The following is a 288,358-nucleotide window of genomic DNA, read 5'->3' as shown; positions in this document are numbered from 1 at the left end:
GAGCAGGTGCCACACTAAGCTATGATGTATCTGGACATGATATTTTCTATGGTACGTCAATAAAAATTGATAATGATGAAAGCAAACATGATAAATTTCTTTAGCCTTCGAAGGAAATTGAGGTATCGGCAGGCTTTCTTGGTTGTGGCGTCAATATAGTTGGACCAGGACACATTAAAGGTGATGTTCACTCTGAAGAACTTATAGCTCTCAACTCCCTTGACCTCAGCACTGTTGGTGTAAACAGGCGCATTTACACTCCCTCTCTTCCTGAAGTCCATGACCAGCTATTTTGTTTTGGTTTTTGGCATGGCATCATGTCACGAAGCTTTCTATTTCTCTCTGTACACCTACTTATTATTATCTGAAGTCCTAAAGTAGTGGTCACCAACCTTTTTAAACCCAAGATCCCTTACCTCAGACTTAGTGAAAGACGAGATCGATTAGTTACACGCATGCGCACTGAGGCAGAAAAGACCGTAAGTGAAACCCTACAAAGTAAGTAGAAATAATGTATAAACACCGGGGTACCCACCCCTTTTTGCACTGCGGACTGGACGACGGGAGGGGGGTGTCAAACACGATGGAAATACAGCGGGACCAGCCGACGGTGGGTGTGGGGGGGTGGTGTTAAACACGACCGGAATACAGCGGGACCGGCCAACAGGATGTGGGGGGGGGGTGTTAAACATGACTGGAATACAGCAATACTCAAAGCAGGTTCCTTATGTCCAGTCTATTCCGCAATTTAGTTTTCGCGGCTCTTGGCACCTACCTTCTGTCCTGCTTTCTCATGTTTTTCCACTCACAAAACTCAACGGATTTGTCTTAAGTTCAGGGTGCATGGACTCAAGGTACCGAAGCAGTTTTGAGGGCTTCATTGCCTCATTAGACAGCCTCTGGGCCCGACCTCCAGCCTCCCACCTGCCCACCAACAGGTGCCTTGGCCAGGTGCGGCTGGTCGTGGATGGGTGAGAGGACAAGGTAAGGGCTGGAGGTCCCTGTGCTGGGGCCACGGTGGTCACAGTCCGGAGAGAGCGACCGACAGAGCGAGGAGTGCATTAGGATGCGCGCCCACCTCACCCCCATGTAGGATCTATCGGCCGACTAAAGTTTGGTTCAGTAGATCACAGCAGCTCTGCTACTTACGAAGCCCTGAGCCTGAATTAGGTCATCTGCAAATATTTTAGCACTGGGTTCCCCACGAACATTCAGTGTGGTAAACAGGTTCAGAGGTGGCATCCATCTGTTGGTGCTCCAGGCCAATAGCAACAACACTTCCCGCTGGCCGCGCGAGGCCAACCAGTGATCCCTGGCGCAAGGGTATCACTGCGTTTAGGCGACTGATGACCTCGTGTGCATTCAACAGTGGGCGTGACAGGGAATGAGGAAAGGTGTGGCTGACCTGTTTCCTCGTGGCCCAGTGGTTGGGAACCATTGAATTACACTGTGTAGTGCGGGGGAGATACACGCATGCGCACTGGGCAGAAAGAATGGAACTAAATCCCCGCAATCCAGAAACAATCTCTCAACGGTATTTGTGTATATAATTTTCTTTTTTTTTTCGGGATCTACTGGGAAAGTCTCAAAGATTGACCAGTTGATAGTGATCGATGGGTTGGCGACCACTGTCTTAAAGCATTTGCTGCCTCATCGGCAGAGCAAGGCTACATTTTATGTTAGGGTATCTCTTGTTGCCTTTAAATACAGAAGTTGAAATCTAGAGGGCTGCATCATGGTGTTTGGACCTTCCCTGAAGACCTCTTCTACTTATGTTTGAGAAATCAGAAATAGATCCTTTAACTTGAGTATCACCACTAACCTGAGAGTTAGTTTCAGTAACCAGCAACTAGTCTAAATTATTACATGGCCACGTGAGTCACCAGGTTTTCAGTCCTAAAACTAAGTATCCTATTGTCATCCAGACCCTTCCTTCTTCTGACCCTTTGTAAGGAAGAGCTTTGGCCATTTAATTTTATCTGCTGATAACGTCCATTGGGTGTGAATCTCCAGATTTGGGATTTTCTCTCATTGGCTCAGCCATGTTCTGTGCAAATAACAGCCTCACAGAATCCCTGACATCATCACACAGAAATCTTCCACTATTGTTCTCCTTGGAATGTCCCAGACCAATTCCTGGTGTATGCTAATTAGCTGGACAGTAAACTAATAGATTAGAGTTGATTCATGGGAAAAATTGCCACTATGGGTATAATATGGTTGGAATTAGAGAATGGACCCAGCAAAAAGATTATTAACAAAACACCAAAATGCATATCTTTTCATTATGTAAACAGCATAGTGACCATAAGCCTGTGAACACCCTGACCTTTAGCAATTGAATTGAATGATCTTTATTGTCATTATACATAGGTACAATGAAACTCTGTTTAGCTTCCTCTCAGACGATTAAATAAAGCGGTAGATAAAAACAAGACAGCAATAAAAAAAACAGTATTAAATAGATAAGTAGCAAAAAATAAGTTGCAGCAGCACCAGAATATCACAGTAATGCACAAAGTACCGTTAGTGCAAGTATTTGAGTCCTTATGTGTGCAAGTGTGTGCTCAGAGTTTCAGTCATTGTTCTGTGGGAGTGCTGTGATGGAGGCCACAGCTCTGGGGTAGAAGCTGTTCCTCAGTCTATTTGTTCTGGCTTTTAGTGTCCTGAACCTTTTGCTGGATGAAAGTGGGTCAAACAGGGAGTGGCCGGGGTGTGTGGTGTCTCTGGTTATGCTGATTGCTCTCCTCCCGAGTCTGCTGGGATAGATGGTGTCCAGTCCTGGGAGCTCCATCCTGACAATTCGCTGGGCCGCCTTCACCAAGCGATGCAGGTGTTGTCGCTCAGTGGCTGTGCAGCTGGCATACCGCACGGTGGCGCTGTCGGTCAGGATGGATTCAATTGTGCTTCTGTAGAAGTTAAGCAACAGTTTTTGTGGGAGTTTGGTCTGTTTCAGCTTCCTGAGGAAGAAGAGACTTTGTTGTGTCTTTTTTACAAGCAGCGAGGTGTTGGTGGTCCATGGCAGTGAGGTGTTGGTGGTCCATGTCAGCGAGGTGTTGGTGATCCATGTCAGCGAGGTGTCTGTGGTCCACGTCAGCGAGGTGTCGGTGGTCCACGTCAGCGAGGTGTCTGTGGTCCACGTCAGCGAGGTGTCTGTGGTCCACGTCAGCGAGGTGTCTGTGGTCCACGTCAGCGAGGTGTCGGTGGTCCGTGTCAGCGAGGTGTCGGTGGTCCGTGTCAGCGAGGTGTCGGTGGTCCACGTCAGCGAGGTGTCTGTGGTCCACGTCAGCGAGGTGTCGGTGGTCCGTGTCAGCGAGGTGTTGGTGGTCCATGTCAGCGAGGTGTTGGTGATCCATGTCAGCGAGGTGTTGGTGGTCCATGTCAGCGAGGTGTTGGTGGTCCATGTCAGTGAGGTGTTGGTGGTCCATGTCAGCTGTTTGGACAACATAACTCCAAAGAACATTGTCTCCAATGGACAAGGAGCAGGTGGTATGGGAAAGGGGTAGGCTAATTGTGAGGGGAAAAGGCAGGAACTACAGAGCATAAATTGGGAGCCGCTGTTTTCAGGGAAATGCACAGTAAAATGTGTGGTTTGTTTGGGGAACACTTGCAAAGGGTTCTGGACAGATTTGTCCAATTGGGGGGACATCACGTGATGACGTAGGATCGAGATAGTTACTTATAAACTACTCCAGATTGTTTCAAGTTATGCCTCACAAACAGAAGATGATGAAAACTACTACCGTGAAGACAACGCAAGTTGGAACAGAATCAAGGCCCACTTCTGCCAAAGAACCGCGGGCTCAGGTACATTATACCACCAGCGATACAGAACAGGAAACTGCGGCAACATCGACCATTTCTAAAGAAAAAGACCAACGAGAACTGTGAAAACGTAAAGGAAGGAGCATGCGCAAACGAGAGCAACCAGAACTACAAATCCCAGTTACGATTGAAACCGAAAGTGAAAGTGAATCTGAGGTGGATTCAGATTCTTTGGAAAAATCAGACCAAGTTGGAGGTAAAAGTTTTTCTGGAAATATAGAAAAAACTTTGATGAAAATAATGCATAAATTAGAAAAATTAAATGCATTAAAAGCAATTAAAATTGATAAATATGGAGATTATGTTTGATAAAATGACAAAAAGGCAGGAAAAAATGGAAAAGAGAATTATAGATTTGGAAACTACAACGGAAGACATGGTTGAAAGAATGAATAAAATGGAAGATAACATCTCTGCCTGGACATCAGAAAGAAAACAATTTATGGAAAAAATTGATAAGCTTGAAAATTTTAGTAGACGAAACAATATTAAAATTGTTGGACTTAAAGAAGATATAGAAGGAGAAGATCCAATAATTTTTTTTTCAAAAATGGATCCCTGAAAAACTGGAAATGGAAGGAGAAACTCTAATTGAGATTGAAAGGGCTCTTACAGCCTGAAGGCCAAGATCTCAAGCTGATCAAAATCCACGATCAATTTTGATAAGATGCTTACGATACCAAGATAAAGAAAAGATCCTGAAGGCGGCTGCCCAATGTACCAAAAAGAGGAACAGGCCATTGATGGTAGCAGGGAAGGCAGTTCTTTTTTATCCTGATATAAGTTATAACCTTTTGAAGAGAAAGAAGGAATTTAACCCAGTGAAAAATGTTTTATGGGAAAAGAGTTATAAATTTATAATACGTCACCCAGCAACACTGATAATTTTTTTGGAGGAGGGAAAAAGAAGATTTTTTACCGATTATCGAGAAGCGGAGGAGTTTGCACAAAAACTTCTATCTACTCACTAATTACACATAGAGATTTCCAAGCGTAATGGATTAAAGATGAAGATAGAGACAGAGAATGGAAGTGATGGACATTTAAGGATGATACAGGGGAGAAAAGCAAAATTTCAGAAATACTAATTGAGAATAGTATTTTTTTCTATATAGTATGTGTGTATATATATATATATATATATATATACTTTTTATGTTGCGGGGGGCGGCTGGGGAGCTTTGGATCGATTACTACGGGATTCATGTATGTAATCATGGTGATCGCCATGACCCGTACAACAGAGGGGGGTAATGTTGTGTTCTTTTTTTTTTCACAACATTAGTAGGGGGGTATTTTGTTTTTTTCTTTATACTCTATTTTTCTTCTATCTTTCTGCCTGGATGATTGGTGGGGACACACACAACAACATGGAGAATTTAAAAAAGATTTCCCAGGATACCATGAAAGTTGAAAGATTAGGTATTATTATAGATTGGAATAACATAACTAAAAATTATGACTAATTTACTGAATTTTTTAAGTTTTAATGTTAATGGGCTTAATGGACCGGTGAAAAGAAAAATAATTTTAACATACATTAAAAAATGAGAACAGATATAGCTTTTTTACAAGAAACACATTTAACAGACATAGAACATCAGAAATTAAAAAGAGACTGGGTTGGAAATGTAATTGCAGCTTCATTTAATTCAAAGGCGAGAGGAGTTGCAATTTTGGTTAATAAAAATTTACCAATTAAAATACAAAACATATTAATTGATTCAGCGGGGAGATATGTAATTATACATTGTCAAATTTTTTCAGAACTATGGACTCTTATGAATATTTATGCACCAAATGAAAATGATATAAAATTTATACAAGAGGTCTTTTTGAATTTGGCTAACGCACATGACAAAATATTAATAGGCGGAGATTTTTACTTTTGTCTAGATCTAGTTTTAGATAGATCAACAAAGCTGATCACAAAATCAAAAGTAACAAAATTAACTCTATCATTGATGAAAGACTTAAATTTGATTGATATATGGAGAAGAATTAATCCAAAAGAAAGAGATTATTCATTTTATTCAAATAGATATAAAACATATTCAAGGATAGATTTTTTCCTATTATCAATGAATATTCAAGATAGAGTGAAAAATATGGAATATAAAGTGAGAATATTGTCAGATCATCCTCCTTTGATAATGACAATGATAATGATAGATAAAGAGGAATCAATTCATAGATGGAGATTTAATTCAATATTACTAAAATGTCAAGATTTTTGTGATTTTATGAAAAAGCAGATTCAGTTCTTTTTAGATACAAATTCACATTCAGTTGATGATAAATTTATATTGTGGGAAGCAATGAAGGCATATTTGAGAGGTCAGATAATAAGTTATACTTCTAAAATTAAGAAGGAATACATGATAGAAATAGATCAATTGGAAAAAGAGATTACAAAGTTAGAAAAAGAATCTCAAAGAAATATGACAGAAGAAAAATGAAGACAACTTATTAATAAGAAGTTACAATATAATACACTTCAGACATATCGAACAGAAAAAGGAATTATGAGAACTAAACAGAGATATTATGAACTAGGTGAAAGATCACATAAGGTCATTACATGGCAGTTAAAAACAGACCAGACTTCTAAAACAATAAATGCAATTTGAACAAGAGTAAATAAAATTACTTATAATCCTTTAGAAATTAATGAAATTTTTAAGAATTTTTATTCTGAGTTATACAAATCAGAATCACAAAATGATAATGTCAAGATAGAAAGGTTTTTATCATAAGTAACTCTTCCAGAATTAAATACGGAAGAACAGAAGGGATTAGATATGCCTTCTACATTGAAAAAGATCGAAGAAGCCCTAGGATCACTTCAAAGTAATAAATCTCCAGAAGATGGCTTTCCACCTGAATTTTATAAAAAGTTTAAAGATTTATTAATTCCTCCTTTTATGGAGTTAATACATCAAGCGGAAAGAACGCACAAACTTCCAGAATCTTTTTTGACAGCTATTTTAATTGTTACGTCCGTAGCCCCCTCCTTTGTGAGAATCGCAAGATCACTGGTGGGTTGGGTCAAGGGGCCCAGGAAATGAGAATGGGACGTGCAAAATGCCTCGTTTCCCCGGTGATGTAAAGCTACAGGACATGGCTATTGTCTCCAGAAGACCAAGTTGTGTTTTGAGTACTGTACTATTCATTGAAGCCCCTCAGGGGTTGACCAGAGTGGGCTGGTTGAGGGATTGCATCATCCCAACCTGTTTGACATCTGAGACCCATTGAGGAAGTATAAAAGAGGGTCTGGGGAACAACCCCTTCAGACGCACCAGAAGAAACGTTAAGCGACCACGTAACAGCAGGAGGTCATCTGAAGCAGGCCACGTGCGTTCGATTCCATGGCTAGAATTGGTGGCTGGAACCACAGGAAAACAGCTTTCAGCTAACAACGGGGAAGCCAGCTCCCCTGACTCAACTGATCGGCATCTTAAAAGACCTGGGGCAAGTTTAAACCACATCACTTTTAAACCCAACAACGCTGCAGCTTGAACGAACTGATAGTGACTGTTATCTTTCCATTGGACAATATATTAACCCCTAGACAATGATAGAGCTATTTCTTATTGGTCATTAATATACCCGCGCTTAGATTTAGTATTGACGACGTATATTATCTGTATGTTTGCATTAATCTTATTTTTGTGCCCTTTATCAATAAATACTTTTAAAAATAGTACCATCAGACTTCAACGGACCTCTCTATCTTTGTTGGTAAGTGATCCAGTTACGGGATACGTAACAAAGTTGGGGTTCTCGTCTCGAGATTTGACACCAAATTGGGAGGCCAGTGAATTGGGCTTGTAGGTCCAAAACTTGGATCTGCTTACGCGGGTAGTCAGACGGGAAACCAGCAAAGATGGACGTGGGTGAATTTATAGAAAACCCGACTCTGGAGGCGCTGGAGGTGGCCTCCAAATCGGACTTGATAAAATTGGCGAAGGAGTTAAATCTCGCAGGGGTGAGGTTGTCAATGAAAAAGCATGAGGTGCGAAGAGCAATAACTCAGTATTATATAGGGAAGAATATGTTTACAGATGAGGTATTGAAAAATATCCCTGAAGAGGCACCCGCTAGTGGGACGGCTCAGTTAGAGTTGCAGAAATTAAAGTTGGAACATGCAATTAAGTTAAAGCAGCTGGAGGCAGCCGAGAGAGAGAAAGAGAGAGAGCAAGAGAGGGAAAGGGCCAAGAGAGAGAGAGAACAAGAGAGGGAAAGGGCCGAGAGAGAGCAAGAGAGGTAGAGGGCCGAGAGAGAGTGAAAGAGAGGGAGAGAACCGAGAGAGAGAAAGAGAGGGAGAGGGCCGAGAGAGAGAAAGAGAGCGAAAGGGCCGAGAGAGAGTAAGAGAGGGAGAGGGCCGAGAGAGAGAAAGAGAGGGAGAGGGCTGAGAGAGAGAAAGAGAGGGAGAGGGCTGAGAGAGTTTGAAAGAAAGGGAGAGGGCTGAGAGAGAGAAAGAGAGGGAAAGGGCCGAGAGAGAGGAGGGTCGAGAGAGAGAAAGAGAGGGAGAGGAGGAGAGTTATGACAAAGTAAAGGCGGCCATTCTCCAGAGTTATGAGCTAGTACCTGAGGCCTACAGACAAAAGTTTAGAAAATTATGGAAAGGGTGGAATCAGATGTATTCCGAGTTTGCCTATGAGAAGGGTGCGCTCTTGGACCGGTGGTGCACCACAGAGAGAATGGGAGAGGATTATGGGCGTCTCAGGGACTTAATTGTGATTGAGGAATTTAAAGGTTGTGTTTCGGAGGATATCCGGACGTATTTGAATGAGAAGCCGCATAAGTCCATCTCGGAATTTGCTAGGTTCACAGATGAATATGCTCTAAGCCACAAGACCAAGTTTTCCTCGATTAAAAGCTCCCAGAGAGACCGTGGGAACGATCGAGAAAGTCCGCCGGCTGAGGCAGAGGTCCCGCCGGAAGCTAGTGGTAAGGTTGAGGAGGAAAGGCCAGATGGCCAGATATTTCCGGGCTTGACCTGTTTTAATTGTGGAAAGGGGGGACATATTGCATCTCGGTGCTTTGCTCCGAGGAAAGAGACAGGAAAAGGGACAGTGGCCGTCCCTATCAGATGTGCCCTGGTGATCAGTAAATCGACAAGAGAGCCTCGGGTAGACAGAGTATGAGAAAGGTCTGAGACTTGTCTGTCACACTGAACCGTGCCTGTGAGGGAGGGGGACACACCAGTTCCTGTACGGATCTGGAGAGACACGCGGCCTGAGCTGTCATTAATCAGCAGTAAGGTACTAGAGTTTGGTTGAAAGACGAGGATGGTAGCTGTGAAGGGAATAAGTAAAGGAACAGAAATGGTGCCCTTACATGTCATTATGGATTGTGAGCTGGTATCTGGACCAGTTGAAATAGGGGTGCGATCAGAATTCCCACGAACTGACGCGGACGTCCTTCTTGGTAACGATTTAGCAGGTGTAAGGTTTGGTCGGCAATGCTGCCGACCTGCCAGTGTGGTGGCCCCGCCCCTAGATTCCCAGACCTATCCCGCAGGCGCGGTCACTCGCCGAGAGAGGCAGCTGAGAATGAGAGCAGTTTAAATCCAGCCAGTTTTGATTTGGCCGAGATGTTTCTACCGACCCTGTACCACGAGGGTTTAGAGGGTGGTAAAACGAAGAGTAATAAAGTGGAAGAGGGTAAGGGAGCGGAGGTAGACCTGCCCTTAGCAAGGAGAAAGGCCCTAGAGGCAGGAAATAAAGATGAGGAACCGATAGAGCGGTTAAGAGGTCCAGAGTTGGACAGGGATGATCTGTCTGGTTTGGCAGAACTGTTTGAAGAAGTTGAAAATTCTAAAGGTGTTCCCGATAATGAAATGAGGGCAACCCTAGATGAAAGGGGTGCCCTTGCCTTGAAGAAGTCTGCTGGGTTGGCAGATGAGGTTGTTTCAGCCTGCGGGGTTGAGTTTACTCCGGAAGGGAGCTGCCCAGAGAGTAGCTGGGAGGATCGAGGAAATGTAGGATTTGAAAAGGGTACGGGTATTGAAAGCCTGGAAGAGGCCAATATCCCATTTGAGTGTGTCCAAGATGGGGATGTACGTGGTACTGAACCTAGTAATGGAGCTCAGAAAAAGTCTGAGGTATTTGATTCAGTGGAACAAGACGGCCGTCCTGGTGGGTCAGATATACTTGGTTCAGTGAAGAAAGGGTTAACCTTGGTAATAGTGGGAAGTGAGAGTTCCCAGGTGTGTGTGCTCGAAGGTGTGCTGAATGTTAATGCAGAGTTCACAAATGGGGAGATAAATATTATCATTGAAGGAAACGGGAAATCTGTAGTTCCCAAATCGAATGAAGAAATTTTAAACCCTGCCGATCGCTTCCCGATTCAGCTGGAAGGTGACGGGGCCCCCCACGCTATTATTATTCCAAAATGTGGTGTGAAGAGGCAGAATTTGAAATGCTGCTTGAGCAAAGTGGTCGAACTGAAAACACATAGCCTGAAGGGTCCTGACGAGAGGGTTAGCCACCTGTGTAAAATTAAAGAGTGGGGTGGAAATTCAGAAGGTGGTCTAACTTTGGGACAAGGTGTTGATAAAATAATTCCTATATCTCACCACATTACCCAAGCTCCCCACGTGGGAAGTACCCGGAAACGAGGCGAGGGTTAATGGGAACGCCATTTTTAAATAGCAAAGCCGGTTGTACGGGATTTCGACACAGCCTGTGAATAATAAAGACAACCCCCTTGAAGCCTGCCTGTTCAATTTGAAAATGACCGAAAGATTAGTAGTTCCATAAACTTTTGTAGATGCACGGAAGCTGAGATCACACCTCCTTAGAGTTGTTGCTGAAGGAAAGAAATAAAAAAAAAGGTGGTTATTAAATTGAAGTCTGATGCTACAAGACTTTAGTACGGTACATGATGTTAAGATATTGAAGAAAGTGACACTGTAATCGTTAACTGTTTAGATACTGAAGTGAAGGTATCACTGTATTACACTGTAGAGAAAAAAAAATTTGGTGTTGTGTTAGATTCTAACACCCTGTGAGACTCTGTATTCGTTTTTTTCTGATGGTAAAAAACGCCTTGAAGAAAGGGGGTGTTATGTCCGTAGCCCCCTCCTTTGTGAGAATCGCAAGATCACCGGTGGGTTGGGCCAAGGGGCCCAGGAAATGAGAATGGGACGTGCAAAATGCCTCGTTTCCCCGGCGATGTAAAGCTACGGGACATGGCTATTGTCTCCGGAAGACCAAGTTGTGTATTGAGTACTGTACTATTCATTGAAGCCCCTCAGGGGTTGACCAGAGTGGGCTGGTTGAGGGATTGCATCATCCCAACCTGATTGACATCTGAGACCCCGTGAGGAAGTATATAAAACAGTCTGGGGAACATCCCCTTCAGACGCACCAGATGAAACGTTAAGCGACCACGTAACAGCAGGAAGTCACCTGAAGGAAGCCACGTGCATTTGATTCCGTGGCTGGGATTGGTGGCTGGAACCACGGGAAAACAACTTTTAGCTAACAACGGGGAAGCCCGCTCCCCTGACTCAACGGATCAGCATCTTAAAAGACCTGGGGTAAGTTTAAACTGCATCACTTTTAAACCCAACAAAGCTGCAGCTTGAACGAACTGATAGTGACTGTTATCTTTCCATTGGACAATATATTAACCCCTAGACAATGATAGAGCTATTTCTTATTGGTCATTATTATACCCGCACTTAGATTTAGTATTGACGACGTATATTATCTGTATGTTTGCATTAATCTTATTTTTGTGCCCTTTATCAATAAATACTTTTAAAAATAGTACCATCAGACTTCAACGGACCTCTCTATCTTTGCTGGTAAGTGATCCAGTTACGGGAATTCGTAACATAATAGTATTGCCAAAAAAGATAGAGATCTTTTAAAGCCAGCATCATATAGACCTATTTCTTTATTAAACACTGATTATAAAATAATAGCAAAAATCTTATCTAACAGATTATCTAAATACTTACCAAAATTAATACATATGGATCAAACAGGATTTATTAAAAATAGACAATCGGCAGATAATGTAACTTGGTTATTTAGTATAATTCATTTGGCACAAAAGAGGGAGGAAATGAGTGTGGCAGTTGCTTTAGATGCAGAAAAAGCATTTGGTAGATTGGAATGGGATTTTTTTATTTAAGGTATTGGAAAAATATGGATTAGGAGTATCTTTTATAAAATGGATTAAAACCCTAAATACTAATCACAAAGATAAAGTAGTGACAAATGGTCAAATTTTAACACCATTTCAGTTAACAAGGTCAACTAGGCAAGGTTGTCCATTATCACCTGCTTTATTTGTGTTGGCGATAGAACCATGAGCTGAATTAATTAGAATGGACCCAGATATTAAGGGTTTCAGAGTTAATCAGGAAGAATACAAGATTAATTTATTTGCTGATGAAGTTCTGCTTTATTTAACAAACCTATTGCACTCGTTGCGTAAATTATCCTATAGATTAGAAGAATATGGGAAAATATCAGATTATAAAATAAAGTGGGATAAAAATGAAATTTTACCTCTTACTAAAGGAGATTATAGTCAATGTCGATTAATAACTCAATTTAGATGGTCGGCAAATGGTATAACATATTTAGGTATAAGAGTTGATAATGATATAAAGAACTTATATAAATTAAATTACTTACCATTATTGAAAAAATTTCAAGAAGATCTTGATAAATGGATGGTATTACCAATAACATTAGTAGGTAAATACCATAAAAATGAATATATTCCCTAGACTACAATACTTATTTCAATCACTACCAATACAACTACCCCAGAAGTTTTTACAAGAGTTAAATAAATATGTGAGGAAGTTTCTTTGGAAAGGTAAGATGTCAAGAATATCGTTAGAAAAATTGACATGGAAATTTGATCTAGGAGGGTTACAGCTTCCAAATTTTAAGAATTATTATAAAGCAAATCAACTTAGATTTATTGCAACTTTTTTTGAGAAAGGTAGACCGGCATGGATTAGAATAGAACTAGATAAAATAGGAGAAAATACACCAGAAGATTTTATATATAAATGGGAATCTAAATGGATACGGGAAAAGAAAGAATCTCCTATATTAAAATATTTGATTGACTTATGGAATAAGATAAATGTTGATGAGACAAAGAAATCTTTATTAGCAAAGAGATATTTAATTCAAAATAGACTTATTCCTTTTACAATGGATAATCAACTTTTATATAATTGGTTTCAAAAAGGGATTAGATATATAGGAGATTGTTTTGAAGGAGGTATATTAATGTCATTTGATCAATTAAAGAATAAATATAAAGTATCAAATAACACTTTTTTGTTACTTCCAATTAAGGGCTTATTTAAGATAAAAATTAGGTCAAACAATGCTATTGCCGAAATCTAATGAAATAGAAACTTTAATTCAAAAAGGAAAGACTAAAAAATTTATTTCTTGTATGTATAGCTTGATTCAAAAACAGGCAATTAAACAAGGAGTCCATAAGTCAAGACAAAAATGGGAAAGTGACTTGAATATTAAAATTGAATAAACAAATTGGTCAAGACTATGTCTTGATAGTATGACAAATACAATAAATGTCCAGTTAAGATTAGTGCAATATAATTTTTTTACATCAATTATATATTACACCACAAAAAATAAATAAATTAAACCGAAATTTATCCATTCAGTAACCAAGAAATCAGTACTTTTTTACATTCTACTTGTAACCAAGAAATCAGTACTTTTTTTACATTCTACTTGGTCTTGTGCTAAAATTCAACCTTTTTGGACAAATTTAAGTTTTATTGGAACACAACTTACACATAATCCAATATTATTTTTATTAGGTGATATTGAAGGGATAAAATCGAAACCCAAATTGAATAAATATCAGAAAGAATTTATAAAAATTGCACTGGCAGTAGCCAAAATGGCTATTGCAGTTACTTGGAAATCGGATACATACTTAAGTATAGATCGTTGGAAGAATGAAATTTACAGCTGTATTCCACTTGAAAAAATTACTTATAATTTAAGAGATAAATATGAAACATTTTTGAAAATTTGGCACCCTTATTTACAAAAGACAGGATTAAATATATAGGTGCTCCGAAGATAAAATAATCAGTTATTTGGGGAAAGAAAGAAATATATATACTAAAGCTATTATGAACTCCATGGAGCATGTGGGGATCTTCTGATATCCAGGCATTCTTTCTTTTTTCTTTCTTTCTTTCTTTTTTTTCTATAGGGATGTTAGGGGGGAGAGGGGAAGGGTATATATTTTTTTTACATATTTTCTTTCTCTTTCTGTAATTATTTGAAAACTCAATAAAAAAAGTTAAAAAAAAAAAGATTTGTCCAATTGATACTGGGAAATGATGGCAGGGTGAAGGAACTACAATTGACAAGAAAGGAGGAACTTTTAGTCAAGACCTTAATGATTATGAAGCAAAGAAAGAAACAGGGCTCTTGAGAGTTATGAGGTAGCCAGGCAGGACCTTAAGATGTGACTTAGGAGAGCTAGGAGGGGACATGAGAAGGTACTGGCGAGGAAGATTAAGAAAAACCTCATAGGGTTTTACAAGTACATGAAAAACAAAGCATGACTAGGGTGAGGGCAGGATCCACTGAGGGATAAAGTGGGAAATGTGTCTGTAGTTGTAAGTGGTAGGGGAGATCCTTAATGAATACTTTGTTTCAGTGTACACCAGTGAGAGGGATCTTGACAAATGTGAGGGCAGTGTAGAATAGATTGGAACATGGCAAGGTTAAGAAAGAGGCAATGTTGGAGCTTTTGAAGAATATTAAGGTAGAAAAGTCCCTGGGGCTGAATGCAATATAGCCCAGGTTACAACAAAAGCGAGTGAAGTGATTGCTGGAGCATTAAAGATAATCTTAGTGTCATCACTGGCCACAGGAGGATGGAAAATGTTGTCTCTTTCTTCAAGAAGGCAAACAGAGATCATTCTGGGAGTTAGAGAGTGGTGGGCAAACTAATGGAGAAGAATTTTAGGGGCATTTGGAGAACATTTTATAAACATTTAGAGAAGCATTGTCTGATATGGGATGGTCAGCATGGCTTTGTGAAAGGCAGGCCATGCCTTATCAACAACACACACAAAATGCTGGTAGAACACAGCAGGCTAGGCAGCATCTGTAGGGAGAAGCGCTGTCGACGTTTCGGGCCGAGACCCTTCGTCAGGACTAACCGAAAGGAAAGATAGTAAGAGATCTGAAAGTAGTGGGGGGAGGGGGAAATGTGAAATGATAGGAGAAGACCGGAGGGGGTGGGATGAAGCTAAGAGCTGGAAAGGTGATTGGCGAAAATGATACAGAGCTGGAGAAGGGAAAGAATCTTGGGACGGGAGGCCTCAGTAGAAAGAAAGGAGGTGGGGGGGAGCACCAGAGGGAGATGGAGAACAGGCAAACAACTACATATGTCAGGGATGGGGTAAGAAGGGGAGGAGGGGCATTAATGGAAGTTAGAGAAGTCAATGTTCATGCCATCAGGTTGGAGGCTACCCAGCCGGTATTTAAGGTGTTGTTCCTCCAACCTGAGTTTGGATTCATTTTGACAATAGAGGAGGCCATGGATAGACATATCAGAATGGGAATGGGACGTGGAATTAAAATGTGTGGCTACTGGGAGATCCTGCTTTTTCTGGCAGACCAAGCGTAGGTGTTCAGTGAAACGGTCTCCCAGTCTGCGTCGGGTCTCACCAATATATAAAAGGCCACACCGGGAGCACCAGACGCAGTAAACCACACCAGCCGACTCACAGGTGAAGTGTCGCCTCACCTGGAAGGACTGTCTGGGGCCCTGAATGGTGGTGAGGGAGGAAGTGTAAGGGCAGCACTTGTTCTGTTTACAAGGATAAGTGCCAGGAGGGTGATCGGTGGGAAGGGATGGGGGGGACGAGTGGACAAGGGAGTCGCGTAGGGAGCGATCCCTGTGAAAAGCAGAAGGGGGGGGGAGGGAAAAATGTGTTTGGTAGTGGTCAACTCCCTTGACCACCCTTAGCTTCATCCCACCCCCTCCAGTCTTCTCCTATCATTTCGCATTTCCCCCTCCCCCCACTACTTTCAAATCTCTTACTATCTTTCCTTTTGGTTAGTCCTGACGAAGGGTCTCGGCCCGAAACGTCGACAGTGCTTCTCCCTATAGATGCTGCCTGGCCTGCTGTGTTCCACCAGCATTTTGTGTGTGTTGTTTGAATTTCCAGCATCTGCAGATTTCCTCATGTTTGTCCGTGCCTTATCAGCCTGATTGAATTATTTGAAGTGACAAAAATAATGTGGGAAGAGCAGTGAATGTGGTGTAAATGGATTTTACTAAGGCAGTTGAAAAGGTTCCCCTTTGTAGGATCTTTCAGGAAATCAAGAGACATGGGATCCATGAAAACTTCGCAGTGTGGATTCAGAACTAGCTTGCCTATAGAAGGCAGAGGGTGATATTCAACCTGGAGATCAGTGACCAGTAGTGTTCCACTGGGATCTGTTTTGGAACCCCTGCTCTTTGTGATTTTTATAAATGATTTGGAAGAGGAACTGGAAGGATGTATTAGTATGTTTTCAAACGACACAAATGTCGGTGGCTTTGTGAATAGTGTAGAGGATTATCAAAGGTTACAACAGACCAGATGCAGAACTGGGCTGAGAAACGTCAGATGGAGTTCAATTTGAAGAAGTGCAAAATGAAGCACTTTGGAAGGTCGATCTTGAAGGCAGAATACATGGTTAAAGTTAGAATTCTTGGCAGTGTAGAAGAACAGAGGGATCTTGGAGTTCAAAGATTAGGTGGTTAAGAAGGGGTATGGTGTGTTGGCCTTCATTAGTTGGGAATTGAGTTGAAGAGTTTCTAGGTAATGTTGCAGTCAGACCACACATGGAGTATCAAGTTCAGTTCTGGTGGCCTCATAAGAGGAAGGGTGCAGAGGAAATTTACCAGGATGCTGCATGGATTAGAGAGCACGTCTTATAATGAACAGTTGAGTAAGGATGAAAATAAGGATGAAAAGTGACGTGATAAGATGCATAAAATTATAAAAGGCACAGATAGAGTAGACAGCTAGTGCCTTTTCCCCTGGGCAGCAATGGTTCATAGCAGACGATTTCCCTTTAAGGTGAGTGGAGGAAAGTGTACGGGAGATGTCAGGTGTAGGTTTTTTTTTATATACTCAGAGTTGAAAGTCCCTTGAATGCACTGCCAGGGCTGATGGTGGAGGCTGATTCATTAGGAACATTTAAAAGACTCTAAGATAGGCACATGGATAAAAGGAAAATAGAGGGTTATGAGCTGAGTCGGAGGAAAGGTTTAGATTGATTGAGGAGTAGGTTAAAAAGACGGTATAACATTGTGGGCCAAAGGTCCCATATTGTGTTATACTGTGTGTTCTACAAGTACAACAATGGAATGATAGATTTGCAGAACCAATGCATAAAATTCGTCACATGAACAACATTCCCTATTCATGCTTACCTCTTTAGTCGGATTCATTGGCTTTGTAAAGATGGTTTTCCAGTACGACCAAACAAACATGATGAAAAGTAAATGGTAAAATACCAAACAGACAACTAGAAGAAAAGAGATCACAAAAAAAGCTGTATTATCCATCTGATGTTAAACATTGCACTTTATTTCTGTATTATTATGACATGAGCTGGAGATGAAGTTTAAATCCATTGTGATGCACAAGTAATAGTTCTTTCCCATAATACCAGATAAAATAAAATCTTTTCAACTTTAGATTAAATAAATACATCTTTACATTCTAGGCAAACTTTAATTGTGCTATAAACCATTAAGTATTACCTGATGCTCACAAGCTTATGAATTAATGGTACTCGCCTCCAAATTTTCCTGATTAGTCAACATTACTAACAGTTATGGAAACCTGTTAAATCTTCCAATAATTAGGAGATTTCTTAGCAATATTAGGACTTATTTCATCCACACTTCTTCTATTTACATGCCCTCTCTCTAATCAATAAATAGATTCAGGCAGATAGGCATTTATAGCACAAGGAGACCAAAATAAATGGTGAAGGAGTGGTGCTCAGGGCAAGAGTGGATCAGCCATGACCTCACTGAACATTGAAGCAGGCTTGAGGGCTGACTGCCCCATCTTTCTAACCTGTTGTTCTGTTCTGTGTTATAGCAGGAACATTCTTCACTATATGTAATCCCCATAGTACTTACTCACACGTCAAGCACATTAAGCTAGATGGACCATAATTTTATTAGGAAACTTATGTTAAATCCATTAGAAGATTATTTTGAGAGCTACAGAATATCTACTGAAATCCTGTACAGTTGATTAAAGGTGTGAGCTGTTGGGCCTGCAACTGGTTCAACAGTTAAAGTAAAACCAAATATAAATGCCAAGAAACTGGAAATGTGCCTGTAGAATAATACGAGTAAGGCTTTCCTATTTTGTAGTGAGGTTTATCTATGCATGAAAATGCATTTATTAATTCATGGATATAATTACCTACATAAATCTTGAGGGAAAAAAGAAGAGGAGGGGGCAGGGGAGAGGGTGGTGGGGTGAAGGTGGGGGTTGTGACACAGGCGGAGAGGAGCAATTGAGTTGAACTTAAACACGGCCTTGTGGAACTGGAATGAGTTTGCATAGGATTTCAATGTACCTTCCATTTCCTTAAAAGAACTGTATAATCAATAAATGCTTAATAAGTTTGTGACTTGAACTTTTCCCATTCCATTGAGGGTTTTATGTAAATTCTGGAATTACTTTATGATAGTTATTGAATCCTTTTTGATGAACAATTGTGTATGAATTTCTTACCCTTTTCTCCAATATTTTTCATCGATACTAAAAAGAAAAATAAAAGAGATAAATTAGGAAAAGTCAAAACAGCATGAAATGTATGTACCATAACCTAGTTCTTGTACATTTGATCTTGAGTTTGCTGGAACAATGGATCTCCCATCATTTGAAGCTTTTCCTTTACCTCAAATATTATTTATGATGCAAGTTGTGGAAGGACAAACTGCTGACAACACACGGAGTGTCAAGGGACAAAATTCTAACAGAGGAGAATTTTGGATCCAGGAAGAATCAAAGAAAACGCAGAGAAGAAATGACAAGAACAGTCAAGTTAAACACAGAAAGTAATAATGGATTATGAAACTGTGAAGAAAGAATAATATTAAAATTTAAAACGAAAAATATAAAAACCATCTGAAGGCAAGGTAGGGCATACTAGGAACCTAACGAGAAAACAGTAAGTGTTAGGAATACACAACAATTCTGAAGAAAGGTCATTGAACTAAAATATTGACTTGTTCTCTTTTGATAGCTGCTGCCTGACTTTCAACTTCTATTCCACAGTTTGAATTGTTCTCTTTGTAAATATGACATCCTGCAGCCATTCATTGATGGTACGTCAGGTAGATAGAATTTCATTTGAAGATAATCACTTTCTAATACATTTGTGGCATGTATGGTATTTGCCACTTCCCAGCCCATGCCTGAATGTTTTTGAGGTCTTGCTGATGAGCATGGACTAATTTCATTTGCTGAGTTGCAAATGGAACCAAACTCAGCACCACCTAACCTTGTCCTTCTTATTGTCAGAGGTCATTTGTTTGGAAGTAGCCTAGGTGAGTAATTTCTGTAGACTACAGGCATATGACTGTACAGCTCTGCATGATCTCAATCAGGTGACAGGTCTTAATGATTCTACGGCTGTCTTTATCCTAATAACATAATAAACACAAATAACCCTGTATATTTTCGGAATGTTCTGCTTTATTTAAGACTTAGAGCAACTGCTGCTTTTTATTTCCCACTCATTTTATTTGGAGCACAACTGCTTTAACACACGTACAAGGTCCTTTGACCAGGGCCGTTCAACCATTCATGCTTGAAGCTTGAAGGACATGAAGATGCCAGATATTGCTGATAGCTTCCACTTATAGCTAAAAGCAACCTATGTTACAGACATCTTCTTTATCAGTTTTACTTTGTATAAGAACTAGCAGAGATCTGAAAATAATTATTTTAGTTTTGTTAAATGTCTATATTTTAATAATGAGAACTCTGCACCTCAAAATTCGGATAAAAGGCAGAGATTTTCCTGGCACTATTCAATTTCTAAGGCCTTATCCATTTTATTGATTTCAACATAACAAATATTCAGATTCATATTTTAAGGTTACTGTAATGTTTATGGGGTGTATGGGGTGTCTAGGGAGGGATAGCACCTCCGGTGGAGTGGCCTGCCGTGCCCTTTGGTCCCCAGCTGGCGCTCAGCTCTCACCTGTGGCTTACACATGCAGCGGCCACACCCCGGTAAACTGTATCGGAAGTCGGGCCAAACCAGGTGAGGGTAGCCGATGGGTCTTTGACCCTCAGTGAGGTAGGGGCTCTGCCTAATCCAGCGTGTGAAGGCTGGCCCTGGCAGATTGAATGGAAGAGACTGATTAATGGTCCAACGGTCAAGAAGGCAGGCCAGCAGATGTTGGTGGAGCACTAACAGCACGACAAGGCACTTAGACATCTTGGTCATCCACTGCAAGAGGTGGTGATCTCTTCAAACTCAGCTGGCAGAAGGCAAAGGCAAACCACTGCTGTAACCTGCCGAGTACATGATTTCCCAATAAGTCAGAGTGCTGTGGAGGAAACTGGAATTTCCAGATGCGACCTAAAGCTAGCAAGCTAGTAATGTTTAGGAGGATGTAAAAGAAAAGCAACATTGGATCAACTATCCATTACATCCTAACAGAATTTTCTTTCACTCAGTTACAACGTAAAAGAGTCGGTGCAAAGGAAACTGCCGTCTTCTGCTTTGCTATTCACTTTTAGTGTCTCCCTCTTCCAGGGTACTACTACTCTTCCATTTGAAAATGGGAGCAGTTTAACTATCTGACACATGAGAGAATTACATGGTTGAAAATGTACTTGTAGTTCATCATTAGGTTGAAACCAAGATGCCAAGCCAATTTGAAAGTCCTGCATAGCCTAGACCCAAATTTCCAATAAGCATTGCCAAATAACCTCTTGCAATGCAGCCTTTCTGTCACCGAACAACCAACTTCAAACAAATCTGAACAATACCGGTTTATGTTGTTGAATGTAATGTTAGATGACTCAACGATGTTTAATCAATTTCACACATCTTACACAGTGGATTCGGTTAATTGGGACTAGTTTTATGGAAATAGTTAAAAAAGTATCAAAAGACAAACTGAATAACAAATTACGTATTTAAATGAAAAGAACCAACAGTACTACGGTACCATAAAACTGTATACTAGCTCCTAACAGTTATCGACAGAAGAATTCATCCAGGATATGCAATGAAGAAAATCGGCATAGACACCTAGTGTATATAATGGGCAGATATAGTGATATAGTTTCATCTTCACCCCTGGTTGCATTACTTGAAACCGCAATGAGCAAAACAGTTCTGAATTGTCTTACTGCTTATTCCTTGCCAACTATCAGTGACAAATATCACTGCCTTTTGAACACAAGTACACGCAACTGACGCTATTTAAAAACTGTTGCTCTAAGCATGGAGTAGAGTTTAACAGCTACACAAGTTCCCACAAGTGATGCTAGTTCAGATTTGTTCAGCTTTATGGTTTCCCAATTAAGCAGCATAGTGTCCCAAATAAATAAAGCGAACCGGCAATATTCACAATTATTTTTTGTTCTTTAAGAGTTGTCCCAACTAATGGCTGCACTGATTAACCGATGGCCCAAATAACCGGAATTTGACTGACCAGTTGCTACTTGAACAATCACAATGTAACATGATAAGCCTCTTATTGATGTTTCAATGCATAGTAATGCAACCCTTTAAAGTGATCCATTTAACTAACCTACATTTAAAATTTACTGCATGCAGAAAAAGTCTAAAAACTTTCTAAATTTTCCTAGACAAACGAGAAAATCTTCAAGTGCTGGAAATCCAAGGAACACACACAAACTGCTGCAGGGTTTTGGCCTGAAATGTCGATTGTACTCTTTGCCTAGATGCTGTCCAGCATTTTGTATATGTTGCTCAAATTTCCTGAGATTATTTATCACAATGCATCATCATTTCAACACTCTGCAGCTTACTTTAAAGTCCATTAATCAATAAACATGAACATCCATTAACACTCCCAAAGTCAATCTAAGATCCAGTTAACAAGAAATACCAGCTACAGCACATACATACTTTTAACTTCTTGAATTAAATTAAAATGCAAGATCAGGCAATATTACATTTTGCTGTCCAACTTGAACATTGATCCAACAACTTGTATTCACGTTCATGTTCACGGAAGACCAACTTGTGACAGTCCTGCCAAAGGGTCTCGGCCCGAAATGTCGACTGTACTTTTTTCCGTAGATGCTGCCTGGTCTGCTGAGTTCCTCCAGCATTTTATGTGTGTTGTTTGGATTTCCAGCATCTGTAGATTTTCTCTTGTGAAACTATGTCAAAATATTTTCGTATGCACAAAAATGTTATTTCAGGAGTCATTATATCCAAATAGCCTTCCTGGAAGTCACACTACACCATGGACCCACAGAAGCAGGCCCTTCATACCATCTTCTGCACCAATTTAAACTGACCAATTACACTAATCTCACATTAATTCATATTTATCCTCCCCACAATCTTATCAATTTCCCTCAGATTCTATCACTCATTTACACCATAGGGCAATGTACAGAGGGTAATAACTAATCAAGCCATGGTTTAGGCGCATGAGGCTAGCACGGTTGGTGATCACATGGAGAATGTCAAAATCCTGGAGGCCATGGTTGCAGCTGGGTCACTAGCTGTGTCACAGCAAATCCACATCACCCAATATTTTATTTTTACACCTGGGGCAGATCTGAAATTTCCTCATTCTTGAGAAGAAGGGCTCCATCAAATCAAGAAAGAAAGCTGCAAACCATCTAAGATGCCATGCACAATAATTTGGAGGCCCTATTGAAGGGCACTGTGACCATCACATGCATAGTCATAGGAGCCTACCCACAGACTTGTAGCTGGTGTAATATAACTACAGTGATTTTTTTTTTAAATTTCCAAATTCCTAGCAGCTGGTTACGTTACACCTTCAACAGCTACAGAATCATTGCATCACATAAAGTCTTGGAGATGGGTCTTCCAAACCTGCACTGTACACCCTGCAGACAGAGGCTTTGCATTCAAATGCTCTACTCCAAGTTGTGCTAGAGGTTTAGTGGGGCCACTACACAGAACCAATATTTGGAAAAAGGAAACCTTTGTCACTGTCACCTTACAGGAGACCATGTGACTCCATTCCTGAGTCACACAAAATATAACCCACTCCTCTCTTCTTCACAAATATTTGTAGAGTCCATTATATAACATAGGGGGAGGCGGAGGGTGCAGGAAAGTGTTTGACCTACCGATCAAACTTGGGGATTTCCTGTGTGTGACTTGTACTGCGCATTGGGAGGTCTGGTGTTACATTAGCATTTCATTATACTCACTTGCTTATTGCATGCCATCTGTCTTTCTCTATACATTCAACCAAGTGATTCACTTTATCAAGTGCCACAGGGATCATAATAATGTACAATGAGGTGCGTGAATATTGTGTTCAAAATTAGATGTCATTAGATGTAACAATTACCGTAAATTCCGGACTATAAGCCGCTACTTTTTTCCCACGCTTTGAACACTGCGGCCTATACTACGGTGCGGCTAATGCATGTTTTTTTTTTCATGCCGCCAAAAACATTTTGCCTTGTAACAGTAGACCAATAAACTTGATGAGTAGTTTCACAGAGGTCCAATGAAATTGTACGATAAATCAAGCGCACTTTCACAATTAAATTATTGTAAATCAGTCATTTGTACTCACCCTCATCAACATGGAAAACACTCGAAGAAAAGCATATGATGCAGCTTTTAAGTTAAAGGTGATCAATCTGGCGGTTGAAGAAGGAAATCGAGCTGCTGCACATAATCTTGGCATAAATGAATCGATGGTGAGACGGTGGAGACGCCAGCGTGAAGAACTGAGTCAATGCAAAAAGACGACAAAAGCTTTCAGAGGTAATCATAGCAGATGGCCCGAACTTGAAAACTTTCTTGAAGACTGGGTTAACACACAGAGAGCAGGCGGCCGCAGTGTTTCCACCGTGCAGATCAGACTGAAGGCTAAAGCAATCGCCACCAAAATGAAAATCGAAGATTTTAGAGGTGGGCCATCGTGGTGTTTTAGATTTATGAGACGAAAAGGCCTGTCCATCAGGGTACGCATGACTCTGTGTCAGCAGCTCCCTCCCGACCACGAGGAAAAACTTGCTAACTTCCGCGCATTCACTCAAAGATAGCGGAGAATTCCATCGGGCCAGATGATATCATAAATATGGATGAAGTACCTTTGACTTTTGACCTGCCTCTCACTCGGACTGTTAATAAAAATGGTGACTCGTCCATCACACTGAAAACAAGTGGCCATGAGAGAACGCATTTTACTTGTGTTCTGAGCTGCACAGCATCTGGACTAAAGCTTCCACCGATGGTGATTTTTAAGCGGCTGACAATGCCAAAGGAAAAATTCCCAAAAGAAATCATGGTGAAAGTCAATAAGAAAGGTTAGATGATGGAGAGTCTAATGAAGGATTGGCTGAGAGAGTGCTACGCCAAGCGACCAGGGGGATTTTTTCACAGAAAAAAAGCATTGCTCGTTATGGACAGCATGAGGGCCCATATAACAGATTCAGTGAAAGCTGCCATCAAGAGTACAAACTCAATTCCAGCTGTGATTCCTGGGGGCACCTCGAAGTATTTGCAGCCACTGGACATCAGTGTGAACCGGGCATTTAAAGTGGTGCTGCACGTTGAGTGGGAGGCTTGGATGACGAGCGGCGAGAAATCCTTTACCAAAACAGGACGCATGCGAAGAGCATCTTTAACTCAAGTCTGCCAGTGGATCCTAAATGCGTGGAGCCGTGTCACAACATCCACCATCACCAACAGGTTTCGAAAGGCTGGACTGCTGCGTGATGAAGAGGACCGCATGCGCTCAAGTGAGAGCGACAACGAAGAGACTGAAGTGAGTGATGAGATCCTGAGGTTGTTCAATTCGGACACTGAAGAAGAGGACTTTGATGGTTTTAGTGCGCAGGAGGAAGATGAAGAAGGCGATCAATAACTTTTCCTGGTAGACTGCAGTATATATATTTTTTTTTACCAGTCGTTAGGAGATATTGGAATGTTGTTCGTGCACTGTTCAGTAAAAAAGTATACGCAACGTAATTTGTGTGTTACCAATACGTATGTATATTTAAAAGTAGCTGTGTTACAGCCACTGTTCGAAAAAAAGCATTTGCAATATGTATTTGTTTATGTTACCATACGGATTTAATTAAAAGTTAAAAAATCCTCACGTGCAATATCTTTCTGTGTAAATATCTCATATTACAACGTGGGACACCTGCGGCTTAAAATCCTGTGCGGCCTGTACAAGTACAAAATTGATTTTCTTTCTAAAATTAGAGCGTGCGGCTTTTAATCAGGTGCGCTCTGTAGTCCGGAATTTATGGTACATTTTATGGTAAGATTCTTTCAATCTAGCCTCACCTCCTGGTTCAGTACATACCACGGGATGGTATGAACACCAGAAAATAAGAGAAGTCAACCACTTGGTCACACTAGCCTACTCATTGCTTGAAATGATCAACGATGATCTGCCCCAGGGCTTAACTTCTCTTCTCTCCATGGTTCTCAATTCAGTATCTTACCTAACACCTCTTTAAGTCTCTTCTATGTTCAAAACCCTCTGGAGGGAGAAATGCAGAGATCCACGAAGATATGCAAGAGGAAATACCTATGCACCTCAGTATTAGGCAACTGCCCCCTCATCTTGTAACTAAGTCCACTTGTTCAAAACTCTCCCATTGCATCTACCTTGTCATGCCCCCTTAGGATCTTATGTGGTTCAGTAAGATCACTCCTCATCCTCCTGAATTCCAAAGAGTTGTGGAATCATAAGAGCACTGCAGCATAGAAACAGGCCCTTAATTTTCCCATCTAGTCTATGCCAAGTTGTTATTCTGCCTAGTCCCATCGACCTGCAGTCAGACCATAACCTTCACACCCTCACATCCATGTACTTATCCAAACTTCTCTTAAACCTTGCAATCGAACCCATATTCACAACTTCTGCTGGAAGCTCATTCCATACTTTCAGCACTCTGTGACTGAAGAATAAAGATTTTTTTTTAAAAAAAGCTTCTCATCCAAGCAATGAGCTTAGTGAATCTTTTCAAGACTGCCTCCAATGTTAGTATATCCTTTCCTAGATCAGGAGGTTAGTACCGTACAGAATACCCCAGGTGTGGCCTCAGAAACAGTATCATTGTGAAAATCCTTCCCTACTTCTAAACTCAGCTCCATGTGATAAAAGAGCAGTATATGTCATTTGTCACGCATGATGACACACACACACACACACACACACACAGAGTAATAGAGGCATTTACTGCAAGTTGTAAATACCTGAGAAAACTATGTTTCAAACTGCACATTTTAAGTAATTAGATACTGTTCCAAATTTCTTACAAAGCTTTACAGTTAATCACATGTATATTTACTTCAGTTTCAGACATTTCTTTTAAATACAAAGTTGACAATGATTTATAGACATGTGACTGAACCCTTCAGTTTCTATGCAACTCATCTCTTTACGCTCCCATTAGCTGGAATAACATGACCTGGATCTCCATGGCAACTGCCAATGTTAAGCACATACAACACTTAAAGAAAAACACTTTAGGATTTGCTTATTTGCCAGAAATTTTCCAAATCTGAATCAGACCAGGTTTATTATTATAGTCTTATATAATGTGAAATTAGTTGCTTTATGGCAGCAGTACAGTGCAGACACAATGTTACTATTAATTATAAAATAAATCTAAAAAACACAAGCAATGAGATGGAATTCATGGATCATTCAGAAATCTGAAGGTAGAGGGGAAGAAGCTGTTTCAGAATCATTGTGTGAGGGTCTTCAGGCTCCTGTGCCACCTCACTGATGGTAGTAATAAGAAGACAGCATGTCCCAGATGGTAAGGGTTCTTAACAATGGATGCCACTTTCTTGAACTTTCGCCTCTTGAAGATGTCCGCTATGGTGGGAAGGGTTGTACTCATGGAGTGGTTGAGTCTACAACCTATGTAGTCTCTTGCGATCCTGTACATTCAAGTGTCCATACCAGAATATGATGCAAAACATCAAAATACACCCTACTGTACATCTGTGTGGAATTTGGAAGTCTCTAGTAACATATCAAATCTCCTCAAATTTCTAACAAAGTGGAGCTGCTGGCAGCCTTCTTTAGGATTGCATCAATGTCCTGGGACCAGGTTAGATCCTTCAAGACGTTGGAACCCAGGAAATTAAAGCTGTTCACCTTTTCCAACTCTGAAGACTGGTGTGTTTTCCTGAAGTTCACAATCAATTCACTGGTCTTGCTGATGTTAAGTGCAATATCATTCAGCCACCTGGTCTATCTCTCTCCTCCATATCTCCTCATCACCCTCTGAGATTGCAACTTTGGTTTCATTTGCAAATTTATAGATGGCATTAAGCTGTGTTTATCCACTGTCATGATAGGGCAGTAGGTTAAGCATGTATCCTTCAGGTGTGCCTACATTGACAGGAGAAAATGTTATTATCAATCTGTACGGACTTTGGTCTTTCAATGAGGAAGTCAAGGATCCAGTTGCAGAGGGAAGTACAGATGCCCAGAAGCTTGGTGATTAACACTGAGGGAATGATCATATTAAAAACGGAACTGTAGTCAATAAACAGCTTGACTTAAGTTGTGCTTAAAATCCAGTCCAAGCAATTTAATATTATTGACTAAAGATTGTTGTTTTATATAATAATCAAAATTAGTCAAGCACAAAGTGGTGCTGGAAATGAAAATTTAGGCTACAGCTACTTTAAGACCATATCATTATTGAATCTCTACAACCAAACAAAAATAATAGCTTTTTACTTCAATTCTATTAATTTGCTGCTCTTTGGACTAGTTTAGTGTAACTAAATTGCTGTGTAAAGGAACAAACTGATTTACTTAAATCTAAACTGATAATCAGGTGGATTAAAAGTACTGATATACTTCAAACTATTCCACAGTAATCCAAAACAGCAAAACACTTTTTGCATAAATCATAAGTTTTATTTTTATGCAAATTGAATGTATTATTTTCCAAGACACCTCAAAGAAGCAGAATCAAACAGAAACTAAAAGGCATATACAGTAGTTAAGTAGCAGAAATTGATGTGTGCATATTACAGAGCTTTGCCAAAAAGGGATTGAGAAGAGCAGCTCAGGACAGATAGACATACAGAATCAAGGATGAGAGTCTAGATCCCAGTGAAAATGAAATGAAGAGTTCTTCACAAGTTGGTCTTCCATGAACATGAATTCAATTTGAAGCCTGATAATGGGGAAAGGCAAAACTCATTGCATTCTACAATGTTCACAGAATAGTAAACATTCTGACTCTTGTGAGCGCTAAATACGATTCAGCCATATCTAGAAATGAATGATTATATTTGTTGTAATATATACACTTCAAATTATAATTTAGAGGCTGAAGGTGAGGTCTATACTGGACTAAAATTAGCTCATTAGAAGTGTACATTTGCTTTCTGGTTTATTACTATTGTCTGCTACGCACGAGATACAGTGAAAAGCTTGCCGTGCATACTGTCCATAAAGATCAAATCATTACTCAGTGCATTGAGGCATTGTAAAACAGTAACAATGCAGAATAAATTGTTACAGCTGCTGAGAAAGTGCAGTGCAGTAAAAGATTATCACAAGGTAGACAGTGGGATAGAAGCTGTCCGTGACTCTAGTGGGGCAAGCTTTCAAGCTTTTGTATCTTCTGACCAACAGAAGAGGGGAAAAGAGAGACTGTCTGGTTTGGGTGGGGTCTCTGGTAATTTACTGAGGCAGCTAGCATAATCAACCTTCTCAATCTCCACACCACTGATGTAGGCAGGAACATGTGCATCATCACCCACTTCCTGAAGTCAATAACCAGCTCTTTTGTTTTTTTCTGACAACGAGAATGAGGATTTACCGAAACAAAGATGAGGGTAAGAATATGATATACAGTTTATTTCATGCAAAACTAATGAGCATTTCTTCTCCACTGATCAAGCTGGTTTAAAAAATCTCTGCAATACAGTTGAATTCAGAATTAGTTGTAACCATGGCAGCAAGTAAATGCTCTATTTCACAGCAGCGAATGATCGCAAGGTCCATGCCAGATCAAATCTCCTTTACTGTAAAGCAAGCTTAATTGAGAAAATAAAAAGAAACAAACATTGACAATGTCCAGCAAAACAACAGATTGTATTCTCTTATGCTAACAAATAAGTTCCCTGTGCATGATGATTCATCTTGAAATTAAAATAGAAATTCAGATACTAAGACTTAAATTATTAAATAACTTTTCAAATGATTTACAGCTGAGCACTCAGATGGAAAAAATACTGGTAGAGCCAGTCCAGATAAATTAGTTTCTTCCAAGATTAAGAAACCAGGATATTCCAAGAGCTATCATCAGAAAAGTTTACAGTAAAAGGCAAAGTCTTCACATAGGCCACTGAACAATGTATGGGGTGGACCTGCAAGTCCTGGACTGGGAGAAACTTGGAATAAAATTAATATGAGTGAAAGGAAATGTTTATTCACTTTTCTGTCAAGATGGTCAGAAAGCTGGTATTTTAAATCATTTACTGCTCTGCAGTTGATTAGCTATTCACCTTTGAGTTTCAACCCCACCCCCATAAAGCAGCTGAAATGAGGAACTGCACTGGTACACAGCATATTTATGGTACACCAAATCCAATGTTTACCATGCAAATCTCCTGCACGGCAAACATCATAGTTCGCTGCAGATAATGAAAAATCAATAAATACACGAGTTGAAAATCTTAAATGTAAACAGAAAATGTTGGCAACACTCAGCTGCTCAGGCAGTATCTGTGGAAAGAAAAGCAGTTAACATTCTTGATCCACAACCCTTCATCAGCGCTAAAACAGTAACTGTCTCTCTTCATGGAGATGCTGCCCAACCCACCGAATGTCTATAGCATTTTCAGTTTTTATTTGTCACACATTCATCTTGTTACAAAAAAGGTAAAACAATCACCAATCTAATAAATTTCTCTCCGATAGTTCTTTCGTAACTTGGAAGTGCATGCACTTGAAGACAACAGAGAGAGAGGGCAGATGCTGAAAACTGTAACAAACACAGAATGCTGAAAGAATTTGGCAGGTCAATCAGCAACTGTGGAGGCAAAAGAAGCAGATCAACTCTTTGGGCAGAGGCCCTGTATCAGAATTGAGAAGGAATAAAAGGTTGCCAGTATAATGCTGACACTGTAGAGAGGACAAACAAAAATAAGAACCACACTTCCTATTCAGTTTGGGTAGCTTACAATCTAATTGTATGAATATCGAATTTTCCCATTTCGGGTAACCAACACCCAGTGCTCTCCTCCCACACCCACTGCCAACCTACTTTTATTTTTCCTCTGTTCACTCCTCCCAGTTCTATAGTACAGCACAGTACAGGCCCTTCGGCCCACAATGTAGTGCCAACCCTTAAACCCTGCCTCCAGTATATTTTCCCCACCTTAAATTCCTCCATATACCTGTCTGTAGAACATAGAACAGTACAATCATTCCTACCTCATTGGTCTCCACCTTTCACCTACCAGGCCTTCTTCCCCTCCCCTCCCTTCATCACCATATTGTTATACTCTGCCAATCTTTCCTGTTTCCTTTCACTTGTGATGCAGGACCTCAAGAGGAAATGTCACTTTTACCATCTGCCACCACAAATGCTAATTGACCCAAACCCTTCCAGTTTTCTGTTTTTACACCATAAGGCAGAGGAGCAGAACTAAGCCATTTGGCCCATTGAGTCTGCTCTGCTATTCCATCATGGCTGATCCTTTTCTTCTAAAATATGTACAGTCTTTTGGACGTGTTTAAATAAAGCAGCATCTATGTATCACAACAGTTTATTTTAGTTTTTAAATAGTTATGCAAAAAAATAGAACAGGTCCAGAGGTTAAAGTCCTGAACTGGAGCAGGGCCAACATTTTGGCGTTACACAGGCTCTAGCTGGGGTTGACTGGATGACTATTTAAAAGCAAAGGAACAGTTGGCAAGTGGAAAGATTTTAAAAGGGTTATTATCAAGAGTCTAGAGGGGGCATATTCCTGTAAGAGTGAAGAGTCGACATACCACGTTCAGGATACCTTGGCAGACAAGAAATATTGAGGCTTTAGTAAGGAAAAGTAATGAAAAATATACTGTACTTAAGGAGCTAGATATAAATGAATCCCTCAATAAATATAAAAAGTGGTATGGACGGCATTATTTTATTCCCTCAGGGTTAGCGAGTCCAATATGAAAGGGCACAGATACAAGAGAGGAAGGGAGAAATATAAAAGAGACCTTAAAATCAGCTTCTTTAAAGAGAATAGCGAGTGCCTGAGATAAGCTGCCAGAGAAAGAGTTTGAGATGTGAAGAATTGCAACATTTAAGAGGCATTTACATAGGAACATGGAGGAGACATGGTTTTGGGCTGAATGCAGGCAAGCAGGACTAGCAGGGAGGATGCTGTGGTCTGTTGGGCCAAAGAGTTCCGGTTAAGATGGCATAGCCAAATGTGTGCAACAGCTTCCCGCTAGTCAAAAAGCTTAAGAAATCCAACTAAAAATACCTTTGCTAAGGTAAATTATGTTAAATGATCGCCGGAAACAGTGAAGGGGGCGGGGCGAGTTTGGGAGAGGAGCTGAGATGGTTTGTTGCAGAATCATTGCAAATGGAGTTCTAATGCCTGTACAGCTGGCCCGAGAGAGAGGTCGGATCACCATGGGCGCTGAGCTGGTTTGAAGAGCTTGAGAATGGCTTTGGACTGGGCGATGAAACCTTGGCCCGGAGTGAGTCACTGGGCAGCATGGTCTAGGCCCGGAGCCTTTCACTGCAGCAGAGCCTGGGTCGTAGCGTGAGGTACAATATGTTGTTTGGACAATTTAAATGCCGGCTCAGATAGACAGAAAGGATAGGTATCAGTCGGGACAAAAGCTGATTTCGCTCTTTCTCCATGATGGTCATCTCCATGAAACTGCCCCGGCTGCTGTGCTCTGTGCCTACTAATTCGATCAACTGATAAACAAGACTTTGGGCCTACTCTGGGGTTCAGATCTGAAATTTCAATTTTGGTTCGGAATGCTGCTGTTCACTCAATTATTTTCCTGATTTGTGTTTTTTTTTTCTCTTGCACATCAAGTGTTGGTCTTTCTTTTTCTTTAATTAGGTTCTTTTGGGTATCTGCTTTGTGGCAACCTGTGAGCAAGCAAATCTCAAGGTTGTATAATTTATACATTCTTTGATAATAAATGTACTTGAACTTCAGCTCATTTCTGTACTGTAATACTGACTCTAATACAAAATCTCAAAATTTTCCAAGCAGTGTCACTGATGATCTACTAGAGACAAAAGTATGAGTTAAAAGATTTGCTTGTAAACTACCAAGATGTAACACACACTTGTAAATTTGTAATGTTTTGATACCAGCTGGTACTAACTGCATCCTAATTATTCTCTAGGGTCTCCTGCTGTTAGTGGAGATTGCAATTTGTGAAGTTTTTTTTAATCATCTGATTTTGATGAAACTCTTGGCAAAAAATTCTACATGCCTGTGATCTGCAAGAAATCAATTGCAGGTTTGACCCAAAAGTAATGGACCTGATCTACTATAACTATTAGGAAAAGGCCAAGCATGCAATGTCCCAAATGGTTATTAATTTTCATCCAGGACTTTTAATACATGTAACAAACCATTTTCGGCTTTATAAAAGTTGTATTCATAATTCACTGATTCTTTTTCTGCTTTGAATACCAAAATTTTTCTCAGTGTTTATGACACTACAATAAATATATTCACCTTCAGTGCTCCTTGCACAAAACATCTCCTCAAAATCATAAATGACATTATTGTGCCTCAAGCAGAAGTTTAATGTATTGCTTGGTTATTGCCAAACCTAGGCTGACATTTCAGTACAGCACTCCTTAGAAAAGTGCCACTTTTTCCAGATGACGTATGCCCTCTCTGATAGATGTTTAATATCCTTTGGTAGTAATGAATGATGAGCTCAGGAGCCTGCCTGAGCTCCTGGACAACGTTTACCTGACAACCAACACTGCTGTGCAACACAGTGCTGAATATTAAACCTTGCCATATACAAACTGGTTGCAATGTTTACAACACAGTAGCAATGACTAGACTATTACCATGAAACATTGTGAGATGCCCTGAGGTCATAAAAATCACAGACTACATATGCTATTTGTAGCTTTTTGATGAAAAAACCCTGTGTTATAGAGGTATTTGTTAAATTTCAAGACTAATGTATTTTGGATTAAGCTCAAAGATTACCCGACTGCAGTGGCTAGCTGCATTTACTACTTTGCCTAGTACTGCATTTCTGCAGTGATGGATTCAGCCACAAGATGCTGCTACAACTGCACGTCAGGAACAATGTAATGCAACAGTGCATTTCTACCAACACCTCCTTGGGTGCCAGCCTTTATACAACACTAAATCATCCAGAACAAAAGTTTCTGGATCCTTATTCAAAACTCAATATACACACATAAATATCATTTTTTCTGATACATTATTTATTCATAAATTTAGTACTTGGCAGTTTCTGAACAATAGACTAGCTAGAGTAAATCTGAATCTGCAAACTGGCCTAGTTTTATTCACTAAAGTAAAACTGTGAAGCATGCCACTTCAGAAACAAAAAATTAAAATGTATATGCTGAAAATAAACAATAAAATCACCAGCTTCATGATATTGCACCGTTTTAAACTAATTTATCTCTTCCTTAAATGCTGTTGAGCCCCTTATGGATTGGCAACAGTTTGTTTAATTTCATTGAGAATTCCATCTTAGAGCAAAACACATACAACAGTACTCTTAGTTAATAAACATCTCATTTTATGGTACATTAAATGAACATTGTACCTCAGCCATTACTGTGAAACAACATTTACCACAAATAAAGTACCAAATTAACTATTTAATTTCAGAAGTTATTTTACAATGGGTATATATATTTTCTATAATAATATGAAGTGCGTATGTAACTTGCATGTCACAAAATAGGCATTTGCTACAAAGATGTGTTAGTATATAACTTGGCAGACACAGAATGCATGATTGTTGGTTTGGCATCTGGTTCTAACTCTAGATGAGCCACTTGGTATCTGAGACACTCTAAATGTAGTCTAATTGATCATGAGACAGGCACCGATTTTATTCACCATTCCAACCTGACCATTTTAAGATGCAGTTTTCCAAGTAAAAATCATGTTTATGCTTTGTCTTAGAAACATATGCGGCATTAGCAGACACTCAACTATCACCGAGTTTTCTTTCAAACGACCGTATTCTTTTCTTTAGATTGAAGCTCCACATAATTGCGTTGGTATCATCTCCAATTTAGTTTAATTCGAAACGAATGTCTATATGGAATTTTACATTATCCAGAATTGCATCGTTACCCCACCCAAACTGTCATGATAGCTATATTAAAACGGAATTAACGAAAATCAGAAAAAAACACCGATTTTGTTCGTTGATTTCTTTCATGTGTCAGTAACAGCGACACAGTTAGAATGTTCTTTGTGTCTCGCTCTTGCATCATTAATTGGGACTTAGTTTTACTCTGCACAGACACCGAATGCAAATTGCACACGTTTGTGATCGGTTATGGGATCTCTGGTCACAACCATTCAAAATGGCCATTGCCTGTTTACAAACAAAACATCGTGGAAAACGAGAGGCTGGGGAGACCACAGAGGGTGAGAGAGGCTCGGGGGAGTGGTAGGAACGCGAACAGAGCGGCGTCTGTGGCGCAGAGTAGGAGAGCCGGGGAAAGCAGGAGGTGAGGCTGGGAAACACGGGGAGAGTGGGCAAGAGAATCTCGAGCATTTGAGGAGAGCGCTTGATGAGGTGAGATAAGGGGAGAGCGGGTGCGAGTGCAAGGTGTGGGGACAGACTGGGATTAGGGGTGGGCGCAGCTGTCTGGCTGGAGTTCTGAGAGGGTGCTGGTCGAGGCTGCTCTCGGTATACCAGTGAGACAAGACGCGCTCTGCCTGGTACAGCTTACCTACACACAGCTGGATGACATAGGCGTAGTAGGACCAGCAGGCGATGAGCCCAATGAAGAGGACAGGCACCCAGTACAAGACTCGCTGGCACCTCCTCAGGGTGCGGGACCGCGACGGCGCCATCTTCTCGCAAGAGGGAGCGCAGTTTCTCTCCAATTTGGTGGTGGCGTCTGCTGTGCGCTCCGATTCCGTGAGACTGAGCGCCGGGCCCGGCACCGTGACGCGTGCTTCACACTGCAAAGCGCAAGCGGGGCTCGGCGCTGTCAGCTGGCACCGTAAGCTCCGGCACGCCGGACATCACATGGCCAGGGCAGACACGAAATACACTCATTTAGCAAGTCTCTCCCTGTTTCAAGTTGCGGAAGCTTCAGCAGTGAACACTGCAAATGAATGATTAAAGTAAGAGCATATTCTCTTAAAAATTGCAACAATACGGACACATTTCTGATTATTAGAAAGAAAATCATGGTTGATAAGTTAATTAGCCACTTTTTTTTCCTGCTGAAGTTTACTGGTAACAAATACAGAGTGCAGTTGATAAATAGAATCGATGGAATTGCATTGAGAGTTGGCTTGGGCTCGAATGCCCCGTTTTACTTTGTAAGAAATTGTGAGAAATAGTATGTCCATAATGGCTGTTTTTGCAAATAGATGAATATTTATAGCGCTTCACAAACAAGAGAAAATCCGCAGATGTTGGAATTTACAGCACTTTTTAATCAATCCCCAAGATTGAAAATAGTATCGTAATAATTCAATGTGGAGGCAATTTGTTCCTCCGTATACTCCACCATTCGGTAAGATCACTTTAATCTCAAAGTGCGTAGGGGTTGAGTTGTGAATTTCTGCTGAAAAACTATAATAGACCTTGGAGCTACCATGAAATGCTTCAAGTTATGTGTTGGCTCTGTGATTTTACTGATGGGCAAGAAGAACCCTAATGCATTTGGTATTTATATTCTTAAAATGTGTAACTTTGTGCAACTTGAGGAAGCATGTGCAATAATTATGTGAAGAAAGTCTACCGGGACGACCCTCTTCGATGGATCACAAATTAGTACTTAGCAATTCCAGGATGCAACAATGGATGGTTTTGCTGTCCCAGCGTGAATGCATAATTGAGTGTTGTTCATCAAGGCAAACTGTTCTTGCTGCCGTGCAGACTGCAATTTTTAGATGACTACCTTCTGGCAGCCAGTTTAGTAAGATTTATTATTAAAATGAGTATACAAACATATTGACAGGTATCTACATATCGACCTACTGCCATTCTGTAACAATTGAACTGTTACAGAGCACGATAGCTTTTTCAGTTCTCTCGGAAGCAACATTCAGGTATGCAAATCTCACATCAATGTGAAAGCCACCTGCAGGAGTTAGGTTTTGATCAAATAACGACCTCCTAGTGATACCAAAAATGACAAGTGGTGTACAGACAAACAAGTAATAGGAAATGTTTTCTTGTAATGGAGGTGTTTGGAAAATAACTAGAGAACATGGGTTTAAGGTAAGGGGAAAATTCTTCTGAATGATCTTTTAGGAAGATTTTTTTCCCACTCGGTAGTTGGAATCTGGAACATGCGGCCCGGGTGGCATGTACTCTATATTTGAAAAATATCCACCTGAAATGGCAAGACAAAAAGAAGACAGGACGAAGGCTGGCCGATGTGATGAGTGGTCAGCATTGAGAAGGTGGGCCAAATGGGCTTGTTTCCGTGCTGTACAATATTGACTAGGGGGAAAAAAGTGCTGTAAATTCTCAATATCTGTGCTTAGAGGCAGTTAACATTCCAAGCTGTTTGTGTTTTGTCAGAACTATGGAAAATACAACAATCATTTAAATTTCACAATCTAGAATAGTATTTTCATACAAAGCTTAAAGTGTTCTTGGTTTTCAAGATATTAAGAAAACTGATAAGAACAATGGTTCTCACTATTCAGTGAGAGATTATATGATAGTTCAAAAATTTGAACCAGAAATATTTTAATTTTTGGCTTGACCCTATATTAGATCGCTCTTCAAGTAAAACTCCTGTCACTAATAAATCGGTCCTACTTTTTAAATCTTTTCTATTTCAATGTGGTATTCTCGACGTGTGACGTTTTTTGCACCCCCAAGAAAAGGAATATTCATATTTCTCTCCGGTTCATCATATGTACTCTCTGATTGACTACTTTTTTATAGATAGAAACTTGCTTCCACTGGTATGATCCTGTGATTATAAGGAGATTGCTTTGTCTGATCATGCACCTGTGCTTCTGGCTTTAAGATTACCTGTTTATTCTGTATCAAATAGAAGTTGGCATTTTAACTTATCATTGTTATCTGATAAAAAATTTCTAAAGTTTTTGGAAAACCATATTTTTTCTTTAAAGAAAATTTGAAAGGAGATACTGCTGGTACTATAGTCTGGGATACTTTTAAAGCATATATTCGTGGAGAAATTATCTTACTCTACCTACATAAAGAAAAAAAGCTGACAAAGAAAGGTCTGACCTAGCAGCGATATTAAAAGATCTTGATCGAAAGTATGCCCTATCTCCAGATCCAAGTATTTATAATAAGCGGATTGAAATCCAATCCAAGTATACTCTTCTGCTGACTTACCCAATTGAACGACAGCTGTTGAGAGATAAAACTCAATTTTACATTGACGGCGATAGAACAGGTAGTTTATTAGCCAATTGCTTAAAATCTTTTACAGTTAATCATTAAATCACAGAAATTTTTAAAGATATTAATGGTTTTTAATGGTACTAAGATATCTGACCATTCTGAAGACTTTTACTTTAAGTTGTATCAGTCTGATTCTTCTTCAGATGATACCTATATGAATGCTTTTTTCAGTAATATCAACATTCCTACATTGTCTGCTGATATCCGAATACAGTTAGATCAGCCTATTTCCAAAGAAGAAGTGGCTGAGGCTATACGTGCTTTACATTCTGTTAAGATCCCAGGACCTGATGGCTTTCCTGGGGAGTTTTATAAAACTTACACTATGTAACTTACACCTTATTTATCCGCTGTTTTATCAGAGTCTTTTAAATCCGGTAAACTGCTTCAATCTTTTTATGAAGCTTTTATTTCTCTTATTCTTAAAAAAATAAAAATCCAGCTGAATGTTCTTCATACAGACCGATTTCTTTATTAAATGTTGATGCAAAAATTTTATCCAAAATTTTAGCTCGAAGACTTGAAAATATTTTACCATCTATTATATCACAGGACCAGACAGGATTTATTAAAAACCATTACTCACATTTTAATATATGTCAGTTATTGAATGTGATATATTCACCATCCAAAAAATATCAGAGTATATATTATCTTTAGATGTAGAAAAAGCCTTCGATAGGATTGAGTGGAATTATCTTTTTAAGACCTTAGAAAAGTTTAATTTTGGGCCTAATTTTATTCTTTGGGTTAAATTAATTTACTTGTCTCCTACTGCTCAGGTTATTACTAACTCTCAATTTTCTAAGCCCTTTAAATTACAGCGGGGAACTAGACAAGGTTGCTCTCTTAGTCCTTTACCTTTTGCTTTAGCTATAGAACCCTTAGCAATAGCATTTTGAGAATCTAAGGACATTTCTGGTATACGAAGGGAAGGTATGATTCATAAAATTTCGTTATACGCTGATGATACTTTACTTTTTATCTCTAACACTGTAACTTCTTTACCGACGGTCCTTTCTTTAATTTCCCAGTTTAGTTTCTTTTCAGGATATAAGCTGAACTTGCATAAAAGTGAGCTATTTTCTTTAAATGACCTAATGTCATCAAATGCCAAACTTCCATTCCAAGTAGGTGTAACAATTACTAAAAACTTCAAGAATTTATTTAAAGAAAACTTAAACCCCTTATTGAATTATGTGAAAAAGATGCTTTCTAAGTGGTCTCCTCTTTCTTTATCCTTAATTGGCTGAATTAATTTGATTAAAATGAAGATTCTTCCTAAATTTTTATATCTTTTTCAGGCTTTACCTATTTTTATTCCTAAGACCTACTTTGATTCTTTAGATTCAATTTGAACATCTTATATTTGGAATAATAAACAAGCTCATTTAAGTAAAGTTTACCTACAAAGAAATAAAGAGATGGGTGGATTAACCTTGCCCAATTTTAGGTTTTACTATTGGGCTGCCAATATAAGGAATATTACTTTTTGGTCCTATTATATTTATCGTAAAGATTGCCCATCATGGGTCTCCTTAGAAGTTAATTCTGTAAAAAAAATTCCTCTATTATCTCTTTTCTTGGATCATACCCTTCTTTTTCAGCAAATAAAACAACAGATAACATAATTGTTAAGCAAAGTTTAAGGATCTGGTCTCAATTTAGAAATTTTTTTGGTTTAGCAAATTTTTCGTTATCATCTCCCATTCTCCTTAATTATTTTGATTATTCCTTCCATGACTGACAAAAGTCTTTAAAGATTGGGATGAACTAGGTATTAAATGTTTTTGGGACCTGTTTATCTCAGGATCTCTTGCTTCATTTGACCAATTGTCAACTAAATTTGCACTGCCAAAAACACATTTTTACAGATACCTTCAAATTAGAGATTTCTTATGTTCCCAATTAACTACTTTTCCTACAGGTCCTGATAAAAATTTACTGGATGATCTTTTAAATTTAAAACCTTTTGTTAATGTTTCTATTACCAGTATGTATAACTTGTTGATTGATTCTAGACAAGACTTTTTAGATAAAATAAAAAAAGCTTGGGAGGATGACCTAAATTGTCAGATTTCTGATGAAAGATGGAATAAAATTCTTAAACGGGTTAATAAATCATCTTTCTGTGCCCGTCATTCTGTTCTACAATTTAAAGTGGTTCATAGAGCTTACATTTCTAAACAGAAGCTGTCCAGTTTTTATCCGAACATTTCTCCATTTTGTAATAAATGCAACTCTGCTGATGCCTCTTTAATTCATATGTTTTGGTTTTGCCCTAAAATTGAAAAGTTTTGACGGGAAGTATTCCATACCTTCTCACAACTTCTTAGGGTCCAATTTGACCCAAATCCCCTTACTGCCTTGTTTGGTATTATTGCAAATGAAGATATAACTTTAAATACTCCTAACCTATAGGTTTTAGTTTTTACCTCTCTTTTAGCAAGGAGAGCAATCTTGCTTAAATGGAAGGAGTCTACCCCTCCTACACACCTTCAATGGCTACGTGATATTACGTCTTATTTAAATTTAGAGAAGATTCGTTGCTCAGTCTTAAATTCAAAACAATCCTTTTATGATATCTGGGGACCTTTCCTAAATTACTTTTCCAATTTATAAAGTTTAAGAGTGCACAGACTTTTATGTATATTTCTATCTTCTTAAGCAAATGGTTTTTTTTCTAATTGTCCATTATCGTCCATCAGCTTTTTTCTTTCGTAGTTGGTAGGGAGTTGACTTTTGTTTATATACAAAATTTCTTTTATGATGTATGACCTATCTTTAAATTTTTGATTACAGAGTGGTATACCTTTATGTGATATGCTATAACATTTTGATCAATTTTATTACAATATAAATGTACACAATTTATGTTGAAATGTATCAATGTGTTGCACTCTAAATCTTGTTTTTTCTTCTAAATAAAAATATTGTAAAAAAAAAATTTGAACCAGGTCTTTCAGAAGTTGTCAGGAAATATCTAGATAAAAGTAAGTGTTGGGAATTTAAAACTACCTTCTGCAAATAGCACTTTAAACTAGTTTAATTGCATATTTTAAATTGAGACTTAAGGATATTTTAACCTAAGATATCAAGGATTTCAACAAAAGTTTGGAATTTGGTGTTAGATCACAAATCAACCATGGCTTGAAGAGCTAAATTAAAACATATACAAATGACAGCATTCCATTATATATTTGCGAACTTTACCAGTTCATGACATTTCAATCATACATGTGCATGGATCCATCTGTGGACCTCCATTGCATATAGCTTTTGACCATGTAGAAATTACTTTTCTAACCTTTACGTCTGAAGTGGGCAACTTAACATTTGCCTATAAAGAAATTTTGCCAATCAATTTATTAATTTCTGTCATTAACTTTCATTTCGTGTACTTTGCCTTCAGCTAGTAATTTCTTAAGGACATTAAAATTTGTTTTCTATGTCTCTATAAAAATACTTGTATTTTCCTTTAACTTTACCTTGTTTATGTTTCAAGAAAATTCACTCAGACTTATTGTGCATAATTTAACCTTTAAAACACTTCTCAGCTTTCTTCCTTCAGCTGAAAGATGTTTAGTCACTTAGTCTTAACTAACAATTCAGCAGTGTACGCAAGCGGAACTGGTGTATAATTTCATTGTCTGTCTTTCACTTCTCTTCAATATTGGCATTTATATTTTCCAAACTTCTGAAAGCTAAACTTCTTTTTGAGTGCTGACATGATGTCACAAATGGAAAATTCCACAAGATGCTGGGAAGGTTCCCAGGTGATACACAGATTTCTGCGCATCTCACACAGTCCTGAGAAGTGACCTCACATATGTAATCAATAGAATTGAAAAGCACTGCATTAAGTGAAATATTAAGATCTTGATCATGTATCATCAGCGTTGGAGTGAACATATGCCGCTTAATGGTGTGCTGATCATGAAACATGCAAAGGTCTATCATAATGAACTGAAATGTGAAGTTAATTGTGAATATTCAGCAGGCTGGTTGCAGAAATTTAAGAAAAGGCTTGGCATTAAGTTTTTAAAATGTCTGCAGATCACGAAAATCTAGCACCAGAACAAATCTATGATGCTGATCATTGTTATACCTTACATATGAAATTATAAAAGTGTTGGCACGTGGCCTAGTGGATAAGGCATCGGTCTAGTGATCTGAAGGCCACTGGTTCGAGCCTCAGCTGAGGCAGTGTGTTGTGTCCTTGAGCAAGGCACTTAACAACACATTGCTCTGCGATGGCACCGGTGCCAAGCTGCTTGGGTCCTACTGCCCTTCCCTTGGACAACATCGGTGGTGTGGAGAGGGGAGGGCTTGCAGCATGGGCAACTGCTGGTTTCCCATACAACCCTGCCCAGGCCTGCGCCCTGGAAACCTTCCAAGGCGCGAATCCATGGTCTCGCGAGACTAACGGATGCCTATATATAAAAACTTTAAAGTATCACTGATGAAAATCTAATATTGAACAAATCTACAATGCTCTGTTTTTAAACCTTACTTAAAACCCAAAACAGTAAAATACAAACCCAGTGTACTGTAACCTTTTAATCAAAACACGACATCTTAGGTGGAGACTGGATGTTGTTTATTGTTAACAGCTGATTCAGGTATTCTCCTGGTGTTGCTGAGCTGCTTTTGTTATCTTGCACATATTATATTTTTATTATATCAATTGTATGTAATAATTTTTACTACTAAGTGTGATGAACAAGTGTAAGACTGCTTATTGGTAGCACATGAATTCAGGGACGGAAATGATGGTGATCATTATATATTCCAAAATCTGAAAAATCCAAAACCTAAAGCACTTTGGCCCCAAGCATTCGGATAAGGGGTACGCAACCTGTATACTTCTGGCAAATGTTGGAGTGCAGGCAAGTCCAGAAGGATTTCATCATAGGGTCTTGAAGGAAAATGTAAGTAAACGCTGAAGGGTTGCATTTAATTGTACAAAATTACTTAGATTTCTGTAAAGTTATAACAGATTGAAAAATAGCAAATGTAACTCCCTTATTCAGAAAAAGGAGACATAAACCAGAATAGACTAGTTCATTTAAGTCACAGACAGAATATTAGAAGATACTGAATTATAGTAGGACACTAAATAGAAAGGAAAACTTATTTGGTCAATTTACTGATGTTATCTGGGGGGAAAATAGCATGATGTGAATAAAGAACTGGATGAAATATCTTCAAAAGGCATTTTATCAAATATATCAAAGGTTATTGTGAAAAATAAAATCTGATGGTACTGGAGGTAATGTCTCAGCCTAGGACAGAAGATGGAACAGAAGATATAAATATGTTCTTGTTGGCACAATGTAACAAGTGATTTGCCACAGGGGTTGGTGGTGGGTCTCAATTTACAATTTTCACATGACTGGGATGAAGGAATGAAAGAAGTTTAGACAATTTACTGATGACATAAGTGAAAGCAGAGAAGTAAAAGACATTAGGAGGCTACAGAAGAACGTAAGTGGGCAAAGATCTGGCAAATAGAGTGTAATTGAAGAAAATATGAAATTGACCATTTTTCAAGAAAATATCCAGTCCTGGCAATATTATTGTAAATTTTGTTTAAGCAACACACACAAAATGCTGGTGGGACACTGCAGGCCAGGCAGCATCTATAGGAAGAAGTACAGTCAATGTTTTGGGCCAAGACCCTTCGTCAGGACTAACTGAAGTAAGAGATTTGAAAGGGGGAGGGGGAGATCCGAAATGATAGAAGAAGACAGGAGGGGGAGGGATGAAGCCAAGAGCTCAAAAGTTGATAGGCAAAATGGATACAGAGCTGGAGAAGGGAAAGGATCATGGGACGGGAGGCCTAGAAAGAAAGGGGGAGGGGAGCACCAGAGGGAGATGGAGAACAGGCAAGGAGTGATTGTGAGAGGGACAGAGAGAGAGAAAAAAAGGGGGGGAATAAATAAGTAAGTGATGGGCTAAGAAGTGGAGGAGGGGCATTAACCGAAGTTAGAGAAACCAATGTTCAAATGCCATCAGGTTGGAGGCTACCCAGATGAAATATAAAGCGTTGTTCCTCCAACCTGAGTGTGGCTTCATCTTGACAGTAGAGGAGGCCATGGACAGACATATCAGAATGGGAATGGGATGTGAAATTAAAATGTGTGGCCACTGGGAGATCCTGCTTTCTCTGGTGGACAGAGCAAAGGTGTTCAGTGAAACGGTCTCTCAGAAAAGTCAGCTTCTGTAAATTCTGTTTGTACTCTTTTGGGGTTAACATCTTTTCTACAACAGAGTTACAAAAAGTATTTCTAGTAATTTCTCCCCCTCATCCTTCCTTTGTTTTTCCAGACATTCTAGTTACCGTCCTACCCCTTTTCTGCTCAGCTGCCCCTCATCTCCTTCTAGTTACCCTCCAACTTCTCTTTTTTCCCTATGGTCCACTGCCCTCTCCTATTAATTTCTTCTTCAGCCCTTTACCTCTCTCACTTATCCTTTCCCAGCTTCCCTACCTTTCACCTCATCTGGTCTTATCTATCATCGGCTTGTACTCCTTCCCCTTCTGCCACATTATTTTGCCTAACGTTCCAGTCATGAGGGATTGCAGCCCAAAATCTCAACTGTTTATTACGCTCCCTGGATGTTGCTCAACTTGTTGAGTTCTTCCAGTATTTCGTATGTATTGTCCAGTACTCCAGATGCAGCCTCACCAGTATCTTGTATAAGTGGTTCATTCTGTATCGACTCCCATGATTGACAGCATGCCAAACACTGTTTTCACCACTTTGTCTGTTTGTGATGTCACCTACAAGGAACTATGAACTTCCTCTGCTTTTCTACATTCTCCAGTGCCCTACCTGTGCAAGAATTTCACAGGTCAACCTAGGCCGATGTGAGAGCATCCTTCCTGATGATGATCTAATGGAAAGTACTGGGCCCAGATAGGGTACCTGGCCGAATACTAAACACCTGTGTTGATCAACTGGCTGGAGTGTTCATCAATATCTTTAACATCTCATTTTGGCAGTCTGAGGCAGGCTTCAGTTAGACCAGTGCCAAAGAGGAATGTGATAACCTGCCTCAATGACTATCATCCAGTAGCATTTACATCCGCTGTGATGAAGTGCTTTAAAAGGTTTGAGATGAAACACATCAACTCCTACTTGAGAAGCAACTTAGATCTGCTGCAATTTGCTAAATATCACAAGAGGTCAACAGCAGATATCATTTTATTGGCTCCTCGCTCAACCTGGAACATCTAGACAGCAAAGATGCATACACTAGGATGCTCTACATTGACTACAGCTCAGAATTCAATACTATCATCCCCTCAAAACTAATCAATATGTTTTAAGTCCTTGGCCTTAACACTTCCTGGTACAACTATATATATATATTTGATTTTCTCACTTGCAGACACAGGTCAGTTCAGATTGGCAACAACATCTCCTCCATAATCACCATCAGCACAGGTGCACCACAAGGCTGTTCCTTAAACCCTGCTCTTTACTTATGATTGTGAGGCTAAACACAACTCCAATGCTATATTTACTTTTGCTAACAGCAGCAGTCACTGGCTGAATTAAAGGTGGTGACAAATCAACGTATAGGAGGTAGACTGAAAATCTGGCTGAGTGATGCCACAACAACAACCTCTCACTCAATATCAACAAGACCAAAGAGCTGATTATTGACTTCTGGAAGAGGAAACCTGAGATCCAAGAGTTAGTTCTCAATGGGGGATCAGAGGTGGAGAGGGTCAACTATTTTGAATACCTTATTTCAGATGATCTGTCCTGAATCCAGCACTTAAGTGCCACTAAAAAGCATGGCAGCACCTCTACTTTCTTAGAAGTTTGTGAAGATTGTCATGTCATCTAAAATTTTAACAAACTTTATAGATATGCCTTGGAAAGTATATTGACTGGTTGTATCATTACTAGGTATGGAAACACCAATGCCCTGAAACACAAAAACCTAGACAAAGGAGTGGATATGGCCCAGACCATCACAGGTAAAGCTCTCCCCACCATTGAGCACATCTACATGGAGTGATTTCGTAAGAAATCACCATCCAGGCCATGCTCTCTTTTTGCTGCTGCTATCAGGAAGAAGGTTCGGGTGCCTCAGGACCCACATCACCAGGTTCAGAAACAGTTATTACTTATCAACCATCCGGCTCTTGAACCAGAGAGGATAACTTCACTTGGTTCCCACAACCTATGGATTCATTCTCAAGGTCTCTTCATCTCATGTTCTCAATATTTATTGCTATTTATTTGTTCTTTTTCTTTCTTTTTATACAGTTGTTGTCTTTTGCATGTTGATTATTTGTCTGCCCTGTTAGGGGCAGTATTTCAATGATTCTATTGTTTCTTATATTTACTGTGAAATCCTGCAACAAAATGAATCACAGGGTTGTGTATGGTGGCATATATGTACTTTGATAATAAATTTACTGAACTTTGATCTTACGAGTCCTATCTATGGAAGTAGTATCATGGTGTAACCTCACAAAATGCAACACTTGCACCTAGCTAGATTGAGCAGCATTTCCAATCCTAGCTGATCAAAATCTAATTTTTTTTATAACCTTGGCTGTCTACTATACCACTATTTTAGTGTCATCTGTAAACTTACTAACCTTGCTTTGTACAGCCTTATCCAAATTGTTTTCAGAAATGATAAGCAATGGGCCATACACTCGTCGATGTGGTACACCACGAATCAGAGACATCCAGTCTGAGAAACAACATTCCGTCACCTTCTGCTTCCTATCATCAAGACCATTTTGTATCTTATTAGCGAGCTTTCCCTGTTTCCCAACTGATCTAAACTTCCAGACTAGTATTTCATGAGGGGCTTTGTCAAAGCCTTCCTAAAATGCATATAGATAACATTCACTATGCTGCCCTGATCAATCCTTATGGCTACTTCTTTAAAAAATGTCTGACAGACATCTTTTCCTATGCATAAAGCTGCAATCACTATCTATCAGTCCTTGTCTATCCAAATTAGATAGATTGTTACTCAGGATGTATATATTGACATAATCATTCAACAATAACTTGCAGTTATAATCTTGCTGTCCAGCTTTATGGAGATATGGTTAACACTGCTTTAACCACTATACTTTCCTAAATGTACACATTTAGGTGTAATTTGAAAGCTAAATAAAAATTTCATACTTTTTTTCCCCCCAAAATCCATTCCATATATTTTGTTATCCTTTGCAGCACTTTTGAAGTTCCACTCATCTCCACAATCTATACTAACTTTTTATCTGCTTTGTTAGATATTCACGGCACTGTCTTGTTAAATGGATTTTTTGGGAAGTTCTTCATTCAATTTAAATAATTCTTTTGTAAAACCCCAAATGATCTAAATTAGGAGATTTCCTCACATTACCAAATAATGTTTCTGGCCTAGAAATTGTGTGATGTATCATACTTACGCATTGCCTGATGAAAATCTTAACAAACATCTAATCCTGTTAAAATTGCCTAATAGCTTCTGCATTCTTAGAATGGCATGCACACACATGGGCGTCTGGAGAAACAAATGCTTCAGCATTAACTATAGAGACATTTTAAATAAAAAAATAATCTTTGAACTGAGTAATAAATGATGTTGGACAAGAAAAACAAAACACTTTTAAATACTGAAAATTTAACAATATGTAAAAACTGCAAATCAAAGCTATTGCAAAGGAAAAATGTTACTTGCATCATAACCAAGTTTTATACATGAAGTACAGTACTGTGCAAAATCTTAGGTATCCTAGATTTTTAAAAATGGTTTCAGATGGAACGGCCTCCACAGAGCCCTGATCTGAACACCATTTTGAGGCTGTCTGGGATTACCTGGAGAGAAAGAAGCAAGCAAGACAGCCAAAGTCTGCTAATGAAATGTGGCAAGCTCTCCAAGATGCTCAGACAAACTAACAACCAGTTTTCTTACAAAACTGCGCAACAGTTAAAGGCAAAGAGTGATCACACATAATATTGATTATTTTTACTATTTACTGCTCTTTATAGTATTCTTGATTTTCAGAAACTTTTCATTAATTTGAAAGCATCTTTGCTTTATATAAGTTTTCTTTACATATGCCTAAGACTTTTGCACAGGACTGTACTTCATTTACAAGTAACACACATAAAATGCTGGAGGAACTCAGGATGCCAGGCACCATCTATCAAAAAGAGCAAACAGTTGATGTTTCAGGCCAAGATCCTTCATCAGTTCTGATTTGAATTTGACCAGGCAAATAACTTAAACCATTTTTAATAAGGAATATATAAATGAAATGGTGGTGCTTATTTGATCTGATTCAAATATTCAAGATTCAAAGCACGTTTATTATCAAAGAATGTATAAATTATACACCCTGAAATTTGTCTGCCTATAGGCAGCCACAAAGCAAGTGACCTGAAAAACCCAATAAAAAAGACCAAAATCAATTGCATAAAGAGAAAAAAAATACACACATCATGCAAATAGAAGCAAACCAATAGAATCCTGAACCAGAATGAGTCCCATATCTGCTGCCAGAACAGCCAGAGTAGGCCCAAAGACTTGGTCCCAGTTCATCACACCAGCCGAATCAGTTCACAGCCAGGGTGCCACGGTGAAAGAAATTTGCTCTCTCACAGGACAGCAAGCAAAATCAGCTTGATCCTCGCCTCTGTATCTGACACTCAGGCTTCCAGTCTATCTGGGCTAGCATTTAAATTGTTCAAACGCTGAGCACTGCCATGTTCTAGGACTGGATCCTTCCATCTCGTCCGAAGCATTCTCAATTTCACCAAATTGGCTTGGCTCTTGGAGCAATCCAACCTCACAACAGGTTGGGTTGATGGGCATTGAAATTCTTCCGCATTGACTGATCTCCAAATTGCTCACTCCGTCTCCAACAGTGATACGAATTCTGTCCGTGACTCCAGCTCAAACACATTGCACTTTGCAATGCCCCAGCATAGCTCATCCTCCAAGCCAGCCTTGCCTCTGCCTGCCTCTTTTCTGTCTGCAGCAATAGTTCACCACAATTTTCTTCAGAAAAGATGTTATAAGTAACATTTTAGTCGATTTGATAAATGGACATTGATTAGATCAAATAAATGGGTTAAAAGGTGGTATTTTCTCTTTCCTCATATAATTGAGGAAAAGTTGCAGTATTTTAATATTGTAGATTTATAGCATTCTGTGTCACTTTTGTAATTTTAAAATTATGCACAGTCTTATTGTTATGAGATTATAAACTATCACAAATTTTCTGTGGTTTGGCATGTTTCTCCATTGGTTTTCCAAATTTTAGGTAAGTTTATTCACTCTCAAAAAAGTAGAATACTTTGGTGGATATTACTGTGATTAAAGATTTCTAGTACTTAGTAAATTTCAGCATGGCAGAGCACTTGTGTCTCATTTGTGTTTAATAACTGCCAAGTCAAAAATAACACTTTGAAATCCAATAAAACATTTAATCTCTAACTTTATTTATAATTGCAATATGTATTTCACAAATTACCATAGCTAAGGCTAACTTTTTTTTGAAAAGGTGTACTATGTAATTGTAACTATAAAGCAATGTAGACATCAGTCTTCAAGTTTGAATTGCTTTTGAATGCTAATTGTAACTGTTAACTATAGCAACGCAGTCTAAATTTGAAAATTTGTGTTTAATTATACAGTATTACAAGCTGATAGAAATTATACTGTGGTTTTATCATACCAATAAATTGCCATGCACGAACTGTGCTACAATAAATAAGATGAAAATAGAGGTTATTTTCAAGATAAAAAGTAAAATGTTTGCTTAACTTGGGTGACAAGGATATAATAACACGTTTCCCTCGTAAGAACATGTTGTCATTTAAATTAATATGAAAACTCATATCTTTGCCTGATTTGTTTATATAAATTACAAAGAATTGACGACAATATTGCAGGCCAATTGTGTTACATATAAAAATTTTTCTAGCTCACTTCATCCAACCTTAACCTTCATGTTCTTTTCCACATTCCCCATGAATACACTCATTGTCTTTATCCTTACAAATTAAATTCCAAATAATAATACATTTTTAATTCAGTTCAAGCCATAGAAATTAACTTTATTTCCTCCCAAAAGGTTGTAGGTCTGAGTTTTTTCATTAACACAAACAAAACGCATCTTGGGATTGATGTTCAGCCTGCTTTGTCCTTATACTTTTAATGATTTTATAAAATCAGTGATCGTGATATCTTGCTTGTTCATATTAATTTGCTCCTGTATTTCTAACTTCGACTTCTCAGTTTATATTTTGTACATGAAGTGATAGTGAAGCACTAGCAGAATATATAGAATTATGATCACACATGCTTCTTATTTCTATTCTTAGTTTACTTGTTTAAACTAAAAGAGTTGAACTAATTGAGCAGTGCATTAAGTACTTGGTCATAATGCAGTCAAACTTTCCTAATAATTGTACAGTTAAATGGCAGTACAAGGGTAATTGTATTTCTTGCAAAGATAACAAAGTAGCATTCCACCTTGACAATGGATTTTCTAGGATATTTATGACCATCAAAAGAAACAGGCTTCATATTGTCTTCAGTTGCTTCAAGTATTTGTCCATTTTTATGCATAAAACTGTAGTAACCTTTAATAGCAGGCCTTTTGAACACCTGTGGAATAAGCAAAGAAAATTAATAAGCATTTGCTACCTTTTAACTTTAACTATCCTAATCTTCTTCTAGGTAGCCTCTCATATTCCACCCTCCATAATTTAGAACAGCATGCCCCATATCCATGCAGAAAATCTTCTTTGCCTGTAACTCCTCTGGTACTGGTCTGAACTGTTCCCCAACCTGGCAATTACTATTTTTAAATTCCCATCCATTTTCAACATGTATTGCCCAACCCTATCTATATTATCTCTGCCTGCCCTTCAGCACTTTGAGATCTCCACATTTCACCAATTCTAGCTTTATTCCTAATTTTAATTGCTCCACCAATGTTCCTCCGGCTGCTTAAGCAATGATTTCCTTCACTTCTTCCCTAAGCCTTTTAAGAGTTTCCTTCATATTTAGTTCTTGAGACCAATTTTGACACTGTTCTAATGTCTTAGCTTCTGTCAAATTTTGTATAATAATGACCAACAAAGCCCTTCAGTAGTTTTACATTGCAAGTGCTACATATGTTCATGGTGCTGTCAAAGAAGTATTAAAAGTCAGTCACTTTAAAATGAATTTTCTATTAACCAATACATTGTTGGATAATGAAGCTGTTTTAATAAAGATATTGACTGAAGATGTCTGCATATCCTATGCTTCATGAATATTATAGTGGTGAGATTAATGGGCATATTTCAGAAGCTTTTTCTAAATGACCAGAACATTTTGTTTTTAGTAATTTGGAAAAAAGGTTATTCATATTTGGTTAATCAATATTTTGACAAAAAATAAATTTTTTCGTGGTTACTCCTAATTAGTTTCTAAATTAGACTGACTATTAGAAGTCAAAGATATAAAATATCTTAATCCCTGCAGAGTCCTCCTCACTAGCAACTCAAAAGTTCTTGAAAAATTGGGGAAGCCTTCACATCAAGCAACAACTTTACACAGTTCTATCATTTAGACCATAGAACATAGAATAATACAGCACATTACAGGCCCTTTGGTCCACAATGTTGTGCCGACCCTCAAACCCTGCCTCACATATAACCCCCTACCGTAAATTCCTCTATATACCTGTCTAGTAGTCTCTTAAACTTCACTAGTGTACATGCCTCCACCACTGACTCAGGCAGTGCATTCCACGCACCAACCACTCTCTGAGTGAAAAATCTTCCTCTAATATCCCCCTTGAACTTCCCTCCCCTTACCTTAAAGCCATGTCCTCTTGTACTGAAAAGTGGTGCCCTGGGGAAGAGGCACTGGCTGTCCACTCTGTCTATTCCTCTTAATATCTTGTCCAGCTCTATCATGTCTCCTCTCATCCTCCGTCTCTCCAAAGAGTAAAGCCCTAGCTCCCTTAATCTCTGATCATAATCCATACTCTTTAAACCAGGCAGCATCCTGGTAAATCTCCTCTGTACCCTTTCCAATGCTTCCACATCCTTCCTATAGTGAGGCGACCAGAACTGGACTCAGTACTCCAAGTGTGGCCTAACTAGAGTTTTATAGAGCTGCATCATTACATCACGTCTCTTAAACTCTATCCCTTGACTTATGAAAGCTAACACCCCATAAGCTTTCTTAACTACCCTATGTACCTGTGAGGCAACTTTCAGGGATCTGTGGACAGGTCCCCCAGATCCCTCTGCTCCTCCACACTACCAAGTATCCTGCCATTTACTTTGTACTCTGTCTTGGAGTTTGTCCTTCCAAAGTGTACCACCTCATACTTCTCCCGGTTGAACTCCATCCGCCACATCTCAGCCCACTTCTGCATCCTCTCAATGTCTCTCTGCAATCTTTGACAATCCTCTACACTATCTACAACACCGCCAACCTTTGTGTCGTCTGCAAACTTGTCAACCCACCCTTCTACCCCCACATCTGGGACGTTAATAAAAATCACAAAAAGTAGAGGTCCCAGAACAAATCCTTGTGGGACACCACTAGTCACGTCTCCAATCTGAATGTACTCCCTCCACCACCAACCTCTGCCTTCTGCAGGCAAGCCAATTCTGAATCCACCTGGCCAAACTTCCCTGGATCCCATGCCTTCTGACTTTCTGACTAAGCCTACCATGTGGAACCTTGTCAAATGCCTTACTAAAATCCATGTAGAGCACATCCACAACACTACCCTCATCTATATGCCTGGTCACCTCCTTAGAGAACTCTATCAGGCTTGTTAGGCACAATCTGCCCTTCACAAAGCCATGCTGACTGTCCCTTATCAGACCATGATTCTCTAAATGCCCATAGATCCTATCTCTAAGAATCTTCTCCAACAGCTTTCCCAGCACAGACGTAAGGCTCACTGGTCTATAACTGCCTGGACTATCCCTACTACCTTTTTTGAACAAGGGGAAACATTTGCCTCCCTCCAATCCTCCAGTATCATTCCCGTGGACAACGAGGACATAAAGATCCTAGCCAGAGTTCATCAATCTCTTCCCTAGCCTCGTGGAGCAGCCTGGGGAATATTCCGTCAGGTCCTGGGGACTTATCCATCCTAATGTATTTTAACAACTCCAATACCTCCTCTCCCTTAATATCAACATGCTCTAGAACATCAACCTCACTCATATTGTCTTCACCATCATCAAGTTCCCTCTCAGTGGTGAATACCAAAGAGAAGTATTCATTGAGGACCTTGCTCACTTCCATAGCCTCCCGGCACATCTTCCCACTTTTATCTCTAATCAGTCCTACCTTCACTCCTGTCATCCTTTTGTTCTTCACATAATTGAAGAATGCCTTAGGGTTTTCCTTTACCCTACTCGCCAAGGCCTTCTCATGCACCCTTCTTGCTCTTCTCAGCCCCTTTTTAAGTTCCTTTCTTGCTACCCTATATTCCTCAATAGACCCATCTGATCCTTGCTTCCTAAACCTCATGTATGCTGCCTTCTTCCACCTGACTAGATTTTCCACCTCACTTGTCACCCATGGTTCCTTCACCCTACCATTCTTTATCTTCCTCACTGGGACAAATTTATCCCTAACATCCTGCAAGAGATCCTTAAACATCAACGTCATGTCCATAGTACATTTCCCTGCAAAAACATCATCCCAATTCACACCTGCAAGTTCTAGCCTTATGGCCTCATAATTTGCCCTTCCCCAATTAAAAATTTTCCTGTCCTCTCTGATTCTATCCTTTTCCACGATAATGCTAAAGGCCAGGGAGCGGTGATCACTGTCCCCCAGATGCTCACCCACTGACAGATCTGTGACCTGACCCAGTTCATTACCTAATACTAGATCTAGTATGGCATTCCCCCTAGTCGGCCTGTCAACATGCTGTGACAGGAATCCATCTTGGACACACTTAACAAACTCCGCCCCATCTAAACCCTTGGAACTAATCAGGTGCTAATCAATATTAGGGAAGTTAAAGTCCTCCATGATAACAACCCTGTTATTTTTGCACCATTCCAAAATCTCCCTCCCAATCTGCTCCTCGGTATCTCTGCTGCTACCAGGAGACCTATAGAATACCCCCAGTAGAGTAAATGCTCCCTTCCTGTTCCTGACTTCCACCCATACTGACTTAAAAGAGGATCCTGCTACATTACCCACCCTTTCTGCAGCTGTAATAGTATCCCTGACTAGTAATGCCACCCCTCCTCCCCTTCCCCCCCTCTCTATCCCTTTTAAAGCACTGAAATCCAGGAATATTGAGAATCCATTCCTGCCCTGGTGCCAGCCAAGTCTCCGTAATGGCCACTACATCATAATTCTATGTATGTATTCAAGCTCTCAGTTCATCACCTTTGTTCCTGATGCTTCTTGCATTGAAGTACACACACTTTAGCCCTTCTACCTTACTACCTTTACACCCTTTATTCTGCTTCTCTTTCCTCAAAGCCTCTCTATATGTTACATCTGGCTTTACTCCATGCACTTCTTCCACTGCTCTATTGCTCCGGGTCCCAGCCCCCTTGCAAAGTAGTTTAAACCCTCCCGAACCATATTACTGTGTATATTCTGTCCCAGCAGCATTATAAAATCAAACACAATCAGGGAGTTTTTATTGACATTTGAGCAAAAAATCAAGGAAAATAACTTGGCAAAATAACTATGCAAATTGCTAGTATACTCAAAATATGTAGAAAATTAAGTCTGCCAGTGGATTAAAACTGGAAATCTTGCTTGAAGTCCAATGACTGATATCACACAAACATCTTACAATTAGTTTATTCATAATTATTAAGTGTTTTGGAAACTTAAATATCAGAAATGCAATAAAATATTGATTATGTAAATCAGAACAGGGAAATATCTCAGATTATCCTTAAAGTTCCTAAATATAGTACCCTGCACTGTTTGAAAATTCTTATCAAAACCAACATACTCAGTGGCTACTTTATTAAGTACACCTGCTTATTAATATCTAATCAGCCAATCAAGTGGCAGCAACTCACTCCTTAAAAGCATGCAGACATAGTCAAGAGGTTCAGTTGTTGTTCAGTCCAAACATCAGAATGGGGAAGAAATATGATCTAAGTGATTGTGGAATGATTGTTGGTGCCAGACAGGGTGGTTTGTGTATCTCAGAAACTGCTGAACTCCTGGGATTTTCATGTACAACAGTCTCTAGAGCTTACAGAGAATGCAGTGGAAAAACAAAGAAAAAATCATCCAATGAACGGCAGCTTTGAGGGCAAAAATGCCTTTTGATGAGAGAGTTAGAGGAGGATGGCCAGACTAGTTCAAACTGACAGGAAGGCGACACAACTCAAATAACCATGTTTTTCAATTATGTGTGCAGAAGAGCATCTCTGAATACACAAAATGTCAAACCTTGAAGTGGATAGGACACAACAGTGGAAGACCACGAACTTAAGAAGTATATTCAATGGGTCACTGTATATTCCATCAAAGAGCTTCTCCCATTGGGAGATTACTGAAGACAATTGTTACAAAGTTTGATGAGAAAATATAATGGAATTACATTTTAAATGATAAAGTATAAACAATAAACAATAACAGTATTTTGATAAGCCATGTAAATATCTCTTTAAGAAAAATCAACATAAATTCTACATACTTATCTGCGGACAAACTCCTTTCTTAAGCAGATTTTAAAATTGGGATATCCGTGTGTAGATTTGTAGCCCTGCAGGATGAAAGGTAGGGAACCAGAAGAGACAGTAATATTAAATAATTTGTAGGTTTTAGTTTTAATTAAATTTAAATATTTGAAATGTTAACTGCCTTTTAGCTAAGGCATTATCTTAACAGTAAATAATAATCTAGTACTGATATGCATTTATGAAAATGTAGCATTTTATAATTTTAGTTTGCAGAGCACTTACATAAATGAGTATTTTATTAATTATTTCAAATCAAATCAAAGTTTAAATCACTATTTACATTACCATTTCAGCTTTCATAAAATTAGTCAAAAGTAAATGTTTCTCTTCTACAATGTTGTCTATCTTGGATATTTACAGTGTTTTCCATTTTTCTTCCAGAGTTCCTGGAACAAAGGTATTTTGTTTTTGCATTGTACAAATGACAATACAGTAACATTCATAAATGTAACAGTATCAATTAGATAACTGTAACTGTGGAATTTCAAGTCATTTGCATTGCCGATAATTATCCATTAAAGTGCAATACAGAATACTTGATTTTAGAACAAAGATATTAATATCTTATGTATTTACTCACATTTTGCAATTAACAATCAGGAACAGTTATCATTCAGTCCTTCTCAGGATTTCTGTTATCTTTTATATTGTTATTCATGGTTAAGAAACTATGAAGGAGTATTGCCTGCTTCAGAGACTGGGTACAGGGCAAGTAAATCAGTCTATCTAGTGGTTCTTCTATTTCCCTATTATAATTCTAAATGCAAAGTCTGGGAGGGGAATAAATTGAGAGAAATACATGTCCAGCCATAACATCTTGGTCGGCTGCTTTCTTATCTTTACATTAAATTGTGTATGACATAATTTGTATGATTTTTCAGTGAATAAGACAGGGCAAAATAGACCTGCTTATTCAAGGAAAAGTTCTCAAAATTATTTCAAAGTGTCTAATTTTATACCTGAAATAATTTGCTTAATTCTAACAATTTTTTAATTGCATATGCAATAGTTAACTAAGCAAATTTTAAGAACTTTAAGCATTTTTATTGAATTTCCAAAGGTGCTTAGATTGCAAATTCTACTTCTTCATTTTTCTATCTTGTGTATTTTCAATTTCAGCCTTTTGTACACATATTGTTTACATCATTAAGAATTTTTAACCACTAAATAAAGTAACAAATGCAAAATGTTAAATTAATAGCTTGTAGATATTCTGTTCCCATATTGGCCTCCTCAGTCACCACAAAACCTGAATGGATGTATGACAAACATGAGGAAATTTGCAGATGCTGGAAATTCAAATAACATACACAAAATGCTGGTGGAACACAGCAGGCCAGCCTGGCCTGCTGTGTTCCACCAGCATTTTGTGTGTGTTGTTTGGATGTATGACATCCTTGATCCTTAGAGACTGGCTGAGCAGGATGTTATATATCACAGGATGCTATTCATAAAAGAGCTGGGCCACCATCCTGGTCAATATTTATCATTTGTATTACTGCTTTCTGCAGCACTCTGTCAAACTGAAATTAGTGGCAACTATAAAAGTAGTTTATTTGCTGTGAAGTGTTTGCAATTACTTATAATTGTGAAAGGAGCTATATAAATGTATATTTGGAGCACATTTTATTGGGAAGCCCCAACATTTTGTAGATGTGTGACAAGCCTATATGGTGATCCCCATTACTCCAATTTGTCTTCAATTTTATAAAGGTGGATACTTTTTCATCTTCATATTGTTTCTGGCCTATATTCCTCATACACACTGCAGTGCATCAATAGTGGTCCTGCAGTGGATCTCTGGAAATCCCTTGGCAATGGAAATTCTTTCAGAGGACTTAGTAGATGTAACATCATCACAATTCACTGAGGACAAACGGTCAAATTTTATGGAATTGAGGAGATTGGTGCTATTTTTGTCTCTTCACAAGAAAGGATACTATGACCCTTAATGTCTTGCAACATCACATCTTAGATAGTGAAAATTAATTTAGCTAAAAAAACCCTAAAAATAATTTAGATGTATGCAATTACATCAAAGTTGATGAAGATATTAAGAGAGAGTGGAGTATAAAGCAATTCCACAAAGCTCTCGAGTAGAAAGTCCACTTGGAGGCTGATATTTTCTCAACATCTACAGAACAGCACTAGTAAGATTTAAAACTATAACTTCCAGGAAAGCAATTGACATGCTTTTAAATCCACTGTTCATATATGTATATTATATATATATATTTTAAAACTTCAGATTGTTATAGAAACAATAAATCTAATGAACCCCAGCAGATGGCAGCAAAGTTCCCCAGGATTATACATTTTCAGCACTAACATACTTCATGTTTTGAGACACCATAGTGAATTTAGATATATAAATCTAAATTAACTTCAAGATAAAAGCTGTGTTTTGTATTGGTTTTAACTGAACTTGCACTGCTCAAGTAAATAAATGCCAGCCTTGTGCACATGATTGAATTAAATCCAACTATTGACAAATTATTGCCATCATTGTTCAGATCATTATTACATATCACAAAAATAAGGAATGTTTCCAGAATGTATAGCTCAAGAGAGTAAAGTATCACATTTAAATTGATACAGTCAAAAATGCAAATAGTAGATTATTCTCATTTCTATTAGTTACCGTATATTGGTTATCTTCTCTCTACACTCTAAGTCCCAATACAGAATCCTGACCTGAATTATTGAACATCCCTAATTCCATGGATGTTGCTTGACTAGTGCACTGAGATCATCAAGCGGTTTGTATTGGGTGTCAAGATCTTTGAGGACTTAACGTAGTCCAAACATATTGATGCAGCTATAAAGAAGTCAAGTCAGCAACTACACTTCATTAGGAGCTTGAAGAGATTTGGTATGTCAACAAAAATACTCAAAAACTTCTATAGATGTACTGTGGTGAGCATTCTGACAGGCTGCATCACTGTTTGATATGTGGGGGAGGGCCTACTGCACAGGACCAAAATAATCTGCAGAGGGTCATAAATTTAGTTGGCTCCATCTTGGCTCCTACAAAGTACCCAGGATATCTTCAAGGAGCAGTGTCTCAGAAAGGCAGCAACCATTATTAAACACCACCAGCACCCAGGGGCATGCTCGTTTCTCATTGCTGCCATCAGGTAGGAGGTACAGAAGCCTAAAGGCACACCCTCAGTGATTCAGGAACAGCTTCATCCCCTCTGCCATCTGATTCCTAAATGGACATTGAACCTGTGAACACTACCTCACTTATTTTTAATAATATTTCTGTTTTTGTATGATTTTGAATCTATTCAATATACGTATACCATAATTTATTTATTTATCCTATATTATATATTGCATTGAACCGCTGCTGCTAAGTTAACAAATTTCATGTCACATGCTTTTGATAATAAACCTGATTCTGATTCCACATCACATCTGGCTTTGCGATATTTCTGTATAGTTGTTTCCATCACCTCCACATTACAAGGATCTGTCATATCCCTGCTCCACTTGTTTCTGGAGCAGGGATATGATAGAGAGCAACACATCTTTAACAGAAATATAAAAACTGCCCACATTTGAAGTTACTATCACATTTTTATTACTAATGGTGAGTATTAAAGCTGCACTATTATTTTGATATTAATTTTCAGTGCTGTGGATTTGATATTAAAGTTACAGGAGTACTTATGATGTTAATTTCTGGCCCTGAATATCTCACCATCTAGAATAAATACTTAATTTAAATGATCCAAAACCACCAGTTCAAATTCCCCAATGAACAGAATAGATTTCTAACAACAACGTAGAATTTCCCAAACTATTCAGCTGAGACAAGCTATTGCATTCAAATAAGAAGAAAGAAAACAATTATCAAGTGTGAAGCCAGGCACTGAATTCCAAAATAGCAAAGTTATTCTCAGCACAGTGAAGCATGCAATGTTCCCCAATGGAAACTGGACTATACATTGGAAGAGATCTGCCAAAATTTAGACAAGCAAATGTCTTGAATAGCTATAGTCACAAAATCACACCTTCCAACCAGTGTTCCAGGTTCATGAATTACTGTTCTTAAGTGTATTACAAGAACATAAGACATAGAAACAGAATTAGGCCCTTCAGCCCATCGAGCCTTCTCCACTATTTCATCATGGCTGATCCTGGAACCCACTCAACTCAATACACCTGCCTTCTCACCTTATCCTTTGATGACATGACTGATCAGGAATCTTAACAATTTCCACCTTAAATATACTTACAGACTTGGCCTCCACTGTGGTCTGCGACAGAGCATTCCACAGAATCTCTACTCGCTGGCTAAAAAAAATTCCTCCTTACCTCTAAAAGGTAGCTCCTCAATACTGAGGCTGTGCTCTCTAGTTCTGGATATCCCCACCATAGGAAGCATCCTCTTCACATCCACCCTATCCATGCCTTTCAACATTCAGTAGGTTTCAATGAGATTTCTCCCCCCTCCCCCAGCTTTCCCCAAAGCTGCCAAACACTTCTCATATGTTAACCCCTTCATTTCTGGAATCATCCTTGAGAACCTCCTCTGGACTCCCTCCAATGACAACATACCCGTTCTGAGATATGGGGCCCAAAACTGTTGACAATACTCTCAAGTGTGGCCTGACTAATGTGTTATAAAGGCACAGCATTATTTCTGTGCTTTTATATTCTATTCCCCTTGAAATAAATAGCAACATGGCATTTGCCTTCCTTACCAGACTCAACCTATAAATTAACCTTCTGGGAGTCTTGCATGAGGACCCGTAAGTCCCTCTGCACCTCCAATGTTTGAAGCTTCTCCCCATATAGGTAATAGTCTGCACTATTGTTCCTTTTACCAAAATACATTATCATTCACTGTATTCCATTGCCATTTTTTTTGCCCATTCTTCCAATTTTTTAAGGTCTTGATGCAATTGCATTGCTTCCTCAGAACTACCTTCCCCTCTATGTATCTTCATTTTGTCTGCATACTTTGCCACAAAGCCATCAATTCTATTATCTAAATCATTGACAAACAATGTGAAAAGTAGCAGTCCCAATACTGACCCCTTAGGAACACCAGTAGCACAGGCAGCCAAAGGGCCCCATTTATTCTCACTCGCTGTCTCCTGCCCGTCAGCCATTCTCCTCTATCCATGCCAGTATCTTTCCTGTAACACCATAGGATTTTATCTTGTTAAGCAGCCTCACGTGTGACATCTTATCAAATGCCTTCTGAAAATCCAAGTAAATGACAACCACTGCCTCTCCTTTGTCCACCCTGCTTGTTACTTCCTCGAAGAGATCTAACAGACTTGTCAGGCAAAATTTCCCTTGATAGAAACCATGCTGACTTTGACTTATTTGATTAGTCTCCAAGTACCCTAAAACCTCATCCTTAATAATAGACTCCAACACTTTCCCAACCACTGAGGTTAGGCTAACTAGCCTACAGTTTCTTTTGCCTTCCTCCCTTCTTAAAGAGTGGAGTGACATTTGCAATTTTCCAGTCCTCCGGGACCATGCTAGAATCAAGTGATTTTGAAAGATCATGACCAATACGTCCATTATCTCTTCAGGAACCTCTCTCAGGACTCTTACATGCATTTCATTTGGTCCAGGTGACTTATTCACCTTAAGATCTTTGAGTTTATCCAGCACTTTTTCCTTTGTAATAGCTCTCTGACACTCACAGACCTCTGGCACACTGCTAGTGTCTTCCACAGTGAAGACTGATGCCAAGTACCTATTAAGTTCATCCGCCATTTCTTTGTCCACTATTACTACCTCACTAGTATCATGTTCCAGTGATCCAATATCAACTCTAACCTCCCCTTTACTCTTTATATAACTGAAAATAGCTTTTAGTATCTTGCTTATATTATTGGCCAGTTTGCCCTCATATTTAATCTTTTCCCTTATAGCTTTTTAGTTGCCTTTTGTTGGATTTTAAGTTTCCAATCATCCAACCCCACTCACTTATGCTACCTTATATGCTCGTTCCTTGGCTTTTATGCAGTCCTTAACGTCCTTTGCAGCCATGGTTGCACACCCCTGCCATTTGAAAACAACTTCTTCTGTGAGACATATCTATCTTGTGCTTTGTGAATTATTCAGAAACTTTAGCCATCTCTGTTCAGCCATCATCCCTGCCAGTATTATGTTCTATTAGAAGGAGAGATTTCACCAGTCATATTGCCTGAGAACGATCACAATGTGCTTAGATTTCATGAAGTCTCATAACGTGGTTAGAAATGATCACTGCCCATTGCCATCCTTCAGCTAATGAATCAGTGTTCCTTTCTATTGAAAACCATTTAGGATGAAGTACAGAAGTAGGAAGGATGCAGAAACTGATCTGGATAACACCACCACTGACTGATTCTTGACTTAGCTGCTATCTGAGTGTGCAGCAGAGGATGGGAGAATAGGAAGGGAAAAGCTCCTCTCATCTCAATATCACCAACTTATCAGGTATGACTGACCACTAGAGTACTATCTTCACACTGAGGAAGATCTAGACAATATTCTGGGCTCACTAATGGTAATTACATTTGTGTCACACAAATGGCAGATATTGACCATCATCAATAAGACAGAAATTTTAACAATTTATTCTTGACATTTAACTAAGTTCCCACCATCAATATCCTGGGCATTAATAATAAGCAGAATCTTAACTTGTCCAGCATAAACATCAAGTTACAAGAGGTGGTAAGAGGTTGGATATCCTGCAGCTATCAATTTATGTCACAATTCTCTCTGAAGCCTTTGTATCCTTTACAATATGCATGCCAGGGGCATAGAACAGTACCCAATTACCTGAATGAATGAAACCAAAACACACATGATAAATGATTATTTATCACATGTACAGTGAAAAGCATTGTTTGTATTACCAACCAACAGACCTGAGAGTGTGCTGTGGGCATACATTCCATACGTTCAAGCGCTATACATTCCAGCACCAACATAGAATACCCACAATGTTCGGCATGTTTTTGTCAAGGGGAAGGGTAGACACAACAAGTTCCAGGAACCTTGGTTGACGGGAAATACCAAGGCTCTGGTTAGGAAAAAGAAGGAAGCACACATTGCTTTTAGGCAACTGAGTACAAATGAATCACTTGGCGGGTATAAAAATTTCAGAGTAGGCTTAAGAGGGAAATCAGGAGGGCAAAAAGATGGTTTCCAGAGATTTGGCCAGCAGAGTTAATGATAATCACAAGATGTTTTCCAGTTACATTAACAGTAAAAGGGTGACAAAGAGAGACAAGGTAGTCTTAAAGGCTATCAGAGCCACCAATACTTTGAGCTGCAGGAGATGTCCAAGAAGATTTTTTATGTCTACTTCTCATGTTTACAGAGAAAAATATCATGGGATGCCAAAGAAGTGACAGCAATAAATAATAACATCTTGGAACATATTACAAGTAAGGAAGTATTTCAAATCCCCAGGGCCAGACAAAGTGCATGTCAAACCTCATGGAAGGCCAGTGAAGAAATTATGGAGGCTCTTGTAGAGATATTTGCTCCATCATTAATCACTAGAAAAGTTTCATTAGACTACAGGGTGGCTAAAATTGTTAGTAAAGACTGGCCAGAGAACTATGAGTTGTAGGAATGTTTTTAGAGGGAATTTTGAGTGACTAGGTCTATCATCACTTCAGTCAAAACGTCATCAGGACTAATTGGCATGATTTTATGTGTCTGACAAATAATATTGAAATATTTTGAAGGGGTAATTAAGGTAGGGCAGTAAATCATTTCAGTCTTTCTGAACCAGAAGCCCCAGAAGAGATCTGCAATCTGCTGAGGGCCATATCAGTGGTCCAAGTTCAACCTAAGGAAAGCCATCTCACATACAAAGAGGCAATTCTGGACTAAACTTGAATCACTGAATGATACTCAACAGCTGTGGAAGGGCCTACAAAGTGAAACGAAGCGACATAGGTAGCAACAAGGTTTCGCTCCCAAATGAGCTCAATGTCTTTTATACTTGCTTTGACTGTCAAAACATGGAGGAATCTTCATAAATTCCTGCAGGCTCCCGGTGACTCTGTGATTTCAGTCTCTGAGGCTGACCTGAGAGCATCCTTCAGGAGGGTGAACCCTCAGAAAGCATCTGGCCCAGATGGTCAAGTACTAAAAACCTGCACTGATCAAGTGGCTGGAGTGTTCACCAGTATCCTTAACCTCTCACTTCGGCGGTGTGAGGTACCCACCTGCTTCAAGCAGGCTTCAATTACACCTGCACTTAAGAGGAAGATGGTAATCTGCTTCAACGACTATGGTCCAGTAGCACTTACAACCACTGTGATGAAGTGCTTTTTGGTTGGAGATGAAACACATCAACCCCTGCCTGAGGAGAAATAAATGTGCTCCTATTTGCCTATCATCACAACGGGTCAACAAGAGATGCCATTACATTGGCTCTTCACTTAACGTTGGAACATCTGGACAACGGAGATACCTACATCAGGATGCTCTTCACTGACTACTGTTTGGCATTCAATACTATAAGCCCTTCAAAACTAATCGATAAGCTTCTAGACCTCGGCCTCAATATCTTCGTGCAACTGGATCCCCAATTTCTTCACTTTGAGGCTTCAGTCAGTTTGGATTGGCAACATCTCCACGATCTCCATCAGCATAAGTGCATCAGAAGGCAATGTACTTACTTGCTCTATACTTATGACTGTGAAGCTAAACACAGCTCCAATGCCATTCTTAAGTTTGCTGATGACACCACAGTCATTGGTCAAATCAAAGATGGCGACAAATCAGCATAATGAGTTAGACTGAAAATCTCGCTGAGTGGTTCCACAACAACCCTCTCTCACTCAATGCCAGCAAGACCAAGGAGCTGATATTAACTTCAAGAGGAGGAAACTGGAGGCCTATGAGCCAGTCCTCATTGAGGGATCAGAGGTGGAGAGGGGCAGCAACTCAAAATTCCTCAGTGTTATCATTTCAGAGGATCTGTCCTGGATCCAGTTAACCACATTATCATTCAGATCATTGAGATGGATGACAAACAACAGATCCAGCACTGATCCCTGTGGCATTCCACTAGTCACAGGCCTCCAGTGAGACAACATCTGCTATCACTCTCTGGCTTTTCCCACAAAGCCTATGTCTAATCCAAGTTACTACCTCATCCTGAATGCCAAGCAACTGAACCTTCTTGGCTAACCTCCAATGCGGGACCTTGTCAAATACCTTGTCAAATGTTCATGTAGAAAATGTCCACTGCCTTGCCTTCATCAATTTTCCTGGTAACATCCTTGAAAAGCTCTAAGATTGGTTAGCAATGACCTAGCATGCACAAAGTCATACTGACTATTTCTAATCAATCCTTGCTCATAAATCCACTCTCTTAGAAAACCTCCAGTAACTTTCCCAGAATTGATGTAAGGCTTACCAGCCTATAATTTCCTAGTTTATTCTTAAAGCCCTTCTTAAACAGCAGAACAACATTAACTATCCTCCAGTACCTTACCTGTCACTAAGGATGATTTAAATATCTCTACTCTGAGCCCTGCAGTTTCTGAACTTGCCTGCCACAGGGTTCAAGGGAACACATTGTCAGAGGGATTTACCATTTTGATTTGCCTCAAGACAGCAAACACCTCCTCCTCTGTAATCTGTATAGGACCCATGACCTTGCTGTTGCTTTGCCTTGCTTTTATGGACTTGGACCATCTCCTGAGTAAGTACGGATGCAAAAAATCTATTTAGAATGTCCCCATCTCTTATGGCTCCATGCATAGATTAGCATTCTGATCATCCAGAGGACTAATTTTGTCCCTTGCATCCTTTTGCTCGTAACATACCTGTATAAGCCCTTGGGATTCTCCTTCACCTTGTCTGCTCAAGCAACCACATGCCTTCTTTTAGCCACCTGACTTCTTCCTTAAGTGTTCTCTTGCCATTTTTACACTCCTCAAGTACCTCATTTGTTCCTACCTGACTAAGCCTGCTATGCACCTTGTTTTTTTTTCTTAACCAGGGTCTCAATATCACTTGAAAACTAAGATTCTCTAAACCAGTTGTCATTGCAATTTATTCTGACAGGCACATACAATTTTTTACTCTCAAAATTTCATCTTTGAAGACCTCCCACTTACATCTTTGCCAGAAAACAGCCTGTCCCAATCCACACTTGCCAGATCTTTCTGATACCATCAAAACTGGCCTTTCTCCAATTTACAATCGCAACCTGAGGACCAGATCTATCGTTTTGAAACTAATGGCATTATTGTCACTAGATGCAAAGTGTTCCCCTGAACAAACTCCTGTTACCTGCCCTGTCTCAGTCCCTAATAGGAGATCTAGTATTGTACATTCTCTCATTGGAATTTCTATGTACTGATTAAGGAAGCTTTCCGGAACACATTTGACGAACTCTATTTGAGGAAGGACATTCTTGCTATTGAGGGAGTGCAGCATAGATTCACAAGGTTAATTCCCGGAATGGCTGGACTGTCATATGTTGAAAGATTGGAGCGACTGGGCTTGTATACACTGGAATTTAGAAGGATGAGAGGGGATCTGATTGAAACATATAAGATTATTAAGGGATTGGACACACTGGAGGCAGGAAGCATGTTCCCGCTGATGGGTGAGTCCAGAACTAGAGGCTACAGTTTAAGAATAAGGGGTAGGCCATTTAGAACAGAGATGCGGGAAAAACTTTTTCACCCAGAGTGGTGGATATGTGGAATGCTCTGCCCCAGAAGGCAGTGGAGGCCAAGTCTCTGGATGCATTCAAGAGAGTTAGATAGAGCTCTTATGGATAGTGGGGTCAAGGGATATGGGGAGAGGGCAGGAACAGGGTACTGATTGTATAAGATCAGCCATGATCACAGTAAATGGCGGTGCTGGCTAGAAGGGCCAAATGGCCTACTCCTGCACCTACTGTCTATTGTCTATCCCAACTAGCCATTTTTACAGTATGGGACGTGTAAAGTGAAAAGCACTTACAATAACAAACTTAAGTCTCTTGTAGCAGTCAGAATTTGTTTCTTTAAATTCTGCAGACTATTGGGTAGTGTATAATATGGCTCCATTAACATAGTCATACCTTTCTTATTCCTCAGTTCTACCCATAACCTCTCACTAAACAAGTTCTCCAGTCTGTCCTCCTGATTGAACACTGGCATGACATTTTCCCTGATCAGTAATACCACTCCCCTCCCTTAATCACCCCCACCCTATCACATCTAAAACAACAGAACCCTGGAATATTGAGCTGTCAGTCCTGCCCCTCCTGAAACCAAAGCTCACTAATGACTACAATATCATAATCCCGTGTGTTGATCCATGCCCCTGAGCCAATCTGTATTTCATACAATACTTGTTGCACTGAAGAATACACAACTCAGAACATTAGTTCCACCATGCTCCATCTTTTGCTTCCTGACTTTTGTCTGACATTTTAACAACATCGTAGGATAGATAAAGGTACAGTGGATGTTGTATATTTGGACTTCCGGAAGGACTTTGACAAGTCACATGAGACTATTTACCAAGATAAGAGCTGATGATATTACAGGAAAGTTACTGGCATGGTTAGAGTATTGGCTGATTGGTAGGAGGCAGGGAGTGGGATTAAAAAGATCCTTTTCTGGTTGGCTGCCAGTGACTAGTGGTGTTCCTCAGGGGTCGATGTTGGGACTGCTTTTTTTTATGTTGCATATCAATGATTTAGATGATGGAATATAAGGCTTTGTTGCCAAGTTTGCAGATGATACAAATATTGGTGGAGGGTTAGGAAGTGTTGAAAAAACAGGTAAGCTGCCGAAGGACTTGGGCAGATTGGGAGAATCAACAAGAAAGTGGCAAATGAAATACAATGTTGGAAAATGCATGGTCATGCACTTTCGTAGCAGAAGTAAATGTGCGGACTATTTTTGAAATGGGGAGAAAATCCATAAATTTGAAATGCGAAGGGACTTGGGAGTCCTTGTGCAGAACAACCTGAAGGTTAACTTGCCGGTAGAGTCAGTGGTGAGGAAAGCAAATGCAATGTTAGCATTCATTTCAAGAGCTCTAGAATACAAGAGCAGGGATGTGATCCTGAAGCTTTATAAAGCACTGGTGAGTCCTCACCTTAAGTATTGTGAACAGCTTTGGGCTCCCTATCTAAGAAAAGATGTGCAGGCATTGGAGAGGATTCAGAGGAGGTTCGCAATGATGATTCCGGGAATGAAAGGGTCATTGTAGAAGGAACATTTGAAAGCTCTGGGTCTACTCGCTGGAATTTAGAAGGATAGGGGGATCTCATTGAGAACATCCAAATGTCGTAAGGCCTAGACATAGTAGATGTGGAAAGGATGTTTTCCATGGTGGGGAGTCTAGGACCAACAGAGCACAGCCCCAGGATAGAGGGGCGTCCATTTCAAACAGAGATGCGGAGAAATTTCTTTAGCCAGAGGTTCGTTTGTGTTCCCTTGTCTTAATCTTCCTGAAGTTCACATTTGGCTCTTCTGTCTTACTGACACTGAGTGCACGGTTGTTGCTGTGACACTATTCAACTAGCTGGCATATCTTGCTCCTGTATACCCTCTCATCTCTATCTGAGATTCTACCAATAAAAGTTGTATCATCAGCAAATTTATAGATGGTACTTGAGCTATACCTAGCCACATGGTCACGGGTATAGAGAGAGTAGAGCAGAAGACTAAGCGTACATGCATACATCCCTGAGGTGTGCTAGTGTTGATCGTCAGCGAGGAGATATTATCACCAATCCACACAGACCGTGGACTTCCAGTTAGGAAGTCAAGAATCCAATTGCAGAGGGAGGTATAGAGGCCCAGGTTCAGTAACTTTTCGATCAGGATTGTGGGAATGATGGTGTTAGAAACGCTGAGCTATAGTCAACAAACAGCATCTTGACTTAGGTGTTTGTATTGTTCAGGTGATCTACGGCTGTGTGAAGAGCCATTCAGATCGTGTCTGCCATAGACCTATAGTTACTTCTAAAAACACAGCAAGCATTTATTCCTCTCCTTTTGTGCAGCTGCTCTCTTCTGCTCATTTCTGGTAACATGACAGCATTGTTTTTAAAAAGTACTTTGGAACAAGTGCTCTTCACCACTTTCAAAAACAATTGACTAATCTTCAGATTATCATTCTTTCCATTGTTCATCATCTTGTTCCTTATTTGTTTTCTCCCTCTTTGTATAGTATCATTGCCATTTTTACATCAAAGTCACATTATAATTGCAAACTATTGCAGAACATATACTACAATCAGTTCGGACACAAGCACAAGAAAGATAAAGGGAATTAAAGAAATTGGTAATGAGGGAAAAAAACAAGGAACACAGATGTGAAAACAATTGTATTATCAGAGGACTAGTTGATCCTAAATGAAAACTGATGCTACTTTGGGTTTATGATTCAAAGCAGTAATTGGGATACAATTGTCAAAATTGGAGAGTAATTTATTTTTTTAAGCTGTTAAGAAATAGAGTCTGTTTTAAATATACTTCAACTGATGAGAAAACACACCTTTGTATTCTTTTAAAAGGTGTTACGCAGATGTGTTAAATGTAGTTTACTCTTTAAAAATTAAGAAACAGGAATTAGATGAAGCTATAAATCATAGTTTTGTAATAATGTGACGTTATCAGACCGGGTAATAAAAAAAATTCAAGAGCAATTTTGAATCCTTGTATGCATAAGTATGTAAACAACAGATGGTGCACTTACTTAAATAGACCACATTTTCAATGGATGAAGGATTTAAAAAAATAGTTACTCACTATGACAAGATCTTATAAAAGTATCCTTGAAAGTTTAAACATTAAATAGAGGTTTGAGATAACACAGGGATAATCCAGAAGTGCTACTGTTTACTTCAGTTACACGTGCTTAGCATTCCAATTGTTTTCAATTGCATTAAAGATGTAATATGTTAGTTTCTGATTGGATGATACCAAGGTAATTATCACCTATTAAGCTGTAAAAATGAGTAAATATACTTTCAAAGCAATTTAGCAATAATCTTTTGTAAAACTATATATGCTCACCCTAAATCCTCTGTGCAGCCGATCTTTCATAACACCAATGAATTCCTTGTAACTTAGTTGGTCATCTTTGTCTACATCAAAGATTTTGAAGACTGTGTTCACCAAATGTGAAGTAAGCTTGAGGCCTGTTGCCACATATACAGCACGCTTAAACTCATCTGCATAATCAAGCCACAGAACAAATTAAAATATAAAACCAACTTTTTGATGATGCCAAGATTTAAGGTGTTGAATTGAAAAAATTAAATATTATAAAATTGATTTCTCTACTGAAAAGCAATTTCTAAAAAAACACAAGGAAAATTAACTCATGTTATATATATTTTATAGATGTTTATACTTCACTTAAAAGTATACTTCATCTTTATAAGTATATTACCATGTCTAAGAAAATAATTTAATGAGCAAATGCTTGTCAAAAATATTTCAAGTGTCTGTGAAGACAGTAATTCGAATCATGATAAATGAAAATTATTTTCAGAAGGCAATATAACTTAATACTCCATTTTTGTTACATAAACAAACAAAATAAATTGATCATCTATCGCCTGCATTCTTCAGAATCAGATTTATTGTTATTGACATATGTCATGAAATTTGTCGTTTTGTGTCAACAGTAGTGTTGATTAGAAAAAATACCATAAGTAATAAGAAGAAATAAAAATAATAAAAACTGCAAAACAGGAATAGTGTGTTAAGTTTTGCAAATCCAAAACATTAAACTAATTGAAAGGAAAAGAAGAGCCGAGAGATGCAAATCTGACTTTACTTTAAGCGAAGCATGTAGGTATCACATGGATGCATGACAACATATGCCATTTATGTACTTTTACAGATAATCCACAGTGCACTATGTAAACAACAAACAAGAGAAAATCTGCAGATGCTGGAAATCGAAATAATACACACAAATTGCTAGTGGAACTCAGGCCTGGAAGTATCTATAGAAAAGAGTACATAGTCGACATTTTGAGCTGAGACTCCTCATCAGGACAGTCTTGTCATAAATAACAAAGACTGCTTAATCATACAATCTATTCATAATATTACATAAATGTTACTGCAATATTAAATACACAACATCCTCCCTGCTTAGCTAAAAACTCCAACTCAACATAGAACGCCTTTCAACTATATACACAGTATGTTATATAATACAACTACTGTACAAACATCCACAGCAAAGGCCTAAAGATTTAATCACTGTGGAGGATTTTTTACTCTTGTGGGATAACTCATTTCCTGACAAGGGAGGTTAATCTGCTTAGCAGTTGAGACTTGAGTCTGTGAAAATGATCTGAGGTTCTGGGCCCTCCTCCATGGTGGTTGTAGGAGTTGACTCTGAAACTGCCAGAAGTAGCTCTGACAGTTCTGGGCATCTTTCCTCTCCTTTTCTCCGACTTCGATCCTTGCTTCTCTTTCAGTCCCGGCTCTTTTTTCTCTCTCATGGCCCTTCTCTCTTTCATGCCTTTCTTTTTCTTGCTCACATTCTTTTTTTCTATCTTTCTACTTTTCAACTTCTGTTCTTTCTTTTTCTTCCTGCTGTTTCTTGTGAGTATCCCTGAATTTGCTAATTTTGTCCTGTTCATCCTCTTCCATTTCCATAGCACTACATCATCATCCTCTTTCTTTTCCTTTTTCTTCTTGGAAGGGTGTATTTAGTTCACTGGAATATTCTCTTAATAATCCCTCTATTGCTCCCTTTATGATCTGATCTCTCCTTTTGGTTTCCTCATTCACATTATCTGACAAATCATGTTTCCATATCTCATTGACTCCTTTTCAGGCCATCCATTCTTTTAGCTGGGATTTGGTCTTTGCACCTACTTTTACAAGCAACTTTTTATCTCTCACTTGAAGTTCATGCAATAACTTTATTGCATGCAGAGTATTATACTCACAAAAGCTGAATGCTCATAGCTTTCCTGAAGTTCCTTGAATTCTCTTTCAGTTTAAAACCAAACCACATTTCGAACTGCCTGATTAACATATCAGAAGATTTCTCAGATTTGTTGCCTACAAAGACTGTTGTAGTTGGACCACTGTATTCCTCACTTTCATGATTTCTCTGGAGCATTGTCTTTTCTTGGTCCAATATGCTTTCCAACCAGAGGCAGAGAGGTTGGCACCAACACTTGTTTGCCCTCGGTTTGACAACAATTCATGATGTGCAGGATGTGGCATCATCTAGTACCCTTCTTAATTTGCTTTCAGTTGACTCCACTACAGGGGATGTGGCATTCAAGTACTTGAAGGATCTCCAATCAAGTTGTAGTTTTCACAGTCAATCATACCTCCACAATGCTGGCCCTTCTGCTTTTACTACATGCAAGCCCAATGTCACTTGTATTTCACTGTTATGAATGTCATTTCTACAGGAGTTACATTTCTTCACTATCTATTCTTATTTGGATATCTGCAGGCTTCAGTTTAGTATCTTTGAAATGCCATTCAGACTCATTTTGTGGAATGACTGAAACAGATGATCCAGTGTTTAATTCCATTTTAATTAATTTACTGTTCACTTCTGGTGTAAGTCATATTGCTTGTCTCTTGTTAATTTTCACATTGTAAATCTCAAGGCTACCCAGTCCTGTGTCACTCTCTTCATTATCAGATTATTCCTCAAAAGTGTGCTGTTTAGTGCTCTTTTTGAAACTGCAAATTGACTTTTTATCTTTTTATCTTCCCTGTGCAGTCCATTTACTGTAAATTCCAGTGTATAGGCCGACCTAGAGCATAGGATGACCTCCCATTTTCAAGGTTAAAAAAGTGACTTTTTCATGTTACCTTTGTATAAGTCGACCCCTTTTGTAGAGGTTTTTGATTTAATCAGAAAAGATCACAAGATCTCACATGCCGGTACTCAGCTTTGCCAGATCTGGAACCTGGAAATTTTGTGAACCAGTACCTGCTAAGAAAACAGGCTTACACATTATAAGCAAATGCTTAATAAATAAATCAGGGAGGGAAGTTTTGGATTTGGTTCCCAATGGTAAAGAATCCTCTGAGATGTAACCCCCGTGAAACCATTTAGCACCCGTCGTAATCTCGTTAAAACATAATACGTGGTGGCGGGATCAATACGTGTACTCAGTATTGAGCTTGCGACCACCATGTACAAAAGATTAAAACGAATGAAATATGATGCTGGCTTCAAGCTGAAGGTTGTTGATTTTGCCAAAGGAACAAATAGTTCTGCAGCTGCTAAGAAGTTTAGTGTAAATGAGAAACAAGTGAGAGAGTGGAGAAAAGCAGAGGACACGCTGAGGGAAATGCCAAAGACGAAATGTACAAACTGCGGAAAAATGTGCCAGTGGCCAGAACTGGAAGAGAAAGTTTTGGAGTGGGTGAATCACTAGTGATCATCTGGATACATTGTTACCAGAGAAATGATTCGAGTTCCAGCGTGAAAATGGGCCGAAAAACACCGTGAGGTCAGCAAAAATTTCAAAGCCGTGTGAAGTTGGTGCACCCAATTTATGAATATGCGTGATCTTGTGTTGAGACAAAAAACAAAGATTGCTCAGAAGTTGTCAAGTGACCTTGAAAATAAGGTTATGGCCTTCCAATCATTTGTAATCAAGCATTGAAAGGCACATTCTTACCCGCTCTCACTGATTGGTAACATGGACGAGACACCAATGTTCTTTGGTTTTGCTGGCAACCTCACTGTCAATCAGAAGGGGGAGAAAACAGTCCTTCTCAAAACAACTGGACCTGAGAAGCAACATTTTACTGTTGTGTTAACGTGTATGGCTGATGGGACCAAACTACCACCAATGGTGATTTTTAAGAGGAAAACATTCTCAAAGAAAGAAAAATTTCCACAGGGTGTTGTTTATGTTCAAGAAGGCAGCTGGATGGACGAAGCGGGTTGCTTGAAAAGGGTTAAAGAGGTGTGGGGTCGACATCCCGAAGGTTTCAGGAAGGAAAAGTCGCTACTTGTCTGGGACATGTTCAAAGCACACTTGTCAGGTGAGACAAAAGCAGCACTGAAAGCTGAAAATATGGACATTGCAGTCATCCCTGGTGGTTTGACGATGGAGATTTGGTAGCCAGGAAAGCTGCAAATGACGATGTCGAAGCAGAAAATCCTTACTATGATATGGTGACAGCCAAAGAATGGGACGCAATTTTCGGAGAGTCAGATAATGAAGAGTGTGAGAGTTTCAAGCTCTGAACGGTTGATGACAACAGTGTGTACAAGTAAATTGAGAAACAGAATGTGTTTTGTTGGTCTTTTCTTTTGTGTAGATTTCATAAGCATTTGTATTTTCTTTTGTATTTGACTCAAAAACAGCCAAAAAAAATACAACCTGTCTTCCATGTATTTGTTTTTCCAAAGTTGGCACCCTCTGTATAAACCAACCCTCTAATTTAGGACCAAAATTTAGGGCCAAATTCTCGGCTTATACAACGGAATTTATGTTGCTCAACAAGCTCTTTATATGTGTCCTCCCTTGTTGCATTTTCTGTAAGTTTCACCTTTAAACCTGAATTAATCTGGTGTATGTGAGCCTCTGCCACAATGGTAACCCTATTTGTTCAGCCAGGCCGTTTTCTGACTTCGACATTGAATTTTCTTCATTCTTCCTTTCATTCTTGACTGCAATTCAATTGTGTCTCACTCTGCTGTTTCCATTGATACAGCAATTACAAATGCATGTTTAAATGTTAGTTGTGCTTCAGTTAGAAGCTGTTTTTGAATGCTTTATTATAATGTTCCACAAACTAAATGATCTTTCAGTGCATCACTAAGCCATCACTGAACTGACAGTGGTCAAACAATCTCTTCAATTCAGCCATGTATGCTGAAATGGCCCTCCCTTCCTTTTGATTCTGCTTATGAAACCTAAAGCATTCTGCAATCAACAAATTTTCAATTTTCCTGCATTACTTTCACAATATCAATAAAGCTTATTTCAGCTGGTTTGGTTGGAGCAGTCAATCTCCAAGTGATTTTCCAGCCAATGCACTCAGCAAAACTGGTATTCGTTTCTTATTAGCCATTCTATTTGATTTAAAATACTGCTGAATCCGCCAGTATCCCAAGCCCACTGCCACGGTTATGTTTTGTAACTCCAAAGTATTAAACTAATTGAAAGGGAAGCAAGAGATCCCAGTGTTGCGAGTCTTAGTTTGTTTTTACTTTAAGTGAGGCGCACATATATCACATGGAGGCATGTACGTATGCGATTCAGATACTTTTACAAATGCCTAAAGTAAACAAGGAATCAAATTAATATATTTAAAATATTACTGAAATATTACATTCACAAAGAGACTATTCAAAGTCTCCTCCTGCTAAGAGTTGGTTTTATACCGTTTCAGTGAAAAGATGTTAATATTTTCAGCTGACATTATCAACAACTTCATTACTATTTCATCCTCTATCTCCAACAATGACAACACGTGCTAATTAATTCTTATTATCAAGAAACGTCCACAAGTAATTTAAAATCTATAATACCTGTGCTTTGAAAATAAACGCTAAGCCTAGCTAACAAGCATTTAACTATGTTTTAAAAGGAGAGGGGGTCAAGGTAAACAATTCCTTATAAACATAGTAGTAAAACAGTAAACCAGGGCTAAAAGCCATTAAAAATGCTTCACTATCCATTATTTAAATAATGCCAGTAGCCTAAACTTTTAAATAATTACACAAAGTGGTCTTTGTTCGTTCAGCATAATCTTTTTAACTCTTAAGCAATTAAGTTGAAAAAAACATAATCAAAATTAATTGTTCCCATATTTTGTGGCTAATTGAAATTAATACAATGGAATAATAGTTTTACTTACCTTGCCCAATTGATCGATTTGCAAAATTATACATTTGCATTGCAATGGCAAAATCCTCCAAGTTATTCAAGAATTGAAAAAATGATCTGAATTCATCAAAAGTGATCCCCTAAAATGCAAATAACTTAAATATCAAGTGAACCATTACAAGACTCAAATAGTTTTTGATGTCAATTAAGAGGCCTTTAATTGTAACTGAATGGGTACTATATTTGATTTATTGTTATGGGTTCCATAATCTAACACTTCATGTGTGATATGACCCAGCAATAGAAGGTTAATACTAGACTCCATGATCACAGAGTGAAAAATTTTTGAAGGTCAGTAAACTTTCTTCCGATTAGATCAAAGGTTTTTTTCAGCTGACCTTTTTGACATAATTCAGTTAAAATAGCACTTAGAAAAATTACTTTTTAATGAGTGCCATGTACTAATTATTTGCTTACAGCATTTGGGAACTTCTAGTGTCAACAAACATCGCCCAATTAGGCTGACCTTTTGGTTTTTGATATCATACATAAGAATTTTTTCATGTCAGACAACACATACCAACCTTCAGAACATTGCACAACACTGTTCACTTTATTTATATGGTTTCAGGTCAAGAAAGGCAATTGAGAGTTCTAAATTGTAACTTACAAGGTAGATAAAAAATAAAGACATAAAATTATTATGAACGGTACTATAATTATTATGAACGGTATTATAAGTATAAGTATTCCAATTAAATCTACCTTCAGCTTTTTAGTGTGCCTAACTAACACAGCAAAAGGGAACAAGGCAAGTAAGAATGTACATTGTTACAAATGGATTAATAACCTAGATATTAAAAACTATTTCCAAAATGCTACATAATATATTAGATACGGATCATATCTCAGTCACTTGAAAATCATTTATAATTTCTACTACTAAATTAATAACCCACATCCAGAACCACAAGTTCAAATTTTACCATAAAAGATGAAATACTAACTATTTTAATATACCGGTAGCTCAAATAAAACATTATATCAGCAATGGTGACCATAAAATAGACTTGTAGACATGAAACCCTTTTGATTGATGAATGTCACTGAGAGAAGACAATTAGCTGTCCAAAATGGTGCACTTGAGGGCAACTTCAGATATTTAAATCTAAGTTAATGCTAGGGGTCCCATGGCATTTAAAAGGTTGGGAACCCCTGCACTAGAGAATATTAAAAAGGGAGGTAATGCAATAACCAAAGTGCAAAACCCATCTCTTGTTATTTAACAAGGTTAGTAAGGAATTACATTCCTTCCATAAGTCGGCCATGATGAGCTCAATGGCCTAATTCTGCTCCTATTTTTTTATATTATTGCAAATAACATTTTGGCCTTGAACAGAATTGGGCTATGTTAACCACAATTAATGAATTATAAAGATGATGAACAGTTGCCTTTTCCTCTGTTAACAATTTTGCGATCCCTGTAATTTTGGGTAGGAGAAATAAAATAATGACCCTGGGAGGTGTGTTAAAGGTAACAATTTAAGAAGGAGTGGTTGGCGAGATAAAATCTTCTTGGGATTAGCTTCTATTATTAATCTTCTTTTTCCTTTACAAGTTATCTATGGAACCCCATATTGGTAGCAGCCCAGATATGAGAATGAGCAATATCTTTCTGGAGAGATAGGACGAGCAGGAATAGAAAGACAAGTTAAAGGACAGCAAAAAATGAAAAGGAAGTAGTAACCTCAAACAGGAAACAATCTGCTGATGCTGGGAATCCAAAGCAACACACACAAAATGCTGGAAGAACTCAGCTGGCCAGGCAGCATCTATGGAAACGAGCAAACAGTTGACATTTTGGGCTGAGACCTTTCATCAGGTCTGGGAAGGAAGAGGGTAGTAACCTGTTGTGGACAAAGATGAGAAGACAGAAGAGAAGAGAAAATCCTGTTGAGTTTGAAGTGACTGACTGGAATAGTAAGGAATAGTAGGATGTCAGTTTAGTGCTATATAATACCATAATAAATATGAATCTAATTCATCTTCTGTGAAGGCCAAGTCTTTATGTATATTTAAGGCAGAGGTTGATAGATTCTTGATTGCTCAGGGCATGAAAGGTTATCGGGTGGGAGATTGGGAGGTAAAATGGATCAGCTATGATGAAATGGCAGAACACTCAATGAGCCAAATGGCCTAATTCTGCTCCTATATCTTAAGGTGCTGCCTCCTTCTGAAGGAGGGATAGAGAGAACTATTTAATATTTAGTGTGACACATTTGACACTCAAAATTGCAATATAGTTTAAATTAAAATTTTGCTTTAATCATAAGTACTAGAAGAACCGTCAACAAGATCAGACCATGAACTTATACATGTTTCTAAACCATTATGAGATAGTTTCCTGTAGAAAATAAACAGATTTTTACAGGTTTTACATTTAACTGCAAACACAACTAAAATATAACAATTTAAAGCAATTACAACTGCTTTCACATTTATCTGTGATATGTTAACTTAATCCTATTATAAACAAAACCAATGGGATAACTCAAAACATCTCAAACCTGAAAGATTACTTGTTACACCAGGAGCATTGATTTGCAAAGATGCATTTACTTACTACAGGATTTTTTCATTGCTGGGATACTCAATTGATAACAGACATTGATTGTCAACAAACGGGGTGATGAGCAATATACTTCACTATACTTCAGGAATCTTTTAAAATGAATCTTTACTTAGTGATAAGGGAGTTTACAAACTATACAGATATAGATAGTTTTTAAATTAAAGGCTTTTAAACAAAATAGAGAATGTATGAAATGCATTAAAATGATATAATCTTCTAGGTTTTGCTTCTACTGATTGAGATATGAATCATTAGAATTAGTATCATGAAACAGTAACATCAGCACACTTTGGTTCGATGTATAATGTCCTAGTAGCACTACTGGAGCCACTTTCCACTTTGTCACAGTATGTCTGTACTCACTCTCTCGAACTTCACTTTACCTCAAGATTCATACACATTTCAAACTCAAAGGCACAATTTTGCCAGTATCATTCTTCCACTTTCCATCGACTTCTGCAACAAGAATATACTTACATTTTGTGGATTTGTCACTTTATTGCAAAATGTCAGCCCTAGCCTCAATGGCAAGGAAATGTGTGGCATCAAGGGCTTACATGATCTAACACTGTCATGAGGGATGAGAGAAGAAAGCAGAACAAGCCCTGCCCTTAAAAACACTGAAATTTACAGTGATCAATGGTTGTTTTGGGTTCAGTCTCTGGCATTCCAAAATGTGGCCCATTTCTCTAACCTCTACGTATAGCATAATACCATCAAGAAGGTGGCTACTTTCATGCAAGCAACTCAGCAAGCAAGATTCCTCCAACAGTAACTCTCAAATATGCACCTACTAAGAAAATCACAGCAGGTGTAAGGGGATATCACTTTCAGTCCCCCTTCTAAGGCAAGGGCACCTTGTTTTTCCTGCTGTTGGGACAAAATCTTGAAACTCCTTTCAGAGCTTAGTTTTACGTACTTTAAGGACTGTAATGAGGGACCTCCACCGTGCCCCTCCCCCAACTGATCTGATCCAACAGTGTTCTCATGGGCAGTAACAGGGCAATCTGGTGAATTTTGCTCTTTCATAAGTATATTTTGCACAGATAGGAAAACCTGATGCCATCTCACCAGGGCCCTATATAATGTGAGCAAAACATATATTTACTCATCCTCAAACACTCTTGCAATGAAAGCTAACATTTCATTTACCTTCCTAATTGCTTGATGCAGCTTAACTTACCATGATTTCTGTACATTATATCCAGGTCCCTTTTAACAGCATCTTTTAATTTTTATAGAGTCATAGAAATGACCAGACATTCAAATGAGTGGTCTCTTAATTTCTCTACAGTTATAATCTATTTTTCAGCATTTTATTCCATTTACCATATCTTTTGGCCATTCAATTAGCAGTCCATATCTTCCAGAACCCACCTGCCTCCTTTTCACATTTCAACCTCCAACTTGCTCATCCAAATCTACACAGATAATGAACTGGAATGCATTACTGATTCCAGCAGCACCTTTCTGGATAACTTTGTTATTCTGCTAACTACATCAAAGTTGTGACAGATTTCTGAAACATTATTTCCCTTTTATGAGTTTATATTGGCTTTGTCCAATCCAACCATTATTTCTAAATGCCATGTTACCATTTTTTAAATAACAGATTCTAGAATTTTCCCTTTGGCTGATATAAATCTAACTGATCTGTCCTCATTTTCTCACTCCTCCTTTGTCATATTGTGGGGGTCCATTTGCTACATTCCAATATGTGGGAATGGTGGAAAATTACAACCAGTGCTTTCACCATCTTTGTCGCCACCTCCTTTAAAAACTTGAAATACAGGAAATCAGATCTTGGGTGGTATAACTAAACATACAATACGAATATGGTTTCAATTTTGTAAATTTTTTGATTGAATAAATTTATCCTATCAAGTCCTATTATATCTAATTTTTTTCTTCCAACCATCCAGAATTGATCAAGCTTTTCTTTTATGGAAAAAAAGGGAATAATATATTTTCATGACTTATTCATGGATAACTGTCTCATGTCTTTTGAACAGTTGTCTAATAAATATAATTTACCTAGATCACATTTTTTCAGATATCTACAGATTAGAAACATTTTGAATATTATTTATCTACTTTTTTGATATCACATCAAACTGAAATTACAGAAAAAAATTTAGGTTTAAACCCTATCAGAAGAGTTTAATAGCAATCATTTTTGATCTGATTACGAAAATACGTCTAGGTACATCTGATAAAATTAAGAATGAATGGGAAAGAGAACAGGTATCTATCCACGGAGAAATGGGAGAAAATTCTCCAACTAGTTAACACTTCTTCAATGTGTGCTAGACAAGCTTTGATACAATTTAAGGTGGTTCATAGGGCCCTTATGTCCAAGGATAAGTTAGCTTGTTTTTATTGCCATATAAATCCTGCCTGTGACAGATGTAAGTCTGAGGTAACTTCCTTGACACATATGTTCTGGTCTTGCCCTCTTTTGGAAAAATACTGGAAAGATATTTTTGATATTATTTCAGCAGTTTTGAGTATTGATTTACAACTTCATCCTATTACTGCAATTTTTGGATTACTAGTGATGGACTCTAGTCAATTATCCCCTTCAGCTTGCTGTTTGATTGCATTTATTATATTAATAGCCAGAAGATCCATTTTATTTAAATGGAAAGATTCTAATCCCGTTACTACAGTTCAATGCTTTTCCCAAACTATAATATGTTTAAACTTGGAAAAAATTAGGAATGGCACTATTGACCCTTAAGTTAAATTTGAAGAAACTTGGAGGCCATTTATTCAACATTTTCATATGATGTTAGTTGACCTTTTCTGAATCCTTCTCATTAACTTTTCGTTTGTGTATAGAGGTGCGGAGTTAATAACAAATAATGATTTTAACCAATGAAACATGGCAGCCCAGTTTTTGTTTTTGTTTTGTTTTTATCTTTTTTTTTAGTTTAGGTGGACCTTTTTTTTTCCCTTTTGTAAAAAAAAATCTTTGAATCTTTTTCATGTTTAGTTACTAAGAGATTGGGAGGCTTAGATTACACATGTTACTCGGAGTCTGTTTCTGTATACGTTAACCGTTATTAATGTAATCCCAATCTCTTTGTTTCATCATTGTTATTTTTATCTACTCGAAACTCAATAAAAAAGATTGAGAAAGAAAGATCTTAGGTGGTTATCAGCTTTCAGAGTTATTAAATTCTATAATTTAATTGTGCCATGAATGGGTAATTTCTTTCAGATATTCATTCATTCTACAGGTCTTCCCCAAGTTGCAATACAGTTTCATTTCTGAGAACTACCTGCAACCCAAACTATTTTGAAGTTGGAGATACACCTATCCAGCAGTATATTTAAGTATATGATAACTAAGGGTGGCATATAGTTAAACCAGGGTACTTAACCATTCAGATTTCTCTGTAAGATGCAATAATATGCCACAACCTGAGTGCACACACAGCAGAGGTTGCCTGCAGCAGATGACAAGTCCATCTTGCCAGTCTCCCAAATGCTTGCCTATACAAACAACTGTACATAAAGTCGGACACTTATAACCTGGGGACGACCTGCAGTTTTGTTGTCATCTACTATTTCCAGAACGTTTACTGTTATTTTCCTTGAAGAAATACACAAATTGTGTAATTTTTCTGCCATTTCCTGTTTCATAAATATAATTGTCTCATGCATTAATTTGCAATGGACCATGTTGACATTTACTTTTTTATATATAATTCCAAAGAAACAGCTGTAGTTTATTCTCATTTTTCTTGGTATGTCATTCACTAATTCTTCCTTCTTCTAGTTTATCAGTTTATTCTCCTTCATTAAATTCTGAAATTTTCCCAATCCCCAGGCTTACTCCCCTTTTGTCAACATTAAAAGCTAGACCTTATCCTAATTATAGCTAGACTACCTTTTGAGTTTTTATGCCTTGAAAGGGATATTTTTTGTTTTTTTTTGTATTTTTAGAATAATTAAACTCTGTTAATTATTTAGTTAATTGTCATTGCTTCTTTATGGTCAAATCTTATGTAGTTTCTCAATCTTCAAGAATGATCTCATACCTAACACTTTGCCTTTTTTTAAACATTAAAGATTCTAATTTCAAACTGAGCTAAATTATTTTCAATCTTTATTCAAAATTCTATTATAAGATTCCTCTTCATTAAAGGCCACTTAACCAAGTTATTAAGTAACCCTTTCTCATTACACATATGATGTTCATTTGAATTTGAAAATATCTTGTCATTTTCATAATGAATTTCATAACCTTTTGTGGCTCCAAGAGTTAACAATGCCAAATGACTTGTCAGATAACTTATGCTATGATTTTACCCTATCTTTTGCTATACCATGAAGTGCGGTAACTACAGCTGCGTTAGTTCTTTTCTCTGAAATAGCTCAACCAAACCTTTTGCCACTAATTTCTTGTGTTCAGCTCTTCCCTGATCTGTTAAAGTTACATTTTGCCTCAATGAAATATCTATGTAAAAAGTGTGATTTAATACAAAGTGTTTTTGACTTGGATCTGAAAGAAAATCTAATTAAAGCAGTGTTATAATTTGTTTCTTATAATCACAAAATAACTATGTATAAATGTTATATTAAAATCAGTTATTCTATACTATTTTGAGAGAAAGTGCTACAGATAACTTGGGAAAGACAAATTACCTTTTCATCAGGAATACTTTGACGAACAGACTCCAGATAATTGCTAGTGTTATCAACATTTGTGTAGCGTAGCAAAGTACGAGCAAAATCTTCTTCACTAATTGTGGTCATTCCTTTGGAGTATGAAAGGAATTCAGTTTCCAAAATTTCAGTTTGTATATTATCCATGAATCTAAAATAGTATTACAATAACAGGCTATGAGAAAAAAAAACAAAGTGTTGTCCAAAGACTTTGCTTGATGTGACACAATAGTGTGAATTACTGAAATCAGCATAATTTTGTACAAGCTATATTTTCCTTCAATTAATGCAATAGTTTTTTCATAAATTGCAAGCACCTTAAAGAGCAATGAAGTTATATTCTACAGTACATTTATATTTTGCAAATCTATTAACTAGAAATATAAAATGCAACTTCAATATAAAACAAGGTTGTATTTCAGCCTTATTCTAATTAACAGTAACATAGAATAATAGCCTTATAATAATAGAATAATTCTCCTTTAAACACAGGCTAGCAAACAGGACCCATGTAATTCATGAAAACATTATTTTTATTTTTATGAGAAAAGGATAAAACCCAAAATAGCAATGATTTGATCAGAAATATTGTAGGAATTTATTTCAGATAATTTCTTTTTGCAGTTGATGATAAACTACTCTGCCATAAGTTTCTTCATCGTCAGCAATCTAAAACCCTAATATTCCGCTTTAAATTCCTGTGACAAATTTCTGACCAGAAATGGAATTGCACAAATGGGAAGGAACGCTGAATATTGTTTCATTTCAGATTGTCCCAAAGTAATCTGCAGCAAATTAGATTTGCTTAAAATTCACTTAGAATGCATACCCACAGTTTGGAGGCAAGGCTTAAATTACTTTACTGGAGTAGTCTGGGATAAGAGGAAAGTTGTTGTAAATTATGTAGGATTTTGATGGAATAAGTAAAGTTCTAGATGGGAGAAGATGTAATATATTAAATGGTGAGCTGGGAAGTAGGAGAATTCTAGTCATTCTGAGCACTATTATACTACAGAATAGGATTTTATTGGAAGTGTTGAGGAAAACATTAATATAAATGTATTCATTTACATCTTATAAAATCTAGGAATACCTAGATACACAATATACTGTATCAGCAATTGATTTTGGATAGCTAAGGGTGCATGGACTGAATGATTTAAGATCTATTCTAAACTTCTAAAATGCTAATTTGGTTTCTTTAATAAAATTATATTTTTTGACTGGTCTATGGGAAAATGTAATGATTTTCTTAATGGACTGGAAGATTTCACAGATTCCTCTTCTAGCACTGCATCTCTGTGCAACAGTGGATGCTATGACGCTGCATTTAAAAATTCTGCCTGCTAGACTCATTTTTCTTAATCAACACAAGAAACACAATTCAAAATTATATCTGGTTGGATCTTCTATAAGTTTTCTATTAGTGGCTACTGCAAATCTTATCACTTCATCTATCTAATAGCCAATCATATGCATCCGCTGTTATTCTGGCAATTTCTAACTTTTTCTAACTGGAGGACTGATTCATTTTGTTCACTTTCCTATTCTCAAACCCCAATGATCTTAGCAATAGAGAAGTTTATCCAGAATAACTCTCAACAGTTTCAAAGTACTTAATGATATATGTATCACTTTAGATTGAGTATATTTTAACTAATTCCCACAAATGTTTCTCTGAAAAATATATAGAATTCATCAAAAGACTACCCCAATTAGGGGAAATTGCTAAAATAGAAGTTGGCTAATCAGTATTTTATGCTTAGCATTTTTATAACACACATCAATTTAATCAAATTAATACAAATTTTAATTAGTGACTTACTTGTAAAAGTCATCAAAATTCAGCTCAGCCTTTCCTTTTCTTCCAAAAAAGTGCACAAGTAGTGTAGTATCTACAAGAAAACTTTGCACTGCTTGCTGTAATAAAACAAACATAGCTATTTCAATAATGAACTATCGCTGCTTAAAAATGACAGAAATAACTCTGACTATGGATGGAAGCGTCCACAGAAGAAGTATGGCTGTAGATTGGAGTTTCAAGTGTGTTTAAGGAAACGGGGTTTTAAACTCCCAATACCGACTATCTTGCTGGCAAATGTGCAGTCTCTGGTGAATGCAGCGAATCAGATCGATGGCTCAGATCAGATCAGATCACACCATCACGATAGATCTATAGAGTCTCTCAAAAGCAGAGGTGGAGGAGTATGCCTTATGAACAACTCTTATGGTGCAGAAATATATCAGTACTTTCCCAATTCTGCTCACCAGACCTGGAATATCTAGCAGTAAAGTGCCTTCCTTTTTACCTACCACGGAATTTCTCTAGGGTCATCTTGGAGGCAGTATACATTCCACCTCAGGCCAATGTCAATCAAGCTTTAGATGATCTGAACAATGGGATCAACATGCATGAAAAACAGCGCATCCTAACACTTCACCATTGTTTTGGGAGATTTAAACCAGGCCAGTCTGAAAAAAATCACTAAACAATTACCATCAACAGATCACTGCAATACCAGAGGAAACAACACACTGGACCTTTGCTACACCACCATCAAGAATGCCTATCCACGCCATCACTTTGGGAAGTCTGATCACCTGGCTGTACTTCTACTCCTTCAGTATAGACAGAGACTGAAGACTGCAACACCAGCAGTGAGGACCAAGAAGGTATGGACAAAGGAAGCACAAGAGCATCTACAGGACTGCTTTGAATTGGTGGACTGCACTGTATTCAAGGATTCATCTTTGAACCTGGATGAGTATGCTGCAGTTGTAACCGACTTCATTAGTATCTGTGTGGATGAGTGTGTGTCTTCAAAAACACTGCATGTTCACAAACCAAAAGCCATGGATGAACTAGGAGGTACGTCGTCTGCTGAAGGCTAGATCTGTGGCATTCAGGTCTGGCGATCCAGACTTGAATGCCACAGGTATGATCTGTGAAGGGCTATTTCAAGGGTGAAGAGACTCTGGCAAGGCCTGCAAGACATTACTTCCCACAAAGTGAAACCCAATAGCATGAATGGCAGCGATGCTTCACTACCAGATGAACTCAATGCCTTCTATGCCCGCTATGAAAGGAAGAATATAACTATAGCTGTGAAGATCCCTGCTGCATCTGATGACCCTGTGATCTCTGTCTCAGAGGCTGATGTTAGACTCTTTAAAGAAAGTGAACCCTCGCAAGCCAAGGTCCTGATGGAAGGACAGGAATGGTTACTTCAAGTGCCGGGTTTTAGATGTTTCAGGAAGGACAGGGAGGAAGGCAAAAGAGGTAGGGGTGTGGCACTATTGATTAGAGATAGTGTCAAGGCTGCAGAAAAAGTGGACGTCATGGAGGGACTGTCTATGAAGTCTCTGTGGGTGGAGATTAGGAAGAAGTCAATAACTTTACTGGGTGTTTTTATAGGCCGCCCAATATTAACAGGGATATCAAAGAGCAGATAGGGAAAATATCCTGGAAAGGTGTAATAATAAGAGTTGTTGTGATGGGAGATTTTAGTTTCCGAAACATAGATTGGCATCTCCCTCGAGCTAGGGGTTTAGATGGGCTGGAGATTTTAATTTCCCAAATATAGTTTGGCATCTCCATAGAGCAAGGGGTTTAGAGGGGTGCAGTTTGTTAGGTGTGTTCAGGAAGGTTTCTCAACACAATATGTAGATAAACCTACAAGAGGAGAGGCTGTACTTGATTTGGTATTGGGAAATGACCTTGGTCAGGAGTCAGATCTCTCAGTGGGAGAGCATTTAGGAGATAGTGATCATAATTCTATCTCCTTTACCATAGCATTGGACAGAGACAGGAACAGACAAGTTAGAAAAGCGTTTAATTGGAGTAAGGGGAATTATGAGGCTATCAGGAAGCTTAAATTGGAAACAGATGTTCTCAAGGAAAAGTACATTAGAAATGTGGCAAATGTTCAGAGAATATTTGTATGAAGTTCTGCATAGGTACGTTCCAATGAGACAGGGAAGTTATGGTAGGGTGCAGGAAACATGGTGTACAAAAGCTGTAATAAATCTGGTCAAGAAGAAAAGCTTAAAAAAGGTTCAGAGAGCTAGATCATGTTAGAGATCTAGAAGATTATAAGGCTAACAGGAAGGAGCTTAGAAGGAAATTAGGAGAGTCAGAAGGGGCCATGAGAAGGGGGACATCATGTGATGACGTAGGATCGAGACGTGGAAATCCAGCTCTCCTGTAAAAACTGATAAAACAAAGTTTAAGTGAAGAACAGTTAATAAATACCTTCTAGAAATTACTTATAAACAATTCAGGACTATCTTTAGATATGCCTCCTAACCAGATATAGAAGAGAATTACTACTTTGAAGACAACGCGAGTTGGCAGGGAAAGAGGCCCGGACATTTTGGCAGAACCTCTTACTCAAGTTGGATCTCTTCCTGGCGAAGTACATGTCGCCTCCGATGGTGCAAGGCAGGAGGCTGCGGCAATATCAACGGTCTCTAAGAAGAAACAGCGGGAGCTGCGCATGCCTGAAGAAACGAGTATGCACAAACAGGTGCAAACAAAACTACGAGTTCCAACTGTGACTGGAAGTGAAAATGAAGGTGAATCGGAAGTAGAATCAGACTCTCTGGAAAACACAGATGAAGAAGAAGAAGAAGAACAGGAGGAAATTAAAGGTGGAAAACTTTCTGGAGACACAAGTAAAGTCCTGATACAAATAATACATGAATTAAAAGTAATAAAAACAGATATCAGAAATGTGAAGATTACGCTTGATAAGGTGGTGGAAAAACAAAAGAAAATGGACAAAAAAGTTAAAAAGTTGGAAGAAAAAATGGGAGACAACACTGAAAGAATGGACAAGATGGAAGAAAATATCCTTGCCTGGACATCAGAAAGAAAACAGTTGTTGGAAAAAGTAGATGTGCTCGAAAATTTCAGCAGACGATACAATATTAAGATTGTTGGTCTTAAAGAAGGTATAGAGGGAGAAGATTCAATAAAATTCTTTCAAAAATGGATTCCGGAAATCTTGGAAATGGAAGAGGGAAGTCAGTTAATTGAAATCAAAAGGGCTCATAGAGCTTTAAGACCAAAGCCCCACCAAGATCAAAATCCACGATCAATCTTGATAAAATGTTTAAGATATCAAGATAAAGAAAAGATCTTGAAGGCAGCTGCTCAAGGTGCCAGAAAGAGAAATGGGCCATTGATGATAGAAGGGAAGAGAGTTCTTTTTTATCCTGATATAAGTTACGACCTTTTGAAGAGGCGGAAGGAATTTAATTCAGTGATAAAAATCTTATGGGAAAAGGGTTATATTGAGCTACCCAGCAACACTGATAATTTTTTGGATGACAAAGAAAGAAGATTTTTTACTGATCATCAGAAAGCGGAGGAGTTTGTACAAGAACTTCCTAATATTCGCAAGATGTGGTAAACAATTATGGAAATGAAATGGATTAAAGATGAAGATTGAGATAGGGATCGGATTTGATGGACATTTATGAGTAGAAGAATATACAAATATACTTTAAGAATATGATAGAAGGGGAACAAGATAAAAAATTGAGGAATATTAATTGGGAGTAGGTTAATTTTTTTTCTTCTTCATTTATATATATCTTTTTTTTGTTACGGGGGAGCTGGAGGAGCTTCTGATCGATTGCTGCGGGATTCACGTGTGTAATCATGGCGATTGCCATGACCCATAAAACGGAGGGGGGTAGTGTTGTGTTTCTATTCATTCACAACATTAGTGGGGGGGTATTTTGTTATTTTTTTTCTTTACTATCTATCTTTCTTCTATTTTTCTTTTTTTTTGCCTGGATGATTGGGGGGGGGGGACACATAGCAACATGGAGAATTTTAAAGAGATTCCCCAAGGTATTATGAATGACTAATTTACTCAATTTTTTAAATTTTAATGTTAATGGGCTTAATGGACCTGTGAAAAGAAAAAGAATTTTAACATATATTAAGAAAATGAAAGGAGATATAGCTTTTTTTGTAGGAAACACATTTAACAGAGACAGAACATCAGAAATTAAAGAGAGATTGGGTTGGAAGTGTTATTGCAACTTCATTTAATTCAAAGTCAACGGGAGTTGCAATTTTGGTTAATAAAACCTTACCAATTAAAATACAAAATGTACTAATTGATTATGTGGGGAAATATGTGATTATAATTTGTCAAATCTTTTCGGAATTATGGACTCTTATGAACATTTATTCACCAAATGAAAATGATGCAAAATTCATACAAGAAGTTTTTTTTGAATTTGGCCGATGCACATAATAAAATATTAATAGGTGGAGATTTTAATTTTTGTTTAGACCCGGTTCTAGATAGGTCAGCTAAGGCGGTTATAAAATCAAAAGTAATAAAGCTAACTTTATCATTGATGAAAGACTTAAATTTGATTGATGTATAGAGAAGAATTAATCCAAGAGAAAGAGATTATTCATTTTATTCAAATAGATATAAAACTTATTCAAGGATTGATTTTTTTCTATTATCAATGAATATTCAGGATAGAGTGAAAAGTGTGGAATATAAAGTGAGAATACTGTCAGATCATTCCGCCTTGATAATGATGGATAAGGAGGAATTGATTTACAGATGGAGATTTAATTCAATTTTACTAAAATGTCAAGATTTTTGTGATTTTATGAATAAACAGATCCAATTTTTTTTTGATACAAACTCATATTCAGTTGATGATAAATTTATAGTATGGGAAGCAATGAAAGCATATTTGAGGGGTCAGATAATAAGCTATACTTTTAAAATTAAGAAGGAATATATGGTAGAAATAGATCAATTAGAAAAAGAGATTACAAAATTTGAAAAAGAATCCCAAAGATATATGACAGAAGAAAAACGAAGACAACTTGTCAATAAGAAGCTACAATATAATACCCTCCAGACATATCGAACAGAAAATGTAATTATGAGAACTAAACAGAGATATTATGAATTAGTTGAAAGATCACACAAGATTCTTGCTTGGCAGTTGAAAACAGAGCAGGCTTCCAAAACAATAAATGCATTTAGAACAACTGCAAATAAAATTACTTATAAACCTTTAGAAATTAATGAAACTTTAAAAAAAATTTACTCTGAATTATATCAATCAGAATCACAAAATGAGGTTGCTGAGATAGAATTTTTTTTTATCACAAATAACTCTTCCAAAATTGAATTCGGAAGAACAGAAAGGATTAGATATGCCCTTTATATTAAAAGAGGTTGAAGAAGCTCTAGGATCACTCCAGAGTAACAAATCTCCAGGAGAAGACAGTTTTCCGCCTGAATTTTATAAAAAATTTAAAGATTTATTAATCCCTCCCTTTATGGAGTTAATATATCAAGCAGAAAGAACACATAAACTTCCACAATCTTTTTCGACAGCGATCTTAATAGTTTTGCCAAAAAAAGATAAAGATCCTTTAAAACCAACATCATATAGGCCTATCTCTTTGTTGAATATGGATTATAAAATAATAGCAAAAATTTTATCTGCTAGATTATCTAAATATTTACCAAAATTAATACATATGGATCAAACAGGCTTTATTAAAAATAGACAATCGGCAGATAATGTAACTCGGTTACTTAGCATAATTCATCTGGCACAAAAGGAGGAAATGAGTGTGGCAGTTGCTTTGGATGCAGAAAAAGCATTTGACAGATTGGAATGGGACTTTTTATTTAAGGTATTGGAAAAATATGGGTTAGGAAAATCTTTTATAAAATGGATTAATACCTTATATACTAGTCCCAAAGGTAACGTAGTGACAAGTGGTCAAATTTCAATATCATTCCAGTTAACAAGGTCAACTAGACAAGGCTATCCATTATCACCTGCCCTATTTGTATTTGTGATAGAACCATTAGCTGAATTAATTAGAACGGATCTCGATATTGTGGGCTTCAGAGTTAACCAGGAGGAATATAAGATTAATTTATTTGCTGATGATGTTCTGATTTATTTAACAAATCCATTGCATTCATTGCATAAATTATCTTTTAGATTGGAAGAATATGGGAAAATAACAGGGTATAAAGTACACTAGGATAAAGTGAAATTTTACCCCTTACTAAAGGAGATTATAGTCAATGTCAATTAGTAACTCAATTTAGATGGCCGACAAATGGTATAAAATATTTAGGTATAAGAGTCGATAATGATATAAAGAATTTATATAAATTAAATTATTTGCCATTATTGAAAAAGATACAAGAAGATCTTGATAAATGGATGATGTTACCAATAACATTAGTAGGTAGAGTTACTACTGTAAAAATGAATATATTTCCTAGATTACAATATTTATTCCAAACATTACCGATACAACTGCCCCAGAAGTTTTTTCAAGAGTTGAATAAATGTGTGAGGAAGTTTTTTTGGAAAGGTAAGATGTCAAGAATATCGTTGGAAAATTGACATGTAAATTTGACCTAGGAGGGTTACAACTCCCAAATTTTAAGAATTATTATAAAGCATATCAACTTAGATTTATTGCATCTTTTTATGATGAAGAAAAACTGGCATGGATTAGAATAGAGTTAGATAAGATAGGAGAAAATATACCAGAAGATTTTATATATAAATGGGAATCCAAATAGATATGGGAAAAGAAAGAATCTCTTATATTTAAACATTTGATTGATTTATGGAATAAAGTAAATGTGAATGATGAGATAAAGAAATCTTTATTAGCAAAAAGAACCCTAATTCAAAATAGACCTATTCATTTTACAATGGATAATCAACTTTTATATAACTGGTTTCAAAAAGGGATCAGATATATAGGTGACTGTTTTGAAGGAGGTATATTGATGTCGTTTGATCAATTAAAGAATAAATATAAAATATCAAATAACACTCTTTTCTGTTATTTTCAATTAAAGCCCTATTTAAGACTTAAACTGGGTCAAACAATGTTAATGCCAAAACCTAATGAAATAGAAACTTTAATTCAAAAAGGAAAAATTAAAAAATTTACATCTTGTATGTATACTTTGATTTAAAAACAGACAATTAAACCAGGAATTCATAAGTCAAGACAAAAATGGGAAACTGATTTGAATATTAAAATTGATTAAAAAAAATTGGTCGACTATGTCTTGATAGTATGACAAATACAATAAATGTCCGACTTAGATTAGTACCATACAATTTTTTACATCAATTATATATTACACCACAAAAAATAAATAGATTAAACACAAATTTATCTGACCAATGTTTCCGATGTAATCAAGAAACCGGTACTTTTTTACAGTCTACTTGGTCTTGTTTTAAAATTCAACCTTTTTGGATAAACCTAAGACTTTTACTGGAACAAATTATTGGAATACAACTTCCACATAGCCCAATATTATTTTTATTAGGCGATATTGAAGGGATAATACCGAAACCTAAATTGAATAAATATCAGAAAAATTTATAAAAATTGCATTGGCAGTAGCCAAAAAAGCTATTGCAGTTACTTGGAAATCAGATTAATACTTAACTATGGATCGTTGGAATAATGAAATATATAGCTACATTCAACGAAAAAATTACTTATAATTTAAGAAATGCATATATTTTTGAAAATTTGGCACCCCTATCTACAAAAGATATGATTAAATACATAGGTCCTTTGAAGATATAATTATTAGTTATTTGGGAAAAAAAAGATATATACTAAAGTTATTTTGAACTCCATGGAACATGTGGGGATCCTCCGATATCCAGGCAATCCTCCTTTCTTAATTCTTTCTTTCGTTTTCCTTTTTTTTAGACAGGGATGTTAAGGGGGAAAAGATTAAGGGGAGGGGGAGGGCTAATATTAATTTTCATTACTCTATCATTCTATTCACTGTATGTAATTCTCTTAAAATTTAATTAAAAATATATTTAAAAAAAGAAAAGCTTACAAAAGGTTCAGAGAGCTAGGTAATGTTAGAGATCTAGAAGATTATAAGGCTAACAGGAAGGAGCTTAAGAAGGAGATTAGGAGAGCCAGAAGGGGCCATGAGAAGGTCTTGGCGGGCAGGATTAAGGAAAACTCCAAGGCATTCTACAAGTATGTGAAGAACAGGAGGATAAGATGTGAAAGAATAGGACCTATCAAATTTCACAGTGGGTAAGTGTGTATGGAACCAGAGGAAATAGCAAATGTACTTAATGAATATTTTACTTCAGTATTCACTATGGAAAAGCTCTTGGTGATAATAGTGACGACCTGCAGCAGATTGAAAAGCTCAAGCATGTAGATATTAAGAAAGAGGATGTGCTGGAGCTTTGGAAAGCATCAAGTTGGTTAAGTCGCCGGGCCCAGATGAGATGTAACCCAGACGACTGTGGGAGGCGAAGGAGGAGATTACTGAGCCTCTGGCGATGATCTTTGCATCATCAACACGGATGGGAAAGGTTCCAGAGGATTGGACGGTTGTGAATGTTGTTCCTTTATTCAACAAAGGGAGTAGAGATAAACCAGGAAATTATAGACCAGTGAGTCTTAACTCAGTGGTTGGTAAGTTGATGGAGAAGACCCTGAGAGGCAGGATTTATGAACATTTGGAGAGGTATAATATGCTAAGGAATAGTCAGCATGGTTTTCTCAAGGGCAGTTCGTGCCTTATGAGCCTGATTGAATTTTTGAGGATGTGACTAAACACATTGATGAAGGAAGAGCAGTAGATGCAGTGTTTACAGATTTCAGCAAGGCATTTGATAAGGTACTTCATGCAAGGCTTATTGAAAAAGTAAGGAGTCATGGGATTCAAGGGGACATTGCTTTGTGGACCGAGAACTGGTTTGCCCACAGAAGGCAAAGAGTGGTTGTAGACGGGTCATATTCTGCATGGAGGTTGGTCACCAGTGGAGTGCCTCAGGGATCTGTTCCGGAACCTTTATAGAACCATAGAACATTACAACACAGAAACAAGCTTTTTGGCCCTTCTTGGCTGTGCCGAACCTTTTATAAATGACCTGGATGAGGAAGTGCAGGGATGGGTTCTTAAGTTTGCTGATGACACTAAGGTTGGAGGTGTTGTGGATAGTTTGGAGGGCTGTCAGAGATTACAGCCGGACATTGATAGGATGCCAAACTGGGCTGAGAAGTGGCGGATGGAGTTCAACCCAGATAGGTGTGAAGTGATTCATTTTGGTAGGTCAAATATGATGGCAGAATATAGTATTAATGGTAAGACTCATGGCAGCATTGAGGATCAGAGGGATCTTGGGGTCCGAGTCTATAGGACGCTCAAAGCAGCTGCGCAGGTTGACTCAGTGGTTAAGAAAGCAAACGGTGTATTGGCCTTCATTAATCGTGGAATTGAATTTAGGAGCTGAGAGGTAATGTTGCAGCAATACAGGACCCTGGTCAGACCCCACTTGGAGAACTGTGTTCAGTTTTGGTTGCCTCACTACAGTAAGGATGTGGAAGCCATAGAAAGGCTGCAGAGGAAATTTACAAGGATGTTGCCTGGTTTGGGGAGCATGTCTTATGATGATAACTCGGCCTTTTCTCCTTGGAGTGACGGAGGATGAGAGGTTACCTGATAGAGGTGTATAAGATGTTGAGAGGTGTTGATCATGTGGATAGTCAGAGGCCTTTTCCCAGGGCTGAAATGGCTGCCACACGAGGACACAGGTTTAAGGTGCTGGGGAGTAGGTACAGAGGGGATGTCAGGGGTAAGTTTTTTTACTCAGAGAGTGGTGACTGCGTGGAATGGGCTGTCGGCAAAGGTGGGTGGAGGTGGATACAATAGGGTCTTTTAAGAGACTTTTGGATAGGTACATGGAGCTTAGAAAAATAGAGGGCTATAGGTAAACTATAGGTAATTTCTAGGGTAGGGACATTTCGGCACAAGCTTGTGGGCTGAAGGGCCTGTATTGTGCTGTATCTTTTCTATGTTTTCTGTGTTTCTATGTAACTGGCAAGGCTCTGAAAATCTGTGCCAACCAACTGGTGGGAGTACTCAAGGACATTTTCAGCCTCTCACTGCTACGGGTGGAAATTCTGACTTGCTTCAAAAAGGCAATAATATACCAGCGCCTAAGAAGAATTATGTGAGCTGCCGTAATGACCGTTGCCCAGTAGCACTCAGATCAACAGTGATGAAATGCTTTGAGACGTTGGTCATGGCTAGACTGACTCAGCAAGGACCTGGACCCCTTGCAATTTGCCTATCGCCACAATAGGTTAACGGCAGATGCAATCTCAATGGTTCTCCACGTGGCTTTAGGCCACCTGGACAACACAAACACCCATGTCAGGGAGCTGTTCATCGAATATAGCTCAGCATTTAATACCATCGTTTGCACAATCCTGAATCAGAGGTTGCAGAACCTGGGCCTCTGTGCCTCCCTCTGCAATTGGATTCTCCACTTCCTAAACGGAAGACCACAACTGTGTGGATTAGTGATAACATCTCCTCCTCATTGACAATCAACACTGGTGCACCTCAGGGGTGTGTGCTTTGCCTACTGCTCTACTCTCTATATGCCTATGACTGTGTGGCTAGGCGTAGCTCAAATAACCATATAACATATAACAATCACAGCACGGAAACAGGCCATCTCGGCACTCCTAGTCCGTGCCGAACTCTTAATCTCACCTAGTCCCACCTACCCGCACTCAGCCCATAACCCTCCACTCCTTTTCTGTCCATATACCTATCCAATTTTACCTTAAATGACACAACTGAACTGGCCTCTACTACCTACAGGAAGCTCATTCCACACAGCTATCACTCTCTGAGTAAAGAAATACCCCCTCATGTTTCCCTTAAACTTCTGCCCCCTAACTCTCAAATCATGTCCTCTCGTTTGAATCTCCCCTACTCTCAATGGAAACAGCCTATTCACGTCAACTCTATCTATCCCTCACAAAATTTTAAATACCTTGATCAAATCCCCCCTCAACCTTCTACGCTCCAATGAATAGAGACCTAACTTGTTCAACCTTTCTCTGTAACTTAAGTGCTGAAACCCAGGTAACATCCTAGTAAATCGTCTCTGCACTCTCTCTAATTTATTGATATCTTTCCTATAATTCGGTGACCAGAACTGCACACAATATTCTAAATTTGGCCTTACCAATGCCTTGTACAATTTTAACATTACATTCCAACTTCTGTACTCGATGCTTTGATTTATAAAGGCCAGCGTTCCAAAAGCCTTCTTCACCACCCTATCTACATGAGACTCCACCTTCAGGGAACTATGCACTGTTATTCCTAGATCTCTCTGTTCCTCTGCATTCCTCAATGCCCTACCATTTACCCTGTATGTTCTATTTGGATTATTCCTGCCAAAATGTAGAACCTCACATTTCTCAGCATTAAACTCCATCTGCCAACGTTCAGCCCATTCTTCTAACCGGCATAAATCTCCCTGAAAGCTTTGAAAACCCACCTCATTATCCACAACACCTCCTACCTTAGTACATCGGCATACTTGCTAATTCAATTTACCACCCCATCATCCAGATCACTTATGTATATTACAAACAACATTGGGCCCAAAACAGATCCCTGAAGCACCCCGCTAGTCACCGGCCTCCATCCCGATAAACAATTATCCACCACTACTTTCTGGCATCTCCCATCTAGCCACTGTTGAATCCATTTTATTACTCCAGCATTAATACCTAACGACTGAACCTTCTTAACTAACCTTCCATGTGGAACTTTGTCAAAGGCTTTGCTGAAGTCCATATAGACTACATCCACTGCCTTACCCTCGTCAACATTCCTCATAACTTCTTCAAAAAATTCAATAAGGTTTGTCAAACCTTATCAAATACCAAACCTGTCAAATACCATCTATAAATTTGCTGATGATACAACCATTGTTGGTAAAATCTCAGGTGGTGACGACAGGGCATACAGGAGTGAGATATGCCAACTAATGAATAAGATGATGAGAGGCATTGATCGTATGGATAGTCAGAGGCTTTTTTCCAGGCTGAAATGGCTATCACAAGAGGGCACAGTTTAAAGGTGCTTAGAAGAGGTACAGGTGAGATGTCAGGAGTAAGTTCTTTATGCAGAGAGTAGTGAGTGCGTGGAATGGACTGCCAACGATGGTGGTGGAGTTGGATATGATTGGATCTTTTAAGAGACTCCTGGACAGGGCTATGGGGAACCCTTGGTAACTTCTCAAGTAAGTACATGTTCAGCACAGCATTGTGGGCCAAAGGGCCTGTATTGTGCTGTAGCTTTTCTATGTTTTTAGTGGAGTGGTGTCCCAGCAAAATCCTGACACTCAATGTAAGATGAAAGTGCTGGTTGTGGTCTTTCAGAAGGGTAAGACGAAGGAACACATACCAATCCTCATAGAGGGATCAGAAGTGGAGAGAGTGAACAGTTTCAAGTTCCTGGGTGTCAAGATCTCTGAGGATCTAATCTGGTCCCAACATATAGATGCAGTTATAAAGAAGGTAAGACAGCTGCTGTACTTTATTAGGGGTTTGAAGAGATTTGACATATCAACAAATACACTAATAAACTTCTATAGTCGTACCGTGGAGAGCATTCTGACAAGCTGCATCACTGTCTGGTATGGAGGGGCTACTGCACAGGACTGAAAGAAGCTGCAGAGGGTTGTAAATTTAGTCAGCTCCATCTTGGGTACTAGCCTACAAAGTACCCAGGACACCTTCAAGGAGTGATGTCTCAGAAAGCCAGTCCATTACTAAGGATGTCCAGCACCCAGGGCATGCCCTTTTCTCACTGATACCATCAGGTAGGAGGTACAGAAACTTGAAGGCACACACTCAGTGATTCAGAAACAGCTTCTTCCCCTCAGCCATCTGATTCCAAAATGGACACTGAACCCTTGGACACTACCTCACTTTTAAAAATATACAGTACTTCTGATTTTTGCAAGATTTTAAAATCTATTCAATATACATATACTGTACAAAGTATACTGAATAAGATTTACTTATTTAGAACCATAGAACATTATAGCACAGAAACAGGCCCTTTGGCCTTTCTTGGCTGTGCCGAACCATTTTTCTGCCAAGTCCCACTGATGCATCCAGACCATATCCCTCTACACTTCTCATCTATGTATCTGTCCAAGTTTTTCTTAAGTGTTAAAAGTGAGCCTGCATTTACAACTTCATCTGGCGGCTCATTCCACACTCCCACCATTCTCTCTGTGAAGAAGCCCACCCCTAATGTTCCCTTTAAATTTTCCCCCTTCACCCTCAACCCATTTCCTTTGGTGTTTTTCTTCCCTAGCCTCAGTGGAAAAAGCCTGCTTGCATTCACTCTATCTATACCCATCATAATTTTATATATCTCTATCAAATCTCCCCTCATTCTTCTAAGCTCCAGGGAATAAAGTCCTAAGCTATTCAACCTTTCTCTGTAACTCAGTTTCTCAAGTCCCGGTAACATCCTTGTAAACCTTCTGTGCACTGTTTCAACCTTATTAATATCCTTCCTGTAATTATTTATTTATTTTTCTTCTATATTATGTATTGCATTGAACTGCTGCTACTAAGTTAACAAACTTCATGTCAAATGCTGGTGATAATAAACCAGATTCTTCTGATTCTGAGATGGTTTCAAAGTTTTCTGATTTTAGCATTAATCTACTTGCAAGCTAAATCTCTTCCTAAAATAATTTCTTGTGAAGAAAACACTTCTTGAAATCTTAAATGTATAAAGCAAATAACGTGTTGTAAAATATTGTTCTCATATTTGTGGTTTATTTGTAGCAACTCTTCCATTCTCATTCATAGCTTGCCTCACCAGCAACTGTCTACATCTCCAGCATCCATTGTATTATACTATCTTCCTGCTTTTAGTGATAAGGGTATTAAAACTCTGAACTCCTCCTCGCTAGCATTTACTATTTGCTCAGGTGTTCTTCCATTTATACCTTTATTACAATAAAATTAATACTGTTTTACATTCTTTCAAATATCCAGGTTTCTGCATTTCCATAAACTTACTGCTATATCTAGTGATACCAGAGAATACAGTACAAGAAAAGTTGAGTGTTTTGGATAGCTAAACCTTGGTTTCTCTTGAAATCCTTCAACAGTTAATTCAACCATTTCCTTATACACTGTGCCTATAAAAAGCATTCACCCCCTTGGAAGTTCTTATGTTTTATTGTTTTACGACATTGAATGACAGTATATTTAATTTGGCTTTTTTGACACTGATCAATAGAAAAAGACCCTTTCGTGTCAAACTGAAAACAGATCTCTACAAAGTGATCTAAATTAATTACAAATCCAAAACACAAAATAATTGACTGCATAAGTATTCCCCACCCCCCCTTAATATGATACACCAAATCATCACTGGTGCAACCAACTGGTTTTTGAAGTCACATAATTTGTTAAATGGAAATCTGTTTTTGGAGATTTGTGTGCAGTCAAGGTGTTTCAATTGATTGTAGTTGAACACACCCGCATCTGGAACGTCCAACTGCTGGTGCATTAGTATCCAGGCAAAAATTACACCATGAAGACAAAAGAACACTCCAAGCAATGCCACAGAAAGGTTATTGAAAAGCACAAGTCAGGAGATGGATGCAAGAACATTTCCAAGTCACTGAATATCCCTTGGAGTACAGTTAAATTAATCATCAAGAAATAGAAAGAATATGGCACAGCTGTAAATCTGCTTGAAGCAGGCCATCCTCAAAAACTGAGTGACCGTACAAGAAGGGAACTAGTGAGGGAGCCAAAAGACCTATGACAACTCTGGAGAAGTTCAAAGCTTCAGTGGCTGAGATGGGAGAGAGTACACATAAGGTAACTGTTCTTGGGTGCATTACTATGGGAGAGTGGCAAAGTGAAAGCCTTAAAGTTGAAAAAAACTCACATGAAACCTCAGCCAGAGTTTGCCAGAAGGCATATGGGAGACTCTGTGAAGTCAGCTGGAAGAAGGTTCTATAATCTGATGAAACCAAAATTGAGCTTTTTGCTAACAGACTAACTGCTATATTTGACATAAGCTAAGCACCTTACTTCTTCAAAAACACACCATCCCTCCTATGAAGCATGGTGGTGGCTGCATCATGCCGTGGCGATGCTTCAATACAGCAGGCCCTGGAATGCTTGTGAAGGTAGAAGGTAAAATTAATGCAGCAAAATACAGGGAAATCCTGGAGGAAAACCTGATGCAGCAGTCTGCAAGAGAACAGCAACTTGGGAGAACATTTGTTTGTCAGCAAGATAATGACCCCAAGCACAAAGCCAAAGCTACACAGGAATGGTTTAAAAACAACAAAGTTGGCCAAGTCAGAGTCCAGACCTCAATCTAATTGAGAATTTGTGGCTGGACTTGAAAAAGGCTGCTCACTCATGGAATCTGATAGAGCTTGAGCAGTTTTGTAAAGAAGAATGGGGAAAAATTACAATATCCAGATGTGCAAAGCTGATAGAGACCTATCACCTCTTTCACCTCAGACAGTTGAAGTTTGATATAGGCCCCAAATCCTAAGAACTTTCTACTGGGGCACAACTGAGAGCATCCTGACTGGCTGCATCACTGCCTGGTATGGGAACTGTACTTCCCTCAATCGCAGAACTCTGCAGAGAGTGGTTCGGACAGCCGAGTGCATTTGTAGATGTGAACTTCCCACTATTCAGGACATTTACGAAGACAGGTGTGTAGAAAAGGCCTGAAGGATCATTGGGGACCTGAGTCACACCAACCACAAACTGTTCCAGCTGCTACTATCCGGGAAATGGTACTGCAGCATAAAAGCCAGGACCAACAGGCTCCAGGACAGCTTCTGCCACCAGGCCATTATGCTGACACAACTGTATTTCTATGTAATATTGACTATCCTGTTGTACATACTATTTTTTACAAATTACTATAAATTGCATATTTAGATGGAGACGTAACGTAAAGACTTTTATTCCTCATGTATATGAAAGATGTAAGTAATAAAGTCAATTCAATTCAATTCACAAAGACTCAAGGCTGTAATTGCTGCCACAGGTGCACCTACTAAATACTGACTGACAGAGTGAGTAATTAAGCAGGTTTGTTGAAATTGAGGCTAAATTACTGCTGTCAATTGTCTTTTATAAGATATTAATAATAAAATAATAACTGAAAAGAATGGAATCCATAAGGTACAGAGGAAGATGTAAGTGAGTTCATGAATGAGTATTTTGCGCCTAAGTATTACCAATGTAACACTAATGGGGAAGGTTGTGGAAATAATGAATGAATAAACTCATAACTAAATTTAATTACTTAACAGGATTCTCTAAATATAAATCACTAGTTGTGAAATCTGTCTACAACATTTTTGTATACTAGGTGAAAATTTTTAATCTAAGTCCAAATTGAGTACAGTCCATGCAAATTCTATTGTTTTGTGGGCAAATGGAGTGTTTTACTCACTGTCCACCAAAGCAGCCAGATCCAACATTCTAAAGACCATTCCATGGATACGAAGTACTAGAAGTATCCATTGATCACTTTTAGATTAAATGCATTGCATAAAACATTGCCCAATGATAGAATTTCATTTCCTATATTCTACTAAACATTGATATACTTAAGCCAAATGCTTGAGAATTTTAAAATTTTAACTCCATACCAAAAAACCTCCATAAATTTAACAATTTATATGTCACTATTTTAAAAGTGGATATGGGTACAGACAAGTCTGTATTTATTGGCTATTCCAAGCTGAGTTGAGAAAGAAGTAGTGAGTCACATTCTTGAACTACTGAGCAGTTCGAACCGGTTGCTACGTTACAGGAAACCCAGAAAGAATCAGTCATTTTAGTGAACAGTTTTCTACTGGAAAGAAATTAATGGATTTTTATGCTATTGATACAAGACCATAAAATATGTTAGCACAATTAGGCTATTCGGCCCATTGAGTCTGCTCCTCTATGCATTTGTGGCTGATTTACTTCCTTAACCCCATTCTCCTGCTTTCTCCCCATAACCCTCAACTCCCTTACCAATCAAGAACTAATCAGCCTCTGTCTTAAATACACCCAATGACTTGATCTTCATAACCATCTGTGACATCAAATTCCATGGCAACACTCCCTATTGCAAATGAATCCTTGACTTACTGACTGACAGCAACACCTACACTATGACGATTCTAAACACTGCTACTCCACATAGTTGCATCCTCTGCCCCTTACTCTGCTCCTTTTACACTCATGATTACGTGGCCAGATTCTGCTCTAAATCCATCTACAAATTTGCAGATATCATTGTAATGTGCCATATCTCAAATCATGATGAATCAGAATACAGGAAGGAGATAGACTAATTGGTAACATGACGGCAACCTTTCCCTCTATGTCAGCAAAACAAAAGAACTGTCATTGAGGAGAAGCACTGTCGACATTTCGGGTCTCAGCCCGAAATGTGGACAGTGCTTTTCCTTATAGGTGCTGCCTGGCCTGCTGTTTTCCACCAGCATTTTGTTTGTGTTGTTTGAATTTCCAGCACCTGCAGATTTCCTTGTGTTTGAACTGTCATTGAGTTCAGGAAGGGGGACAGTGCACATGTTCCTGTCTACATCGGCAGCGTTGAGGTTGAGAGCTTCAAACTCCTAGCAGTGAACATCACCAATAGCTTGTCCTGAATGCCATGACCAAGAAAGCACATCAATGTCTCTACTTTTTCAGAAGGCTTAAGAAATTTGGCATTTCCACATTGATCCTCTCTGAATGTATAATGGGCTTGGCATGGCAACTGCTCTGCAGGTCACTGCAAAAAGTGCAGAGTTGTGAATACAGCTCAGCACATCAGGGAAACCAGACTCCCCTCCAAGGACTCTGTCTAAACTTATTGTTGCCTGACTAAAGCAGCCAGCACAATCAGAAACTTCACCCACCCCGGACATTCTCTTTTTCTCCTTTTCCATCAAACAGAAGATACAAAAGCCTGAACGCACATATCTCTAGGCTCAGGGACAGCTTCTACCCTACTGTTATAAGAATATTAAATGGTTCCCCTAGTGCAATAAAATGGAATCTTGATTTCACAAGCTACCCCATTAGGATTGTACAACTTGTAGTTTACCTGCATTGCGGTTTCTCTGTAGCTATTACACTATATTCTGTATTGTTATAGCTTAACCTTGTTCTACCTCAGCTGCACTTTGTGCATTGATGTAGAACAATTTGATCTGTATGACTATATGCAGGACAAATTTTCAGGGGATCTAGGTACGAGTGACGATCGTAAACCAATTCCAATTGCAGTTTCAGATTCACTATCTTCTGTCTAAAGAAATTCCTCCTTCAGAAAGGGGCACCTTTTTGCTAAGGCTTTACCTTACATCCTAGACACTCCTACTATTGGAAATACCTTATCCATATCCACTCTATCCAGGCCTTTCATATATGGTAGTTTTCAATAAAACCGCATTCTTCTAAACTCCAGTGAGTACTGGCCCAGAGCCATCAAATTCTCCTTGTACATTAAGCCTTTCTTTCGCAGGATCATTTGTGTGAACCTCCTCTGGACCTTCCAGGGTGAGCACACCTTTCCTTACGTTCTGGATCAAATTTTACAACATTGCTCAAAACCTTTCAAATTTAATCTGACCAATGCCGTATAAAACCTCAGTAGTATTTCATTGCTTTTGTATCCTAGTCCTTTTGAAATGAATGCTAATATTACATTTGCCTTCCTTACTACCAACTCAACCTGCAAGTTAACTTTTGGGTATCTTGAATTAGGACTCCTATGCGCCCTTGCACCTTCAATTTCCAAATTTTCTGTCTATTTATAAAATAATCCACGCCTTTATTCTTCTGAGTAAGTGCATAACCTCACACTACCCTCTGGTGTATTCCACCTGCCACTCCTGTACCTGTTTTCCTAACCCATGTCCTTCAGCAGACTCTCTGCCTCGGCATCCCTAATTGTCCTTCTACCTATTATGAATCATCTAAAAATATGGTAAAAATGTCATGATTTCCTCCTTGCAGATCATTAACATACAAAGTGAAAAGTTGTGGTCCCAACACTGACCCCTGTGGAACTCCACTGGTCACCAACAGCCATCCTGAAAAAGAATCCTTTATATACATTTTTTGCCTTCTGCCAGTCAGCTGTTCTTTCTATGCTAATACCTTGTTTAGCAGCCTTGTGTGTGGCACCTTATTGAAGGCCTTCTGAAAATCCAAGTAAATACACCCAGATTCTTCCATCTAACTTCCTTGTTACCTTCAGAGGAATTCTAGACCTGTTAGACATGATCACTTCTTAACATTTACAGTCCTCTGGGCCCCTCCCTGACTCCAGTGATTCTTTAAAGATCATTGTATTTAAATATATTTTATATAAGCTAACAATTTATTCCCTGATTTAAAAAAAATAGATCCCAAAACTGCTAATGTGGGGATTTGAATTTTCTGTTGATAGTCTTGTGATAATCACTATTATACTACACAGTCTCAAGTTTTGGAACTTAACTTTAGAACCACACTGTCCTTTGTGTTTTGCAAACCACAGAAATGACAGTGTAAGCACATTGCAAATAAAATGCATTGACACAAATAAATTACTAAAATTTCTCAGGACTCTTTCAGTTATTTTTGTACCTCTGCAAGATCTGAAAAGAATGCTTGGCTGGTGTTACGTCTCAATGTATCCCAGTAACTTCGATCTGTGGTATGATCTGGGCAATCTTTTTTTAACACCTGCAGAGTTATGAAAAGGTATAATTGTTGTAACGTTCAACATTGTTAAGGAGATATAGTGAAAGTTCCATACAAGACACTAAAAAAATTTAAGTAATTCTGCTCCCTTCATTTTGATTGAATAAGTAATTTTAGAGTGCATATCCTATAATTTAAATACATTGTTTCTTTGTAACCTGGAGTACTGTGTACAGCTGAAGGGTTTCAGCCTGAAACGTCGACTGTACTCTTTTCCATAGATGCTGCCTGTCCTGCTGAGTTCCTCCAGCATTTTGAGTGTGATACTGTGTATAGTTTTGCTTCCTGGATTTAAAATTAATTATACTAGCCTCATGGCTAGTGTAAAGCCATGAAAGATAGATTGGCTGGTTGAGTGGTGTTGCAGCAACAACCTTTCACTCAAGGTACTGATTGTGGACTTCAGGATGCGAAGTCAGGAGAACACAAACCAGTCCTTACTGATGGGTCAAGCAGTGGAAAAGGTAAGCAGTTTCAAGTTCCTGTGTGTAAACATCTCTGAAGATTTTTCCTGGGCCCAACATATTGGTGTAATTACAAAGAAAGCATGCCAGTGATTATACATCTTTTATGAGTTTGAGGAGATTTGGTATGTCACCAAAGACTCTAGAAAATATTTAATGATGTACAATGGAAAGCATTCAAACTGGTAACATCACCGTCTGGTATGCAGGCACCAAAGCACACCACTGGAAAAAGGTAGAGAGGGTTGTAAACTCAGCTAGTTCCATCATGGGCACTAACCTACCCACCATCAAGGACATCTTCAAAAGGCGATGCCTGAAAAGGTAGCATCCATCATTAAAGACCCCCGCCACCCAGGACATGCCCTCTTCTCATTACTGCTATCAGGGAGGAGTACAAGCTTGAAGGATACACTCAACATTTTAAGAACAACTTCTTTTCCTGTGCCATCAGATTTCTGAACAGTCCTTGAATCCATAAAAACACTAGAGAGGAAGAGAATGAGGAGAGAGTTGATGGTGCAACTGATGTCCTGAGAGGTGTATATTTCAATGCAGGAAGTATTGTAGGAAAGGCAGAAGAGCTCAGGGAATGGATCAACACCTGGAATTGTGATATTGTAGCCATTGTGAGACTTGGTTCAGGAGGGACAGGACTGGCAGCTGAAAACTCCGGGGTTCTGGTGTTTTTTTATATGTGACAGAGTGGGAGGGATTAAAGGAGGAGGGGAGGCATTACTAGTCAAGAAAAATGTCTCAGCAGTGCTCAGTCAGGCCAGACTGGAGAACTTGTCTAGTGAGGCGCATTGGATAGAACAGAGTAATAAAAATGGTATGACCATGTTAATAGGGCTATATTACAGACCACCCAACAGACCGTGGGATTTAGAGGAACAAATTTGTAGACAGATCGTAGACTGTTACAAGAAACATAAGGTTGTTATAGTAGGTGATTTTTACTTTCCATGTATTGACCGTGACTTCCATACTGTATAAGAAATAGATAGGATAAAATTTATTAAATGTGTTCAGCAAAGTTTTCTTAATCAGTACATAGAAGTCCTAATGAGAGAGAGTGTGCAGTACTTGATTTCCTATTAAGGATTGAGACAGGACAGGTGACAAATTTGTGTAGGGGAACACTTTGCATCTGGTTTCAAAGTAAACATGCAAAAAGACAGGTCTGGTCCTTGGGTTCAGATCCTAAAATGGAGGAAGGCCAATTTTGACAGTATCATGAATGATCTGGTAAGTATGAATTGGGACAGACTGTTTTCTGGCAATGATAGGCCTTCAAAAACAAAATTTTGAAAGTACAAAGCTTGTATGTGGATGTTAGAATAAAAGATAATGATAACAGGTGTAGGAAACTTTGGTATTCAAGAGACACTGAGGCCTTGGTTAAAAAAAAGGAGGTGAATTGCAGATAGAGGCAGGTTGGAATAAATGAGGTGCTTATAAAGTATAAGAAATGCAAGAGAACACTTAAAGCCATCACGAGGGCTAAAAGAATGCATGATGTTGCCTTAGCAGACAAGGTGAAGGAGAATCCTAAGGGTTTCTACAGATACGTTGAGAACAAAAGGATTGCTAGGGACAAAATTGGTCCTCTGGAAGATCATAATCCATGTGTTGAACCCAAGAAAGATGGAGGGAGATCCTAAATGTTTTTTTTTGCATCTGTACTTACACAGTCTATCAAAGTAAGGCAAAACATCATCAACTTCATGGACTCTATACAGATATACAGATTACAGTGGAGGTGGTGCTGGGTCCTTTGTTGTTTGTTATCTATATCAATGTTCTGGATGATAAAGTGGTTAACTGAATCAGTAAAATTGCGATGACTGAGGGTGTAGGGACCAAGATTGAGGGTGTAGTGAACAGTGAGGAAGACTATCATGGCTTGCAGTAGGATCTGGACCAACTGGAAAAATGGGCTGAAAAATGGCAGATAGAAGTTAATGAAGACAAGTGTCCGGCTTTGTGCTTTGGAAGGACAAACAGGGTAGGTCATACATAATGAATGGTAGGGCACGGAGGAGTACAGTAGAAGAAAGGGATCTGGGAATACAGGTCAATAATTCACTGAAAGTAACATTACAGGTTGATAGAATTGTAAAGAAAGCTTTTGACACATTGGCCTTCATAAATCAAAGTATTGAAGGAGATGGGATTTTATATTGAAGTTGTAAGAAACATTGGTGAACCCTAATTTGGAGTATTGTGTGCAGTTTTGGTCACTTTACTTCAGGAAAGATGTAAATAGAGTTAAAAGACTACAGAGGAAATTTACAAAGATGTTGCCAGTCTGGAGGACCTGAGTTACAAGGGAATATTAAATAGGTTAGGACTTTATTCCTTGGATCGTAGAACACTGAGGGAAGATTTGATAGAGGTATGCAAAACTAAGAAGGGAATAGGTAAGGTAAAAGCAAGCAGGCTTTTTCCTCTGGGTGGGACTACAACTAGAGGTCAGGGGTTAAAGGTGAAAGGTAAAAAGTTTATTGGGAACATGAAAAGAAACTTCTTCATTCGGAGGGTCATGAGAGTGTGGAATGAGCGGCCAGCACAATTGGTGCATGCCAACTAATTTCAACGTTGAAGAGCAGTTTGGGTAGGTACATGGTTGGTAGTGATATGGAGGGCTATGGTCCCTGTACAGGTCGATGGAAGTAAAGAGTTTAAGTGGTTTGGCTTGGTCTAGATGGGCCTTGGGGCCTGTTTCTGTGTTGTACATTTCTATGACTCTATGACCTTCTCCTTTTTCTAATCTAAGATGGCTTTTAAAATTGGTTGTGGCAAAATTAGGTGGCGTGACCCAAGAATAAGAGGTATGCTAATTCAAGATGCATGCAAAAATATATTTATTTAGTGTAGTGAATTCTGGAATGTTCTGTCATAGGGAACTCTGGGCAGTCAATCAGTGAATATATACAAAACTGAGAACTATAGACTTGAGACAAGGTTATCAAAGAAATTGAGCATCAATAGAAAATTGGAATCAAAATCAAGATCAGTTAAGATCTGATTGGCAGAAAAAGCCCGAAGTGCTGAAGAGACTAATGCAGCTGCTATTTCTGATGCTCTCAAGTTCTTAAAAATGAATTGTAGGGCAAAATGCAATTATTCATAAAAATGATACTTTTCCAGGTAAGTTTATGGATTAATTCAATCTTTTGCATTTCAAATCTATTATACTTAAGTGGTAGGTTATTATTTTTCTTGAAGTGTCAGATTCTACATTTTTGCAGGATTACAAAAGGGATCAGCCAATCTTTAAGTAGTGAGATACAAGAACTTGCTCCTTCCTGTGGACTTCCTCTTGATACAGCCTACTAGCCCAGAAATACTGCACGGTAATGAATAGGGGAGTCTGCATTCTTTATATAACTTTACAGGTCATTCCCACAACATCTTACTACAAGATGGTCTCCCTTATTCTTATCATTAGTTGGTCGGATTAATGCTATTAAAATGATGATTTTACCGAAATTTTTATACTTATTTCAAGCCTTACCAATTTTTATTCCTAAATCCTTTTTTGACAACATTGATTCAAAAATTTCCTCATTTGTGTGGCAAAACAAAAACCCTAGGTTAAGTAAAAGGCAATTACAAAAATCTAAAAAAGATGGTGGTTTAGCTTTGCCTAATTTTAGATTTTATTATTGGGCGAATAATATTCGTAATCTAACGTATTGGAAATTGGATTTGGACTTATTATTGTGTCCGCAGTGGGTAAATTTGGAATGCAATGAAGTAAAGGGATATTCTTTATTCTCTGTTCTTGGTTCTTCTCTTCCTGCTGATTTAGTTAAATTTAATAAACAAATATCTAATCCTGTTATTAAACACACATTACGAATTTGGTTTCAATTTCGGAAATTCTTTACTTTGAAAAACTTTGTGCTTGATAGCCCTATTTTATTTAATTTTTTCTTTAAACCTTCCTTGACAGATCAAGCCTTTAGCATATGGAAAAGGAAAGGTATAAAATGTTTTCGTGACCTTTTTTTTGAAGGTACTTTGATGTCTTTTGACCAACTTTCCAATAAATTTAAATTACCTAAATCTAATTTCTTCAGATATTTACAAATTAGAAATTTTTTACATAAAGTTTTACCATCTTTTCCCAACTCAACTTCAACGGATTTCTTAGATTTGATTTTTACCTTAAATCCTTGTCAGAAGGGATTAGTTGCTTTTATTTACAACATGATTATGAAGATACAACCAGAAATGTCTGATAGAATTAAACAACAATGGGAAAAAGAACTTCGCTACAATATATCAACAGATAAATGGGAAAAATTTTACAAATGGTTAATTCTTCTTCTATATGTGCTAAACATGCTTTAATACAATTTAAAATTGTACATAGAGCTTATATGTCTAAAGATAAACTTGCTCGATTTTATTCTCATATTAACCCTCAATGTGATAGATGTCATTCAGAAGTGGCTTCACTGACCCATATGTTTTGGTCATGTCCTACTTTACATAATTATTGGAAGGACATATTCGTTACCATTTCCTCAATTTGGAACATTGATTTACAACCTAACTTTATTACTGCAATCTTTGGTACACCAAATGAGGATGGTAATCAGTTTTCTCCTTCAATCAGACGAATGATTGCTTTTGTAACATTAATGGCCAGAAGGTCTATATTACAAAATTGGAAAGAAGTAAACCCTCCTACCACGTCTCAGTGGCTTTTTCAAACTATTTCTTATTTGAGTTTGGAAAAAATTAGGAGCACAATTTTTGACTCGTCAATTAAATTTGAAGAAACTTGGGGACCGTTCATCCGACATTTTCATGTGAATTAATTTGGCCTTTCCCAGACCTTCTCTTTGTTTATTCTTGTTCAGGTATGGAGTTCCGGAGTTCTTTGACACTATCATATACTTATAAACTGTTATTATTGCCCATGTTAGTTTTAGTTTAGTGCTTGTTTCATATATATATTTTCTTTCACACATTTTAAATTTTTTTTTCTTTTTCTTTGGATGATTAGTTTTGTTTTTTTTTCATATATAATTATATAGACTTGATTGATTAATGTACTTTTTTGTTGTTGATGTTTAATAGGATATTATTATCCTATTATTAATGTAATCTTAAGTCTATTGTATTTATAACCTATTCATTATTTTGTTATGTTTTTTTTATATATTTATATGAAACTCAATAAAAAGATTGAAAAAGAAAGGTCATTCCCAACTTACAGCAGGGTTCCATTCCTGTGATTTGTTTATAACCCAAACAGTTCACAAGTGAGAAATGTGGTCATGAACTGAGTTCCTGCATGGCAGAAAATGCCTGCAGACCCGCAGCAGCTAGCAAATAAATTCTACTTGTCTCCTAAATGCTCAATTATAAGCATAGGCTGTACATATTTTTTTAAAAGAGATACAGCACTGTAACAGGCCCTTCTGGCCCAACAAGCCTGTGCCACCTAACTACACGTAACTACTTAACCCACTAACCCATAAATGTATGTAATGTGGAAGGAAACTGGAGCACCCAGAGGAAATCCACACAGCCACGGGGGAGAATGTACAAACTGCTTACAGCTAGTGGTGCAAATTGAACCCAGGTCGCTGGCACTGTAAAGCAATGTGCTAACCACTATGCTAACATGTTGCCTTTATGCCTTGCTTTCACAACCTAGGTATGATCTGTAAACATATTGTAATGTTCTACCTATATTGATTTATAGCAACAATATATATGAGCAAGTAAGTTCAAGAACACAAAGAATAAAACTCGTCAAACTTCAACTTACGGATAACCAGATTGTGTCAAAATTAATCTGGTACTGTTAACTTTCTATTTTGTTTAAAAATAAGACATTCTTCTTCCTGCACAAATACTGTAAATGAACTGTTCAAATACAGTGCTATTATTATGTATTCTAAATGTTATTATTTAAGGAACATAAATGTACGACACAAGACCAAGGAAATAAAAGTATGGAAATACATATTCTTGGGTTTTAATTTTAATCTTCTAACTCTTGTAGCACTATTAATAGCACTCATGTAAAGACATTTTCCCCCATACAAGAAAAAGTTCACTAAATTTCAGAGTAAATAATGGAAATTTAGTATCTTTTAGTAAAATCTTTAAAGAAATGAGGGAAAAAACAGCTGTTGTGAAGTTACTGATAATATTTGTTTCATTAATTCTTTGATGCTCTATTTCATGTATGCACAGAATTTCATTAATTCTCTATTCTAATTTTGTCATTTTGGATCATCTTTAATTCTTTATTTGTCCTGAGTTTTTCCTCTGTTTTCCCCATTTCTGCAATTTTCTTTTGTGATCTCTTTCTGGGTATCTGCTGTATTTTTGTATTCTCTGTGTTCTTTGCCCTGGACAAAGTTTGTCAAGTTCTTACTCATCTTACTCTGATAAGGCACATTTTTATCAGTATGCCATATTCATTTATTTTCCTTTACACAGTCGAGGTGCAGAAATCTCACATGACACTAAACAAGTAGAATTTATGTTGTCTTGCAGTGAAGGTTTGTCACCAACTAGTCTGAGATGAAAAGGGGGCTTAGTGGAAACAGAGCCCTCAGACCAGAAGAGTGAGAACACTGTTTTTAATTACTAAAAATTCAAGACTGAGTCACAGCTAGACAGACAGACTAGTCTTAAGCCGAGTGTCATACCATGCTTTTAAGCTTTGCTCCAAGCTTTTTGCCTCTGTAGTAAAGATATATACCATATAGAATTTTGAGGGATCCATGGTATATTCATGTAAAATATCATATGCTGTAAAGTGTTGATAATAACAGGTCCTGATTTTTCATTAATATGGTAATAACTCTAAGAACAGGTTTCTAAAGCCCTAAATCTACAAAGTCTAATGGGAAAAACATTTTAAGTAATAGGTGTAACTACAATTTCTTTCTGAGATTGTCATGCATGAATGGAAGTGAAATAAGTTGGCCTGTGGCTGGAGTCCAGAGACAGATTGCTGCTGGAAGTAGGGAATGGAAGTACTAGGGTCTTGATATCAGTTAATACTAAAAAGAAACAATTAGAATGACAGAAGCATCCATAAAACTATATGGGTAAGAAAGTCAGCTTAGTTGCAAATGTACACAGACAAATGAAAATGGAAATGTGCAGAAAATGCTTATAGCGTATTTTCTGCATGTACATGCCGAATACATTATACATTTCTTAATGTATATAAAAAATATAGTTTTTTTTCATTAGACTTATATAAAACTATTTCCTTTCTCATCTAATCAATGCAATGACATAGTAAATTAAATATCCAGTTCAGATTATTTTTTGAAGGCACCAGAAATTATACTGTGAAGCATTGTGCTAAACACTATGCCACTGTGCTGCCTGGCACCAGAAATTAGAGAACAACTCTTTCATCTTCTTATTATATGATCAATTTAGTCTTCTTCAACAGATACTCTTTTCATTTTCCAATATAAATACAGTAGCATTTACTTAGTCTATTAGCTGTGTTATCAGATGATTTTATTGATTTTTATATTATTAAATTCTAAACATGCCCTCAGGAAGTAAGTATAATTGGTAAACAATTAATTGAAATGGTTAGAATTCAACAATTACCTAATTCAATCTGGATTAAGCTTTTAAAGAAGACTTTGATTGATCATGTTATCAGAGCCTCTGAAGGTTTAATTTTCAAAAATGTATGTGTACATTTGATAATTATAAGATAGATTTTCTATACTTTGAAGCCTGCTTTGGGATGCAGGATGTTACTAATCAAGAAGCATGCTATCTTTTCATACGCAAGTATTACACTCATAAAGGGTATCCAGCATAAATTCACATGCAGATATAATTGAAAAGCAATACATACACTGTAATTAGGAGCATATTGATAACCAAAAAGTTGCAGATTCTTACATGGCATATGGTGTGGTGTCAAATTACAGATTGTAGTCAGCAAATTAGAAAAGGAAAGGAAAAGATAAAGCAATTAGAAAGTGCAGTCAGTCATACAAACACATTCTCAGATTAAAACACACAGGCACAGAATTGAACTGATGTCTTGGGTCTAATATTGATATTTCCCCGTCTACTCTGGAGCCCTGATCTCTGAAAATCATTGATATACAAGACTCAAATTATCAATCATGGCTAGGATTTTTGTAATTGACATCACAAGTGATACGATTAAGACTAAACTGCTGTTCATGTCATTTTAAACAGCCAACTTCATTACAATCAAAACTAGAAAAGAAATACATGCTCACCACTTGCGCCGACTTCTCCTCATCGATACCTCTTCTACCTCTTTTCTCATTTTTCTTTCTGAAAATTTCCTGTAACTAAAATAAAATATTATTTTATAGCTCACATTTAATTCTACATTTACATGCAATACTAGGTTTACAGTAAGTTTAAAGCACCATTGTGAAACTTTCCTTTAACCCTGAACTGTCCACAATGAAGCAATCTGGAAAGTAAATTGTAGACACAATTGACTGCAAGATGCTCTAATCTGTAGTAGTAAACAATCTGCTGGAAGAATTTAGTGGGTTAAGCAGCATCTGTGGGAGAAAAGAAATTGTTAACATTTTGGGTGGAAAACTTGAGAGTGGAGAAGCAAAATGCCAGTCAGGGTGCATCAGGTAAATTATTTAACTTATTTTATATAAAAAAGAGATCACACATCCACATATTGAGTTAAAAACCTTAGATTGATACTTGTACAAAAACATTTGCTCACTGTGTGTAAGAATTGGTATTGCCATTAAGAGTTAAGTAAACTGACATTCTGGTTTCTACAAGAGATCTTGAACCTTACAAGTAACATAATGGCCAATAATGAAAATAGGAAATACTTGAAATACTCCCTCCTCTTGGTCGGTGTAGGAATAGATAAGTCTCCACTGGGACTGCCTAACTGAATCTCTATAGACATCATGTAGCAGGCAGTTATAGCTGGATTTGATCAATAGGCTCAGAAAGAGTCTAGAGGCTTTCCTGAGACTTGTACAATACAGGTTGTGGCAGAGAACCTTGTCAGCTGAATTCATGTGGCAGTGTGGAGCTTGAACCTTCTTTTTTATCACCACTGGTTTTCAGGCAATGTCTGTATCTTACAGCTAGTAAGATTATAGCTGCAGTGGTGATACAAAAGACTGCAGATGCTCCAATCTTGAGCAAAAAAAAAACAACCTGCTAGAGGAACTCAACAGGTCAGTTAGCATCTGTGGAGACAGAAGAATGGTTGACTTTTTGAGTCAAGACCCTGCATCAGTCCTGTAGTCAAAAGTGCAGTGTTGTAAATCAGAAGTCTGCCCTTCCAAGACAGGAGCTCACCTTAAAGTAGAGTCAGTAAGCATGGAAATGGACCTTTTGGCCACACAGTATGCACTGAATGCCAAGCATTTATTATACCAATCCCAGTTTTTATTTTACCCACATTCACAATAACTCCCCCTTAATCTATATCAGCAGCATTTCACAATGGTCAATTAAACTACTAACCTGCACATCTTTGGTGTATTGGAGGAAACTGGAACACCCAGATTAAACCTAAGCAAACTCCACTAAGACCACATCAAATATCAGCAATTGAACCTGGAATGCTGGAGTTGCAAGGCAGCAAGTTCTACAAACAGTCCCACTGTGTCACCCATGTCCATTTGGAATTCTAAAAGGGAGGGGAAAAATTGTCCAGTTTTGCCTTCATATTTCCTGCAACCACAGTGTTTTATATTTCATAGTTCCTGTGTCGCTTTTTCTCATTCCTCTGCCATTCTTCTCCTGCAGACAGATCAAGCTTTTGTCATGTTCTCTCGCTGGTACCAACAATATTAGCATTAACTAGCCTCTCTTTTTTCTCTTTACACCCTGCCCCTTCTCTGCAACTTCATGGATTTCTAGATTTTCCTCCTTCTAATGAAGATCATCAACCTGAAACATTAAGTTTGCTCTCTCTCTCTACTCAAGAGCAGAATAGGAGTGGGAGTTGGCCATTTGGCTCCTTATACCTGCCGTGCCATTCAATATGATCATGCTTGATCTGGCCAGGGTTGAACTCCTCCTGTGACAGATTCACACTGTCCTCCCTTTTTCAATCTTTTAAATATTCATCTACTTCCTCTTTAAAAATGCCCAGTGTTCTAACTGTCACAAAAACTTTAGGCTAAAGAATTACAGAAGTTCTAGTGCACTTAAGTTTTAATGACCCCCCTACTGCACCCTATCTTGTAACTCTGTCTGTTGGTGCAGGTCTCTCTCATATGTGGAAACATCTCAACTTCTATTGTATCATGTCCCACTTAGGATCTAGCAAATTTCAATAAGATCATTCATTATTCTTCTAACATTCAAAAAAATATGTCTAATTCTTCTGGCTGTTTGTGGTTGAACCTTCTCATTCCTCAAGTCTAAACTGCTTCCAATGCTAATACATCCTTTTCTAAATAAGGGATCAGATGCTGCCTGACGTGTTGGGTACTTCCACCAATTTTTTTTTAAATTTCAGGTCTCTTACACTTACCATTATATACTGTTCAATCCCCATATGTCTGATATACAATATACTTCATTGGTGAATGCAGACTTGTAACAGAAAGTGTCCAGAAAAATACAGAATCAGAATCAGGTTTATTATCACTGGCATGTGACATGAAATTTGTTAACTTAGCAGCAGCAGTTCAACAAAATACATAATCTAGCAGAGAGAAAAAAATAAATAAAATTCTTAAAATATAGTAATAAATAAACAAGTAAATCAATTATGTGTATTGAATAGATTTTAAAAATGTGCGAAAACAGAAATACTGTATATTTAAAAAACAGTGAGGTAGTGTCCAAAGATTCAATGTTCATTTAGGAATCAGGTAACAGAGGGGAAGAAGCTGTTCCTGAATTGCTGAGTGCATGCCTTCATGCTTCTGTACCTCCTACCTGATGTTAACAGTGAGAAAAGGGAATGCCCTGGTTGCTGGAAGTCCTTAATAATGAATGCTGCCTTTCTGAGACACTGCTCCCTAAAGATGTCCTGGGTACTTTGTAGGCAAGTGCCCGAGATGGAGCTGACTAGATTTACAATCTTCTACAGATTCTTTTGGTCCTGTGAAGTAGCTCTCCATACCAGACAGTGATGCAGACTGTCAGAATGCTCTCCATGGTACAACTATAGAAGTTCTTGAACGTATTTGTTGTCACACCAAATCTCTTCAAACTCCTAATAAAGTACAGCCGCTGTCTTGTCTTCTTTATAACTACATCGATATGTTGGGACCAGGTTAGATCCTCAGAGATCTTGATACCCAGGAACTTGAAACTGTTCACTCTCTCCACTTCTGATCCCTCTATAAGGATTGGTATGTGTTTATTCGTCTTACCCTTCCTGAAGTCCCCAGTCAGCTCTTTTGTATTACTGACGTTGAGTGCCAGGTTGTTGCTGCAGCACCACTCCACCAGTTGGCATATCTCACTCCTGTAGGCCCTCCCGTCACCACCTGAGATTCTACCAACAATGCTTGTATTATCAGCAAATTTATAGATGATATTTGAGATATGCCTAGCCACACAGTCATAGGTACATAGAGAGCAGAGCAGTGGGTAAGCACACACCCCTGAGGTGCGCCACTGTTGACTGTCAGTGAGGAGGATATGTTATCACCAATCTGCACGGATTGTGGCCTTCCGGTTAGGAAGTCGAGGATCCAATTGCAGAGGGAGGTACAGAGGCCCAGGTTCTGCAAATTCTCAATCAGGATTGTGAGAATGATGGTATTAAATGCTGAGCTTTAGTCGATGAATGGCATCCTGATGAAGGTGTCTGTGTTGCCCAAGTGGTCTAAATTTTCAGAGTGAGGCAAAATAATCCCGAAACTATTGATGTTCTGTACTCTGGAAAACAACTATTATCCATTCGTCCCTCCTGGCACTTATCCCTGCAAGCAGCCAAAGTGCTACACCTGCCCATTCACCTCCTCCCTCACCTCCATTCAGAGCCCCGAGCAGCCCTTCAGGTGAGGCAACACTTCACCTGAGAATCTGCTAGGGTTGTTTATTACATCCTGTGTGCCCAATGCAGCCTTCTCTATATTGGTAAGACCTGCCATAAATTGGTGGACCACTTCGTCATTCCATCTGCATAAAGTGAAACTTCCCGGTGGTCAAACATTTTAATTCATATTCCCATTCCCATTCCAACATGTCGGTAAATGGCCTCCTCTTGAGCCACAAAGAGGCCACCCTCTGGGTGTAGGACAATGCTTTATATTATGTCTGGGTAGCCTCCAATCTGATAGCATGAATATTGATTTCTCCTTTCGGTTGGTATCAATTCCCTCAACCTCCCCTCTTCTATTCCCCACTCTGGCCTCATACCTCTACTTATCTGCCTATCACCTACCCCTGGGTCCCATCCTCTTTCCCTTTCTCCTGTGGTCCACTGTCCTTTCCTATCTGATTCCTTCATCTCCAGCCCATTACCTTTCCTACACACTTGGCTTCACCTATCACTTTTTAGCTAACAAAACACACAAAATGCTGGTGGAACACAGCAGGCCAGTCAGCATCTATAGAGAGAAGCACTGTCGATGTTTCGGGCCGAGACCCTTCGTCAGGACTAACTGAAGGGAAAGATACTAAGAGATTTTCTCTTTCAGTTTTTTCAGTTAGCCTTGACAAAGGGTCTCAGCCCGAAATGTCGACAGTGCTTCTCTCTATAGATGCTGCCTGGCCTGCTGTGTTCCACCAGCATTTTGTGTGTGTTGTTTGAATTTCCAGCATCTGCAGATTTCCTCGTGTTTACTTTTTAGCTATGCTGCTTTCTCTCACCCCACCCCCCCCACCTTTTTATTCTGGCATCTTCTTTCCTTTCCACTTCTGAAGAAGGGTCTTGGCCAGAAATGTCGACATTCGTTCCATAGATGCTGCCTGACCTGTTGAGTTCCTCCAGCATTTTGTGTGTGTTATTTTGGATTTTCCACATTTTCAGAACTTTCTGTGTTTGTTATTTTCATAAATGACGTCTTAAATAAAACAGAGTTAACTGATTGGAGTTTTAGGCCAACTTTTCTTTACCCAAATAGAACAAAGAATCCCTACTGTGGTAGGCAAAGTCTAAACTTGTAAATATAACAGAACAGTTAATTTGCTTAAAGAAAAACATATACAAATATCAAATAAAGGTTCTTCCTTAGGTTATAATAGGATTCTGTTCTTGTGAACTACTCACAATCTGAACAGCTTGCAAATAGACTTGAATAACAACATAGGCCAACCAAGGTCCCATTCACCCCAATATGTCCTGATGGTCCTTCTTCCCCCACCCCCCATGCCCAAACTCTTGACGTGGGTACTTGATAGGTAAAGTCACATTAATAAGGTCGAAAGCTACCACTTCCCCCATCATTTCACACAACTGCCTTCTCTGCAATGCCATCTTACCTTCCCAGTCACTTACAGTAGTATCCAGTAATATTAAATGTTAAAATAACTGAACTATTTGCAATTAATAATTAAAATCCTTTACAAGTTTTACAATTACTAATAAAAGCAAGAAAAACCAAGACAATTTGAAACCATTACTGCTGTTGGTGAAAGTCATGTTTCAAATACAAGCAAAAATATAGAAAATTCAGTGATCAATTACTTAGAGCTATTGTAGATTTAACATATATGAAATAGCACATCAACCTCATCAAGTTTTATGCATTTTGCCATCCACTGAACAAAAATATTAATCGTTGATTAACTACTTCAATCACTTGTAACATGTGGGAATTCTGAGATGCTCTATACGATCTGGGTAACCTCATCTACAAGATATTTCTTTAGTTGGCCTGTTTGTGCACTTTGGAGTTTGGATGTTGGCTAGTGGAACTACAGTTCATCTGTGAGGAACCTTGGTCTACAAATCCAAGGATACTTAATGTGGCAGCATAGTCACAAGTCACAATTTATTTTCACAAGCTGGGGCACAAAATATAAGAGCTGAAGGGTTACAGAACAACCTTATAAGTCATTGGTTAAACCACAACTACAGCACTATGCGTAGGTCTGATCAACACATGACAGGAAGGCAATTGCACAGAAGACAGCACAGATGAGATTCACAAGAATTTTATCTGGGATGGAGTGCACCCTTTCTATGGCATCCACATCCTTCCTGTAGTGAAGCGACTGGAATTGAGCACAGTACTCCAAGTGGGGTCTGACCAGGGTCCTATATAGCTGCAACATTACCTCTCGGCTCCAAAATTCAATTCCACGATTCATGAAAGCCAATACACCGTACACCTTCTTAACCACTGAGTCAACCTGCACAGCTGCTTTGAGCATCCTATGGACTCAGACCCCAAAATCCCTCTGATCCTCCACACTGCCCAGAGTCTTCCATTAATACTATATTCTGCCATCATATTTGACCTACCAAAATGAACAAATTAACACTTATCTGGGTTGAACTCCATCTGCCACTCCTCAGCCCAGTTTTGCATCCTATCAATGTCCCGCTATAACCTCTGACAGACCTCCACACTATCCACAAAACCTCCAACCTTTGTGTCATCAGCAAACTTACTAACCCATCCCTCCACTTCCTCATCCAGATCATTTATAAAAAATCACAATAAGTAAGTGTCCCAGAACAGATCCCTGAAGCACTCCACTGGTGACCAACCTCCATTCAGAATATGACCCGTTTACAACTACTCTTTGCCTTCCGTGGGCAAGCCAGTTCTGGATCCACAAAGCAATATTCTCTTGGATCCCACGCTTCCTTACTTTCTCAATAAGCTTTGCATGGGGTACCTTATCAACTGCCTTGCTGAAATCCATATACACTACATCTACTGCTCTTCCTTCATCAACGTGTTTAGTTACATCCTCAAAAAATTCAATCAGGCCCGTAAGGCACGATCTGCCCTTGACAAAGCCATGCTGACTATTCCTAGTATTATACCTCTCCAAATGTTCAGAAATCATGCCTCTCAGGATCTTCTCCATCAACTTACCAACCACTGAGGTCAGACTCACTGGTCTATAATTCCCTGGGCTATTTCTACTCCCTTTCTTGAACAAAGGAACAACATCCACAACCCTCCAATCCTCTGGAACCTCTCCCGTCCCCATTAATGATGCAAAGATCATCACCAGAGGCGCAGCAATCTTCTCTCTCAGTAGCTTGGGGTACATCTCATCCAGTCCCGGTGACTTATCCGACTTGATGCTTTCCAAAAGCTCCAGCACATCCTCTTTCTTAATATCTACAAGCTCGAGCTTTTCAGTCTGCTGTAAGTCATCACTACAATCACCAAGATCCTTTTCTGTAGTGAATACTGAAGTAAAGTATTCATTAAGTATTTCTGCTATTTCCTTCGGTTCCATACACACTTTCCCACTGCCACATTTGATAGGTTCTATTCTTTTATGTCTTATTCTCTTGCTCTTCACATACTTGTAGAATGCCTTGGGGTTTTCCTTAATCCTGTCCGCCAAGGCCTTCTCATGGCCTCTTATGGCTCTCCTAATTTCCTTCGAAAGCTCCTTCCTGTTAGCCTTATATTCTTCTAGAAATCTAACATTATCTAGCTCTCTGAACCTTTCTTCTTGACTAGATTTATTACAGCCTTTATACATCACAGTTCCTGTACCCTATCATAACTTCCCTGTCTCATTGGAACGTACCTAGAAAGTGCCAAATCTTTATTTCTCTAGTCCCATTGCACCCAAATCTTTATTTCTCTAGTCCCACTGCACCCAGTCCATAACCCTCCAGACCTCTCCCATCCATATATCTATCCAATTTATCCTTAAAACTTAAGGGTGAGCCTGCATTTACCATGTCAGATGGCAGCTCGTTCCACACTCCCACCACTCTCTGAGTGAAAAAATTCCACCTTTCCCCTTTCACGCTAAAGCCATATCCTCTCATATTTATCTCTCCTAATCTAAGTGGAAAGAGCCTACTCACATTTATTCTGTCTATACCCCTCATAATAAAACCTCTATCAAATCCCCCCTCATTTTTCTATGCTCCAAGGAATAAAGTCCTAACCTGTTCAATCTTTCCCTGTAACTCAACTCCTGAAGACCCAACAACATCCTAGTAAATCTTCTCTGCACTCTTTCAATCTTACTGATATCCTTCCTATAGTTAGGTGACCAGAACTGTACACAATACTCCAAATTTGGCCTCACCAATGTCTTATACAACCTCACCATACCATCCCAACTCCTATACTCCATACTTTGATTTATGAGTGCCAGGATGCCAAAAGCCTTCTTTATAACCCTGTCTACCTGTGACACCATTTTCAGGGAATTATGTACCTGAACTCCCAGATCCTTTTGTTCCACCACACTCCTCAGTGCCCTACCATTTACTGTGTATCTCCTACCTTGATTTGTCCTTCCAAAATGCAATAGCTCACACTTGTCTGCATTAAATTCCATCTGCCATTTTCTGGCCCATTTTTCCAGTTGGTCCAGAGCCCTCTGCAAGCTTTGAAAGCCTTCCTCGCTGTCCACAATGCTTCCAGTCTTAGTGTCATCAGCAAACTTGCTGTTCCAATTTACCACATTATTGTCTAAATCATTAATATAAACAACAAACAACAATGGTCCCAGCACAGATCCCTGAGGCACACCACGAATCACAGGCCTCCAGTCTGAGAAGTAATCATCCACTACTACTCTCTTGTCTTCTCCCACACAGCCAATTTCGAATCCAGTTTACAACCTCTCCATGAATAACTAGTGTCTGAACCTTCTGAACTAACCTCCCATGTGGGACCTTGTTAAAGGCCTCACTAAAGTCCATGTAGACAACATCCACAGCCTTTCCTTCATCTACTTTCTTGGTAACCTCCTCGAAAAACTCTACAAGATTTGTTAAACACGATCTACCATGCACAAACCCATGCTGACTATCCTTAATCAGCCTTTGGCTGTCCAAATACTTGTATATCCAATCTCTCAGAACACCTTCCAATAATTTACCTACTACTGATGTCAGGCTCACCAGCCTGTAATTACCTGGTTTACTTTTGGAGCTTTTTTTAAACAATGGAACAACATGAGCTACCCTCCAATCCTCCGGCACCGCACCCATGGCTAAGGACATTTTAAATTTTTCAGCCAGGGCCCCTGCGATTTCTACACTAGTCTCTCTCAAGGTCCGAGGAAATACCATGTCAGGCCTGGGGGAGCAACTCCTCTCTTTAATCTCTGTATGTTTCATGACACTACTGCTTGTTTCCCTTCCTTCAGAAACCTGTTTAAGATCTTCCCCATCTCGTGAGGCTCCACACATACACGATCTTCTAGATGACCAATTTTGTTCCTTACTATCCTTTTACTCTTAATATACTTGTAGAAACCCTTCAGGTTTACCTTCACATTATCTGCCAAAACAACCTCATGTCTTCTTTTTGCCTCCCTGATTTCCTTCTTTAGTATTTTCTTACATTTTCTATACTCTTCAAGTACCTCATTTGTTCCTTGTTGCCTATACCTGCTATACACCTCTTTCTTTTTCTTAACCAGATCGCCAATATCCCTTGAAAACCAAGGTTCTCTATGCCCGCTAACTTTGCCTTTAATCCTGGCAGGAACATGCAAACTCTGCACTCTCAAAATTATGCCTTTGAAGGCCTTCCACTTACTGAACACATCCTTGCCAGAAAACAACTTATCCCAATCCACTCTTCCTAGATCCTTTCTCTTTTCCACAGAATTGGCCCTTCTTCAATTTAGAACTTCAACTCGAGGACCAGACCTATCCTTATCCATAATTAACTTGAAACTAATGACATTATGATCACTGGACCCAAAATGTTCGCCTACACATACTTCTGTCACCTGACGTGTCTGGTTCCCTAATAGGAGATCAAGTATTGCATCCTCTCTTGTAGGTACATCTATATATTGATTTAGAAAACTTTTCGGAACACATTTGACAAACTCCAAGCCATCTAGCCCTTTCACAGTGTGGGAGTCCCAGTCAATATATGGAATACTAAAATCCCTTACTATTACAAATTTATGTTTCTTACATCGGTCTGCTATCTCTACATATTTGCTCCTCCAATTCTCTCTGACTATTGGGCATTCTATAATATAAAGCTAGTAGTGTGGTCACAGCTTTCCCGTTCCTCAGAAGACCTCCGGGCTGTCCTGTCTACACACAACTGTGATATTTTCCTTGACTAGTAATGCCACTCCTCCCCCTTTCATCCCTCCCCCCTATCACGTCTGAAACAACGGAACCCCGGAACATTAAGCTGCCAGTCCTGCCCCTCCTGCAACCAAGTCTCACTATTAGCAATAACGTCTTAATTTCACGTGCCAATCCACACCCTAAGCTCATCTACCTTACCTACAATACTCCTTGCATTGAAATAGATGCACCTGAGAACATTTCTATCACGTACAAACCTTTGATCTTTATCTATACACGCAGTCCTCGCATGACCTTTATCCTTCTCCACCTCACTATCTGTTATAACACCCTGGTTCCCTTCCCACTGCAAATCCAGTTTAAACCCCACCCCCACCCCCGGAGCAGCACTAGCAAATCTACTCGCAGGGATGTTAGTGCCCCTCCAGACTTTATTACTTACATTCTTCATATACATAAGGGGCAAAAATCTTTATGTTACATCTCCATCTAAATGTGCAATGTACAGTTTATAATAATTTCAATTTTAATAATAATAATTTCACTTTTACTATGCCCCTACTCATGTGACTAGTTACCATAATAAACATAATCAATGCACAACACAAAATACTAGCAAATCTAGAGAATAGATGCCTGGCTCCTACACCCACCATTGAACACATTTACTGTACAAGGAACAATGTCTTAAGAAAGCAGCATAACATTAAGAATTCCCACCATCCAGGCCATGCTCTCTTCTCGCTACTACAATTGGACAGGAAGCATAAAAAACTGATGTCTCACACCATCAGGTTCAGGAACAGTTATTACCCTACAATCACCAGGCTGCTGAATCAATGTGGATAACTTCACAATCTTTGACTCTGAACTGATTTCACAACCTATAGACTCACTTTCAATGACTCTACAACTCATGTTCTCAGGATTTTATTTATTTACTTGATATTTATTTATCTATCATTTATCTATTTACTAATTTGCCTGTTGATTTATTATTTGCACAACTTGTCTTCATTTGCATATTGGTTATTTGTTAGTCCTTGCGTTTAGTTTTTCATTGATTCCTTTGTATTTCTCTGTTCTATTGTGAATGTATGCAAGAAATTGGATCTCAAGGTAATACACGGTGACGTACACATACTTTGATAATAAGTTTTACTTTGAACTGTGATCTAAGCTTAGTGATATATTATACTTCAATTGAGTGCCACAATTTTCAGTTGTAAGTGCTCACTCCAATCAAGGAATGTGCACAGCATAAAAAAGATACTGAAGAAAAATATATGTACATGACTATTTCTTCATGTATCAGGATATTTTAAGTTAATTTACCATAACATTTTACATGATACAGGCCTGTTGCAGAAGGATTCTTACATTATCTTCAAAACAGATTTTAATAAAATCAGATTAAATTAATTTTCTTTGAAGTCACAATAAACTAAAATTAAGGCATTTTAAAGTACATACCACCAAGAACTCTTTCTTGTCTACCATTTCATTGCCATCAGTATCAAACATGTTGAAAGCTATTTTAAAACCTGCATGAGGCTCTGCAAGATTCATGAAAAAGATAAATTAGTTATAAAATAGTAATAACAAATGAATGCAAAATACTCATTTCTGGTGTTGATGCATTAACTGAAGTATAAAACTTTAATAGATATAGAACTTAAAATACTAAATAAGCATTTAAGATATGTACATTATCTACAAGAGACAATCAATCACATTACGAGGAAACCTCCTTAACAGTATAATAATAAAATGCAAATAGTGTGATAGACTAATTTAAAATAAATACACCTTTGCTTATGATTTTAAAATTGATTCAAAAAACATACAAGTAAACATTTTTATATTTCAGTATAAGTAAATGTAAAAGAACACAGAATTTTTCTCAAGTTATAAACAAGTTTTTGGAAAAACAACTTTCTACTGCATGTTATTTGGTTTACACTAATTTCCTGATGTATTAATGACTTCCCCTGTCAGTAAGGTTTTATTCGAAGACACTTTGCATAGTTTCAAGTAGTATTCAATTGCATGAAAAAGAAGCTGCAGAATTTACTAATACCTTTCGTTTGAAAACAAATCCTATGCTGCAATGCAAAGTATATTAATCACTTTTTAGCATATTTTCATTATTGCCAACTGGGAGTACACAGATGAGAATATAATTAATAACAACTTGATCAAATAATTACAAATACTGAATTTAAAAACAGCAGTCTTTTTTCATCTGGAACAAAGTCATGTTAATATTTCCCAGAACAAAGGAAAAAGGATTTGGCCAAAACAGAAGAAGAAAAGAAAAAAAATTGAATTTGAAATGGAAGAAAAAAGATGAATGGAGCTAAACTAAGGTTTGAAATAGCTGTGATTCAGACTCAAAGGTTTCAAAACATTTTGAGGAATGCAATTTACTGGTATGTGAGAGTTCTAAAATATGCTTAGCATTTGAAATTAATAAATATGTAATTTTCTGTACTTACTTGTTAATATGCACAAAAGAAACAAATATTCAGTGTAGGCAATCAGACCTAGAGAAAAACAATGGCATAACTGATTATCATATACAAAATAAAAGCTGTAGATTTTCAACATTCAGAAACACATTTGAAAACAAAACACAGAATGTATGAACTGCAGTGCATGCCCTAATGGTTTTCTAATATGTCAAAGCCATCTAGTATTGCAAGTGAAACAACTACAATAAACTTTTAGAACAAAATTTCCTGTTTACATTAAACCTGAACGTTAATGTGCACATGTTGAGGTAAAGTAGTCTTCTAACTTTACAACCTATTGCTTTTGTTCCCTAAAACATATAAAAGTAGAGAACAAATGGTATAATTGACCTTCTAAGTGGCTACAAATTCAAATAAAATGGAGATACTTATAATGACATTCATCTGCTGATAAGATGCTCCTCGGGTTTTGATAGCAGGGTGTAAAACATCCTTATGTAATCACTCAATTAGTGTGAACAGTCTTCTTGTTTTTATTTGTTTTACTACAAAGAGATTTCCTTCTCACAAAAAGAACAGCATCTAATGGGCAACAAATAACTAAACATGAAGCAAACTGCTAGCCCCTGAAAGTATTTGGTCTTTTGTCTATTATAGTAAATTGTAACCAACTATCACCTAGCTATGGTTGACTGAAATTAGGCTATGGGAGAAGGATTTTGGAACAGTCACCACAAAATAGACCACAAAGATAACACAAAGAAGACCTGATAATTTTACATTAGTGCCACCATTACTGTTTAAATACCAGGATTGATGTACAATACCTGTTAAAAAGGCCTGTAAATTTTCAGATCCTGCTTCACTGCTGTATTGGTAAAAGAAAATCACTAGCCAAAAATGCTCCAGCTTCTCAATTCTGTTCCAAAATGGCATGCAGAAATTAATTAATGTGGCAAAGCAAATAAAGAATAATCCAGTGGAGGAGCCAGCCATACTTGATAGACTGCAGGAAAAATTTTAATAATCACTGAAAATATTTATTTTAAAAGAAAATTGGTTCCTTCTGCATATTGTTTTTAGTTTTTTGGAAGGATGGTGTCATTGGAGGATGTGCTCACTGAATTACAATAGAGGCTGTAGACCTCCTGAATTCTTACCAAAATGTGTGAATCTCTCTCTTACATCATGGTCTCTGGAAGGAATGTATGCTTCACACAGTGTGGAAATCCAGCAGATCGAAAAAAAATATCAAGAAGTGAGCTAATGAACAGTATACTGTCACAAAATCCTATGCAATTAACAGTATTTAAACTATCCTGGAATAATGTTTAAATTAATGGTGTAGTAGCCCATCTGGAGGCACAAATTTTAATTACTCCATGGCAATTAGGGAATTTGAATAAAAATCCAGTATCAGTAATGTTCACAGTTCGAAGTAACTTTGTTATCAAGGTATATATATATATGTGTCACAATATACTACCCTGAGATTCATTTTATCTTGTGGACAGTCACAGTAAATGCAAAAAACACAAAAAAATCTGTAAAAAAAAAATGCACACAAGGTTGACAAACTACCAATGTGCAATAGACAACAAAAAAGAATAATGAGAAGAAGAAACAATAAATAAATATTGAGAACACAAGATGAAGAGTCCTTAAAAGTTGTGGAAACTGTTCAGGGTGAGCCCTTGAGGTTGGGTGCGGGGATAGATATGACCACAGGGGATACTCCAGACAAGAAACACCTGTATTTGTGTGCAGTCCTGATGAAGCAGCCAGTGGAAAGACCGGACACAGGTTACACAATATGACTCACCTTCTTGTTGCCCTCACAGACAGAGCAAGGGATCACATCCACCCATTAACAGTGTTAAGAGTGTTTTTGGGGGTTAACTCGTATAGCTAGTAACTTCAGCAACTGACTTCAGCCACCTGTCTTCAGATTTGAATATGAACTGTAGACTGGAAGACCAAACAATGCTGATTTAAATGAAGGGTCTCGGCCCGAAATGTCGACTGTGTTTCTTCCTATAGATGCTGCCTGGCCTGCTGCGTTCCACCAGCATTTTGTGTGCGTTGCTTGAATTTCCAGCATCTGCAGATTTCTTCCTGTTTGCTGATTTAAATTTGTTATTTGCATGTCATTTGTGAAGGTGGTGTGTAGTTCAAAAGAAGCATCCCAAGTATGGAATTATCCCGAATTGTCCTTTGTACTTCAGCATATAAAATGTCATGCAGTGTTGGGTCAAGAAGACCTTCTTCTGAAAGGGTCTCTATATGATGCCTGCTGGGACTCATTTTGTCCAAAAGAGACTACATCGTACCTAGCAGTACTTCTGTCAAGTGACTTTGTTCACAGAGCAACAACAGTGTCATTACAGAGAATCTAAGTGGTGAACACTAGCCTGCTGCATCACATCTGACTACACCTGATGGAAGTAGTCCCACAGATAAAAGAGAACAGAAATGCAAATGTAGAAGACAGAGGAGAGAGAGCATCAACAAATTAGGAATAAAGTTTTGAAGTATAATGGTAACTATACTTTGAAATGAAGGCTGGTTCTTGGAGGTAGATGAGTAGTTACATAGATCAAAATAAAAAAATATTGGGGAAAATAGATGGGGAGGGATCCAAGTTAAGGCAGAGACATTAAGTTCCACAACCTCAATGGCTTGGCAAACCGAGAAAGAGAGAAGAAATCACACACAATGTTACAAGGCAGCTGTTCCAGCTGAATGGGGAGTGAACCCAATTAAGCTGAACCCTTTCAGTGGTTGGCCAAGCGATTGAAAGGACAGACTGGGAAGGGATGCCACCACTCCTTGCAACTATTTGAATAGAGACCATTCCAAACCCATCTGTAGATTGATCTCAAAAAGACTGGTTGTCAAGATCATTCTGATAATCTTGTCATGGCAAGGAATGTGAAATGCTGTCTGAGAACCCAAAACAAAGTTACCTCACCTGCCCAAAGAGTAACTACTGACAGCCACTACTGATAGTTTTAGCTATTCAAGATTGAAGGGGTGAAGAGGATCAAATTTCTAGAACGTTTTATTGGCTTCTCTGCAGTGTCTTGTAGATAGCCAAATAGGGATGTTAAAGAGTGCGGATCTACGCACTTATAGATTAATAAGTAGGAGAGGGAATTGAGTGAAGGGTATTTTCACTGCCCCACCCTTAATCCAATTGTCTTTAAAGCTTAGCTCTCTTGGAGCAGATTTCTGTCAAGCGGCCAAGAGGAAGGTATGTTAGGAAGTATTCTGGAGTTTTAAGAATATAGCAGATAGTAATTCAAACAAGAACCAGGCTTCAGTTCTGTAAATGTAAATAAGTTGAAGCTTGCAATTAGCCTTCAGTTTTTTTTGTAGGTTGCATGCAGTAAATTGAAGTTAAAAGCACAGGCCACTCCACAGACTAAGGGATTGCAGAAGCAAAGCCAAACATTATAACAATGGGATAGTGTTAACAGGCCAGCATCAAACCGGGCAACATGGCTAAGCTTATTGGTATCATCGTGACTTGAGTGCAAACTGGCAGACCAGATGGATGTTGTCACTTACCATATCAAACATGGTCACATAGTTTTTGTGTACTTTTCATAGTTGTGTAAACAGAGACATGAATTTTGGGTCTCTGACTCTCTGTCATCAAAAGGTTTTAGAATATTGGTGCTAATTAGTTTTTCCCAAAGGCATTTGGATCTTCAGAGGTGACTTATCAATTGCCGTGTGCTTAAACTATGTATCTCAAAGTAACTATTTGTCAACACAAAGTATTTAGTAAACTATGTCATTGTAACTAATTGAAATCATATTGAATCACCTAGACATAGTCCTCCCGATTGTTGAGGACATCTTCAAGAGCTGGTTCCTCCAGAGGATTGTAGTCATCGCTAAGAACCGTTGCTATCCGTATTTGTTACCACCATTGGGGAGGAGCCACAGAAACCTTAAGACTCATGCTCATTTATTCAGAAACAACTTCATCCCCTCCACTATCAGATTTCTAAACAGTCTACTAACATGTGAAGATTAACATGTCATTCCTTTTTCCTAATTGCACTATTAATTTATGTAATTTATAATAATTTAAGCTTTTGCACTGTAAGTCATATAAGTCAGCAATAATAAATCTGATTCTGATTATTATTGCTGACCTACTGTGCAAATGCTTAAAATTACTCTAAATTACAAAAATAGTTTGATATTCTATGCCAGAATACATGATAACAAGATCTGTAAACCCATTCATTTCGGTGGAGATTTTACAGGTACAAAGAAAACAGCTACATTTCCCCTCATTATATGCTGTTAGAGCAATGCTGAATTTACCTAAAGTTTTTTTTTGATGCAAACTTTCAATGGTTATTTTATGTCTGTTGGAATTGTTCTGAATGTTAGAAATCGCTCAGGATTAAACCAGGAGAGGGTTTGATGTCTGGCAGCATATGGTCATTGGTTCGAGAATTTGACTTATTTTATTCTATCCACCTCACTTATCCTAGTGCCAAGCAGGTCTTAAGGGAAAATCAAGAATGTTTTCAGCCTGCAAGTTTGACTTTTATTGCTAAATTCAAAGATTTGGATGGAAGGGAGATCCAGCAATGAATGCCTGACATGCAAAATCTAAGGCATTTTCTCTATACAATATTAAAATTACAGTACAATATAGAGGGAGTAGTGTACATAAAGTGACCATCTGGAACCATTCTAATAACAATATTATTACTGTTTGGACTACATGGAATTTATGAAATGCAGATTTCTGAACAATCCATTAACACAATAGCTCGTCATTCCTATTTTGTTACATTATTTATTTTGTAGTTTGTAGTAAATCTTACGTCTTTTCACTGTACTGTGGCCAGAAAACAACAAAGTTCATATCATGTAAGACAGTGATAATAAACTGATTCTGATTCACATAGTGTGCTACAAAGTTGAGTAAAGTATTTAGCTGTATTACTCCATGGGTGGTGGGGTAGAGCTACGTTTCTACCAAAGGAGGTGTAAGGCACCACTTTTTTCTGCTAGCTTGTAGGTCATTGTTGGGTAAGATGTAGCACCTGCTTAGCCCCCCAATCAGGGTCACATGAAGCCATGGCAGCAGTTGGTGCATATCATAAGTCCTGGTTATGCAACCACTGACTTACCATCTCTAAAGAGCATTGATAATAGCTGGGGTCATCAGTCTTAGAAACATAGAAACCTACAGCACATTACAGGCCCTTTGGCCCACAATGTTGTGCTGACCATGTAACCACTCTAGAAACTGCCTAGAATTTCCCTAATGCATAGCCTCCTATTTTTCTAAGCTCTGTGTACCTAAGAGTCTTTTAAAATACTCTGTTGTATCCATCTTGTAAAGACACTGCCTAGAAAAAAGTAATGGCAAACCACTTCTGTAGGAAAATTTGCCAAGAACAATCATGGTCATGGATGGGATCATGATCACTTAAATCATATGACATGGTACATGATAATGATGATGATGATGTATTACTTACTATGCATGTGCGCGCGCGTGCGCGCGCACACACACACACACACACACACACAGATATATTTAATATAAATTAAATAAGTAGGGCAAAAAGAGAAAAAAGGAAAATTCTGAGGTAGTGTTAATGGGTTCATTGTCCATTCAGAAATTTGACAGCGGAGGGGAGGAAGCTGTACTTGAAACATTCAGGGTATGTCTTCAAACTCCAGTAATTCTTCCTTGATGGTAGAAATGAGAACAAGTCATATCCTGGGTGATGGAAGCCCTTAATCACTGCCTGGTATGGGAACTGTACTTCCCTCAATCACAGGACACTGCAGAGTGGTGCGGACAGCCCAGCGCATCTGTAGATGTGAACTTCCCAATATTCAGGACATTTAGAAAGACAGGTGTGTAAAAAGGGGCCGAAGGATCATTGGGGACCCGAGTCACCCCAATCACAAACTGTTACAGCTGCTATCATCCGGGAAACAGTACTGCAGCATAAAAGCCAGGACCAACAGGCTCCGGGACAGCTACCTCCACCAGGCCATCAGACTACTTAATTCATGCTGACACAACTGTATTTGTCTGTTATATTGACCGTCCTGTTGTACATACTATTTATTATAAACTACTATAAATTGCACATTGCACATTTAGATGGAGACGTAATATTTTTACTTCTCATGTATATGAAGGAAGTAAGTCATAAAGTCAATTCAATTCAATGATGAATGCTGCCTTTTTCAGACATTATCTTTTGTATATGTTCAGAATGCAGGGGAGGCTAGTGCTCATGATGGAGCTGACTGAGTTTACAATTTTCTGTAGCTTTTTCCAGTCCTGAGCAATGGCCCCTCTGGTGATACAACCAGTTGGAATGTTCTCTACGCTACATCTGTAGAAATTTGGAAGTGTCTTTGGTGGTATACTAAATTTCCTTAAATTCCTAATGAAACATACCCACTAATGTGTCTTTTTTGTAATTGTATCAAGATGTTGGACCCAGGATAGATCCTCAAGAGACGCCGACAACCAGGAACTTGAAATTGCCCACCCTTTCCACTTCTGATCCCTCAATAAGCACTGGTGTGTGTTCCCTCACTTCCCATTCCTGAAGTCCACTGTCAATTCCTTGGTTATACTGACATTGAACACAAGATTGCTGCAAAACTACTCAACCTGCTGATCTATCTCACTCTTGTACATCTCCTTGTTCACATCTGAAGTTCTGTCAACAATATTTGTGTCATTAGTTAATTTATAGATGCTGTTGAGTTGTACCTAGCCACGTACTCATGGGTGTATTAATATGAAATGGCTATTTTTTGTAATTAGCTGATGATGCTATGCAATATGAATAGGTATTCAATAAGAGACAGTAAATGTGACATAGATTTAAAGAGATAAATTATGTGAACTTGGAATCATGATCAATGTTTAATACGTCTTAATGCCTCATTGCAAATTACTGAATACTGAAAGGCCTAAATAGAATGGACGTGGAGAGGAACTTTTCCTACAGCGTGAGGGGGTGGGGGGTGTCTAGAATAAAGGGATGCCCATTTAGGACAGAGATGAGAGGGAATATCTCTAGCTGGAGGGTGGCAAATCTGTGGAATTCATTGCCACAGACATCTGTGGAGGCCAGGTCATGGAGGTTGATAGGTCCTTGATTAGTCTGGCATCAAAGTTTACATGGAGAAGGCAGGAAAATGAGGTGTAGACATATAATAAATCAGCCGTGATGGAATGGTAGAGCATACTCGACGGAACAAATGGCCTAATTCTGCTCATATGTCTTATGTTTTTACAATGATAATCTCCTCAAAAGTATCTCCATTGACTCTGTGCCTCCTACTCAGGATTTCTTTCACACCTTCATCACTGTCATCCAAACATGCAGCTGCCTAGACTTAAAGTTCCTGAAATCCCTCCCCAAATTTTTCATTTTACCACTCCCTGAAGCATTCCTCAAACTCTTGTCCTCAACCAAAGTTTCTGGTCACCCTTTCTGAAGTCTTCATTGGCTTGGTGTCAATTTTTGTTTCGTTACATTCCAGTGAAGTGCCTTTTGAGTATCTTAGAAAAGAATGTTATCCTTGTCTATAGTTCTAAAAAATAGGTCATTGGAAGTGCTGGTGTCAGGCAACTCATTGTTTATTAATCAATGTACAAAGATCATACTGCAAAGGTATCTTATATTACTTGGATGTTTGAGTGCATTATACAATTGAAACTCAATAGACTGTAAATTGCTCGTTGAACACCTGATATTTGTTGAACAGCTGACCTGTGTAGCAAAACTTTGTAAGCTGTAATGAACAATATTTTGTGCTATTTGCCCTTTTGTAAATAATTGTGTGACCTAAATACAAGTTGATTAACCAATAATTATTGTATGAAATATACTTTTTTGCTCAAGATTAAAAAACTGTAGAACTATACCATTTGCAATAGTAGTAAAGAACGAGTAACAAAGCTGTGTTAATATCGCCAGATAGAACACAAGATTGATTAAACACTTATCAACTTTTTGACCAAATTTACAAAAATAGATGTTGAAGTTAATGAGTTTCTCTATAACTCACAATGGGAAGGAACTTAATCTAAAACCTAACATTATTGCTTATATAGAGATCACTTCTGAATATTTGCACTTAGGTCTTCTTGAAATATGTGCATAAACATGAAAGCTGTGAGCTAGCAGGGTGATATCAAATGGCATGTGACACACCCCTTAAAATCGTGCAAAATTCATTCATGCAAGAGCTTGAAATAGATTGGGTAATAGATATTTTCTCAATAAATTTGGTCTTGTATGATTATATATGAACCTGCAGATTCAAATATAAAATTTTTCTCCTCCAGTCATGAGTGTGATAATACTACTCTTTGACTAGATTCCCTCCAAATATAATCAATGTTTATATAAATGAAATACTTAATGCCTACTGAATTACAAAGTGTTGCTGTGTTTCTTTGTGAATACCTTCAAATTCTTGTTCAAATAATTGACACTGACAAGACAGAAGGTTAAATAGATGTCGTTAAGTTGAAAAATTCCACAGCAACACCTCACAAAAAGCTTTCTTACATACATTGTAACTCAATGCTATTCTAACAGTTAATACTGATTACTGTGAATAGAATTAAGAACATTAAAAAAGTCTTGCTAGTCAGGGACCTCAAATAGACTTAGGCATTCTCGAGTGCCTTCACAAGGCCATCTACGTAAAAATGATGTTTGTTTGACGGCCAACATAATACCTTTGTGAGTGACTTTGCTTTGGTTTGAAACTCAACACCAGGATTAACAGGTTTCAACGTAGTTCTGGTGCTCAGTTTCAGTTCCAACACAGCAATTCAGTCTGAGTGTGGAAAAATACCTACATCACAGGTATTCACAGTGTTGGAATAACTCTTCAAAGCTCTAATAGCTGCTTTATCCCTCAACAATGAGCAACATTCTGGAAATTTAAGGTTTTTAAAATCACAAACTCCAACTAACAAAGGTATGAAAATCACAGTAATTTTAGCATTTTTCCAATTACTTTGATGGATTATGTTCCTGAAATTATGGACTACAATAGACAACTTTTGTTTGGAAAATTTACTTTTACGAATTTAGATAAAACTTGTACAGTAAATATGAGCATTTCCAAATGTTCCAATACTTCAAAATACTGATGTCATATCACAAAACTTTTTTTGAGGATAAAGTATTAGCACTATGTTAAAAAAAATAGAAAACACCATAAACTACTTTAAAGCAAAACTCAACACATAAAAGTGGGAAAATACATCTTATGATTTTTCAAAATTTAATGTTGTAATTCCTGAAGGTTATGCCATTTTTCAGTAGAAGTAATGATTTAAAACTTTTAGAACTTTAAAACTTAAATTTAAAACTTCTACTTTTCGTGATTTTTATTAACGACCTGGATGTGGGGGTAGAAGGATGGGTTGGCAAGTTTACAGATGACACAAAGGTTGGTGGAGTTGTGGATAGTGTAGAGGATTGCAGAGATACATTGATAGGATGCAGAAGTGGGCTGAAAAGTGGTAGATGGAGTTCAACCCAGAGAAGTGTGAGATGGTACACTTTGGATGGACAAACTCCAAGGCAGAGTACAAAGTAAATGGCAAGATACTTGGTCGTGTGGAGGAGCACAGGGATCTGGGGGTACATGTCCGCAGATCCCTGAAAGTTGCCTCACAGGTAGATAGGGTAGTTAAGAAAGCTTATGGAGTGTTAGCTTTCATAAGTCAAGGGATGGAGTTTAAGAGTTGCAAAGTAATGATGCAGCTCTATAAAACCCCGGTTAGGCCACACTTGGAGAACGTCCAGTTCTGGTATCCTCACTATAGGAAGGATGTGGAAGCATTGGAAAGGGTACAGAGGAGATTAACCAGGATGCTGCCCGGTTTAAAGAGTATGTATTCTGATCAGAGATTAAGGGAGCTAGGGCTTTACTCTTTGGAGAGAAGGAGGATGAGAGGAGACATGATAGAGGTATACAAGATATTAAGAGGAATAGAGAGAGTGGACAGCCAGCGCCTCTTCTCCAGGGCACCACCGCTCAATACAAGAGGACATGACTTTAAGGTAAGGGGAGGGAAGTTCAAGGGGGATATTAGAGGAAGGTTTTTTACTCAGAGAGTGGTTGGTGCGTGGAATGCACTGCCTGAGTCAGTGGTGGAGGCAGATACACTAGTGAAATTTAAGAGACTACTAGACAGGTATATGGGGGGTTATATGGGAGGCAGGGTTTGAGGGTCGGCATAACATTGTGGGCCAAAGGGCCTGTACTGTGCTGTACTATTCTATGTTCTATTAGATATTTGTCTCCAGCTATGACAGGGTTTTTGATAAAGATTGAAGATGTTTTATATTCAATAAATTTTCCTCCATATAAAAGTAATATTTTTCAAACTCTTTTACCCTTCGCAGATTTTTTAAAATTTCTACGAGGTCTAATCTAGAATAATTAATCTAGATTTGTTGTAAATTTCAAGATATAGACAATGATATCACCTGTACATTAGATGCATGTGTTAACCAAGAGAAGTACTGTGGAAGATGCAGTAGCCTCCCAAAGGACCTAATACCCCATGCTGGTTCTGGAATCAAGAAACAAACTAGTGACCCAGGGACCAATCATAACTTATTAAATATACTAACAAAGTATAAAAACAAGAAAGTCTGCAGATGCTGGAAATCCAAAGCAACACACACAAAATGCTGGAGGAACTTAGCAAGTCAGGCAGCATCTAAGCTAAAGATATAGAAGCAGAATTAGTCCATTTAGCCCATCAAATCTGCTCTGCCTTTTTATTATGGCTGATACAATTTTCTTCTCAGCCCCAACCTCCTGCCTTTTCCCAATATCCCTTCATATCCTGACCAATCAATAATCTATCAACCTCTGCCTTAAATATACGCAAAGACTTGGCCACAGCTGCCTGTAGCATAGAATTCCACTCTCTGGCTAAAGAAATTCCCCCTCATCTCCTTTCTAAAATGACACCCCTCTATTACGAGGCTGTGTCCTCTAGTCCTAGACTCTACCACCGTAGGAAACATCCTCTCCACATTCACTCGATCAAGACCTTTCACCATTTGATAAGAGTTCAATGAGGTCACCCTTCATTCTTTTGAATTCCAGTGAAAACAGGCCCAGAGCCATCAAACGCTTTTCATATGACAAGCCATTAAATCCTGGAATAATTTTCGTGAACCTGAATGTTGCATTCAGTTCTGGTTACAACATAAGAGAAAATATGTGGAAACTTTGTGGAGGATGTCAGCATGTAGAGGTGCTTTATCAGGATGTTTCGAGATTAGAAGGCATAAAATTATGAAATGTATAAATAGACAGACAGTATCTTTTACTCAGCATCAATGTCTAATATGAGAGGGTATATATTTAAGGTGAGAGGGGTTGAATTCAAAGGAGATGTACATGGCATGTTGTATTTTTTTTACAGAGAGTGGTGGTTGCCTGGAATGAGGCAAATATACAGGTGTTTAAGAAACTTTTAGAGAGTCATATGAAAATGCATAGAACGGAGGAATATGAACTTGTATGAGCAGGAAGGACTAGTTTAGTTCAGCTTTTAATTACTAGTTTAATTAGCTTGACACAACATTGAGGGCTTAAGTGCTTGTTATTGTTCTGCTCTATGTTCAATACCAACCTATTAGTTACAGCACAGGATTATTTTGATATTAGACAATAGAAACAACATGCAAGAGGTGAAGTTAATTAGTTTCATCAACAAAAGAACAGATTCAGATTCTGGATACCTGCAACATCCAGCAGAGAATGGTGATGTCCATGGAGAGAAGGCCCCATGGAGATATTTATTCTTAATGATGCAGGAGCCACACTGAGAACAAAAAGCAAGGGTGACTGATGAGTTTGTAAACATCAGTGACAAGTGCTGAATGGAATGATCTAGCTCTGTCTCCTGAGATTCCCCTCACAGAAGCCAGGTTTTAACTAAATTGAATTGTTTCAACACTTCACAAGTTATCAATAATAGCTAAATGCATTGGGTACAAAGGATATGGAGCTTTACAACATTGCAGCTGTGGTGTTGAAGACTTATGCTCCAGGTCCAGTACAAACCTCATCTCCAGTCAAGATTCTCCAATACAATGACAATATTGACCTCTTCTCAGCAAAATGGAAAAGTTGTCTAAAATATACCTTGCCCACAGGAAAAGCATGACAAATACAATTCAGTCAATTACTGTCCCATTAGCGAGCTTTCAGTTATCAAAAAGTGACTGAAAAAAGTTAGTGAAAGTGTTATGAAATGGCATTTACTCACCAAAAGCCTAGTTACTGATGCTGTTTGGAATCACTAGGGGCATTAAGCTTCAAACCTTATTATGACCTTATTCCAAAGCAACTATTCTACCTTCCATATCTTCTGACACTTCATGGGTTCTCCACATCCTGAACTAACTCTACGTGTAGTACATCTTGTCCATTTTCCTTTCACTTCATCATTTCCAGAGTCTTCTTAATTGGATCCACAATTCTGGATACACCCTTATTGCCCACTGTCTTTCTTCCTTTCTCTTCTCCTTTAAAAACTTCCTCTAAATATTCAGTTTTATCTTTTAGATTTTTCCTGGGCTTGGTATTCAATTCCCAAGTTGCATCTGCACAGAGCCTTGGAATAATTTTACATAAGTATTGTTATGATCCCAGCCCCCTCCTTTGTGAGAATCGCAAGAGCACCCGTCGAAAGGGGGGGGGGGGGTCAGCAGACCCAGTAGGAGAGAGAGAGAGAGAAACATGCAAAATTGCAGGTCCCACCAGGGATACAGAATAAAGACAACAGCGACTATTGTCTCATGGAGACCACGTGAAAAGCCCTTGGGCAAGGTGGGCTGGTTGACAGAGAGATTGCATCATCCCAACCTGATTGACACCTGCGACCCCGTGAGGAAGTATAAAGGAGAGTCTCAGGGGGACAGCCCCTCAGACGCACCCAGAAGACACGAGAGAGTGGTCCCGCAGCAGCGGGAAGCCATTCTGAAGGAAGCCACGTGCGTTAGATTCCGGGATTGGAATTTGTGGCTGGAATCACAGAAAACCGCTTTTAACTAAAATCGGGGAGAGGGAACCAACGCTCCCCCGATTTTACGGAAGATTCATCAAGACTCGGCAAGTTCTTTCTCTTCTCCCCCCCCAATCTCTCTCTCTCGGTTGCCCCACGCAAAACCCAGCGATTTTCAAAGGGCTGAGGCCTGCAGACTTTCAGAGTGACTTTTATATTTCCAATGGACAATCTATTAACCCCTAGACACCAGCAGAGCTCACTTCTTAATGATGATTATTACTATACCCGCGCTTTAGATTGAATGTTGACGATGTGCACTATGTGAATGTATGTATTAACCCTACTTTTGTGTCCCTTTATAAATAAAAACGTTTGAAAATAGTGACAACAGACTTCAACAGACCTCTCTATCTTTGCTGGTAAATTATCCAGTTACGGGATACGTAACAGTATAAACAAAAATGTGTTTTGTTGGACAACATGGTATCAAGTTTTGAAGTACAGCAAAACTAATTGTGTGAGTAACTTTAAAACTTTTACAGCTTAAGATTCTGCTTGATGGAATGCAATCTTGAAATGTGATAGAGATTTTCTCCCAACTATTAAAATGAAAAAAAAACTAAGAAAAAAAACTTCCAGCTACAACGAAGTTCTCTAGTATAAGCAAGTACAACTTCTCCCATAATGCAAATATTCCATTTAAAAATCCTTTGCTTCAGGCTCCTGTTGATGCATCCACTGTTGTTGTTATAAAAGGAGCTTAGTTTAAATGTATGCATTTTCAATGGAATTATAAAAAGGCTGGTGGTATCCAAAGAGCAAAACCAATTAAACATTGCTGAGCATACACATAAATAAAACCATAGAATTCCAGAAATAATCATCTGGTAAGGTGAGGAGAGTGAACAGTTAGCATTTAAGATCAATGATGTTTCTTCAGAGGAATTAATTCCAGTATTTTATATTTTAATTTCAGTTTTCCAGCATTTGTAATTTTTCTCTGTTTTGACCATAAATATCCCTACTTTATGACCTCAATTATCATGAATTCACAAAGAATAACAAAGTGGTAACAAGTTATCAGGAGAATTTTACTCACCCCTATCACTCAGAGTTCGAAAGAGTCTTGAAGAGCCTTTCCATACTGGAGGAGTTTCTGCAAGCATATTTTCTAAATCCTGTAAGTTACATGTGATTCCTTATGAAGAAATTATTCAAACATTTCTCTTTTCATAGTTATTTACTTGCAAGTTCAAATAGTTTCTTGAATATTTTACTGAAGGTGTTGAATTATAATCTGCTGATCCAACATTGATCAATAAAGTTTTGTGAATGTTGGAGGTATGCTATTAGGTTCAGGACTTGAAAAGTTAACCTTTTTTTTCCATAGAAGTGGCCTGACCTGCTGAGCATTTCTATTTTTATTACAGATTTAAGGAGTGTCTTAAAGGTAGCGAAGGAGAATGATAAATGGAATTGAAGGAGGAGCTTAGGTGGCAAGGGCATCAAAAGTGGGCAATGGAAGAGCGTACTGGAAATGCCGAATTTAAAGTTCTATTATTGGGCAATTAATAATCCATACTTAATGTTCCGAACACAAGAACTGGATGAAATTCAATGTCTGCGATGAGTGAACCTCGAGTGCGAGTCTGTACAGGGGTTCTCATTGGCTTCTATATTAGGGGCCTCCCTTCCCTTTGCACTTACTAAACTGAATAAACAAATGACTAATCCAATAACTAAACATACAATACGAACATGGTTTCAATTTTGTAAATCTTTTGGATTGAATAAATTTATCCTATCAAGTCCTATTATATCTAACTTTTTCTTCCAAACATCCAGAATTGATCAAGCTTTTCTTTTATGGAAAACGAAGGGAATAACATGTTTTTGTGACTTATTCATGGATAACTGTCTCATGTCTTTTGAGCAGTTGTCTAATAAATATAATTTGCCTAGATCACATTTTTTCAGATATTTAAGATTAGAAACTTCTTGAATATTATTTACCTACTTTTCCGATATCATATCAAACTGAAATTACATAATTTTTTTTAGGTTTAAACCCTATCAGAAGAGTTTAATAGCAATTATTTATGATTTGATTATGAAAATACATCTAGGTACATCTGATAAAATTAAGAATGAATGGGAAAGAAAACTTCAGATACCTTTACCTATAGAGAAATGGGAGAAAATTTTTCAATTAGTTAACACTTCTTCAATGTGTGCTAGACATGCTTTGATACAATTTAAAGTGGTTCATAGGGCCCTTATGTCCAAGGATGTTAGCTCATTTTTATTGTTATATAAATCCTGTCTGTGACAAATGTAAGTCTGAGGTAGCTTCCTTGAAACATATGTTCTGGTCTTGCCCTCTTTTGCAAAAATATTGTAAAGATATTTTTGATACTTCAGCAGTTTTGCGCAGTGATTTACAAACTCATCCTATTACTGCAATTTTTGGATTACCAGTGATGGACTCTAGTCAATAATCCCCTTCAGCTTGCCATTTGATTGCATTTGTTACATTAATAGCTAGAAGATCCATTTTATTTAATACATTAATAGAGAAATTATATTACAAAAGTTTATTTTGCAGCTGCATACTAATTATCCAGGCAATTTTTCTGTAGTAGTTTTGAAGGAATCTTGAACACTATTGGATGCAAACAAACAGTCACAGATTTGCACAGCACAAAAATGGACTATGGTTCAGCACATCCACGCCAACCTTTATACCCATCAACATTCCATTTGCCACGTTAGCCAATGTTCTTCTATGTCAGTGCCTGTCCAAATGTTTTTTAAGTGTAGTGATGGCATTTGATTCCACCATCTCGTCTGGCAACAAGTTTCAAATATCAACTGTGTAAAAAGAAAACTCTCTAATTCCTTTTACAATATCTTCTCACCTTAAATCTTTGCCCTCTTGTTTCTGGTACCCTTATCATGGGAAAAGATTTACCCTATACCTGTTATAATTTTATTTGACTCCATCAGGTCACCTCTCAGTCTCCTTCACTCCAGAGAAAACAGACCCAGTCTGTTTGATCTTTTCCCATAACTAAAGTTCTTCAATCCAGACAACATTCTGTTCAAATCCTGTCTGCACACTCTCCAACGCAATCACATCCTTTCTGTAATGTGATAGCCAAAACTGACACAACACTTAGTAGTTGAACCAGTGCTTTGTAACTTTACAGTCTATGCCATAGCCTATGAAGATAAGCATGCCTTATGACTTTTTGTACTGTCTTATTTCCCTGCTTTTGCTCCTTTCGGTGAACTATAGACGTGCACCCAAAGGTTCTGCTGTTCACCAACATTCCTGATTATTATGCTATTCACTGCATGGGTCTCACCACTGTTCGACTTCACAAAATGCTTTACCTTACATTTATCAGAATTATATGAAGGGTTTAAGTTATGTTATTTAATATACAAACATATGAATAAATGAATAGGGAGCAGGTATACATTATTCACATTTAAGTAATTTCTATAATTTACAGCAAAACTGATTTTAGCTTCAATTCCACATCACAGCCTTCAGTAATCTTTAATATCCTTGTTTTCCAAGAATTTACCTAACTGTCATAAAAATGTGAAATACTCTTGGTTACACCTCCCTCTTAACAACAGTTCAGAGGACTCATGACTTCTTGACACAAAAAAATTACATTACCTACCTTCAGTGTTAAACTCCTCTTAAACAGTGATACCTAGTTCTATATTATCCTGCAAGAGGATCTGTACGCAACATATATATCTAGTGAATGTAGTTTTAAAAAACATTTTATGCTCCCTCCCTCTTCTGAGCTATTGATACTTAACATTAATTCTATTATTATAAGCAAAAATACTAAATATTTTCAATTTAACTTCTGGCAATTATTGCTTCTGTGACAACACAATTACATCCACAATATACCATTGTTAAATTTGCTATAAAGTCAGTTAAATTTATATAGTAAATTGCTGTATCTGAATAGGAATAGAAGAAATTTAGATATACAGTATTTTGTATTTTCCTATCTTTTGTCAAAAGCAATCTGATTTTAGCTTGATGCATTATATAGGCAGATATATTGATTTACTTTGTAAAAATTAGAGTCACACAGTTCTTTGTGTCTTTGATCAAAACGTGTAGTTTCACAGTTTTTGTGTCTGGAATTGGTACAAAGCAAAACAGTATCATATATTTGGTGTGCAGTAGATAAAGGAATTAGAAAACAAAACTGATCCATATAATCAAGGAACCTGGTCAGTTTTTGTTATGGAATGAAATATGCACTAATCACGTTTTCCAACCAAAAGTAAAAATACGTCCCATTGTTTCATAAGCACTCACCTGCCTTGAGAGTGATTTTCTAGGCTTAAAACCTGCAAAAGAAAAGAGTTACGTCATTTCTTGACCTTCGTTAACTGTAGAGGTAATACCATATCCACATTTTAAAATCCAAAACAAATTCAATGTTTATTAATTTTATTTTTAGTACCTATGCAGAAAAGATCGTATGGTAATTTAGTGATTTTTTTGACTATATTGAATTATAAGATAGTTTATTTTCACTAGTTAGTGAGATAGCAATTGGATATATTTAAGAGACTTGTTGAAAGAGTGTAGAAAATCCATTTAAAATAAAGGAATGGACTGTAAAAATAATTAGATTAGTAAAAGAGCTATAGTAATTGATAAACAGATTTCAGACCTATAATTAAAGGAATGGTCACCCTGGTAGATTGAGCAATATCAAGCATGCAGCAGAACAGGAGAATGAAGACGGGCGGAATCTTCTACAATTGTGGGACTAGATGAGTTCAACCCAGGTTCAGAGCTACTATCTTGGGTGTCATCTGTGTGGAATTTACATAAATACCCTGTGACTGTATGGGTTTCCCAAGGTGCATGCAGCTGTAGCTATAGAGCTCTCTTCTAGAAGCACCATTGGGTTAATTTTTTTTTAAAAAGCTAAAGAAAATAATAAAATTGTTTACGCAAAAGAGTACGCCAGAAAGTACTGTTCTTTACTATTTGTAGAAATCAGAATATTAGTTTTCGTTTAGGGGCTAAAATTGCAAAGAAATGGGGAAAAAAAAACAGGCTATTTGCTTTCCCCAAGAGAGCTTTTCCATGCAGGCCTTTGTGAAAAATAAAGCTAACTGAAAAACTTTGAGCGCAAGAACTTGATTAAAAAAAAACAGAGAAGTTTATGACAGGATTCTCAAAAGTTGAGGTTTCACATCAGAAGATGCTGCCACCAATTTTGAGATTAAAACGGAGATTGCTGGAACTGGGGAAAGGCAGATATGTCACAGATTTGCAGAGCTGGAATAAATTACAGTGACAGAAAGATGAAAATTATAGTCTTGAAAACAAGAAAGAGAATTCCAAAACTGCAGGGTAACTTAACTGAGGAATGATAGAAGTTAGTAGGGAAAGTGTTGTTTTAAAAAGAATGACGGACAAATCTTCATCTGAGCATTCCATAACAATAGCGCATTGAAACACCTTTTCATTTTATGCCATTGACAATTATGACAACAAATTGCAGACATTTTAAAATAAAAATATGTATTATTTTTCACAAATGGATGTTCATTGCTGCCAGTCTAAATGTTCTAAGTAATTTCTATTACCCCCACAGTCAAACCTCCTTATGCGATCCCCATTTACACCTAGGCCAAACATTTCCTAAGTAACCAGATACAAAGTTTGTTTGGATAATGAAACATATATACAAACAAAATAAACTAGGCAACATAAAATTAATAGAAAATAGTCAGTTGCTGTCAATACATCAAGCAAAATACCACTAAATCAATTGGACATGGTTTTACAGCATGTTCTGCAAAGTAAATGAGATTTGTGAATTGGACTGGGTTAGGGATGGGTTAATCAAAAGTGACCTTCAAAATATGAAAAGTTTGTTAGATAGGTGCTCTTAGTCAGGAATACTCTTGCCCGGTGTGATCAGCATATTTCAAATTTTCACATTCATGTGGAAGTTCTAAATTTACTAATGCACAAAAGACTAACTGCTTCTGCCAATCTAACCAAAATCAGCTTTGCTGATATCGTAAATGTAATGCAGGAACATTTAGAGCCTAAACCATTGTTGATTTCAGAAAGCTTTAGGTTTCATAAGCAGAATCAAAACAAAGAGGAGCCTACTTCAAAATGTACATGGTTAAATTGAAGAGATTGTCTGAGCAACGTCTGCTCAGTCTTGGGCTTAATGATGCATGAGAGATTGTTTAGTCTGTGGAATCATCTAAGAAATCTTTCAAAAATGGATACTAATGGAAGCATAATGTATATTTAAAAGAACAATTGAAATTGTTGTATCAATGGAAACCACAGAGAGATTCAAAATTGAGTTGCAGTGAGGAATGAAAGTGATCCTGAATAAAATTACAAAATCGAAACAGAAACCAGCCTGGCCAAACAAATTGTTTTACTGTTGTGGGAGGGGCTCACGCACACCAGACCAATTCAGATTTAAAATTGAAACTTGCACAAAATGCAACAAAGTACACATACAAATAGCATGTCAGGCAAACTAAAATAAATGGACTGCACAGAAAAGAGAAAAACAGAAAAAGTTGCTGTTTCAAAAAGCACTAATCTACATTCTGTCGAACAATCTGATAATGATGGAAGTGACACAGGACTGAGTAGCCCTGAGATTTACAATGTGAAAAACGAACAATAAATAAGCAATATGGCTTAAACCAGAAATGAATAGACAATTAATTAAAATCTAATTGAACACTGGCTTGCCTGTTTCAGTCATTCCACACAAGGAATCTGAATGACATTTCAAAGATACTAAACTGCAACCAGCAGATATCCAACTAAGAACATACATTGGAGAAAAGATAATTCCTGTGAGAATGACATTTTTTACAGTGAAATATAGCAACCAATAAGCCACACTAGACTTGTATGCAGTAAAAAAAAAACAGGAGGGCCAGCATTGTGGGGATGTGCTTGGTGAGATAACTCCAACTTGACTGGAGAACCATCCACTATTTACATGTCAAATCACCTATAATAGAGTCAACCAAAAGTGAATTAAGGAAAATACTGGATGATGCTACCGCAGTGTTCAAGGATGGCACCAGAAAACTCAAACATATCAAGGGCAAAATAGTATTAAATGAAAATGCCACACCAAATTTTAGAAAGCCTGTTCAGTTTCTTACACCATCTCTGATAAAGTAGCCGGTAAGCTGGATCACATGGAGGCTGAAGGAATTCTTTCCTAGGAGCCCATGGCCAACACCAGTGGTCCCAGTGGCCAAGAAGGTTGGGTCTGTCAGGATGTATGGTGATTTTAAGGACACCATCAACCCACTACTGAAAAGTACTGATATCTTTGCAAATCTTTCTGGACTTAGTTGAAGCTTGCCTATGGGTAGAATTGGAAGAAGAGTCCAGCGTGTTTCTCACCATAAACACTAAAAGTACTTCATCATTATAATACTTATTTTTGGAGTAGCATCTGCATTTTCGCTCTGTCAGAAAGCTATAGACTAGGTGCTGCAAAGCTGTCCAGACACACTGTGTTACCTGGATGGCATCATTGTGACTGGTAAGGAACCTCTCCAAAATCTCAAGGCAATGTTAAAAGATTGGACTCAAAGCATGATGTAACAAATCTTAAGATTGGACTCAAAGCATGATGTAACAAATCTTAATTCTTTAAACCAGCATCACTTACTGTGGTTGCACCACTGATGCACAAAAATTACACAAGTGTGCAGAGAAAATTCAAGCAGTGGTAGATGTCCTGGACCAAGGGCCAAAGGATGTATCAGATTTTCAGTACCTTTTAGGATTTGTCAATTATTATAACAGGTTCCGGCCAAACCTGACTACTGTGCTCCATCCCTTGAACTCATTACTACAAATCGAGAAGAAATAGCAATGGACAAAGTAGTGAGGGGTGGCTTTCCAAAAGGTAAAGGAAATGTTGGCGTCAGACTCAATATGTACTCACACATATTGATCCACATCATCCCAGTGAAGCATGCCACGCATTGTTAAGGATGCCAATGTGTCCAGAAGAAATAGACAGAGAGATACTTTACTGATCCCAAAGGAAATTACAGTGTCTTAGTAGCATTACAAGTGCACAGATATACAAATATTAGAAGAGAAGTAGGAAGAAATAAAAAAAATAAGTTACCTCAAACAGTCTAACAGAGGGGGTCATCGCTTCCCCGGCCATAGATTAACTCATTATAGAGCCTAATGGTTGAGGGTAAGAATAACCTCATATAGTGCTCTTTGGAGCAATGCATGAAGATATCCAGAGCTGTCAGATCCACTTCCTACAACCAACATGGAGGAGGCCAAAGAATTTGATATTGTTTCACATCTGTAAGTCTCACCTGTGAAGTAGAGTGACCCCATCATCAGGGAAGTGATTATCTCACAAGAGTAAGAAAACTCCCAGAGCGTAGAACATAGAAATCTACAACATATTACAGACCCTTTGGCCCACAATGTTGTGCCAACCATGTAACCTACTATAGAAACTGCTTAGAATTACCCTACCATATAGCTCTCTATTTTTCTAAGCTCCACGTACCTATCTAAGAGTCTCTTAAAATGCCCTATTGTATCCACCTTCACCACCATCACCGGCAGTGCATTCCACGCACCCACCAATCTCTGTGTGAAATGACATCCCCTCTGTACCTACTTCCAAGCACCTTAAAACTATGCCCCTAGTGTTAGCCATTTCAACCCTGGGAGAAAGCCTCTGGCTATCCACACGAACAATATCTCTCAACATCTTATACACCTCTATCAGCAATTAAATCTTCAGGCCTGAATGGGCCAAATTAAAATATATTACACTGTAGATGTCTAAATAATAGTTGTATTACATAGTATATTGTGTAAAAGATGCACTCTATCTTGAGTTGGATTTTATAGCTAAACAGGGAGGACAGGTGTTTTTAATATTTAGGTCAAACTTGAGTAATATTTTAAATATGCAGTGCTGTGTAAAAGTCTTAGGTATATAAACAGTGCCTATAAAAAGTATCCAACCTGCTTGGAAGTTATCATGTTTTATTATATTATTATATGGTTATTGTTTTACAACATTGAATCAGTGGATTTAATTTGGCTTTTTTGACACTAATCAACAGAAAAAGATTCTTTCATGCCAAAGTTAAAACAGATCTCTACAAAGTCATCTAAATTAATTACAAATACAGAACAGAAAATAATTGATTGCATAAGTATTCACCCCCTTTAATATGACACACCAAATCATCATTGGTGTAGCCAATTGGTTTTAGAAGTCACATAATTAGTTAAATGGAAATCTGTTTTTGGAGACTGTGTGCAGTCAAAGTGTTTCAATTGATTGTGGTAAAAATACACCTGTATCTGGAAGGTCCAACTGTTTGTTGGTGAGTCAGTATTCTGGCAAAAACTACACCATGAAGACAAAAGAACACTCCAAGGAATTCCACAAAAAGGTTATTGAAAATTACAAGTCAGGAGATGGATACAATTTCCAAGTCACTGAATGTCCCTTGGAGTACAGGCAAGTCAATCATCAACAAATGGAAAGAATATGACACAACTGTAAATTCTATTGAATTGACTTTATTTCTTACATCCTTCACACGAGGAGTAAAAATCTTTACGTTATGTCTCCATCTAAATGTGCAATGTGCAATCAGAGTAATTTATAATAAATAGAACAATGTCAATGTAATATACTCAGATGAGCATGAGTTCATCAGTCTAATGGGCTGGCAGAAGTAGCCGTCCCGGAGCCTGTTGGTCCTGAATTTTACGCTGTGGTACTGTTTCCCAGATGGTAGCAGCTGGAATAGATTGTGGTTGGGGTGACTTGGCTCCCCAATGATCCTATGGGCCCTTTTTACACACCTGTCCTTGTAAATGTCCTGAATCATGGGAAGCTTACAACTACAGATGCATTGGGCTGTGCACACCACTCTCTGCAGAGTCCTGCCTAGAGCAGGCCGTCTTCAAAAATTGAGTGACCGTGCAAGAAGGGGAGTAGTGAGGGAGACCACCAAGAGACCCATGACAACTCTGGAGGAGTTTCACGCTTCACTGGCTCAGATGGGACAGATTGTGCATACAACTTTTGCCCGGGTGCTTCACTAATCGTAGCTTTATGGAAGAATGGCAAAGGGAAAGCCACTGTTAAAAACAAACTCATAAAACCTCAGCTAGGGTTTACCAGAAGGCATATGGTAGACTCTGAAGTCAGCTGGAGGAAGGTTCTATAATCTGATGAAACCAAAATTGAGCTTTTTGGCTATCAGACTAAGTGCTCTGTTTGACATAAGCCTGTTATGATCCCAGCCCCCTCCTTTGTGAGAATTGCAAGAGCACACATCGAGGGGGGGGGGGTCAGTAGATCCAGGAGGAGAGAGAGAGAGAGAGAGAGAGAGAGAGAGAGAGAGAGAGAGAGAGAAATGTGCCGAATTGCACATCCCACCCGGGATACAGAATAAGACGACAGCGACTATTGTCTCATGGAGACCACGTGAAAAGCCCTCGGGCAAGGTGGGCTGGTTGAGAGAGAGATTGCATCCTCACAACCTGATTGACACCTGCGACCCCATGAGGAAGTATAAAGGAGAGTCTCAGGGGGACAGCCCCTTCAGACGCACCAAGAAGACACGAGAGTGATCCCGCAGCAGCGGGAAGCCATTCTGAAGGAAGCCACGTGTGTTAGATTCCGGGATTGGAATTTGTGGCTGGAATCACAAAAAACCGCTTTTAACTAACATTGGGGAGAGGGAACCAACGCTCCCCCAATTTCACGGAAGCTTCATCAAGACCCAGCAAGTTCTTTCTCTTCTCCCCCAATCTCTCTCTCTCAGTCGCCCCACGTGAAACCCAGCGATTCTCAAAAGGCTGAGGCCTGCAGACTTCTGAGTGACTTTTATATTTCCAACGGACAATCTATTAACCCCTAGACAACAGTAGAGCTCACTTCTTAATGGTGATTATTACTATACCCGCGCTTTAGATTGAGTGTTGACGACGTGCATTATCTGAATGTTTGTATTAACCCTACTTTTGTGTCCCTTTATAAATAAAAACGTTTGAAAATAGTGACATCAGACTTCAACGGACTTCTCTATCTTTGCTGGTAAGTTATCCAGTTCCGGGATACATAACAAGCCAAACACCTCACATTATCAAAAAACACACCACCCCTACTGTGCTGGCTGTATCATGCTGTGAGAGTGCTTTACCACAGCAAGAAGGCTTGTAAGGGTAGAGGGTAAAATGAATGCAGCAAAATACAGAGAAATCATATAGGAAAACCTGTTGCAGTCTGCAAGAGAACTGCAACCTGGGAGAAGATTTGTTTTCCAGCAAGACAATGACCCAAAGCATAAAGTCAAAGCTACACAAGAATGGCTTAAAAACAACAAAGTTAATGTCCTAGAGTGGCCAAGTTAGAATCCAGACCTCAGTCCAATTGAGAATTTGTGGCTTGACTTGAAAAGGGCAATTCACTCATTGTCCCCATGCAATCTGACAGAGCTTGAACAGTTTGTAAGGAAGAATGGGGATAAATTGCAATGTCTAGAATTGCGAAGCTGATAGAGGCCTATTCATACAGGCTCAAGGCTGTAATTGCTGCCAAATGTGCATCTAATAAACACTGACTTGAAGGAGGTAAATACTAATGCAATCAATTATTTTGTGTTCTATATTTGTAATTAAGTTAGACCACCTTGCAGAGAGCTGTTTTCACTTTGACACAAGAGTCTTTTTTCTGTTGATGAGTGTCAAAAAAATCAAATTAAATCTACTGTGATTCAATGTTGTAAAACAATACAACATGTGAACTGTCAACAGAAGTGAATACATCTTATAGGCAATTGTATATTGTTACGTACCCCGTAACTGGGTCACTTACCAGCAAAGATAGAGAGGTCCTTTGAAGTCTGATGGTACTATTTTTAACAGTATTTATTGATAAAAATACACAAAAATAATATCAATGCAAACATACAGATAATATACGTCATCACTACTAAGTCTAAAAGCGCGGGTATAATAATAATCACTAAGAAATAGCTCTGTCGTTGTCTAGGGAATAATGTATTGTCCGATGGAAATATAAAAGTCACTCAAGTTCATGCAGGCTGCAGCCTTTGGTTGGAGTCAAGTGAGAGAGTTTAAAACTTGCCCATTCCTTTTATGATGTCAATCCTTCGAGAGCCATTGGGGCTGATTTCTCCTTTGTTTTAGCTCAAGCCGTTCTTCCGTGGTACGGTCCACCAATTCCGAGGTAAATGGAAAAGGACGCACGTGGGCTTTCCACCGGCTGTCGCTATTACGCTATTACGGGATTTCTAGCATTTCTTCTGGTGTGTCTAAAGGGGCTGTTCCCCAGAGCCTCTTTTATCCTGACTCACAGGGTCTCAGATGTCAATCAGACTGGAAGGATGCCACCCCTCAACCAGCCCACCTTTGGTCATTCCCTGAGGGCCTCAAATAAATAGCATAGCACTCAATACACAATTCCATCTCCAAGAGACAATGGCCGTTTCCAGTGGCTTTGTATCGCTGAGGGGCCAGGACATTCCAAACGTCTCTCTCTCATTTCCTGGGTCTCCTGACCTGAATTAATAGCGATCTTGCGATTCTCAAAAAGGAGGGGGCTACTTTGGACCCTTCGACCCCTCAGAGTTGGGCACAGGCGTAACAATATATGTATGTGTACATATAGAGTTGAAGCCAGAAGTTTACATACACCTTAGCCAAATACACATAAACTCAGTTTTTCACAATTCCTGACATTTAATCCTAGAAAACACTCCCTGTCTTAGGTCAGTTAGGATCATTATTTTAAGAATGTGAAATGTCAGAAAAGTAGTAGAGAGAATGATATATCTCAGCTTTTATTTCTTTCATCACATTCCCAGTGGGTCAGAAGTTTACATACACTTTGTTAGTATGTGGTAACATTGCCTTTAAATTGTTTAACTTGGGTCAAATGTTTTGGGTAGACTTCCACAAGCTTCTCACAGTAAGTTGCTGGAATTTTGTTCCATTCCTCCAGACAGAACTGGTGTAACTGAGTCAGGTTTGTAGGCCTCCTTGCTCACACACACTTTTTCAGTTCTGCCCACAAACTTTCTATCGGATTGAGGTCAGGGCTTTTTGATGGGCAGTCCAATACCCTGACTTTGTTGTCCTTAAGGAATTTTGCCACTATTTTGGAGGTATGCTTGGGGTCATTGTCCATTTGGAAGACCCATTTGCGACCGAGCTTTAACTCTTGAGATGTTGCATCAATACATCCATACAATTTTCCTTCCTAATGATGCCATCTATTCTGTGGTGCATCAGTCCCTCCTGCAGCAAAGCACCCCCACAACATGATGTTGCCACCCCCATGCTTCATGGATGGGATGGTGTTCTTTGGCTTGCAAGCCTCACCCTTTTTCCTCCAAACATAATGATGGTCATTATGGCCAAACAGTTCAATTTTTGCTTCATCAGACCAGAGGACATTTCTCCAAAAAGTAAGATCTTTGTCCCCATGAGCAATTGCAAACAGTAGTCTGGCTTTTTTATGGTGGTTTTGGAGCATTTGCTTCTTCCTTGCTGAGCAGCCTTTCAGGTTATGTCAATATAGGCTTCGTTTTACTCTGGATATAGATACTTGTCTACCTGTTTCCTCTAGCATCTTCACAAGGTCCTTTGCTGTTGTTCTGGGATTGATTTGCACATTTTGCGCTGAAGTACGTTTATCTCTAGGAGACAGAATGCGTCTCCTTCCTGAGCAGTATGACAGCTGCATGGTCCCATGGTGTTTATACTTTCATACTTTTGTTTGTTCAGGCGTTTGGAAATTGCTCCCAAGGATGAACTAGACTTGTGGAGGTCCACAATTTTTTTCTGAGCTCTTAGCCGATTTCTTTTGATTTTGTTTGTAAACTTCTAACCCACTGGAATTGTGATATAGTCAAGTAAAAGTGAAATAATCTGTCTGTAAACAATTGTTGAAAAATTACTTGTGTCGTGCACAAAGTAGATGTCCTCAATGTCTTGCCAAAACTAGAGTTTGCTAATATGAAATCTGTGGAGTGGTTAAACAATGAGCCTTAATGACTTCAACCTAAGTGTATGTAAACTTCTGACTTCAACTGTATGGTTCCGTGAATGAAGTACGTGAACACCATACGTCATCATGCCACCATGTCAAATAAAAGTAAAACTCAACATGTTATTTCCAGTTCTCTGTTTTTTCGCTTTTAATTAGTTTTTATGTTTTGAAGTTACAAACATAACAGAAAGGCACTTAAAATCTATGCAACCAACTGGGGAGAGTGTTCAAGGACTTAGAAACATAAAAAGCCTACAGCACAATACAGGCCCTTCAGCCCACAATACTGAGTCGAACATGTACTTACTTTAGAAATTACCTAGGGTTACCCATAGCCCTCTATTTTCCTAAGCTCCATGTACCTATCCAGAAGTCTCTTAAAAGACCCTGTCGTATCCACCTCTACCACTGTCGCCGGCAGACCAATCCACGCACTCACCACTCTCTGCGTAGAAAATCTACCACTGACATCTCCTCTGTACCTACTTCCAAGCACCTTAAAACTGTGCCCTCTTGTGTTAGCCATTTCAGCCCTGGGAAAAAAGTCTCTACTATCCACAAGATCAATGCCTCTCATCATCTTACACACCTCTATCAGGTTGCCTCTCATCCTCCGTTGCTCTAAGGAGAAAAGGCCGAGTTCACTCAACCTATGCTCATAAGGCATGCTCCCCAATCCAGGCAACATCCTTGTAAATCTCCTCTGCACCTTCCTATGGCTTCCACATCCTTCCTGTAGTGAGGCGACCAGAACTGAGCACAGTACTCCAAGTGGGGTCTGACCAAGGTACTATATGGCTGTAACATTACCTCTCAGCTCTTGAATTCAATCCCATGGTTGATGAAGACCAATACACTGTATACCTTCTTAACCACACAGTCAATCTGTGCAGCAGCTTTGAGTGTTCTATGGACTTGGACCCCAAGATCTCGCTGATCCTCCACACTGCCAAGAGTCTTACCATTAATACTAAATTCTGCCATCATATTTGACTGGACCACCTGATGCTTATCTGGGTTGAATTCCATCTGCCACTTCTCAGCCTAGTTCTGCATCCTATCAATGACCCGCTGTAACCTCTGACAGCCCAGCTCTACACACTATCCACAACACCTCCAAACTTCATGTCATCAGCAAATTTACTAACCCATCCCTCCACTTCCTTATCCAGGCTATTTATAAAAATCACAAAAAGGGGTCACATGGATGTAATTGGGTGACATTGGCTAGTGGGCCGGATGGGCTTGTTACCGTGCTATATCTGAAATAAAGAAATAAAATCATTGTCATAGGTTGGGGCAGAGACTATAATATTAGGACTTTATGTTGAAACTTTAGTGATTAAGTGCCTTTGGAGTATTGCATGTACTTCTGGTTGCCACACTTTAGGAAGGATGTGGTTGGTTGGAGACCAAAATGAATAACCTCACACTAGCTCTCAACTCCCAAACCTCTACATGCCAAAGTGCCTGAAGTAATGTGACATTCATTAGCTCAGCTGTATTGGTTACACTAGTGAGTGTTTGCCACGATGTCAATGGGACTGCCGTAGTATTGAAACTTTCATTAAAGCTCTTCGGAGGAACATGGAAAACCTCTAAGGAGAATGGATTATGTGCGTGTTCTGAGTGCTTTAAGTGATGTGCATCCTTCAGGAAATAGAGGTGCTGTGACAACACATTTAAGTTATTGAGGCAGGAGTTAATTGCTTTACAAGGGAGTACAATGCTTCAAAAGATTGTTTGGCTGCTCATTGGTGCACTGTAGCAGTGAACTGAAAGGGAACATGGACAGGTTTAAATGAAAAACACTGGGGTACAGTACTGGTGAGGATAGGTCTGTGACTGTATAACATTAGGGTACAGTACAGGTGGGGAAGGGTCTGTCTGTGTATAACACTGGGTACAGTACAGGTGTGGAAAGGTATATAATGTGGCAAGTGTTCAGGGATATTTGCATGGAGTTACATAGAAACACAGAAAACCTACAGCACATCTTCATTCTCTAACTGCTGTAGTCTGAGGTTTCCACCTACTTCAAAAGGGTATCAATCTTATTGCTGCCCAAGCTGAGCAGGGTGTGCTGCCTCAATGACTATCACCAGCTGCACTCACATCTACTGTGATAAAATGCTTTGATAGGAGAATCAAGGGATATGGGGACAAGGCAGGAACCGGGTATTTATGGTAATTGATCAGCCATGATCTCAAAATGCCAGTGCAGGCTCGAGAGGCCGAATGGTCTACTTCTGAACCTATTGTCTATTGTTAATCATGGCAAAAATTAACTCCAGCCCAAGCAAGGACCTGGAGCTATCTCAATTTGCCTACCATCACAATAGGTCTACAGGGGATACAATCTCACTGGCTTTTCACTCGACCTTGGATGACTTGGGCAATAGTAAGACCTATTTCAGGCTGCTGTTTATTGATTTTAGCACTGTTTTAAACACCATCATCCCCCCAGAACTAATCAACAAGCTTCAAAACCTGGGACTCTGTATCTTCCCATGCAACTGTATCCTTGACTTCCTCACCAGGAGACTAGTCAATGTGGATCAAAAATATCATCTCCTCCTCGCTGACCATCAATACTAGTGCACCTCAAGAATGCACACTCAGCACACTGCTCTATTCTGTCTACACCCATGACTGTGTGGCTAAGAACAGTGCAAATGCCATCTATAAATTTGACAATGACACAACTATTTTTGAGAGAATCTAAAGGAAGTGAAGAGGAGGCATACAGGAGTGAGATAGATCAGCTGGGTGAACGATGTCACAATATTAACCTCACACTCAATGCCTTTTGGAATAACAAACTGATTTTGGACCAGTAAGGGGAAGATGTGGGAACACACACCAGTCCTCATCAAGACATCAGCAATGGAAAGGATGAGCAGTTTCAAATTCTTGGGAGTCAACATCTCTGAAGATCTATCCTGGGCCCAACATATTGATGTGATTACAAATAAGGCAGTGGATATACTTCATTGAGAATTTAAGGAAATTTGGTATGCCGCTGAAGACACCACCAAATTTCTACAAGTGCACTGTTTTAACTGGCTGCATCATCATTTTGCATGGATGCTCTATAGCACAGGATCAAGAAGCTGCAGAGGGTTGTAGACTCAGCCAGCTTCAATATGGGCACTAGCTTCCCTACCATCGAAGACATGTTTAAAAGAGGATGCCTCAAAAAGGTGGCATCCATCATTAACAATACTCATAACCTAGCACGTGTTCTCTTCTCATTACTATCATCAGAGAGGAGGTAGAGGAGCTTGAAGAGACACACTCAAGTTTCTTCACCTCTGCCATCAGAATAGTACCCACGAGCATTCCCTCTCTATACTCTTTTCCATAGATGCTGAGTTCCTCTGGCATTTTGTGAATGTTGCTTGGATTTCCAGCAGCAGCAGATTTTTACTATTTTTGCTCTCTTTTTGAACTACTTATTTAATTTTTATATACATATTGCCTCTAAAATATTGGAAATTTTCATGTTTACTTGTTTTAAAACATTGAATCACGGTGGATTTAATTTGGCTTTTTTGACACTGATTAACATAAAAAGAGTGTTTCATGTCAAAATGAAAACAGATCTCCACAAAGTGGTCTAACTTATTTACAAATATAAAACATAACTATTCACGCCCTTTAATATGACACACCAAATCATCACTGGTGCAGCCAATTGGTTTTAGAAGTCACATAATTAGTTAAATAGAGATTTTTGAAGACCTATGTGCAGTCAAGGTGTTTCAATTGATTGTAGTGAAAATACAACTGTATCTGGAAGGTCCAACTGCTGGTGAGTCAGAGTCCTGGTAAAAACGACACCATGAAGACAAAAGACCACTCCAAACAACCTGGTGTAAAGGTCAAAGTGGAAACAGATATCCATAAAGTGATCTTTGTGAAAAGCACAAGTCAGGAGATGTATACAAGAAGTGTTCCAAGTTACTGACTCTTCCTTGGAGTCGAGTTATGTCAATCATCAAGAAATGGAAAGAATATGGCACAGCTGTAAATCTGCCAAGAACACGCTGTCCTCAAAAACCGAGTGACCATGCCAGAAGGTGACTAGTGAGGGAGGCCACCGAGAAAACTATGACAACTCTGGAGGAGTTACAAGCTTCAGTGGCTGAGATGGAAGAGACTGTGCATATAACTCACTAGTTGCAGAGGAATAAGATGGAAGAGGAGGATTCTGGATCTAGGCTTATGGACAATGATGAAGGTTAATGATAGGTTAATGATGAAGAATTACAATCTTTGGAGCCATTTCACTGCACTAGTGCAACAACTGACACAAAAAAGTCAATTTTTACAATGGGAGAGTGGCACAGAGAAAGCCACTGTTGAAAACAAACTTATCTCGGCTAGAGTTTGCCATAAAGCATGTGGGAGACTCTAAAGTCAGCTGGAAGAAGGTTCAATGACAGGGTTTCCCAACTGGGATTCCGTGAGACATCGCTAGGGGTTCTGCAAGACAGTGATTAAAATAAATTGTCACATAGACCTATTTCATTATTAAATGTAGATGCTAAAATTCTTTCAAAAATAATGGCTAATTGGCTGGTGAATTTTCTAGCTAAAATTATATCTCAAGACCAAACAGGTTTTGTAAAGGGCCGTTATTCCTTCTCTAATGTTCAGAGACTGTCAAATGTAATATATTCATCCTTTTCTAAGACTCCCCAATGTGTTGTCTCTCTCAATGCTGAAAAGGCATTTGACAGAGTTGAATTGAAATACTTATTTAATGTTTTGAGAAATTCGGCTTTGGTATTAATTTTAATAAGTGGATCAGAATGATATATGAGTCCTATTGCTACTGTTATTACTAATAATTGCAGATCTCCTTTTTCTCAGCTTTCGTGGGGTACGAGACAAGGATGTCCGTTAAGTCCCTTGTTATTTAATTTGGTGTTGAAACCCTCGGCTACTGCACTTCGTAAAGCTAAAGATATTCATGCAATTTTCATAAATGGGACTATTCATAAGATCTCCCTTTATGTTGATGATCTCTTAGTTTATATTTCGAATCCTGAAGAATTCACTCCTTGTTTATTGAAACTATTAAACGAATTTGGAATGTTTTCGGGATATAAACTAAACCTTCATAAAAGTGAATTACTTCCCCTAAATGATTCTGCTTCTATATATGATGACATTCCTTTTAGAGTTATGGACTCTTTTAAATATCTAGGTATTATTTTACTAACAATCATAAAGACCTTTATAAAGCTAATTTGGTTCCTTTAGTGGATTTTATGAAGCAATTATTTTGTAGATGGAATCCACTTACACTTTTGTTAGCCGGCCAAATTCATTCAGTTAAAATGATAATTTTACCAGCATTTTTATATGTATTTCAAAATATCCCTATTTTTAAAACTTTTTTAACTAATAAGATTTTTAATCAGGTTGACTCTATTATTTCATCTTTTGTTTGGAATAATAAAGATTAAGATTTGGTAAACATCATTTACAAAACTTAAAATAGGATGGAGGTCTTGCTTTGCCTAATTTAAGAATGTATTATTGGGTTTTTAATATACGTTATATGTGTTTTGGTTATATTGGACTGATAAAAATAAACAACCACCTTGGGCTGATTTGGAATTTAATGCAGTGAAACAGTTTCACTTAACCTCATTGTTAGGAGCTTCTCTGTCTGTACAACTGGCCAAAATTACTAATTTAAATTTATACCCTGTGATTAAGCAGTCATTATGAATTTGGTTCCAGTTTTGTAATTTTTTTAATCTTAAAAAATTTGAACTTTTTAGTTTATCGAAATTATTTATTTAAACCTTCATTAAGTGATCTTGCCTTTCATCTTTGGAGGAATAAAGGATCCTTCATGGATCTGTTCCAAGATGGCCGACTGATGTCTTTTGAGAAATTAGTAACTAAATACTCTCTCTCGTATTCACATTTCCTGCAATATCTTCAGGTTAGACACTTCTTACAAGAATATTTAGGTAATTTTCCATATATACAGGATTCTGACCTGTTAGATATTATTTTAAAAATGAACCCTTTAGTGAAAGGTTTTATTGGGAAAATTTATAATTTATTGTTACAACAGCACAACTACCCTTCACTTAAGATAAAGCAAGATTGGGAGAGAGAGCTTAACATGACCTTGATAACCCAGGGATTGATTGCGGATTTTGAAGTTGGTTAACTGTTCTTTGATCTGTGACAGTCACTCTTCAATTCAATTTAAAATTGTACATCATTACTATTTGACAAAGGAGAGACCGTCTAAAATGTTTCCTAATGTTGATAGTCAGTGTGACAGATGTAAAACCGAAACCGCCACATTGACACGTGTTTTGGTCGTGTTCTGTACTGAAACAATTTTGGAAATCTATTTTCTCTACAATATCTACAGTTCTAAAAATTAATTTACAACTTAATAAATTGACAGTTTTGCTTGGTATAATCCCTCAATATATTCATGGTATTTCTCTATCATACCAACATGTAATTGCATTCATTACATTATTGGCCAGAAGGGCTATTTTGTTGAAATGGAAAGATGCTTCTGCTCCTACTTTGATACAATGGTTCTCTCAGGTGATGCTATGTCTTAGTTTGAAGAAATCAGTAGTTGAACTTTTGATCCTTGATTTGATTTTGAGAAAAGGTGGGGTTCATTTGCCCGCTACTATCATCTAATTTGAGTTAATTAATATGGTTTCCTTCTGATTTTTGTTTAAATGGATTTGAGTTGACAGATTGATGTTTTTATTCTATGGAAGCTTGTATGATGTATAGCTCCAGGGTTGTGCTCCCAATGGTTTTTTTTTCCCATTTTTTTTTAGTTAGTAGGGTTTTTTTTCTCTTAGTAAGGGTTCTTTTTTTCTTTCTTTCAAAAAAAAATATTCTTAACACTATTTTTTCTTATTATTATCGATACATTGCTTAGCTTTGTTAATCAGTTATTTGCTAATTTAATTCATTGTACATGATATATTGACTTGATTACCTTAATGTATTTTTGTTGCTCTTCAATAATAACTAATAAAAAAGATTTTTTTTAAAAATTGTCTTCAACCTCATGCAATGCACAATGCCAGCACTTGCAAAGGTGGGCAGTGACAGAGCTACCACTTTCAGCCCGTAATGGGAGTGCGAAGTTGGACCGTGCTTATTTGGTTTAATCCATTCTCAGTTTTTGATGCCAGATAGGGAGGCCATTGATAATTGGTGAGCGCTGTATTGCACAGAGGGGGGGGGGGGGGGACTGTGGGCTGATGAGCATGAAGTGGGCTATCCCAGCATTGAATGGACTCACCCAACATGGGATGTTACACAAGCTAGTCCCTCCTGAACTACCTCTCCCAACTTTGCCTTAAACATTGCCAACTGACTAATGGGAATGAACGCGCTTCCAGTGTTGCAGAAAACTGGAGGGTAATTTTCATTCTAAAAACCGTACAGTGTAGCAATTTTTGAAGAGGAGGATTCTAGGTCTAGACCTCCAGACAATGATTAAGGTTAATGATAGGCTAATGATGAAGAATTACAATCATCTGAGAAATTTCACTGCACTCGTCCAACAATAGACACAAAAAAGCCCATTTTTACAATGAAAGCTATTTATCAATGGATTTTACATGGACTGGTGATCCAGGTTGTCCTTTACCATTGTGCCTGATCTGTGGCAAACAACTTACAAATGTAGCAATGGCTCCAGCAAAATTGAAAAGACACTGAACTACAAATCACAGCCATATGACACGTAAAAGTGCTGATTATTTTAAATGGCCTTAGGAATCACAAAACAAACAGATTAAAGCTTTTTAAAATAAAGTCACAGTCACTAGAAAGATTCAGGAAGCAAGTTATTTAGTATCTGTAAAGACCAGTTCACTCCAGAATGTTAAAAAAAAAACTGAAAACCTGGACAGAGCACACCAATCTCCTGCTACATCGAGATAACTGGTGGCTTAGCAAGTAAAGAGTTTGAGCTGAAAGGTGAATTGCAGGAGTGCTTTAAAGATGGAAATGAAGAATGGCTGCAGAAACTAACCAACTTAAGACATTTTTCATCATATGAACTAGCTGAACAAGTCTCTGCAAGGCCCTGGAGAAAATGTTTTGACGTTAAGTGACAAGATTCTTGTAATTAAAAGTAAACTGATTCTTTGAAAAAATCATGTTGCACAAGGATCTTGAAATGTTTCCACTGCTGATTGGGCTTGAGAATGAGGAAGAATGTCAGAAAGTCTAGAGTCTTATTGAAAACAACCTGGAAGAACTGCAGAACAAAATTGAACAGTATTTTTCCTCCCTTTCAACACAAGTGTATGACAGCGTGAGGGACCTTTCCTCTGAATCTTCTGCTCAGCCTGACAACCTGACTTTGAGAGAAGAAGAACTTTGTAAGCTACATTCTGATCATGCACTCAAGATTAGATTTACTGACCTGCCCCTGGACAAGTTCTGCATCTCTGTGAAAGAAGAGCATCCTGCCACGTTCATAGGAAAGCAATGAACATTTTGCTGCAGTTTTGAACTTCTTACGTGTGTGAGCAACCTTTCTCTTAACAGCGGCAGAGCAAGGATTGCAATCGTCTCATTTCAGTTGAAGATGAAATCCATGTGAAATTAAACCCAGAATTGAGAAATTTATTACGTTTACCTTATGAGGTTTTAAAATTTATGAAAAGATTAATTTCAAGAAAGGTAAGCTAAGTTTAACTATCTGTTTTTTTTTCAAGAAAGATTGGCTAAAAATTCATTCTCTACTTAAAGGAGCATTGACAATTATCTTTGTTTTATTATATTTACAACTTATTGATCATGCTAATGTACTGTAAGTTCTACATATAATAATTTGTATCCAGGGGTTTCCCTGAGACCTAAATTTTATTTCAAGGGTTCCTCTAGGGCAAAAAGGTTGAGAAAGGCTGTTCTATGCTCTGATGAAACCAAAATTGAGCTTTTTGGCCATCAAACTAAATGCTATGTTTGATGTAAGCCAAACACCGCACATCATCAAAAACACAGCATCCCTACTGTGAAGCATGTTGGTTGCTGCATCATGCTATGTGGATGCTTCACTGCAGCATGCCCTGGAAGGCTTGTGAAGGAAGAGTAAAATGAATACAGTAAAATACAGGGAAATCTTGGAGGAAAACCTAATGCAGTCTGCAAGAGAACTGCAACTTGGGATAAGACAATGACCCCAAGCATAAAGCCAGAGGTAACTACCAGGTTCAGGAACAGTTATAACCCCTCAACCATGTAAGGAATGGCTTAAAAACAACAAAATGAATGTCCTGGAGTGGCCAAGTCAGAGCCCAAACCTCAATCCAAAAAGAATTGTTCACTCATGATCCCCATGCAATACAACAGAGCTTGAGCAATTTTGTTAAAAAAAAGAATGGGGAAAAATTGCAGTGTCCAGATGTGCAAAGTTGATGGAGATGCATCCACAGAGACTCAAAGCTGTAATTGCTACCAAAGGCACATCTACTAAATACTGACTTAAAGAGGGTGAGGAATTATACAATAAATTATTTTGTGTTTAATAAATGTAATAAATTTAGACCAATTTGTAGAAGTTTGTTCTCACTTTGACACAAAAGAGTCTTTTCAGTTGATCAGTGTCAAAAAAAGCCAAAGTAAATCCACTGTAATTCAATGCTGTAAAACAATAAAATGTGGAAACTTCACCCTGGGGGTGGGAGGGGGGAAGAAATACTTTTATAAGCACTGTTTCTAATTACAATTTACAGTATTTTTTATCATGTACTGTTGTACTGCTGCTGCAGAACAAAAAGTTTCATGACATATGTCAGTGATAATCCATCAGCATGGACCCCACCATCCAGTCCATGCTCTCTTCTCACTGCTGTCATCGGGAAGGAGGTACAGGAGCCTCAAGTTCTACACTACCAGGTTCAGGAACAGTTATTACCCCTCAACCATAAGTCTCCTGAACCAGAGGGAATAACATCACTCACCTAATCACTGAACTAATTTCATAATCTATGGACTCACTCTTAAGGACGCCACAACCTGTGTGTTCTTCATATTTATTACTTATTTATATATTATTATTATTATTATTATTATATTTGCACAGCTTGTTGTCTTTTGCCTATTGGTTCTTTGTCTGTCTTTGTCGCATGTTTTCATTGAATCTATTGTGTTTCTTTGTACTTACTGTGAATGGCTGCAAGAAAATGAATCACAGGGTACTATATGGTGTCATATGTACATATACATATTTGAATAAACCTGATTCAGATTGGTTTTTATCCTATCAAAATATTTACATATGCTAGAATGCTTCAATTACATCACTTAATCTTCTGAACTCAAGGGAATTCAAGCCTAGTAAATGCAATCCTACAATGTTTCTTCAAATCCTCTCCTGTTCCATTTGATAATGATATTTTTTTGTCTATCCAGAAGTGCAAGGCTCCAGAAAGACGTATGATCTTGTGTGCAACAGAACATGGCTGTCGAAAACAATATTTCTACTTAAATAATTCTATTTAACTCTCAATTTGAATGTTACACATTTTATTTAATCAAAATCACTTAATTATTCCATAGTTTAGTACAAAAAGACAGAATAATAAATAGTAAATAATGCGAAAGTAGTCAGACTCCTTTTATATATCTGACTTGAATAAATATTGAAAATACACCATTCAGAAATAAACAAGAATGCATATCAAATAATATCAGTCCAGATGATTCTTCGTTGCCAAGATCTAAAAGGATTCAAAATGATCTAGAGCCAAGCTTTATTGTTTAAACACATGCTTTCAAGTGTGAGTTCTCTTTATAAACTCAGTGAAAACAAAATTAAAAATTCAGGACCTAATTTTATCAGAAATTACAATATTGAAATGGATATTTTATGCATATGGTTTTGATTAAAAATACAAAAAGTGTTTGCATTAGTAACATATCCAAAGTATTGCTTTCTTTATAGATCAAGATAATAAACTAGTAATACACCCATTGACTATAATTGCCTATCATCAATGCACTTCACACAATTAGATTTACTATGTACATATATGCAGTTTTTATGACTAGGACATAAAGCCATAAATTTCATTAGACTTACATCACATCTTCAGAGTCAGGACCTTGCAAGAACCTAAACAAACTGAGATTAGTGTCCAATAGGAATAGACATACATGCAAGTGCAATAGATACAGACTTTGTGCAACGATGAAAAGAACAGCTTATTACATATGCTCTGTGGACTCACAATAAAGATAATAAAATAACCTTCGTTCTTGCAAAAACACTCTCAGAACCAAAGCTTGAGCAATTACTCAGTCCCTGGATACATTGACCTAAATCTTTAATCAGTAGCACAGTGATGCTGCTCACTAATGACATTGTTGAAACCTGCCCAAAATAGGTTAAGCAGGTTATGTGGTATGTTTCTTCCTATTATAATCCGATTTGCAATGAGGTGGGTTCTGCAAGAGATATGTGAACTCCCAGAAAGAGTCCACATGTTAAAGACTGAATGGGAACTCTGAATGAAGAATTCACATAGACAACAAAGAAACAAAAAACACAAATTTTACCCAAAACATTTTACAGAACATAAACAGACATTAGGATGTGTGTGTGTGTGTGTGTGTGTGTGTGTGTATGTATATATATATATATATATATATATATATATATATATATATATATATAGTGAAGCAATAAACTGTTAAAAAAAATCAGACATCAAATTAATTTTTCAAGACTATGGCATTCCAAAACAAGTATTCCTTAGTCTATCTTCTGAATTCCATCCAGTGAGTACTGTATAGTCAAGCCAATTCAATTTGTCCTCATAGGCTCAACCCTCATCTCTTGAACCAACTTGGTGAACCTCCTCTGTATGGCCTCCAAGACCAACAAGTATATCTTTCCTCAGGTGAGGAGACCAGAAATGCATTCAGTACACTAGATGCAGTCTCACTGATACCATGTACAGTTGCAGCATAACCTCCCTGCTTTTAAATTGAATCACTCTAGCAATGAAGGTCAACGTTCCATTTAACTTCTTGACAACCTGCTGCACCTGGAAATCAACCTTTTGTGACTCATACAGATACATTCCCAATTCCCTCTGCATCATATATGCAATATTTCACCATTTAAATAATAATCTGATCTTTTGTTTTTTCCTCCAAATTGGATGACCTCGCATTTGGCAACATTGTACTCCATGTGCCAGACCTTTGCCCACTCACTTAAAAGATCTCTATCTCTCTGCAGACTCTCCACATATCTGCAAATTGCTTTTCTACTCAATTTAGTATCATTAGCAAACTTGGATATGTTAAACCCGGTTCCCTCTTCCAAATCATTAACGTATATGGTGAAAAGTTACAAGCACAGCACCATCCCCTGCTGCAATCCGCTCTCCACTGATTGCTAACCAAAGAAACATTCATTTATCTCAATTCTCTGTCTTCTTTTGATTAACTAATAACTAACACCTAACCCCCAACTCCATGCATCCTTATTTTATGGACATATCTTTTTTGAGGACTCTTATTGAACACCCTCTGGAAAGTAACATATAAACAGCTGATGGTTAAGTATATGAACACAGTATGAAAATGTTGATATTTAAGCAATGACACAGATTTGGTATTGTGTTCACCTGGGAGGAGCAGGACAATTCTGGATGTTTGCATTTAGTTGTAAATAGGCAAATATTAGTAGTTGTCAGGTTTACAGTAATTATAGTGAAGTTCAACTGCAAATTCTGTACTAAATCCTAAAGTACTGGTATTGGTATCATATTGTCAATGTACAGAGATGAAAAGCTTTTGATACTTGAATGCTTACTGCTCAAATTTGTTCAAGATTGTACAGTCCCAATGATTAATTTTTATAAGAAAGGCATTAAATGCATCTCCTTCATTTGATGCAGTTTGCATAAGATCTAATTATTAACATCAGCTCATCTAATGAATCTCAGAAATAGTCATATGAAGAATGCATTGGATCCAACCTAAAAAAGTAATACCTCATGCTGATGGTCTTCTGCAAACAACCACTAAATTTGGCTTTCTCCTTACAATTATGTACAGATGGTGATTAACAACTAAGGTCCTTATTTCCTCTGGCCCAGTCAAAATCTCATTCATAGCTGATTGTGGACTTCAGGAAGGGTAAGACAAAAGAACACATACCAATTCTCATTGAGGAATCAGAAGTGGAGAGAGTGAGCAGCTTCAAGTTCCTGGGTGTCAAGATCTCTGAGGATCCAACCTGGTCCCAACATATTGATGTAGTCATAAAGAAAGCAAGATAGCCGCTATACTTTATTAGGAGTTTGAAAAGATTTAGCATGTCAACAAATACATTCAAAAACTTCTATAGTTGTACCATGGAGAGCATTCTGACAGGCTGCATCACTGTCTAGTATGGGTGGGGGGATGGCTACTGCACAGGACTGAAAGAAGCTGCAGAGGGTTGAAAATTTAGTCAGCTCCATTCTGGGCACTCGCCTACAAAGTACCCAGGACATCTTCAGGGAGCAGTGTCTCAGAAAGGCAGTGTCCATTATTAAGGACCTCCAGCACCCAGGGCATACCCTTTTCTAATTGGTACCATCAGGTAAGAGATACATAAGTCTGAAGGCACACACTCAGTGATTCAGGAACAGCTTCTTCCCCTCCACCATTAGATTCCTAACTGGACGTTGAAGCTTTGGACAATACTTCACTTTTTTCTAATATACAGTGTTTCTGTTTTTGCATACTTTTTAAAAATCTATTCAATAAATGTAATTGATTTACTTGTTCATTTATTATGTTTAATTTTATTTGTTTTTTTCCCTCTGTCTGCTAGATTATGTATTGCATTGAACAGCTGCTGCTAAGTTAACAAATTTCATGTCACATGCCGGTGATAATAAACCTGATTCTGATTCCCTATGTTTTTTAAATTTGTAAAGGATCTCCTTACTATTCTTTATCTCGATTCAATCCTTGAGACTGCTCTTCCGTAATCATTCCTCTTTAGTTAACTAGATACCATCATAAATCACTTCTAGTTTCTACACATTTCCTTCTCTTTCTTTAAACTTACTGTTATGTTTTGTAACTCCAGAAACTAATCAAAAGAAAAACACATGAGCCTGAATGCTTGTCTACTTAATATTTCTTTCCTTTTTTTCTCCCCCTTAGGGAGGTGCTCAAATATGTCTTATTCAATTTATTTTCAGAAATTCATTTTCGACAAACTGTGGTCCACTGTCACTGACGAAGTGCTCTGGAACACAAGTTCTTGAGAAGAGCCTTCTTAACACATCAAGCATGCAAGGCTGCAGTGGACGAGTTCGGGAATGCTTCTGGCCACTTTCTACTATAAAGAAATTTGTACCCATGTATGGTTTGGCAAAATCCACATGAATCCTCTGCCAAAAGAACGCAATCCCAGGGAAGGCGAGGCGCTGCTTTTGGCATCTTCTGAACATGCTGGCATCCCAATCAGTGCATAGCAAACTGCTCAATCCCCGAATCTATCCCAGGCCACCAGACAAATCTTGGAGCCAACACTTTAATTTTAATCACACCTAGATGATTGGCATGTAGCTCCTCCAACACTTTTGCTCTCAGTTTTGATCGTACAAAAACTCTCAATCCCCACATAAAGGAACTCCCATCAAGGGCAAGTTCATCCCAGCTCTGGTACACATAGGTAGAAACTGGAATTTCTGCTGCACATTCCAGCCATTTTGGGTTGCTATGTAGATCTGCAACAATGTGTGGTCTTTCTGCTTTCCCTTTGGATCATCTCTGCCGTAACAGGGAGATCTTCGATTTGCATTAGGGAGAATATGTCAAGAAAAGTGTCCTCTTTTGTAAATTTTGCAGGTACTTCCTTTTGCAAGGGTAAGAAGAACAATCTATTAGCATTCCCATAATTAGCTGCCCTCATGAAGTAACTGTGTTCTCCAAGACATTTGTGCTGATGCTGTTAATGGAACACCCTTCTGTGGATTCAAAATGGACAAAATGGCTGATGATCAGTCATGAGGGGAAACTCTCTCTCATACAGGTACTGACTGAAACATTTTACACTGTAAAGCAGAATCAATGCCTCGCTGTCAATCTGTGTGTAATTTTTCTCTGCAGTGGAAAGGAAAGTGATGCAAAGACTATGGGCATTCACTTACATCACATAACATACGACATGTCTGCACTTGTACCATAAGGCGAGACATCACAGACAAACTTCACTGGATGATATGGATCATAATATTTAAGTACAGTGTCTGTTGTCACCATTTCTGGTTACCATCTCACACTGCTTTGTCCATTGCTATTTCTTCCCAATCTGTAGTAATGAGTTCAAGGGGTGGAGTACAGTAGCCAGGTTTGACAGGAACCCGTTATAGTAATTGACAAATCCTAAAAAGAACCACAACTATGACACGTATTTGGCCTGAGGGAATTCACCTCAGCTTGAATATTTTTAGCACACTTGTGTAATTTTTGTGTGTCAATGGTTTAACCAGAGTAAGTAATGCTTGGTTTAAAGAATTCATATGTCATGTCTTGCTCTGAGCCCATAATCTTCTAATGTTTTTAACAGTGTCCCAAGATCTTGGAGATGTTCCTTGTCATCCTTAATAGTAACAATGATGTCACGCAGGTAACACTGAGTACTTGGAAAAAACCTTGTACCACCTGGTCCATAGCTTTCTGACAGAGTGCAGGTGCAGATGCTACTCCAAAAATAAGCCTATTATAATGATAATACCCTTTGTGAGTGCTTATGGTGAGAATCACAGGACTCTTCTTCCATCTCCAGCTGTAGGTACATCTCATCCAAGTCCACTTTGGTGAAGTGCGTCCCTCTAGAAAGGTTTGCAAAGATATCCTTTATCTGGACAAAGCAGGGTAATCTACAGTACTTCCAGCAACATTAAAATCACCACAAATCCTGACAGACACATTTTTTCCTGGCTACTAGCACTACTAATGTTGCCTATGGGCCCCACTGAACCTTGGAAAGAATTCCCTCAACCTCCATAAAATCTAGCTTACTGGCGACTTTATCATGGATAGTATAAGGAATAGGAAGAGGCTTTGTAAAACTTGGGTGTGGCATTTTAACTTAACACCATTTTACCCTTGATACGTTTTGAGTTTTCCAATGCGATCTTTGAACATTGCTGTGGCATCACCCAGTACCATTGTTAATTTGCTTTCAATTGACTATTTCAGGGGATGTGGCAAATGTTGGATAAACCTCCATTCAAGTTGTAGTTCTCTCAGCCAAATGCAGCTCCACAATGCTAGTCCTCCTGTTTTTACCACATACAAGTCTAATGTGGCTTGTTGGCTGTTGTATTTCACTGTTACAAATGTCATTCCTACAGCAAAGATCTTTTCTCCAGCTTATATTCTTAGCTGGATATCTGCAGGCTTCAGTTCAGTATCTTTGAAATACCGTTCAAACTCATTCTGTGAAATGAGTGAAACAGCTGAGCCATTATCCAATTCCATTTTAATTAATTTGCAATTCACTTCTGGTGTAAGCCATATTGCTCGTCTCTTGCTAGTTTTCACAATTTAAATCTCAAAGCCACCCAGTTTGGTGTCAATCTTATCATTATCAGATTTTTCATCAACAACTTGCAGATTAATGCTCTCTTTGAAACTCCAACTTGACTTTTTAATCTTTTCCTCTTCCCTGTGCAGTCCATTTATTTTTGTACACCCAACATGCTCTTTTTCTATTTCCTACTTTGTTGCATTTTCTGCAAGTTTTCACTTTAAACCTGCTTTGGTCTAGTGTATGAGAGCTCTTCCATTCATTGCACTCAGCAACACTGGCACTTGTTTTCATCAGCTATTTCATTTGCTTAAAAATACTACTCAAACTCAGTAGACGTCATCCAGTTATTTCTTGTGCAATCGAACGAGGCTATCTTTCTGATGTAGCCAGTCAGTTCAACTTTTTTAAAAATTATCACCCAGGACTCACTGTTTATGAACCCATGTCCATACTCACTGCTTGCTAATTTCATCCATTTTTTTTTGTCTTTTTATACTATAACTCGAAAGTTTATTTCCTCTTCCAAAGAAAAATGTGCTGCACTTCAACAGGTAGGTAGTTATCTTAGGTTTGTTTCAAAAGTTCCTTGTTAACAGTGTTAAGTTTTATAATTCCAGAAACTAATTGAAAGAAAAACACAGGAACCGGGATACTTGTCTACTTAGTTTTTCTTTCTTTCTTCTCCTAGTGAAGTGCTCAAACATGGGGTGGTGACAAATGATGTATGTCATTCACGTACTTCTTATACAAGCAGTCCCCGGGTTACGAACGAGTTCCGTTCCTGAGTCCACCTTTAAGCCGGATTTGTACGCAAGTCAGAACAATACGGTATTATTTAGCATCAGTTAGTCAAACATTTGTCTTAGTATGTAGTATATATTTTACCTTTCCATGCATATAAAATACTTAAGAAACGTATGTATTCCAATAATTAACCACTGTGTTGCTTAGTAATAATTGTAGCTTTCATCGGGGCAGGGCCTTTCACATGCTCCTTTATTCTCACTTTATCCTTTAAAATTGATCCGATCGTTGACCGACTGTAGCTTAACGCTTTTCCAATGACCGATGATGATTCACCTCTTTCCGTTTGCTTTATTATTTCCACTTTATTTTCAATCGTGATCACTTCCCGTCAACGGAACAGAAACACTGCTGGCGCGGGTCCCGAGCTCCGCCAGGTCCTAAGTACCACCACACTGAATTCCTTGGGTCCTTAAGTCCACCGAACTGAGCCAGCTTAAATGGGACAGGTGGGGGCTGTGTTAGGTTTGGGTATTTGACCCTCCACAATATTCTGCATGGGAATTTAAACTGGAGGTGGCAGTGTTTATTTTTACGAGGTCGAGTGGCAAGCTCGACATCAACCTGGCACAAATGGAGAGCGCGCTTGAGAGTGGTCTGTCACTGGATCGAATTCGGGAACGTCCGTTCTCGAGCCCGACGCTGATCTCACTGCACCACCAGCTGACCAGAAAAGGTGGGGGGGGGGGGAGACGGGGTTGGGGTGAATTGTGCCAAGAAAAATTTAAGCCAAATACAAAGTTACACACTCAACACAGTGTCAACGGCAATGACTTAAAATGGCGGACAGCATCGCAATCCGACTTAAAATGGCAGACTGTGTTCTCCTTCTTGGGTTCGTAAGTATGAGCTGTTCGTAAGTCGGATGTACGTAACTTGGGGACTACCTGTATATTACTTATAATGAATTATGTAAACAAAGATTGCTTAATAAAACAATATATTTGCAATATTACTCAAATATTACAGAAAGATTGAATACACTACACATACTTATTACAACACAGTGGGTAGCCATTCCAGCTCACAGGACTGCAAATTCAACAGTCCAATTCCTCTGGAAATAGATTGCGGTTCTGTGAATACAGTATACAGTTGGCCCTCCTTATCCATGAATTCCACATGCGCGAATTCAACCAACCGCGATCACAAAAACCTGGAAGTGCTCCTCCAGCACTTGATGTTTGAGCATGTGCAGACTTTTTTTTCTTGTCATTATTCCCTAAACAAAGTAGTATAACAACCATTTTACATAGCATTTACATTGTATTAGGTATTTTAAGTAATCTAGAGATGATTTAAAGTATACGGGAGGATGTGCGTGGGTTATCGTGGATCGGGATCGAAAAAAATCAGAAGTTCTCTTAAGTCGGAACAGGTACATCCGGTATTATTTAGCATCAGTTAGTCAAACGTTTGTCTTAGTATATAGTATATATTTTACCTTTCTATGCATATAAAACACTTAAGAAACATGTTTCAGCACCAGGCTTGGGAACGGAAGTTGTCGGGACTCAGACCAGACCACTCCTGAGTGCACTCTCCACTGTGCCGGGTTGATGTGGAGGATTAAGAACCCAAAATCTAAAACCCCAAAGCCCAATAATTAAGCCACTGCATTGCTTAGTAATAAATGTAGCTTTCATTGGGGCAGAGCCTTTCTCACTTCATCTTTAAAATTCACACTTTAAAATTGTTCTGATCGTTGACCGACTGTAGCCTAACGCTTTTCCAATGACCGATGGCGTTTCACCTCTTTCCGTTTGCTTTATTATTTCCACTTTATTTTCAATCGTGTTTGTGATTATTTTCGCAAACAGAAACACTGCGGATTCAGATCTCTGCTGCCGGGTCCTAATGTCCACCACACTGAGACAGGTTAAATAACGTCTGGGGTTCCACTGAGTCCTAAGGTCCACCCCATTGAGACAAGTTGAATAAGGGACTTGAGCATTCACGAATTTTAGTATCTGCGAGGGGTCCCAGAACCAATCCCCTGCAGATAAGGAGGGCCGACTGTACTCAGTAGGTTCTGTTTATTTTGCAAGGTGCTTCTCCATATTGACTCAAATTCTGTGTTGTTGAAAAGCCATTGTTGTAGATGCAAGGACAGTATTGCTAACTGTATGAGGATTTAGTACCATCAACAGCTGTAGTCATAAGCTGCAGTACTGAAACAGACCCACCCAGTCATCTCTATATCATTTCTAGATGCAGACCCTACCCATTGTCCATGGAATTTACATTCTGGATCTAACAATTTCTAAGTTTATAAAATATTTGCGTGTTTCCTTTGAAATTACCTAGCTTTTAATCCTTCATGAAACATTCTTCAATTTTCTTATGTACTCTCTGCATTTGACTTGATTTTCCTAAGATTCCACTCCTGATAGCTCTTCCAACGTTCTTTTCCTGTTTTAATTTAATTTTTTTCATTATCTTGGGAGCATCAAATTCGAATGTCTCTTAATTCAACTTCATAGGGAATGTTCTTAGGCAATGTTTCAAGTCAAATTGTACAAAATCTCTCTTAAAATCACCTACATGTGTTCTCCACCTCAGTTTTCTAGCTGGATATTTTTATCTTTGAATTTTATCATATGTCTGTAACATACTGTTTAAAGAATGATCTGATAATTTTCATCATATGTTATTGCATTAAAATGGACTACTTTGTCCTATACCTTAATCTCCAAAAACTAGATCCAGTATTGCTCTGTTCTAGAAATGAGCATTGTGGTTCCCTGGAAACACACTTTATTTTCATTTCCCTTTTATCATCTTCTCCAGCTCCAACTAAAACCTTTCAACTCAAGACCATTTCTGCCTCCAGTCCATATGTATTTGGACAAATTAAGTGCCCTTTTCCTAAGTTCCATTGTTTTCACATTTCTTCAAAATTTGCATTTAACATCTCCCAAAGTAGCAGCTTCTTTACCATGCTTTAAAAATTATTACATATGAAATCATTTGGAGAGAACAGATATACTTACTTCGTGGTTCATCTGTTGTGACAGACTCAATGAAGTCCCGTGGGGTCATAAAGAGCTGCCCTTCATATTCCAGCGATGTAAACAGTCTAAATCTTTGTTCCTGAGAAGAAACATATAGTTCTACATCTTCAAAATCAATTTCTTCTATTGTATTCTGAAAGATACAAAATTAAATGCTGGTCTTATGTTTTTGAATACTGATATTTACATTTATGTAGTAGCGACTCATAATGATGTATTAAGTCACTTAGATGTGAAATTTCATGGCACCCTATTCAATTCGATTATGTTTCTTAAATAATTGAAACAGGAAAAACTTAAAAACACGCCATCATTTCAAAACCAACATAATCCTCAGTGTTGTGTAATGACTTATTAATAATAGAAAGTTGGAAGTTTAATATAACTGAAACGTGATTTCACTTTGCACCATTCACCATGTAGAGAGTGTTAATCCAGTGCTGTGGTCTAATTTCAAAGGATTTAGCTAGTTGATCTGGGAGGAGTGAACTCTTTTCCCTGTCCATTTTTAGTCATAGTGCCAATGACCAGCAATTTCTAACTGAAATACAGAAGTTTGAGATGAGCTGGATGTCTATTACTCCTGCATCTGGCTCTGCTGCTGTACACACCACACAAATTGGATTTTTCAATTAAAAGACTATATATCTATATATTTTACAAGCTGGAAGAAGACAATGACACTTATGACTTTCGTATTGATTACCAAAGCATATAATATCTAAGCAAGCATTATTTTTGAATGTCTGTATTTGCCATCCTAGTTTAATTTTTTATGCTTTTTAAGAAGCGCACTACACAAGTTTTATCAAAAAACTGATAGAATCAATATTTTTCATCTTAAGTACATCTTACATATGTATGTCATCAAATAAAAGTTAACGAATCACTTGGTTGCTCTTTCGTGACACAATGAGTATAAAAGAACTACAGTGCTTTAGTATTACTGAGAATTAGTGTTTAAAAACAAGAGAACTACATATCTTAAGTTTTTTAAGACATACTCATTTAATTGAAATTTAATTCCTGACGAAGGGTCTCAGCCCGAAACATTGACTGAGCTTCTCCTTATAGATGCTGCCTGGCCTGCTGTGTTCCACCAGCATTTTGTGTGTGTTAATTGAAATTTATTGCAAGTTGTACAGTAACAATAGCTCACATACTGGAGAACAATGAACTTTTCTCATGTTAATGGTATCACATTGCATGATATCCATTAGCTGCAATTTTAACAGGCAACTATGCACCATTAGTAATGATAATTGGTTTAAATGACATTCATAATCAAAATAAACAACTAAACTTACTCTACTAAACAATTGATACTAGAGCGTAAATCATCACAGCGATATTTGATTCTGTGCTTCGTGCTCCCTGGAGTACAAATCAAATTAAATATAATAAAAATTTAAATTATAATTCATAATTAGAAAATAGAAAAGGGAAAGTAAGGTAGTGCAAGTCAGATCCAGATGTTTGGAAGGTACGGCCCAGATTCGGGTCAGGATCCATGCAACAGTCTAATCACAGTTGGAAAGAAGCTGTTCCCAAATCTGGCCGTACGAATCTTCAAGCTCCTGAATCTTCTCCCGGAGGGAAGTGGGACAAAAAGTGTGTTGGCTGGGTGGGTCGTGCCCTTGATTATCCTGGCAGCACTGCTCCAACAGCGTGCAGTGTAAAGTGAGTCCAAGGATGGAAGATTGGTTTGTGTGATGTGCTGGGCTATGCTCACGATCTTCTACAGTTTCTTCTGGTCTTAGACAGGACAACTTCCATACCAGGCTGTGATGCACCCTAGAAGAATGCTTTCTACGGTGCATCTATAAAAATTAATGAGGGTTTTAGGAAACAGGCCAAATTTCTTCAGCTTTCTCAGGATGTAAAGGCGCTGGTGGGCCTTCTTGGCAGTGGACTCTACTTGGTTAGACCAAGTCAGGTCATTTGTGATATTCACACTGAGGAACTTAAAGCTTTTGACCTGTTCCACCTGCGCACCACCGATGCAGATGGGGTCGTGCGGTCCGCTACTCCTTCTGAAGTCAACAACCAATTCCTTCGTCTTGCTGACATTGAGGGATAGGTTATTGTCTTCACACCATGCCACCAGGTTCTTAATTTCCTCTCTGTACTCAGACTAACATTACCCAAGATACGGCCTACAATTGTGGTGTCATCAGCAAACTTATACATTGTGTTCGATGGAAGCTTGCCTATAAAATCATGGGTGTACAGTGAGGCAATAAAGGCAATAAACCCAAATATTAATTACTTGTCTTTCTCCAGTATGGCCTAACCTGACTACTCCTATTTTAATTTTGTTTTTTTAAAATTAACTTAATTGTCATGCAAAGTTATGGACATCTTAAGTAGGTGACGGGGCCATTGGTTTCATCTTACATGTATAGATTCACCTCTAATTTTTAATTGTTTCTACAAAACAACTGAATGACCCTTCCTTGATTGTTGACAGGCTTTGTCATTTTTTTGCATTCAGATCTCATATTATTGCGTGTCTCATAAACAAAACTCAATTACTTTATCTCTATCCTACCGTTTTCTTCAAATTCTTGAATAAGACAATAAGAGCGCCCTAAGACAAAGGAGCAGAACTAAGCCATTTGGTCCATAGAGTCTGCTCCACCATTCCATTATAGCTGATTTATTGTCCCTCTCAACCCTGCATTCTCCCCATAACATTAACACCCTTACTAATCAAGAACCTATCAATCTACACATTAAATATACTCAGAGAGCAGGTGTGGTGGGGGGAAGGGACAAGGGGCATGGCAGGGAGTGTGGCATGGCAGACAGTGGTGGAGACCCTGAGGGAAAGAGGAACACCAAGAGTAATATGCGAGTATGGCATGCAACAGCTCCACTGCTACTGCTACTTTCCCTTCCACAACGCTTACAAAGCCCTCCTTCGCCCAGCTATTGGAAAATCAGATCACTCTTCGATCCTGCTTTTGCCGACATACAGGCAGAAGCTGAAACAAGAGGCGGCCATAGTTAGAACTGTCCACTGTTGATCCGACTAATCGGTCTCCATGCTGTAGGACTGCTTCGATGACATCAACTGGAATATCTTCTATGATGAGAATGTCTCTGAGTTCACTCACGGAGTCACGTGCTTCATCCAGAAGTGCATCTACGATGTTGTCCCCCAAATATCAAGGAAGTCCAAGGTCAGGGTCTTCCCAAACCAGAAACCCTGAATCAAAAGTTCCGTGCGAGCAGCACTTACTGTGACACAGAGCTTATGCTACCAGCAATCAGCAGGAGCTCAAGAAAAGCAGTTATGATCTGCACAAAGCTATCAAGGCTGTGAAACAACAATACAGAGACAAGATTGAGTCAAGATTCACAACCAATAGCACGTGACTTGTGGCGAGGGTTGCATACCATCGCAGACTTCAAAACCAAACATACTGGAGTCACCAACATTGCGGCCTCTCTCCCAGATGAGCTCAATCGCTTTTATGTTTGGTTCGATGTCGCTAACTCGGAGCCTCTGAGGAAAGCCACCACTACAACCTGCAATCTGGTCACCTCTGAGGCTGAGTATGCAGATGTTTCCAATGAGTGGACAGTCGCAAGACTGCAGGACCAGATGGCATCCCAGGGTGAGTACTCAGGATGTGCGCACCACAACTGGCAGGTGTGTTTACAGCCATTTTTAATCCCTCCCTCTCCCAGTGTAGACAGCCCTCCAGCTTCACATTATCCACCACTGTCCCCATATCAAGAAAGTCCAAGGTAACATGCCTGAACAACTGGCGTCCTGTCGCACTCACCTCAATAATAAGCAAATGCTCTGAGAGGCTGGTCAAGAATTACATCTGCAGCATGCCACCACCCAAACTGGACCCGTTACAATTCACCTACGGACACAACCGATCAACAGACGATGCAAAAGCCACTGCTCTGTATACCGTCCTTACACATCTGGAGAAGGGTGTTTATGTGAGAATGCTGTTCTTGGACAACGGTTCAGCATTCAACGCCATAATTCCATCCAGGCTAGACAGGGAGCTCAGAGACCTCAGCCTTGACCCTGGCTTGTGCAGCTGGATCCTGGACTTCCTGTCAGATCACTGGCAGGTGCTAAGAGTGGGCTCTCTCACCTCCATCCCTCTGACTCTCAACACAGGAGCCCCTCAGGGCGATGTACTAAGTCCCCTCCTTTACTCCCTGTATAGCCACGACTGTGTCGCCACCCACGTATCTAATCTGGTAATTAAATTTGCTGACAACACTACATTGATTGGCCTAATTTCAAACAATAACGAGGTGGCCTACAGGGAAGAAGTCATCTCTCTGACACAGTGGTGTCAAGAAAACAACCTTTCCCTCAGTGTCACAAAAACAAAGGAGCTGGTTGTGGTTTACAGGAGGAATAGAGATGGGTTAACCCTACTTTCAGCATGGATCTGGGGTTGCAAGGGTAAGCAGCTTAAAGTTCCTCGGCATCCACATCACTGAGGACCTCACATGGTCTGCATACACCAGCTGTGTGGTGAAAACAGCACAACAGAGCTTCTTACACCTCAGATGTTTGAGGAAGTTTGATATGGGTCCCCAAGTCCTAAGAACTTTCTACAAGGGTACAACTGATAGCATCCTAACTGGCAGCATCACTGCCTGGTATAGGAACTGTATCTCCCTGAATCACAGGATTTTGCAGAGTGGTGTGGACAGCTCAGTGCATCTGTAGTTGTGAACTTCCCATGATTCAGGACATTTACAAAGACAGGTGTGCAAAAAGGGCCTGAAGGATCGTTGGGGGCCTGAGTCACCCCAACCACAAACTGTTCCAGCTGCTATCATCTGGGAAATGGTAATGCAGCATAAAAGCCAGGACTTTTCTTCAGAAGTTTTCTGATGACTCTGCCATAGTTGGATGCATCAGCAGGGGAGATGAGGCTGAGTACTGGGCGACGGTGGGAAACTTTGTCACATGGTGCGAGCAGAATCATCTGCAGCTTAATATGAAAAAGACTAAGGAGCTGGTGGTGGACCTGAGGAAGGCTAAGACACCTGTGACCCGTTTCCATCCAAGGGGTCAGTACGGACGTGGTGGAGGATTACAAATACCTGGGGATACGATTGAACAATAAACTGGACTGGTCAAAGAACACTGAGGCTGTCTATAAGAAGGGTCAGACCCATCTCTATTTGCTGAGGAGACTGAGGTCCTTTAACATCTGCCAGGCAATGCTGAGAATGTTCTAAGAGGCTGTGGTGGCCAGTGCTATCATGTTTGCTGTTGTGTGCTGAGGCAGCAGGCTGAGGGTAGCAAACACCTATCAACAAACTCATTTGTAAGGCCAGTGATGTTGTGGGGGTGGATCTGGACTCTCTGACGGTGGTGTCTGAAAAGAGGATGCTGTCCAAGTTGCATGTCATCTTGGACAATGACTCCCATCCACTCCATAATGTACTTTTTAGGCACAGGAGTACTTTCAGCCAGAGACTCATTCCACCGAGATGTAACACTGAGCGTCATAGGAAGTCATTCCTACCTGTGGCCATCAAACTTTACAACTCCTCCCTCGGAGTGTCAGACACCCTGAGCCAATAGGCTGGTCCTGGACTTATTTCCACTTGGCATGATTAACTTATTATTATTTAATTATGTATGGTTTTATATTGCTATATTTCTTCACTATTGGTGCGGCTGTAACAAAACCCAAATTCTCTCGGGATCAATAAAGTATGTCTGTCTGTCTATCTGTCTAACAGGCTCCAGGACAGCTTCTTCCACCAGGCCATCAGACTGATTAACTCACACTGATTTGAGTGCATTTCTGTGTTACATTGACTGTTCTATTTATTATAAATTACTATGATTGCACATTTAGACAGAGATGTAACGTAAAGATTTCTAATCCTCATGTATGTTAAGGATTTAAGAAATAAAGTCAATTAAATTCAAGGCAGCTTGACCAGGAATGTCTAGAACAGACCATTAAAAGCAAGTTGAGGGAGTACGTCAAAACACACTCCTCAAATGATTTAAACCATTCAACTGGCGCTGAAATAGTCCAGAAATTTCCTGTTAATTCATGGGAATTTCAGAATTTTGGCACACAATAGTGGACAATTTTTTTCCATGCCATTATCTAACTTGATAATCACCTACTAGCTCATAAGCTTAAATATAAATAGAAGCAGCAATTTTGGTTAACAGCATTACCCTATCAAATGTAAAATCAAATTTAAAATCTGAGACTTCTCAATTAATCACGACACATCAACTTGCAAGGATGATTTCCTTATTGCAAACTCAACCTTTAAAAATGCTGTTAAAATGAATAAAAACAATTCCTTCCTAGAGTATTAAAATATTATAAAGCTATTTCAATGGTGTTGGATATTAAATATTTCAATATTTGAACAATCTTATATATATTGTTTGGTTAAGCATTCTTGTTCATTTAAATGACATTATAGGTTATATGTATAAATATGCAAATTGCATACATTGTCACGATATACGTGCACACCTTGCTAGAGTAGTAGAAATCACATTTCAGACTCCCGTGACTTCCTTTGAAGTTACAAAACATAACATTAGTGACAATGTATTTATAAAATGAGCTTGAGATGGCTATCGAACTGTTGAAGCACAGTGAGATGTTCGAACTAAAAAGAATGCAGTGAGGAATGGCGAGTTAAAAAAAAATGCAGCCCAGCACGTGCAAACACTTGAGTTAAAAAGAAAAATCAGTCAACAGAAGAATTCATGGGTTCATAAAGAGGAAGATAACAATTATTTAAAAAAAAGAGCAGAAATAGTTGGCTACATTGGAAAGATAAGACACATTTGATTACATTACAAATAACTGGATTTTATATACTGAGCAATTGAACAGTATTTTGAAGCAAATGAAATAGACAATGAGAAACAAGTACCAATTTTGCTGAGTGCATTGGGTTTAAAGATACACAGTTTGCTTTGAAGTTTAATGGCTTCAAGCAAACCATCCAAAATGAACTTTGCTGATACTGTGAAAGTGATGTAGGAACACTTACAATGAAATTACAGAACACTTTACGTAAGTGGAATCCATTGCAGCATACATGGCTGAAATGAAGAAATTGTCTGAGCATTGTCAGTTCAGCAATGGGCTTGATGATGCATAGATTGTTTGGTATGTGGAATTTTACAAAAAAAATGGCTTCTAACTGAAGTTCAGCTTAAATGAAAAAGAGCAGTTTAAATTGCTGTATCAATGGAATCAGCAGAGAAAGACACAATTGAGTTGCAATTAGGAATGAAAGTGAGCATGAACAGAATTGCAACGTCTAAACAGAAACCAGCCTGGGTGAACAAATTGAGTTATAGTTGTGAAAGACTGCAGACTTAAAGGAGAACCTTGCAGAAAATGCAACAAAGCAGGACATATGCAAAGAACATATCAGGCAGACAAAAATAAATGAAATGTGCAGGAAAGAGAAAAGGATTAAAAAGTCAAATTGCAGTTTCAAAAATAGCACTAATCTGCATGCTGTTGATGAAAAATCTAATATTGATTAGAGAAACATAGAATTGAATAACCTTGAGATTTTCAATGTGAAAACTAACAACAGACAAACAATATGGCTTACACCAGAATGACAAATTATTATAATGGAATTGGACAGTGGCTCAGCTGTTTCAGTCATTCCACAAAATGACTTGGAACAGTATTTCGAAAATTCTACACTGAAGTATGCAGATATCCAACTAAGAACTTAGACTGGAGAAAGGACAACTCCTGTGGGAATGATATTCATAGTGAAATACCACAATCAGCAAGTCACATTGAGCTTGGTAAATGTAGGAGGACCAGTATAATGTGACATCTACAATTTGATTTGCATGTCACATACCCACAATAAAGCCAACAAAGTGAATTAAGACAGGTACTGGATGACGCCATAAATCCATGCCGAACACCATGAAATGTTGCTAGGCAGAGGACAAACAGGTATTAGTGCCAACTTTTTTGCCTTTGGTTGAAAAACATATTTGACCAAGGAAGGACCATGCAGCTCAGAGGAAGCGTGTAAGTGACAAAAGCAGTGGTCCAACTACAAGCATTGTAACATATTTGAGAAATCTTCTGAAATGCTTATCTGACAGTTAATTGCAAAATGTGGCTTGGTTTTAAGCTGGAAAAGAATTCAAGGAGCTTCAGGAAAGTTGCAAGCATTCGGCTTTTGTAAGTATAAAGAACCAGAATCTACTCTGCCTGCATTAAAGTTACTGCATGAACTTCAAGTGAGAGACAAAAAGCGGCTTGTAAAAGTAGATGCAAAGACTAAATTCCAGCTGAATGAATGGAAGATCAAAAAGAAAGGAGTCAACAGAGGTATAGCAGGATTTGTCAGAGGATGTTGTGGGTGAGGAAACCAAGAGGAGAGATCAGACTGTAAAGGAAATAACAGGATTAATATTAGACTGCTCCAGTGAAAAAATGCATCTGAAAGGTCAAGATGCACAAACCAGAATAAGAAAACAGAAGAAGAAAGGTGTCCAGAGCTGTCAGAACCACTTCCTGCAGTCCCAGTGTCAACTCCTACAACCACCACTAAGGAATCCCCAAAACTTGAGACTGTTTCACAGGCAAAAGTCTCACCTGCCAAACAGTGTGATCCTCTGTCAGCAAAGATGTTATTCCACTAGAGTAAGAAACCCTCCAGTGATTAAATCTTTAGTGCTGATTGGGACAAATTAAAATTTACTATGCTGTGGATGTCTGTATATAGTGGTTGTATTTCATAATATACTATGGAACCTACAGCTAAGCATGGAGGAATACTTCATCAATATTTGAGTAATCTTATAATGTTTTTTGATTAAACACTTCTTTGCTTAATTAATTAATACAGGTTATATGCATAAATACACGAATTGCATAAGTCATCACACTATCCTGTGATATGCACACACCTCACTTAAAGTAAACAAGAAGTTAAGACTCATTTTGGACTCCCATGTCTTCCTGCGAATTATTTTAACATTCTTAAGTTACAAAACATAACAAACCCGGAACATCTTCAAAAAGCAGTGTCTCAGAAAGGCAGCATCCATTATTAAGGACCTCCAGCACCCAAGGCATGCTCTTTCCTCATTGTTACCATTAGGTAGGAGTTACAGAAGCCTGAAGGCACACATTCAGCGATACACGAACAGCCATCTGATTCCTAAATGAACATTGAATCCATGAACACTACTTCAGTTTTTTAATATATTATCTCTGCTTTTGCATGATTTTAATCTATTCAATATACGTATACTGTAATTAATGTATTTAATTATTTTTACTTTTTTTATGTTATGTATTGCAATGAACAGCTGTTGCTAAGGTAACAAGTTTCACGACTCATGCCGATGATAATAAACCTGACTCCGATATACTTTAAGCTTTGATTCCAATTTTTGTAACCCTCCTCCAGTCCTGGATTCTTCAATGTTTGCATTCTAGGACATTGGCAACCTGAAACTTCATCAACATTGCTCTGCAATTCCAAAAGTACAACATCTCTCTATCTTTTTCACTCCTTCCTACAGATGTACCTTAAAGTTATTCTAATAATAATATTGTGGTTTAGTATCATATTTGATACATCAACATAAAGATATTGCAATTAAGGATCTCACCTAAAAGGTCATCAATTCAAACCTTATGCAGCTACAGATTATAAAACCTCACAAGTATCTCTGAATAAATCACATGAATTAAAAGTTCTTTACAATGCATCATTTGCTACAAAAACAAAGGGTGCCTTTTGACTCAACAACTTTAAGACTAGCAAGTTAAATGCTTTATTTTAGTGACATTAAGGATGAAAATATTGGGTGATTTTGCTCATCATCTTTGATCAGCAGCAAGAATAATTTTTAGCATCCATCTGAATCAATTAGAAAAGGCAGGAGCTTGATTTAACATCTTGTTCAACAGAACAGTGTAGTTACCCATGACATTCATCACTTCCTAGTAGTATAAAATAGCTCAACCTTTTTTCCTCCATTAGTTTAAGCAGTGGAAATGTATACCACAATGGGATTATTTAAACATTTCATACTACTGACAATCTATATTGAATAACCATCAGAGCCATACTGATCGTAAACTCAAATAAATGGCCAAACAAACACAGAAATACATTTTATAACTAAATAATGTAAAACGCTTTCAGAACTTGAAGTTTATTTTAATTCAAGTTCTTGGAGATTTTCTGTTCTCACTCCCAATTCCCTTCTATCAAATTCTTAACTGATTTCCAATGAAACATAGCAATAGATGTTCTATAAGTAGGTTGTACTCTCTATCATTATCTTAAGTACTAACTAAAATCAAGGTTCACTGCCAATATGTTGTCTCATATTACCTTGAACTAACATCATTAAATTTTTACTCAGATCTTTTACATTTTGTTTTCCCATGACAACACGATTGGCTTCCAGATAAAGAATTCACAACCACTCAAGGAAAGCAGGTGTCAAACAATTGTATGGGGCCTCAAGGAAGTAAACAGACAATTTAATCTTTCATCTTACTTAATACAACACAAGGCTTTCATCACCTATGGACATGTCCATCAGTGATAACATTTGCCACTTAGGGTAAGTGGTAAATCAGGCCAGAAATGCCCAATAAATAATTTTATCTTTTTATTAGAATACAACACAAAGCAATGGAACATAGAGTTTAAAATTTGCATTGGCAAGAAAGCATGCTAATAATCAATTAAGTGTCTGCTTCATGTTCACACTTCAAAGTTCAAAGTAAATTTAATATCAAAGTATAGATTTCTCACCCTATACAACCCTGAGATTCATTTTCTTGTGGGCATACTCAACAAATCCATTAACTTACTACTATTGCAAAATCTCATTCCTTTCTCAATCTATTAAATGAGAGGAATTACATTGCAACTATACATGGTTTTGGGCATCTTCAAATATAGCAAAGGCTAAAAGGATGACATAAAGGATTCTAAGCAATACTGATCTTGGTTGCTTTAAAAGTTTCTATTTCCAACTAAATTAAGAAGAATAGGAACAGAGCTTTAGGTGCAAATAAGAGGTTTTTTTTGATATTTAATAGATTTTTAAAATTTTGCTTTCGGCTGATTTTTCAAATTTTGAGTTCTTATCAGCAAATAGCAGTAAGTAGCAATACCATGTTTATCATTCACGCACGAGCAAAATGCCTTAGAATACTGGTGTATCTACCAACACTTGCAATCATTAATGTCTAGATCAAAGAGAAATGAATAGCTGAAAACATCTTAATAAGTTAACTTATTATTTCTGCTGTCTCCCTCCAGAAGCTTTGCTAATATTAGCATCTCACTGAGACATTTTCCAGAGAAATATTATTTACTGAGGCACTTATGAGAGAGAAAGTTATTGAATATCCGAGGATAAAAGGATATTCATTTTATCTAGTTGAAATTTTAATGCTGTAATTAATGTTAAGTAACTTCTTTGGCACTGAAAATTAACAATTGCCAGTGTGAAAACACATTCCTTCAGATTTTAATCATGCTAGATCTGAATCATAGAATTGTCATGACACGAGAGGGAGCCATCTGGCTTACTGGATATGTTTCAACTCCTGGAGGAAGAGTCTGATCTATCTCACTTACCAACTCTTTCCCCAAAGACCTCAAATTCCACTTGAATATATTCACTTATACTGCCTACAAGACTCTGTAGCAAAGAATTCCAAAGATTTGCAACTGTCTAAAACAATTTTCTCCTCATCTGCCCAAATTGGGAATCACCTTATAGATAAACTATACACCTTTGTTCTAGACAATCTGAATAAAGGAAACATCATTTCTGCATTCACACTGTCAATCTCTATTAGAATCTCATTTGCTTCAACATTTTCTCTCATTCCTCTAAATTCCAATGAATATAGATCCAGTTTGCTCACCCTTTCTCAGAATATCAAGTCCTTTAAATATGGGCGAAGTCAAAAAAAAGTGTGATAGGGAAATTTCATGGTGATTTTCATTATCAGCAGTTCAAAATCTATAAGATACTCCCAAAAGTATTCAGGAAGCAAAATCTTCATGGTCCAGTGTTTAAATGTCATATTACAAATTAATAATGGAATCCAACATTTTCCAGAAGACAGACATTGGCTAACTGGCCTATAATTCCTGTTTCTTGCCTCCCTTCTTTCTTGAATAGTTTCATTTCAGTCTTCTGGGATGTCTTCCAAATCCACGGAACTTTGGCAGATTACAACCACTGTGTCCACAATCTTCGCTGCCTACCACCAATCGCTGCAGCATGATCCAACTTTTCTTTTAATTTGACATCATCCCATAATTAGTCACCAACAATACATGCAGCTTGTGGCAAGGTATGCACACCAGCAGTGTCTCTCTCCCAGACGAGCTAAAACTTTTTTACGCTTGATTCGATGTCGCCAATACTGAGCCCCTGATATGACCAGCAGCTTGGTCATCTCTGAGGCCGGAGTATGCAAGTGTTTCCAACGGGTGGACAGTCACAAGGCTGCTGTACTGGATGGCATCCCAGGGCAGGTACTCACCGAGTGTGCACGGCCCAATTGGCTAGTGTGTTTACAGACATTTTTAATTTCTCCCTCTCCCAGTGTAGAATGCCCTCCTGCTTCAAAACATCCACCATTGTTCCTGTACCGAAAATGACCAAGGCAACATGGCTAAACGACTGGCATCCTGTTGTACTCACCCCAATAATAAGCAATTGTTTTGACAGGCTGGCCAAGGACTACATTTGTGTGTGCTGCCACCAACATCAGATCCCCTACAATTTACCTACCAACACAACCAATCGACAGATGACAGCCACAGTTCTACACACCATCCTTACATATCTGGAGAAGGATGCTTATGTAAGAATGCTGTTCTTGGATTACAGTTCAGCATTCAACACCACAATTCCTTCAAGGCTTGACAAGAAGCTCAGAGACCTCGGTCTTGACCCTGCCTTGTGCAGCTGGATCCTGGACTTCCTGTCAGATCGCTGGCAGGTGCTAAGAGTGGGCTCCCTCACCTCTGCCCCTCAGGGCTGTGTACTAAGTCCCCTCCTTTACTCCCTGTATACCCATGACTGTGTCACCACCCACAGCTCCAATCTGCTAATTAAATTTGCTGACGACACTACACTGATTGGCCTAATCTCAAATAATGACGAGAAAGCCTACAGAGAGGAAGTCATCATAATGATACTGAGGTGTCGAGAAAACAACCTCTCCCTCAGTGTCGCAAAAACAAAGGAACTGGTCATGGATTACAGGAGGAACGGAGACAGGCTAACCCCTATTGACATTAATGGATCTGGGGTCGAGAAGGTAAATAGCTTTAAGTTCCTCGGCATCCACATCACCGAGGACCTCACATGGTCTGCATACAGCAGCTGTGTGGTGAAAACGGCACAACAACACCTCTTACACCTCAGATGGTTGAGGAAGTTTGGTATGGGCCTCCAAATTCTAAGAACGTTCTAAAGGGGCGCAATTGAGAGCATCCTGACTGGCTGCATCATTGCTTGGTATGGGAACTGTACTTCCTCAATCACAGGACTCTGCAGAGAGTACTGTGGACAGCTCAGCACATCTGTAGATAAGAACTTCCCACTATTCAGGAGATTTACAAAGACAGGTATGTAAAAATGGCCCGAAGGATCATTGGGGACCCGAACCACTGCAATCACAGGCTTTCCAGCTGCTATTATCTGGGAAAAGGAACCACAGCTTAAAAGCCAGGACCAACAGGCTCTAGGACAGCTTCTTCCACCAGGCCAAGAGACAGCTTAATTCATGCTGATACAACTGTATTTCCCACCTTAGCATAGAGTCCAAGATATTCTTCTCAGTGATTCCAAGGCTGACCTCTTACTTAATGGAGAATCGCTTTCAACACATCCATCCAGAAGGTGGCACCCCAAGTTTTTCTGGGTGCTTTGAACACACTTCAAAAATCAGCCAATTGATCAACAAGGCCAGGCAGAAAAAAGGTGATCTAACAGTTATCTGATTAAGCCTAGCCAATATCTATGAATCAATTCCACATCCTCATCCAGGTTGGCCTGGACTACTACTGTATCCCAGCAGTAACACGGGACATGATCACCAGCTACCTAGGAGGATTCAAGCTACGCTTCACTTCAGCCCACTTTACAACCAGGTGGCAAGACCTCCCAAAAGGGATGCAAACTGGTTGTACCATCTCCCCCATCTTGTTTGTCATGTGCATGAGCCTCCTCATATCAGCAGCAGCAGATTTAACCTGAGGTCCAGTGATGAAACCCAGCATCCGAAGGCCTGCTATAAGCGGGTTAATGGATGACTTCAAAGTAACCACCGTAATCCATGTCCAAGCAAGATGTGTATTGGAAACCCTGGACAATGTAGCTACCTGGGCTAGGTTGACCTCAAGACCAATAAGTCCAGATGTGTGGTAATCAGAAAGGGCAAAGTTACTGGCAAGTTCAGTCTTCAAGTATGGAGGAAACCATTCCATCCATAAGGAGAACCCAGTAAAGTGTCTTGGAAAGTAGTTTAATGCAGCAATGGCAGACACTGTAAAGCTGACTGCAGAATTGCTGAAGATAGACAAAACCAGACTCTCTGGCAAATTTAAGACATGGCTGTACCAACATGGTCTTCTTCCAAGGCTGCTCTAGCTTTTCACAGTGTACGAGTTCCTCATGACCATTCCAGAAGGCATCATGAGGAAAGTCAACATGCACCTGTGGAGGTGACCGGGGATCCCAACATATTTTTCTTCAGTGGGGGTCTACGTAATATCAGGCCAGCGACAGCTACCATTGACATTGGTAGTGGAGGAGTTCAAGATGGCAAAGTATAGAGTTGTGTTAACACTGAGGGGCTCCGATGACAAGCTAATAAACCAAGCAGGAGTCACAAGAAGATTAGACGGGAAGTGGGACGGCAACTCAACCATGAGCCAGGCAGTGAGCTCCCTGCAATTGAGAGACATCATCAGCAATCCTTGCCTGGGATGGCAAGGCCTCAGGTCTGCACACTTCCAAAGATAGGGGAGTGCGAGTGTAAGGGATAGGTGTGATATGGTCCAGGCAGAGGTATGGAACTGCGAGGACAAAAGGCAGGCATCAAAGGCAGTGGTGTTGGAGTCATAGGGTGCTTGGACGGAATAGGATCTTCCCAAGCACAAGACCACTTGGAGAAAGCTTTGGACACTGGAGCTTTTCTGTATTTCTTTCAACCTGCGGTCCAGCGATGGCACTCTCCATACACAATCACAGCTGTACACATGGGGACTGAGAGTGCACCTTAAGTGCATGCTTTGTGGTCAGCGGGGTTCACTGGCACACATACTGACAGGATGCAAACCAGTTTTAACACAAGGACAGTATAGGTGGTGTCATGCCAAGGTCCTGCTGTCCCTTGCTGACACACTGGAGCGAAAGAGGTGTAAAAAGAGACCAGCTGGCAGAGAGGCAAACTGGCAGTCATATTCATTAAGGAAAGGGCCACGCCAGGCATACCAGAGGCCTAAATCCAATCTGCTGCAAACTGCCAAATCATGGGAGAAAAGAGTTAATGTGGGGAGGAAGCTGCAGTTCCTGGAGGTGGTTCAAACCATACTTAGACCAGACATCGTACTGTGGTCCACTGAAGACAAGAAGATCATCTTGGTGGAATTCACAGTACCATGGGAGGAAAGATGTGAGGAGGCTCACAAGAGGAAGCCCCTGAAATACCAGCCCTTAGTCCAGGCAAGCAGGAACAAAGTATGGCAGATGTGGCTTTTCCCCATAGAGATTGGCTGTAGAGTGTTCCTGGCAAGGTTGGCATGGAGGTTGCTGAATGCACCGGGCCTTGATGAAAAGAGCAAAAATCAAGCAGCTCACAGGATGGGGGAGGAAGCAGCAAGAGCCTCTTGCTAGATATGGAGGAGGTGAGAGGAGTTGAACCAGAAGTCAGAAGCAAATGGGCAGTGATTTGGCCACCACTGCCAACCCGCCAACTGGACAGCGTTGTGGTTAAAGGTCAAAACACTTCAAGAAGGTTGACAACCTGACAATATATGTGCCTGGCCAAAAACTACTGTTACTTCATCAGGGAACTGAAGAGAGCACCCCAGCATATGTTGCAAGTCCCTCCATCAGAAATACTTTTCCTGAAATGTATAAAATATCTCCTTAAATCTTTGACACTATTTATTTTGCTGTTTTTACTTTGTCCTAATCACATTAGACAGTACAGCCCTCAAATCATTATTACTTTATTTAAATTTATATACACTAATTCCATACTTTTTATTTCCAAATAAATTTGATATTCTGCCACGTTGTGATCATTCTTAAGGATTTTTTACTGTAAGATCATTAATAACATAGAGATTTCTTAAGTTTCATCTCCTGTTAAAGCATGACACTTCTTGCAGAAATGCATGTCACTTTATTGCACTCTTCCACTGAAACCAACAAAAGGGTATTCTGTCAATGTGTTTCTAATCCTGACGTAGGACAGGCATCAGTGTTGTATAGTTTGAACCAAGTGAGAGCACTATTCATTCTTGCTGTTACCTTGAAGCAAAACATTCAGATCAATATAGTTTTTTTTCTTCTAATTAGAAAATAAGAAGAATTTGGCTTTATTGGTAATGCTTTTCTACTGTTCTACCTATCACCTATTCTAGTGCTCCATGTGCTACTAGGGGGCTAGAATCTCAGTAGTGGATAGTAGTACAGGCAGTATAAGAATTGTAATAAAGTGACATTCCTTTCTGCAAGAAGTGACATGCTTTAGCAGGAGAAAGACTTCAAAGGTCATCTCTGTGTAATTAATAATCTTATAGTAAAAATTCCTTAGGAAAGAGGGATCACAACACCGCAGAATATCTTGTTCTGGGCTGCTTGCTAATGCCTCATATGTTCTGTTGATTAAGTGTTCTGATGGGATTTGGCCTGGGAAATGCTGCTGTCCCAAGAGTATGTGCAAGATAGTGCAGCATTAGTCATTTGGCCTTACTGTCTCCATTTTTTCCCCTGGGCTTCACAGAGCAGCAGTCGAACTGCAGTAAAGTATTAACCCCAGACAAAGAAAAAGATGGAAGACTCTGCAGTGCTTCAAATAATGTCATGGCAGCAACATAGGTATGGGTCAGGTAAAACAATGAAATATTAATTCCTTCTAAGATGCTTTTCACATGCAAACAACACTTACACATTTAAACCTTCAGAGCACTTCCTAAATAAACAACTTTCTGAAAATAACAGAATGATTCAATCTCCTGCCTTGAAAGAGCAATGAGGTCATTTATTCAAAAGGTGATTTTCATGAAAAATACATATAGCATGGTCAGAAAAAAGACATATGCCATTTGATAAATCTTTTAATCAATGCTTTGTCTATTTCATCGCAACACATTGCTTCTTAAATTCTTTGCAAATTAAGTAATTACTTCCATAATGTATGTTTGTTCTTTTTATTAAGACAATTCTCCTTTCCAATAAAGCGTGCTTCTCATCATCTTGCTGCAACTAAAAAAGCAAAAAGCATAAAATTAAGGGCAGATTTCTTCATCTCTGTAGCATTAATATTTAAATAAACATGAGCAAATGTTTCTACCTTTTGTTTTGAGTTTAGCACTAGGAAGCCAGTTTTTAAAGTATAACATTCAGCATTACAAAAGACACCAGCTTAGTCTTTGCTAGAAGTATCACTGATATATTTATGCTTATGTACATTACAACACAGAATGATGCTAGCTGGCTTCCAATGTCTACATTGACAATTAAATCGTTACCAGTCATAGGCTTTTGTGTAATGTTGGGACTGGACTTCAGTTGTAATGTTTAATACGATCTTCCTTCGACGTGAGCACCAAAGCAGGAAATGGAAGAGTAACTTACTTAACTGTGTGACTAATTTACAAGTGACAAGACATATTTAGCTTTTCTTTTTGTTTTTCTGAAAGCAAGAACAGATAAAAAAAATCTAATACCCACATAGTGATTTAACCTCTGAATCTTTTGTTATCTAAATTATGATAGATAAAGTGTAATAATTAAAAGCAGTGTATTTAATGATATCCGAGACCCAAAATCTGATGTTTAGAATAACTGATCCCAGATGACAAGGCAAGAATTTATAATCCATATTGTTCACTATCTTGAGAAGTTATGGGAAAATTCTGATGAGAAGCTATACAACCCAGTAACTTTCAATGGTTAATATACTAACAAGCTTATTGTTCAACTACAGTCACTCCCAACTCACCTCTGAAATTCAGCTCTTATAACATATTTGAACCAAGGCTGAAATGAGCTGAGAGAAGTTGACAAAACTCAAACTGAGCACTGGCAAACAGATTATTGTTCAATAAATAATCACTTTGCAGATAATTAAGAGAAGGCAAATAGGACTGTTATATGACACATTGGATCCATTCTATCTTTGTTTACAGTATAAACAATGGCATTTTATCACTAGGGCACATGTCCAGTGCTCGTCACAGTATCAACAGGGCCCAGAGAATTTCCTATATCCAATATGTCATCTCTTAGTATCATTCAGGGTATTTTTATTGCCTAAAAACTGACACCTATTTTGTGGGTTTCAAGATGAAGCTAAGACATATCATCTACCAAACACCTGTGGTAGCACAGTGGTGCAGTCAGTAGAGCTGCTGTCTTTAGTGCTGTCTGTGTGGAGCGAGCACGATTTTTCTGTGAACACTTGGATTCCCTCTGGGTGCTCTGCTTTCTTCCCACATCTCCAAAGACATGCAGCTGGCATCAATCACTACAGACTATAACTACAGCAGGACATGCCCTCTTCTCATTACTACCATCAGGGAGGATTTACAGGAGGAGCCTGAAGTACAACACTCAGCACTTTAGGAATAGGTGCTTTCCTCTGCCATCAGATTTCTGAATAGCCCATGAACTCATTATTTATTATTCTTATTCCTCTCTATTGATTTTCTGCATTATTTATTTACTTTCATTGCAACTTACAGTAATTTGTCATGCCTGCACTATATAGCTGCACAAAACTATTTTCATGACTTATAATATATCAGTGACAATAAACCTGATACTAATCATTTGAATCAAGACCAAACACACGAACATAAGAAAGTCTGGAATTTTTCCCAATAGAAACAAGACAGACTGCTATCCCAATGCATTGCAATAATAATACAGGTACGATGAAAATGTCTCATCACCTGCCCATGGCATTGCTAAATGTAAATCATTTACATTACATGGAGATTTTGTAATACCCTTAATAATTAGCAACATTCTTCATCAGATGTTTAATGCCTTACACTAAATTCAACATTATAGAAAATATTGAATCCCAAATGATTGAGAGCAAAATTTGTCAGGCTGATTTGTGATGTGACTGTATTACGTTACACCAAAAAGTTCACAGATTCAACTGGGTGAGGCAGAGAGGCACAGACTCCAATTACCTACTTAGAACTACAAAACTTAGAACTACAAAACATCCTGTTTATTAGGATGGAATACAAGCATTAAAACAGTTACCCAAGTTGGCGTGGGGCCCTCTCACTGTAGCACACCTCCCACATGATCCATAGCACCATCACAACCAGCCCATTGATGAAGCCCCAAAAATCTACAAGCTCCCAACTGCTCTTTTATACCTTCTCCACTGATGTATGGTGCAGTAAGTGGACTAATACCAGCTCAAACCATTGAGCCAGAACCAATCATCACCTGTCACCACTCTTAATGAGCCCCACCCATGTTCACCTACATTAAGGTACATGGTGCATGGCAGTGCAGCAACTGAAATGCTCGAGCACACAGGCTTTGTTACTGCGCAAATTATATAACACTGTATATGATGTTAATATAATTGTGAAAAACACTATAATTACGTGTTAATGCATATAACCTGTAAATTTTCTGAATAATAAACTTTTCACAATCTTTACTTTGAAACATTTTAGAGCTTTGACATATTTACATTGTCATTGTGCTTTAGGATATAACACTTGAATGGAAAAAGTTTTTGACCTTGTTGCTATTGCAAGTGCAACTAATTGTGAATTTGGAAAAGTGAATATTGTACTATTGACAAAAAAAACTCAGCTACCATTATGATCTATCACGAAAGTGTTGCCTCAAAAATATTGCAGCAATACTGTGATTTCAAATTTGTCATTTATGAGAAAGCTAAGTAGTTAAATTGAGATATTCACTGATATGTTGAACTACATGCTTGGAAATGAAGAGTCTGAAGGACAGTCAATTCTTATTGATATTGTTGGAACATTTCAATTTTCTTGCGATGACTACGAATGTGGATTCAATCTTTGAATTCAATCAAATATAAATACAGAAATAAGACTAGAAGCAGAACATTTGGATGAACTTATGAGTATTAAGATGCATCTTTCATCTGGATGCAAAATTAATCTGGGCAGTGTTTACAGACGAGAGAAAATCTTCAGATGCTGAAAATCCAAGCCCCACACACAAACAAAATGATGGAGGAAAATCAGCAGGCCAAACAGCATCTATGGAGAACACTACAGTCGGTGTTTCAGGCTGAGACCCTTCATTGGGACTGCAGAAAAAAGACTGGAGTCAGAATGAGGTGGTGGGGGAAGGGAGGAAGAAACATAAGATGATAGACAAACAAAAAAAAAGTTTAGAAAATGTGAGAATTTTTCTTTGTTGTACTGTATTTCATTATAACCATTAATTAATAAATAAATAAAATCAAGTATGTCATTTTTCTGTTTTCATTCTAAGTATGCATATTACAAAAAAAAACTAAGTACCGCAGTTTTCAGGCCGTGTAAAAATTTCCTGCTCAGAGCAATAGCTGGTTCATGCAGCTGTAAGCTAAAATTAGAAGGAACATTGATCACCTAACTTCCATGCTCTCACGGCTGTACTCTCATGGCCATTGCACTGTATTCTTACAGTTGTATTGCATTTGCAAAATAAGCTCAAGGCCATGGTGCTGAAGGTATTCAACAAGCAAAAATGTTAATTCTTCACAATACAGATTGACATATAGAAATGTGGCATTCCTATTCATTATGTACACTGGGTACTCAAGCACCACAATGCTTCTTTGGCTGAATTGAGAGCATGAACTGTCATGAATGGAAAGACATTTCATTTATTTAGTCTCCTATGGTAGAATACAGGTTGCTGTATATAGGAGGTAGAATGAAAATCTAGTTGCATAGTGCCACAGCAACAACCTCTCATTCAACGTCCGCAAAACCAAAGAGCTGATTTTTGACTAAAGGAGGAAGAAACCGCAGGTCCATGAGCCACTGCCAATTAGGGGTTCAGAGGTAGAATGGTACAGTAACTTTAAACTCATGGCATTATGATACCAACAAACCTGTCCTGGGACCAGCACATAAGTGCTATTACAAAAGCATGACAATGCCTCTACTTCCTTAAAAGCTTGCGCAGATTAAGCATGGCATCTAAAACTTTCACAAGGCTCTATAGATGTACAGTGGAGAATATCCTGACTGGTTACATAAAGGCTTAATGCCCAAGAATAGAAAAGCCTATAAAAGGTGGTGGATACAACCCAATCCATCACAGGCAAAGACCTCTCTATGACTGAGCACATCAACAAGAGTCCTACCACAAGAAAGCAGTATCCATCATCAAGAACTTCCACCATACATGTTCTTCTTCTTGCCACTGCTATCTGTAAGTAGGTTCAAGAGCCTTGTGTCCACATCACCAGAAACAGTTACTACCTTCAACCACCAAGCTCTTAAACCAGCATGAAATGTCTCAACTATGAATTGATTTCACAACCGATAAGACTCACTTTCAAGGATTCTACAGCTCATATTCTTAGTAATTTTTTTGTCTTTTTTTGCACATTGGTTGTTTGTTGGTCTTTGTGTAGTTTTTCATATATTGTATTGTATACCTTTGTTCTACTGTGAAAGCCTGCAAGAAGACGAATCTCACGGTAGTATATGGTGACATATACATACTTTGATAATAAATTTACTTTAAATTTGAGCTTATCCAACAGCTTATCTAGCAATCATGTATAGGAGTGTATCCTGTGTATTTGAAGTGGGAGACGATCACAGTTGGACAAGAAAGAGTCAAAAGCAATTGTTTTGACATAATTCTGTCTTTTGCATTGATGGCTATTGATGAAAACGAAGACACTGATCTCAGACTTCGAAGTAAAATAATATCATCTCAACAAGTTTCCAGAAGTTCAGGAGCCCCTTTAACTCTGATTCATGGAAAGGAATGTGACCCATTCTCAAATCTAGACATGTCAAGTGTCAAGGGTTTGAAGTTACCTGCTTCATTAAGTCAATAAACAATATCCAGAACTCATTAAAGCTGCAGTCCAAAACATTCTGCCGGTTATTCCACTTACCTTGGATTTTCAGCAAAGGCACGAACTAAAACCAAGTGTCAAAACAGATTCTTTCTTTGGAAAGATGTGAGTACCCTTGCCTAACAATCATGCATAAAATAGTAAGCTTGCACTGACACAGCAACAACAGAAAGCCCACCAGGATATAGTAAATTAATTGTTTTTAAAAACTAAATTATTTAATTTGTACATATAGAACAATAGTGTGAAGGCTTGCTCTTGTTATCAGACCTTCCAATATGTTCTTGTATAAATTATGCAACTGCATCTGAAGTTTACGTTGGGAATAGAACATGTGCAGAAAGTAAAGCACTGTCCCTCAAAGCAAGCATGGAGACAGGGGTTAAATTTTAAAATAACGAACATGATCACTTCTTGGCAAAGTTTTCTCTCAAAATGTTTATTGTTCTTGTTGTTTTTTTGTACCAAATAGACTTACATTTAATTGTAAACTCACATGGATAAATCCAGTATCAAAACAGTAAAATAATGTCAACATCTTAAAAGAGGTCTACATCAGTTTAAGTACAGTGGACTCCGATTAATTGGGCCATCGGTTAATCAGGGCAGCCACTTATTTAAGACAACTCTTAAAGAACAATAATTAAATCAAGAAAATAGCCAAGATTCCCTTCATTTATTTGGGACACTATGCTGCTTAACTGGGGCTAGACACTGTGGCCAAATAGCTCCTAACTACTATCAGTCACATATGCTTGGTCGGTTGTTAAACACCACACCATTTTAAAGCGATCAGTTTTGAAACGTGATCAGTTGTGTGTGCTTTTGTTCAAAAAGCAAAGATTTCTGTCACTGATAGTTGGTGAGAAATAAGCAATAAGACAATTTGGACTTGATTTGCTCACAGCGCTTTAAAACATTCAAGCTTGGAGATGGCAGAAAAGGCTGGGCATGAAAATGAAACTTTCACTAATTCAACAAGTTAGAAATTACAACAAAATTTGATGGTATCGACAATTATCTTGAATATTACAAAAACAATTAAGATTTATAGGATACAATCGTTTAAAACATTGTATGAAGGCAGTCCATTATTTGCACTAGGTGTCTGTGCTGGTTTTGTTCATTTACAGTCAATCAGAAGGACACAGTAGATGAATTCCTACATTGATAAATGTTAAGAAATATTACAGTTCTATAGGTGGTACTGTGAAGTAAGTGACTACTTACTGGTGGTTAACAAAACAAGGATACTTTTATCGATAACACCTTTTCTGTAGCAGTATTATGGTAAACAATCACCGAAAACAATGGCAAGATTGAGGTGTACTTGAGGCGAGCAGAATGGAGGAGAGGCATATTCGAAGCCTATCCACCTAAACTGAGAGCGAGGTTTGATTGATCTGAATGCCAAGGTGATTTGTAAAGGTTGGGATAAGCTGAGATGTGACAACAAGGTCCTGGCCCAGAGCATATCAATACGGTAGGGACCCGAGTCTTACAGTGAGGAACAGCCTGATGTTTGGATGATTTGAACAACAGGCCAGACGGCTTGCAAAGGCAGGGTGTTGGGAAGAGAGGCGAGGGTCGGACCAGTTTTGCTGCTCTGTGCCATTTACTCCGCTCTGTGCTACAGTAAACTTGAGGCTGTGGCCTGCTCCGGGCTCTGCGATGCTTATTCTGCTATACGCTGATCTGAGGCTAAGGCTGTGGCCTGCTTTGTGTCTAAGGACTCATTTTTGTTCTAAATGCTATGTATTATTTGCACAATTTGCTCCCCCCTCCCCCCCCCCCCGTACACTGAGGGTGTCAGTATTCTTTTTTTAATGGTTCTTTTAAGTTTTGTTTTGTGGCTGCCTGTAAAGAGACAAATTTCAAGGTTCTATTACATACATACTTTGGTAATAAATGCACTTTGAACTTTAGCGGTATTGGCAGTGTTCTAATCTGTTGTGTTTCATTCAAATACAGGTTCCCCCCCGCTATCCAAAGGTAGAGTGTTCCTATGAAACTGTTTGTAAGCCGAAATGGCATAAAGTGAAGAAGCAATTACCATTATTTTATATAGGAAAAATTTTTGAGCGTTCCCAGACCCAAAAAATAACCTACCAAATCATACCAAATAACACATAAAACCTAAAAAAACACTAATATGTAGTAAAAGCAGGAATGATATGATAAATACACAGCTATATAAAGTCCAAATAATGTACATACAGTGTAGTTTCACTTACCAGATCAGGAAGATTGAGCCAAAACAGATTTGTAGAAAAAAAAAATCGGCACGTACACGCATGCACACACACCTGCCCGCATAAGGCTTCATGGTCATGGTAGTCTTTCGAGGTAAACAAGTTTAAAGCAGGCGTCTTTTTTCGTAAAAGTGAAAATCCTCTTTCGGTTAGTGAAAACAAGTACTAATGTAACTCTTTCGTAAAAGCGAAGTTGCGTAAAGCAAACGTTAGGAAAGCGGGGGACACCTGTATATGAATTGTTACTCAGTTAAACTGCGGTTTGTCTTTTTTTTAATACATTTTAAATATTTCCATGAAAGTTCAGCTAAATGGGCCAAAATATACTGGCCCCTATGTGTCCCAGTTAACCAGAATCCAATGTACTTTATTGGTATGATGATAAAAAGCTTTAGAAACATGTCTTGAGGTTTCTAATACTTCATTATTACCATCCTTCTACTAATTTCCACAAACATGAAAAACCTACTGGCAAAAATAGTGATTTGCACAGAATACTCCAGCCTGCAACAAAAATGTTTGAAAATTTGAACTGGTTCAAAACATCCTAGTCTGAACATAAATGAAACTTATGAGATAAAGGATAAATTGTTAACTGAACATAACAAGTAGTTTTGGGGAGACAAGTGGGTGGCTTTTGGGAACAGAGGGGTAATTGGGAGATATAGATGGAATGAATAGATGTGTTGTATTAATTAACAATACAAATGATTCGCACACATTAAGGTCCCACAGGCACAATATGGGAAAGCCCACTAATCTTTTTCAGTAATACCCAGAACACAAGGGATAGCTCCCACAGCACTCTCAAAACCTACCCAAGGCCATAGAACTCTTCTTCAGAACATGGCACTTGCGTTACCACTTTCCAAACCAACCTATCTTTCAATGCCTCCAGAGCCACTAATAATTGAGCAGCTTAACATATACAAAATACTGGAGAAACTCAACTCAGGCAACATCTATGGAGAGGATAGATTTCAACCCACAACTCTTTGTTAGGACCAGAGGAGTTCACTTGGGACTTAACACTATTTTTAGATATTATTCAACTGCTATTTTATTGTTTCCAATAATGACTTATGGAATCTGGTAAGTAAATACGGTAAGTAATTATGCATGCAAACCCAGCCAAACACATTTACTCTCATTTCCATCCTTTCAAAGCATTATTGCTTTTTTGATAATGACACAAACCAGCATGAGGCCTGGTAGTACTAACCACAATGCTGCTGAACAGCACATGCAACTCAGCTGAAGTTGAGTCCTATAAAAATTTTATAAGTTTCATGAGATCACTACCTAATTTTTTCCAAATCTCTTCCAACTGTTTTCACCAAAAAAGTGAAGGAGGAGGTAACTGAAACACAAGGTACATCCAAAACTGGTAACATGGAGGGATGAGAAAAGTTAAGTCGATTAACATCTGAATGGGAAGCATCCAAGGAGTTTGATGGGATCAGGAGGAAATCACCCAGGAAACCATTAACTTAAAATGCTGGTGACAGATGACTGGAAAGTAGCAAATATTACTTTCTCAAATAATTTAACCTCAGTGGAAGGAAAGAATTTTGAAACGCTGATCATAAAGGATTAATAATCACCTACAGGATTTTCACTCTCACTATTCAATCCTGCCTAGCATTGTACCAACAGCAAATATGAAAATAAGACAAACCCGAGGAAATCTGCAGATGCTGGAAATTCAAGAAACACACACAAAATGCTGGTGGAACGCAGCAGGCCGGGCAGCATCTATAGGGAGAAGTGCTGTTGACGTTTCGGGCCAAGGCGTCAGTTCTGACAAAGGGTCTCAGCCCGAAATGTTGACAGCGCTTCTCCCTATAGATGCTGCCTGGCCTGCTGAGTTCCACCAGCATTTTGAAAATAAGACATTTCATCTCCTTGGCCAAATTGTTGAAATAGATTTTGAATAATTGCCTAAGTAAGCAACAATTGCTATGGGCATTCCACTTATCACAGCCTGCCAACATGCGAAAACACCAACTTATCTTTGTTTTCTGACTGTTAACCAAGTCTCTGTAAAGCTACTTAATTCAGCCTGTATTTCAGTTTCTCTGGTGCTAAAGCCCTCAATAATGTCCAGTTACCTTTTAACTTGACGATTCCAAGAGACACCTAACTAATCTCCCTTGATCTCAACAAACTTGAGGTCATTCAGAGCCTAGTGAAATTGAAACATAACAGGCCCTTGTGCTTAACTGCCTCCAGTTAAACAATAACTTGATTTTTATACCTACATTCCAGGTTTTCAAATCCACCCTTCCAAGTTCTATTATCTCTCCCCATCCTTTAATTTTCCAAGTCATCCATGATATTCTTCAATAACCCAAATCTAACTTATAGTCTTCTAGCAGTTCAAACTTCAAAGCAGCACATGCAAAACGCTGGAGGAACTCAGCAGACCAGGCAGGATCCACTGAAAAGAGTAAACAGTCCTGATGAAGGGTCTAGGCCTGAAACATCAACTGTTCACTCTTTTCCCATAGATGCTGCCTGGCCTGCTGAGTTCTTCCAGCACGTTGTATGTGTTGCTTTGATTTTGCAGCATCTGCAGATATACCTGTGTTTGGAGCTCAATCGTCAGTCGCAAAGTTCCAGTGTTTTGAATAACAGAAACATATTGCTGGAGGAAATCAGCAGGTCAGGCACCACCTATTCCTCTATATAGGTCTTACCTGACTTGCTAAGTTCCTCCAGCATTTGGTGTGCCCTTCTCTGAATCTGTAACATCTGTAGAATTTTGTTTTGAATATTTTTTTGATATTGCTTATAAAACAGATAAGTTTTTGTCATCTGTTCTAATATTCACAACTGACGCTTGGGATCAACTTTTTTAAAAACCTGATAACACTCCGGTAAAATTTATTGGTAAGATTTTATTTAGGTAGAGGTATTGTAATAAATACACGCTGCTGCTAGATCAGCTTAAAATGGTACATCCTTTTAGGGTGGGAGGGAGTCTGCAACAACTGGTGCAGCATCCCACAGGCATTTGTCACTACACATAAAGAACAACCTTCTGAAGACAGGTTACAGAAGTGATATTATAAATTAGTGATACCATTATTACTAAAATTTTTGTTTGCAGTGCGTGATGAGAAATGTCAGCCTGGATGCTCTGGCTGGCAACCCGGGTGCTCAAAGCAGTCACTCGCCCTCTCAATCTGCGACCACGAACACACCGCTTCCAGCTCCTACCTTGGCTTTTACAGCCGGTATTCGCACACCCCCGCGGGGGAGAGCCCATCTCCTGCTGCTCTCAGCCTCCGACTCCGTATCGTAGTAGCACCAGGAGACGGCGGCAGCTGCCGCACCGCACACCGCCGCCACGCACAGCCCGCGCCTTCCACCCGGTCCCGACCGCCATGCAACCCAGCTCGCCCCTCTGCTCGAGGCAGGCTTGCTCAAAGCGGCCGTTCGCCAGCGCCCGGGGTGCAAACGCTGCAGCGAAAAGAAGCTCCGCATCGCGGCCATTTGCGGCGTCTCGTTGGCAACCGGCTCGGCTGCCAGCGGAGCAGCACCGGCAACTCTCGCGAGAACGACGGTTCGCCCGACGCGACGTGTGCGATGCGGGCGCCGGCGCCGGTGCTGGAGGTGCCCGGCGATTCGCGGCGAGTGAACCGGCTGAGGGCTCCGGTGCAGCGAGCACAGCAAGGGTTTCATGCGTAGCCCCGAACAGACGGCTCTGGTTCCGCCAGCGAGCCGCTGGCCACGGCGGTGCTCTTTAATACTGTCCTGTCGAAAGCTGGGACGAGTAGCAAGTTCAGTTGAAATAAGTGTCGAGTTCGATGTTCGTGCATGTTAGTTGGTTATAAATTATTTCGCGCTGACGGGTGAAAGCGATGCCTGTTACAGATTTCACCGCATGTATGCTGTTAATAAACAACATCGGTTTGCGAAAAAAAACTGCTCAACAGATCGGGCAGCAATTATGGAGGCAAAGCAGCATCTTGGGTTACTCCACGCCGAGTTCTTCCAGCAGTGTCTTTGTTCCATCCTCCAATATCTACAGTCACTTGTACAGTGAAAGCTTAATCTTATTGTAATAATGTTTTTATTACATTAAGGATGGTCGTATGGTGCCACTGACGCCAAGCAGACCATTTTTGAAAGAGCATTGATAACAGCAGTTGTAAAGGCAGTTCCGAGAAGCAGGGAATGGCAAACCACTAATGTAGAACCAAGGGGATTGAAGACCGCAGTCTGCTGCATGGCTATCAATGGATATTAACCACACACCTTCCTTTGGTCCAAACTTGTGCTGTAGTCACGCATGCATCTATGTTGCTGGCCACCTGTTCTGGCTGCACACTTGCCAGTTTCCTGGTCTCTGGCTTTCGCCCATCACACTCCTTATTTCTACTTCCACCACACACTGTTCTGAGTCTTTAAAACCGATTCATTAAGTTTGTCCTACTTCATGTTCAAGGAATATTTCAGTGTTAGAAGTGACATCTCTGCAAATAGATATTAAAGTCACAGTTGCCTTTGTTTTTTTTTAAAAAAAACATTTGTTCTGAGCTTTTAAGACATGCAAATAAATCATTTGGCTGTAGTCTTATTTCAGTGTCTGGACACCGTGTCAATGAATGCCACAGTTGCAACTTAAAAGTGTTTACATTTCAGAAGTAGTTCACAAAGCAGACTGGAACATCCCATGAATGTTAAAGGTATGTCAGAATCTGATATAAAGTCATTTGTTAAATCCTTTCCACCTCTCTACAATTTGCCACAGAATTGAAATAATTTATTAAGAGCAAAAATACAGAATCACAAATAAGCCAATCAAGCCATGAAAATTTCCAATATTGTTTATTGTTTCTTGCTGTAGTCTTATTGCAGAGTGAATAAGATTTAAAATGAAACACAGAGCCAAGGATCCTGGACTGTACTCCCAACTCTGCTAGGTCATAGTACAGTAGATTCCAATTAACTGGGAGACATCAGGACCAGTTATTTTTGATCTGATTAAGCAGCTGCCCCAATTAGCCAAACCTTCATGGAAATAATTAAAGGTTTAAAGAAAAGACAAACTACCATTTAAACAAATTATATTTAAATGAAATACAGAACAAATTAGGAAACTACCAAAACCACTACAGTACTATAAATCTGCATATTAGTTCCTAATAGTTATCAGAGGAATTAATCCACACACTGCTGTACTCTCTTCATTGACTAAATGAACAAAATCAGCACAGACACCTAGAGCAGACAATAGACTGCCTTAAAATTCTGCTTTCAACGACTGCATCTTCCAAATCTTCATTTTATTTGTAACTTTTAGGATGATTGTCAATACCTTTAAATTTTTCATAGTGCCCAACTCATTTCATTTTCACTCCTGCCCATTTCTGGCATTTCCAAGCCTGAATTTAAAACTGCAGTGAACAAAACACTTCTGAATGGTCTTGCTGTTCATTACTCACCAACTATCAGTGACAAAAAAATCACTGCTTCTTAAGCACAAAACATGCAAATAATGCTATTTAAAAACTCTTCGCTCTAAGCATGGCATGATGTCTAACAGCCACCGACATGCATGTGAGCAACACTAGTCAAAAACTGTTCAGTAACAGTCTTCTATCCCAATTATGCTGCATAGTGTTTCAAATGAATGAAGGGAATCTCGGCTAATTTCTCAATTCATTTTTGTTCTTTAAGAGTTGCTGCAAATAAGTGGCAAAAAGGCCCACTTATCTGGAATTCACTATGTTTTAAGAGCTGTTAGGGATTTCAATTTAAATCAGTGACCAAATACTAAAAGATTGAGTGCCCCCTCCCCCAAGAGGTGAATGATGCTGAAAATGCTCTCCAGGAAATTTAAGACCTTTACCTGTCCATCCCTGAATACTCTTTGAATTCACCTTCTTAAATGTTGCCAGGTTATTCATCTGCACCAGCATGTTTCACCAAGCCCTTTATTCCTTAATGTGATCTGCTACACACCCCCACCACTTTGACTTTTTAGTTACACACTTTGTCCCAGACACATTTGCTACATCCAGACTATCTTTAACATCAAGCACCCAACTCTTTCCTTTTTCATTGCCTTAAATCCTTTGTTCTCATCCTCCAGCTTTGTCAATCTGTGCACTGCATCAACTCTCAACATCTCCTAGCCCCACTATCAAAGAACACAGAGTTAAGGTTGGTTTCACAAATGTTAGAAAATGAAATGAAAACTAAAACATATTATAAAAACACACAAAGGGAAGAAAAAAGATAGGAAAACAAAATGAAAGGTAATTAGACTGAAATGAACAGAATTGTTACAAGAAAGCTTGCATTGCTTGCTTCTGTATGTTAATATAATCATATTACGCATTCAATCACTTTAAGTGAAATCATTGTTATGTAATAAGTCACCGTTCTGCACCAATTGTATATTATAAAGAATTAGATAAATAGGAGGCAAATCATATTTTGTTTTAAACACAAGAAAATCTGAAGGTGTTGGAAATCAAAAGCAGCACACACCAAATGCTGGAGGAAATCAGCTGGTCATGCAGCATCCATGGAAGTTAATTATCAGTCAATGTTTCAGTACTGGAAAGGAAGAGGAAAATGCTAGAATAAAATGATTGCGGGGAGAAGGGGAAGGAGGATAGCTAGAAGGTGATGGGTGAACCCAGGTAAGTAGGAAAGATAAAGGGCTGAAGAGGAAGGAATCTGATAGGAGAGCAGAGTGGGCCATAGGAGAAGAGGGGTCACCCTGGTAGAAGGGATAGGTAGATGAGAAGAGTTAAAAGGCCAGAGTGAGGATTAAAAGAGGGGAAGGGGTGGGATTTTTTTGTTTTTATAAATAAAACTGGAAGGAGAAATTGGCATTCTGCCATCAGTTTGGAGGTTACCCAGACTATAAGCTGCTGTCCCTCCATCTTCATTGTGGCACGAGGAAGTCATGAACAAACATGTTGGAATGGGAATTAAAATATTTGGCCACTGGAAAGTTCTGCTTTTGGTGGATGGAGCAGAGGTGCTTAGCAAAGCAGTACCCCAATTTACAATGGGTCTCTACAGAGAGGAGGCTGCATTGTTTTATATATTATCCGATATGAACGATTAGTCCTTACTCTTGAATTTTCCTCATACTGTTTTACGTGCTTTACCTTGTTATGATCATACACTTAATTCTGTGACTATTGTTTTTCCTTGTATTATGCTGATGTACAGTTGTAATCAATTTAATTATACAAGTATGCATGACAAGTCTTTCACTATGTCAGTACACATAGCCATAATAAACCAGTTTATCAATTTAATTTCAATTCAAAATGTCATTTGAAGTAGCGTGTCATTAAAAAGGAACCAAAGCAGAAACCTTCCATCAGCACAATCTGACATTGTGACACAAGGATTCTGTGGAGATGTTGAATGAGAGCAATATTTTGCATGTTTATCAGCTCAAAAATAGTGATTTTGCTGTATTGCCATCCAGGTTCTTCTGGATGAGATCATTAGTAGTTATTATAGCCATTATCAGCCAGCAGAACTTTCAGAACTACCAACATACACACCATATAGTGCTGCCCATCAACTTTCGGATGAGGAAGAACCCAGTCAATGTTGACATCTCATTGGTTTATAGAAAAGTTAATAGTTGCTTTTCAGTATCGTACATTTACACTTTTGCTGTAGACTCGTGTCTTCATTCAGCTCTTATGCTTTAAGTATTTTGTAGCACTGTTGAAAGATAATTGGAAGAACCACCAGATATAATTTTTTAAGCTACTTCAATGTTAAAAATGAATTACTGTAATTGAATACTGTATTGAGTAATAACATGCTATGTCAAACAAGTGTTTACAATGATAATGAATTACTGTATTGAGTACTGATGACTCAAAATATCCTACATTAAATAAATGTAGAGGATAAATTGAATATTACAAATTGAAACTTGTTCCAGTATATCTATGAAAAAGAAAATTCAACCTGGTCAATCAATATCTACTCTCAGGAATGATGAAGATTATAGGTCATGAACAATATTGTCAAGCAGCATTTACTTTCACCCCACATTTAATTTCAGTTCAGCTAACACTTCTTTACAATCTTAATCCAAACATACAAAACATTCTGGAGTTTCAGAGAGATTAACTGAGGCATGAAGACTGCATTTGAATGTCAAAGTACACTGGTAAAATTGAATCTTAAATGTCAAAGAAATAGGCAGGGTGTTTTAGGAGGAATGTTCTGATGTCAAGGAAGTTGAAATAATGCCTAGCTTGTATATCCAGTAAGTTTTAAGAGATTCATGCATCTACTGTAAGGCCAAGGAGGGACTTGAAAGAAGGAAAGTGGTCCTTAAAATTGAGGCATCATTAGTGAAGATTCCAGTCAATATGAACAGGCACTTATGATGAGTGAACAAAACCAAGAATGAGCTAAATTATGGGCAACAGAATTTTGAATGAACACTTGATATAGGGTAGAAGATGGGAATTTGGCCAAAGGAGCATTGGAATATTCAGATCCAGAGGTAACAAAAGTTTTGATGAGGCTTCATCAGCTGGAAAAATTATGGGTCAGGAACAGGGTCAAATGTCAGATGTTGTTACATTGATTATTATATGCAGCTTAGTGGACTGGATATATAGATGTGAACTCAGAATTTGTGTCCAATGCAACACAAGGATGATAATTAGTCTTTCTCAGCTTCAGGAAAGGAACCTATCAAGCTCTGCCTTAAATACACCCAACAACCTGGCTTCTATAGCTACCCGTGGTAATAAATTCCACAATTTTACCACTCTCTGGCTAAAGAAATTTCTCCACATCTCTTAAATGGACACCCCTCTAACCTGGGGCTGTGCCCTGTTGTTCTCAACTCCACCATGGGAAACATCCTTTCCACATCTACTCTATCCAGGCCTTTCAACTGGTATCAATGAGACTCTCCCCCCCCCCCCATCCTTCTAAATTCCAGCAAGTACAGACCAAGAGCTATCAGACATTCCTCGTACAATAACCCTTTCATTCCCACAATCATTCTTATGAACCTTCTCTGAACCCTCTCCAATGCCATCACATCTTTTCTTAGATGAGGAGCCGAAAACTGTTCACAATACTCAAGATGAGGCCTCATCTGTACCTTAAAGCCTCTGCATCACATCCCTGCTTTTGTATTCTAGGTCTCTTGAAATGATGCCAACATTGCATTTGCTTTCCTCACCATTGACTCTACTGGCGAGTTAACCTTTAGGGTGCTCTGCACAAGGACTCAAGTTCCTTTATATTTCAGATTTTTGGGTTTTCTCCTCTTTAGAAAATAGTCCTCATGTTTATTTCTACTACCAAAGTGCATGACCATGCATTTTCCAACATTATACTTCATTTGCCACTATTACCCATTCTCCTAATCTGTTTAACTCCTTCTGCATCCTACCCATTTCCTCAACACCAATTCCCCTCCACCAATCTTTGTATCATCTGCAAACTTGGCAAGAAAGCCATCTATTCCATCTAAATCATTGATATATAGCATTAAAAGAAGTGGTTCCCACATTGACCCCTGTGGAACACCACAAGTTGCTGGCAGCCAAATGGAAAAGGATCCTTTTATTCCCATTCGCTGCCTCCTACCAATCAGCCAATGCTCTAACCATACCAGTAACAGAATACATAGAACATTAATTTCCACAGCTTTGTTACATGCAAGATCAGATATAGCCATGTCTTTAAGTACACAAGGAGTGTAAAGATGATAATCAAGTCAAAACGAAAGAGAAACTAGATTTAAAATTAAGGTTGATATGGATTGCTGATTACCCTGATAGGTGAAATGCCAAGAGGATGGATGAATCTACACAAATCATTGTTGTGAATCTGAAAATCTGATTCATTGTTGTTCCAGCTACATAAATTGTTAAGAATTATTTAAGTTAGAGCAAGCACTATAATTTCAAGGTTCAGGATGCAAAATTGTTTGTTATTCTTCAGTACACAAGTGAAAAGACAGGGAAATGATTGTTATTCCATATTCAATACTGCATAAAATAAGCATAAATACACTATAAATATACAAGATTACCTTATGTACATAGACTGTATACACAAAATCTGTCTGTACAGTATAAGCTACTGTAATGGCTACTTTATTAGGTGCACCTGCTCATTAAAGCAAATATCTAATCAGTCAATCATGCAGCAACAACTCAATACAGAAAAGTATGCAGACATGGTCAAGAGGTCTAGTTGATGTTCAGACCAAACATCAGAATTGGGAAGGAATATGATCTAATAACTTTGACTGTGGAATGTTTGTTGCTGCTCGATGGGGTGGTTTGAGTATCTCAAACTGCTGATCTGGGAGTTATGCACACAAGTCTAGAGAATGGTGTGAAAACATTCCATGAGCAACACTCTTTTAGGCAAAAAAAAACTTTGTTACTAGAGACAGATCAAAGTAATCTTGTCACCTCAGCCCATGAATGAAGAAAAAACCCAATAGAAACTATAGTAAAAGAGAACACTAAAATGAAGGATATGACAAAAGGACAAAGATTCAAAGTACATTTATGTAAGTATATAAGCCTGAAATTTGGCATCCCCACATACAGCTATGAAACAAACTATGGAACCAACACACTCAAAGCAAAAACATTAAACATCAAAACCCCCTCTCCCACCGCACACAAAAAAATGTAAATGGCAACAAAAAAATAAGAGCAGAAATACACATAAAATAAAAATCAAAAGGCATTCTTCAGTATGGTTCAGTTGAGTGTTCATTATCTGCAAACCATCCTAATTCAAAAAACCTAAAAGCAGTACCAAAAACGTGCGACCACAATGAGGACTAGAAACTAGATCAAATAACAAAAACACAAACAAAATTAAATTAAGCAATAAATTGTACTGTGATTAGGCTAGGGTTGCTGGGCAGTACAGCTTGAGGGGCTAGAAGGGCCTATGCCTATTCCAAAGTGCATTGCAATAAAAATTAAATATTAACAAAGTATTCTAAGGTTACATTTATAGTAAAAGCAGGATGAAACTAAATATACAGGTTAACAATTTTGGTAAATACAGGGATACAATACAAATAATAAATTCATATTTTATTTTGTTTACTGAGGAAAATAACATACAGACAATACAGCAAAAGATAAAGACATTGGAACAAGAGTATGATTGTCAAACCAGACAAAACAGAGGACAAAATGTTTGACCTTGATGGGTCTATGGAACTGAATGGAGCATTTCTGGATTGTGCTGACCCATGACTGTGCTGCAACACAGCTCAAACCACATCATCAAGTTCACTGATGACACAACAGTGATGGCTCTCATCAGCAAGAAAAACAAGTCAGTTTACAGAGAAGAGCTGCAGCAGGTAGCAGACTGGTGCAGAGCCAACAACCCGTCTCTGAATGTGACCAAGAGATGGTTCTTGACTTCATGAGGGCATGGACCGACCACTCTCCATTGAACATTGATGGCTCCTCGGTAGAGATCGTTAAGAGCACCAAATTTCTTGGGTTTCACCTGGCTGAGAATCTCACCTGTCCCTCAACCTGGTCATCTCTACTTTCTGCAAAGGCTGAGGGAAGTCCATCTCCCAACCCCCATCACATTCTACAGGGGTTGTATTGAGAGCATCCTGAGCAGCTGCATCACTGCCTGGTTCAGAAATTGCACCATCTCAGATTGCAAGACCCTGCAGCAGATAGTGAGGTCAGCTGAGAAGATCATCGGGGTCTCTCTTCCCACCATTAGAGATATTTATACTACACGCTGCATCCGCAAAGCAAACAGTATTATGAAGGACCCCATGCACCCTTCATACAAACTCTTCTCCCTCCTGCCATCTGGGAAAAGGCAAAGCATTTAGGCTCTCATGACCAGACTAAGTAATAGTTACTTTCCCCAAGCCATCAGTCTCCTCAACACCCAGAGCCTGGACTGACACCAAATTACTGCCCTCTACTGTGCCTATTGTCTTGTTTATTATTTATTGTAATGACTGCACTGTTTTGTGCACTTTATGCAGTCCTGGGTAGGTCTGTAGTCTAGTGTAGTTGTTTTTACATAGTTCTGTATAGTTTTTGTACCATTTCATGTAGCACCATGGTCCTGAAAAACATGGTCTTGATTTTACTATGTACTGTACCAGCAGTTATGGTCAAAATAACAATAAAGTGACTTGATTAATGCAGTGGTCCAAATGTTGCTAGCAGCACTCTTCACTCACAAACCCATCAAGTTCGAGTTCAAGTTCAGCCCAGACACTTAACACTAGCCTTGCCATGGCATTTTTGCTGCACTCATCCCATAAGCAGAGCAATTTACAAGTGGTAACTAGGTGGTAGAAATAGACGGACCTTAAAACCTTACGACAGCAGATGAAAAACATTTAAAGAATCAAAATTATTAATAAAATCAAAACATTAGATTCAACATATATGACTAAAGTAAATGAATTAAAACATCAATGAAGTAAAACTAAAATCTGTCATCACTCACCTTTTCAGTCAGGGTTCAGTTTCAAATACAATAGCTATGACTGGCATAAACTGAGTGGACAGATCTGAAGTGCACCCAGCCTCTTTACATGCCAGTGACCCAGGTTTATTCTTGAACTCTAGTCTGGTCTGCATGGAATCTACATGTTCTATGATTACAAGGGCTTCATTTGAGTTTCCTCCCACAGGCCACTACTACCAGTATGTAGTTAAGTGGTTGAATTTCAAGTTTGAGTTCAGATTATTGTCATTCAGCTGTACACACATCAGGGTACTGAAGCAAGGACCCAATCACAGACCAAGCACCATGTGCACTGTGATACTTATTGAGTAACAAATCCCACAGTGGGGTGGGGGGGGGGCACAACAAAGTCAGCATCAACATTCAGGCAGAGAACAAAACATCCAGAAAAATCCAAAAACCAGAATCAGGCAGAGTTGATATTCAGGCAGACAGAGTACAATCCTGAAGTACAAAAAAAAAGTCCGTGTCAAATTTTAGCCAGAGATCAAAACATGCAGGGAAATCCAAAAACCAGAATCAGGGAAAACACAGAGTCAACATTCAGTCAGACAGAGTACAGATACACATACTAGAAAGGCTCAGAAAAATTCACTGGCACAATCTGGCAAAAACACAGGACTGAAATACACTGAGCAATAAACAGAGAGGCAGATGATAGGTGGAGCACAATGAGACACAGGTGGCAGCAACACAGGTAATAATGAGAAACAGATGAGAGACGGAGTGCTCAGTGATACAGGGGCCGGAGAGGGGCAGGGGCAGGGGCAGGGGCAGGGAGAGGGAGAGGGAGAGGGAGAGGGAGAGGGAGAGGGAGAGGGAGAGGGAGAGGGAGAGATGGCAATACAAAACCTCAGACTGACAGCGGGGGGAAACACACAAAAAGACAGAGTTCAACTGGAGATACTGACAATGTGTATACCATCAAAGGAAGCAACATTCATCTGGACCAAGGAGTGCAACACAGTACATATAGTTCACGCACATAACACGTTAGGTGATATTACCACTAATAAGTTAACAAATAATAACACTATGATATGATACAAGTTAAAAAGTAAACAGTATAACACTACTGGCACTTCATACACAATGAAACCATACGATGAGATTCCTACGTAGTGGCAGGGAGTTCAGTATTCTTCTGACCCGTGGAAAGAAGCAGTTTCCCATCCTGACAGTTCCTGTCCCAATGCTATGGTACTTCCTGCCTGATGGTAGGGTGGTCAGAGAGATTGTCGGACGGATGGACGGGATCACTGACTGCTAAGGGCCCTGTGTACACAGCACTCCTGATAAACATCTCTAATGGGTGGAAGGGAGACCCCAGTGATCCTCCCAACAGTCCTTGCAATCCTTTGTAGGGACTTGCAGTTAGACACCTTGCAATTCCTGTACCAGGTAGTGACGCAGTTCATCGGCTCACGCTCAATGTGCTCTTGTAAAATTGGTTAAAATGGAGAGGAGAGGATAGCCTCACTTGCCTCAATATCCTCAGTAAGTGGAGATGCTGTTGTGCTTTCTTAACGTAAGAGGTGCTGTTGAGGGACCAGGAGAGATCGTCTATTATGTGGACACCCAGATACTTACTGCTCCTAACTCTCCATGGAGAAACCATGTATGTGCAGTGAGGAGAACCTGTGGAGAGTTTATCCATTTAGTAATACAGCACAGAATAAGCCATTCCAGCCCTTTGAGCCATGCTGTCCCTAGCAACCCTGACAAATTCAATTAATTCTAACCTAAACACAGGACAATTTACAATGATAAATTAACCTACTCAGTCAGAGGGAGGAAAGTGAAGCACCTGGAGAAATCAACACATTCTACATGGAGGACAAACAGACGCCTTACAGAAGGGCATGGGAAATTGAACTCTGAGCTCTGGATAACTGCTATGCTACTATCACATCATTAGGTCATGGAACACTATTTGTCACAGAAACAGGTCATTCAGTCTACCTGGACCATACAGAACTGTTATTCTGCCTAGTCCCACTGACCTGCTCCTGGCCCATAGTACTCCATACCATTCCCATCGATGTACTTTTCCAAACCTCTCTTAAAAATTGCTGTCAAACCCATATCCATATTCAGATGCAACAATGCATTTAAGATCTTCCTCATCTCCATGCACAGATCTTCAAGTGGATCAAACTTGTTCCATACTTGTTCCAAACTTGACCAAACTACAAGACACAGACACTGAAGTAGTATGAACAGGACAGTGTTTATTAAAAATACTAGGGAAGCCAAGGAGCAAGGACAAGATGACAACACGGACAGAGACGTAGGATACAACCTGGGCTAGGACTTGGGACTTGGACTTGACTGGGAACTCGGGCCATGACTCGGAACTTGGGTCTTGACCAGGGACTCGGGCTTGGCTCAGACTCAGACTTGACTAGACTGGGACTCTTCTTGGACACAGAGCCGGGAATCTTCTTACTGCAAACTGTCAGCAATTCTCAGCTGGCCACGAAACCGTCAGAATTCGCATCTTACTCAGAGCAGCAGCAGACAGCTGGACACGAAAATGACTGAACTCGCTAAGCAGCCACAGGCACTGAAGCAACCTAGAGTCCACGATACTCGGTAGCTCCGATAATGGTCCAGACTTCCTGCACTGGCTGAGGTCACGTTTTTCTGGTAACAAGCTTCTTGGTGTGGGTTCCTGTTGCCGAGCTTCCTGGTGTGGGTTCCTGTTGCTGAGCTTCTTGGTGTGAGTTCCTGTTGCCGAGCTTCCTGGTGTGAGTTCCTGTTGCCGAGCTTCCTGGTGTGGGTTCCTGTTGCCGAGCTTCCTGGTGTGAGTTCCTGTTGCCGAGCTTCTTGGTGTGAGTTCCTGTTGCCGAGCTTCTTGGTGTGAGTTCCTGTTGCCGAGCTTCCTGGTGTGAGTTCCTGTTGCCGAGCTTCCTGGTGTGAGTTCCTGTTGCCGAGCTTCCTGGTGTGAGTTCCTGTTGCTGAGCTTCCTGGTGTGAGTTCCTGTTGCTGAGCTTCCTGGTGTGAGTTCCTGTTGCCGAGCTTCTTGGTGTGAGTTCCTGTTGCTGAGCTTCTTGGTGTGGGTTCCTGTTGCCGAGCTTCTTGGTGTGAGTTCCTGTTGCCGAGCTTCTTGGTGTGAGTTCCTGTTGCTGAGCTTCCTGGTGTGAGTTCCTGTTGCCGAGCTTCCTGGTGTGGGTTCCTGTTGCTGAGCTTCAAGGTGTGGGTTCCGGTTGCCGAGCTTCCTGGTGTGGGTTCCTGTTGCCGAGCTTCCTGGTGTGAGTTCCTGTTGCCGAGCTTCTTGGTGTGGGTTCCTGTTGCTGAGCTTCTTGGTGTGGGTTCCTGTTGCCGAGCTTCCTGGTGTGAGTTCCTGTTGCTGAGCTTCCTGGTGTGAGTTCCTGTTGCCGAGCTTCCTGGTGTGAGTTCCTGTTGACAAGCTTCTTGGTGTGGGTTTCTGTTGCCGAGCTTCCTGGTGTGAGTTCCTGTTGCCGAGCTTCCTGGTGTGGGTTCCTGTTGCTGAGCTTCCTGGTGTGAGTTCCTGTTGCCGAGCTTCCTGGTGTGAGTCACTGTTGCCGAGCTTCCTGGTGTGAGTTCCTGTTGCTGACCTTCCTGGTGTGAGTTCCTGTTGCTGACCTTCCTGGTGTGAGTTCCTGTTGCCGAGCTTCCTGGTGTGAGTTCCTGTTGCTGACCTTCCTGGTGTGAGTTCCTGTTGCCGAGCTTCTTGGTGTGGGTTCCTGTTACCGAGCTTCCTGGTGTGAGTTCCTGTTGCCGAGCTTCTTGGTGTGGGTTCCTGTTACCGAGCTTCCTGGTGTGAGTTCCTGTTGCTGAGCTTCAAGGTGTGGGTTCCTGTTGCCGAGCTTCCTGGTGTGAGTTCCTGTTGCCGAGCTTCCTGGTGTGAGTTCCTGTTGCCGAGCTTCTTGGTGTGAGTTCCTGTTGCCGAGCTTCCTGGTGTGAGTTCCTGTTGCCGAGCTTCCTGGTGTGGGTTCCTGTTGCCGAGCTTCCTGGTGTGAGTTCCTGTTGCCGAGCTTCCTGGTGTGAGTTCCTGTTGCCGAGCTTCCTGGTGTGGGTTCCTGTTGCTGAGCTTCAAGGTGTGGGTTCCGGTTGCCGAGCTTCCTGGTGTGGGTTCCTGTTGCCGAGCTTCCTGGTGTGAGTTCCTGTTGCCGAGCTTCTTGGTGTGGGTTCCTGTTGCTGAGCTTCTTGGTGTGGGTTCCTGTTGCCGAGCTTCCTGGTGTGAGTTCCTGTTGCTGAGCTTCCTGGTGTGAGTTCCTGTTGCCGAGCTTCCTGGTGTGAGTTCCTGTTGACAAGCTTCTTGGTGTGGGTTTCTGTTGCCGAGCTTCCTGGTGTGAGTTCCTGTTGCCGAGCTTCCTGGTGTGGGTTCCTGTTGCTGAGCTTCCTGGTGTGAGTTCCTGTTGCCGAGCTTCCTGGTGTGAGTCACTGTTGCCGAGCTTCCTGGTGTGAGTTCCTGTTGCCGAGCTTCTTGGTGTGAGTTCCTGTTGCCGAGCTTCCTGGTGTGAGTTCCTGTTGCTGACCTTCCTGGTGTGAGTTCCTGTTGCTGACCTTCCTGGTGTGAGTTCCTGTTGCCGAGCTTCCTGGTGTGAGTTCCTGTTGCCGAGCTTCTTGGTGTGAGTTCCTGTTGCCGAGCTTCTTGGTGTGTGTTCCTGTTGCCGAGCTTCCTGGTGTGAGTTCCTGTTGCCGAGCTTCTTGGTCTGGATTACTGATGCCGAACTTCCTGGTGTGAGTTCCTGTTGCCGAGCTTCCTGGTGTGAGTTCCTGTTGCCGAGCTTCCTGGTGTGGGTTCCTGTTGTTGACCTTCTTGGTGTGAGTTCCTGTTGCCGAGCTTCTTGGTGTGGGTTCCTGTTGCTGAGCTTCTTGGTGTGGGTTCCTGTTGCCGAGCTTCCTGTTGTGGGTTCCTGTTGCTGAGCTTCTTGGTGTGAGTTCCTGTTGCCGAGCTTCCTGGTGTGAGTTCCTATTGCTGAGCTTCCTGGTCTGAGTTCCTGTTGCCGAGCGTCTTGGTGTGGGTTCCTGTTGCCGAGCTTCCTGGTGTGAGTTCCTGTTGCTGACCTTCCTGGTGTGAGTTCCTGTTGCCGAGCTTCCTGGTGTGAGTTCCAGTTGCTGAGCTTCTTGGTGTGAGTTTCTGTTGCCGAGCTTCCTGGTGTGAGTTCCTGTTGCTGACCTTCCTGGTGTGAGTTCCTGTTGCCGAGCTTCCTGGTGTGAGTTCCTGTTGCCGAGCTTCCTGGTGTGAGTTCCTGTTGCTGAGCTTCCTGGTGTGAGTTTCTGTTGCCGAGCTTCCTGCTGTGGGTTCCTGTTGCTGACCTTCCTGGTGTGAGTCCCTGTTGCTGAGCTTCCTGGTGTGGGTTCCTGTTGCTGAGCTTCCTGGTGTGAGTTCCTGTTGCCGAGCTTCCTGGTGTGAGTTCCTGTTGCGGAGCTTCTTGGTGTGAGTTCCTGTTGCCGAGCTTTCTGGTGTGAGTTCCTGTTGCCGAGCTTCCTGGTGTGAGTTCCTGTTGCCGAGCTTCCTGGTGTGAGTTCCTGTTGCCGAGCTTCCTGGTGTGGGTTCCTGTTGCCGAGCTTCCTGGTATGAGTTCCTGTTGCTGACCTTCTTGGTCTGGATTTCTGATGCCAAGCTTCCTGGTGTGAGTTCCTGTTGCTGTGCTTCCTGGTGTGGGTTTCTGTTGCTGAGCTTCCTGGTGTGAGTTCCTGTTGCTGAGCTTCTTGGTGTGAGTTCCTGTTGCCGAGCTTCCTGGTGTGAGTTCCTGTTGCCGAGCTTCCTGGTGTGAGTTCCTGTTGCCGAGCTTCCTGGTGTGAGTTCCTGTTGCCGAGCTTCCTGGTGTGCGTTCCTGTTGCCGAGCTTCCTGGTGTGAGTTCCTGTTGCCGAGCTTCCTGGTGTGAGTTCCTGTTGCTGACCTTCCTGGTGTGAGTTCCTGTTGCCGAGCTTCTTGGTGTGAGTTCCTGTTGCCGAGCTTCCTGGTGTGAGTTCCTGTTGCCGAGCTTCCTGGTGTGAGTTCCTGTTGCCGAGCTTCCTGGTGTGAGTTCCTGTTGCCGAGCTTCCTGGTGTGAGTTCCTGTTTCTGAGCTTCTCGGTGTGAGTTCCTGTTGCTGAGCTTCTTGGTGTGAGTTCCTGTTGCCGAGCTTCTTGGTGTGAGTTCCTGTTGCCGAGCTTCCTGGTGTGAGTTCCTGTTGCCGAGCTTCCTGGTGTGGGTTCCTGTTGTTGACCTTCTTGGTGTGAGTTCCTGTTGCCGAGCTTCTTGGTGTGGGTTCCTGTTGCTGAGCTTCTTGGTGTGGGTTCCTGTTGCCGAGCTTCCTGTTGTGGGTTCCTGTTGCTGAGCATCTTGGTGTGAGTTCCTGTTGCCGAGCTTCCTGGTGTGAGTTCCTATTGCCGAGCTTCCTGGTGTGAGTTCCTGTTGCCGAGCGTCTTGGTGTGGGTTCCTGTTGCCGAGCTTCCTGGTGTGAGTTCCTGTTGCTGACCTTCCTGGTGTGAGTTCCTGTTGCCGAGCTTCCGGGTGTGAGTTCCAGTTGCTGAGCTTCTTGGTGTGAGTTTCTGTTGCCGAGCTTCCTGGTGTGAGTTCCTGTTGCTGACCTTCCTGGTGTGAGTTCCTGTTGCCGAGCTTCCTGGTGTGAGTTCCTGTTGCCGAGCTTCCTGGTGTGAGTTCCTGTTGCTGAGCTTCCTGGTGTGAGTTTCTGTTGCCGAGCTTCCTGCTGTGGGTTCCTGTTGCTGACCTTCCTGGTGTGAGTCCCTGTTGCTGAGCTTCCTGGTGTGGGTTCCTGTTGCTGAGCTTCCTGGTGTGAGTTCCTGTTGCCGAGCTTCCTGGTGTGAGTTCCTGTTGCGGAGCTTCTTGGTGTGAGTTCCTGTTGCCGAGCTTTCTGGTGTGAGTTCCTGTTGCCGAGCTTCCTGGTGTGAGTTCCTGTTGCCGAGCTTCCTGGTGTGAGTTCCTGTTGCCGAGCTTCCTGGTGTGGGTTCCTGTTGCCGAGCTTCCTGGTGTGAGTTCCTGTTGCTGACCTTCTTGGTCTGGATTTCTGATGCCAAGCTTCCTGGTGTGAGTTCCTGTTGCTGTGCTTCCTGGTGTGGGTTTCTGTTGCTGAGCTTCCTGGTGTGAGTTCCTGTTGCTGAGCTTCTTGGTGTGAGTTCCTGTTGCCGAGCTTCCTGGTGTGAGTTCCTGTTGCCGAGCTTCCTGGTGTGAGTTCCTGTTGCCGAGCTTCCTGGTGTGAGTTCCTGTTGCCGAGCTTCCTGGTGTGCGTTCCTGTTGCCGAGCTTCCTGGTGTGAGTTCCTGTTGCCGAGCTTCCTGGTGTGAGTTCCTGTTGCTGACCTTCCTGGTGTGAGTTCCTGTTGCCGAGCTTCTTGGTGTGAGTTCCTGTTGCCGAGCTTCCTGGTGTGAGTTCCTGTTGCCGAGCTTCCTGGTGTGAGTTCCTGTTGCCGAGCTTCCTGGTGTGAGTTCCTGTTTCTGAGCTTCTCGGTGTGAGTTCCTGTTGCTGAGCTTCTTGGTGTGAGTTCCTGTTGCCGAGCTTCTTGGTGTGAGTTCCTGTTGCTGAGCATCTTGGTGTGGGTTCCTGTTGCCGAGCTTCCTGGTGTGGGTTCCTGTTGCCGAGCTTCCTGGTGTGGGTTCCTGTTGCCGAGCTTCTTGGTGTGAGTTCCTGTTGCCGAGCTTCCTGGTGTGGGTTCCTGTTGCCGAGCTTCCTGGTGTGAGTTCCTGTTGCCGAGCTTCTTGGTGTGAGTTTCTGTTGCCGAGCTTCCTGGTGTGAGTTCCTGTTGCTGACCTTCCTGGTGTGAGTTCCTGTTGCCGACCTTCCTGGTGTGAGTTCCTGTTGCCGAGCTTCCTGGTGTGAGTTCCTGTTGCTGAGCTTCCTGGTGTGAGTTTCTGTTGCCGAGCTTCCTGCTGTGGGTTCCTGTTGCTGACCTTCCTGGTGTGAGTCCCTGTTGCTGAGCTTCCTGGTGTGGGTTCCTGTTGCTGAGCTTCCTGGTGTGAGTTCCTGTTGCCGAGCTTCCTGGTGTGAGTTCCTGTTGCGGAGCTTCTTGGTGTGAGTTCCTGTTGCCGAGCTTTCTGGTGTGAGTTCCTGTTGCCGAGCTTCCTGGTGTGAGTTCCTGTTGCCGAGCTTCCTGGTGTGAGTTCCTGTTGCCGAGCTTCCTGGTGTGGGTTCCTGTTGCCGAGCTTCCTGGTGTGAGTTCCTGTTGCTGACCTTCTTGGTCTGGATTTCTGATGCCAAGCTTCCTGGTGTGAGTTCCTGTTGCTGTGCTTCCTGGTGTGGGTTTCTGTTGCTGAGCTTCCTGGTGTGAGTTCCTGTTGCTGAGCTTCTTGGTGTGAGTTCCTGTTGCCGAGCTTCCTGGTGTGAGTTCCTGTTGCGGAGCTTCCTGGTGTGAGTTCCTGTTGCCGAGCTTCCTGGTGTGAGTTCCTGTTGCCGAGCTTCCTGGTGTGCGTTCCTGTTGCCGAGCTTCCTGGTGTGAGTTCCTGTTGCCGAGCTTCCTGGTGTGAGTTCCTGTTGCTGACCTTCCTGGTGTGAGTTCCTGTTGCCGAGCTTCTTGGTGTGAGTTCCTGTTGCCGAGCTTCCTGGTGTGAGTTCCTGTTGCCGAGCTTCCTGGTGTGAGTTCCTGTTGCCGAGCTTCCAGGTGTGAGTTCCTGTTGCCGAGCTTCCTGGTGTGAGTTCCTGTTTCTGAGCTTCTCGGTGTGAGTTCCTGTTGCTGAGCTTCTTGGTGTGAGTTCCTGTTGCCGAGCTTCCTGGTGTGAGTTCCTGTTGCCGAGCTTCCTGGTGTGAGTTCCTGTTGCTGAGCTTCCTGGTGTGAGTTCCTGTTGCCGAGCTTCCTGGTGTGAGTTCCTGTTGCTGAGCATCTTGGTGTGGGTTCCTGTTGCCGAGCTTCCTGGTGTGGGTTCCTGTTGCCGAGCTTCCTGGTGTGGGTTCCTGTTGCCGAGCTTCTTGGTGTGAGTTCCTGTTGCCGAGCTTCCTGGTGTGGGCTCCTGTTGCCGAGCTTCCTGGTGTGAGTTCCTGTTGCCGAGCTTCTTGGTGTGAGTTCCTGTTGCCGAGCTTCCTGGTGTGGGTTCCTGTTGCCGAGCTTCCTGGTGTGAGTTCCTGTTGCTGACCTTCTTGGTCTGGATTTCTGATGCCGAGCTTCCTGGTGTGGGTTCCTGTTGCCGAGCTTCCTGGTGTGGGTTCCTGTTGCCGAGCTTCCTGGTGTGAGTTCCTGTTGCCGAGCTTCCTGGTGTGGGTTCCTGTTGCTGAGCTTCTTGGTGTGAGTTCCTGTTGCCGAGCTTCCTGGTGTGGGTTCCTGTTGCCGAGCTTCCTGGTGTGAGTTCCTGTTGCCGAGCTTCCTGGTGTGAGTTCCTGTTGCCGAGCTTCCTGGTGTGAGTTCCTGTTGCCGAGCTTCTTGGTGTGAGTTCCTGTTGCCGAGCTTCCTGGTGTGAGTTCCTGTTGCCGAGCTTCCTGGTGTGAGTTCCTGTTGCCGAGCTTCCTGGTGTGAGTTCCTGTTGCCGAGCTTCTTGGTGTGAGTTCCTGTTGCTGAGCTTCTTGGTGTGGGTTCCTGTTGCCGAGCTTCCTGGTGTGAGTTCCTGTTGCCGAGCTTCTTGGTGTGGGTTCCTGTTGCTGAGCTTCTTGGTGTGAGTTCCTGTTGCCGAGCTTCCTGGTGTGAGTTCCTGTTGCCGAGCTTCCTGGTGTGAGTTCCTGTTGCCGAGCTTCTTGGTCTGGATTTCTGATGCCGAGCTTCCTGGTGTGGGTTCCTGTTGCCGAGCTTCTTGGTGTGGGTTCCTGTTGCCAAGCTTCCTGGTGTGGGTTCCTGTTGCCGAGCTTCTTGGTTTGGGTTCCTGTTGCCAAGCTTCCTGGTGTCAGTTCCTGTTGCTGAGCTTCCTGGTGTGAGTCCTGTTGCCGAGCTTCCTGGTGTGAGTTCCTGTTGCCGAGCTTCTTGGTCTGGATTTCTGATGCCGAGCTTCCTGGTGTGAGTTCCTGTTGCCGAGCTTCCTGGTGTGAGTTCCTGATGCCGAGCTTCCTGGTGTGAGTTCCTGATGCCGAGCTTCCTGGTGTGAGTTCCTGTTGCTGACCTTCTTGGTCTGGATTTCTGATGCCGAGCTTCTTGGTGTGGGTCCCTGTTGCTGAGCTTCTTGGTGTGAGTTCCTGTTGCCGAGCTTCCTGGTGTGGGTTCCTGTTGCTGAGCTTCTTGGTGTGGGTTCCTGTTGCCGAGCTTCCTGGTGTGAGTTCCTGTTGCCGAGCTTCCTGGTGTGAGTTCCTGTTGCCGAGCTTCTTGGTGTGAGTTCCTGTTGCCGAGCTTCCTGGTGTGGGTTCCTGTTGCTGAGCTTATTGGTGTGAGTTCCTGTTGCCGAGCTTCCTGGTGTGAGTTCCTGTTGCCGAGCTTCCTGGTGTGAGTTCCTGTTGCCGAGCTTCCTGGTGTGAGTTCCTGTTACTGAGCTTCTTGGTGTGAGTTCCTGTTGCCGAGCTTCTTGGTGTGAGTTCCTGTTGCTGAGCTTCTTGGTTTGAGTTCCTGTTGCTGAGCTTCTTGGTGTGAGTTCCTGTTGCCGAGCTTCTTGGTGTGAGTTCCTGTTGCCGAGCTTCCTGGTGTGAGTTCCTGTTGCAGAGCTTCTTGTTGTGAGTTCCTGTTGCTGAGCTTCTTGGTGTGAGTTCCTGTTGCTGAGCTTCTTGGTGTGAGTTCCTGTTGCCGAGCTTCCTGGTGTGAGTTCCTGTTGCCGAGCTTCCTGGTGTGAGTTCCTGTTGCAGAGCTTCCTGGTGTGAGTTCCTGTTGCTGACCTTCCTGGTGTGAGTTCCTGTTGCCGAGCTTCTTGGTGTGAGTTCCTGTTGCCGAGCTTCCTGGTGTGAGTTCCTGTTGCCGAGCTTCCTGGTGTGAGTTCCTGTTGCCGAGCTTCCTGGTGTGAGTTCCTGTTGCCGAGCTTCCTGGTGTGAGTTCCTGTTGCTGAGCTTGCTGATGTGAGTTCCTGTTGCTGAGCTTCTTGGTGTGAGTTCCTGTTGCTGAGCTTCTTGGTGTGAGTTCCTGTTGCTGAGCTTCTTGGTGTGGGTTCCTGTTGCCGAGCTTCCTGGTGTGGGTTCCTGTTGCCGAGCTTCCTGGTGTGGGTTCCTGTTGCCGAGCTTCTTGGTGTGAGTTCCTGTTGCCGAGCTTCCTGGTGTGGGTTCCTGTCGCCGAGCTTCCTGGTGTGAGTTCCTGTTGCCGAGCTTCTTGGTTTGAGTTCCTGTTGCCGAGCTTCCTGGTGTGGGTTCCTGTTGCCGAGCTTCCTGGTGTGAGTTCCTGTTGCTGACCTTCTTGGTCTGGATTTCTGATGCCGAGCTTCCTGGTGTGAGTTCCTGTTGCTGAGCTTCTTGGTGTGAGTTCCTGTTGCTGAGCTTCCTGGTGTGGGTTCCTGTTGCCGAGCTTCTTGGTGTGGGTTCCTGTTGCCGAGCTTCCTGGTGTGAGTTCCTGTTGCCGAGCTTCCTGGTGTGAGTTCCAGTTGCCGAGCTTCCTGGTGTGAGTTCCTGTTGCCGAGCTTCCTGGTGTGAGTTCCTGATGCCGAGCTTCCTGGTGTGAGTTCCTGTTGCTGACCTTCTTGGTGTGAGTTCCTGTTGCCGAGCTTCCTGGTGTGAGTTCCTGTTGCTGACCTTCTTGGTCTGGATTTCTGATGCCGAGCTTCCTGGTGTGGGTTCCTGTTGCTGAGCTTCTTGGTGTGAGTTCCTGTTGCCGAGCTTCCTGGTGTGGGTTCCTGTTGCTGAGCTTCTTGGTGTGGGTTCCTGTTGCCGAGCTTCCTGGTGTGAGTTCCTGTTGCTGAGCTTCTTGGTGTGGGTTCCTGTTGCCGAGCTTCCTGGTGTGGTTTCCTGTTGCTGAGCTTCTTGGTGTGGGTTCCTGTTGCCGAGCTTCCTGGTGTGAGTTCCTGTTGCCGAGCTTCTTGGTGTGAGTTCCTGTTGCCGAGCTTCCTGGTGTGGGTTCCTGTTGCCGAGCTTCCTGGTGTGAGTTCCTGTTGCTGACCTTCTTGGTCTGGATTTCTGATGCCGAGCTTATTGGTGTGGGTCCCTGTTGCTGAGCTTCTTGGTGTGAGTTCCTGTTGCCGAGCTTCCTGGTGTGGGTTCCTGTTGCTGAGCTTCTTGGTGTGAGTTCCTGTTGCCGAGCTTCCTGGTGTGGGTTCCTGTTGCTGAGCTTCTTGGTGTGGGTTCCTGTTGCCGAGCTTCCTGGTGTGAGTTCCTGTTGCCGAGCTTCCTGGTGTGAGTTCCTGTTGCCGAGCTTCTTGGTGTGAGTTCCTGTTGCCGAGCTTCCTGGTGTGGGTTCCTGTTGCTGAGCTTATTGGTGTGAGTTCCTGTTGCCGAGCTTCCTGGTGTGAGTTCCTGTTGCCGAGCTTCCTGGTGTGAGTTCCTGTTGCCGAGCTTCCTGGTGTGAGTTCCTGTTACTGAGCTTCTTGGTGTGAGTTCCTGTTGCCGAGCTTCTTGGTGTGAGTTCCTGTTGCTGAGCTTCTTGGTTTGAGTTCCTGTTGCTGAGCTTCTTGGTGTGAGTTCCTGTTGCCGAGCTTCTTGGTGTGAGTTCCTGTTGCCGAGCTTCCTGGTGTGAGTTCCTGTTGCAGAGCTTCTTGTTGTGAGTTCCTGTTGCTGAGCTTCTTGGTGTGAGTTCCTGTTGCTGAGCTTCTTGGTGTGAGTTCCTGTTGCCGAGCTTCCTGGTGTGAGTTCCTGTTGCCGAGCTTCCTGGTGTGAGTTCCTGTTGCAGAGCTTCCTGGTGTGAGTTCCTGTTGCTGACCTTCCTGGTGTGAGTTCCTGTTGCCGAGCTTCTTGGTGTGAGTTCCTGTTGCCGAGCTTCCTGGTGTGAGTTCCTGTTGCCGAGCTTCCTGGTGTGAGTTCCTGTTGCCGAGCTTCCTGGTGTGAGTTCCTGTTGCCAAGCTTCCTGGTGTGAGTTCCTGTTGCTGAGCTTGCTGATGTGAGTTCCTGTTGCTGAGCTTCTTGGTGTGAGTTCCTGTTGCTGAGCTTCTTGGTGTGAGTTCCTGTTGCTGAGCTTCTTGGTGTGGGTTCCTGTTGCCGAGCTTCCTGGTGTGGGTTCCTGTTGCCGAGCTTCCTGGTGTGGGTTCCTGTTGCCGAGCTTCTTGGTGTGAGTTCCTGTTGCCGAGCTTCCTGGTGTGGGTTCCTGTTGCCGAGCTTCCTGGTGTGAGTTCCTGTTGCCGAGCTTCTTGGTTTGAGTTCCTGTTGCCGAGCTTCCTGGTGTGGGTTCCTGTTGCCGAGCTTCCTGGTGTGAGTTCCTGTTGCTGACCTTCTTGGTCTGGATTTCTGATGCCGAGTTTCCTGGTGTGAGTTCCTGTTGCTGAGCTTCTTGGTGTGAGTTCCTGTTGCTGAGCTTCCTGGTGTGGGTTCCTGTTGCCGAGCTTCTTGGTGTGGGTTCCTGTTGCCGAGCTTCCTGGTGTGAGTTCCTGTTGCCGAGCTTCCTGGTGTGAGTTCCAGTTGCCGAGCTTCCTGGTGTGAGTTCCTGTTGCCGAGCTTCCTGGTGTGAGTTCCTGATGCCGAGCTTCCTGGTGTGAGTTCCTGTTGCTGACCTTCTTGGTGTGAGTTCCTGTTGCCGAGCTTCCTGGTGTGAGTTCCTGTTGCTGACCTTCTTGGTCTGGATTTCTGATGCCGAGCTTCCTGGTGTGGGTTCCTGTTGCTGAGCTTCTTGGTGTGAGTTCCTGTTGCCGAGCTTCCTGGTGTGGGTTCCTGTTGCTGAGCTTCTTGGTGTGGGTTCCTGTTGCCGAGCTTCCTGGTGTGAGTTCCTGTTGCTGAGCTTCTTGGTGTGGGTTCCTGTTGCCGAGCTTCCTGGTGTGGTTTCCTGTTGCTGAGCTTCTTGGTGTGGGTTCCTGTTGCCGAGCTTCCTGGTGTGAGTTCCTGTTGCCGAGCTTCTTGGTGTGAGTTCCTGTTGCCGAGCTTCCTGGTGTGGGTTCCTGTTGCCGAGCTTCCTGGTGTGAGTTCCTGTTGCTGAACTTCTTGGTCTGTATTTCTGATGCCGAGCTTCTTGGTGTGAGTTCCTGTTGCCGAGCTTCCTGGTGTGGGTTCCTGTTGCTGAGCTTCTTGGTGTGGGTTCCTGTTGCCGAGCTTCCTGGTGTGAGTTCCTGTTGCTGAGCTTCTTGGTGTGAGTTCCTGTTGCCGAGCTTCCTGGTGTGAGTTCCTGTTGCTGACCTTCTTGGTCTGGATTTCTGATGCCGAGCTTCCTGGTGTGAGTTCCTGTTGCTGACCTTCCTGGTGTGAGTTCCTGTTGCCGAGCTTCCTGGTGTGAGTTCCTGTTGCCGAGCTTCCTGGTGTGAGTTCCTGTTACTGAGCTTCTTGGTGTGAGTTCCTGTTGCTGAGCTTCTTAGTGTGAGTTCCTGTTGCCGAGCTTCTTGGTGTGAGTTCCTGTTGCCTTGCTTCCTGGTGTGAGTTCCTGATGCCGAGCTTCCTGGTGTGGGTTCCTGTTGCAGAGCTTCTTGTTGTGAGTTCCTGTTGCTGAGCTTCTTGGTGTGAGTTCCTGTTGCAGAGCTTCTTGTTGTGAGTTCCTGTTGCTGAGCTTCTTGGTGTGAGTTCCTGTTGCCGAGCTTCCTGGTGTGAGTTCCTGTTGCCGAGCTTCCTGGTGTGAGTTCCTGTTGCCGAGCTTCTTGGTGTGGGTTCCTGTTGCCGAGCTTCCTGGTGTGAGTTCCTGTTGCCGAGCTTCCTGGTGTGGGTTCCTGTTGCCGAGCTTCCTGGTGTGAGTTCCTGTTGCCGAGCTTCTTGGTGTGAGTTCCTGTTGCCGAGCTTCCTGGTGTGGGTTCCTGTTGCCGAGCTTCCTGGTGTGGGTTCCTGTTGCCGAGCTTCTTGGTGTGAGTTCCTGTTGCCGAGCTTCCTGGTGTGGGTTCCTGTTGCCGAGCTTCCTGGTATGAGTTCCTGTTGCCGAGCTTCCTGGTGTGGGTTCCTGTTGCCGAGCTTCCTGGTGTGAGTTCCTGTTGCTGAACTTCTTGGTCTGTATTTCTGATGCCGAGCTTCCTGGTGTGGGTTCCTGTTGCCGAGCTTCCTGGTGTGAGTTCCTGTTGCCGAGCTTCCTGGTGTGGGTTCCTGTTGCTGAGCTTCCTGGTGTGGGTTCCTGTTGCTGAGCTTCTTCGTGTGAGTTCCTGTTGCCGAGCTTCCTGGTGTGAGTTCCTGTTGCCGAGCTTCTTGGTGTGGGTTCCTGTTGCCGAGCTTCCTGGTGTGAGTTCCTGTTGCCGAGCTTCCTGGTGTGGGTTCCTTTTGCCGAGCTTCCTGGTGTGAGTTCCTGTTGCCGAGCTTCCTGGTGTGAGTTCCTGTTGCCGAGCTTCTTGGTGTGAGTTCCTGTTGCCGAGCTTCCTGGTGTGAGTTACTGTTGCCGAGCTTCTTGTTGTGGGTTCCTGTTGCCGAGCTTCCTGGTGTGAGTTCCTGTTGCCGAGCTTCTTGGTGTGGGTTCCTGTTGCTGAGCTTCTTGGTGTAAGTTCCTGTTGCCGAGCTTCCTGGTGTGAGTTCCTGTTGCCGAGCTTCCTGGTGTGAGTTCCTGTTGCTGACCTTCTTGGTCTGGATTTCTCATGCCGAGCTTCTTGGTGTGAGTTCCTGTTGCTGACCTTCCTGGTGTGGGTTCCTGTTGCTGAGCTTCCTGGTGTGGGTTCCTGTTGCCGAGCTTCTTGGTGTGAGTTCCTGTTGCCGAGCTTCCTGGTGTGGGTTCCTGTTGCCGAGCTTCCTGGTGTGGGTTCCTGTTGCCGAGCTTCTTGGTGTGAGTTCCTGTTGCCGAGCTTCCTGGTGTGGGTTCCTGTTGCCGAGCTTCCTGGTGTGAGCTCCTGTTGCCGAGCTTCTTGGTGTGTGTTCCTGTTGCCGAGCTTCCTGGTGTGGGTTCCTGTTGCCGAGCTTCCTGGTGTGAGTTCCTGTTGCTGAACTTCTTGGTCTGTATTTCTGATGCCGAGCTTCCTGGTGTGGGTTCCTGTTGCCGAGCTTCCTGGTGTGAGTTCCTGTTTCCGAGCTTCCTGGTGTGGGTTCCTGTTGCTGAGCTTCTTGGTGTGGGTTTCTGTTGCCGAGCTTCCTGGTGTGAGTTCCTGTTGCTGAGCTTCTTGGTGTGAGTTCCTGTTGCCGAGCTTCCTGGTGTGGGTTCCTGTTGCTGAGCTTCTTGGTGTGAGTTCCTGTTGCCGAGCTTCCTGGTGTGGGTTCCTGTTGCTGAGCTTCCTGGTGTGAGTTCCTGTTGCCGAGCTTCCTGGTGTGAGTTCCTGTTGCTGACCTTCTTGGTCTGGATTTCTGATGCCGAGTTTCTTGGTGTGAGTTCCTGTTGCTGACCTTCCTGGTGTGAGTTCCTGTTGCCGAGCTTCCTGGTGTGAGTTCCTGTTTCCGAGCTTCCTGGTGTGAGTTCCTGTTACTGAGCTTCTTGGTGTGGGTTCCTGTTGCCGAGCTTCCTGGTGTGAGTTCCTGTTACTGAGCTTCTTGGTGTGAGTTCCTGTTGCTGAGCTTCTTGGTGTGAGTTCCTGTTGCCGAGCTTCCTGGTGTGGGTTTCTGTTGCCGAGCTTCCTGGTGTGAGTTCCTGTTGCTGATCTTCTTGGTGTGAGTTCCTTTTGCTGAGCTTCTTGGTTTGGGTTCCTGTTGCCGAGCTTCCTGGTGTGAGTTCCTGTTGCCGAGCTTCCTGGTGTGCGTTCCTGTTGCCGAGCTTCCTGGTGTGAGTTCCTGTTGCCGAGCTTCCTGGTGTGGGTTCCTGTTGCCGAGCTTCCTGGTGTGGGTTCCTGTTGCCGAGCTTCCTGGTGTGAGTTCCTGTTGCCAAGCTTCTTGGTGTGAGTTCCTGTTGCCGAGCTTCCTGGTCTGGGTTCCTGTTGCTGACCTTCTTGGTGTGGTTTCCTGTTGCTGAGCTTCTTGGTGTGGGTTCCTGTTGCCGAGCTTCCTGGTGTGAGTTCCTGTTGCCGAGCTTCTTGGTGTGAGTTCCTGTTGCCGAGCTTCCTGATGTGGGTTCCTGTTGCTGAGCTTCCTGGTGTGAGTTCCTGTTGCTGACCTTCCTGGTGTGAGTTCCTGTTGCTGAGCTTCTTGGTGTGGGTTCCTGTTGCCGAGCTTCCTGGTGTGAGTTCCTGATGCCGAGCTTCCTGGTGTGAGTTCCTGTTGCTGAGCTTCTTGGTGTGGGTTCCTGTTGCTGAGCTTCTTGGTGTGGGTTCCTGTTGCTGAGTTTCCTGGTGTGAGTTCCTGTTGCTGACCTTCTTGGTCTGGGTTTCTGTTGCCGAGCTTCTTGGTGTGGGTTCCTGTTGCCGAGCTTCCTGGTGTGAGTTCCTGTTGCCGAGCTTCCTGGTGTGAGTTCCTGTTGCCGAGCTTCCTGGTGTGAGTTCCTGTTGCCGAGCTTCCTGGTGTGAGTTCCTGTTGCTGACCTTCTTGGTGTGGGTTTCTGACAGGACAGTCCAGTGAAGGAATAGCTGGACCCCCGAGATATTTATGTTGCCAGCCTGAAGTGAGAATCAGGTGTCTCAATTAAGGTGCCCAAAAGAACAAGAGAAAACAGAAACAATTGGACTGGGGAATATATGGACCGGATCTTGAACTGGTATGCAGAGTCTATGGACCGGACTGTGACATTACTATCCTTTTGCTCTTGTTCCTTGCTGCCTATACCTGCAATGCACCTCATTCTTCATCTTAAGGACTTCAACGTCCTTTGAAATCCAAAGTTCTCTAATCCTGCTAGTTTCATCTTTTGTTCTAGCAGGAAAATACAAACTCTATACTCTCAATATTTTATTCATGTAGCCCTCCCACTTACCATGCATCCCTTTATCACAGAACAACCTGTCCCAATCCACACCAGCCAGATCCTTTTCATGTCATCAAATCGGTCTTTCTCTAATTTAGAATCTCAGTGCGAGGACAATTCCCATCCTTCTCCACAATTACATTGAAACTAATGGAATTATGATCATTAGATCCAAAGTGTTCTCCTACAAACTCTTCTGTCACCTGCCCTGTCTCACTCTCTAACAGGAGTTACAGTATGGCACTTTCTCTGTTTGGGACCTTTATATGTTCATTAAGGAAATGATCCTGAACCATTTGACCATCTCCATCATATCCAGTTAATCATATACAGTATAAAAATGGGATTAATGTAAAATTAGTGTAAATCATTGGTTGATTGTCAGTGTAGATTCATTGGGCTGAAGGACTGGTTTCCATGCTATATCTCTCTAAGACTCTATTTGACTTAGTAAATGCAAGTCAATGTGTTTTTCTGAACATACTCAGATTCTTTTATCATTTTAAGTAACTCAGTGAGGTCATGTTGAAGCCTACATTTTTGTTTGAGTAATGTGATCCAGCCATCTGGATATATTATAATAACCAAGGATTTTAAAACTGTTATTAATCTAATGGTCTACCTCTGAACTCTTTCCAGGGTTTCTGTATCACTCTCCATACCTGAACACAAAAGTAATAGACAGTATTTTGGATACAATCTAAAGATTTTTTTTTGCAGACACAACAGTACTTTTTCTTTTATATTAGTTTCTTCGAATTCATAAGATGAAGGGCTTTGATGTTAAGCAAATGGCAAAGGTTCAAAGGAGGCTGAAACAAACAAAAGGTTTTCAACATCATGCAAGTGTGAAACCTGGTTGATTTTAATAGCTGGGCATACTTTAGATCTAATTGTTTAGTTCTGTGTCTTCATTGCATTCAATGGATTTTCATGGCACAAGTTTCCTGTGCAGACTCTGAGCACCAATGCTAAACTGAAATACATTAGGAGAACCCTCCACAGAGAAAGAACATTCACAAAATACTTAAAAGTCTATCTGATAGGTAATCAAATGTGAAGATAAATTTAGGAACCACCTACTGAAGATTCATTTGGAATCTACTGTATGTGTCTAATTTCTTCTAATTACACCCCCCCAAATAATTTCCATTTGAATTCTAGAACAGACATTTGGTACAAATTGGTTGATTGTTTCTTTTCCAAATTTGGAATCTTTCATTTAGATTTATACATTTCATTTGAGTAACTGAAAATGCCATTCTATTTTCAAATCTATATTAATGTTGTGCCTTTTAATATGCTTTTCTTTCAGTACTTGAGTACTTATCGTACTTGATATAACTCTTAATGAAAATTAGGTGTGGGAATATCCTTTTGGGGAATTTAAGTCCATTATTTCATCTAAAATAACCTAGTATTCTCTAATGTTCTTTATCATTCCCTAATTATATCATAGAGTAAGACAGTGATGCAGAGGGTAGTTCTGTTTCAGTGACCTGGTTTTGATTTTGTGGAGGTTACCAGTTCTCCCTGTGTCTGTGGGAGATCCCTTTGGGTGTTCCAGTTTCCTCCCACATTCCAAAGACTTGAAGATACAAGAGACTGCAGATGATAGAATCTGGAGCAATAAGCAAGCTACTGGAGGAACTGATGCAAAATCTTGACCTGAGATGCTGATCAGACCTTTCCTTTCGCAGATGCTGCCTGATCTGCTGAGATCCCCCAGTAGCATGTTTCTTGTCCAAAAGACATGAATTGGCTACCACAGATTACCCTTAGTATAGAAGCTTGGTGATAGACTTGATAGGAAAAACAGTATATTTCAAAAGGAAATGCAAATATCCCAGCCTGCAATATCTGAATGAATACATCCCCCCCCCCTTTCAGCATTTCAAAGTGAATGTTGGCCAGTGAGTTATTGGAAAAAATGGAGGAACAGGATTTATCTACACTCATACAATGAGGATTGATCAATAATAGTTAGCATGGCTTTGTTGGTGGGAGATTCTGTTTGAATAACTTGACGTGCACTTTTGAAGATGTAACTCAGAATTGAAATGAAAGGCGTTCAATTGATTTAGCTTACATGGGCATTATATTAAGGCATCTGAAAGATCCCATATGGAGGACTGGCCCAAAAGGGATCCAAGGTAAATTGGATTCAAAATTGGTTTGGTTAATAGAAGATGGAAAGAAACAATCAAGTTCACTTTGTGATTGGAAGTCTGTGATGAATAGTGGACCACAGTGTCTGGTGCTGGGATTCTTATTATTTACATATACATTAATAATCTGGTATACTAAATATAGGAATAATGATTACTACATTTGCCAATGACACTAAAATTGCTGATGTTGTTGATATTGAAGAGGATTGTCTTAGAATACAGAATGAAATTGATTAGCTGGTAAACTGGACAGTGAAATGGCAGATAAAATTCAATCCTGAAAAGGTGATACACTTTGAGCAGGATGCAGACATGAATGTTAGGACCCAAGGAAGTATAGAGCAACAGAAGAACCTTGGATTGCAAATCCAAAGACACTTAACAATAGCAGAAAGAAAGTAAAGAAAGTTAAGATGTTGAAGAAGGTATCGAGGTGCTCACCTTTATTAGGTGAACCATAGAATATCAGAGCAAGGAAGCCATGATGCAACTTTATAAAATCTGGTTAAGCCACATTTGGAGAATTGTATGCACTTCTGGGTGCCATACTAAAGGAAGAATGTGATTATGCTGGAAAGGATGCAAATGAAATTCACCAGGATGTTGTAGCATTTGTGAAATTTTACGTCTAATTAATCAAATTTGAACAAGAAGCTCAGATAGTTTCATTAATTAAAAATAGAACAGTGACTGTCAGGTAATAATTGCTGAATCAGGGCCACCATAAAACTCCATGATGATTTTAAAACACAGAATATGAATTGAAAGAATTTAAACTGGTAGTGAAATCACTGTTGTGTACTTCAGCCCCAGGGTGAGGATGATTTACCATATAAGCGTTTTAACTTAGAACAAGAATGTGTGGACTGATTTTCTAATGTAGGCAAAAAGCATCCATTAAACAATACAGTTTTACAATAATCTATGAACTACAGTGAATTTCTAACCAAAAGGCATTCGATATCTCTGATAAAGTACAATGGTTTATAATAGTTTACACCATATCTTCAACAGTTGCGTCTCATTGTCAGAGTCATAAAATTTGCCTCGAGAAGATAATGTTTAAATATAGGATTTTTTGAAACTTTGATCTGTTCCCTTTGATTTCACTCTAGAATCAAACAAAATTTTCAAAGAGCTGATCAGTAGAAGTGTTAACATTTAGGTTATTATGTTGACACGGATATGCTTTGAGATTACAATTATAGCGGTTTGCGGTTCGCGCCACATGACATCATAGTTTACAAAGGGAAATAATGCAACAGACACCTGCTGCGGGATCGTTGATACTTGTTTGGGGTAATTTATCAGCATTGTTTAATACAAAAATGAAATTAAATTGGAAATCCATCCTTAGCTGGAACATCGCCAGTTTGATTTCGAGGTAGCTTTTTCTCATCTGTCGTCCTTTTTGCTTTTTTTGTGTGGAATATTCTCGACAAATGAATTAAGCAACAGAGTTATTTAATTATATGTCTTTACATCACACACACACACACACACACACACACACACACACACACACACACACACACACACACACACACACACACACACACACACACACACTACTGGCGATTCCCACAAAATACAAGACATTGCTGAGTTTTGAAGGACTCCAAAACTAAACCTATTAGAATGTTAATTTGGTGAATTGTTATTGATTAGATTTAGAACACACGCTAAACGCTTTCTTATAAATAATTCTCTTTTCATACCTCCCGAGACTGGGATTTAATTCAGGTACTGTAAATGAGCATTGTGGAACTTTATACGCGCTTCCTTATTCTTATTCAACATTATATTCTGATAAGTAAGTGGTTAAATCTTGATAATAACCTCAATGGACCTTTCTTATAAGAAAAGGCTCAAAATCAAATTTACTAGTTCCCATTCGAAAAGGGAAGGTGCATAGCCTTTATTTTTATTCGACTGATTAACGTTGTTTATTTCCCTACATCTGCTATAAATCACTCTTCCAGCGTTAGCGCAGCATCTACAGTCGAAGTTTGCTTCCAAGAATCTTGTGGTGGTGGTGTTGCCGTTGTGGGAGGGGAGGGGGAGGGGTGGTTCACACATTTACGCCTTAATGTGTCTGGGCAGGTACAAGTCTTGGGTAACGCCTCCACTCCTACCTTGCACCTGTTCCACGTAAGGCAAAGAGTACCCATTAAATCAAACTGCCCGGTGTTTATATAAAATCCATGTCTTAAACTAGGGAAATAAGCCGAATATATCTGCTTCCTTGAGCAAAAGGTAAGAAGGGAAAGCTTTCAACAGCTGTTCGGCACCAAATCTTAGAATAGAGATTTTGTGCACAACTCATATTCACATTCGCCGGACTTTTAATTGTACTGCTAGTGTGTTGAACATTGCGTAAGATCGTGTTGCGGTATAGGAAAGTAAACGAAAAAAGTTTGGCGATCTGAAGACGAATTTATTAGCATATGCCCCGAGGGCTTATTTACATACGGTATAAACAGTCGGCTAATCTGATCCGTTTTCATAACAGCATCAAACCAGAATATATTACTCCAGGCGCCTTTAGGAAACAGATAGAACAAGAAGACCGAATGAGAAGCAGAGATAAAAATATATAATAAGCTTATCTTTTCATTTTTGTTTTTTTTCTTTTGTCATTTTCTATTTCAGTATTTGGAGTATTTCCTTGATCGTGCACAGCGGCTCGCTATGGCCCCGTTAACCGAAATCGGGAGCTACTTGGGCGGTCTAGACGGTGGACATGTGGCAGCCCCTTTCTTTCTTCCTGCCGTGGACGCCCCGGTCCTTCTGAGCGATCACCTCGCCCAGACCGAAAGCAGGCTGTCTCGCAGCACCACCACGGACTTAGTGCATTTGCAAGGGATTTTGCGAAGGAGGCAGCTTTATTGCAGAACTGGCTTTCATTTGGAGATCCTTCCAGGTGGAGCAGTGCGGGGGACCAGGCGAGACCACAGCCGATTCGGTAGGCAATGCCTCTTTCAAAAGTAAAACAAGCAATCCGATATCATAGATTTTTTTCTTCTTATATACCAAAATTCAGAAACATACGCTATAATATCCTAAAGCTATTAAGACTATTTCCCTCCGCTGACAGCCAGGAAAAGGTTGTTCCGGATCGGTAAGATTTCACGGTGCTTGGACCATATCCCCCAAATTTAGCTGTTAGTGTCCTTTCGTGCATCACTTCTTCCTTCAGGGTTACAATAACTGCTTTTGAGAGGCACCTATTTTGTGATACTTACGAAGCAGATGGACCCCTTTAAAAATATTTGCAAGACATTTAAACCACGTTTTGGGAACTCTAACACACTGTAGAGAGAAGCTCCACAGACATCACTCAGCAAGACATCAAACATTTCGAGACTTTCTTTTAGACATCTACCTTTCATTGGACCCTTATACACCTTCTTACTGAAGGTGTATAAGACAGAAGATAAATCACACTTCTTGTCACATTCAATACCTGAGGCACACGCGTTCCTGTTAACGAGTTTAACAACTTATTTCCTGCAACGTACGCGTGAATTTACTGGTTTTCTTGAGACTATATGGACATAATTCAGAATTGTAAAATCCCCTATTAAAGCATATGAAACCGCCTGCCTGCAGTGAACACAACGATACAACCCTCGACCGCCGTAACTTTGAACATCATAGGGAATTCAATGAAATTCACTACATAAGGTGTGCCGAGCCATAGGATGACTGGTCGGGTTTCCTGCATTCCCGCTCCACTGTAGACCTCCACAAAATGCCATCTCCAGAGCCTACATTCTTATAGTCCAGCCTTTAGATTGTAACCGTTTCTCCGCCGTAAGTTCTCCGGAGAGTCGCTCTCCGCGTTTGGGATTCTCCCCGAATGCGTAGGTACTCGTGTCAAAGATACGATCGTAAGTTGGCTCTTCTCCAACAGGGTTGATTGGGGAAGCAGCGCAGACAGAATTTGACATTCGGAAATTTCAAACACTCTTCCGGTAAATGTCATCTTATTAAAATTGTTCCAAAATTATAATCTGAATTGGACAATCCTCCTTGTTATCAGGAAAATAACATCGGACAGTGGCGAAAGTACTTTCTCCTTCTTGCATGCACCTGTGGAAATTGTAGATATTGCATGGCACTTCAATCTTCGAAATGCACATCGTAAATATCATATTATTCTGAGCACTCAGAATTCCAGACTTTCACAGGGGTTTTGATATGCGCAATTCGGAACGTGCGACGGTTGAGCTAACGCGAACATTTAAATATGTAGCTTCTGCAAACCGGCTTTGAAAAATGCAAACTTTCAATGCGTTTTTTCCCCACTTTCTTTTAGGGATCCTGGAGTTCATCAGTATAGCCGTAGGGCTGGTCAGCATTAGAGGAGTGGATAGTGGACTGTACCTAGGAATGAACGACAAAGGAGAATTATATGGCTCGGTGGGTAATAAATTCCAAAGCTTCTATCAGAGAAAAAGAAAATAAAGTTGATATTGGAGTGTGGACATTAACAATATCTGCAATATTTTAGATGGGCTATGCTGCTCTCTGTTTCCATAAAATTATTTTTATAAATAGTGAAATATTGTGATATTTATGTAAATACACTGGGAAGAGTTCAAGAGTTTGAGAGGTATGGTAAGATGCATGTGGTTTTACACCATAGTGTACGTCTTCATTATTTTATATCAATTTGAATTAAAATTTGTACTGGTACAATAATGGGGAAGTTTTATATTCTCTTCATTACTTTTAAGCTACTAGAACATAGACCATCGCTGCACAATACAGGCCTTTTGTCCCGTGATACTGTGCTGACATTACTTTTCACTTGTGCAAAGCTTATACTTGTGCTACTTTTACCCAACATGTCAAAAGCATGAAATAGAAATACTTCCACTAAAATAAGATGTCTGTTTTCTGCCAGCTTTGCTAAGTATCTATTGAATTATGTCATGGCTTGCAGAGAATTTCTGGGTATAGGCAATTCTTGAGTCATCTTAGAGCAACAGAGCATGGAAATATTGCTCTTTTGTGATATATTTCGCAGAAAAGGTAAATTTGAGGATGAAAAATTTGAATAATCGCCTCCAGGTATTGGTTCTGGTTCATGGGCCATTTCATGACTGCCTAGAAACAATTTATCTGACATTTTAAGAATATGTCACATATTGTATTTAATACATGCATTTCGATCTGGTTGTCAAGGGACACAAATGTCAAAATTCTACATTTCAGTGCTAAATAATGCTACTTAAGCTATCACACTGAGTGAAATAGTAAGCACAAATGGTCTTGGAAACAAAGTTATCTTAATACTATAGAGGGATCTTGGATGTTGATTAGACAATGTTACTGACCAGTGCTTCAACATGTAAAAATCTGTGCTATATTTAGAAAATTAGATCGTATTGGGATGTTTCTTTGAATTAATGACAACTAATTGTAACATTTAAGTTGAATATAGCCAGCTCAAATATTAATCCAGGAAGTGTGTTATAATGATATTTGAATTTTATATTTACACTTTCCTTCTTGCTAGTATTCTTATACAATGGATAAGATAACATATATAAAAATTGTCACATTCAAATAGTATACTTGCTGATAAACAGTGCATAGTGATGAATATTATTGAATTTATAACTGTAATGGTAATTGATTAATACAATATAATATTAACAGAACATAAGAAATATGTAACAGATTAGCTTGATTAAGCATTAATGGGATCTTTGCTGTATAGAGATTTTGGTTTATCAACAGTCACATTATACATTACACATTTTTTGCTGCAATAGAATGAAGATCCAGCAGGTGGTGTCTAAATAACAAAATACTTGTAATACTATTTACAACTAGGAATAATATTGATGTGGAATCAATAGTGATGTATTGATAAAACATTGGCCATTTTGCTTAAATAATTCAGTACCAAGTTAATTTACAAAAAATAGGAATGAAATTTGAAAAAAGTTATCATTTATGGCAAAATGAGGTTGTAGCATCATTGATAGATTTGTTGGAAGAATGGCCTAATTATTGGGTAGTAGATCAAACACATGAACAGACAGGTTGTAAAGAGCCAGACAAACACAGAGAAACTAACCTCATATTAATAATAGCATTATTTATAGAGCAAAACCCATGAAAGTTTTTAGAAAATCAAAAAAAACCGCAACTGCTGGAAATATGAAGTAAAGTTATTCCTTAGCAAGTTTTTTTTTGTTGTTGGAGGGTTCATGTTCAAACACAAGAACTGCTGTAGTTTGAGCGCAAAGATCTGTCATCTTCTTTGTACTCATGTCATTCAGACACTAATACAACACATTGGGTTAGCTGCCTTATGAGCATACTCTTATTTTGTTCTGAACTAGGTCCCTGTGATCCAATATTCCTGACAGGGAAGATGCAAGAGTGCAACAGTTGAAATTTCAGAATGAGAACCATGTTTATTATCATTGATGTATGATGTAAAACTTGTCATTTGGGAGCAGCACAGTGCAATACTTAAAATAGATTATAATATATATATATATATATATATATATATATATATATACAGAGAGAGAGAGAGAGAGAGAGAGAGAGAGGTGGGGGAGGGAGAGAGAGGGGGAGATAAATATGTCGATAAGTAGAGGAAAGAATGGAGCAGAAATAGTGATGTAGTGTTCTTGGGTTCATAGTCCATTCAGAAATCTGACAAAATTTGACCATTTATGTAACAGCGTGTAAAGAAGCAGCACATTACAGACATATACATCCTCAATATTGCTATGGTAGTTGTGGGGTATGGGTAATGTAGTTGTTGGAGTGGCTTATCTCAACTGAAACATCTTCCAATCTGCCCCTATTCCAATTGGAGAATGCCCACATATGCTTCTGTGATTAAATTTACTGTATTTCACTGAACTAATCTGTTCGTACCTGTAAACAAATATAGATTTAAATATATTTTTCCCATTTTGAGGTGTGTTGTTAGCTAAGCATTGAATTCAACAAGTTACACTCATTAAATTTATTTTCTGTTTATAAATGTAAATATTATTGCACTATTTTGCAGCAGTAAGTGATACTTTATTATCTGTTACTTTATTTTTAGGAAAAGCTGACAGCTGAGTGCATCTTTAGAGAACAATTTGAAGAAAATTGGTATAACACGTATTCGTCCAACCTATATAAACACAGTGATACGGGGCGGCGGTATTTTGTTGCACTCAATAAAGATGGATCTCCAAGAGATGGGAGCAGATCCAAAAGGCACCAGAAGTTTACTCATTTTTTGCCAAGACCTGTGAATCCAGAGAAAGTACCTGAACTCTACAAAGATTTATTAGGTTATAGCTGAAACAACCCAACATCAGAAGATGAAGAATTATTTACTCTGTTTATCACAGAAACATGAGCTTCCCATGGCTACATCTGGTTGAGAGAATGGTTTGGAAGGGAGGTGGCCTTACTGTCATCAAATGAAAAGCATTTCTGATGTGTAATCACCTGTTCAGGATCTTTACATCTTATTGCTAGGCATTCACAGCTTATGGACATCAGTAATGCTATAAATAGCAGCAGACAAAGGGAATTGGTATGTGTCGATTGTAGACTTTGCTATATGATGCTGCAGGTGCCTTTTCACCGAGAAGTTACATTGACAGAGTAGTGCTACAAGAATGTTCCTTTATATCACTGTGGATAAGCACCACTTGGACTTGATGGAGAAATGCTAAAGGTCAACCTAAGATATCCAATATGAAGACTACTGCTAGACTTTTCACTTTTACTACAGAGTATCAGAACAATGAATGAGTTACTGTAATTTATTTCACAATAGTGTGGCCTCCATCATAAATGTTGCTCAGAACTTATACTCACATTGCCTTGGGCGACCTTGGACAAGAGCCTTTACAGGTCTTTTTAGATGGATGTATTTATACAATTCCAAATTGCATATATTTATTTTATATAATTATTTATGAAACAGAGTTTATTTTTACTGAGAACTGTACAGGTAAGATTTAAAGAAAGACAAAATGAACTATGCTAATATTAATTCAGAAGATTTTCTCAATACATCATGAAATATTACAAACATTGATTTCCTTAACATGAAGCATTTTTTTGTAATCCACATATGTATCTGTCTCTTGACTGTACTGTAAGACAATATCAGTTTCTTTTTTGTTTCATAAGGAACTGTTTCCATTTCTGTACTAAATGCAGCACATGTTCAAAAGGGAATTAAAAAAAGTATTGAAAATAATTTATAAGCACAGAGTCTTCTTCATTTAAGAACCAATCTTGAAAAAAACAGTAATTTCTCATAATTAGGGGATTAGATTTTAATTCTACAATACGGCCATAGTAATATTTGCTACCTGATTGGGAGCAAATGGAATGAGTTTATTTTGCAGTAATATTTTGTTGAACTTTCATCCAATGAGAACTGTAAAAGTGTTTTTCCTTTTGTTATTAAATGGCTTATGCAAAATAACTCTCTAATATTACTCTTCACTTTGGTAAAATATTATTAGGTATCAGTGATGATTATTGTTTTTTGTATTTTAGGAATATCCCAATTAACAACTATTCAGACAACCACACTGTTAAAACAAATATTGGAGTGAAGATTTTGACATTGTTTTAATGGGTACTGCAGTAACCTAATCTAAAACTAACTGAAAACTTTCAGATTAAAGTGCTTTATAATATAATTTTGATAAATTAAGAGAGAATAATCAATATCCTGACTTTTTATTTACTCTAAGACGAACATTTTTTAGTTTAAAGATAGAATTGTTGCTCTTGAGTTTAATGAAATAAGGGGAGACATACATTTCACTATTGCCCATTTTACATATTTGCACAAATTCACTATCTAGGGTAAATATGAATATTTTTTGTGGATATAGTTTAATTATTGATGACAGTTCTACATGTGTTTGAAGTCAAAATCATGTAATATATACATAGTATATCTGATAATTATAATTCATAAAAGCCATCTTTGCTTGAGTGAGAATTGAAGCAAATATACAGCCACTATCTTTCTGTGTTAATGTTCATAAACAGTATTAATATTTAGAAATAGCTTTGGGTCCATCTCTTCAATGTTTTCAGAATATATTTTGAAGAACATCAGATGAGAGTTGGTATCCACCATCTTTGAGTGACTATTAGGAATTATCTTCAGAAATGAACTGCATTAACAGTCTCTTTGAATTATAGATTTTTCAGGTGATGACAATAAGTGCAGTATCCATGGAAATATTATTGTACCATACTGCTCCATTTGATCATAGGTGTAGTACACTTTAACATATCTAGTGAACATTCATGGGATTGATTAATCATGTCTTGTCAATTGCCAATAGAATGGGTAACATTATTATGAAATACCACTTAACAGGAAAAATCATCTACTGTCGTGGGTCTAAAAGAGCATGTTACTCAAAAAATACACCAATTTTTAAGATATGATACCTATGCTAATCTCTATGTCCAGTGAAGCATCTGCCTACTTCTTGATATATGTGAAGGAACAGTCTTTAATGATTTAATAATCTTTTCCCAAATGTCTTCATCCTCATATACTAATGCATCCCAATGTTGATCATTGAAAGCTAATCATAAATGTATATTTACCTTCGGGAAAAGAAGGTTTGGGGTAGCTTAGAAACAATGCAATGCCTCATCTTAAAGAAAATTTAGGAGATGAGACCAGCACACAACATATTACAATAAAACCTTTTTCTTTTTTACAAATTGATAATTGCATAGTTGCACATAACATTGTTGCACCAAAGCCATACAAAATAATGCAATGATATCTTTGCAGGACTACATCATTTATTCTATAATGTTTCATTGCACATAATTTTTGAGAATAAAATGTCCCTTCTAGCATAACTGATTTATTATGTATTTATGGTTCACCTAAACATTGTTTTGGTTTTGGTCATAAATAATAGTCTATGAGCAAATTGTATTGGTTTTTTAAAGAGCAGTGACTCTTTAAGCTAATGTTTAAAAGTGTTTGCATAATCATTAATTTATAACCTTTCATGAATGAGATGAGTCTGAGAATTTTTAAAGAATATAATTGTTTATTTCTTTTGCGTGAAAAATTCTTCAATATATTTTAGGATGGTGACGTGATGAATCTTTATTTATAAAGTGAAATAGACTTATTACAAAAGATAAGCATTTTAGATGAATGTCTAATTTAGCAGCTATGAGTAAGATTACTTATAAAAACCCGACATGTACAGAACTATTTTTTAGCTTCATTGACATACTCTAAATTTTATTTGATTTTAACCGTTTTTAGCAGTCGCTCCATGCCTTAAAAGCAGGTAAATTTCAAGACCTTCCTGGAAGATTTATACATATGCCCAATTGTTATAAATCTGTGATGTGATTATCTTGACCAATGAGCGTGGCTGGTTTTAAAGACAAAATCAGCTTCTGGTGAAAAACTCTTTAGCTGAGCACAAAAAGTTGCAAAATCTCAGTTTTCCCATTGTCTTTCTCAATTTCTTTTCAATGTGGCATTTTAGTGGGATTGCATTGAAGGACATGTTTAAGAATTAGTTCCCGTCATCATGCAAGGATTAGATAAATTCAGTTGATGTTCACCACGCCACCTATTATTGCCACAGTACTTGATATAATTTCATTAATCTGCTGTTTTATGTGGTTGTGCTGAAGATCTTGTTAATATAAAATCTGACTTGCCAATTTTTGAAGAGTTAATTTCAGACTTATAAGACCATAGTAACAGTTGGTACTCTATCCTTTATCATTGTTTTCTGTAAATATGTGATGAGACACTGTTATTGGTTATTTTATTGCTATTTAAACAAATATAATTCCATTCATTTTATATGCTGCATCCTGCTATGAACGATGAGCATATATACATCAAATTTAGTAGAAAATGCTTAACAGTAAAACTAACTTTAGAAAAAAACATTTCAGGTGTTCTAGCTGATGATGTCATACCTAATTATTCTGTTCATTTTAAACTTCTCTTTATATTCTTTATGGCACTACATTTCCAGGGTTGCACTGCACCTAATTTATCTCAGCTTACTTTTTTAGTTTTGAAATACCTGTACACTTAGATGATACCATTAAGACATACAAATCAAATTATCAGTTATATTCCTTTAACTTAATGCATTTATTGATGGATTTTATCATGAATACTAGACTCATTTAACACTATTGTAGTAAAGCATGAGGCAGGTTATTAAAAACTTTATTTCTCAGCTAGCTTGGTAGTCTTTTTGTGAATTAAAATAAAAATAATTTTATTATTGCTAAAACATGTAGGTTTGATAGACTTTTCTTGAAGGATAAGAAAACATTATGTTAAGTGAAAAAAATGACTTTGTACACAAGATGTGGTGGTCACTTTCAGACTTACATTATTGTCCATCCAAATGTTATTCTAGATCTAATGGTTGTAGGTCTATAGACATTTTGGGTCATGTAAAGATAGCAAATTCCCTTTCCTGAAGGATATCAGTGGACTATATGGGTTTTACAGCAATTATTGATGCTAGCTCTTGAATTCCAGATTTAATTAATCAAGTATGAATTCTTTAACTATAATGGTGGGATTCAAATGCATTCTTCCAGTAAATGCTAATATGTTAAGATTAGAAAATGTTCTCTATAGGATAGAATTATGATGTTAAAATTATCAACAACAATTTTAAATATGATTGATTTTCAGTATAATTGGGGCATATTCAATAAGAACATTAGAAATATATTTCATTGCATTCATTAGGCCTACTTGACAACTTGGTAAAATATCCTGGAATTCTAGACATCTGATTGTAGTGAGATATTTGGTAAAGATTAAAGCCTTAAGATAAAAATAGAACTCTGAATTGCTCATCTAACAGATTATAAAAAAATACACCAGCTCTTTGAATTGTTTGTCTTTTAGTGCCATTATTTGTCTGCTGTGACAATCCATGACAATCACAAAAACAAAATAAAATTTTTATTGAATATAAATACATTTTAAAAAAAGTTAAGATTCTCTGGCATAAAACCAGAGGGGAAGCCTCTCATGGACCCTAAATAAACACAGGGTTATTCATTTTCCAGTTGTTTTATCGGAAAATGCAATCTTGCTTTTGGATAGCACATATCAATTTTGAAAAGATTTTCAATAAGTTTGCAGCACAGTGATTTTAGTACAATATTCCTTATGCCATTGTTGTATCAAAGCATAAAATCTGCCTCGAAGGTGGTCAAGCAGCAAACTTCAGTGAACATTTACCACATTTGCACAATACATGGATGATTTCTGGAACAACCACACCAGGGAAATAGGGTTAATCCAAATAGTCATTTCCTGCATGGCATGGAGATGATAGGCAAAATAACTTCCTTCCATTGCATGGATTTATTTATTTATAAATAAAATAAAACTGGAGACTGTATAATCTGGCTTCATTTACATTTTGGTATGATTTGTATTGATTGATTTGAAGAATTATTCCATTTTAGATTTTGCAAGCAAAAAAATAGATTGCAAATCAGAATGATGGAGATTTCTTTTCAGTAAAGGTATTTGAAGATGTTTTCACACAGTAACTGTAACATAAGAGAAAAGGCATTTTACTTCCACTTCCATTTGAAACAGTATGGTTGAGTTGTAAGTATAATCTGGAAGATTCAACACAGTCCGTCAGAAGAGCAAATATCAGAGAAACTCTCTATACTCTTGAGAGGTCAAAGTCTAATACTACCTTGCTTTGGACGCAGTTTGCACTTTAACACCTGATTTATACTCCACAAGTTTAAGTTCATAGTGTGACGCTGTGACACATCTGTATTGATGTTAAACTTGCAGTGAAAATACATTAGGTATATGATATTTATTGAAAATCATTGAAATTCACTTGATTTAATCACAAGTTTCCACAGCACATATTTACCAATATTTTCTTAATACTTTTGAATACCATTTAAAATAGAGTGAAAACACATTTGGCAAATACTATATTATTGTTTATGATTCCAAAAATGTGTGGGGATTCTTTTCTCAAAATCATTTTTTTGTAGATATAAGCTCTACAGCATAAAACGCTAATCTTTGGTTCATCCTTTTTTTATTTTTGCATGTTTTTTTATCAGTATTTTCTTCTGTTTAAAGTAAATTCCACGGCAATCAAATCCCTTGTAGTGAACAGCCTGTGGGATGTTTAACTGGAGATAAAATCTCCAGTTCTGACATTCTAATGTTTGTTTATTTTCATCCAATAATTCTAGCATGACATTTGTTGAAGGATGACAGAGGTCATAATGCAACATCATTCTTGTACATATACGAAGGCAGAGAATGAAATATGAGCACTTAATAGCACATCTCAAGTCGCAAAAACTCTCCATAATTTATCTTTGTCAGAACTGCAAGTTTTTGAATGCTTCTGACAGACCTATTATTCTTTTGTTGAACAGATGAAATAGCTGTTCTTTAAATGTACCCACACTACTTAGAAATAAGAGACTTAGATAAAGGTATTTGAAGGTCAGAAAAAATATTTTATGTATAGTTGGTATTTGTTTCTACACAACTGACACAAGCAAATCCATAAAAGCCTCCTGTACATTTACCTGCTGATTACTGTAATAATACATCGAATCTCCAGCATTGGCATGCATTCCTGTATAATGATTCTGATACTCAATAGATTATAACATCATTCAAGCATTTAGTTAATTCTAGCTTAAGTTGCTAACAAAAAAAAAACGATTTTGCCCATTCCAAAGGATTGTTGTGCAGAATTACAGAGGTCTCAAAGGAGATTTTAAAAGTTATTTGATCTTAAGGACTCTATATATTCTGCATTCAAAACTGTTATAAAAAGGATGGCATTGAATGGGATTTATACCTCAAGCATATGTTTTGAATTCTGATTTTATCTAGAGAATGATGTGACATTATACATCATGTTACATCATTTTATATTATCCATATGCTCTGGTCACTATGTTGAAAGCCTCTTTCTTCACCAAGAAGAATTCAATTCTTCGTGTATTCAAGATAAAGCTTGTCACATGACTTATTTGTGTAGCTGTGGAGAAATTTAATTACAGTGACCCTAAATAAATAAAAGTTCTAAATACAGAATACTGTATAATTTGACTAACACACTTGAAGAACTGAAGGAACAACTATACGTTTTAATTTCAATGGATAATTTGGAGTCCACTTAAATATTGACTTTCCATTGAACTGTTGCTTTGAAACTTGCTATCTTTCTGGTTCATTTTTGTAATATCTTCTTCTTTTAGGCCATCCTAGGCTGAATGTTTTGTTTGACCTAAAGGAATTTTCAACATGGTGGACATTTTCAAGAGCCAAGAGGGCTAATGTATTGTTGCAGTAATCATTTCAACAACAAGCAATTAATTTAAAAAATGTTGTATTCTGATTTCTAAAGAACAGATTTGTTAAAAGATGCAAATGAAAGATTGGAAACATCAGCATTAGAGATCATAAGTGCAGTATTATTATTGATATTATGAAAGGAAAATAGAAGGTAGTATTGCACAGTATAGCCAATGAATAAAGTGCTAATATAGCTTTAGTGACTAGGCACTTCATTTGAAGAATTAAACCTGCAGGCAACAAAGCATGGATAAAATGTTAATGTTGACACAAGAGATCCTGTAGATGCTGGAAATCCAGAGCAACACACAAAAATTGCTGGTGGAACTTGGCAGGTCAAGCAGCATTCATGGAAATGAATTAGTAGTAAATGTTTTGGGCTGAGACCCTTCATCAGGACTCAGGCCCAAAACATTGACTGTGAAGGCACAGCTTAGGAGGGTTATTAGCACTCCACGGCAACTCCTTTGCTTGCATCTTTGGAAACAGCTCTATTTCCATCTTTAATGTCTCTATTTTTCCCTTTCAGGGTTCATTTGAAGACCCTGACCTGGAGTTACACGCTGACTATGGTTCTTTGTGGGAATGGGACCCGCTCTCGGGGTTTCATAACTGGCCGTTGTTCAGCACACCAAGGGCTTGGCCTAAGAGCTCTGCTTGCCTTCAGAGCACCAATTTTTCAAAACTCTGGAGATGGGGGGGGGGGGGGGTGCGAAATTGGAGGTCTGAGTCCAAGCAGAAGTGTGTCATGAGAGATGGAAGATCTAAGGCTGTGTGTCCAGAGACCCGAGATCTTTGGGCACAGAGCTCAGAAGAAGCAACGCAATCAACTTTTAATATCATAAACCAGCATGTTGTTTGTGATGTCTCCCCTCTCGCTGTGAAATGGAGACATCCCTTTCTCCCTTATTAGTGAGAGAGAGAGAGCCTGTGGTATTTTGAATGTCAAATAAACAATGTAGTCATTGGAGTACTGCAAGTCTGTGTCTTTGCTGTTGCCTTGCTCACGCTCGAGTGCTTGGTGGCGGGTGCCGATGTTTTTATTTGCCAGTGGGGGGAGGGGGTGATTGTTGCTTGCTACTGCTTATGCACGGGAGGGAGGGAAGCTGGTGGGGGGGGGTGGACTTTGGGGTTCTAACATTGAACTGGCATTCAACTGTTTTCATGGATGGTTGCGAAGAAAAAGCATTTCAGGATGTATATTGTATACATTTCTCTGACATTAAATGTACCTTTGAAACCTGTGAGTTTCTCCAGCATTTTGTGTGTGTTGCTCCAAAATATTATTGAGCATTGGCAGTTCAACAATTTTGCAAAACTGAGAGTTTAGTAGTGGCAGAGATAAAAGGCTTGACGATTGATGGGTGTGTGGTTTTGCAAGTCCTGAATCTGTGCTGTTGGCAACAGGAATGAGATGGGAAAAGTAGCTGAAAATGAAAGTTTTGTTCTTTCCAATGTAATTTTTAGCAAGTTCTGACATCCCTGGTTTGATGCCAGTCTGACACTTTAGAACTGATTTTGGCATCAATGGAAAAAATGGCAAGTTTCTAAATGAAAACATCACAGTGAAGTGGTATCTTGGAATGAAAGGCAGAGCCAATCAGTCAGATACAAAGATAGTGAAATAAATAGCACAAAACTTAAGGAAAAACTGTGAATTAGTTAAGGTAATTCCATGTTAAATCAGACACTGAATGACTAATAACAAAAGGATAAAAAAGATTGATTGCATTCAGAGAAAAGCAAAGGGGAAATGAAAAGTTTTAAAAACAAGATTTTTAATTGGTATTTACAGATGCGACAATATGTTAATAAGATGCTTTAAAATGTAACCAAGGCAAATACGTGCTTGATAGAGCTATTTAAAAAGGCTTATAATTCAGATAACAGTAGTAGAATCATTTCAAGCATATATAAGGGGTTGTCAAATCTTAAAACACATTCGACTTCATACATTAAAACAAAATGGAAGAAAGAGGGAGGGATAATTATATCTGAGGAAGAATGGTTCTATGGTTATATATGGAATGGTTATATCATGATTATATGAGATATATATGTACAATGTCTGAAATACATCTTATGGAAATGTTTGTTTGATGATGAACTTCAATAAAAAAATTAAAAAATAAAAGTTACACTTCAAAGATTCATTCCTTAAAGCGATTCTACACTTGAATTCATTATCTTCCAGTACGAGTGGGGAAATATAGAAGTAACAAATGCTTATCATTTGGTTAAAGGGTTGACTAAATTTTAAAATGATAATGCTCTGCAGAGTCTATAGTTCATATATAACATGCTTTTCAGTGATGAGGTATTAAAGACAGTGAGATGTCAATATGCTGAATCAGTGATTCTCAAACATCAATTCTGGATATCCACTCTTACAGCAAATCTTTCTCCTGGCAAAGCTTTTGCAACATATGCATGTACATAGATTTAATCGCTATTTTGAGGGCAAAACCAAGCTTTGATGTGAGTTTGATAATATTATATAATAACAAGAAAGTTCAATAATACCAAGCAAATAAAATCAGAATGCTCTTCACTAGGTTAACAAATTACTGAAGTATATACTTATTAACTATCATTTAATTATTTTATCACTGTAGTATTGCTCTTATTTGACTTGGTATATAAGAAAGCTGACTGACAACATCAGTGTAAATTTTGCTTGAGGATAAATGAGCCTTACACACGATAGTATTAGTTATGTGATTCTGTACTCCTTCACGTCCAACATTAGTCTTATCTTTGTTATCCTCTCACCTATGGCACTTGGAACAGCTTTCATCTTCACCACATCACCTTGAAGACACAGTTCAGTAATTTGAAACCAACCTACCTTCAACAAGCTATAAATATTAGCTCGTATACATTATTACGAATAAAAATTGACTGACACATGTAAGGGAGTAATTTGAACCTTTGGGTTCCAATGACAATGCAAATCACTTCAACTAACTCCAGCCGTTTGCAGCATTGTTAAACCATTGATTCAATCATTGTTTCCTTTACTTTCCACTTGTATTGAATTTCAATATCAGGCTTACTATACTTATGCCCAAAAAGAATACGTATTTTTTGTCTGAAGAAGTTACTTTGGCAGTAACATTGGGTGGTCTAATGCCATACTTTTGCTGATATGACATTTTATATTTTATTCTCATGATTTTTCTTCCCTCCTTTCATAGGGATTGCAGGGTATATTTTCTAGTGAGTGGGGTTGGTTTGGATATTAAATATGTGTAAGAGTATAGAAATCCCTTTAAATGGATTCCCATCTTTTAACAAAACTCAAGAAGCTAGAAACCATACAGGACATAGTATCATAGTGTCATAGGTACACATCCACACCATCTACTGACTCCACCATAAAAGCACAACGATAGTAGCTTGTACCAACTACAGGATGAGCTTCAATTATACTGGTGCCCAAGAAGAAAGTGGTAACTTGCCTCAATGACTATCATTCAGTAGCACTTACATCCACAGCGATTAACTGTTTTTAGAGGTTGGTGGTCAAACACATTAACTCCTGCCTGAGAAGTGACTTGGATCCACTCCAGTTTGCCTACTGTCATAAAAGTTCCACAGCAAATGCCATTTCTTTGGCTCTTCACTCAATCCTGGAACATCTCGACAGCAAAGATGCGAACATCAGGATGTTCTTTATTAAATACAGCTCAGCGTTCAATACCACCATTTCCTCAAAACAAATCAATAAACTTCAAGACCTTGGCATCAATACATCCTTGTGTAATAGAAACTTCCTCGCATGCAGATCCCAGTCAGTTTGGAATGATGACAACATTTCTTCCACAGTTTCCATCAACACAGTACCGTAAGACTGCGTGTTTAGCCCCTAGCACTACTCACTTCACACTTATGACTATGAGGCTAAGCACAGCTCCAATACCACGTTTAAGTTTGCTGATGACGCCACTGTCAGAGGTCAAATCAAAGGTGGTGATGAATCAACATATTGGAGGGAGACTGAAAATCTGACTGAGTGGTGCCATAACAACAACCTATTGCTCAATGTCAGCTGGACCAAGGAGCTGATTATTGACTTCAAAAGGAGGAAACCAGAGGTCCATGAGCCAGTCCTTACTGGAGGAGTCAGAGGTGGAGAAGGTCAGCAACTTTAAATTCCTCTGTGCTATCATTTCAGAGAACCTGTCCTGGTCCCAACACGTAAGTGGAATTATGATGAAAGTACTGCAGTGCCTCTGCTTCCTTAGGAACTTGTGAAGATTCAGCATGACATCTAAAACCTGTTGTGAAAACATCAATGCCCTTGAATGGAAAATCCGATAAAATGTCATGGATATGGCCCAATATGGCTCCCACCACTGAGCACACCTATAGTGAGCATTGTCGCAGGAAAGCAACATTCATCATTGGGGCCGCCCGCCACCCAGGTCATGCTCTTTTCTTGCTACTGCCATCAGGAAGAAGACACTGGTGCTCAGGACTCATACTACTAGGTTTGGAAACAATTATTACCCCTGAACCATTGAGCTCTTGAACCAGAGGGGATAACCTCGCTCAACTTCATGTGAAACATCACTGAAATGTTCCCCCAACCTATGGGCTCACTTTTTCAGATGCTTCATCTCATGTTCTTGATATCTATTAATTAATTAAATATTACCATATATCTTTAAGTTTCCTTAAGGTTGTTGTAACTGGCGATGGTAATGGGGGCAAGCTCCCAATACCGATTAAATGATGCCAATGGCAAGCACCTCAAGTAGCCTTTGACAAACACATCCAGCTCTTGGCCTTCAAACGTGGCTTAGCTCCTAAGCCCGATGAAACCATTCCTACTGACAGGAGAATGGGGAAAGGCAGGTTACTGCCGCCTTAAAAACAGTTGCTTTGGACAGATGGGGCTCGTCAGCTGTGGTTGTCATCTCATCTAGGAAAAGGGAAATTCTAATCTTAAACCTCCACTGCCTTGTGGTTATACCCATTCATGGAAGGCTTTGGAAATAGCCCAGAAGGAAAACTCTGGAGCCAGAGTCTTTAAGCCAAATCTACATTGAGTTTGAAGCTGACTGGCAACTCCTGTGAAGCTGCTGGTGCCAAACTCTGCCATTCTTTTGGGTTCATCAAATGTGTGGAGAGGGTGAGTTTGCTACAAGGGCAACAGCTTGCTCTCCATATTGTACTGCCCAGGCTTGCATGTCTAGTCACTGATCATGCAACATCCATGGTTGCCTCTGACCAATGGAAGTCCACGCCATACTATATTTTAATTTTTTTCTCTGCTCAAGCTGGTAAAATCTGAGGTACTGGCATAGCCAAGCACACTCATTTACCATTTGCTAAGAACTTTCAGACTATTCTGCTGGTGTTTTGCATTTTGGCTTTCTAGAAATTTACATAAATATTGCTATGTAGCCGTAATTGTATAATGCTATTAAGTAGTGACCTCAGGATGAGACCAGTCATAGATATTACTATTGGGATAATATATACCCTGTTAATACTCCATAGTCTTTCATTTCAATGATAGTTCAGCACAGTTCTGGTGTTTTTCACCTATTGATTTCTTATATTATGTGTGTTTGGAACAGCTGTATCTATTAAGTAAGTTTGCTTCCCCTGTAATATTATATCCAGACAGTTAATATGGCTTGTCCTATCTGTAATAATGGATCGATTGAGGGACTTTGACTCTAAAACTAGACCAGGCTTGTTTTTATAGTAAGGTATGGTGTCTTTTATGAGTTTGCATTTTAAAGCAAAATTTTGCTGATCAATGTTTGCTATTTGATTCTGCCTGTGTAAGTAATCAGGTTGAGTTGAACTGCTGTGGGATCCTATAATATATTGGATTGTTTCTGGTTTCTCTTGGTATTTTCTGCGTTTATTGTCATGAATTTGTTGGTCTTTTATTATGTAGTTTTGATATTTTTTTGTGTTAACCACCTGATCCTGTATTGCCACAAGGAACCCTTCTGTTTCTGGGAAGAGTTCCCAACTCTGAGCCAGGCATTTGATGCTTCCTTGTTGACATCTAGTCCTCTCAGATAATGTTATCTTCCATGGAGAGTTACGCTCTTCAATTGGTAACTTTTTTTTCAATAGTGATTCATTTTTCAGGGTTGTGCTTTCAGTTGAGTTTAGTAGGGTATACTTCTTATCTGAATTGCATATGCTTGCATGGAGTGCTGAATGCGTTTTTGTTGATGAAAGTATATCCTTAGAAATTTTATCTAATTATTGTGTACGTTTTTAATATTTGTTATTCCTCTTCCACCTCCTGTGCTAGCGTGTTAATCTAAGTGCGTTCGAGTGTTTTCTAAAATGTATCATTCCAGTTCTTATTTTTCTTTGTAAATTGTCAAGATTGGTTTCAAACCAAGATATGCCAAATGAATATGTTAATTTTGGTATAGCTGAAGTGTTTATTGCCTTTGTTATATTTTTACTGTTGAGGTCTGGCAGATTTTCTTAAGCCTTCAAGTAAATTCTGTTGAAAGTTTTCACACTATGATCTATTTACTTTGTTGGTATCCCAGATACTGATGTGTTTCATATTCATTTATCAACTGTATTGTATCCTGCTGCCCTGTTTTATATTCTACTAGCTCTGCTGTACTGGTCTTTATGATTAATGTTCTGCTCTTAACTACTTCAAAGTTCATGTTTATATCTTTAGAGAATAATTCTACCATTTGAATTTCTTGTTATTATTATTATTATTAAAATTAATTATTTTACTTTATTTTTGTATTTGTACAGTTGTTGTTTTTCTTACTGATTGTCCATCCTGCTGGTGCAGTCTTTCACTGATTCTACTATGGTATTGAATTTATTGAGTATGCCTGCAAGAAAATGAATCTCAGGGTTATATATGGTGAGATATATGTACTTTGCTAGTAAATTTACTTTGAAATTTCAACTTTTGGACCCACCAGGATTCATTGGACAGCATTTTCCAAACCCATAACCTCTACTGGCTAGAAGGACAAGGGTAGTAAAAACATACAGTATTCAATCACCACCTGGAAGTTGCCCTTCTAGCCACACGCTGTACTGAGTTGGATTAAGAGTATTTATGCAATGGAATATTTTTCGTAACTGAAGATTCTCCAGAACTTATCAGAAATTATAGTCCTTTTTAACATTCTACTTCAGTGGGTACATCTGTACTAAAGGATATTTGACAACAAAGTTATTAATTATTAGAATTCTGTCTGACCTATATATTTATAGCTTACATTTGGAAAATGGACAAAAAACTGGAGAGAATTTGTTGAATGAGTTTGTTGAATTGTTGAATTTGTTGTGGGAGTACTTACAATGGCACACTTACATTGGATAATTCCAACTTTGAACAAGCATTGTTGAAAAGCTTTGGGGAAACAAGGCTTCTGCAAATACCATTTCAGCAGTTGTGGCCCAGCCGTTGTGTCTTTTTGTGGAATCTGCTCTGGAAACGACTTCCACCATAGCTGTTCAACTGTGAGCAGGCTTTATGTCACATGCTCCTTTCAAAGCACCTCAGAAGACATCAGAAATTTCAGTCAACCTGTCCTGCACAAATGGACTAATCATGTCACTGACAGTATGTTTGCTCAATCAAATATCTTAAGCCTCTGCTTCTTGTAAAAACCAAAGTGGAATGAAGCAACCTTTCTTTTATTTCTGTGTTCTCAGGAGTTTTCAACCCATGAGATTATTCAGGACCCTGCCATTCACTCATTGCCTTCAGTGAACTACAAATGATTCCACCCCATCATTCTGTATTGGTCTCAAAAAGGATTATCGATGTCAACACTCAGCTTCCATGCAGTACCCTGTCTGGGGTTTAGAGGACTTTCTGTATATGTGAATAGATGGCTAGGAGAGAGAAAAGTGGTTTGTTTTCCTGCTATTATTTTGTACTGTTGCTCTGCTGAATATTGTGGGCATGCAATGTTGGCACTGGAATATGTGGTGGCATTTGTGGGCTGCCCCTTAGGTTTGTTAGCACGAACAGCACATTTCAGTGTATGTTTTGAGGTTCTTGCAATAAATAAATGAATCTGAATTTGAAAGTCTCAAAGTCCAGGAGTAGGACCAGGAATGAAAATGTTTTAAAACCTCCAAACTGAACTTGGAGGGAACTCCTGTAAATCGTCATCGTCGTGGCTATCCCTTAAGGTTGAGGATGATGATCTTCGTTCTGTTGATCTATCACAGAGGGAAGATGCCTGTGCGTGTACTTGTTTAACATGTACCTGATGTTGCACTCCAAGAAGCACACGATACTTCACAAATCAACCAACTGATTCCAATGGCATGGAAACCATGACAATTGGAACTGATGGATTTGTTGCCGCCTTCATCGGCCTTCACAGACATTGAGTTTGAAGTAACTTCATCCGTCTGTTCCACCATTGAGGTCTTGGTTGGATTGTTTTTTGTTGGGGACCTCACCCTCAACCTTACCATTGTGGGTGACCTGAGCAGGAGTGTAGCTCCAGATGGCATCACTCTTGGGATCTCAGGACCACACAAGCTTCTCCACCATGACAAGGTGACAATCCATGGAGAAGTCCCGTAAATAAATTGGAGAAAGAAAAACTAGATTCATGAAGTAAATGAGCTTACAGCACAGTTTATATGGTAGAGGAGCATTTCCTCCTGGCCTAATAAGCACATCTCTTTGCATGACTTGCCTTCCCTAATGACCACCATGAAGGAAAGAAGGATGAGAGGGGAATTTGTAGACATGTACAGGACCAGAATAGTTTATTATCACTTACATAGGAAATCCAATTTGTTGTTATGTTGCAGCACTACAGTGCTTGATATAAGAATTACCTTAAGACAAATAGTGAGTTAGTGGCAAATAGTAAGTTAATGTTCGTGGGTTCATGGAACATTTAGAAATCTGATGGCCAAGAGGAAGAAGCTGTTCTAGGAGCATTCAGTGTGGATCTTAAGACTCATGTACCTCCTCCCTGATGGTAGAGGGAAGGTTTTCTCAGTAGTGAATGGTTCAAGGATAATGATTTAACATTTTAGGAAAAAATATAAGGGAGATATAAAGAAAAGTACATAAGTAGAGAGTGGATATGATCTGGAGCTTACTCCTTGTATAAATGGAGAAACTTTCAGAAGTGAATTGGAGTAACAAATGAGGAAATAATCTGCAGGGTTATGGAATAAAATTGTGAGATGTAACTGAACCGATTGCATTACTAGGAACCAGTAGGATTAATAGGTTGAACAGCCGTCTCTTGTCTTGTAATGATTCTATAATTGCCTAATTTCAGCTTGTACCTGCTTAGCTGGTGCTTTCATGCCTTGCAGGCAGCAAGTCTGCTAATCAGTCTCTCTCTGGATTTTGCACGAGGAACTATTAAAAGGAGCAAATAAACGCCATCCTGGCTGTAGGCATGACTTGTAGAAGGTGGGATTTGTTGGACAGGCCCACGATACTGGACCAGCAGCATTGGGCCAAACTATAATTCTGGACACTTTCTTAAACAATATTAAATACATGGAAGATAAAAAATAGTCAGATTTTTCAGTTATCTGATTTTTAAAATAGCCTTGCAGCCTTCAAAATCTATGTATTATATGCTGTACTACTATGAGATATGAGTGCAGAATAGATCATTTGGTCCACTGGGCCTCTTCTGCTATCCAGTCATGGCTGAGTTTTTTCCCTCAACCCTATTCTTCCCCTTTCTTCCCATAACCCTTAACTCCCTTACCAATCATAAACCTACCAATCTCTGCCTTAAATATACCCAATAACTTGGCATCCACAGCCTTCTGTGGCAATGAAATTCACAGATTCACCACCCTCTGGTTAAGTAACTCATCCTCGTCTCAATTCTAAAGGGATGTCCCTTTATTCTGATGTTATGTCATCAGGTCCTAGATTCTCCTACAAATGAATGTCCACTCTATCCAAGATATTCAATATTTGGTAGATTTCAATGAGGTTCCACATCATCCTTCTGAAGTCCATTGAGTACAGACCCAGAGCCATTGAAATCTCTTCATTCATTAAGATTTTTTATTTCTGGATTATTCTTGGGAACTTCCTCCATATTCTCTCCATGGCTGGCACTTTGTTCCTTACAAACGGGGGGTCAAAATTGCACACGGTATTCCTATTATGTTCTGACCAACACTTCATGAAGTTTCATTAGTATATATTGTATATCCCACATACATTCAATGACCACTTTAATATGTACACCTTAAAGACCAGGTCAACATTTGGATATTCTATGTAAATACTAACCAAGTTTTTGCAGTGCATTTTCAACAGTGTTCAATATTCAGAGCAAAACTTTCCCAGCCAATGGATCAGATCAAAGCTGCACAATCCTAACATATTTAGCTGTGAATAATGATAGACAATTGCACACTTCTGACTCCATAGTTTCTTTTACTTTATACAGGGCACAAATAAAAAATATGATAGAATACTCTTGCCTAGAAGAGCTCAGTACCAACAATTCTCTCGAAATTTGATATCATCCAGGAGAATTAATTGGCATTACCTACCACCTCTAAAATTCCTCCCCTCCTCCTTGCTCATCTGCAAAATACTTTGCAGTTACTCATCCAGGCTACCTTGACAGCATCTCCTAATCCCTTAACCTGAACAATTAAGATGGACATGAACAGTAGCGTAACCCAGGTTAATTAAACCCAAAATTGGAATGTTAGAAAGTTCTACTTGCAGAGAGATGAACATGAGGTTTACTGATTCAAAAAAAGAATTTGGGAAAAAAAACTATGTGGGGGAGGGGTGGGCTGAATACAGGATGGACAAGGAGAGAAACACAGCAACGATTAGAAGCTGAAGACATGAACTGTTAAGAGTGGAATTAGTAGTGAGTATCTTTACCCTACTAACTTGAAACCCTCAGGGTGAAACTGCTGGAGGAGAGACAATAGCAATAAAAGATTTATTGAAGGTACAGCTACAACATGCAGCAGCTATAATGAGACAATATCGTCAGAGACCAGTGTCCAAAATCTCTACCGTGTAGTCAGGAATTAGTTCTGCAAAATCATACCAAGGCACTTGGTCAAGTTTTGCACAAGTTTGTGAATTGACTTTCTGTGGATGATAAACTATTTCGTTCCAACGAATCCAGAAAACATGATGGCGAGCCACCAAAGATGAAGAACCAGTGCGGGAATGAAAAGTGTAATGACGCAGAGGATTTAGTATGATTGGATGTATAAGTTTATTTTCATTTGAAGAATCTGCAAGAACTGATTACTTTTGCAAAGACTTTGATATGTTACTGAATGAGATTTACTTTGTTTAAAAGTTGTGATGTTCGAAAACTGTCGTGAAAGGTGTTAAACTGTGCATATATAATTTTTGAACTTGAATTTAAACTTGTAGATTATACTGCCTGGAACTGAAACTGAAATTAACTATAATACTTGAGAATAGGGATTATATTTGGTTTTCTAACCAACTAGGGATAAGTAAAAAGGAAAGTTTAGTCTGAAAACTTTTAAATAGGGAATAACACTAGATCTAATTAGATAAATTGGTGTAACAATGGTAATTCTAATGAATATCATTCATTCTAACTAAAAAGGAATTGGTTGTGGTTTGATATCTAAGGTTATTGGGGTCTCCCTACCTTCTGTCCAAGACCTCTTTCAGAGTCGATGCCTTCAGAAGACACGGTACATCATTAAAGACCCCTCACACCCTCTCCATGAACTGTTTGTTCTTCTATCATCTGGTAAACGTTACAGGAGCATAAAAACTAAAACCACAAGGCGACTAAACAGCTTTCTCCCACAGGCAGTCAGACTGCTAAATAGCTGCTCTACCTGACTCTGCTTTGGACACTTTTAACTTGCACTGGACACTTATAACTTGTTTTAAACTGACATGTGGCTGTTGTGTTTTACTATTTATTGTTATGTTTATTATTTAGTGTTGCATGTGTTATGTTATGATTGCACTGCTCCTGGGAAACGCTGTCTCATTCTGCCCTGCAGAGTTGATGTACGGTTAGAATGACAATAAAGTTTTTGAATCTTGATTTGGAACCTAAACAGAATGTTTGAATTTTGAATTGCTGTTGCTTATGTAAATATTTTATACCTGTTGTTTTTTCTAATAAACATAGCCTTATTTCCAGAAGTGTGTGGTTTCTATTCACTGCCTCCTTCCGATACCTGGATTCTTCTGATGGTGTATTAGCACCGAGTGTAATTTGATTTTCTCTAAAGAGTGCGACGACTAGTCACACATGTAAAGACTGGTGCTACACAGGTTTTACAGTAGTCACAGGAACCTCGCTACAGTAGTTTCCCCATGAAGTCATACACAGTTCTGACCTGGGAGTGCATACATTATTGCCTGTCGTTCATCATTGATGGGTCTAAATTACTGGAGCAAAGGTGGATGAGAGCTGACTTGATAGCGAAGTATATAATGATTAGAGGCATTGATAGAATGGACGGCCTGTGCCTTTTTCCAGGGCAGAAATAGCTAATGAGAGGGTCAGAAATGGCTAATATTTTAAGGTGATTGGAGGAGAGAATAGGGGTATGCCAGAAGTATGTGTTTTACACATGGGTGTGTGGAACACACTGTCAGAGGCAGATAAATTAGAGACATAAGAAACTCTTGGATAAGCATATGGATAAAAGAAAAATGGGGGGCTACCTGGGAAGGAGGCATTTGATTGATCTTGTAGTTAAAAGGTTGTTGTAACATCATTTACTGTGCAGTACTGTTATACTTTCTACTTTCTGTGTACTAAATCTGGGAACACCAGATTTACTTTCACCAGAAGGATCATGGGAGTTCAATAAGGTGGCTCACTACCAGCTTCCCAAGGGCAAGTAGGGATGGACACAAAATACCGTTTTGCAAGTGATGCTATGATTTTGACAATGAATAAAAAACAATGTAATGTTTGTAATAGCAGAAATGATGAATTTGCAGCTTATTTCACTTCACTGCCAGTTTTTACAATTCAGCACTGTCCATTTTGACATGCTCAATGTCCAACAGACAAGGTTTGGGAGGTCAGCAGAACCTGCTCAAGAATGTTTACCTCTGACCTTTACTGTTTCTTTGTATGATTTCAGTACAGGTACTCTGCTACTTCAATCTATGTACTGGGAAACCCCTGAGTAGATGTTCACTGTGTAGTTTAGATATGTTATTTTCTTGTGGGTAATGGTACAAAGGCTGAATTTGTATTGTGTCTTCAAAGTCTTTCTGAATGCAGAATAAAGTCATAGAAATAGAAGGCCTAAGGAGCAGCTAATGCTTACAGAAAATATTTAGTTCAAAACAGTGTAAAAGAAGAAACTTCAAAGCTGCAAACTCTTTAAGTAGTTAAAAAGAACCTTTGATTTCCATACATTTATCTGCTAACATCTTATTATGCAGCTTCAACAACTGTCACTTGCTTTTACTGATAAATCTGGGCCAGATTCAACTAAAATTGTTATTGACGGTCTGAATACCACACAGTATCTCTGCATGGTTTTTAACTTCTCCTGAATTTCAAGTTAGACTGATTATGTCAGGAACTCAGCAAGCAAGGTGAAATCAGGCATTTTATGTATAAAGCAACTGCATTTTCAGATTCTTATATTTTTATCTTTCACCAAATTTGGTGGATGTTTTCAGTCCATTTCTTTTCCCTCATGCTGTTTGGTGCTAGATCATTTAACTTTGTCTTCATATTAGAAATATTATGGTGTCAAATCTTCTAGGTCTATCTATTTGTAGGAAGGTTGGATGGATAAAATTTAAAATAGGCTACAAAGTCTTTTATCTTCTCAGTGATGGGTCTCCTAGGAAGTTTGAATCTCAAAGAACTAAACATACAAATACCGAAGTGTTCAGTTCCAAGGTATGTCTTACCTTAGGAGAGATACTTGGCTGTGAAGAAAATATCTCATTAATTTTGTTATCTTTGGCCCAAGAAGAACAGTCATTAAATTTGAACTAATATTTGACACTGACCATTTTCACACTGAAAAAGGAAAAGATAGGCAGCCTAATTCTTTCACTAAATGCTAATCTCCTTGAATAACTGACCAACACTCAGCTAGGTTTTTCAAAGTTGAAGTAAACTTCATAAAACTTATTTGAAGCCCTTGTTGTTGAACAAGCATTTAACATCATAAGACAGAGTTAAACCTCAGATATATTCTACGGGGAAAGACATCACAACAAATAGCTTCACTACATCAGCAGATTGACTGTCTACTATAATATTCAGACTACAATATTCAGGGGTGTTGAGGATCCTTTACAAGTTGTCTGTCAGTGACACACTTCATAAACTTTATTGATCAAAATGAATTGTAGCATGAAGCATGGTCATTGGGCATGTAAGGACAGTTTTGTCACAATTTTACAGTCCAGATTAACTAATGATATTATTCTGTTGGTGGTAAGTGCAAGTGATTTTTTTTTCTTCCTGTGGGAGTATAGTGAATTGAACTGAGGTCATAGACATGGGAGGATGCCAGATGACTATCTGCTGTTAAAAGTTATTAAGTAACATTTGTCATGATTTAGAATAATGAGGACAATCCATCCAGACCTAATGATTTATCCAAGGCCATGCCTCTAATAGCAGTTTCACACTCTGATATAGGAAAGAGAATCTTGAGATGATCTCCCTGCTGGGAACAGATTGGGTGGTCTAAGAGAAGGGTTCATCTTCATTCTTAATTGCATGAACTGGAAATATTGTTTAAAGGGGAAGTGTATGCCTCAGCAGGCTTTCAGTTTTTAATATTATAAATAATGATATCTGGAAACGCAGCATTCGTTACCCCTTGTCAGTATATGTCATTGTTGTGTGAAACAGTTAGTGACAGCTATCTGATATTCTGAAGGGAATATCGTTGATTACTAAAATAGTGACCCACCGACTGAAACTTCCATTTAAACTGAATTACATTTAACTTCTATCACAGGATATTTGTTGCACTGAAAGCCAATCACAATCACACGTGCTTCAAAAGAAATAGAGTTATAGAGTCCCGGAGCACTGCAACTCAGAAACAGGCCTTTTGGCCCATCTAGTCTGTGCCAAACCATTGATCTGTCTAGTTTTATTGACCTGCACTTGGACCATATCCCTCCCATCCATTTCTCTTAAATGTTGAAATTGACCCTGCATCCACCAATTGTGCTGGCAGCTCATTCTGCACTCTCACTGCTGAGTGAAGAAGATTTCCTTCATGTTCCCCTTAAACATTTCAACTTTCACCCTTAATCCATGACCTTTAGTTGTAGTCTTACCGGATCTAATAATATTATATACCTATCAAATCTCTCCTCAGTCTTCTATCTTCTAGGGAGCAAAGTCCTAACCTATTCAACCTTTTCCTATAACTCAGGTCCTCAAGTCCTGGCAAAATCCTTGTAAATTTTCTCTGCACTCTATCAATCTTACTTACATCTTTCCTGCAGGTAGGTGACCAAAACTAGACCCAATGCATTGATATATGAAGGCCAATGTACCAAAAGTTTCTTGTATGACCCTACATGAGGAAATATGCAGATGCTGGAAATTCAAACAACACACACAAAATGCTGATGGAACACAGCAGGCCAGGCTGCATCTATAGGGAGAAGCAGCATTTTGTGTGTGTTGCTTGTCTGACCCTATCCAGCTGTGACACTACTTTCAAGGAATTATGGATTTGTATTCTCAGATTCCTCTGTTTTATTGCACTTCTTTGTGCCCTAATGTTCTGCGTGTAAGTCTTACGTTGGTTGGGCCTCCCTAAGTGCAACACCTCATACTCAGCTGTATTAAATTGTCTCCATCTGCCAATTTTCAGCCCACTTATCCAGCTCAGATCACGTTGCAAAATTTGATAGTTATCCTCACGACATCTCCAATCTTGCCATCCACAAATTTGTTGATTTAGTTTACCAAATTATCATCCAGAGCATTGATATAGATGACAAACAACAACGGACATACCCGTGGTATCTCTGTGGTATACCACTAGTCACAGGCCTTCAGTCAGAAAGGCACTCATCTACCACCACTCTCCGGCTTCTCCCACGAAGCCAATAACTAATCCAATTTCCTACCTTATCTTGAATGCCAAGCAACTGAACATTCTTGACCAACCTCCCATGTGTGACCTGGTCAAAGGCCTTCTTGAAGTCCATGTAGACAACATGCACCATCTTGCATTGAACATCTTTCCTGGCAACATCCTCAAAAAAACTAAAATTGGTTAGAGATGACTTATACACACAAAACCATGTTGACTATCACTAATAAGTCCCTATCTATCCAAACACATTTCCAGTCCCTTTGAATACCTTCCATTAACTTCCCACTACTGATGTCAGGCTCCCAGGCTTAACATTTCCTGGCTTATTTTTAGAGCTTTTCTTAAGTGACACAACATTATCCTCCAATCCTCTGACACCTTACCTTTGGCTAAAGGTTTTTAAGTAACTCTATTAGGGCCCCTGCAATTTCTGCAGCAACCTCCTACAGGATCTGAGGGAACACCTTGTCAGGCTCTGGGGATTTATGCACCTTAATTTGCCTCTGTACTTTCTCTGTAATTCGTATAGGGTCCATGACCTCGCTTCTGCTTTGCCTCACATCTATAGATTGTGTCCTTCTACTGAGTAAATACAGATTTAAAAAATCTATTTAAGTTCTCCCTCATCTCTTTTGGCTCCATGCATAGATCTGATCTTCCAGAGATCCAATTTTGACCTTTGCTATCCTTTTGCTCTTAATGTATTTGTAGAAGCCCTTAAGATTCCTTAAACCTGTTATCCTTGCCTTTTATTCTGACAGGAATATACATTGGTACACTCAAACTTTCACCTTTGAAGATCTTCCACTTCCCAAGTACATCTTTGCCAGAAAACAATCTGCTCCAATTCACAATTGCCAGGTTTTTTTCTGATACCATCAAAATTGGCCTTTCTGCAATTTGGAATCTTAACCTGAGGAGACCTATCCTTTTTTTATAATTACCTTGAAAGAAATGGCATTATGACCACCAAATGCAAAGTGTTCCCATACACAAACATCTGTCACCTGCCCTGTCTCATTCCCTAACAGGAGATCTAGTATCGTACTCTCTCTAGTTGGTACTTTTTGGTACTGATTAAGAAACATAGAAAACCTACAGCACAATACAGGCCCTTTGGCCCACAAAACTCTGCCGAACATGTCCTTACCCTAGAACTACCTAGGCTTATCCATAGCTCTCTATTTTTCTATGCTCCATGTAGCCATCCAGGAGTCTCTGAAAAGACCCTATCGTTTCTGCCTCCACCGTCGCCACCGGCAGCCCATTCCACACACTCACCACTCTCTGTGTAAAAATCTTATGCCTGACATCTCCTCTGTACCTATTTCCAAGTAGGAGACTTAAGGAAACTTTCCTAAACATGTCTGACAAACTCTTTCCCATCCAGCCTTATTAGAGTATGAGAGTCCCAGTCAATAAGTGAAATATTAAAGTCACCTACTATCTCAACCATATGTTTCTTGCAAGTCTGCAATCTCTAAACACCACAGACTGTTGGGATAACATAATCCCTTTAGCATGGTCATACCTTTCTTATTCCTCAGTTCCACCCATAAGGCCTTGCTGGATGGGTTCTCCAAGTCTGAACGTAAGAAAATAAGAAATAGGAGCAGGCCTGTCATTCGACAGGCATCTGGCCTATTGAGTCTGCTCCGCCATTCAATAATTCGAAGTCTGTCCTGACTGAGTGCTGCCATGACTCTTTCCCTGACTAGTAATGCTACCCTTCCCCATTTAATCTGTTGTGCTCTAACACGTCTAAAACAATGGAACCTCAGAACACTGAACTATCATTCCTGCCCCAACCAAATCTCACTATTGACTACAGTGCAATAATTCAACATTCTGATCCATGCCCCAATCTCATCCACTTATCTACAATACTTGCATTAAAATATACACAGATCAGAACAACGCTGAACATTTTGATTCTGAATTTGTATGTACAGTAGGCTTAACAAATCTTGCTTTACACCCACGCCACTATCTGATCACATCCTCCTGCAACTCTAGTTTAACCCCCTCCATGCACCACTAGCAAACCTTCCTGCTAGGATATTAGACACCTTCCAGTAGAGGTGCAAACTATTCCTTCTGTACAGATTCTATCTTCCTTGGAAAAGAGCCCAATGATTCAAAAATCTGAAGCCTTCCCTCCTGCACCATCTCCTTAACCATACGTTAAACTGTATGATCTTCCTCTCTTTGACCTCAGTAATATGTGGCATATGTAGCAATGCTGAGATAAAAACATTGGAGGTCTTGTCAGTCAACTTATCACCTAAATCCCTGAACTCACTTTGCAGGACCTCATCACCCTCTGCCTCCCACCTCCCACACTGATGTCATTGGTACCAATGTGGACCACAACCTCTGGCTGCTCACCCTCCCATTTAAGAACGAGATTCCCAGATGTGACGTTGCCTCCCAGGTTCCAAAGTCAGAGACATCCTGATCTGAAATGCCTCTGACAACGGGACCTGGGAGGCAATATTTTGTCTGGGAATCTCCTTCTTGTCCACAGAACCTCCTTTCTGTTCCCCTAAACAATGAATCCCCTATCACTACAACTTGCCTCTTCTTCACCCTTCCCTTCTGAGCCACAGAGCCAGACTGTGCCAGAGAATTGATTGCTGTGCCTTTCTTCTGGTAGGTCATCCCCCGAACTGTATCCAAAGTGGTATACCTGTTGAGGGGAATGGCCACAGTGGCACTTTCTACTGGGTGCCTAACCCCCTTCCCCCTCCTGACAGTCACCCACCTGTATCCTGCACCTTGGGTGTAATTACTTCCCTGTATGTCCTGTCTATCAACCCCTCAGCCTCTTGAATGATACAGAGTTCATCCAATTTTAGCTCCAACTGCTTTACATGGTTTGTTAGAAGCTGCAGCTGGATGCACTTCTTGCAGGTGCAGGGGTCAATGACACTGGAGGTCTTCTTGCCTTTCCATATTTTGCAAGAGGAGCATCCCACTCTTCTGCCTGGTATACCCAATGCTCGAAATATGTAATAAGAAAGAAAGAAAGAATAAATAATGAAAAAAAATCTACCTACAGCTTACACCTCTCCAAAGCCTCAACTCCCTACTCACACAATGCCCACTCCTACAACGACCACTTTGCTTAAACCTAACTTCTTTTTATTGGCCCTTGCCAAGTGCCTAATTATGCAGTTCTGAAGTCAGGCCACCACCAGAAACAAAACAACATTAAAGTAGGAATGAGACAGATTTTCATTTCTATAGCACCATTCACAATCTAAGAATAGCTCAGAATTTTACAGCCATTTAAAAGCTTTTGAAACTGATAGTGAAACATCAAATTCATTATGTCGAGATATGTAAAACAGTATAATAATTCAATTGCAATGATTTTTGTGTTTTTGTTTAAGTTATAAAATTCACCAAATAAAATGTAAAGAAAACAAATCACAGGGTAAGATGATGGCAAGCTGCATTTCACTTGAAAAATGACAGCTGGTATTTGAAGATTCACCAAGGACTTTGCTGGACTGAGTCTGCTTTGATCAAATCTTTAAAAGGTGGCCATCATTTTCATTTTACAAGGGAGGGACAGATATCATGGGCTACAGATGGTGTAAAAGTGTGTTAGCAAGAAAGCTATAAAGTGTGTGAATATTAGGAAGTTGAGAGGATCCTATTATGTCCGAATTTGCTTCGGTATTTCGAGCTGCTTCCTCTCTTTAATATCTGTTGTAACTTCAAAGTCTCAAAGTAAGTTTATTATCAAAGTACATACATGTCACCATATTCATTTTCATGTGGGCATACAGGAAAATAGCAATAAATAACAGAAACATGAAATAATAAGATACAGAGCCTTGAAATTGAGATAATTGGTTGCAGGAAAATTTCAATGATGAGCCAAGTGAGTGTAGTTATCCCCTTCTATTGACCCTGGTATTAAGAGTCCTGAGGCTCTTGTACCTTCTACCTGATGGAAGCAGCAAGAAGGGAGTATGAGTTGGGTGGTGAGCCATCTAATGATGGCTGCTGCTTTCCTATGACGGTGTTCACTGTGGATGTGCTCAATAGTGGGGAGGTCTTTACCCATGATGTATTAGGCTGAATCCACAACATTTTACAGGATTTTCCATTGAAGGGTATTGGTGCTTCCATATCAGACCATGATGTAACTGCTCAATATACTCACCACTTGCCCTCATTCTCTTCTTTATGTCACTTACTGGCAGAAAAAAATTATATTTTACAACTCTTTATAAACACTGAAATTGAAAAGTGAAAACACGAGTTTCGTGGAAGTGTACCATCCAGAACTACTGCTTCCTTTCCTTCATTAGGTGTTGTAGGAAAAGAATCTAGAGCACATTAACAAGTCATCATATTTGCCAACATTTCATTAGTTTCTAGGATACTGGTGCTTCTTTTCCTAAATGAAATAACTTCTAATCCTACTTCTGTTTGCAAGGAGAGTTACAGCAAATGCCCAGTCAGACTATCACTGAATTATATCAGGGGACAAAGCATGCAGACGTGAAGACCCATGGTTCTGGGCAGGTGTCTATGCTAAACATGCTAAAATTTGCAACACTGTTTTTGGCAGCCTTCTAACAGCCAAGTAATCCTAGGTAATTTACTTGTACTCATTTGATTTCTCCCAAACAGATTGAAGTTCATGTCACTGTCTTGATTATAGGAAACATGTTTCATCCAAGTGACATTTTAATGGTTGGAGAATGAAAGAGACTACTGAAGGCATATTTGATGAATGCAGACATCAGCTTTCACGTTTATGCTGATATTGCTTAATTATGCCCAATATGACTTCTGCTGACAATCCTTGATATTAATCTTGAATCTTATACAGTTTCCTCCATTAAACACTGGAAGCATCAAAGCTAATTTTATTAACTTTGCCATAGGCATTTGTGGGGTGGGATTTCAACTCAATCTTGAGATTATTTGTCTGGGCAACTGAATTGAATGGGTCAGGAGCAAACTGATCTGTACCAGAATGTGTATCCCTGCTTGGTTTCATATAATTTTAAATTCATACTTTGGAAAATAATACCTGAATTAAAGTTACTCATTTTTAAAGGGGATCCGACGGTGAGATTTTTCACACAGTGGATAGTTAGAATCTGGAATATGCTAAGGAGGTGGTGAAAGCAGGTCCTCTCACGTCATTTAGGAAGCATCTAGACAAATACTTTTATTGCCAAAGCAGAGAAGACAATGGAGCAAATAAAAATAAATAAGATTTGTATGGAAAAGTACAATGGTCAGTATGGATGTGGTATGTCAAAGGGCATATTTCTGTGCTGTAAAATATGACTCAATTTGAACTTGCATCTATTTGTGGACAGAGTTTCATTATTTTATTGTCCTTTGCATTGATTAAGCATTTTTAAGCCTCTTGTCTTGCATGATTTTGATCTTCAGAAAGTGGCCTAACAGTCATGTGTCTAAGTCTGCCATGACACAAACATTCTCCAAACAAAAACAATAAAAAATGAATTAAATCATTAAAAATTAAACTATAAAATATTAAAACATTTTAGAAAAATCACACAATATCTAAGTCAATTAATCCAAATTTATAAAGTGTAAATTCTTGATACTCCATTATTGATTAACAATGCAATTAAAGCTGTGATTAACTTACAATTAATTTTAAACAATATTGTTAATAGCAATTCATTTTTAAAGTTGATTGACAGACCTACTTTCCACAATTCAAATAATAGTTGTATTTGTTCTGTTCTGAATCAGAATTGATATTCACAGACTACAACGCGCTTGTTCTCCCAGTAGTTTTTGTGGACAGTGGACACTTGATTTTGTGGACAGTGATGATCTGTTTGCAATGATTTTTTTCTTTATTCTTGAACACTATGACCCAATCTAATCCACTAATGTATCATTAGCAAATTTTGATATATTTCTCTCTATTGTGTTATCTTAGTCATAACTATATCTCTATTGTATCGTATGGTACTGATGATACAGGTTTTATACACAATGGTATTTGTCTTCACAGCCATTTTGTTACTGAATTGCACCATTTTGTAAACCTGGGAAGATTTGTGACTGCTTTCTCACTGTGCAGAAAATGAGTAACACCTCGAATGCTTCATAGGCTGATTTTCCCATGCTTGCCAGGAATTTTGGCTCATCATTTTGCTAAAAAAAACTATGTAATAGGAGGAAAATGTATTGCTCAGTATGTTTTCATCCACATAAAAAATCATTTTAGAGTTTGTCACTAAGTTGCATAGTTAGGATTCATTATTAAACTTAAACTTATAAAAAATCTCTTAAATTCCTTCTTGTCCATATTAACTACTTCAATAGACATTTTCTTGTCTACTTTTTTACTTACATCTCAAAAATATTTAAATAATTGTTATCTATGACTACCATTTACAAACCTTCTTCCAATTTCTCTAAGTGCTATTTCACTTTGTCCTTAATTATAGATTCCAATATCTCCCCTTGACAGATGTTAGACTAAGAAGTCTATAATTTCCTCAAGTTGGATTTGCAATTTTCTAATATGTAGGGGTAATTTCATATTTAGAGAACTTCAGGATAGATTATGACTAAAACTTCTGAAACTTCCTCACCTTTTAAATTCATGGGTTTGGATTCTTTAGGTGCTAGTGATCTGTCAACAGCATCAATGGGCTGGACTTTGCAATTAGCAGTGAGCTGTTTGCACTGGCCAGTGTGACAAGTGACAAGTAACAAGTGAGGCTTATCATCATTTAACTACATATGTGTATATAACATACATAATGTATATAGAAATGAGACAGTTTCTTCAAACCAGGGTGTAAAATACATAACATACGATAATTTATGAAGGTAAGGATAAAATCTACAGATGAATCAAACATAAATAACAATCTAAGGTGCATTAATATTAAATATTGTGAAGAATGGAAGAGATTAAACAGTGACACATTGAATATGATGCAGCCTGGAGTTCAGAAGACTACTGGCCTGGGGGAAGAAACTGTTTCTCATCCTGACCGTTCTTGCTTTTATGCACTATAGTCTCCTGCCTGATGGTAGAAAGTCAGGGAGGATGCTTGATGGATGGGTGGGATCCTCAATAACACTAAGGGCCCTGCGTATGCAGTGCTGCTGTTATATTGGGCAAATCATCCAATGAGGGCTGCTCAGATAAATCTGTTTCTAATCTAGTTTGTACATTACAACAGGACAATTGCCTGTAAATCCCATCAGTTTGGGAGATGTGGGCTGGAGTGGAGAGAGAGGGAGGGACGTAGTGGAAGAAGGAGAAGAAGCAAAACCAGTCATTGGTAGGTACAGTATCTACCCCACAGTCCCTGGGTTTAGCAGCTGTCTGAACTCCCATAACACTACTTATTGGTGGAGGGATTTCATTGAAACCTTTTGAACGTTGAAAGACTTGGATGAAGTAGATGTGGAAAGTATGTTTCTCATGGTGGGGGAGTCAAGGACAAGACGGCACAGCCCAGGAGAGAGGAGTGTCCATTTAAAACAGAGATGCGCAGAAATTTTTTTACCGAGAGGGTGGTGAATTTGTGGAATTTATTACCACAGGCAGCTGTGGAGGCCAGGTTGTTGGGTGTATTTAAGTCAGAGATAGATAGATTCTTGATTGGACATGGCATCACAGGTTATGGGGAGGCTGGGGAATGGGGCTGAGGAGGGGAAAAATTGATCAGACATGATTGAATGGCGGAGTAGACTCAATGGGCCAAATAACCTAATTCAGCTCCTATGCCTTATGGTCTGGTGATCTTAAACCTACCTTAACTTCTGCCTGTGTGAATGAATTTGCCATCCTCTGGCTAAAGAAATTCTTCTTAATCTCTCCTGTACATGGATGTCCCTCTATTTTCTGTTGTTCCACTCTCGTCTCAGAGTCCCCCACCAAAGGAAACATTCTCTTCACATCTACTCTATCTCAGCCTTTCAATATTTGAAAGGTTTCAGTGAGATCTTTCCTCATTCTTCTAAATTCCAGTGAGTACAGGCCCAGGGCTTTCAGCTGGTACTCACATGGTAACCCTTTCATTCCCGGAATCATTCTCGTGAGCCTCCTCTGAATTCTCTCCAATGTTAGCACATCATTTCTTAAATAAGGGGCCTAAAACTGCTCAGAGTAATCAAAGTGAGGCTTAACTAGTGTCTCATACAGCCTCAGCATTACATCTTTGCTTTTATATTCTAGTCCTCTTGAAATCAATGCTAACAGTACTTTTGCCTTCTTCACCACCAATTCAACCTGCAAATTAACCTTTATGGAATCCTGCACGAGGACTCTCAAATCCCTTTGCACCTCGGATTTTTGACTTTTCTCCTGCTTAGAAAGTAGTCAATGCTTTTACTCCTTCCACCTCAGTGCATGACTACTCACTTCCCAATACTGCCGTCCATCTGCCACCTCTTTGCCCATTCTCCTAATCTGTCTAAGTCCTTCTGGAGCCTCTGCTTCCTCAACACTACTTATCCCTCCAGCTATCTTCATATTATCTGCAAACCTGACCACAAAGCTATCAATTTCATCATCTAAATCATTGACACACAATGTAAAATGAAGCGGTCCCACCACAGACCCCTGTGGAACACCACTAGCAGTCAACCTGAAAAGGATCCGTTTATTCCCAATCTTTGTCTCCTGCCTTGTCTCCTGGTCTGTCCATGTTAGCATCTTTCCTGTAGTATAATGGGCTCTTACCTTGTTTAACTGTCTATTGTGTGGCACCTTGTCAAAGGCCTTCTGAATGGTCCAAGTACACAGCACTTACTGATTCTCCTTTGTTTATCCTGCTTGTTATTTCTTCAAAGAATTCCAACAGATTTGTCAGGCAAGATTTTCCTGTATGGAATCCATGCCGACTTTGGCCAATTTTACCACATCTTTAGTAATTGACTCCAAATATCTTCCCAAACACTGAGGTTAGGCTAACTGGCCTATATTTCATTTTTTCTGCCTCCCTCCCTTTTTGAAGAGTGGAGTGATTTGCAATTTTCCAGTCCTTTGGAACCATGCCAGAATCTATTGATTCTTGAAAGATCATTACTAGTGCCTCCACAATCTCTCCAGCTATCTCTTTCAGAAACCTGGGGTGTAGTCCTTTTGGTCCAGGTGACCTATCCACCTTCAGGCCTTTTAGTTTCCCAAGCACCATCTCCCTAGAAAGTGTCCTCACATCTGCCTCTTGACACTCTCAAACTTCAAGCATATTGCTAGTGTCTTCCACAGTGAAGACTGGTGTAATATACTTATTCAGTTCATCTGCAATTTCCTTGTCCCCTATTACCATTTCTCCAGTGTCATTTTCCAGTGGTCCAATATCTATTCTAGCCTCCCCTTTACTCTTTATACTTGAAAAACATTTGGTATAATTTTTGATATTATTGTCTAGTTGTCTTTCATATTTCATCTTTCCCCCATGGCTTTATTAGATGCCTGCAGCTGGTTTTTAAAAACATTCTGAATCCTCTAAATTCCCACTAAGTTCTTGATCTATTCTATGCCTGCTGTTTTGCTTTTATGTTGGCTTTGACTTTCCTTGTCAGCCACAGTTGCATCATCCTGCCTTTAGAACACTACTTTTCTTTGGGAGAAAACATGAGGAAATCTGCAGATGCTGGAAATTCAAACACACACAAAATGCTGATGGAACACAGCAGGCCAGGCGGCATCTATAGGGAGAAGCACTGTCGACGTTTCGGGCCGAGACGCTTCGGCAGGACTAACCGAAAGGAAAGATAGTGAGAGATCTCTTATAGATGCTGCCCGGCCTGCTGTGTTCCACCAGCATTTTGTGTGTGTTGTTTGTTCTTCTTTGGGATGTATTTATCCTGCACATTCTAAATTGCTCCCAGCAGCTCCAGCCATTGCTGCTCTGCCATCATCCCTGCTGTTATGTTTTATAGTTTTAAAACATTAAACTAATTCAAATGAAAACACAGTGAGTCTGAAACATGGTTGTAGCTTCAAGTAGCTTTAAGTGAGATGCGCAAGTATTATGTGATAGCTTAATGATATATGCAATTAATGTATTTTACATATCACCTGTAATTAATGATTTAAATTAACAAGAATGCTTAATAAAATAAAATATATCTACATATATTATCAAAATATTAAATACAAACCACTCTTCCCTACTTAGCTATAAACTCCAACTCAATATAGAATGCATCTCAACTATATACACAGTATAGTACATAAGAGAACTACGATATACAGACATCCACAGCATAGTAAATTATACACTGCCTTATTCAGACTTAAAAACTTAATTGCCGTGGAGGATTTCTTACTCTTGTGGGATAATGCCTTTCCTGGCAGTGGGGGATGGGGGGGGGGGGCTGACTCACTCTGCTCGGCAGGAGAAACTTGTGGCTGTGAAAACAATCTCATGTTCTGGTTCCTCCTCCATGGTAGTCACAGGAGTTGACTTTGAAAGTTCAGGAAGTGGCTCAGACAACTTTGTGCACCTTTCTTCTCCTTTTTTTTCTCTCTCTCGCTGTATTTACTTCAATCCCTTTCTTTTTTCTCATGTTCATTCTTTCTTACACACCCTTCTCTGTTATATTCTTTTTCTCCATCTTTTCCCTCCTTTTTCTAGTTGGTGCATCTTAATCTTGGGAAGATTAATTTAATTTACTGGAGTATTCTCTTATAAATCCTTCTATTGCTCCCTTTACAATTTGGTCTCCTCTTGGTTTCCTCATCCACAATGTAATCTGACAAATCCTTTTTTTTTGTATCTCCATTGACTACTTTCCATATGTTTTCCCATTCATCCAGCTGGACTTTGGTCTTTGCACCTACTTTTACAAGTAGGTTTTTGTCTCTCACTTGAAGTTCATGCGATAAGCTTAATGTATTCAGAGTAGATCTTGGTTCTTTAAACTCAGAAGCTTGCAACTTTCCTGAAGCTTCTTGAACTCTCTTCCAACTTAAAGCCAAGCCATAGTTTGCAAGTAACTGATTGACATATCAGAATCTTTTTCAGATGTTGCAGACAAAAATTGTTGTACTTGGACCATTACTTTTGTCAATTTCTTGCTTCCTCTGAGCGGCATGATCTTTCTTTGGTTAAATAGACTTTCCAACCCAAGGAATAGAGATTTGCACCAATAGCAGCTTGTCCTCCTTTGGACAATAATTCATGGTGTTTGGCATGGAGACAGTTGTGGCATCATCCAGTACCTCCCTTAACTTGCTTTCAGTTGGCTTCATTGCGGGGGATGTGGCCTACAACTGGTGGATGGATCTCTATCAAATTGTAGTCGTCTCAGCCAATCATGCCCCCACAATGTGGTCCTTCTGTTTTTACCACATACAAAATCAATGCGGCTTATTGGTTGTTGTATTTCATAGTTACAAATGTCATTCCCACAGGAGTTATCATTTCGCCAGTATATGTTCTCAGCTGGATATCTGCAGGCTTCAATTTGGTATCCTTGAAATGTTGTACAAACTCATTTTATGGACTGACTGAAATCGCTGAGCCAGCATCTAATTTCATTTTAATTAATTTAGTTATTAATTCTGACATAAGCCATTTTGCTTGTCTATTATTAATTTTCATACTGTAACTCTCAAGGCTGCAAAATCTGCTGTGTCACTGTCAATGTTATCGGACTTTTCATCAACAGAATGCAGATTAGTGCTCTTCTTGAAGCTGTAATTTGACTTTGGAGTCTTTTCTCTTTCCTGAACAGTTCCTTTATTTTTGTTTGCCTGACATACTCTTTGTATGTGTCCTACTTTGTTTCATTTTTCCCAAGATTTTGGCACAAGACACATCCACTATGCCAGCTTTAGATGCTCTAACTCTCCAGAGTATGGATAGCTGGCATGGCCCCCTTAAGGGTTCAGGACTGTCCCGCTAACTGGGAATCATGTTTTGGGTACCAAAGACTGAGTATTTAAAGGACACCTGAATGAAGCCTCAGTGCTCAATTGTAATGCCAACCAGTGATATCGTCTAGCATTTTGTTTGTAATCCAGTTTTATTCTGTGTCCCAATCCTAGCCTAGGATACTCTAGCATTTAGGTACAAATCATCCTGGTGAAGGACTCTCGTCACAGTATGATTCATGGACCCCGCGGGGTATCGGAGTCTTTCATCCACTATGACCAGCCACAGTGCGAAGATTTCCAGACAGAATCTGGAGATTCATGACCTCCAGGTAGCTGTTTGTCAACTTCCACAAGAAGGAAGCCAGAGTCACTCAGGGAGGGCCGGTTGGTTGCTGTGCGGATCCAGCATATCTTCTAGCCCCAGAGAGGCTCTTGCCGCAGCTTTCCCAGTCAATGCTCATTAGTGTTCAAACTCCAGCCATCCGAGCTCCCTTCAGAGTGTGGAAAAGAGGCCTCCATTATCACTCTTCTGACGGGCCTGGGCCACTGTGCATTGGGAACGAAAGTTGGAAGCTTGCTCCGATTCGGAGGAACTCACGACTGCCAAGAGGAACGTTTTCCACTATCATGCTGGTAGAGGTGCTGGTTTCATTTTAAACCAGGTTAGCAGGTGCTGGTTTCATTTTAAACCAGGTTAGCAGGTGCTGGTTTCATTTAAAAAAACACCGCATCACCAATGTTATGTCTTGTAACTTCGAAACATGAAACTAATTCAAATGAGATGCCGGGAATCTAAAATACAGGTGTAGCTTTGAGTTTACTTTAAGCGTGGCATGCACTTATCACCTGGTGGTGTGATGATGTATGCAATTAACATTTTTTACATCTAATCTGTAATTAATTATTTAAATGAACAAGAATACTTAATAAAACAATATATGTATACAACATTACTCATATTATTGAAATATTAAATACACAACACTTGCCAGTGTCCCCCTCCAATCAACTTGGGCCAGCTCCTCTCTCATGCCTCTGTAATTTACTTTACTCCACTGTAATTCTGATAGATCTGACTCAAATTACAGGGTGAATTCTATCATATTATGATCACTGTTTCCTAAGGGTTCCTTTACCTTAAGCTCCCTAATCATATCCGGTTCATTGTACAACAGCCAATCCAGAACTGCTGATCCCCTCATGGGCTCCGCCACTTTGTGATTTCCTGCAGCATTATTGAGTAGGATGTGGAAGCAGAATATTTGCTAGTGGCCATTTAGTACCAGTAACCTCAATAATGGCAGCTGACTAGGGACACCAGCAGCCATCAGAACTTCTCTGAGGATGCATACGTGAACTACCAAATGATATAACAATTTGCACCTTGGGAGATATTCAGACATCCTAACCAAACAAAGCCTTTCCCTGATGACCCTGTATTGCTGCTTGCCAGTTTCCTTCATTGCAGTGCAGTTACAGCTCTGTGATTGTTTGCTGATACTATTATCGGTCATTTTGGTCCTGATCTAAGGCCCAATCAATGCCTATATTAGCAGACCCACTCTAGACGTGACAGGGGAAGTGTAAAATGAAACCTCTCTGCGAGTTAACAAGTATTTGAGAACATCTGGCCTGGTGTCCTGTGAATGATTCAACTCTTTTAACTGCCAGAATATACTCATATTCCTTTCATTATCAACTTTTTGGAAGGCTCGGAAATCTATGCTAGAGCAAAGTAAATTTTCAAAATGTGTAAGTAATCAATATATAATAAACAACCTTTATTCCTGATTAGTTCCACACATGCAACTAGTGAAATGAATAGCTTGGTGGTTTGGAGCAAACTTCCCAATTCCCAAAGCAAACATGAGGAAATCTGCAGATGCTAGAAATTCAAACAACAACACACACAAAATGCTGGTGGAACACAGCAGGCCAGGCAGCATCTATAGGGAGAAGCACTGTTGACGTTTCGGGCCGAGACCATTTGTCAGGACTAACGAAGTGTTCCTCCTTATAGATGCTGCCTGGCCTGCTGTGTTCCACCAGCATTTTGTGTGTGTTCCCAATTCCCAACAAGTTCCCATGTTCAATACTTATCTACACCCAAACCCCAGCACTCCCGTGGACCAAAATGCAAAGCATTTCAAATATCAGAAAATAATCTTCAGTCCGATTGGAGGACACAAACAGATATTGTTCCTCATGTACATTCTTGATATTCTCTGTAAAGATTGCAGAAGATTTCAAAATACAATAAATTCCAGGGCAAAAGCCTACAGTCTACGAACAAGACTACAGGTAATAATTAACACAGACAAAATGCTGGAGGAACTCAGCAAGTCAGACAGCAGCTTTGGAGGGGAATAAACAGTTGACATTTTGGGCCAAAAATATCAGCTACTTATTTCCCTTCAGAGATGCTGCCTGGCTTGCTGAGCTCCTCCAGCGTTTTATATGTTTTGCTCAAGACTTTCAACAACAGCACAATCTCTTGTGCTTATTACATGTAGTGAAGCTTGGTGCTTTCATTTTCCTTTGCGAGCAAGATCCCGGCCACATTTCTGTGAGTGTTTCTTTAAAGCAAGCTGATGTGTTAATTAAGTTCACAAGAAATTAGGAGATCAATTTAATTGTAACAGCACAGTAAGTCAGAAGTAAATCTGCATATCTTTGGTTGGTACTGCAGCTGGAACATGGGGATTAGGGAGGACGAATTTAACTTTAGTCTTTTAGATTAGGATCAGAGAACACTGGAAATTACAGGGCTTTTCTAATCATCACAACAGATGTGATCTCCGTGATATTAAAATCTGATGTTCAGATTTATATTAAAAATGAAAGATTATGCAGTACACAAATGAAAGATGGGATGCAGCCCTTTTATTAAATAGATTCTGGTTCAAAGGAAATCTTGTGTACTTCTAACGTCCTACACTCTGTCACCTGGACTTCAGCAAAGGCCAACTCCTCCCTTCTTTTCAGGTGTATCCTTCAAACAGAAGCTGAAGACAATATTACCCTCAAGATATATATTTATTTATTAACTAGTTGTGTATCTTTTAAATAATGCGCCTGTTTTATTTCTACAATAGAAACTTAATTTCTGGATGGAAAATGAATCGTAGAACATGTGTAAAGTTCTGGGTGGATGAAAAGGAATTAACACTGAAGACATCTCATTAGTACTTTATATTGGCATTGGAAATGATAACTGAGAGTTAGGTAATTAGTTCATGCCGATTAATATATTTGGTTGACTTCTTAAGAAGGAGATGAAGGACTGATATTCTTAATGTAGCAACAGCCACGAGTTGTGTCCTGCTTCACACTCTGTTTTGACATGAGCTTCTCCCCTCGCCAATTTTACCTTCTCAAATATTAAATATTATGTCCACCTTACAGTTTTTACCTCTGCAAGCAAATTGGGCACATCATGTAAGATTCAGAAATGGACAAAAGCGATGTTTTCAACATTTGCACTTTTAGCGTCAGATGCTAGATTCCGATACCTAGCATTTTGAACTAGTGTTTAAAACCTAATCGATTAACTGATTCTGATCATTTTGTGGCCAGGGTCTGAGGACAGTGGTAACAGACTGGCTGCCCTTCCTGCAACTTCCTTAATTTTGCTTTCCATTGACCTCAATATAAAATTAGGCAAAGTGCATAATGGTTGGCTGATTTGCTAATGGCAGTTTTTCTACCGCTAATAAATTTGAAAATCACCATCTCATTATTAGGGTAGATGCTAAATGTGATAATGATTCATCTCAGGTTGCATAATTCACTGATAGTTTGTGTCTCACATTACCATCATCGTTAATTTAAACTGTCAAAGTAAACATCAGGAGTACTTCTACAAATTAAAGAGTTTAAGAGCATGTAAAGAGTCTTTAATAATTGGCTGGACTTTATGATTTTACTGGCACTTACATAAAACAGCAGCCCTTAACGTGCTAATTAAGACACGAGATAGCAAATGAGGGACAAGAGCTCAAAACCTTAACTGAAGCATTTATGTAAATATGGTAAGTTCAGCAAATCATGAGCCTTCAAAAGGTGCAACAGAACTTCCAAATAAATTAATCCTTCCAAAAGTTATTTGTATACCAGCATTGCTGTAGATATGACCATGGAGCCGAAAAGTCGCTTAGGTTTTCCAGGGAAAATAGAAGTCTTCCTTCCCATAAGGATTCCATCTTAATCAAAAGTAGGACATGAAGAGATGTGGGGGAGGGGAATGCTGAGAATATTCATTGTAGTGATAGCCTCTAACTGCTTTCCAGAGCTCGCTTAACATATTATTAAGTTTTCATTGTCCCATAGATGATAGATTATAGCATTTGATTAAAATACAATTATATTTACTTACCTGTTTATTTGTTAAAAATGCCTCAGTGTATAAAACTATAAAAATACTGACACTGAATTAATCAATTAGTTAATTAGGAACAGAGCACATGACTGTGATTTGCAGTCAAAGTTTGATGTTTGCCCCTTGGATGAATAACACTTTGATGGGTAAAGTCCTTAATTATGAGGTTCTGAGCCATATTTTAAAGATTTGTCATCTTGAAAGGCATGATATGCAGGATGTGCATTGGCTAGCAAAAGCTTGGCTCTGTGCATGTTTTTTTTCCTTTTATTGAATGCTTGCTGAAATATGTTTTATTCCATTGGAACACTTACAATTTAAAATAGAATAGGAGAATATTAAGATAGTGCAGCAAAATGGCCCTGTGCCAGGTACTTATCCCATTTGAAGTATTTTAGCAAATCTGCTGCTTCTTTAATTTCTAAATCCCAATTCATTTAAAGAATGTATGAAGAATGTGGCAAGACTTGTTCAAGATAATCGGTCACATTTATAGGGCAGAGTGCTTTAAAAATTAATAAAATATTGTCTCATTCATTTAAAATATACCATGTCATATTAATGAAATACTGTGATAAAAGGAAAAGTTCATTAGAAATCCTAAGATAACTGGTACAGTTGTTCGAATGGATTAGACAATTCCATTGCTTGTTGTAATGAGAAAGAAACCAGTTTAAGTGGCTGATGTGCTCAAGGATTTACTTTTCAGATGAAAATAATTAACTATTATTTTAGATGGGCTACTTATTACAACATGCTTCCAAACAAACAAGCACTCAATTTGAAAATACTTTAAAAAATTGCACATTGATCAAGAAATCCAATTTACCTATGTTCATGCAAAATAATTCAGGCAATGCGTCATCCTAATTTTAGCTGTCAGCTTTAATGGCAGTGATTGGTCAGTGCAAATCATATTTCTCCCTGGGAGATTTCAGTAGTAGCACAATGTTATATTGTTATAATGGCTAGCCCAAGTTATATTGTAGCTGATACATTACATGCAGTTTTTAAAAGGGAGTAAAATATGGATGGAGAGAAAGTTGACAGAAATCATGCAACTGAAGCTAACCTGTAAAATTGTTTAGTATGCACAATGTTGAAGAAAGTGGTTTTCTGAATAGTGTGCTGGACGAAGGAGAAGAGAGGGTTATTATCTTCAAGTTATTATCTAACTTCCGGTTTGAATGTGTACTGCAGCTTCTGGTAGTCAAAAAGCTAAGAAATCCAACTGAAACATCACTAAAAATACTTTTTCTGAGGTAGTGTTAAATTATCGCCACAAACAGTGAAGGGGCAAGCAGTGGCGAGGCAAAATGGCGTTTCGCAGAATCATTGCAAATGGATTTCTGATGCCTGTGCAGCTGGCCTGGGACTGAGCTTGGATTGCTCTGGGTGCCAAGCTGGTTTGAAGAGCTTGAGACCGGCTTCAGCTGGGCAATGAAATCTAGGCCAGGTACAATGTGGTCTGGGCCTAGAGCCTTTTGCTATAGTTGGGTCCTAGAATGAGGTACAATTCGTGGTTTAGACAATTTAAACTCCAGCCCAGATTGGAGTTAAGAGCCAATTTCTCCCTCCCTGTAATCTGCACTCTTCTTTCCATGGTGATGGAACCTTTCACTGTTCTGCTGTTGGGTCAATTTAAATGCCAGCCCAGATAGACTGCAAAGAAGGTGTTGAGATCCAAGGTGAGAGCCAACTTCACTCGTTTTCCGCAAGATTCATCTCCATGACACCACGACTATGAAGACTGCCCCGGCTGCTGTGCTCCGTGCCCATTCATATGATGAACTGATAAGTGAGACTTTGGGCCTACTCTAGGCTGCTCCGGCTCTGGATCTGAGGACTCAATTTTGGTTTGGAATGCTCTTGTTTGCTTCAGTTGTTTCCATGATATTTTTTTCTTTCTTTTGTGTATTGAGTGTTGGTCTTTTATTTACATTTTTATTCTCTTCTTTCTTTAATTGGGTTCTTTCAGGTTTCTTGCTTTGTGGATACCTGTGAGCCAGCAGCTCTCAAGGTTGCATAATTTATACATTCTTTGATAATAAATATACTTGAATCTCGAATCTTATCTGGAAAGGACCAGATGTTCCTTGAGGCGCTAACTCAGTAGCAATTGGATTAGTAAGCTGTAGACTTTAGTGGTCTGAGTCAAATCCTGAGTGGCCAAATGCAAAAGATGTTGAACTACATCACTTGGGGTCAGTATATTCATTTTCAATGCCTACTAACTGCCTCAGAGCACTTCTATTCACTGTGCCTCATCAGCCATCTTCTAACAATCTCTGTCAATCAGTGTGCATACCTAACATACTCTTGCATTAACTACTCTTTCAGCCCGTTTCAGGACTAACTAGACAATAACATCAGACATTTTGCCAAAAAACATAGCACGGGACTTACTTACCTCCCTTTTGCAAGGCATATAAACACTTCTTAGCAACACGCTGTGAGAGGCAGAAGACCTCTAAGCAGCCCTTAATTCCTATAGGAAAGATGGTGCTGGCCATCGAAGAAAAGCCTCTTACTAAGGTTTTGGCCAAAGGCTCAAGGGATTGTACTCGCAACCTGATCCTTCTTTTCGTGTTGCACCTCTGTCTCGGTCTTCAAACTCTTCTGAATTACAGGGAAACAGTACAAGCACATTTTCCTCATTCCTGCATCACATCTTTGCCTTTATTAGTCTTTTGCTTCAGACCAGTCTTTTGCAAAGGCTGGAAACTGGGTGAACTAAAACAATTAAGGACAGTCAAGATGACGGCACAATGTCCCAGGATTTCACATTTGCAACTTTTATTTTTTCTACAACAAATTCTTCACACAGTGGCACATAAGTGAGATGTTCATATTCACACAATTGTACATAATCTGATGTTAATATGCTAATAACTGATATATTAACTGATGTTAATATATCAGTCCATCATCTGTTGGGTCCCCTCTCCCACTGTTCCCATCTGATCACCATACGTTCCTTACTTGATTCCATAACCCTTTCCCATCAGATTCTATCATCTGCAGCCCTTTATTGTCTCCAACTATTAGCTCAATCCTCCTGCTTTTTTCCATCCTTCTCTCCTCTTTTCACCTTCCCTTACTTAGATTTGCCTATGATTTGACAGCTCTTGCTCCAGCCCCTCCCTCACCTCTTTATATAGGCTTATCTCCCCTCTATCTTCCAGTTCCACGAAATATCTGAATCAAGAGTGTCAACCTTTCAATTCCTTTCACCAAGCTACTTGACTCACTGAATTCCTTCAGAAAGCAGCATTGATCATCAAGTACCCCACCATCTAGGCTATGCTTTCTTCTCATTGTACCATCGGGAAGGAGGTACAGGAGCCCAATGTCCTTACCAACAGTTTCAGGAAAGGTTATTACTCCTGAGAGTTCTCATCAGGGATGACTTCATCTGGTTTCTTAATACCACCTCACTGAAGAAGAGAGCAAAGCAGTGCCTCCACTTCCTTAGGAAATTGAGGCAAGCGAGGCTCACCCCCACCCATCTTAACTGCATTTCATTGAGAGTGTCCTGATAAATTGCATCTCCATCTGGTATGGGAGCAGCCAAGCATTGGAATGGAAGTCCCTATAAAGGACCATAAGAACAGCTAGGAGTATCATTGGGATCTCCCTGGCATCCATCGGGGGACATATCAGGAGCATTGCATACCCAGGATCCTTAGTTGTTTTGTACCTTAAAATACTTAATTTATGCACTGTAGTTTTGTTTATTTATGTGTAATTCATCTGTAGATTTCATCTTTACTTTCATAAGTTAGTGTGTGTTATGTGTACTACTGTCCTTTACACCCCGGTTTGGAGAAGCATTGTCTCGGTTGATGGTATACATGTATATAGTTAATGACAATAATCACGACTTGATTTAACTACTTTTCAATTATCTGCTTCAGTGTGGACAACATCACTCACCACAACACTGATCTGATCACTGAACACAACCTCAAGGACTCTACGTTCTCAGCATTATTTATTTATTTTGTATTTGCACCGTTTGTCTTCTTTTGAAACATCAGTTGCTTGTCCATTTTATGTATAAGTTTTCATTGATTCTATTATATTTACTTGTTCTATTATGCATGCCTGCAAGAAAATGAATCTCAGGGTAGTATTTGGTGACATACTGTGTGTGTGTGTGTGTGTGTGTGTGTGTGTCTGTGTATATATATACACATACACACACACACTATGATAATAAATTTACTTAGAAATTTGAACTTTAAGTTATGAACTTGCTTGTTATTCCAGACTCTTAACATTTGCAGTCTTTTGTGTCTCTAGTCTACAGCCCAAATTGGAGTTGGAGATGAATGGATGGAGAGCCATCATGAATGATTTGCTAGAATAGAGCTTGAAGCCTGTTCTTTGTCAGACAGGTGGCCAACCCCATTTGCACTCTTGACCCAATCATTATCTAATATACAATGATGTAATTTTCATTGCAAAACAAACAATGTTTGTCTGAGTTGCAGAGAAAAATCAGATTTTTGCTAAACAAGCTCAGAATGCTCTCATTCGGGCTGTGTTTTAAATTGTTTAAAGGACTTGAATGTAGTGCCTGGAATCCAGCGATCTGTCAGCTAGGGTGCTGAAGCCATACCCCAGAGAAGCAGTAACGGTTCTGTTGTAATTTCAACATTTATCCTCCTATCCATGCTGGTTCACCATTGTTGTTGTATGTCAGCCAAACAGCTATCCCCGCTGGCTACTGAGAGGGTGTAGTTCAAAGCTGGCACACACCCTTCTAATATTGCAACATCAAATAGAAGAAGTCAACAATCAAATTATTTCAAACTATTTGTTGATTTCTTTCTTTGAGGTGAGTTCAGGAGGTGCTTTTGCTGTTAGATTCATGTTTAGTTGTATATGCAGAAAGGAGGGTGTAGGCTGGTGAGTGTACCTCTAAATAGTTGATGTTAAATTATGGTTAGACATTGATTGATCTAACTGTTCTATATACTCTGATGGGAATTCTCTTCACAGACAGTCATCAATATGGAATGATAGGCAGGCAACTTTTAAGTGCTCTAGTTGCGCTCAAAAAGTGATTATGCAGAATTAATAATTCTGGATCAAATGTTGTCCATGTGTTCATTTTAACTTTATTCCATTCCACTTTTGAATCTTTGTTTGATTGCTAATTTCTTTGGCAATAATTCCTGAAATTACATTGCAAATTAATTGTACTGTATGTTGTCATTCCACTAACTTCTAGCAGTATGATATTACAATGTAAACAGAATAATTATTTATAGTTCTTAAATAAATTGGAAAATACATTAATTTTGCACACTAGTTATTACTACCACTGCTATGAAGTATTTGGGCAGCATGCAGTTGTAAAAATATATACATTACTCTGATCCTGATGGCATTCCTGGAAGTTCCCACATTTTCTGGCAGACGGAGCATAGGTGCTTGGCGAAGTGGTCTCCCAATCTATGTCAGGCCTCACTGATATAGAGGAGGCTACATCGGGACTACCGGACACAGTAGGTGACCCCAATAGACTCACAGGTGAAGTGTTGCCTCACCTGGAAGGACTGTTCGGGGCGCTGAATGGTAGTGAGGGAGGTGGTGTAGGGGCAGGTGTAGCACTTGTTCTGTGTGGAGGGACGAATAGACAAGGGAGTCATGTAGGGAGTGATTCCTGTGGAAAGTAGAAAGTGGGGGAGGGGAAGGGAAAGATGTGCTTGGTGGTGGAATCCTGTTGGAGATGGCAGAAGTTGTGGAGAATTATGTGCTGCATGCAGAGGTTGGTGAGGACAAGAGGAACCTTATCCCTGGTAGGGTGGCGGGAGGATGGGGTAAGAAACATAGAAACATAGAAAATAGGTGCAGGAGTAGGCCATTCGGCCCTTTGAGCCTGCACCACCATTCAGTATTATCATGGCTGATCATCCAACTCAGAACACTGTACCTGCTTTCTCTCCATACCCCCTGATCCCTTTAGCCACAAGGGCCATATCTAACTTCCTCTTAAATATAGCCAATGAACCGGCCTCAACTGTTTCCTTCGGCAGAGAATTCCACAGATTCACCACTCTGTGTGAAGAAGTTTTTTCTCATCTCGGTCCTAAAAGGCTTCCCCTTTATCCTTAAACCCCTCATTCTGGACTTCCCAAATGTGAAAGAATGTTCAAATTACTGAACAATTACTGGACATTGGGAGGACAACCAAGGTAGGATTTATACAGTGAGCTGTAGGGTACTGGGGAGTGCAGTAGAACAGAGGGAACTGAAAATACAGATCCATAATTCCATGGAAGTGGTCGCAGATAGAAAGTGATCGTAAACAGAGTGTTTGGCACATTGGGTTTTACAAAGTTTTAAGTACGGTGTTGGGACGTTTTGCTGAAGTTGTATAAGGTGTTGGTAGGCCTAATGTGGAGTACTGTGTGCAGTTCTGACGACCTAATTACACAAAGATATCAATAAGAGTAAGAGCAGACATGCGGCCACCAGAAGAAGCAGGATCTCCTAATGGCCACCCATTTTAATTCCACTTCCCGCTCCCATTCTGACATGTCAATTCATGGCCTCCTCAACTGTTGCGATGAGTTCCTCCAACTTAGTTTGGAGAAACACCATTTATTCCATCTGGGTAGCCTCCAACAGGTGGCATAAACATCAATTTCTCAAACTTCCAGTAATGTCCTCCTTTCACCATTTCTCATCCCCTTCTCGCTCTCTTATCTTATCTCCTTGCCTGCCCATCACCCCCACTCCCTTTTCTTCCTTCTATGGCCTTATGTCTTCTCCTATCAGATTCCCCCTTTTCCAGCACTGTGCCTCTTTTACCAATCAACTTCCCAGCACTTTACTTCATCCCTCCCCCTTCCAGTTTCACCTATCATCTCGTGCTTCTCCCTCTCCTCCCCCTCCTCCCCCACCTTTTAACTCTACTCATTATCTTTTATTCTCCAGTCCTGCTGAAGGGTCTCAGCCCAAAACGTTGACCGTACCTTTTTCCATAGATGTTGCCTGGCCTGCTGAGTTCCTCCAGCATTTTTGTGTGTGTTGCTTGGATTTCCAGCATCCGCAGATTTTCTCTTGTTTGTGATAGGTGAACAGATGCTTGGTTGTGATGGTCTACGGTTAAGTGGTCCGATGAAACTCCCTGCTGAGGTTACAATATGAAGGAACATATTTTAGGTTCATATTGTAACAGGATTAATGCCTTCAAGAAGGAGGGCAAAGGAAGTGGAGAAAATACAAAAATGAACTCAATGTGCAGAATACTGGAATCAGCATGGATTTTCCACTTTAATTATGAAAAAGGTGACTTTCCCTTCTCCCACCATAATTGCAACAGAAGAAGCTGGATTACTTATGTGGTAAAATGCACAGTGACCTGGAGTGACGCTATATTTGCCTTTTACTTCTTTAATGCAGCTGTGCTTTTCAAATAGCTGCATTATTGCACTGATTTTTTTTCTCAAGCTTGGCTTAAGTATTTGAATTCTAACCATTTATCTGCTGCAAGGATTTAGCGTTGCAGTCTACAGGATTAAAATCCTTCATTTGGATTCCAGTTTCTTTTGCTGTTGTACTTCAGCATAATTTTAATATCTGGAAACTTGGCACCATAGTAACAAAAGCAAACTTTGAAAGATGTTCTCATTTCTTTTCTCTTATAAGCAGAACATTGATGCTTTATAATGTTTACGAAGTCCAATAAAAATAAACAATTAAATCACTATCAGAAACTCAATCTAGCTTTTCTAAATGTAATAATATATTTATTTGGTTAAGCATTTAATTATATGAATTAAATGTTTAAAATATTTTACAAATTGGTAAAGACAATAGTTCCCTTTAATGGAGTAGCTTGTTCCTTTGAAGTCTTTTTGCATTTGGGTGGTCTTTTTATATTAGCGTTTGGATATACTCCCTGCTCCTTGTATACCTTCACAGGCTGAATAATAGCATTGAGTCATTCCAGTTCCATTCAGCTCCAGTGTCAGTTGACCACAGTCCACATTCAATACCATTTATCTATTTCTTAAGGCACCTGTAACTCAATATAATAAAACAATGTCACCCATAGCCAATGAAGCCTCTTTTCTCCTTAAATGAATCATCGTCCCAGTGTCGTATATAATCCATTCTGCTGCTTGTGATTTGCAGTTTCAATGAATTATACAATGACCCATTAAGTCTTGCCTGGGACTAAGCAAATGTTTTTTGTTCTAATTTGGCAGAAGCAGATGTGATATGGAGAACAGGTACCCCTGGGAGTTGTCAACTGACAAGGCAGTGAAGTGGGCCTCAGAAAGGGGAAGATAACTCATCCATGGAGAATTCATTGACCCTCATCTCTTTGTTTTGGTCCTTTAAAGTCTGCCAATTATACCAGACAATTCTACTTCTACAGAGACAACAGACAGTCATTTTGCTGAGTTACATGTCAAGGAAATTTTCTTGAGCAGCATTTTGAGAAAGCACTTCTGGGTATTTCTCTTGGTTCTTGATCAGACATACTCTATGTTATTTGGTATCTTTAAGTGTGTAGAATTGGCACTGACCTGAGCAACACAGACTGGATAAGCATGTTGCAACAGAGTTTGTAATCTTTTTGATATTATCTTTGAAAGTGGTGCAAATAAAAACACAGAATTGTGAAGCAGACATTTCAAAACAATAACTAGCAATTAATATAGTAAATTAAAAATAATACACATTTTGAAATGCCAAAATGAAATTTTCCCACTTGACTGTCTCCTCTGAAAGATTTTCCCGGCTGCAACTCTAACAACTTCATAAATAACCTGGTACAATGCCCAAGAGACCATTCCACTTCCTATTTGGAGGCATAGGCAATGAGTACCGACAAACCACCAAAATGTGAGAACAATGATAGCCGTCATACTGACCACAAGCCAGCACATACCCTTTCCAACAGTGGTCCACGAATACCAACCAAAATTGACATTTTATTTGTCTTTTCCTTGATCTATGATTATGGAGGACAGCTTTATTGGTTGGGTTTTGTTGTTCTGCTTGTATTCTAACTAAGCTTAGCAGAATCTGTCACAAAAATGATGAGATTTGTGATCGTGTACATGTACACAGTCCAACTGTTCACTTAAGAGTATGTATGATATTTAATTTTGATATTTTTATATTTAAATATAATGTCCACTATTATTCTAACATGAATCAGTGTGATAAATTAATTTTTTTGACAGCAGCATCATCTCTCTGTATTAGTCCCATCTTCCAGCTTGGGGCTTATTGTCTTCAAGCCTAGACTATCAATCTCCTTTGCCAGGGATTTCAAATGCTGGGATTTGCTTCCACCAATTTCTCAAGCAGTGCATTCCAAGTACTCACCACTCTCCAGGTTGAAAGACACGCTCCTCTAAATCTCTTGACCTTTACCCTCTCTGTTCTCTAGTTTCATTCACCGATAATATGGGGAAAAATCCTATAGGCTACCTATCTGAACTCATCATAATTTTGTATACCTCAGTCATATTCCATGTTAACTTTCTCCACTTCAGAGAGAACAGTCCAACCCTTTCTGGTCCCCCCTCATAACTGAAATGCTCGATCTGAGGCAATGTCCTGGTGAATCTCCAATGCACCCACCCTAGCATTCTGTCATCCTTCATAGAGTGTGGTGACTAGAACTACGTGTAGTACTCCAGCTGAGGTCTGACCAATGTCTAATAAATACAGAGCATAACCTCCTTACTCTTTCAGCATGAGTCATTTGCCACTCTTGTCCAACTCATCACCTGCAGCCTCTTTAAACCCATTTCTCTTTCACAGCCCTTGTTTACTCATTCAAACTAGCCAGCCTCAACCAGTTGCTCCTGGCCTTCAGTTACCTTGTTGCCTTGTCAAGTGATATATCTGTTCTCTCTTACTTTGTAGCCGTTGGTGGCTTATTATTTTACAGTTTATTATTAATGCTATTGCTCAACACAAAATTGTCTTCACTGTTCTGTGTTTTGGTCAAGCCTCCTTTACATTTCTCTCTCCTCATTTGAAACACTCCAGGGGCCCAACTGTTTTCCAAGCCTTCATCAATGAGATCCTCTGATACATGCTACAGAGGTATGTGTTTGTCGACTTCAATGACATCCTCATCTTCTCCATGGATCCCCAAGAACATGAATGTCACATCTGATCAATCCTTCTGTACTTTCTTGAAAACCACTGTACTACAAGTTGCAGAAATGCCATTTCCACACCCCAGTCATTTCCTTCCTAGATTATATTCTTTCACCCCAAGGCATAACCTTAGACCCAAAGTGCATGCTGTCGTTGAATGGCTTCAACCGTGCTCCCTCAAACAGGTACAGTGCCTCTTATGCTTCTCCAGTTTCCACCTCTGGTTCATCAGAAACTACAGCCAAATTGCTGCTTATCTCACCTCCTTCACCAAGTTGCCTACCTCATGGATGACCTGGTCTCCTGCAGCAGATCATGCTTTTGAGGAGCTCAAGAGATGCTTCACCACCACTAACATCCTCAGCCATCCAAACCCCACTGGACCTTTTGTGGTAGAGGTGGACGCATCTGATGTGGGTGCAGGGGCCATCCTCTCCTAGCAAGGACTGGATGGGAATACGTACCCCTGTGCTTTCTTCTTGTGCAAGTCAGCCCTACAGAGCACTGTTATGTGGTAGGAGAAAGGGAGCTACTTGCCATCTAATGGGCCTCAGAGGAAAGGAGTCATTATGTGATGGGGATCATTGATCCCTTCCTCATCTGGACTGATCACCAGGACCTCATATTCATTCAACAGACCTGCCAACTCAACCCGCATCAGGCTTGGTAGCACCTCTTCTTCAGCAATTCAGCATTACCATCTCCTACTGAACCAGCTCCAAGAACACCAAGGCCCTGTTCTGATGAAGATGAGACAGAGATCAACCTTCCATCCTCGTAGGTCTTAGCCCCAATCACCTGGGGCATTGAGAACCAGATCAACCAGGCCTTATAGCACAAGTCTGCTCTGGCCAATACACCCGACAACTGCATGTACGTGCCTGTGCCTCTGTGCTCTAAGGCACTCCATTGAGCCCACTCCACCTGCTGTCCAGGTACATGTTGGACTCTGGATTTTATGTGAAGCTAGTTCTGGTGGTGCACCAAAGTCGAAGATCTGTGTCATTAGTTCATTGCCTGCCCTCAATGGGCCCCAAGGCTCTGACAGCCCCTGCTGGTCCTTTGACACACAAGGTCCCACATCACCATAGATTTTACCACCTTCCAATGGGGCCACATTGGTGGTGTTGACATTGGTGGACTTGTTCTTCAAGGTGGCCCACTTCATTGCGCTTCCAAAACTTCCATCAGCCGCTGAGATGTCAGACATGGTTCTCCAACATGTAGTTCACCTCCGTGGCCTCCTCAGAATATTGTGTTGGACCAGGTAATGCAATTTTTCTCCCACTTCTTGGTGAGCCTTCTCTTCCCTCCTCCACATCTCAGTGGGTTTGTTCTCTGGCTCTCATGGCCAGTCAGAAAAAGTTTTTATCTCTAACCCTTCCACCTAGAAGAAGTATCTGCTCTGAGCTGAGCTGTCCCACAATCTACACACCTCCTCTGCACAGGTATGTCACCCTTTTTAGTGTTTCATGCCTACCAACCCCCATTGTAGCCCTCACAGGAGCAAATGGTCTCATTCTCATCTTCCAGCACCCTGGTTTGCTAATACTGGAATGTCTGGAAGAGAGCACAGAGGGTTATCCTAACTATCAACCATGCTTAATATCACCAGGCCAACTGCTGTTGGCACCTGGCCAGACTACTCTCACCTGGCGATCATG

General features: G+C 39.2%; 3 protein-coding genes across 9 annotated transcripts in view; 1 reads left to right on the top strand and 2 right to left on the bottom strand.

Moving 5' to 3' along the window:
* zdhhc2 (zinc finger DHHC-type palmitoyltransferase 2) overlaps positions 1-35,344 on the bottom strand; it is a 92,340-nt gene extending 56,996 nt beyond the window's left edge. The window contains exons 1-3 of one of the 2 annotated variants that reach the window (XM_059989271.1): positions 35,045-35,344; positions 18,626-18,652; positions 17,299-17,393 (exon numbers count right to left, since the gene is read on the bottom strand). In XM_059989271.1, the coding sequence (XP_059845254.1) occupies positions 17,299-17,393; positions 18,626-18,652; positions 35,045-35,168 (246 nt within the window). In that variant the 5' untranslated portion in view covers positions 35,169-35,344. The remainder of the gene's footprint in view (positions 1-17,298; positions 17,394-18,625; positions 18,653-35,044) is intronic. The other variant, XM_059989272.1, reaches the window with a different exon arrangement.
* A 13,828-nt stretch (positions 35,345-49,172) lies between these two features.
* Positions 49,173-202,016, bottom strand: micu3a (mitochondrial calcium uptake family, member 3a). Of its 6 annotated transcripts, none has more exons than XM_059989267.1 (15): positions 200,787-201,973; positions 172,922-173,021; positions 142,753-142,784; positions 139,495-139,573; positions 126,481-126,531; positions 125,345-125,392; positions 124,320-124,402; positions 112,945-113,019; positions 104,097-104,195; positions 84,372-84,466; positions 82,526-82,697; positions 75,272-75,380; positions 69,470-69,627; positions 55,403-55,471; positions 49,173-50,364 (listed from the first exon to the last, which is right to left on the bottom strand). In XM_059989267.1, exons 1-14 carry the CDS (start codon positions 201,249-201,251, stop codon positions 55,403-55,405), a joined length of 1,635 nt encoding a protein of 544 aa, XP_059845250.1. In that variant the 5' UTR covers positions 201,252-201,973; the 3' UTR covers positions 49,173-50,364. The 6 variants fall into 6 exon arrangements, with proteins under 6 accessions (XP_059845250.1, XP_059845248.1, XP_059845251.1 ...); XM_059989265.1 differs by having other exon boundaries at positions 172,922-173,075; positions 200,787-201,971; XM_059989268.1 differs by lacking the exon at positions 104,097-104,195 and having other exon boundaries at positions 172,922-173,075; positions 200,787-201,974.
* Positions 202,017-232,285: 30,269 nt separating this feature from the next.
* LOC132404419 (fibroblast growth factor 9-like) lies at positions 232,286-237,720 on the top strand. Its single transcript, XM_059988549.1, has 3 exons — positions 232,286-232,812; positions 234,169-234,272; positions 236,935-237,720. The coding sequence occupies exons 1-3, from the start codon at positions 232,539-232,541 to the stop codon at positions 237,178-237,180; spliced, it is 624 nt and encodes a 207-aa protein (XP_059844532.1). The 5' UTR covers positions 232,286-232,538; the 3' UTR covers positions 237,181-237,720.
* The last annotated feature ends 50,638 nt before the right edge of the window (positions 237,721-288,358 follow it).

The sequence above is a fragment of the Hypanus sabinus genome, chromosome 14, assembly GCF_030144855.1.
Source record: "Hypanus sabinus isolate sHypSab1 chromosome 14, sHypSab1.hap1, whole genome shotgun sequence".
NCBI lineage: Eukaryota > Metazoa > Chordata > Chondrichthyes > Myliobatiformes > Dasyatidae > Hypanus > Hypanus sabinus.
The sequence above is the reverse complement of the archived record's forward strand: the minus strand, read 5'-3'. Positions and strand labels throughout refer to the sequence as shown.

Excerpts from the sequence above, each read along its gene's own strand:
- micu3a (XM_059989265.1), bottom strand. The coding sequence starts at position 201,251 with ATGAAACCCTTGCTGTGCTCGCTGCACCGGAGCCCTCAGCCGGTTCAC. Across the intron at positions 75,381-82,525 it reads AAAGTATTCCTGATGAAAAG|GGGATCACTTTTGATGAATT; the intron begins GTAATTTGTCTT and ends TTTGCATTTTAG. Across the intron at positions 55,472-69,469 it reads GGCTGCACAGAGGATTTAGG|GGCTACAAATCTACACACGG; the intron begins GTGAGCATATAT and ends TTCATCCTGCAG.
- LOC132404419 (XM_059988549.1), top strand. The coding sequence starts at position 232,539 with ATGGCCCCGTTAACCGAAATCGGGAGCTACTTGGGCGGTCTAGACGGT. Across the intron at positions 232,813-234,168 it reads GCGAGACCACAGCCGATTCG|GGATCCTGGAGTTCATCAGT; the intron begins GTAGGCAATGCC and ends ACTTTCTTTTAG. Across the intron at positions 234,273-236,934 it reads AAGGAGAATTATATGGCTCG|GAAAAGCTGACAGCTGAGTG; the intron begins GTGGGTAATAAA and ends CTTTATTTTTAG.